At 51.6% G+C, this 280,086-nt stretch overlaps 4 protein-coding genes across 10 annotated transcripts; 3 read left to right on the forward strand and 1 right to left on the reverse strand.

Annotated features, from left to right (window-relative positions):
* Positions 1–26,668: 26,668 nt before the first annotated feature.
* AGRN (agrin) lies at positions 26,669–155,822 on the forward strand. 4 transcript variants are annotated; one of them, XM_076355860.1, is made up of 38 exons: positions 26,669–26,875; positions 35,316–35,577; positions 76,515–76,535; positions 90,290–90,337; positions 109,733–109,948; positions 111,098–111,322; positions 113,492–113,716; positions 113,865–114,071; positions 120,156–120,377; positions 122,164–122,358; positions 123,594–123,794; positions 125,404–125,549; positions 125,723–125,828; positions 126,174–126,287; positions 128,010–128,174; positions 128,794–128,937; positions 129,316–129,440; positions 129,827–129,932; positions 130,166–130,549; positions 130,704–130,838; positions 132,319–132,446; positions 134,773–134,887; positions 135,238–135,357; positions 136,085–136,441; positions 137,951–138,143; positions 138,796–139,011; positions 139,283–139,512; positions 140,001–140,135; positions 140,301–140,397; positions 140,823–140,987; positions 141,405–141,516; positions 142,647–142,658; positions 144,051–144,167; positions 144,502–144,691; positions 145,430–145,517; positions 150,169–150,393; positions 151,079–151,182; positions 152,828–155,822. In XM_076355860.1, the coding sequence occupies exons 1-38, from the start codon at positions 26,684–26,686 to the stop codon at positions 152,983–152,985; spliced, it is 6,201 nt and encodes a 2,066-aa protein (XP_076211975.1). In that variant the 5' UTR covers positions 26,669–26,683; the 3' UTR covers positions 152,986–155,822. The 4 variants fall into 4 exon arrangements, with proteins under 4 accessions (XP_076211975.1, XP_076211976.1, XP_076211978.1 ...); XM_076355861.1 differs by lacking the exon at positions 142,647–142,658 and having other exon boundaries at positions 26,684–26,875; XM_076355863.1 differs by lacking the exons at positions 76,515–76,535; positions 142,647–142,658 and having other exon boundaries at positions 26,684–26,875.
* Positions 155,823–161,082: 5,260 nt separating this feature from the next.
* On the forward strand, positions 161,083–219,899 carry LOC143168988 (tyrosine-protein phosphatase non-receptor type 11-like). The gene is made up of 16 exons (XM_076356056.1): positions 161,083–161,146; positions 196,410–196,532; positions 206,535–206,729; positions 209,543–209,735; positions 209,844–209,963; positions 210,273–210,386; positions 210,815–210,911; positions 211,506–211,585; positions 212,299–212,454; positions 213,838–213,969; positions 214,196–214,350; positions 214,745–214,812; positions 215,707–215,858; positions 216,077–216,177; positions 217,882–218,001; positions 218,443–219,899. The coding sequence occupies exons 1-15, from the start codon at positions 161,133–161,135 to the stop codon at positions 217,964–217,966; spliced, it is 1,785 nt and encodes a 594-aa protein (XP_076212171.1). The 5' UTR covers positions 161,083–161,132; the 3' UTR covers positions 217,967–218,001; positions 218,443–219,899.
* Positions 219,900–221,737: 1,838 nt separating this feature from the next.
* Positions 221,738–226,078, reverse strand: RNF223 (ring finger protein 223). 3 transcript variants are annotated; one of them, XM_076356003.1, is made up of 2 exons: positions 225,894–226,078; positions 221,738–223,007 (listed from the first exon to the last, which is right to left on the reverse strand). In XM_076356003.1, exon 2 carries the CDS (start codon positions 222,967–222,969, stop codon positions 222,160–222,162), a length of 810 nt encoding a protein of 269 aa, XP_076212118.1. In that variant the 5' UTR covers positions 222,970–223,007; positions 225,894–226,078; the 3' UTR covers positions 221,738–222,159. The 3 variants fall into 3 exon arrangements, with proteins under 3 accessions (XP_076212118.1, XP_076212119.1, XP_076212117.1); XM_076356004.1 differs by lacking the exon at positions 225,894–226,078 and adding an exon at positions 223,350–223,460 and having other exon boundaries at positions 221,738–222,851; XM_076356002.1 differs by lacking the exon at positions 225,894–226,078 and adding an exon at positions 223,350–223,460.
* A 21,879-nt stretch (positions 226,079–247,957) lies between these two features.
* On the forward strand, positions 247,958–266,928 carry C19H1orf159 (chromosome 19 C1orf159 homolog). Of its 2 annotated transcripts, XM_076356266.1 has the most exons (11): positions 247,958–248,008; positions 249,275–249,391; positions 253,847–253,937; positions 255,472–255,547; positions 257,513–257,617; positions 258,519–258,584; positions 259,834–259,968; positions 262,044–262,069; positions 262,391–262,421; positions 264,175–264,257; positions 264,534–266,928. In XM_076356266.1, exons 3-11 carry the CDS (start codon positions 253,866–253,868, stop codon positions 264,771–264,773), a joined length of 834 nt encoding a protein of 277 aa, XP_076212381.1. In that variant the 5' UTR covers positions 247,958–248,008; positions 249,275–249,391; positions 253,847–253,865; the 3' UTR covers positions 264,774–266,928. The 2 variants fall into 2 exon arrangements, with proteins under 2 accessions (XP_076212381.1, XP_076212382.1); XM_076356267.1 differs by having other exon boundaries at positions 264,175–264,581.
* The last annotated feature ends 13,158 nt before the right edge of the window (positions 266,929–280,086 follow it).

Raw genomic sequence — 280,086 nt, forward strand, 5'->3', positions numbered from 1 at the left:
TTACTTTCCCTCCTCCATCCTCTCTTGTTCCTTTTTTTTTTAGTATTTATATATCCTGTTTTTCTCTCTTGTACTCTTCATATCCCTCTATTTCCCCTGCACCTTTTTCCTCTGGTGACCTTCCGTTGTCTCCCTCCACCCTGTTCTCCTTCCAGTGAGCCCTTTGGTGGCCGTCTTCAGTCGGCTTTTGGCTCGCCCAGACCTCTCATCCCAGGCCCCTCTGCATCGCCGGGAGCTTGCAGAGAATGCGTGACCTGCTTCCAGGGGAGCTGAAATTGAGGTAATTGCGGGGCAAGCAGCCCCTGCATCTGCCCGCTCTGACACTCCTCGTGCTTTTCTACCCCAGCGTCCGTGTGTTTGGAGCAAGCGGCCGGAGAAGCGCATGCTTCTGCGTATACACCTGACCTCACCCAGCAAACTGGACCAAACCGAGGCCTGCCCTCTCGTGGGGTCTGATGGGCTTGGCCAAGCCCAGGCTTAGGGCTCCCCCCAGTTTAAAATCCAGGAGCTCTGCTTAAGCACCTGGGCAGGTCTGCTCAGGTCTGGGCAGGCTTGCCCACCTGCTCGGTACCCGGGCAGGCACCGATTCACAGCGGCTGGGGCATTATGCTCCCTCTCCCACATAGGCTAGCCAGGAGGGGGAATCCTTCACTTCCAGTAGCTGGGAGGGCTGGGGGCTTTCCCTTGTGCTGGCAGCAGAAGAGAAGTTCAACACTGGATTAACAGGGGAAGAGACTGATGAGTGACTTGCTGTGTCCATCAGTGTTAATAGTCAAGAGGGTGTCCTAACCACTCTCTGCCACTGGTGACTGCTGGGGAGGTGGGTTAAGGGGCCTGAACTTGTATTTCAGAGACATGGCCCAAGACCTCCTGGGCCAAAAGAGGGCTTCGATCGCATGTGTCGATAAGCAAAAATGGCTGGAGACACTGCTCTTACCCCGGACACCCCCGGACACGCAGCTGCCAGTGGAGGAGGAGGGGTCATTTAGAGGCTCCTCTCATGGCTGGAGGACCATCTTGGCGCTTGGTGCTGGGGACATCTTGGAGCACTTCTTGAGCTCCGTGCACGGGGAGGTGCCCTGGCCGGGGAGTCCCTTCACGGGTTCTTGGACTGCACTTGGCGCTTGGCCGACTGACAGCTCCTGCCCTTACTCCTCGCTGCCGACCCCCAGGCCAGACTCCCCCTCGGGTTATGCGTGCTGAGCTGTAAGACAAAAGCCGGTGGGAGGCACCGGGCGTATGTCAACCTGCTTAACGCAGACGGGTCACCTCCATATTAACTTGCATAAATCCTGATTTCATTAAAGCTGCAATCCCCTTTTGTGCAGAGAGCTCTGGCAAGGGGAGATGGGGTGAATGTATGCTAGTCAGGCCGTCCATCTGACCCCGGGGTAGCTCTGCCTCATGTCGGTCCCAAGGCAGCGAGGACAAGATAAATCTTCTTCACTGGAGTGTCCTCAAAGAAAGAATGAAGTTAACATCTGCCTGGGAGCTGTGGAAAAGGTGTTTTGAGGGAAAAGTAAGAAAGCAGAGCAATACAAAAGCTGGACAGAGCTGCTCAGTGGATGCTGGGGTTGCTAAATGACGGGTCCTCTTTGCAACGTCACAGCTGGAAGCAAGGGGAGCTCTCGGGGTCCGTGTGTGAACTCTGCCTGTCTGTGGACGTAGGGGACTGAGGCCTCATTTATCACTTGGTCACCGGAATATGTTTCTGCCATCCCACCCACAAAGGAGGAAGAAAAGTGAAATATGGAGAAAGCTGGCATGGTTTTTAGCTTGTTTTGGGAAGACCTCTGCCCTTCTTAATTAAACTTTGCCCAGGAGTTGGGTTTTTGAGTAGGTCTCCTCCGCCATCTCTCTCTCTCTGCATCTCCCCCAGCATCTCCCCGCACCTCTTTGCATGTCTCCTCCCGAGTTTCCTCCCATCATGGCTCTCACTCCTCAATCTGTCTGTGCTCTGTTGGGCTGATGTTTCTGCACGTGATGGGGCATTACATTTCTGTCAGAGCTGACTGGAAGCAACTGTGATGGCAACGTGCAGTTCGTGCCTTCCTCCCACACGTCACCTCCCAGCTGCTGAAACCTGCCCTGTGTCCCCAACACAATGCTCATGCATGAGTTAATCACGCGCTCGGGTGTGCGCTAATGGAGCACTCATGCATGAATAATTGGTCGCTTACGCAGGTAGTAATCAGGCGCTCATGCAAGAACTGATTGGGCACTCATGCATGATGTAATTGGGCACCCAGGCATGATGCTACTGGGCGCTCATGCGTGAATTAATTGGGTGCCCAGGTGTGATGCAAATGTGCACTCATACGTGTTCTAATTGGGAGCTCAGGCATGAGCGAACAGCTCATATGTGAACTTATTGGGTGCTCATGTGTGACGTAATTGAGCAATCAAACATAAATTAATTGGGTGTTCTTGCATGAAACTAATCAGGTGCTGTGTGTGTACTAATTGGGCCCTCATGCATAAATTAGCTGGGCGGTCATGCATGAACATGTTGGGCTCTCATGCATGAACAAAATGGGTGCTCATGCATGAACTGATTGGGTGCTCATGTGTAAATGAATTGGTCTGGGAGGCCATCTGGGCGTGCTGTGCTCGTGTTGGGCATGCTGGGACTTGTGGTTCTTTCCCATGGCAGCTGGAGCAAAGGTGCCCAGGGGTGGATGGAGTGGGTGGGGGCCTCCTGGGATCCCCCTACAGATGCTCGCCCCCCCCCCATGGGTGCCCCCATGCTCTGCAAGGCGGGGAGGGTGCATGGCATGCAGGAGATTTCAGCCCTCAAAGCAGCAGCTGGTCAAGCTTCAGGCAACAATTCCCAAGTGGGGCTTGAGCCATGCTCCGGACTGCCCTTCTCCATGGCGCGCTCCTGAGCCTGTGCACGTGACGGAGAAGTCAGATCTCACCTGTAAGTTTGGGTATCGCTTCTTCATTAATAGGTACATAAACAAACTCATGTGTATGCAAGATACATCAGTAACCTCTAACGACTTTGCTGTATTCTGGCGTCTGTTATTAAAAATGTTCTCTACAGAAACACACAAGTATGGATGAGGGATAAATCAGGCATGTCTCTACTGCTCTGTTCTAATGTATATAATCTTACCTCTGTGCATGCACATACCAATAAATTTGAAACCACTGTGGCCACAGCCATACCAAGACGTCCTGCTATTGTTCTATGAACATGATCTGCACTAAAGCTACGCCCAGCTCTCGGTGTGGGCTGCTGTATGGTGATACACCGCACAGGCAGTTCAAACCAATGCGCTGGCACTTGGGGAGATGCAGAGAAAAAACCAGTAAATTACATTTAATTAATGTATAATTAATGCACTTTCTGGCTTTCTGTGTTTCCTTGCAGGGCCCTGGATTTGTCTGCACGACAGGCACTTGGTTGCTGCTGCCGTTACTCAAGCTAATTAATTCAGAACTCGGGTAGGGCTGCACAGGAGGTCTGCAATCTCTGTCCATTTGTGAACCTTTCAATACTTTCCAGAGTAGAGGGATGCCCTTTTACATCTTTCACATATGACGTGACCTACTCCTAGTCCTTGGGCTCCTGGAAGCCTGACCTGTCTTTTCCTGTACATCCAGAGACCTGAAAAGACTCACTTTGCATAGGTGTAGTGAGGCCATGAAAGGTAAGAGAGCTTGCAGGAGTCCCGACTCACGCTCTCGGGGCACTGGGCTGCTCTCGCGGTCAGGGCGCCTGAATCTTTCACTCCCGCTGCCGGCTGCAACACATTTGCGAGAGGAGCTCTGGCTCGTCGGCAGTGGCTGCATGCTGCCCGTTGGCTAGTCTTCCCAAAAGAAGCACAGATCATAGCACATGATCTGGTCTACGGCCATTTTAATGACTTCCCATCACAGTCATATCACCCAGCACTGGAAATACTACAGGACTTCTCTGCACCACTTAAAGAAAAAAGCAAGAGCCTAGTTTATCTGTATGTAATGCTGTCAGTGCGTGTCAGTCCCTCCTGGCTCCTTATAGGCATGAACTCGACCTCCCTTTCCTTCCCCCTCCAAACAGGTCATATGTACCGGGGGTCTCTTTTCTCTTCCATCTGGTGTCAAGCCCACCTTGGGCCAGAGACCCTGGGAGAGCGCCTGGCAGACAGCTGGGAACAGAGGGAAAACAGCAGCCGCCGCTACTGTAACTTGCAAAGGGCCGCAGCAGGATGGGAGAGGGATGCAGCGCCAGGAGCTGTCTCCCTGGAAACCGCAGCGTAGGAGACATAATGAGGAGTGTCCCTCCCCTCCAACCGCTCTTTAATTCCTTCTTCATCTTTCTTTACAGCCGGAGGAGTGAAGAGCAGAGCGGCGGGGCAGGGTGTCCCCCCTCAGCCCAGCCTATTGTGAGTTTATGACACCTAGCCTTAGAAAAGCACGTTTTTAACCCAGCTGCCGCTATAACTTATCGCAATGTCTTGTTATAGCTTGGGAGCTGAGGGGGAGGGACAAGAAAGGAGGTCACGCAAAGGGTGCTGTGTGTCCCAGAAGGGACCCTCAAAAAAAGTCAGAGGGGGAAAAAGACACAGGCTCCCATCTCTTTCTCATTTGGCTCTTCCCACAAGCATGGTATCTAAACGATGCATTGAAGACTGGGGCATCCGAAGGCACTCCGGGGACAGAGCAATGCGATAGACGTATTCATTCGTGCTGCCTAAAAGCTTGTATGTTCTTACACTCCGAAAGCAGATTCAAATGCAGGTGACTAATGGGGAGGAGGGATAACAGCCCCACGGAGTCAAGGTCCCCATGTCATCGCTGCTGCTGTTGCCTGGGACCTAGGTGAGACCCTGGAGGGTGAGCTCACTGCCCGGTGCAGTGCTCCAAAGGCACTAACCCTCACAGCCTGCAGCTGCACCCTGGGGTGCCCACCTCGTGCGCAGAAGCAGGTAGGCACCCTGCCCCAGTGCAAGAACAGCTGAGGAAAGCAAGCTCCATCCCAGGCGGGAGGAGGGTCATTGGGTGCATTTTCCCCAGGCTCTTGGTGCTCATGCCCGGAGCGGATCCTTAGTGGCTGTGAAGTAAAGCGCTGGTGGGGTGTGGGCCCCCTTCCCAGATGTCCTGACCCCAGGGCTGCACAGCTGAACTCCCTCCTTGCCCTGACACGCCGTTCTGCACCGCAGGTTCTTGCAGCAGGTAGGGTGGAGGAAGCCACCTTTTAAATCCTGCTCCAAAGCTCTTAGACATTGAAGCAAAGGCTCCTGCTGCCTCCTCGTGTGCATCAAAGCTTTAACCTCCTGCCCCTCGGAGGCAGCGTGCCCAGGCAGACAGATTGGCTGGCTGTACAGGCAGGCTGATGGTGCCCTCGTGTCCCTTTGCTTGGGGGAGAGATGCCTGTCCTGCCCTTTGGCTGTCGCTTTGGTTCCTCCCAGATGCTGCACCATACTGCAAAGGAGGGAACCGGCCGCTGCCTCTCGCAGCAATACCCCCACGCCTCCTGCAAGACCTCCCACTCCCCAAAAACGGAGAGGGAAGACTGAAGCGAAGCAAAACACTCCTGCCAGATGAGTGTCCCTCTGCAGCCCTCCGGCCGGGGGCACCCACCTCCGCTGGGGATGGGGCACAAAGGGAGAGCAACTGCATCGCTGTGCGGCGGTGGCTGGCCCTCCCTTGTGCGGGGCCAGGGCTGGATGCTCTGCCTTGCAACAGACTCCCGGGCTGCTGGTGCTCAAAGGAGAAAGCGAGGGAGCTGCCGCGACAGCGGGGTTGGGGCTGCCACTGTTGTGGCCCCAATAAAAGGCTAGGCAGAGGCTTGGGTCCCTGAGTGATTGGGACCTTTTCTCCCTCCCCTTCCCCTACGCCCCCTCTGTCCGACTGCACAGGACAAATGTCAGCGCTGACCTCCGAGGCTGGAGAACGACCTCCCTTAAGCCCAGACACGCTCCTCTCCTTTGTGGCCCCAGGCAGATGAACCTCGGAGGCGCCCAGGCGCTGGACCGGGCGGGCGCCGGCAGAGAGCAGCCAGCCCCTCCGAGCAGGGAGAGGGATTGCTCCCCAGGGAAGGGCATCCGGGGGCGTTGGGCCTTTTTCCTGGCAATGGAGCCACCCCTGCAGGGCAGCGCTCCCCTGCCCAGCCCCATCCCTTGCCACCTCCCTTTTTTGTCGTTCCTCCCTTTTTGTTATTTGAGAAATGAATTTTAAAAAATAGAATCAGTTTTCCTTTTGGGGGGATTAGAGCCCTCAGCATTCAAGCTCCCAGCGCAGGAAACAGTGGCTTTTCTTCTGGTGCAACTTGGAAAGACATGGCTCTCTGTTCTCCCTGAAAGCCCCTCACACTGAATGACCCACAGGCCCTGAATGAAGTGCCTCTCAATTAAAAGTTTCCCATTGATGCCGGCTGAATGAGACCTTGCTGCGGAATTCACCCTGGCTGAATGGCCCAGGCCTTCATCAAATATTAAGGGGCCAATAGATTTCCCACAATATTTGTACACCTTCCTTTGTGGGGATTTTTCCCTCCATTGAACCAGAAACCGTTAACACATCCGCTCCCGACGTGCCCCCTTCTGCTGCTCATTAGGGGCCGTGGCAGGGACGGTCGCTGCTGCGTGCCACCCTCGGGACGGGCCCGGGGAGGGCCAGCCGGCGGGGCGCAGGAGCAGCCACCTGCTTGTATTCATCCTCTGGCGAGGCCAAGCCGAGCTTGAAATCCCATGGAGAAACGCAGGGCGGAGAGAGACGGGAGCGGGCAGCGCTCCTAACCAGCCCTCGCCTGCGCCTGTCCGGAGCCCTGGGCAAAATCCCCCCAGCCGGGGGTCACCTGGCCGGAGAGGGGGCTTTGGTGGCACCAGCCCTCGCTCTCTCCTGGTGGTCCCAGGGACCTCCCCTCCCGCTCCCCCTTCCCAGCACAAAGGGAAAGCGGTCTTAATTCCGGGGCTCCCTTCTGCCCGGGGACAAAAGCTCTGGGACACTATAACAGCACCGAGGGCCTCGCTGACAGCTCTGATTGTTAAAGCACTGTGGCGGTAAGGCTGCCCCCACCCCTATTAATGATGCTAATTAGAAACCATGCAGGGCAGCCTCGTGGGGGTGGGGGTGAGGAGAGAGGGGTGGGCTCTGCATAATTTATTCTCACTTAATCTCATTAAGAAGGAAAAGAGAGAGAGAGAAATGAGTGTGGGAATGCAGTATGTTGGAGGAGAATTACTGCTCAGTCCTTTTACAGCACCTCTTTCTGCTACAGGACTCAACAGGGCTAAGTATCGTCGCCCCTGCTTTCCAGGTGGGAAAAAGAGGCATGGAGGAGGGTAGCCAAGGTCACGCAGCAGGTCTGAGAGAGCTGGGAACTGAACCCAGGGTGTCCACATCTCCTTGCACCTTCTCCTACTGCCATTTTCTCTTTCCATGTTGCTCTGGAGAGTGGGATTGCCGGAGGGCTGGAGAGGTAAAGGCGTCATAGCTGCATCAGGCAGGGCAGAGACAGGCCATGACCTTGCAGCAGCAGCAGCAGCAGCGCTGTATAAGCTCAGTTACTTCAGAAAGCGCTTGAAGAAACCATTGCTGCGCTGTTATCGGCAGGTTATACGAGACAGAAGTTGGGAAGTGTCTGTCCTTGCAGTCCCCCTGGGACCCTGCCCACGTGCAGGCAGACCCTGCAGAGAGGCTCCACGTGCTTGTCTCGGTGCCAGAAGAAGGCTGCCCTTGCCCTGCCTTTGTGCAGGGTCTTGCAGCCTCAGACTGATAGGGTTGGGAATAACCCCTTGATTTTCCCCCTCCCCTGGGCTAAGCACTGTATGAGCCCCACCGTGCCTGCGGGCTGAGCAAGGGGCGCAAAGCATGCGGCCGCACACTATACTTGAAGCGAATATGGGGAAAGGACTTGTGGTGCATGGGGTCACCTGTCAGCACCCTCAAACTGGACCAGCTCTCATTAGCTCTCCTCTCAGCCTCACTGTTTTATCGCTGCTGCTGAGGAGTATTACAAAGCTGTTTCACAGCCAACAGGATAATAACATTCATGCGTGGCTGCCCAGAGGGACAGGACCCTCATGAATCCCAGCAAATGCAGACATTCTGGCATAAGTCAGGGTAAGAGTAAAGCAAAATGAGGAAAGGGAGTAATGTTTATTTTTGTCTTCGTTTTTCACCTTCTCTAAGAAAATTCCTTCTGCTCCTCAGCCCTGCCTGCCCAGAAGAGCTCCTTCCAAAGAAGAAACCAGAAGGAGGGATATATAATGACCAGGCTCAGCGCTGGCCTCGCTGCTGCTTGCCAGCTCAAGCATGAAGGGCCTGTGGAAATGAAACAGCTTTTTACAAGGGCTCTGTGGGGACGTGAGCTGAAGAAATCCGTGACTGCTGTAAGCAGAAGGACAGGGGATGTGGGCTGTGTCCTGGCAAGCTCCAGCGCAAGCAGGTACGTGTCAGAGGGGTGGCCGCAGCCACAGTGGGTGGCTCCATGGGAACGATGCTAACGCCAGCCGGTGTCTGGATACCACTAAGGTGTCAGCCCCATGAGGTCTCTGGGAGGAAGGGGCGGTGGATTTTGGGCGGATGGAGTGTTCAGGGGTGTCTCTTTGCACTGCCCCCACCTTTCATCTGCCCTGCTCTAGACAGCAGGGGCGGCTGGTGTGTGAGCAGTGTGGGGCCTTTCTCACCCTGGGACCAGTGTGCAGGGCTTGTGCTCACGCTCGGGGACGTGGAAGGGTCTGGCCCTCCTGGGGGTGAGGGTGAAGGAAGGCAAGGATAACATCACTGTTCCTTGAATCTGCCTTCTGGGCTGTGGTGGGGGCTGTGAAAACCATATCCTGTTATCCTCTGGAGCAGAAAAAATTGCCATTCCTTCCCTCCACTGACCTGGAAATTGTTAACATGTTCCTGTGGCCCGTGGGTCAGCAGCAGCATTGCCTGGGTCGCCACGCTGCATTGTGCGGGGGGGAATTAGCCACCTGTTCCCCAGCCCTAATCCTGTGCGCAGGGCAAGGGCGGCTCCGCTTCGCTGGCCTCTCGCACCGTCTGCTCCGCAGGAACAAAAAGGCCAGTTAACCTGCGAACCGCCTTCTTCGAAGATCAAGGGGAAGGGGGCTGCCTTTGGGAGGGGGTTCTGTGCTGCGGGAAGGGCACGGGAGAGGGTGAGAGGCGAGCATTGCCTCAGGCAGGAGAGTCAGACTCAGTCACCCAGGACTCACAAGCCCTTTGGCCGCACACATCCCTGCTGTGGCTGGGTAGACGCAGTGCTGGGTGCTAGAGCCTGCTCCTCAGCTTGCTTTACACCCACCTTTTACACTGCTCAGGGCTGCAGAGGAGCTTCGCTTGTACCTACCAGCACAGACTAAGCACCACCTGAAGCCAGCCTCTTCCAGGTGTGGTTTGTCAGCAGGCACCGCTCAGTACCAGGCAGTCTGCGTAACAGGACCAGGGCGAGACTTCTCCATCAGCGCTGCTTGCGGCACAGGGGCAGCTGTCCTTGAGTTCTATTCTTCCAGAGCAAATGGCTGGAGGAAAGAGAGAAAGAGCAAAACAGTAACTTGGAGATGGAACCAGACTGCGAGCCCAGGCTGCGTGCGTCCCTCACCATCAGCTTTGCAGCCCTGCACTTGGGGAGACAGCCTGTCCCTAATGAACAAGCAGAGGGGTGGGCTTCCTCAGGGCTGCCCTCAGAAGCCCTCAAACCTTCAGCAGGACTCTGGGGGCCCTTTTCCTGGGACGCTCCTGACACGAGATATGGCCAAGGAACAACTGGATGCAGGAGGACTGTCTCCTGAGTTCAGAGCTTTGGACCCAGCATTTCAGTTTGGCTTTAGGCAGAAAGAAGAGACAACTTCACACACAGATTTCAGCGGAGGTGGATGGTGAGATCCCTTCAGTGGGGCCAAATCTTTTGTCTATAACAAAGGGGATGCTTGCACGCTGGCTACAGGTTCCACTGAGGACATCTCTTACTTATCTGAGCTGCCTGCCTTCTGCCTGCTGCACGAGCTTCCCTTCTCTGCAGGTTGGCAGCCAGCTTGCCCACATGGCCACGGGGAAGGAGGCTTTAAGCATCTTCTGAACCAGAGTCTTGGCAGCCTAAAGGACAAAGTGCAAAGGAAGGCGGGTGGCTGAGTGGAAAACAGGCAGCTCCTTTGTGTGATAAAATGGGTTGTGAATTCCCCACAGCTTCTGATGCTGAGCACAGAGATGTGGAGAGCAAGTGGCCGTAGCCCTGCTCAGTAAGTCAAACAGTAGCACTGGCAGCGTTCTCTGACTGTTTCGGGAGTGCCGTCTGCTCCCTGGGGAGCTCTGGAGCCATCCATGTGGGGAGCACGTGCAATTACCCATGCAATGTGCTCTGCATATGTCTCAAGCACATGGAGGGAATGGTTCCAAAAGCCAAGGGACGGGGGGGAGCGGGGGGAAGGAAAAAATGAATGCTTTTGTTGAAAAAGCTTTAATCAGACCTCATACTTCCACACTTTGATATGTTACTCAGCCTAACCTTGGGCTATTTGATGCAGTTGGGAGCTTTGAGGGATCAGACTTAACAGTTTCTCAGAAGGGCCCAAGGCTTTATCTAATGGATATCCAGACTCCCACTGCGGGTGGAAGTTGTGAAGGAGGATGTCAGAGATGTTTCCGTATCCCCATCCCAGTGCTCTGTGGCACCCTCAGCTGGAGATCCGTAGGTGAGACAGACTGGCCGTGAGCTGTTGTGAGAAGTCACTGCGTTTTGGAGGCTTTTAGAAGCACCTGCTCGTTCCTTCCTGTGCTACCGCACAGGCCAGCGAGAACAGGCGCAGGCTAGCGAGAACGGCCACCAGGATACACGGACAGCCAAGATAAGAGAATACACGGCAACATCTGTGTGCGAGGGGCTGCCACAGCTGCCGCAGTGCCCGTGAAAGCGCCCCGCGGCTCCATCTGGTTTGGGGACAATCCCAGTTCTTATGGAAACACATGGCTGACATCTGGGGGAACAGGAAACGGCGGCAAGTGTTGCCCCAGCAACGGCGTGTCCCTCCGTCTGGTCCCCCACTGGGAGAGCCATGGGATCGGCAGCTCGCCGCTCGGGGAATTCAAAGTACGAGACCAAGGCGACTGATTGATGGGTCAGGTTCAATGGGGAGGGATATGATTAATAAGTGTTATGGCCCCATTGTTCCTGCTGTGCGGCTGTCAGTGCCGGTTAGCGCTGATGGACGCTTTGATGACTCTATGCCCGTGAGTGAGCCACCGACTTGATGAATCTCAGCCAGCAGAATAATATTTGCTATGAACCCCTTCTGCCTCCCTTGGACAATAGCGGGGCCGGCCTGCATTGTGCGGGGTGTGGGATCCAGGTTGGGTACTGAGGCCTGATTTTTCTCCGCAGTTCGGCAGCGCCCGCCTCTTTCCATCACATCGCACCCCCCCTTACGGGATCAGGGTCCCTCATCCTAGTTGGCAGCTGGCTGTGCCAGGGAAGGAGAGAAGGATAAGAAATTGTGGTGCCGCCTTAGAAATGCAAACACATGGGCTTTCAGGCTGGAATGTCACCATGGTCTGGAACCGACAGCAAAATACTTCTTTGTGCCAAACATTTGTGTTTTGCAACCCAATGTGTTTTCTTTAGGCACTGTGTACCCCGGCAAGGGGCGGGCACATGCTATGACAACGTCTCGTGAGCTGTGCTTTAATGAGCTCTGCTGTTGGTTCACTTTGGATCTGCAGAAGAGTCATGTACCTGCCCTGTGCCTTGACCACCCTCTAGCACTCGAGCTGCTCAGAGGTACCGGGCACTCTTTGGGACAGGAGAATGCCGAGGCGTATCAGGTCTTCCCACTGACGGCTGCCGCAACCTGAATCATCCTTGCCAAAGACGCCCTGTGACAAGCGGTAACCGCATCAGCAGGAACCTTCTTCCCAGAGCGCTGTCCTGCTGTTCAGGACAAAACGATTTCTGAATGCAGAGCTCAGCCACATTCTCCTTCTGCTCGGACCTGGACAAAGGAAGCCCCCTCCCTCCACAAAGCAGCAAGCGGGTCTGGGAGTGCAGAGGGAGGGGATGCTCAGCCAGAGCTGCCCCAACACGCTCTGTCCAGTACGGCTCATTGACTCCACCGGTTTGTCTCCTGCTGGTTGTCTGTCCTCTCTGATGTTTTAATAAGGCTGCTGCCGCAGAGGGTGAGCTAACGCTGGAGCTTCACGTACGCAAAAAGGCGACAAAGTTTGTTTTAGAACTGCTTTTGTTCAGGTTGAGGGAAGAAGTATAAATCCCAGCTGTGCACGGTGGGCATACCCCCAAGGTGTTCCTAATGGTTTATACCAAGTCCGGCAAAGAGCAGCCCTAGCCCCAGCCCGGGCTGTAGCATAGATCAATCCCGCTGCGGCCGGGCTGCGGGCTGGACCCACCACCCGGGAGCGGTGCCCTGGGACGGTGACTCCTGCGGCAGGACGGGCCCCTGCGAGCTCCTGCGGGTCCGCTCCATCCCGCCGGGAAGGGGGACGGCACCCAGGAGCGGAGAGACGCGGCACGGCGAGGCTGGGCGCCGCCTCCCCGCCCCACCGCCCCCGGCTCCGGGCTGCCGCTGCCCGCCCCGAGCGGCCCCGGCCGCCCGCCCCGCCCCGCCCCGGCCCCGGCCGCTGCCCGCCGGCACCGCGGGCCGCTCGTGCCCCCTGCCGGCCCCTTCCCGGTCCTGGCGGCGGGCAGGCAGGCAGGCAGCGCCCGGCCCGGCCCGGCCCGGCCCTCCGGCGAGGGGGCTGTCCCGGCGGCCCCCGCCTGCACCGGGCCCCCTCCGCCCCCGGCCCTGCGGAGGGGGATCCGGGGATGCGGCTCCGCGGAGCTCGGGGCGATCGCCCTGCGTTTATTTGTAGCATCCTGGCTTATTAAAAACACGTGCTTGGCTTAGCCCCGACCGTGCTCTGGTATCCGGGGTGCTCTCGCAGGAGCCCCCAGAAAGAGCAGGCAAGCATCAGAGGAGGCGATGGTAAAGAGCGGTGTCTCTGCCGGGAGAGCGGGAGCAGCTTCGCACCCATCTCCCGCCGCGGGAAAGCCTTATCTGCCTGAGCGGGGCTGCCCGAGACTGTCCTTCCCCAGATCTGCTCCTGCGGCTTCCCCTCTTGCCGGGCAGCCAGCCTGGGCGATGCGCAGCTTGGGCCGGGCGCCATAGCGTGCCCGGGTTTCCCTGCTCACGTCCCGCCTGGGGCCCCGATGGCAGGACGTCTGTCCCATCCCTTCGCGCCGGGGCAAGGTGTCAGCCCAGGGGCCTCCGGGCGCTGCTGCACCAACCCCTGCTCCTGCGGGATGCAAAGGTGTGGGCTGCGCTCTGTGCAGCGCTGCTGGCCCGCGGTGCATCACAGCTTTCATCCACGAGAGGCCACTTTCCTCTAGCGTTTGCTGCTCCAGCAAAAAGCCTTCCCCAGCCAGGGAAACGCTGGGAAGAAGGACATGCGCTCACTTGGGCAAATGAGCAGAGGACAGCCCGTCCCAGGCTTGGGGTTGGATGTTTCTTCCAGTATGTGTCTGGCCGTGCTTTTCTGCCTAAGCCCAGCTCCTTCCCAGCTCTTCTCCACTGCTTTATGCAAGAGAGCAATCGGTAAGAAACTGCACAGGCATTTTTGTTGGGACTGTAGCTACTGCCTGGCTTGCTTAGGTAACACCTTAGGCCTGCCTTGCAGGGCGCCTGAGAGAGCCAGGTAGGACCAGAGAAGCAGCACCACAGACCAGTCTCGAGGTTCCATCCCACCTCTGATGTTGGCGATGCCTCTACTCCTGCCTGTACCGCCCAGGCAGCAGCAAGTCACGCTTCCCACCGTGCCCTGCAGGGATAAACCCACAGGAGGGCAACTTGGTCATCTCACCACTTCAAGCCCATAAACAATGTGGCTTTGTGCTTAGGGGGTGCCAAAGGGCAAAGAAGGGCTTTCAGCAGAAGACCAGAAGTTTTGAGTGGGAACACTTCAAAGCCTCGGGGCCACCCATGGCCATCGACTGCCTGACAGGCTGCAGGGTCAGCTCTTGGCAAGGAGGCAGGCTGGTTAATTGGAAAGGCAAATGGCCCAGGGCCCTGTGAGCTTCAGCTCACTCACAAAGGGATACTCTGCACTGTCTCTCTCTTCCAGCCATGCAGCTGGATGGCAGCCCAGAAAGGCTCACCCTAGCACAGGGCACTAGAGCTGGAAAAGCCACCTCCTGTCTGCGGGAAGGGAGCAGGACTGGGTGCTACGTGAGGGGCTGTGCCCTTCTCTCCTGGCAGCCAGAGCCAGAGGAACAAGGCAGTGCAACACCAGCGTTACTCTAATGTCTGGGTCTCGTCAGCCCAAAGCAAGACCAGGACAAAGATCGCTAAGCCGCCTCTGGGCACCAGGTCTCGCCTGTCCCTAAGAACCCGTGCCTACAGTGCTGGAGAAAGATCTGAGCCATTCGTGCTTGCCATGGACTTTGCTCTCAGGGAACAGGCTGAGACCCTCTTAGATGCCTTTTGCCGTTGCGTGCTGCTCTGTGGTGACCCGTGGGGGGGTTTGTCTATTTGGGAAATCCTGCTCGGGAGCAGAAGGAGGTTGGGCTGGTGCTCACGCTGTGGTAGAGAGCAACACTCCTGTCCGCCTGCCTCCTCCCTTCTCCTCTCCTGAGTTTCTCCCTGTGCCGGCATGTTAATTACTTAGGAACTGATTTCCTCATTTCTGTCACTGAGGCTGCATTGCAATAGCCAGTCAGTAACTCAATCAGTGTGACTAATATCTAAGTACTGCATCTTGGCGCTGTTATTGTTCCCCACTTGGTAAAGGTTTATGGCATTTCATTTCATAGAAGCTTTCCTGCTGCCAAAGCCTCAAGCCAGCCTTTTACTTTAGCTGTATTAATTCTCCTGGGTCAGCCCTACTTATATTGTGTTTTTAATTGAACATTCTTTTCCTGTCTCACTTTTGCAAGTTCAGCCTTGATTTTCTTCCAGTTTTGCAAAGAAGGCAAAGAATGAATATGGCAGTGGCTGACCCAGGGATAGCACTTGTGAGAGGGACCCACCTTCGGCAGAACCAGCTCCCTGGCCAGGAGAGGAATGAAGCGGAAGGTCCTGATGAAAACAAGTGGGAGAGAAGTGAGGGGGACTTCGCTTGGGGAGAGCTTTGTCTCCTCTGGTACAGACAGAGGCAGACTCGTGCCAAGGCCTCTGCCCTCAGATCCCAGGATGCTGGAGTTCCGTCTGCTTTTTGTTACAGCAACCTGTCCTGCCTGGCCACAGCAGGCAAGCAACGCGTGTTCCTTCTGATTCCCAGTCCAGGACCAGCACTGGGATTGGTTTCATTTTTGAAGCATCTCCCTTGGCTTTGGCAGCGTTTGTCCCCACACTGGTGAGAGGTGAGGGGAGAGAGATGTTGCTTTCCAGACCCCCCAGCTCTTCTTATTCTTTCCTGCCAGCGCGACTGGAGTGGCTGACATCGCCCAGACCGCCCGAGCTTGGAGAAAAACACAGCTCAGGAGGAAAGATCGGCTTGACTTCAAACTAGTTCTGACTGGAGTGGTGCTCTGGCTTGAGGTGAAGCAGGTCTTGTAATAGCAGGACATCAGAGTGATGCGAGAGGATTTCTAAGGCTTGAGACTTGTGAGCCTGTTTCTGTACAGGGGCTAGCACCAGCAAGCCTGATTTGGCCATGCTTGCTATAATAAGTGTAAGTACAATTAATAATAGTGCCTTGCCAGGGCGAAGTGGATGGGTTATGCCAGCCTTTCTCTGACTGAGGTCAGCCCTGCTCTTGCTTCTGTTGTAGGTATCAGCATCCATGAGGGAGACATCTCCTGCTTGCTGTAGAGATATCCAGGACACTAATGGTTTCCAAAAGTGGATTTGACCGACTGAATTATAAAGCCAAAACAGAGTAAGTTGCTTGCAACAAATCCTGCTTGACTAGACTATAAGCAAGCCCTGGGCAAATCTCTGGTCCCAGGCCTGAACTTTGATTTGAACTACTAAACCAAGAGCAACAAGACCGATTAGCTTCCTTTACTTCGCCCCCACCGAAGCTTCTGGACTTAAAACTTCTGGCTCTGGTCCATATCTGCACTATTTTGGCACATTTTGCTTTAGTTTTATCTTATTGACCACCCAGTAAGTAAGACGAGGTCAACCCCAGTTCTGACAGCTCTGCAACACATCATCTTATTCCAAATGCTCTTTAGGGCTCTGGAAGGGGGCGAGAAGAGGCGGGAGCCCTTCTTTTAGTGGGGACAGAACTCCAGTGGCTGCAATCAGCTCGCCCAGCCCCAGACACAGAACGGGTCTGTTTACCAGGGCCTCCTTCCTGCCCAAATCTCCACCCTTGCCATCTCCCAGCAGGGCCCAACCGTCCCTGGCAGAGGCTGCTGGCTTCCCCGCGGTGCTGGTGCCGGGTCAGGAGTGCCCCCGACACCCAGCTGCTGCCAGGGACCTAACCACCGCCTGGCCGCCCGGGGTGTGAATGCACACACTGTCCGGACTGCCTCCAGTTTGGCAGCCGATAGCATGGGCGCATTGATACAGCCAGGACATGAGGAGCTGCTCAGTTTTAAGATCCTAGCACAGAGCTGTTCACCCTTGTAAATGGCCTGGCTCCTCAGCCAGGCTTATATGTCTGAACAAGCCCTCCGCTCGGGAGCAGCTGTTTTCCAGCTATTGCCTAACAAAGAAAACTTTTATGACTACAGGAAAAGAACAGGACTTGGTTTTTCTGTACCAGCCATCTGATTTGAGAGCAGCGTGGCTTAGGAACGACGCCTCCTGAGCCCACCGAGGGGCTGAGTAGTTCCTCATGTGTGTGGTCACTCGCACCCTGTCGCAAGCGTCGACCAGGACCTGCCCAGCACCCCACGCACCCCACACCGGAGGAGCTGATAGCGCCCACAGAGGGGGAACCCACACACGTGAACACGCGATGCCTTCTGCTCTGGCATCATGTGCATTTGTCTCCCTGCCTGTCTTACCTGACTGAAAACATTGCCAGGTTTTCCCACTGACTTGAACATTGCACCGGTCTGCCACGAGCTGCCTCTGCTGCTAAAGAGCTAAAAGCACAGCCTAACCTGGGGCTGCAAGGTTTGGTTTGTCATGGTGGGGTCATTTCTTTCCCCTTGCACAGACTTCATCCTTTCCCCTTCCTTTCTGCGTTCTTAAAGAAACCAATTTCCCAAATGAAGTGCAACGGGGAGCAGACAGTCTGCAAGTGCCTGAGTCAGATGAGCCTAATGGATGAGGCGGCAATTCACTGAAGCACTTTGTTTAATTGAAAGGCTCTGCCTATTGCTGCCAAGAGGAGTCAGAATGTGGTTCCCCTGACAGGCCCTAAGTAGATGACACAATATATGGAGGCTCAGTCCCCAGTCCTGCTGTGTTCGGCTCCTTGGCTGGCCTCCTGCTCCCTGCAGCAAGCTCAGTCGCCTTGGCAGGAAGGCGATACCTTGCTTGGAGTCTTTTACCGCAGCCGCCCCACGGCCATGCATCCACTAGACAGGCTCTTGCCCTGCCAGCGGGAGGGAGCTGACTGCTCCCCCCTCCCAGGTGCAGCAGCTTATGCGGTGTGAAGAGGACTGCACCGAGACCGCTCTCCCTGCTGTGCTCCAGGACACCGGCCGTGCTCTCCTCACCTCCGACTGGAATAGCGAAGGAGGTTGGAGGGCAATGCATCTTTCTGGTTGATGCTGTGCCTCAGACTTCCTTTATCATTTTGGGCCGGTCGCTTAGTGTTCCTAGGCCGATCAGAGCGCATACGACTGTGCAGAAGCTGCTTCACGGAGCAGTTGTGAAGAGAAAGGTGTTAAAGGGAGTTCAGCTCTCAAATACTGCAGTGTTGCGGGAGCAGCAATTGCTTTGGTCAGGCTGGAATGCAGGGCTCTGCCAAAGCCCAGCCAGCAAGGTGTGCTGGGCGGCCAGTCGCTACCGGGCTGGGGAGAGGCAGGATCTCTGCTGGGAGTGCTGTGTCTGTCTGTCACTCCTGCTCCGACCTGGTACATCGCATGATGCTGACTCTCCCCTTTTGCTCGGGTGCGTGCGGCTAATTTTTCTCTCCCTCTGTTGTCACTCTTCGATGACACCAGGCCTTTTATTTGGATTCAGCTCTTTGCAGTGCATCCAGCAGACAGATTCAGGGAAAGGAGAATTCTGTTGAGTCCATTAGGTGCCAGCTGGGCAGGGGCACTTGGAGGGCAGGCTGCCTTCCTCCATCCTCTTTGACCACGTTGCTGGGTCCAGCAGGACCCTCGGCTGGCAGTTGCTCTGGCAAAGCTGGGCTTTGCCTGAGGACTCAAAGCCTGGGCTGCTACGTTACTGGGGAGGGATTTCTACCAACAGCCCGCTCATCCCCTGGCCGGAGGCAGGCAGCAGCAGCAGCTCCTGGGTCTCCTGCCCCCTCTCCCTGCATGACCTGAATTAAGTCAGGAGGTGTTTAAGCTGGGCATGGGTTCCCACGGCACAGGGCCTGCCCCAGCACGCTCAGCCCGTGACCTGCAGACACAAATAAATATTTGATGGAGAAGGATGTCAAGGGACGTTCGGGATCTTGCTTGATTTGAAAGTCAAGTGCAATGTGGACTGAAGCAGGACACCCCTGCTGCCGATCGCCTGCAGCGATGCGAGGGGCTGCTTGGCAGCTCTGCCTTCGGTGCCTCCCTGCCCTGCCCTGCCCACACCAGCCTGATGGACCATCACGACTCACACAAAGCTGAGGCCTCTCCTTCACTCTTGCTGGGCCAGGGTCCTCGATGATGTTATCTCCAATTTACACCCGGGAAAGGTAAGACAAAGAAGGGCAGTGACTTGTCCAATGCCCAGGGGGCCCTGCTTTGTCTCAGCAGCGTCCCTTCACTTTGCCATGGAATAGCAGGCAGCAAGAGGTTAACTCAGCCTGAGTCTCTGCTCCGCGTGTGTGCGCGGAATAATGAATGCAGGGGAGAGCATTTGGGAGATTCAATGAGAGGCAGCATCGCCCTAGTGCTGGCTTCTTTCAGCTTGGCACTGAGAGGATGAAATATTTCCTGGTCATTTTATGTGTGTGCACTAAGAAATTGATTTTCAGATAGAAAAAGAAATCTTTTAAGAGCTGATAGTTTCAATGTCTTTTTTTCTCTTTTTTTTCCCCTCTTTTTTTTTTTTTGCCCACGCTAATGGCAACAGCAGCAGCTGCATTAACTGTTTTGGATAAAATTCAACACAAAAGCCTCTATCGCCCTGAGAGTCTGGTCCAATAAATCCTGCCTTTAACTGTGAAATGGGTTAAGGGGAGTGTGAAACCACAAGCTGGGAGGGCTCGGTCCCTCCCTGCTGGCCCGTGGACAGGCCATTCCAGCCCGGCAGCCTCGCTGGGCACCACGCAGACCTTTTGTCAGAGGAGCCCAGCGGAGAGGAGCCGGGCAGCAGCTCTGGCCCGCCAGCAGCTTTGCAGGGGTTGCCAAGAGCCCTCTAACCAAGTGCTAAAACCTTGGCTCCTTGCTCCTCGAAAAAGGGGGAGAAAGGAAAAAGCCCAATCCCTGCATGCCCTGAATCTTAATCTCTTCTCTTTCAGCTCGAGTCCTGCTTCCCAGCACCCTCAATGCTTTCCATTAAAGGAGGGCTCCCGAAAGCTGGGTGTCTTTGTGGTGTCTGCCAGCTCTGCTGCCAGCGCCGGGGATGCTGGCTCAAGCCTGCAGCAGGGCACACGCGGGACGTCTGATGCTGCCACCCCACCTCTCCTGCAGCCCTCGGCACCCAGGGTTTGCAGCTGGGCCCCGCTGGCACGCCAAGGGCAGCGTGTTACATGGGCCGGGGGATAAGATCGGTAGAAACGGGGACTGCCCTGGCTGCGAGAGCTCCCGGAATCTTGTTAAGTTAAAGAGCTTGTTGCAGACGGAAAATGGGATATTTCTCTCAGGCAAGATTTTGTGAAAGAACGGGGCTGGGTTATTAGCATTGTGCATCACGTGTGTTTCTTGCAATAAGGTTGGGCCAAATTTGACAGGGAGAGAGGTCTGATCTCAAAGACGTTAACGACCTTCAAGTCGCCTTGACATAGGGTGGTCATCTGGGGGAAACCAGGCCTTACTAGCTCGGAGATCTAAACCAAAACAGCTGCCCCGGCTCCCGAGGACACACTGGGACAACCCAGGGAGCCCCGTGGTGGGAAGTGGGCAAGATGAGATCAGCGACTGGGTACGTCCAGTTTCAGCTGGGCAAAACCCCCAGCCTCCCTTACCTAAGAACACGTGTCTCTGGTGTCAAAAACGACTTGGTCTTTACTCTTTGTGTTTCACTCGGAATATTCTTCAGCCCCCCCATCGCTGTATCCCTGACCCCCCTGCCCCATAGCTCCTGCCAACGCTGCCCCAGGCACCGTGCTGGTGCTGTGGGACCGCCAGTGTCCACGAGCCCGTCACAGGGGTGGGCACTGTCTCCGCGTTGTCACCTGAGCGCTGGAGAGCTGAAATTTTTGCTTTATGGTAATGAAAAAAATGCTTTGGTTGCACTTTCTCTCCAGCTAATCCAATTTGTCTCCTTACTGCTTTCAAACGCCTTTTAAAGATTTCTAGCGATGTATTATAGAAATCCATTTGCTGAGGTGCAGCGAAGAGGGGCATTTTTATTTTACAGTTATTAGCAAGTGACAAGGTAAGTAACTCGGAGAAGATTGATCACCCAACTAAGCATTTTTACTTTCTCAATTAATCCTGGCATGATTGTAATAAATCCAGGAGTGGGAGTAATTAGATGTGAACGGATCTCACTTCCTTTTGCTGCTGCGTGTCAGGGGTAATGGATAGAGACATCTTTCTCTTGGAAGTGGCCTAGGGAGACGTCCAGTTAGATGGGATTTCTGGAAAGAAAGATAGATGTCAGGGGCCAGTGTTCACTTTTTCCTCAATGGAGAACAGATTTATGCTATCAATCCACATTAAGAAGACTTCATGGCTACATAGAAATCCAGCAAGAGTAATTCAATTAGCCCCATGCACTTTTTAAGATGGGATTTGATAATGGAGGGTCATTTGCCCTGAAGTTCATGCTGAATTTTCTTTCTGCTTCTTGCTTTTTGCTTTTTTCTTTTTTTTTTTTTTAATTAAAAGAGTCATTGTGGTTCACTGGATGCTTTTGCCTCCCAAACTGAGAGGTTGCTAGGTTAAGTCCTAAACCATGCTGGAGGTTCATGGCCACTGAAAACACAGCGAGATGACACCTGTGTGCGTGCGTGCTCTGTGCTGATACCCTGTCCCTCTCGCAATGCTAAACCGAGCCCATCTTTGCGAGCTTGAAGCCTGCCCCTTGTACCGAGCGCGGGCACGGGCTCGCTGATGACTCAGAGGGAAAAGTACCCGTCTGCGTGAGACGCAGGGCTGGTGCCAGCACGAGGGAAGAGCGCAGCCAGTGCCATGGCCAGCACACCTCCTCCCCAGCCCTGCGCGCAGATGCAGCATGTGCCGCTGAGCACGCCCCGGGCTGCGGGCTGTGCCGGCCGCTGCGTGCTGGGGTCTGACTTGTGGAGGCTCCCGGCCCCCAATTCTGCCTTCACCAGAGTCCCTCGGGTCTGGGGGCCCTGGAGACCGACTGCTGCTCTGATTTTCTGTACGTGGGCACGAAATGATTGCCTCCCTGTGCCACTGCAGCCCTTCATCTCGTTGCCATCGTAAACCAGGTTGTGGGCGTTGGATGTGTCCAGGTTGAATTCCTCGTAACCTGTTACTATACCACAGTGCTTATAATACTCAGTGGTTTGGGTTTTTATACTCTGTCTCCTGGAGTCGTGTGAATATGTGCAAATCTCGTCATACTTTCCTGTTTTAAAGTTGAAGGTTTAGGATCATGCTGTTGAGAAAAGCTTGGATCCCAGTAGCTCCTAAACCTTGGGGCAAAACTGACAAACCCCGAAGACTAGCTCTGAATTTTTAACTCGGTGCTAAGGCTGCCATCCCGATGTGGGGAGGAAGAGCCTGACTTCTTGAATTCATCTCTTGAATCTTAGCTAGAGCATGTGACAGATCCCAGTTTGTTCCTTGCTTTCCCCCGTAACTAAGGGGAAAGGGCTGTGCAGGTCGCTCCCACGCACCTATGCTGCAGCCAGTGCCGGCCGCTGAGCCGGGTGGCTGGTGTCCCCCCACTACTGCACAGGGACAGCACGTCCCTGTGACTCCCCTTGCGATGCTGCAGTGCCCACCGCGGCCAAAGCGAACCTGCCAGGGGCTGCTGAGGCACCAAGTCCCTCTTGTGCGGTTCCTCTGACAGGGAGCTGCTCCCCGGCCCTCAGCCCCGCTCCCACCGAGATCTCATTAATAGATTTACTTATTTGAAAATCATTATACAGGCAGACAGCCTCATAGATGTAGGATCCCAGGGGCAACTTGTTAGCAGCTGCTCTGTAGCTACATCAAGAGATTTTCTGACAGTACACAAAAGCCATTTGACAATGTCAGAAACCACCGAGAGGGATTAACTTAAAAGAGAAAAGGGGGAAAAAAACACATTAAAACATGTCTTGGAGCTTATCAGAGATGGAGAGCCTCAGAGCAGAAAAACCAGCCGGTGGGGCGTAGAGGCAACCAGTGAAGAAATCAGGGGCCAGCCCAAGCAGGAATGGGGACACTTTCTTACCCCTGGGGAAGTATTTCCCATTAATGTCGGGGCTCTGTTTTGCTTTGCCGGGGTATTCGCACAGGCCTTTTATTTGCTTTGAAGGCTTGGACTGAAATCTTGCGAGTTTCCTGCTGTGACATGCGTGCCGTACCAGCGTGAATGAAGAGCTCTGCTCTCTGTCCCTCGCTGTACTAAGAGGTGAGCAGACGGAGGTATTTACGCTGTGGTTACTGATAACTGTGGCTGCTGCGACTTTCGGATACCGAACCCGATACACCTGAAGGGATCTGCTCTCAGCAAGCACCGAGCACCTGCCCACAGCCACCAGGGCCCCACCAAGGGAAGCAGCCAGAGAATGAAGGTATGACACTTGTGATAGCCTCGGCTGAGAGCTGTGATAACAAATATCTTGAAAGGGAAGTGCTTCAGGGTCAAACGGCAGAAAGATGCTGGCAGGAAACTGCTGAGTGCAGCAGGAGTGTCTGTACAGTCATTTTGAGGAGGCAATAACTCGCAATAGATGAGAGACCTTTACAGAGTTACTCAGCCCAACCTAAAAGAAGCTCATTTCCCTGTGCCATGAGTTGTTAAAATTGGAAAAATCTTCAAAGGACATGAAAAAAATTAGAGTCCTGTTGAAAATGTGACAGCTGCTACTGCTGGAGGGAAAAGCCCTGATCAGGCAAAGCCTTACCCAGGCACTTAACTTCAGACGTGTAAGAAATGCCGCGGACATCGCCGAAGCTTGCTGAGGGCTGGGTGTTAAACAGGTGTCTGGAGGTCAGCGTTGCTCAGCCGTCCAGCACTAGCAACGGTCTCACAACACCAGAGGGTTTTATGAAACCGCTGATTGCTGTAACCACCTGATTGGAAGTATCACAGCCCTCTCCTCTCTCCTCTCCTCTCCTCTCCTCTCCTCTCCTCTCCTCTCCTCTCCTCTCCTCTCCTCTCCTCTCCTCTCCTCTCCTCTCCTCTCCTCTCCTCTCCTCTCCTCTCCTCTCCTCTCCTCTCCTCTCCTCTCCTCTCCTCTCATTTTAGGCCCCTCCTGCAAGCAAAATCCTTCTCAGTTTTCCAAGACGTCTTGATTTTTCAGGGGCTGACTACTTCATGAAGCTACTTCATCTGGAAGCTTAGCTCATGGAAGTTTCTGCGAGCCCCAGGTTTACGATAGCTGTCTTGTAAAGAGCCTGGACAAACCCCAGTGATTTATGTATTTTTGTCAGTTACATAGATTATTCATTTTGGGCACCGATTTGCCAAATAGATTGTTTCAGTTTTCCCACAGTACGATCGGTTTCTTGGCCGTTTTCTCCCCTTGTCAGCGTGAGGCTTCAGCACGGCGGTGGCGGAGCAGAGCAATACCGTGCAGGAACGCGCGGCTCCGTGCCGGTTCCCAGCGCGCGTTGTCCCTAGGAAGGGTGCCCGGAGTGACTGCGCTCCTTCGCTTGTGTTTTGGTGCTGTTCTTTGAAAAAGCCAACTGCCTTCTCACGAACTTTATTAAACCTGCACGTGGAAAGGGGAGCCGAGATCCTGGGGGCTTCTGTGGCATCTCCACCAGAAAGCCTACAAGGCTGAGTAAATCCACTCAAAGAACTGACCATATAGGGGTAAATACATCAGAAAAGCTTGTGAAATCCATTTTTCTCTTCACAGCTTTGAAAGCAGATGGTGGGGTGGGGCTAGAAGGAGAGAACTAACAAACAGAAAACGGTACAAACACGGCATAAATAATTCTTCCCCTCTCCTCTTTGCAAAGTGTGGGAGCAGAATATTATAGTTGGCTTCTTCCACCTTGAACTGAGGTTGTTTCTGTGATTTACAGTTGAGCAGCGCTCGAGGAATACAATAAAAATTAATAATTAAAATAGCAAAAATAATCTGCCAGGCACTGAAATATTTTTAGCTGATTGCTTGAGTTTATAATAGCAGCAATGTAATAATGGACTCCTTTGTGCTAAACCTCCGCTGTGTAACAGTGACGACTGCGGAGCCTGGACTCCGCATTGCTCTTGGCTTACGATGGAGTCTTCCCCCCGCAGCTGAACGCTGCTCCCTTGCCCCTCATCCAGAAACCACACATTTCGGTGAAGTTTTTCGGTTGGCACAGGCAGAAAACCTGACATTGCGTATCCTGCTTTGGGTCCCTTTGCCCTGCGGCACCTTCTCCTCGGCAGGGGAGAGCACAGGGACCCGTTCCTCCCTGGGGTTTCTACAGGAGTGGCAGAGAAGACAGGCAGGTTTAGAAGAGTTAAGCCCTGCCAGGTGGAGCCAGGTTTCCTGCAGACCTAAGTACGTTGTGGGCCACTTTCTTCTGAAAATCATCTCTCCGAAGTCCTCGCTGAGGCGATTAAATACCGCATGCTTTTGAACAGGCGGCCTTCCTTCGGTGTTGAACTGGGAACTCAGTTTTACGGGACAGAAATTGAAGCTTTGAGGAGAAGGGGACCTGGGAGAGGGTGCGGGGTTTACAAGAACAGCCCCAGTGTTGAGACCAAAGTCACAGTGGAAGTGCCAAGTGCACGGTTTAAGGCAGAATATGTACAGTATGCCTTCCCTGTAAAACCCACAGCAGTTGTGGTATCTCCAGACAGATTTACGCCATCTCTGGTATTTCATCCTCTTCAGGGTAGAAGGTAGGCTTGGACAGCATTTTGAACACTCAGTAAGATTCATTTATTCTTGTCCTGTAGTTAATTTCTGTTTCTGTTCCAGGGGAGAGAAAAAAGGATTGGCACATACACGATGGCAGGGGCAAACAGCGCAAATAGCACAAACAGCACTGCTCAAAACTTAGAGGACAAACAGGATGGATGGTCATCTGCAGAGCCTTACAGTGCAGGATGCTGCTGTGTATTGAAACATGCACATCAGGGAATGACACGGGGCACGTCATGTCCTCTACTGGCACGGTGGCGTTGGCATGATTAAACTTCACCCTGCGCTCGGTAATTCACCCGCTTGGCCCTGGGTCACAAACATGACTTGTTTAGGGCCATCAAGTAAAACAGCCTTGTAAAATGCCTCCGGGGGATGGCTAATTTATAGAGGGGAGAAACAATATCCCTCCCCTGGTGCCACTTAACTTTTCATTTTATATTTGCAGTAATTGCACGTGACATCTGGAAAAACTGCCCTCCAGTCCCTGGAGAAAGCCAGGGCAGGAGGTCACGGTGCTCCAGGGGCAGACACAGGCTATTCCACGGGAGGGTGGCTTTGCCGTGCATGGGGCGAGGTGCGGGAAGCCCTGAGCGCCACCTCCCCCTGGTAACTGAGCAGATGGTGATGGAGCAGGCGGGGGTGACTCGGTTTGTCTCGGGACGGAGCACTCGTGGGAACCCCGCAGAGCAGGGCCAGCCTGGCCGCCTGGGCCTCAGTTTCCCCGTAGGGAAAACGGGAGCAGCTCCCCCGGCGATGCCAGGGGTGAGCTGGGGGCGACAGGGAGGTAAGCGGGGCCCGACCCCCTCCTGCAGCTGCACCGCGCCCCGCGGGTGCGGGGTCCAGGCTGGGGGACCCCGGGACAGGGCCGGGGAAGGGGGGGGGGGGCAGACCGCCAGCTGCCGCGCAGGGGCGGGGGGGGGACACACACGGGTGGCGGAGCCGGCTGCCGCTCGGCAGCGGTCCCTACACCTTTAAAAGTCTCCTCACGTTGGCGCGCTGATTATCCATTAACCTGATGCGAGCTCCCTTTCCTGGGGGTGGCGTCCTCGGCAGCGCTGCAATAAGAGCCGGCGGCAGGGCTGGCTGCCTCCCTCCTTCCCTCCCTCCTCTCTCCCCTACCCCCGCTCCCTCCCTCCCTCCTCTCTCCCCTACCCCCTCTCCCTCCTTATCAGCAATTCAGATTGCATGCAAATCTGCGGGCTTTCTTACAGGGGCAAGGCAGAGGACCGAGCGCTTCTCCCCGGCCGCGGCTTCGGGGGAGAGATATCTCCTCCTCCTCCTCCTCCTCCTCCTCCTCCTCTTGGGATTTTCTTCCCTCTCCCCTCCCCTGCTCTCCCCTCCCCTCCCTCCCTCCCTCCCTCTCTCTCTCTCTTTCTTTCCTCCTTTTCACCTCCTCGAACAAAAGTAGCCCTTCTCTCTCTGCGCCAGCCCTGCCTGCGAGCGGGGTCGCTTTGTCTGCCCGCGCCGTCGGGGTGCCCGGGGCCGGGAGCGGGCCGGACCGGGCCGAGCCGAGCCCAGCCGCCGGGGCCGGCGGGCCATGGGGGGACGAGCGGCGGGCGCCCGGGCGCTGCTGGCGCTGCTGGGGCTGGCGCTGGCGCTGGGCGGCGGCGGGGCGACGTGCCCCGAGCGGGAGCTGGAGCGGCGGGAGGAGGAGGCCAACGTGGTGCTCACGGGCACGGTGGAGGAGATCATGAACGTGGACCCCGTGCACCACACCTACTCCTGCAAGGTAAGGGGGGGGGGGGGGGGCCGCGGGGAAACTTTCGGCCCCGAACAGGCGCCTTCTCAGGCGGGCGCATGTGGTTTTTATTGTATGCGCTGGAGCTTTGGTGTGTAATTATGTATTTTTAGACTGCGGAGTCTCTCCCCGCTAGAGCTCCCACAGCTGTGTCGAGGGGAATCTCTCAAGGTTGCTTTTTATGGGCATTTCCCTCCTTTCCGTGATGCAGAGCTGACTCCCAACTTTATGCTCTGGCAGGGTTTAGGCTGCCGGGGAAGGTGTTCGGAGCCGCTTGCTGGCTCTAAGCGTAGCTCCTTGTTTACTTTAGCAGCATCTTGAGTTCCTCTAGCTCAAGCTATTGTTTAACTGCGAATCTGGCCTCTGGCTATGTTTTTTTTTCCTTGTGTTTTTTTTTTTTCCTCCCCCCCCCCCAAGCTGGGAGACGGTAAAGTACTGAGCAACCTGAAATACCATCCGCCTGGTTGTCAGAAAACGTGCTGTATGGCTTAACCCTTCCCGGGGCAGGAATCTCACTTGCGGGGACATGGTGCTACGTTGCCTTTTCCTCTTCTCCCCGTCCCCTCTTCTGCCCATCCTTAAAAAGTACTGCGGTTCCTGCCTGCGGTTAGTGCTAAGCAGGGCCTGGGGTGATGTGCAGCAGTGCGTTGGTGGGAGAGGTCTGCCGGTGCCGAGGAAGGTTAACTTTATACCATTGGCGTTGCCCTGTTCTGGAGCATCTCTCAGCCCAGTAAACTAGTTGAACAGCTTCCGTCTGTCCAGCTGGTGCCCGCTGCTTCACGCTTGCTCCCACTGCTCTGCCCCTTGCGATACTGCGTGGTACAATCTGTACCCTGCTCTTGTAAATTAGATCACGGACCCTCCAGGCTAGTGCAGAGACCGTATGTTTGCAAAGTGTCTGGCACATCCTGGGTGTTACGTAGAAAACTAATAAGCTGCTGCGAGCAGCCGGTGTCCTGCGGCAGCTTGGGGCACATATGGCTGAATGGATGTGGACCACCTGATGCTGGGGCGAGGGTTGCCATGCAAGTAGGCAGGAGGTGGTCCAGTGAGGCTAGTGACGAGGCAGAAACACTCATCTAAGAAAACAGATCTCTTTCCTCCCACCGTGGACACGCAGCAAGGTGTCTGGCTAGCGTAAAATCCAAGCTTCATCTTGCTGCATCAGAGCGAGACTCTGGGCCAGGAAAACCGTTTTGCCTGTGCTCCTGTGATGGCAAACCTGCCTGCTCAGCAGCTCTGCCTTCGACAGGGTGCAATCAAGTCCACGTAAGAGCAGCTAGGGAGCAATGTGTGGGGAGGAACCTGGTCTGCAGGTGGTAGCTTTATTTGAAACACAGTTTGCATTGCTCTGCTTGGGAAGAGAGTCTCTCGCCCACCTTTCCCTGAGCTATCCCAAGCAACACTGTGGAGAAGGCTTGTGCTACTTACTCTGGAGTTAACTGTGGGATTTTGCTTCTGCCGATTACTAGTGTCGTAACAGCGCCAGAACCTGCCCCCAAGATACCTTTCCAGTCCTAGAGTCCTGTAAAAGAAAGTGAAAGGAGAAAAACCTTCTCTCCTACCCTGGATGGAAGTGCCCATCCCATCTCACCGTGGCAGTGCTGCTGTGACATTTAGTAATTTTCTCAGAACAGTGGTTCTTCAGTCCCTTTACCTACACATCAGTCTTTTCTGTGTAATTTTTAATGGTATGTTCATAGTGTGTTTGCAGGAAAAAAGCTTTGAAATGGGACTTGGGGTGTCTTAAGGACCTGAAAGCAGATAAATCTCTCTTAACTGTGACTTAGCAGGGCGTAATGCTCATGACTTGTAAGTGCATAGCTTTGCAGCAGCTGTTGGCCTCTTCCTCTCTAAGATCTCTCAAAGTATTGAAGTTGCTGTGGATTCTGCTGATGCTGGGTTGCAGGGTTAGACGTACTTGTGGTTTGGTTTGTTTTTTTACCCAGCACCTAGATTCCAAAAGGGCAATTTGGACATTAAACCCGACCGCTGGCTCCTGCTGCCCTCGCACCGATCCTGGTGCCCCATGGAGCCGGAGCGAGCCAAGGTGCAGAAGGGATCTTGCTGGTTAGCTGGTGAGAAAACACGTCTGCTTCCTCACTGTCATACTCCAGTAACTGTTCCTTAGGCCCTGGGGTTACCTCCAAATACCACAGTTATCTCTTGTCAGGTTCTTCTTTATCTGAAGAGGAAAGGCGAGGGCCAAGTGTGTGGTAGGAGTTCCCTAGAGCCCACACCCAAAGTAGAGGGTGTTATTGGTGCTGGGTGGTCCGCGAGGGAGCGGGCATGTGAATATCTGTGAGTGCTGCATTCGTGTATTGTTCTTCCTAGTTAAACTCTAAACCCTCCCAGCTGAAGCCTTTGATAGATGAAGATAAGCACATTACAACTCAGAAGAAATGTGAAGTTAATGTTAGATAAACACCCTTAAATAGCTACCAGCCGTTCATTTGCTACCAGAGGAGACGAATAATAAGGAAGAACAGGCTGACAGAACTCCCCAAATTGACTCTGAAACTGGCTGACGTGCCGCTTTACCGAGGGATTTGACACAGGAACCGGGGCGCTGTGCTTGCTCCTGACCGCAGCCCCGGGCTTGCTCTTCCCAAGCTTGCAGTGCTGCTGTTCATCCTATTTACAGCCTGTGTGTTGGCATTGTCCCTTCCTGCTTTTGAGTCCTCTGATGTACGTTATTCTGGTCTGACCTGAGATTTCTGAAGGGACCTCCTATTTGTAGGACAAATACAGGTTCTATACGTGCTATAGGAAGTGTTGAAAAGGATGTGGATCCTGTTCCAAACAATAGAGCCCGTATTTTGGGGGGTAACGGTGGCTGTTCTCCAGCCAGGGTTGGATGTTGGAAGTTGCGGGGGGAGGTGGGTTCGGTGCTCTGCTAGCTCCTAGGGAAAGGGCAGCTGGCTTCTGCCAGGGAAAGGCACAGAGAGTGACGAGCCAGGGGAGAGGGACGACGTGCGGTCAGGAGGGAAGGATTTGGCAGAGCTGCGTGTGAAGCTGCAAGCAGAGCTGATGCTAGCCAGTACCTTTCATCTTTAAGAACTGCCGAAATCTAGCGGTGACCCTCTTTACTTCTGTCCAGAGTGACAGCTCTCTTCCTGAGGACGCTATGCTCTAACTTCTCATCTTTCTTTACAAAACCAAGGCTGGCATTTCTCAAAGCTTCTTCCTGGCAGGGATTCGTGAGCACTGCATGTGCCTGTACGGGTGGTCCCATTCCCTTCTGTGGGATGGACCCCCATGGCATATTGGAAAATCCTTTTACCTTCTGGTTTTGTACTGCACTTAAAATATACCCTTGCAAGGATCTGCTTAAATAAAGTCTTCGCTGTTCTTACTCTGCCTCCCTGTAGCTGCCGGGAGTCTTGTAAAACAGTCTTAATCCAGTGTTTTATGTGCTCGCTGGCAAAAGAGTGAGTGAGTCTGCTATAGGGAAGGGACCTCTTGAAACTAGGTTCCAGCCTAATTTTTTCGCTCTCTTCTTTTCTTCCCCGATCCTTGATGTAGCTGGTGAGTCACCAGTGACAAAGTCTTAATTGTGTGTGATGATGGATGGGATGCCCTACAGGTAATTGCTTGGTCTTTGGTGCCTTCACATCCATTCATTATAGAAGATAAGGGTGGGGAGAAAGCTGGTGGACTCTGACGTTGCTTGTGAATGCTGTGGCTTGGCTCTGAGGTGTATGACTAGAACAGCCATGCTAATTAACTCAAATTACCATCAGCTTCAGAAGAGGGGGTAGGCTTTAGCCTTTCTTCCCCCTTAGACCTAGCTGTGAAAATGCCCGACTGCTACCTTTCAGCACAAGCCTCAGGCTGTGCTCTCTGCCTGCCTCGCGTATTTTTTTTTTTTTTTTTTCCTTTTGTCTCCTTTGTGTTCCTGGGTTTTTGCCCTGGTTGCTTGTGCACCTCACCTCCTTGCAGCGAGCGCCTGCCCTGCGGGCTGCAGGCTGCTGCCGAAGGAAGGGGAGGTGGGGCTGGTGGGGCTGCAGGAAGGTGTCTTAACTTGACTGTGGGGAGAAGCGCAACCACAGGGAGTTGCGCTGCTGCGAAATGCTGGAGAAACAGCTGGTCCTGGGTGAGGAAGCAGGAGGCTTGTGTTAGTGCAAGCCTGCACTAAAGCTGTGCAAGCTGCGCTCCTTAGCACCCTGCCTCCTCGGCTCACCCGAGGTGCCATGTTTGCAGGTGGCCCCAGACTGGCTCTTTGAAGGGGGCTGCCTCGTGTGGCACCACCTGCATGTGGTGGAGCAGATGTCTCTGTGTCAATACCGGGATTCCTGCAAGATCAGAGAGGAGGAAAGCTGCCTGTCACAGCTACCCTTCCTTGCCATCTGAAGCTCCCTCTGTTTGCTGGTTGACTGCCATCTCTCTCAAGAAAAGAGCTCATGCTGATAAGGGCTGTGTACGACCGAGCAGTCAGCTTTTCAAGCAGGCTTCTTCTCGGGCTGAAATAGGCTGTGCAAATAGCTTTGAAGGCATTGCTTTCTCAGCCCCTCTTCTTACCCCTGCCCAGCAGCTTGGACTTGGACTCTGTGGGGAGGGATGGTAGCCTGCGTATAAGTTATTGCTTGTCCTTCGGTTGCTGTGGCATTGCTTAGCACTGGCCCAAGGGGAGCTGAGTCCCCTCTTCATGCTGGAAGACAAATGAGTGTGAGAGCACGTAGGTACAATGTCTCTAGCCTCTCTTAACTGTGACTCTTAACTGTGACTTAACTGAACTCTCTTAACCTCTCCACGTCTGGGGGCAGCTAAGGCATGTGCAGCTTCCAAAGAGGAGCTGTCACTGTGGTGTTTATACCTGGGATGGTTTTTGATCTCAGGTATGCAGGAGAACAAGGCTTGCGTCAGTGATATACAGTGGCTGCTGTTTGGATCACAGGACCTGCTGGGCTGGGTGGGAGCTGAGACCCATCAAGTCAAGTCCTTCTCCAAGGTGGGCAAATATTACATCTTCAGGAGAAGGTGTGAGAAGTAGGAGGATCTGAGAATAAAATACACTCCTAAACTTTGTTCTTAACCTTCGGTTGCACCTGTAGAGTGCAGCAACACTAAATTCATTCCCTTTTTCTGCTGTCAGGTGAATTTTGTGCTGAGCAGGAGGGACTCACCCCAGCCTGCTTGCTCCTGTGGTGGTGGGAATGGCCCTGTTCCCTTGCCCCAGCACCTGTAGCTGCCTACTCCTAGTTGTGGCAGGGACAGTGAGTGGGAGTTCAGCTCAAGATCACTGTGGACCTTGAAGCCTCTTGATCAGGACTGAGGTAGTGCTGAGCTCACACCCCTGAAATTTTGGAGTTAGGGCTTCAAAAAATTACAAGATTGGTTAAAGGTCATGAGACTTGCATTCCCCCTACCCCCCAACATGTTTTTACCCTCTTATTTGAACTTTGCAGTGTCAGATCTTTGTGTGTGTCTTTTGTAGTCGCTGAGTAATGGGGTGGAGGTATTTGGCAAAGAGTAAGACTCTCTCTGTCTGGATGGTCTCAAAGAAGCCCATAGGGGAACGCAATGTACTTGAAGGGCCGTGCAGGGCAGAGGCCAGTGAGCTGCAGTTGCAGATAACTATAAAAATGGTTCATTCTAGAATGGGATAACGTCTGCTCTGTGCTTTCCTCCTCAGCTGTAACAAGTCCCCCCGCTGCAACCCCTGTGTCAAGCATAGAAGCTGTAGCGTGCACAACTGTCTGCCTCCCTGCCATCCCCGGTGTCCCCCAAGGTCGGGGGAGACCTGTCTGCCCACATGCGTGTGAGCATCCTTTCTCTGCCCCTTACGTTCCCTTCAGAATTGCACTCTTAAAGTTACGTACGTGCATGCCTGTTTCAGAGAGGGAATCAAGAGCCCCCTTATCTCTGAGCCGCCACCTCCCTGACTGCTTTGGTGCTTGGCACAGTGTGCTGAAGTGGTCTTTGCGCGGTGAAGACAGCTGGAGAATGCAGGTGACTGGGCACTCAGGCTGCGATAGGAGGGGAGATGCTGGCAGAGAGCGGGATAAAGCACGCTCTGAGCATGCCAGGCCAGGGATGCCTGCGGTCACACTAATACCCATGCACGACAGCAGCCACCCTTGCTAGCGAGCCGCCTTTGCTCCAAGCTGAAACCTCAGGCAGCTCTCTGAGCTGTTCCTATTGCATGCAACTCGCCGACTCGGCTCTGTGTCATGTTTCCCCTGCAATAGGATTGCAGCAGCAGCAGGAGGTTTTCTAAGCTATCGGGAGTGGATGGGGACATGTCTCTGGTGTCCCATGTGCACGAAAGATTAATTTTAGGGCTGCTGCTTCCCTCCTGTGCGGGTGTTTCTTTTGGGCAGTTTGCTGCGGAGAGCGTGGCACTGGAGGGAGGTTGGCTTGCAGTTGTGTGCAGATCTCGAGATCTCGCCTTTTTTGGGCAGGGGATGAGCCAGCAGTGAGGTCCACGGAGACTGCTCTAGAACCGCTGGCAGCGGAACGGGGGGAGAGCGGGACTAACTCTTGTGGCCAGGACTTATTTTTCTTCCTGAAGTTTGGATGAGTAAAGGGAAATGGGCTCCTACTGCCAAATCCTCCATGTATTTTAGCAAATCCAGTCTGCTAACACAAAGGTTTTCTTCAGTCGTTTATAGGAACGTAAGTTGCCTTTGACATTTCTACATGGAGCGTTATCTGCTCTGCCCTTCATCTTCCCAAGGCACCAGTGCCTTGTCAGAGCTGGAAGATTCCCTTCTTTCATTCACCCAACCCACCTGCCTCCTCCTGCCCCTGTTTTAAGGCTCCTGTGCCACTGTTCAGAGCCTCCCCCGTGGATGGACGGTGCTCTCTTTAGCTGTGCAGTCCCCGGTTGGGGCCTTCCAGCCTTTTAATGTTCCCTTCAAAGCTTTTTTTTTTTTTATTCAGAAGTGTTTTCTCCCTTGATATATTTCACTACTGAGATTCTGTTGCGAGTCAGGATATCTCGGAGAACTATACCAGCTGGAGTCTGTCCCTTGAATGATGCTGGCTGGGAGTAAGAGGGGGGTTCCTCTGGCAAGGCTAAGGCTTGCATGCTGCCCTTGGTAGGGCTTGAATCATGTCCCTGACTCTGTGACCTGTGTCTGCAGAGGTCAGACTTCCAGCTCATGGATGTGGAAAGGGTCAGTGGCAGGTGGGGTGGATCTCACCTCTCTCCAAGCATCCAGTCCAGGAGTGGATCTCCTGCTGTGAATTTGAATTCTTTATTATGGGTAGGACCAGGTCAGTTCTGATTTTTTTTTTTTTTTTTTAATACATTATTTTCGTGGTTGAGGTTCTGCCAGCTTCCCATGGCTAAGAGCGGTGTTCCTTGCCGTAGCCAGTCATGTGGCAACTGAAATGGCTGTTGTGGGCATAAAAGGTTAGAACAATATCAGAGGGGAAAAAGTTGATTAGCTCATCCTCTGTCTTACTGGTTGTGTACAGCAGAGGCAAAACAGCAGCAGAAGCTTCTCCTTCTGCCAGGGAAGCTCTTGAGCAGCCTTCCTGGTCTGAATTGAGCTGTGCTGCAGAGGCTGCCGGGGTCTGCGCACCCCTTCTCCCACTCCACCTCTGCCTGGCTGCTTGTGCTCCGCTGTCCCATGGAAGTCCCCACGTTGCCGGCCCTGCTAGACTCTCCTGCGCCATGGGGGAGGCTGGTCTGTGGATAGCAGCGGTGCCTGCTGGTGGCCCTCAAGGGTTTGAGAAGCAGCAGCTTATTTGGAACCATTGTTCTTGCCCAAAGAACAAAGGAAAGGGATATTGCTACCCCCTGTCAGCCCTGGGATCCTTTGTGCCAGGGGCTTGCTGGGTGTTTGCGCTCGGGGTGGGGAAGGCAAGCCCTCCCCGGGGTTGGTGATGAAAGGAAGGAGAGGGACGTTTCAGGTTCGTGTGCCCCCGCGGGCAGAGAGGGCCTCCGGGGAGGTGAGGCAAGGCGGCTCAAGGTAGGGTTTGGTGCGGGGCAGCTCTTCATCAGGCTGTTTTGAGCCTCTAACAGCGACTGGGCTGGCAGCGCACTTGGTAGCAGGCTCCTGGCCCAGCCGAAGGCAAATCCTGGGTCTTGGCGCCAAGGGCAGCGTGTCCCAGTGCAAAGGGGAGAGATGTGCGCTGGGGGACAAGGGGTCTCTGTCCCTCGCTGGAGAACCTGCGTGGCCGGGGGCCCCTTGCAACACGAGGCTGTGTGGGGAAGGGGCCAGGAGTGCCAAGTGCCTAGGCTGGAGAGTTGGGTGCAGCTTTGGCAGAAAGAGTAGTATGTGCTTTAGTCTTCGTTGCCTACGCATTTTTGTGCTTTTAGAGGGATGGCTAATGAAATTAGCTCTGCTGGAAGACTGTGCCAGCCTGAACCACTCCTGTGCATCTTGTGACAACATGATAAAAATTAACTGGGCCAGAAGGTGCCAATTGTTTGTGGCTGTGAAATGTTCTCACGTGCTCTTTCTCCCTCTCGTTCAAGGTGAGAGTCTGGCGTTATCTGAAAGGCAAAGACATCGTCACTCACGAGATCCTCCTGGATGGTGGGAACAAGGTGGTTATCGGTGGCTTTGGGGACCCATTAATCTGCGACAACCAAGTCTCGACTGGGGACACACGGATTTTCTTCGTCAACCCAGCCCCACAGTACATGTGGCCGGCACACCGCAATGAGCTGATGCTGAACTCCAGCCTCATGCGGATAACGCTGCGCAACCTGGAGGAGGTGGAGCACTGTGTGGAAGGTGAGGCTGGAGCATGGGTGCCTGGCTTTCCCTGGGGTGCTCTGAGCACACAGACGCAGCAGCAGCGGCCAAGCCCTGGCTCTGTTGGCCACCTTGTGCTCTTAGCTTGTAAATGATTGATTGGCAAATGATCCCGCTGGTGATGAGGCGGATCAGTCCTGCTGTTCTACATGTGTCTGGGGTAGAGTCATACTGCTCTGTGGACTCACTTGTCGCCGGGACAGTGCCTGGCATTGCCCTTGGTTGCAACCACTGCCTTTGACAACAAGGTACAGCCAAGCAAAGTGATTTTATGTTATTTTTGCTCCAGATTTGATGCAGGTTCTCAGTCCCCTCTGTAATGAGTCTGATGTGGTTGGGAGCATCCCCACTGCAAGTCCTGCCCTGACTCAAGTGTGTGGCAGGCACTTACCAGGGAATTTAGACTCCCCACACCTGAGTTAGATTTTTCCTGTAGGTTTAGAGCTAATAAGTTAATGGGTTAATCCTGTGGTGAAGGCCTGTCCTTCATGATAGCCACCCCTAGCTTCCTCTGTCTCCGAGCTTCCTTTCTTGCTAAGTCAGCCTTGTGGACTCCTGTGGGGATCCAAGAAGCCAGATGAGTTCTGCTGGGGGGTGAAGCTTCCTTCTCCAAGGTATAACTAAGTCAGAACCAAGCCGAGCAGCTAAGTGATTTTGGGGAGTATGAGTTGTGCTTCTGTATTGTGGCGGTGAAGCCCTGTATCCCCTTGCACATTAATTTCTCCGGAGCCTTTGTGTCTGCTCTCAAAAGAGCTCAGATGAGGAGGGTTGTAATGTTGTGCTGTGCTCATGGAGTACACGTGCACCGCACTGACGCTCAGCACAGGGACCGTGGGCTGACTTGTAGCTGTCCATGGGACAACGTGAGGAGTGCTGACATGCCCATGCCAAAGAGGGTGGCTGAGTTACTAGTGCTGCTGTGGGTGTAACAACATAGCTGTTGGGAAGAGCTGAGGGCGACGCAGCCCGTGTGTGCCCTTTAATAGGGTCTTAGACCTCCAGATGTGGAGACGTGCCTCTATGCAGAGCAGATCTGGAGAGAATTGATCTTTCTTCTACGTGTTGCCCAACCACCTTGAAAACATACTTCTGTAATAACCCCTTCGCTGGCTTCCCTCTTCTCCCTTTATGCTTGTCCTGTGTTCCAGCAAGAGCTCCGGGCTCATGGGGCAATGTGGTGCCCCAAAAGCCCTTTGATGGGGTCTGAGTATGTCCTGAGAGCAGATGAGTAAACAAGGGAAGGAATGCAGGAATTCTGCACAGACAACAAATAAACATGCAGATTGGCTCCCTCCTCCCTCTTGGACATGCAGAGGAGAGGCCATAACCCCTTTTTCCAGCTGTGAATGCTGACAGAGGTAAATGACCGAACTGTTGGTCTGGGAGGCTGGGAGAGAGCTAGTTCAGCAAAGTGGCTTACAAGAGGCACCCGTCTTGAGTGGTTTTTGTAAGAGGGGAGGGATGCTGGAGATACCTTTCAAGTGCAAGATGAAATACATATATGTATCAGTCTTGCTCCTTCCTTGCACCTAGTGGAGAGGGAGGGAAGAGAAAGAAGAGTGTGTGTGTGGTTTTTGTTAAACCTGAGCAAACATTTTGGAAGAATTCTGTCTTCACCTAGTTTGCTGTGTTCTTTGGCATGCTCATTTTGCACATGCTGGATGCGAGCTGGGGTGGCTGAGCTGGGTGGTTCCCGTTTGTGGTGAAGGATGTTGTCCCTTAAGGCCCCTGGGAGATGATGAGAGACCTAGTTTTCCTCCTAATACTACAGATTCAATGTGGAATTTGTCACTGGGGACCCGTTCCCGCTTTTGCCTTTAGTGGGGGAAGATTCAAAACTGTGTGGCATTGGTGTAATGCTCGTTACAGCCCCTGGTGTCTTGGGGCTGGCTGCGTTCGGTGAGCTGAGCTGGGCTGGGACCTGCTGTAGTCGGGGACACATCCTAGCCATGGGCAGCTCTTCTTGCGGAGGGCCGGGGTGGTGATGGGACTGCCGTTCCCAGTGTGCTATACCTTGCAGCTGTACCGGTGTCCTGGTCCCAGGAGGGGAGAGGTGTGAAGTGCTGCGTGCACCAGGCTGTAAGTGGATGTGTTTGTCTATAAGCATGCCCTCTGATGCAGTACCGTAGGAAAGATTTGCTTGATGTTGCTCCCGTGCTGTTGTGCAAGGGAGTTGAAGGTGCCAAAGCTGGGCATGTCTAAACTCTCTTTACCGTGTGCTTAAATTGCAGGTCCATACAGTTACAGGTGGGTTTATCTTTCCTCCCTGCTATGTTAACCTTTCCTGCTGCCAGGCAGCAGATGATTCTTTCTGGGACTCCACTCTTCTCTGACGATCACTTGCTGAGTAGCTTGCTTCCTTTAACTTATTAGGCCCCTCTCCCTGACGGCTCACCAGGGATGCTGTTGGCACGCAGATAGGGTCAGCCTGCCCAGCTGGTGACTCAGGGCCAGCAGGCTGGTGTGGGGAGAGTGGGGATGGGAGCGGGCTGGAAAACAGCCTGCAGACAACTCGCCATGTGTGGTGGACCTGATTTCTCCAAACTGGTGGAGACCTGTCCAGACTGTGTTGCTGAGAAATGACAAAAACAAGGCAACCTTGAGTTACTAATATCTCAGGTAGGTCAGAAAATGTTGCTCAGGGGAGATGCAGCAATTCTTATTTTGGCATCTGGCTGACTTGGCAGCTGTTTCACTTGCCTTGATAAACCCACCTTTCTTGTCATGTCCAGTGAACTTGCTTTTCTTCTTCCCACATCTTGGAAGCCTGGTCGTTGCGTGAGTATCCTATATGCTGAGTGCTAGCAGGTTTGCTGGAGAGAGCATGGAACAAACTGACCCTGAAAACTTGAGTTTCCTTTGAGCCCTACCCAAAGCTCAGGCCTCTCCTGAGGTCTGTGAAAGTCCCTTTCGGCTTGCCCAGTGCAGCTGCCTTGCTGGCTTCTGGGAGGGCATGCAAAACCAGCCATGAGAACCTGCTCCTGCCACCCTGAAGAACCATTTCTGAGCTCTGAGTCTGAGAATTTAGCTCCAGGACTTGTTTCCTATCAGCTCCCCACAGGAAGATTCAAAGCAAAGCTGCCCAGAATGCTGCTCTTCGCTGCACTGCGAGTTTAAAAACAAACTTTTGAGTGCTTTTGCAGAAAGAATTGGAGGAATGGTGGCAGCTGAGTGGAAAAACATGAATGTTTTGAGTATCTTCATCTCCTGTCGCTCCGGCTTGGAAAAATCCTAAACATCAAAATCTTTCCTGTCTAAGAGGGGAGTTCAAACCAGGGCATCTCTGTGAAACAGCTCAGGTTAGAGCAAAAACGGTGTGTTTTGATTGCACTTAATTTGGTAAAAATGCTTTGGCCAGCTGTAGTCAAAATGCAAGACTTCAGCTAGGCTCTGCAAACTGGCTTCAGCCCTGAGGGTGCCTGGAGGGAAGTTTTTTGGTGCTGAACGGCAGAGGAGCAGCTCTGGGGCTTGTGCAGGAGGCTGGGACACAGGCTTGGACACCTACCTCCTTGGGTGAAGGAGGGTGTTTGCTCTGGTGCCTCTGTGGGGGAATGCATGGAGAGGGAGCCGGCCCCGAGCAGCACGCGGTGCTGTGTAGCACCGGGAGTGGATTTCCTCTTGTTCTTCAAGACATCTGGATGAGGCTTCCCAGGGAAAGAATTAGCCTGATAAGCCACAGCCTCACTGTATTTGTGCCTTGAATGCTGGTACTGCACGAAGAGGGCTGGAGTCACTGCGCAGGTGTTAGAGCTTCCCAAGGCACACCACCAGCAGGCTCTGTGCTAGGTGCAGTGCTTTCCTCTCCTTGCTCTCCCCTGACAATGCCATCAAGCACGCTCTTCTGGAGTTCAACAGCTGACTAATCCCCGAGAGATCTTTCCCCTGTGTGTGTGTCTCATATTTCACTTTGATCGCAACTGCACTTGAAGAAAATCAAGATTTTTGTGTATGGTGTGGGAGGGGCAGCATGTTGACTCCATACTGAGCTGTCTGGGTGGAAGGAAGTTCAGATTAAACCTTTGTTAGGGCTTTGGTTAATGAGAACCCAGAGCTCCTCTTAAATAGTGCCTTGCTTGTGGCATGATTTGCATTAATGCTGGTGCAATTGCCCCAGCCGAGACTGCTTTGCTAGCTTTGGAGATGTGTGTGGACTTTGAACCTCCTGGGAAAAGCCACGTACGTTGGCTTTACGAGTACAGTGCATAGTGAAACCTGGTAGTGTGGGTGCAGTAAGCGCACGCCGTTGTAACAGAAGGTCCTGCTGATGGTTTGAGACCCTCGTCCCAGAGCAGCATGTCCACCATATCTTCAAGAAACCCTTGCTCTGTGCTTTGACTAGTGCGGTGTCACCTCAGCTTCTCAGGTGGCATGGAAAATAGGGCCCATGAACCAAGTAGGGGGGTTGTTAAGCCTTTTGGTAAGGATGGATCTGCCTGTCTTGAGGGCAGGGCGATACTCTGCCTCCCCGATGGGAATGATTCCAGCAGTGAGAGCAAGGCTGAGGACAGACCCTCTATGTGCGCATGTAGCAGCCATCCCACACCCTTTCTGGACTACCCGGTAGCTTCCCAGGCTGCTGAGAGTGGTTGTGGCCACTGCTGCGCTTGCGCTTCCACCGTGCTCGGTAGCTTCTCCGCTGCCTCCTCCAGCCCTGGTGCGGCTGTGTGTGCCTGGGGCTGCCCCCTCCGGGTAGGCAGCGAGGCGGATGCGTGTTGTGCTGGGACGGTCACCTTTGGGTGCTGTGTGTCACCCAGCGTAGGAACTGGAGGGGACTAATGTGGTGTCTCAGGGTGCTGCTGAGTCTAGCATGCAGGCCTTTGAAACTCTTTTCCATATAGATGCCCATAATAAAGCTAGCTGCTCTGGCATGTGTTCAACATGCAGTGTGCTGCAGATGCTCCATATGTTTAAAAATGTCACTTAGCTCTTATTGAAATTCTGATTCTAGCCAGTCCAGAACTCTCCTCTGACTTTTCATCTCTGTGGCAACCCTATTAATTACTCCTGTGGAAGAATTGCATCCAGTCCTGCAGCCTCAGTTCTCCCATGTTTTCTTGGGAGCGGGACTGCTTTGAAAGCATCTCCCTTTAAGTTACACTGTCCATTCTGTTTTGTCTTCTGCCTGTTCACTTTTATTCTGTCCTCTCTTTCTTTCTTAGGTCTCTGCCTCCATAGAATCGAGACATTTTGTTCTTGTAAACCAGCCCATGCAAAATTTTCTTTTCAGGCTCCTTACACAGATTGTAAGGCATGCACAGTAGGCTCCTCTCAGCAAGGAAATTGCTGGCATGGGTTTGCATTAGGTGATTTGGGCTGTGGTCACTTCCCATGCTCTGGTCTCTCTGCAGCCCTTCTCCACCCCTGCAACTATTCCTGTTTAATCCATCTCTGGCATTTCATTGTGCTTCGGAACAGGCAAGGGAGGGGGCTGGAAGAGGGTTAGTGTGTGGGTTTCTTCTTAAAGAAGTTTTGTTTTGTTTTTTCCTTCCCTCTTCTTGGCTCTGTTTTGAATTGAAGATAATGAGAACAGCATCAACACCTTCGTCTCGGGAGGGTGAGAGAGTTAACCAGCAGCTGTAAAATGTAGTAAACTGAGAGGAGAGAATCCACCACCAAACACTCCTGGGGGCCCCTTCCTGCCTCCCCGTCCGCGGGCCAGAGCAGCACAGGCGCAGCAGGCAGCTCAGCTGGCTGCTGGTGCTGGAGCAGATTTTCTCTCAGGGCTGTCATGTCGGAGACTGGCACGGGGGAGAGCAGGGAGTTACTTGTGGGTGAGTTGCTGGCGCTTCAGGGGCGGATGGAGCCAGGTACGATGGCTGATGCTGCAGAAGCCAGCCTGGCCCTGCTGCGCTGGCTGGACCGGTGTTTGCAGGAGGTGCTCTCGCTGCTAGCGTGGGGGGCCCTGTGCGTGGGCCAAGCGTAAGGGTCTGTTTCCTCCCTCCCTTGCGTGGTAGTAATGCAAAACATCCCATGGGTTTATGGCAGTAGCTAAGAGAGTCGATTTGTTTAGCAAATTCCTATGGAATTTTAATCTGGTGTGGGAGGCTACTGGTCTGGGAAGGCTCCTTTGGCCCCACTTCCCGCTCTGGCACATCCTGCTGCATTTCTCTGCGGGATCGGCTAGGGCTTCTTGGTCAGCAGCACAGACGGCGTATCTCTTGGCAGTGCCGGCTGTGCCGTTATGACAAGTGCTGGGCCCTGGCCATGTGCTCTTGGTTCTGTTTTTCCTTTGTTTGCTCCTCTAATAACTTGGAGGGGGGGGCTGTGGCTTGCTGTCTGCTGTGCTACAGAGGGGAGCTGCTGCTGCGGGCTCTGTGCCTCCTTCTGCAGTGTGTTTTCCCGTTGAACTGCTGGGTACTGATCGGTGCTGGTCCGGGGCTAGTACATCACCTCCTGGCTGGTGGGGATACACAGGGAAGCGGTATTCTCCCTGTTTCATCCTTTTTGTACAGGTGTGGGGTAGAAGAGAAGGGTGGAGAAGGGAAGGGACGTGGGAGTGGGAAAGGTATTGTGAGTTCCCATAGGGGACCAGTCTGAAACATTTCCATGTCCCGCTGTCAGTCCCTGCAGCCTCCTCTCGGTGCTTCCCGCTGCAGGATGCTTGCACAGCATCAGCCTTGCTCTGGGGACTTGGCAAGAGCTGTGTGGCAGTGCTCCCAGGCAGGGGGTTGCCGCAGGGAGCTCCTCCACGGGCATGTGAAGGCTTTGGTGGTGGTGCTGGGGGCTGCCTGCACGAGAGGAAATCCCCCTGCGGGGGCTGCGGGAGCAGCCGCTCTCCCAGGGCGGCAGGGAGCGGGTGCAAGTGGAGTGACACTTCCTACTGGCAGGCGTCACTGTTCCCTGTTGACAAGGCTGGCTCTGAATCTCTCCCTCTGAGCATCTCCTAAACTGAATGCCTGCAGATTTGGGACTCTGGCATCTCCCTCATCCTCTTTGCATCCCCTGGCTTTGCAGAACTGTTTTCGGACTCCTTGATAAGCTGTTGCGAGGCAGGACTCCGGGTGCGGCTTTTCTGTCTGGCTGCCTCTCCCTGACACCCCCTGTCCCCATCCTGCAGCCAGCATGTAAAATGGGGAGCTGTGTGTGTCCTTCCCTGCTCCAGCTGGATGAGAGGTTGGGAGCCTGTACTACACCTGGGTCCATGCTGCTTTAGCTCAGGCTTTGCAGACAGCCTGTGCCGCCTGAGCCTTTATGCACTGACTGTTGCTTTTGGTCACAGTGTCACCAGGCCACAGATTTGTAACTTTAACAAAAGGTGTTGCTGTGCTGTAACTGCTTCTGTCCAAACCTTCCCTGTCACTTGTTTCCTTGTCTGCTCTGTATCTCTTTGCGCAGCATCAAACATGGGAGGGAGCAGTCAGCCCTGTCACGCTGTATGTGCTGGAAGTGTAAATTAAATGTACAGGCATGGCAGCTTGCAGAATGCAACCAGTCACATGTATCAATCTAGATTGTTTTAATGCTGTAATCAATTTGCAGCCATCTAGGACTGAGCGGCTCTGCCTCTCTGGCAGGGGCAGAACTCAACTCTGTTTCTCTCTGCAATTTGCTAGCTCCTGCTGCTCGAGGCAGACGATGTTCTCTCTTCGCCCAAGGCTCATGCTGCTTGTCTCGGACTCTCGCTGAGATCTGTGGCATACGGGCACACAGGTCAGCCCGGGTATCCACAGAAGCTGTCCCAGCAGAAGGGATGTGAGGGAAATGCTTCAGTACTCATCTGGTTTCCAAACGAAGCCCGGGAGCTGGGCTCTGCTGGCAGGGAGGACAGAGCTGACCTGCCCCAGCCTTCGGGCTGTCCGGAGCCGCGGCGGGGCGATGGGCAGCACCAGGCTGGCCAGCCTTTGCCCGTGAACCCCACGGGGCTCTGCCTGTCAGAGCTGCCAGGCGCCTGCCGGAACTGCAGGCACCCGCCCGGGCTTGCTCGGTGCTAATCCTTACCCGGAGTGGGACTTCGATCTGTTTACCTTATTAAACACTCTGCAAAGATTCTGCATTCCTTTAGGATGACTTCCAGGAGCAGGAGAGCTCTTTGATGTGCTGCATGGCCGGGGTGGGGACAGAGCGGGCCCCGTGCCCCAGGACTGAATGGATAGCCTCCTCTCCCTGCTGGGCTGTGGGTAGCTAAGCAGGGAGAAGGGATTGGAGGAGGTGAATGGTGCTCTGCAAGCTGCTCCCTCCTTACGGAAGCTATTCTAGCAGTGCCTTTTTCTTTTTTCCTTGAAAAACTGCTTCTCTTCCTGCATTTTCAGCTCCCTGGAATAATTTTCTTTGATTAGCAAAGGAAATGGGACTCTAGTGCTTTCAATAATTCATACCCAATTTGGCTAATTTCAGTCTGGCTGCAGCACAGACTATAAAGTGAGTAAGAACTTGTGAGGTTTCAAACCGCTCCTTCATATTCGCTTCTAATTTTTACTCCCCTGGCTCTTGCTGTGTCCGGCAGCCACGTCAGTCTCTGTTAATCTTACTAAGCCGTGGCAAGCTGAACAGCGTGGCCGGGTGCGCGCAGCGGCACAGGCTGGGCTCTGTCCCCAGTCCTGCCTCAAGCCCGCGTGAATTGCTGGTCTTCCTAAGCTTGCACTCTCTCACCCAGTGTTTCGCCCACTTTCTCTCGTTGCTCGGCTGCTTTACGAATGACCTCAGTCAGCATTGCAGCTGAGGCCTTGAGCTGACCAATACCTCTGTGTGAGCTCTTGTGCCTTGGCCAGATCCCAGCCCTGTTAATTCCCTTTGCCTCCTTAGGTCCGTATTGCAGCTTCACCTGAAAGCTGCTTTCTCTGGTCGGTAAATGTGCTGCCTGTTTGCGTTGCCTTGCACTGTCGCACAACTGCTTTGTCCCGTCCCAGAGGTAGTGCCAGGCAGCAGAGATCTTGTGGATCATGCAGAAGCCTGCTGGTAAAAGGTCTTTTGCAACGCAAACTGCTGTAACGGTGTCTGTTACCTTTGTCTTTAAGTAGCTGGCGGAGTAGGAGCTGTGGCTGCTGTTTGCCTGGCATGCTGCAGCGGGGAGTCTGCGTGTGTCGTTCTTAGGTAACTAGGCAGTGGTTTTTCTCCTCAAGCTGAGGCCACGTGGATTTAGCTGGATTTCTTGGATTTAGTGGATTTCTGCCTTGAAAGAGGATCGGCACTGCTACTCACTGTTTAGAGACCAGTGGTGCTCTTTCACAGCTGGGCTTTGCTTGTAGTCCCGCTCTGTAGCTTGCTTATTCCAATATCTCATCTTGGGCTGCCGTTTCAGGAGAAGGAAAGCAGGTTAAAATGGCTCTGCTGCCCCTCTCCAGATTCAGGAGACAAACTGTAACATCTTCCATGACTGACTGCCTCTTCTTTATCCCATTTTTTTCCCCCTGCCTAGTAGTGGATGTTGGAAGAGAACTGCACATTCCCAGAGGATGTTGTGTCATCTTGATGGGCTGTAAGTGCATCTTCTGTCTAATATTAGACCACTGTGCGCTCTCTGTCTTGCAGGGATGCTAATTAGCTTAAGTGAACTGGAGGACTGGCTGTGCCTCAGCATCTTTGATTTGTGGGTGATACTCAATTAAAACAAGGGGAGCGGAAGAAGGCTGAGGGAGCTTTTGCTGATCTCTGCACTTCTAAGTGCATTGCCTCTCTTTGGGTATTTAGTCCTCAGTTCTGTGTTTCAGGTGAGCAGGGTCAGACCGGCACCGAGCCCAGCTCGCAACTCTCTTCAGACACGCAGGAGTGCTTTGGGTTGGAATTGGTCTCATCCAAACTGCTCCTCCTGGGGAAAGAGGGAAGTGCAGAGGCTCATAATTTGTTGGAGAACAGAGTGAAGCGGTTATCTTTCCTTTAAGGGCTTTAAAGCAATCTGCCCATGTTAACAAGCCATTTAACTCCCCTTGGTGCTGTCTGCATTTTGGCAGACTGAGACAGGTAGGGTAAATAAGCAGCAATATGGTCCCAGTTCGCAGAGCAAGTCTGTGACCAAGCAAGGAATGGGACCCAGGAGTTCCAACTTGGTGGGCTGCTCATGGCTGCCAGCAGTAGAAGGGGTAAAGCTCAGGGTAACTGTGATGACCCACCTGCATCTTGACTCTGAATGGATGGGGCAGACACTTGGCGCTGCAGCCGGAATACCAGAGCTTTACATATAAATAGCCAGCCTGTTGGCACCTAAAATGGTAGGGCAGCTTATGGCAGGGGAGATTTTCCCTTGAGGGGCTGTTCAGGATCCTCACTGCCATAGCACTGGGTCGCTGTGGACTCTTTTCTGTTGTTTGTGGATTCCCTGGGACTCTCCCTGCTGTGGCACTCCCCTGGATGCACTGGCAACGTAGATGTGCTCCGAGTTTCCTCCTGCTGGCTTTTCCTTCAGCCTTCTGGGCTGCCCGCGATGCCTTATCAGCCTGTTCCTGACTCCGTCTACAGCAACAGGAGCACAGGGCTGCTGTGAGCGCCGTATGCTGATCATGCATGCGTAGTGCCGAGGTGGTCTGCCAAACATGCTCTTGGGCATCATACCTTGGCTTGTTCTGTTCTCTGCCTGTGTAAAAATCCTAGCATCCCTGCTTGTCTGGAGGAGTAAGCAAATAGAAGAGGCATTGAAATTGGACTTCCTCAGCTCTTTAGCTAAAGAGAAGCATGGTTAGAGCTTAGTTCCTGTCTTCCTTCTAGCATAAATGCCACCGATGCAATTTATCCATTCCTCTGAAATATAGCTGCAGACTGGAAGGACAGCTCATGCTGCAGAACCCAAAGGCCAGGAGGGGTGCTCAAGAGTTTATTTGTAGCCACTTGCCAGTCTTGTGTGCGTGCTTTGTGGTGTTGAACTAAAGCCCCCATCTGAGGCTAAATTCACGTTCTGAAGACTAGACTTTAAACTTCTTCCCAGCCTCTTGTGCTGTGGCAATGTTTGTTGCAGGTGGAGGATTGTAGCCAAAGCCTTGAGCCTGGCTGGGTGCATGTTAACTCGTACTGGCACAGAAACTGCCAGGTACTCAGCTTTGGTAACCGAAGGGTTGAGTAGGTTGGGGACTTTGAGCACTTGCAGTACTTCTGAACCCCCAAACTGCAGAAGAGAAGTCACTGGAGGGCAGGGGGAAGAAAAATCAATCAGTATATTGCTTGCCAGCTCTAAGTCAGCTGCCAAATTGTGATTGTCTTGGCTCTGAAGCTGTTCTCCTTGGCCAAGAAGCACTTTATCTTGCTCTGTTTCTGGGGAAAAAAAACCAATGCTCTGGGGCCTTAGGGTCAGTTCAGGCCTTCAAGTACTTCTGTAAAATCAAGGAATAACTGCATTACAAAGGAAGCATCAGCCCCAAAGAGGTGGTGGTGAGGGTGTAAAAGTGATCTGAATGAATCCTCTGACTGCGTAAGGCAAGCTGGATCCTGGCTTTCCACCTCGGGCAGGACAACCCCAGACAAACTTTCCTGATTTGCGTGGCTCGGGAAGCAGCTGGCAGTGATGGGTATGGACACAGAAAATCCAGTTGGCCAGTTGGAGCTGTAAGGTGTGTTTCCAGCTCTGTGTTCTCTGTTAATGTGGTGAGACTCCTGGTTCCTGTGGAAGGCAAAAATCATCTGAGCTTGGGAAGAAAGGAGAGGAGCAAAAAAAAGAGGTCAGAGCATATTCTGGGGGCTGTGCCTCGGTACCGGGGGCTCCCTTTATCAGTGCCATGGGCTGGCTCCTCTGTTGCCTTTTCCACGGTGCTGAGACCCCCGCTCCCAGTGCCTGCAGTGGTACCTGCAAGGCTCTGCCCTGGGGTCTGTAACTGCCCCCTGAGGGTCAGGGCAGGCGGGAGCTCGCCCTGGCCTCATCCCTTGGGCAGTGTTTCCCATGGGTACCAGCGGAGGCTGAGCGAGAAACCTCCGGGGAGGCAGCGAAGCGCCTGTGTGAAGTGTGTGTCTCGCACCCCTGAGAGCAGAGGCAGATGGTGGGCAGGGGTGGTTTTGGACCCCTTCGTAGGGTTTCTCTCTCTGGAGACTGTTTCCCTGTCCCTCTGTGCAGCCAGCCCGGGAGAGAGGTGCTTGACTGGGCACCGCATGCCGGCAGTACCGGCCCTCCCCCTTGCACCTTCCTGCCGATAAACCTTAATCTGCTCTTGCGTTAACGGGCAGCGGCCGGGCAGGCAGCCAGGGGCGGCATTCCAGTCATAGCTCAGCCAGGTAGGCTGGCAGGAGAAGCCCTGCTGGATGGGATCTGCGGAGCGAGGTGTAGGAGGAGCAGCCTGCCCGCAGGAAAGGGGCGGCGTAGGGAGCAAGGCGTTCCTAGCAGTGCTGGGGCGATGGCCCAGCAGCAGTGGTGGCACTGACTGCCCAGGGGTGCAGGCAGGGGTGGCATCCTTCCCCAGCGTGGGTGGGGTGGTCTCTTGTTGCTGGTCCTGTCCTCTCTAGGTCCCTGCTCCTACAAAGCTAAGCAGTGCCGCCTTCTTTCTCTTGGTGGCTGTCGTGGTTGAAGAAGACATACGCTGATTTTTCAGATGCTAGTACAGCGATTGCTGGGGGAAAACCCAGTGCCTGGCATTATGCAGCAGACCAGAAAGGTCCTTGCTTTGAATTGGGACCGATCCTGTAACTCCTGGATGGCTGCATTTGGAATGAACGCCCAGCAGGAGAGGAGCTGGAGAGGGCTGGCTGTGCGCCCCTGCCTGTGCTGCGGGATGCTGCAGTCTGGTTACAGACCGGGGCAAGTGTCTGGGGAGTCCGCTCTTCCCTCTGTGCCTTCCCAGAGGGAATGGCTCCTTCACTGTCATGTTTTATATAATTGGGATCCTCTTCAGTGTTTTCAGTGGCATTTTTATCATGGTGGCCAAGGAGCATTTTCCTCTACAGGGGGTGCAGGATTGTCTTGTGGCTCCATCTCTTCCGCAGTGATGTTTTGCCAGGGGATTCGTTTGGGCTGAATCCTTTTTCTGCCACTTACTTCTCATTCTGTTGGTACCTGAAAACTTTACTAATGAACAAATCTATCAAGGCTATGGGGTCAGAATTGAGTTCTCTTCCTCAGTTAATTACCCAAGCAAATCCTTTTGGCTGGGCTGTGGGAGCCATTCGTGTGGTTTGGGATTGGTGAGAGCTTGGCCTGGGGTAGGCTGTAGCTTCATTTGGGACAGTTGTGCTCTTGGGGAGTCGGCCTTTGAGAAAACAGGTTCTTTGTCTGTTTTATTTGTCCATCTCCTGCTTACAGCCCGTTTCTCAGCGTTCCTTGTTACACTGGGCTGACTGTTTATGTAGTGATAAAATCCCTGAGCAAATTGTTTTAACTGATGCTGTTTATCTAAGAGATAAACTAGGATCAGTGGAAGCTCCTGGCAGTTGCATGGGGAAACTCTGTCATGAGGAGCCATTTGAGCTCAGTCTAGGTGAGCACTTCTGCTTCTTTCAGCGTGGTTGCTTTCCTAACGAACTTGTCCCAGACTAAGCACAAAGATTTGCAGAAATCCCCTATTCCTTGCTGCCTTTGCCTTGCGGTTGGAATACCAGTGCAGTGGAGAGGCACGCTGATGGGTGCAGGGCCTCGGGAGAGAGGTGTTTGTCTGTGCTGGGGTGGACTCTGCCTGGGCTGGTGCCTGGGGGGTGCAGTGACCACGGGCTGTCCATCTCAAGTGGCCTGCAGCCCCATACCCACCCCACAGCCTGCTGCTCCTTCTCCCTTACCCCATCCCTGCTTCTCTGAAGGGGAACAACCTGTTTCTCAGTACGAGTTTTAATGTGTGATGAAAGCCTGGGGGCTGCCTTCATCAGTAGTGCCAAGTAAGCCATAAAACAAAGCTCAGATAGTTCTTACAGGGCATCTCTGAAGCAAGCAGAGCATCAGCTTAGTATTTGAAAGTCTCGGAGGATGGATAACTAAGTGGATTGGATGAAAGGTGGATTTAGGTGTGAGGAAGCTTCAGGCGCAGGATGTGTGCAGATACGGCTCCCGCATCTGTGCGTGCTTTGTGTGACCTGGTGCTCTGATCACGGGGTCCTGAGCCAGACCTGGAGCTGGGCGCTGGAGCCGCTGTTGTCTAGCAGCCCTCCACTCCAGGGGCGGCTGGCGTTTCCTCGGATAAGTAGCCAGGTCGCTTGTGGCTTTGTTTAATAGATGAGCTGAGGAGTGAACTCTTCTGTGCAGGAAGCATTTCCCACCCTTGGCCGGTCTCCCTGCCCCCACGGGCCGCTGCATTCCTGGGCAGTGAGGTTGCCTGCAAACAATGGCACCAAGATGCGTGTCCCTATACTGTGACGGGTGACGTAACCCTGGCGAGGGAGAGACCCCCTTCTCCGTAGGTTGCCCTTTATCAGCTCTCTGGGGCGTGTTTCCCTCACCTTTGGTTAAGTCTCCATCTCGGGTGCCAAATTTCTGGATCCCCACAAGCTTGGGAAGGGCAGGGGGGAATCTCTGGTCACTCAGTATGGCTTCTTGTCACTGTGCCTGGGGACACCAAGTGCACAGTCCCTTGTGCCTGCTGCTATGGGCCAGGGGAGGAGGGAGCCACGGGGCTGGAGTTGGGCCACCGGCTCTGCTGTGTCACTGGCGGGTCCCAGGTCTGGTGGCTCTGGGTACAAGGGTGCGTGGCAGGGAGAAGAAAGATCCTGACAGAGGTTGCCCACTGCGGGGGGGGGGGGGCTTCCAGCCTTGCCTTCGAAGAGTAATGTCCCTGTCTCCTAAACACCACGCATCTCCCCGGCCTCTGTGCACCGCTGTCGGCGCGTCTCGGCAGGACCAGGCAGCCCACAGCTCTGCCCGTGCAGGCGCTGGGGCCTCTTGGCTTGGGGCAGGCTTTCACTTTGAAAGAAAGGTCGGTGTAAAGGGGCGTGAGCATACACCTCCAGTGTACAGGAGGTGAATTTTCTCCTGTTAAAGACTGGAGGGGTGGAGGAACTACGCAGCAGGCTCAAAGGGAGGCCACTCTTGCACAGAGGCAAGTTAAACTAGGGAATTTCTTGCCAATGGTGTAAGAGCCAGAAATATTAGGGGGCTGAAAAAGGATTAGGCAAAATCATGATGGGTGGGTCTGTCAGTTATTTGGCAACTGTGTAAGTTAAGCCAGTTCTGGCTGAGGAAGTCCCTGAAGAGCTAATTTCCAGATCATGGGACGGTATAGGGTATAGGCAAGCTTGCTCAGCCCTTGCTTGGCTCTGGCACTCTTCTGTTCATCTGCTACCAGCAGCCATCGGCAGGATACGAACCAGAGGGATTGTTGGTCCTGCCATAGTGGCCTCTCTCGTTCTGGTCTCTCCTCCAGCATTGTCAGTAAGGCTTGGAAAAAGGTGACCTGCAGTGTGGGAGCAGTGGCTGTCACACACTGCCTGCTTGCTGTTCCCAGGCACAGGGAGGGGAAAGCAAAGCCAGGCTCTCATACGGGAGCTGCCAAGGCTTTAGTCCCCGCAGTGCTGTAACCCCAGTCCCCCCAGTGCTCCCTCCTGCAGTGGCCTGGTGTGCCCCAGCCTGTGAGGAGCGGGGAGGCTGCATGCCTGCCTGTGTGTGCACGCTTGGGCGCTCTCTGTTTGCAGGGTGGGCGCGTGGCTTCCTCAGAGCAAGGCTGGGCAGGTCCTTGTGTTGCAAAAACTTGCCTAAGAAGCTGCCTCTCTTTCTCCAGTCCCCTCCTGGCCTGCTTTCCCTTCAGCTATGCCTGTCCTCCCCTGTGTTGCCAGCTCAGCAGGCCGCAGGTTTTGTGGGGAGTGATCGCTTGGCCATGTGGGCCACGGGTGGTGCTCCATCCGCAGCGTACCTCTCCCTGCGCTGCTCCATGCTGCAGGTCAGGAGGAAGGAAGGGGGATGCAGCAGCATCCCAGTGAGTCCCGTTTGAGCATGTGTCCCGGCTTGTGGTTGCAGTGCCCAGACAAGGGTGGCAATGCTGGCAGAACAGCCCCGCTCCATTCCTGCCTCTGGGGGAACGGGGGCAAGATGAGGAGATGGAGTTGAATCTCTTCTTTCTCCCTCTGCAGTGCGCAGGAAGGATGTATTTCTGTCATACTGACTTGCTGGTGGTGAGCTGGAAGGGTCAGAGTGCTCTGCACCCTAGCTGGAAGGATTTGGCTTGAGGACCCTTAAATGCATACCAAGATACAGCTCCTTCTCCAGCCTTTTTTACCCCCTTTCCTTGTCCAAGACTGCTCTCCCTCACGGCATGCGTGTGCTCTGTTTTTTGTAACCTGTTCTGGCATGTGCCCTGGTCAGGTGGATTACGTGGGGCAGAGCTTTGCCAGCCTGGAACGCCAGCTATGCATCCCCTGAGCGCCCCTGGATGCAGAGGCAGATACCGGCTTGTAACATGCCAGTAGCTTTCTTGCAGCACTGATGCCTCTCAGAGAATTTGGGCAATGCCAGAGCTTGTCAAAAGATGTGAGAGGGGAAGGCTTGGGAGGCAGCACCTCTGCCGGGCTGGGGAAGGCGCCCAGCTGAAGAGCAGTGCTGGTACAAAGCTGGGTCTGGTGGTTAGGGTGTGAGGCTGCTGGAAAGCAGCTGGCATCCCTGCCTTGCTGGGGGCTTCTTGTGTGAACTTGCTCAGGTGCTACGAGGCTGGGAGCTATTCCTCTCCCTCCACGAGAGGCGTGGGAGGCTGTGGGGTGGGGAGCCGCAGCAGAGCTGGAGTTGCAGAGTGCCTGTGGAGCTCCAGCAAGGAAAGGCAGCGCTGCCCTGGAGTGGCTGGGGAAACTTGGGACAGTCCCTGCTGGGGAAGAGTTGGGCTCTGCCTTCCCGCGGTGGCTGCTGCTGGCTTAGCAGCTCATGCCTGAAGAGTAGAAGCGTGATGTCCTGTGTGCACGTGCTTCCTGCAGAGTTCCCCTTCCCTCCCTCATCGGTTTTTGTTCATGTAAAAAGGTTTTAATCTCTTTAGGGAGAGAACTGCTGGTTATTTTCCACTGACACCCAGGCAGGACTGCGCCAGGCACAGCGCTGCACTGTTCTCTGCAGGAAGCTGAGGGTGAAACTTCTAATCCCATAGGAAAAAGCAATTTTCCATTTGAGGCAATGCTGAACTAGTCTGCAAATCCATGTTCTTTCAGTGCCTGCCCCAGAGCAGCAGGTTCCTGGCTCCTGCGTGGTACCAGGGATGTTGTGGGCAGGAGGGAGCTAATTCCTGTGATGTTCTCATAGGCAGTGCAGTTATTCTTAGAGGGCTGGGCAAATCCTACAATATTATCAGGGTTCCTGCAGTCCTGTTGCCAGGGTTTGTCAGTAACTGCTAGGGACCGAGGCGTATATTTAGCTCTTGGAACGAGCCCTGTTTTGCTTGGTGGAATAGTGTGGCTGGAGATAATTTCCTTGGAGGATGCCGAAGGAGTACCCCGTGCCCCTAGAGGTACTTCTCATGAAAAGCAGAATTCTGCTGTACTTGGCCAGGTCGCCCGCTCGTTGGCTGGGGCTGTGCTCCATGGCTTGGACCAAATCGTTCGGGTTAGGTGGTTCAAGTGCTCACCCTTGCCTCTGGACTGTGCTGTCACTCAGAGCAGAAGAACTGCAAGGTCCGAATCAGCTAGCTATCTTAAGCTGAACTCAGGTGGTCACTTGTTCCCAGACTTGCCCCTCTTGGCGCACACAAAAGCTGAACTTAGGAGGTTATTCATAGGCGCTCAGCGTGGCATGTGAGTGGAGAGCTGGGATGAGAGGGGTGCCAATGGTAGAGGTCCTGCTGCTTCTGGTAGTGGAGGCTTCTGTGTCTTCGTAACACTAGTGAGAACTGTTGCCTTAACACTGAAGAGGCGCTGCAAGGCTGAGCCCCTTGGTATGTCTTGCGTGACCAGACACAATACCAGGGGACGCAGCGCTCCCTGGAGCGGTACTGCGTAACACTGGTGTCTAGGCTGTGTGCAGCCTTCTCTTGACAGGTGAACTAGAGCGGTGAATAGCAGCCACGTGGGGCGGAGGGATCTGCGTGCTTCCTGGGCAAGCCCCGAAGTTCACAGTGATGTGCTGTGCCAGCTGGTCCCTCTCTTGTGCCTCAGTTGAACAGAGCCCTGGGCTCACCACGGCAGAGCTGGCAGTGGTTTGCACAAAGCTCCTGCGTCGAGCCTTGCCACGTGACAGCCCTTCTTTTAGCTTTGTAAAAACTTCCTTTTCTGCCAGTTTCATGTGTTTTAATTATTGCATAGATGTGGTGGCAGAGGGCTCTCTGGTTGCAGCTTAGATAGTAGAGGTGGCACTGCCAGACTGCAAATGAGGCTTGTCACTCATTATTCCTTTCTTCCCTCCCTGCTGCCTTAGGCTGGGCTTTGCAGCAGCAAAGCCCCATGTGCTGGGCTCATCTGTGTCCCTATTGAGCTCTGGGGCTCTTTTCAAGGGGAAGAGGATGGTGAGAGGAAGTGGGGAGGGGGCGGCCGTGGGCCTGCTGGGGCTGGGAAGAAAAGCAGCTTTGTGAGGCTGCCCCGTCAACCCAGAAAATGCCTGGCTGGAGCGTGGTGTTGAGGCAGGCACCTTCTTCTCTTCGCTGTGCTGCCTGGGAGAGTGTCGTGGTCTGGGCTGCTGGAAGATGGAGCCAAACTTAATCTTCTCAACGCTCTGGCTACAAAGATCGTTAAAGGTGGGGAAATGGCTACAGAAACCCGATGGAAACTTGCTTTCTGGGGTGGCCCGTCTGAATCAACGGTAGCAACTTGCACAGAGCGTCTTACCTGTCCACCCTGATACAGAGAACAACCTACTCCCTTTTCTGCTTAGAAACTGGTTATGTGCTCGAAAGCAGTTGATCGCCTCTCCCCTCCGATGCCATTCCTCTAGATTGAGCAGCCATGGCTCTTCTGGTCTGTGCTAGTCTGGCGTTGCTTCTGGTTTCTAGGACCGAAATCTACGTTAGCAATGGATTGCTACTGTTTTTCAGACTGCATTTTTTCAACCTGCTTACTTGTGTCTGATGCCTGTTGCGCTGACCATGTGAATGATGAGCTGGATAAGGTCCAGCTGCAGGTACCTGGGAAAGGCTGGGAAAGCCTGCTCTCTGGGCAGGCTGAGATAAGGCTGTGGGGAAGCTGCCTTGCCCAGAACCGCTACCCGCTGAGCATGCGTGCAGGGAGCAGCTTTGTCAGGATGGCTATTCGTGGAGCCCTAACGCAGGTTTTGGGCAGCCTGTACCACCCAATCTGTGCTCTCCTGGTGTGATGTCTGTAAAAGGCAGTGTGTGCTGGGAGCGGAAAACAGCTGCCATTTGGTTATTCCATGGACCACATGCAGTCTGCTTTCCATGGAAATGAAATTCTTTCCTACTTTATCTACCGGATATATCCTGTTGTGAAGTTTGTTTGGTGTTTTTATCTTCTGTAGTCCATCTTTGTTTTGGAGCCGCTCAGTGGAACATCAAAGGCTGGATTTTCCCACCCACTTATTCGGGGAAGTATGCAGCTGGCTGAGCCTAGGGGCAGTGCTGCTTTATGGTAGAGCAAGAGCCTCCATCGGAGCAAGTGCCCGCTTCACTTCTACGTGTGCTGAGGGATCTTGAGCAATAACCCAGCCAGCCTTAAAGGTACTGACAGAGAGTCCTGGGCAGGCCTTCAAACCTGGGAATGTGAGAGAAGCTTCTGCCTCCAGAAGTGGCTCTACTAATAGAAAAAAGAATGTCTGAGTTTAGACCCCATATCAAAGGGATCTGATGCTTTCACTGGCTTGTGAAAGCTGAGCCCTTGGACTCCCCTGAGAAACTCCTGGCCTCCTGATAAAATCACACGTCCTGATGTCAGACTGCACAAGGAGCCCGGTGGGGCGGAGGGGTGAGAGCTGCAGGTGCCTGGGCACCCCTCAAGATTTGAGGCCACTTTTACCTGCCTGCCTGGGGAACGATTGGAGCAGGTTACTCGGGCCCGGGGCCACAGGGGCTGGCACTGCCGAGCCTGGCAAGGGCCACTCGCCAGCACGGGGAGAAGCTGGAGCTGGCCCCAGCAGTTGTGCAGCCCTGGGCTGGAGAGCCTGCATGTTGCAGAATCCCGCTTCTCATGGCTTCTGAGGTGCCGCCTGGATTACGAGGGATGGATGGCAAGACCTGAGAGAGTCTTACAGTCCCAGGTTGGTCTGTCAGCTGGCCTCACCCCAGCTGTAGGCAGCAGCTTTCCCATCGCTGGAGAGAAGACAGGGCTCTGTTTAGACTGAGCTGCTTGGAGCCAGGAGGCTCCAGGGGCGGTGAATTGCAGCTGGCAGTGCAGACGGGCTGATGGGCTTGGATCCCTGCCTCTCCCCACCTCACCTGCGGGGAGGCATTCTTCTTGCATCTGCTCATCAAGCCCTGCGCTGGCTAAGGTTCACCTGCCACCTTCTTGGTCTTTTTCCCGGGCAGAGATGAGATGTGTTCCCTGTGGCAGCCCAGGCTCAGGCTATGCAGCTGCACTCGTGGTGTCCTCCCTCAGTTTGCTTCCCTGCTGCAAGCTGGCTGCCCATGCCAGGCTGCTGCTGCAGGCAGGGATCGGCTGGGCTGCGCCCCGTTTCCAGGGGCTGTTAGCTGCAGTCCTCTGTCTGAGCTGGGGAGCGAACCACAAGGCTTTCCAGCTAGCTGATGCTGATACTGCTATTGCTATAAGCCTGCGATTCTAGTTAAAAACCAGACACCCTGCTGCTAATGGCTTCCTCGCAGAAGCCTAGAAGGGCACTCTGTAGGAGTTGGCTGTCTGATGTGGCACAGGGTAAACGTACTTCCCAATCTCACACCGTGTGTTTTCTCTTTTCAGATGAACTTGATTTTTCTCTCTCCAAGTACGCTGAATTCTCATCCCCTGGGAGAGGAGCCGGCTTGCTTCCTCATCCTTCCCTGCAGGGTCCTGCCACAAGTTCTGATCTTGCTGGGGCTTTGACAGCTCCCTGGTTTGCAGGGCATTTCTCTCCTTGGCAGGGCAGCTCCCAGGCCAGCTCACGTTCCAGGCTCTATTTGCTAACAAACTGCGGGAGGGATTTCTGAGCTGCCTCGGTGGGATGAAGGGTATAGGCATACATCTTGAGCTAGCCTGTAACTCTAAAGCTGCCATTCCTTTTGCTAGTCTCATCGCAAAGGGAGTCTGCCCTGGGTGCGCTTGAAGAGGCGGTGTGCTGCAGACAGGCCCAGGTACCTGCTCTGCCTTCTCCAGGGTAACACCACCTTGTTTGCTCAGCAAAGGGGAGAGAAACAGCAGCTTTCTTGATGCTTGGTTGTGCTGCGGCACTCACTGCTTTGCTTGCTGTAGAGGGCTGCATCGGAATGGCAAATATGCAGATCTCAGTGATCTTTGGGGTCTGTTTTCAACGGGGTTTCATAGCAGCATGGGCAAATTGGTTTGGGCAGAACATGACCCTTCCATTTGTGAGTGATAGCAAAGCTGATGGTAGATAGAAATAGCTCAGAGATTTGTTAGCGGATGAAACTTTGGTTGCCTGGGAGCATCTTTGCTTTGGATTCAAGCTAGGGGGACATATCTGCCGAATTCCTCCTAAGCTGTGCCTTCGTCCCAAGCTTCCTACTGACACCAGCTGATCTACTTCATGCTCTTCTGGCTCATGAGAACCCTTGCCTGCTGAGCTCAGAGCTGCTGGCTGGGACCCAGTTCCCAGGCACTGAAGCAGGAGGGAATCTAAAGAAATCCAGGCTGGAATTGTTTTTCTAGACTGATAATTTCTCCCAGACAGCTCTCAGTTAGACTCCTAGCCAGCTGGACTTGCACTTTCTTTGCCCAAGGGAGTTTCTTCTAGGCTCTGCAAAGGCCTTGTGGAAGTGCAGCCTGTCTCCCTTAAGGCTGCGAGTGATACTTTCAGCAACGTCCCGTTGCGTAGCTCTGCTTGTGGCATCTGGATTTAGATGCCATGGAGGCAGAAAGGAGTCGGGCAGGACTGGTGGGAGAAGCTGGCTGTGACTCGAGGGTGCGTGGAGGGTGCGTGGATGGTGATGTACAGCCTTACAAAATCAGGAAGCATCCTCTGCTCAGGGGTACAGTTCTGGGAGCAGCCTTGCCAGTGGGAGTATAGGGTGTGCAGTGTTGCCTTCTGCATTAAGTGTAGCTGCTCTGAACTCATCTTAACTTGACATCATGCCCACCCACGTGCTACTGTTGTGCAGAGTCTAGTGCAGGAACCGCAGGTCCATCTGAACATGAGCCGGCAGTGTGCCCAGGTGGCCAAGAAGGTCAATGGCATCCTGGCCTGTATCAGAAATAGTGTGGCCAGCAGGAGTAGGGAAGTGATCGTGCCCCTGTACTCGGCCCTGGTGAGGCCGCACCTCAAATACTGTGTTCAGTTTTGGGCCCCTCACTACAAGAAGGACGTCGAGGTGCTGGAGCGTGTCCAGAGAAGGGCAACGAGGCTGGTGAGGGGTCTGGAGAACAAGTCTGATGAGGAGCGGCTGAGGGAACTGGGGTGGTTTAGCCTGGAGAAAAGGAGGCTCAGGGGAGACCTCATCGCTCTCTACAACTCCCTGAAAGGAGGTTGTAGCGAGGTGGGGGTCGGTCTCTTCTCCCAAGTAACAAGCGATAGGACGAGAGGAAACGGCCTCAAGTTGCGGCAGGGGAGGTTTAGATTGGACATGAGGAAAAATTTCTTTACTGAAAGAGTGGTGAAACATTGGGACAGGCTGCCCAGGGAAGTGGTGGAGTCCCCATCCCTGGAGGTATTTAAAAGACGTGTAGATGAGGCGCTTAGGGACATGGTGTAGTGGGCATGGTGGTGTTGGGTTGACGGTTGGACTCGATCTTAGAGGTCTTTTCCAACCTTAATGATTCTATGATTCAGCCCATCTTCCCCAGGTGCTCGTTTTCTGTGGAGCACTGCCTTTGTGCTTCAGGCTGGGCTTTTACAGCCCCGCCTACAGGAGAGTGACCAGAAGAGTGGAGGAAACAAAAGGAAAGAGATGCTTTAAGATGGCAGCTGGGCCACTCCTGCTGATGCAGGCCTGTGGGCGAGCTGCCTCTGAAAGCAGGAGGCTGTGTTTTATGCCTCCCTCCTGCTTTGCCGTTTACGGCTGTGCTGCCTGCCCTCCCACCCAGCGGGGCAGTGGCTGTGCCCAAGTTGGCGGGTGTCACCTTGGCGAGCGTGCCGGCGTTCTCGCGCTCCCGCAGAGCCCGGCCCTGCTCTCCGGGAGCATCACGCTTGGCGGGGGTGGCTGGTGGCAGCACTGGGAGCGCTGGGCTCTCGTGCGCCCAAAGGGAGCTGCCCGCTCCCTGTCTGCCAGCGGCTGTGCGGACTGTGTTACGCCGCCTCTGTAGAAAGAGGAGCGTGTGATAAGTGCTTGCTTCTTCCCCAAAGCGAGGATGTTGGACATCCCACCCCCTCTGCCCAGCCGAAGCGTGGGAACCCTTTGGTGAAGCGCTGCCCCCGGAAATCGGTCCCCGGAGTGGGTTGGTGTCTTTCTGCCGGAGGATGAAGGGAAGCAGCAGTGTGGGTTGGAGCCCCTGCCCTGTGAACCCGGCCAGTGAGCCTCCAGCCCCTAGGGACCCTCTGGCCATTGCATCTGTCACAATAAGAGAAAATACTGCTCCGGGGCTTCTGTTTCCCTAGCAGTCTGGTGGCTGGCTGGCTCCTTCACACGTTCTGTGCCTTTTGCTCCGCTTTCCAGCGGGGGCCTTTCCTCCCCCACCGCAGAGGTCTGCACTCTGACCCTGCATGTGCAGATTTGCAAGGACTCGGCTGCGGAGGATGGGCGCTTCCCGCACCGCTGTGGGTTAGTCTGTCTGCGCAGAGCAGCGCCTCTTGCTGCAGGGGGCTCCTGGGGGCGTGGGTCCGGCCACCTCTGGCCTGGCGAGGCGATGGCTCCTGTTGCAGGGAAGGAGGGGGATGGCGCTGAGGGGTTAGGCTACTGGGGCTTTGATGCAGGAGACCCCACTTTGCCTCTTGCAGCTCCAGGTGCAGGAAAGGGGGGTTTGGGAGCTCCCCGCTGGGAGTGTGCACTGGGGGAGGAGGAGGAAGGATGCCACAGCAGCTGTGGAAGGGCACTGGGGATGTGCACAGCGTTAGTGGGACTTGCACCGTGTCTGCCTGAACAGAGGGGTGCATGGCTTGCCCTTGCTGCAGGAGGGCACCCTGCAGAGGGGCCTCAGGCACAGCCTGGCACGGTTGGAGCTTTGCGTAGGGAATGCCAACTTGTCAGAGGGAGTTTCTCTTCCTCCTGCCAGCCCTCTGGTTTCTGCACCCCATTATGTGGGGCGTAATGGGACTTACATGAGGTGGGACTCTGGGGCTCTGCTCCCTGCTGTGCCAGACAGAATCATAGAATCATAGAATAGTTTGGGTTGGAAGGGACCTCTGAAGGTCATCTAGTCCAACCCCCCTGCTATGGGCAGGGACATCTTCAACTAGATCAGGTTGCTCAGAGCCCCATCCAACCTGACCTGGAATGTTTCCAGGGATGGGGCATCCACCACCTCTCTGGGCAACCTGGGCCAGTGCTTCACCACCCTCAGCGTAAAAAAATTTCTTTCTTATATCTGTCCTGACAGACAGGCTGGTCTCTGTGTGGCACATCGCTCACAGAGCAGTCATGGTTCACACAAATGTGTGGCCTAGAGTCCTTGGCAAAAGTGGCTTCACTGCACCTGGCCTGCGTGCAGCTCGCGATGGCGCATGCCTGCCTCTCCATGCGTCATGGTGCCTGTGGCATGGGATGTGAGATAGTGTTACATCTGAGCGTATATCCATGTACCCTTCCGACTGCAGCCTGTGTGATCAGCAGCCCCACAGCAGTTGGTGGGGCTGGGAATCTGCACTGCCGTGTCTTGTAAGCAGTACCCTCACTGCCGTGCTCCTCCTGAGCGACAGCCGGTCCTCTAGCAGTGCGTATGAGGATAGAGTTGAAAGGAGCTGGCGCTTGCTTGAAGCCTGCCTCAGATTAAAGGCTTTCCCGTCACAGTAAATCTTGCGTGTCTTACAACTTAACGTGTTGCATTCTTTGCCCCGGAGCAGAGCTGGAAACCGGCCACTGTAACGCTGACCTGTTACAGGAATCACGCCTGTGTACGGCGTGGGAGATCTGGGTGTCATGCTGGATGCTGCTCCCAAGTGGGGTGGGAACCAACTGGCTTTGCTGCGTGGGAGTCTTGGTCAACGGGACGGGCAAAGTCACAGCTCAGGCTGTGGAAGCCGCGTGGTGAGGCTGTGGGGTCTGCGTGGCACTTAATGGCCATAGGGGACAGATAATTGGCTCTGCCAGTTCATTTCAGCCGCATCTTAACTTGTATGTGCGTTTCGGGGGTTTGCTGGTTGTTTCAAACTAATCCTAGCCCTAGCTCTGCATCTGCAGCTAATGGCAGTTTAACACCAGTTAACAGCCTCGCAGTTCAGACAGATGGTCTGACTACGCTATGGGGGTGTCAAAATACAGGAATAATTGTTTACAGGCAGAAAACTGCCTACGTGGGAATCAACACCCAAAATTCGTTGGAATTTGTTCAGAAGGAGCCCGTGGCCTCAATCCATAAAGGATGTGTGCAGCGGGTTCCCTCCCCCAGAGAAGGGGCTGTCAGAGCAGCTTAAAGACGGGAGAGTCGTGGAGCTGGAGAGGGGAGAGCCGTCACCTGGTGTCATGAGGCAAGCAGTGGGACCCGGCCGGGCTGGTGGGCACTGTCCTCCGGCTCCCAAGCACCAAACCCCTGGGAAGCAAGTGCTTAGAGGGCAAGATGCTTTATGGTCACAGCTTGCTCCTTCTGGCCTGCTGTGGCTCACTGCCTAAAGGCATGATGGAGCGTGGACCCCCGCTTCTGTGTACTGTGGGGATGGTCCCAGGCTAGGCGGCAGGTGAAGAGCAGAGAGGTGGCTGCGGGAGCACGGTCTCTCCTGCCCTGCCTTGGCAGAGAGGAGCAGGGCACATTCCTCTGCCCTGACTTCAAAGGTTGTTGCTGCATATACAGAGCCCAGCAGCCTTGGCAACCCTCACTGGCTGGAGCGTTGGCAGCAGCTGTTTGCTGCTGTTCCCTGGCTCTGCTGGGTTCTCGCTGCCCTTTTGGCCTTACCGCTTTGGGAGAGATGCCCGCTCCCTCACTGTGGGAGCCAGGGTATGTGCTATGGGTATGTGACTCCGCTTTCCCCTGGTCTGCTGCTCCCAAACCCCTTCCAGGCGGTTTACATCGGTGTCGTTTCTACCTGCTCTCTCTGAGTCTGTACTGTCCACCATGCTGATCTTAAGGGAATTTTGGAGCGCCTCTGACCTGCATTTCAGTCTCGGCACCCTCTTGGAGGGGTATCTCCTCGTTCGCCGAGGAGGGAAGCTGCAAGAATGACACCCTCAGCTTAGGACCTTACGTTAAAATGGAGTGAGACTGACCCAGTCCCAAGGGCATGTCCACCAGTAGGATGGGACATGGCTCCTGACCTAGAGCATCTTTATGCTGCACCATAGCCCGGAGGGATCGACTGGGTGAGTGGGTGGGCTGGTCCCTGGGACAGGGCACTGTCCTGCAGCTGGGACACAGCACCAGCCAGCTCCCTGCTGCAGCATGGCGTTTCCAGGCTCCACGCCTGGCCAGTCAGAGCTGTAAGGAGAGATCAGCCGGGCCACCCTGTGGCTTGGCCCCTCAGTTAAACACAGGGGAGCGTCTACTGGTGTCTTGCTTCCTGGGCCGTTCGGGATCCCAGGTCTTGCCTTTCTCCAGAGGACAGTTAATCTGGGTCTGTCCTCCTTCTGCGGGGAGGGCGAGCTGCCTGTCTGCAGGCATCTTCTCAGCCAAGCAAATTAGGGACACGCGGCATCTTTATGGGAGGAGCGGACAAATAAGTGGTCACCTGAAAGAGATAGCAAGGGACTTATCAGGGTTTGTAACTACTTTATCAGGGCTGGGGCAGGATCAGCAAGTGCAGGCCCAAGTTCTCCTCCATTGTCACTTCTCTGCGCGGCTAACACAAGAACTGTATTTGTTGCTGTTGCTTTATATGCCAGTACTGGGTGGGGAGGGGGTATTGCGTATCTACAGCAAGCTGCTCTCTTCAATTGGGAGCACACCTTTCTCGTGCCTACCGTTTTACATCCTTAGGTCGCCTCAGGTGAGACCCTGTTGACCCACGGTTTCTCCCCTGATTTAGGCAGAGCAATATCCCTCTGTCTCCAGGGGAGGGTGAGTGAGAGGGCTGGGTTGTCCTGAGTGCTGGTGGAGGTGTTGGGGCTTTTCCAGCCTTGGCTCCTTGCCCAGCTTTTTCTGAGCCATCCGGGTGCCTTCAGCTGCGTAACCCTTTCCCTGTGTCTGGGAGCATTGCTGCAGTCCAATTAGGAGATTAAAAGCTGCTATTGGGAAATGAGACTGATGCAGCGTGGGCCAGCAGTAGCTTCTTGCTTTCAGCTCCTCCAGCTGATTGTGGTTCGTTGGCTCCCTCAAATCTCCTGAGCTTTGCCCACCTGATCCCAGCCCTTGGAGGGGACTGCAGAATAAGACTCTTGTAATAGTTGTGCGTTCCCCCCATGGAGCGTTTCAGGTATATCCCTTGTGGCAGAGGAGAAAAGGGGTCTGACTGTGTTGTATGGAACAGACATTGTGGGGAGGTTGTAGAGGAAGAGGTGATAATGGAATTGCCAGCAACAGCCTTTGGAGGTCCTGCTAGCCTCTGCCCTATGAGCTAGGTGTCTGGTGCACGTGGTGACGTGAGACATGGACCTGGGAATGCCGGGGCAAGGAGAGTCTGCTCACTTGCTCCTTTGTGTCTCCTTCCTCTCCGCCAAGATCCCGTGTAATACCCTGGCTGCTACACTGCAGAGCGCATGCCTTCGGCGCAGAGAGGTCTGAGGCTTTGTGGAAATTTTGCGTGAGGGGAGCTGCCAAAGAGAAATAAACTTGGTTGCTGCTTTCTTCCTCCCCATCCTCACTGTGTGTGCATCCTTGGACTACTCTGTGTCCTGGGCTGTACCCTTGGCAATACCCCCTCCAACCTGGCAGGGCTCCTGATAAGATGCCACTTGGATGTTTCTTTAGGAGATGGATCTTTTTCCCTTGAGGCGTGTGACCCGTTTCACACTGCACTAACTGATGTCACCCAGCTGTGCTCCACACCACCGTGCCTCTTCCCTGCCACCAGATACGTTCTTTGCGTGGGTTTTAGTGGGCACCTCCTTCCTTGTCTGGTTGGCTCAAGTACTGCTCAGGCATCTCCCTTTCCTGGGGAGAGGCAAGTGCCTCAAACTCTTCCGCCCCTTTGTCTGCGTTCTCCCTTACTGGGTCAACTTTTGTTGCAGCACACAGAAAAGGAGGTGCGGCTAGGCTGCTGTCGGGGTGCTGCGCAGCCTCGTTCTGCGGGGGGTCAGGCCTGCTCCCTGAGCCGCTTGTCAGCAGCGTGGCAGGAACCAGGGACTCCGCTGTCCTCTGTGCCACTGATAATGCTTATCTGCCTTCTGCTGGAGTCCCTGCAGATCTGCAGGGGTCAGGGTTTCTTCCTTCCTTTTATCCAGGCTGTTCTTCACGGGGCTTTGATCCGCACTGTTTCTCCGGCTTGGAGTCAGGGTGGGTGAGGGATGATGCTTTGCAGGTCCGCTGAGCAGTTGGCTGCTCTTGGGGGGGGGGGGGGCTGCAGGCATCTGGGGGTGAGCGAGAGCAGGGTGGGGAACCTCTCATGCAGGGGGTGAGGAGTCAGACCCGGGGGCTGGCTGAGCACGGTGATCCCTCCCTCACCCCGACTCCGGCAAGCTTTTCTCCGTGGCCAGTGGAACCAGCCTGTGCTGCCCAGGGAGGAGTGGGGCAGAGCGGCTCTGCTTGGCAAGTCTGTGGGCAGAGTTTACTCTGGTCTGACCAACTGTTTTTGCTCTGTTTTTTTGCATGTGCTGTCCTCTCCCACGTGGATTCTGGATTATTCATTACTAGGTAAGAACAGCATTTATCTCCTTTCTTGGACTGAAAGTGGGGCAGGGGAGGCTGGGACGCATTTGGTCTTGACACACAAAGGCGACTTGTGTGATGGGAACTTACGGCTTCAAGGGAGCGGAGTACATGTGCGTGGGAGGCTGATTACTTGGATCAGCCTGTTCCTGGGCAGTAGCTCGCCCAGCCAGCAGTGAGCATTTGTGGGTGCCTGTAGGGCTTCTCAGCGTGGAGGGAGCTCTCCTGTGCAGGCGGCAGCGGGGAGCAGAGCACATGGGGACAGGGGGTAGAAAGAGCTTGTCCCATTTGCCCACTGCTGCAAAAGAAACCGCCTCTGCCCCTTTCTCCTTGTTGTCAGAGGAGTGTGAATAAAACTTCTGTTTTGCAGAAGTGGGATGGGCTGCGTCTGAGTATCAACTGGTTGACGAGGCATCAGTGGCTGGGGAGGGATCATGAGGATGGATATAAGGATACCTGGAACGCTTTAAAGTGGGGGCTGTCTTTCTCCTGCATCTCTGCACCAGCACCCAGAGTTGGTAGTGATGCTTTCCATCCTAGGAAAGGTGACAGGGCTGGCTTCTCTTGATGCTCCCACATTCCCACTGTGTGACTGGGACCCACACCAGACATCCTTTGTGGATGGATTAAACCTTTCTTCTCTGTTCAGTTTTAAATCTTCTACTAAAAAAAAAAAAAAATCTTGGCCTTCTCAGCTTTCTGCTAGGATCACTAATGCTCCGGGATCCCAGAAGAGACCCCAGCTTGTCTTCCTGGCCCTCCTGCAGGCAGAAATGATGCAGAGCCTTTTGAGTTCTGCAGAAAAGCGTGTTAGGGGCAGGCAAGAGGAAATGCTGAGAGTTGTGGGACTCTGAAGCAGAAGGGAGCTAGTGCCGTCGGATACTGTCAGGCTTTTGCTTTGTACCACCGGCAGCATGGTGGCTTAGAGAAGTAGGGGGGAGGCAGTTCTTAATGAGGTTTATTTTGTTTTTTCCTTGTTTTACCCCTAAGGCTCTGGAGTGGGCAGCTACAAGTCCTTCACTGAACCTCACTGCCAGCTTTGCAGGCCTCTGTTGCTGGCCCAAAACTTGTTTGCTTGGAGTGACTGGCTGCTGCCTCTCTAATCCTGCTTTACCTGGCTGTGGGCTTTTGTACCACGCTGTTTCCTTTTGTGCTAATGATCCCTTATAATAGCCCTGTTTGCTCACAGCATTTTACAGCTAGAGACTGTTCTGCGTCCTGGCATCTGTCTCTTGGATTTTGCTGCACCCTGAAATACCTCATGTACCTGATGGAAAGGACTATAAATCTCTCATAGTTTGCCGCTTCTGGTCCAGAATATCTCGTGGTAGTGGGAGATGTCCTGCTTGGGTGCTCTCCTCCCAGTTGCTTGTGTGCTAGACTTGCCCTGTCCCGGTGGATCAGGGAGGAAACGCCTTGGGGAGTGCTGCGTCCTTGCCTTGTGTTCTGTCTTTTGCCTGATCTCCTGAGCCTGGACTCATGCCATAGTCCTCGGCCTTGGCACTGGCCGCTGGGCACGACGGCTGTAGTTTGGTCCTTGTTACGTCCTCTTGGAAGAGGGAATGTACTAGCCCTGCTGCGAGAAGGGAGCCCCGAGAGCGAAGGCAGCCTCTGCCCTGGCTCTCCTTGCACCTGGAGGGGCAGTGGTTGTCCCCGTCAGGGTTACACAAGAATGAGCATGGGGAGAAGTGAACACTCAGTGCTAGCATCGCTGCTGGGAGCTTTTTGGAGCATACGTCTGTTTTGAAGTGCCAGCTTGGTCCTTTACCAAGAGGAGAAAAGGGTCAGCTTATGCTTAAAAGGAAAGTGTGAGGTTAATGGTCAGTGCAAGTACAACATTCTTGCTCCCTGATAACTTCCCTTTTGGAAACAAAACCCACATGGGTTTGACTTTGGTAAAGATCAATAGGATTTATATGTTCAAAATCTTCAGGGTCAGTTGGTCAAGTGGGGTAAATTGGGAGAGCTTTGCCAGAGGTTATAACACTTAATTGGTAACAGTGCCCCCAGTCCGGTGCTGTGATTTAATAGGAAACCTGACCCTTTCTGCGCAGCCTCTGGAGCCCAGCTGTGCTGGGAGAGCAGTGGCCTGGGAGCAGCCGGCAGCTAGCCGAGGGTGCTGCTGCTAAACAGCTCTCACAGAAAAGCCCAATAGGATTTGATAGTCTCAGCATCATTTTAAGAGCACTAACACCAGCTCTAGCCTCTAATTTTTTTCTGGTCTCTGCTGTTTCCCTTGTGTGCGTTAGTTTATCTGATGGCCTAACCAAGGGCCACCCCTCCTGCATTGCAGATGCTCCGGGGAAGCACATTTTGGCCTTTTAAAGGCAACCTGGAATCTTGCAATTTAAAAATACATATTTCTAAAAACATTGCCGTTTGTCTTAGGTTTCCTGGGCTAGGGTCGCTCTCTTCATGAGAAACTTAGTTGGATGTGGCCGTTCGCTGTTAGGAAGGAGGTGGGCAGCTGCCTGCTAAGGCTAGCAGCAGGAGCGGGCCAAGCCCCTCACTGCCGCTCCGGGAACGGAGTGCTTGCCGGGTGGAGGACCCCCTTTGTAGTGCTCCCCGAATCCCCCGCTCCCCTGCCTGCTGCTCCGGGGGCCGGCTTTGCTCGGGTGCTCCCACAGTGCTGCAGTCGTGTCCTCCCGCCAGAGGCACGGCTTCCCGGAGCGTAGCATGCTGAGAAGGACCATGGCCACCAGCATCTGGCATCCTGGAAGGGACCGTGGTAGTAGTGCTGCCCTTGAGGCACGTGGCTGCCTACTGCCCTCTGCTAGAGGCAGGCTAGAGGCTGGCTTACGCTGGAGGGTTTATTTGGATCCCTCCTGCTGGGAGAAGCAAGACCTCATTCATCTACGAAGTGCCATGCCCACCAGTGAATACACGATGCGAAGCAGAAATAGCCGGGGAGGGAGGACACCACCGAACTAGTGTGAGGAAGGGGTCCAGGGGGCTGCCTTGCTGGCTCGGTGCAGGAGCCCGTTATCGTGCTGTGCTCCTGCTGTGGGCTGCTGGGGCAGGAGGAGCGGTAGGGAAATGGGGGAGCTTAAACGGGTTGAAGGGAAGTAAGGTAAATGCAGGATTTGTGCTGGAATCGGGTGGGAGTGGGATTAGTAGGCTGCTGACGGGGAGCACTGAAGGATGTTATTTCAGGGTCTCCATTAAACAATTAAGAGGGAATTTTCTTTAGCCAGAGAGAATGGAGTTAAATGCTGTGAACGGAGGCAGCTGCTTGTGCTGTCTGCCCTACATGGGACTCTGGCAATGACAGTTCTCCAAAGGGAAAGAGAATGAATTTTAATGAAATCTTGAAAGACTTTAAATTTTCATGTTAACTTCAATTATTCAGGACAGTCGAAAAGCAACAGTAAAGCTTCGTAAAAAGAAAGGGAAAGAAGAGGCCAGTTTGATTTTTTCTTTTTTTTTTTATTCATTGATTTGCATTTTGTTCCACTGCAGTGAAACATGGACATTTTAAAGACACTGGTGTTGGTTATTGCATCTGACAGCAGCGCTGAGGAGGAAGGATATCAGGAAATGACTTACGTACTGCCTGGGGCATGGCAGAGGTACCAAAAGAGCCCAATGTGTAAAAAGGCTGCGTTGTCAAGGACATGGCGGCAGTACGCATACTGGGCAGCTAACGGGGTTGCAGGCTGACTGCTGCACTTGCTGCTCAACCCAGAAAATTGCCTGCGTGGGAAGGCCCCGTGTGCTTTTTAGCCTCACCGGTTCCGTGCGATGCCTCTGTTAGCAGCAGGCGGGACGGCTGGTCTCAGAGCGCTGGACTGCGTGTCCCTGGCTGCTGGCTGGAGGCAGGGGACGCAGGCCTGGCCTGAGAAATGCATTCCCACTTTCTGACCTAGGAAGGGCAGGTATGAGCCAAGCCACGGCTTGTACTGAGCGTGATGCCTGCCCGTGGCTCTGTCCCTGCTGACCCTGGGCCTTTCCACAAAGGGCAGCAGCCAGGTGGGGGGGGGTGCCTCTGTTATGGTGGGCTTTCCACCCTGCTGCGCTCCCAGCAGCTGAGGCTGAGCCTGTGGAAGTGGCTGTGATGGTGAAGAGGACAAGTGTGTGGTTTCATCGCCTCCCAGCCAGCTATGCATTGGGTGTGAAAGCATCGGAGCCGTGTTTGGGCTCTCGGGTGGGTCTGGTCTGCTGCCACCAGGGCTTGGGTACCACTAGGACATCCACGGGCCCTGCAGGGTGGGACCCTCTGCTGCTCCAGGGACTTCTAGAGGGAGCAAAGGGCACCTCTTGTTATCCAGCCTGCGGTACAGGCGTTCAGAGTGCCACGCTGCAGAGAAGGAGATCCCCTGGGACTGCGCGCTCAGGCTTGGCAGCAGCGAGCATGAAGAAATGACTGGCAAAACACAGGGCTGCCTGCCTGCCTGCCTCCTGAGCCCGCTCCCCGCTGTGCGGTGGAGGGAGCTCCACTGCAGCAGAGATCCCTGTTGTTCATGCTCAGACGGGCCGTGCTGACGTGCAGCTTGCTCTTGGTGGGGACTGTGCCCGTGCTCTGCCGTGACCCTGCCTCCTGCTTCGAGTGGCCCCGGTGTTCAGAGCATCCTCAGTTCCCGCCGATTTTCAGCAGCCTGATGCGCCGCAGCCTTGGCTCTCTCAGCTCTTGGAGGGGGGATGCTGTGCATCTGCCTGTGCCCAAGGGCCTTGCTTGCTGCTGGTTGCACAGCTCGCTTCCTTGAACAAGGCGCTTGCTTCTATCTTGGTCCTGTGGTCTTTCTTACTCTCCTCTCACTAAACCCAGGGCATCTGTCTGCATTTCTGTTTCGGATCCCCGGCAGGCTGATGCCTTGCCTCCCTTTGAGGGTGCCCCACTGGTGCAGAGGGGCTCCGTAGCACAAACACGTCTTTTATTCCCTGCTGCTGAGAGCTGCCAGGCCTGGCTCTCTTCCCAGAAAGCAGCGCTAGTTTAGAACATAAGCAGCTATTGTCTTAGCCCTGGAGACTGCGATCTGAGCTCTGCTGGTGTTGCGGGGGGGAGAGGGGATACAGCATGCTAAAGGGACTTGAGAAAGGAGCCCAAGGAATACGGGAGATTTGCAGGCTCTCAATTGTGCTCGTCTCACCAAAAATAATGCGGGTGCCTACTCCTCCTTTGATATTCGAATTGCTCTTCCACCCTGTCCCTGGGGGCGGCTGTTACAGTTAGTTTTAGGTCTAGCAAAGACTGGGTCCTTTGTCTTGCACCGGCTGGAGAAGGAAATGGGGGGGAAGAGTGGTCCCTACAGTAAGGGTCTTCTCCTGGGAGTATACCCCAGCTGGATCTGGGGTCCCTCACGCTACCCCAGTTGTAGGGACTGGTACTTGGGACAGGGAAATTGCTTACAGGATGGAGTCGCCCATCTCTCTAGCGAGGTGACAAAGCCGCTGGTGAACATCGCGTTGTGGGTGGCAGGTAACAGCCTCTCCCGTTCAGCTTTGTATCCTCATAGCTGGTTCCCCTCGCTGAGGGATGCATCGGAGCGATTCTGGTACGGGCTTAGAGCACGAGGTGCTGCTTCCCAGGGTTTTCTGCCTTGGGATAATAAACCACGGGTCCCTGCAGCAGGGTCTGCGGGCCAGCTCAGCCCCCCCGTAGGGGATGAGACCAGCTGTGGAGGACGGCAGTATGGCCCAGCCGGGTGTGCTGGCTGCTTAACCACTGGTCCACTTCCCTCTGCGGTGTGATCAAAGCTGTGTGGGGTGCAGGAAGGCAGAATTATGAAGATAGTCTGCTACAAATCAGAGATTCTGCCTGCGCTTTTATTTGAAGAACTTGAAATTCAGCACAAGAACAAAGGGATGATTTAGTAAAATGAATAGGTGGTAAGTTGTCACCTGATGGGGGAAACTTGTGCAGCACAGAGAAAATAATGGCTCTTGATACCACAGGGACTCAGAGGGGCCAAGGACTGAGCAGAGGGGGTCTCATCCAGTCCCTGAGGTGGCTCGTGGCAGGACCCCTTGTTTTGGGTCTCCCTATTCCAGGGAACAGAAACAGCCCTGCAGTTCAGTGCAAGGACCTGATTGACCTGTTCTTATTTGTGTCTTTGGCTTTGATTTGTTCTGGGTTCAGCCCTGTAATCCAAGGAAAATCACTCCGTAGGTAAAATTACAAGTGGGGATTGTTGGGTAAGGGAAGCCTAGAGTCCCTGCCAGACCCTCTAATCAGCCTTGAGTTGTGGGGAAGGAGACGAGTTCCTGGAGTGTCTCCTGCCTGTTTTCCCCTTTATGAAAGAAGGGAGGGTGCAAGGGAGCTAATCATGAGGCTATTTCACGAATCATTTGGCCGTGATGAGCCGCAGTCAAGAAAGAGGGTTTGAGATGCTGAGTTTTTTCAGCTTAATCTGCTGGAGTGGTGGTGATCCTCTGCCACTCGGCAGGCTGATGCCTGCAGCCAGCTCCGTCTGAGTAAACTTTCCCTGGCTTCAATAATAAATGTTAGTGTAGGAGAGACTCTGCCCTGTGGGTTTTTTCCTCCCCCCCCCCCCCCCCCCCGTGCGTCCCAGTACCCAACCCACGGCAGCTTCTGAAAAGTGTGTTTGGTGGTGGCACAGAGGGGAAACCTCAAATCCTCGCAAAGCAATTACTGCTAATGAGACACTTCCTACACATCTGGTTTCAATTCTGGCTGTATTTTGGGGACTGTTCTTCAGAGCCTGGGAGTGAAGGAAGGTGGGGAAAATCCCTGCCGCCTCTTCTCCCTTCAGCAGCACCCTCCTCCTCCCAAGGTGGCAGTTGGGCTGCTCGTTAGCTCCCATCTTGCTTGCCAAACCTAAACAATTAACACAGAAAATTGCACCTCTCCAGGGAGGTCGAATTTCAGCAGCAGCAATTATTGGATGCTGATCGCATGCCAATTGATTGATATGTTTTTGAGAGCGAGTGTAATGTGTTTAATTAGTGTGTAATTTACAAGAGCAGGGACGGCTGGATGCCCCAGACTTAAGAAAATTTCTGCATTAAGTGCCAACTGCAAAGAAAATGGAGAAATTTTCTTTTTTAGTGTGCGATTTGCTTGGGTTTCATTTCTTTGTGCAGGGATTTAATGTTAAATTGATGGAAGCTGTCTCTGGCTATTCTGGCTTTCTCCAGCCCCTCGTCTCAGTGACTGGACGTGGAAGGTGCAGCAGAACTGCCCGTTCCTGCGGGGCTGAGCTGTCAGCCTGCCTGACTGCTGGCTCCTGGCACTGCCTGCCCACTGCGGCTGGGAGGCGGGTGACTGCGTGCCCCTGGCTTTCAGTGGGACCTTGGTTCCCAGTCTCCGAGCTCTTCCAGAGATCCCACGCTGGCCTTACGTGGATGAAGTAAGCCCGAGCTACAGGGCTTCGGCTCTAGTTTCTGACCATTCAGATCAGGTCTTTGTCTGAGTGCAGATTTGTGGGGATCCTGGGCCCTTCTGGCTGCTGGTTTTGGCAGCCGAGTGCCTTGTTATCTCAGTACAGAGTGTGGCCTTGGAGCAGGATGCAGAGAAACAGTAGGGAGGGTCACAGAGAGAGGGATTTCAGGAAGTCTGTGTTGCTTTTGTGCACTGAGCAGCGGGAAGGTGGCGTGGGAACCCTTGGCTTGTTTCCTTGGGAATGAGACAGTCGAACCTGGATCTCACTGGCAGGCTTATCGGGGATGTTAGTGTGAGGGCAAAGAAAACACCGTGCTGTTGGGTTCCTGGAATCCATCAGAGATCCCTCCTGGCCCCTCGAGCCCAGCTCTTCTGGTTCTGCAGGCGGTCTGGCTTACCTCCCTTGGGTGCACTGTCATCTGACTGAGAGGGGTGAGGTGCAGGTGGACAATATCCACCCCCTGTGCCTTTCATTGGCACGCAGCAGGTTCCCGCTTCGAAGGAAGACTTGCAGATGAAACCCCCTGCCCTGCGTAGTGCCCCGGGGTTGAGCCCTTGTTTCGTTAGCGGTTGTCTTTCTGCAAGGCCAACTTACAGGGCCTCCTCTTCAGGTTGGGATCTCCAAGCAGGGTTTTCCCAGAGGACAGCTTGCCTTGGAGAGTCCTTCTGACCCGAGCGGCAGGGAAATGGTCTGGGATATGCATTGGTCGAGTGTCTTGGGAGCTGAGCTGTTAGGCAGGAGATAGTTCTGGCCTTGCAAGAGCTGTGTTGGGTGACTTGTCCAAGTCGCATGTGATTTCTCAGAACTACCACTTTTCATGACGTAGTGGGTCAGCCCCTGGCAGGAGTAAGTTAAAAAGCATGTACTGGGTGCTTGGAGAGGTAGGTCTGCTTTGTTCCAGCCGTGGCTGCACGCCTGGCCTGCACTCCCTAGGCATGGAATGGCACGGCACGAGCACCAGCTTTCTGCTCTGCGTTGCTTCTCTGCAAAGCTTGGGTGTATTCCCCAGCTCCGGGTGTGTTTCTGTCCAGGAAAACTTCCTGCAGTCAAGTGCCTGACCTTGGAATAGAGCCTCCCGCTCTCCTTTCTTTTTTGTTTTATTTAATATATAGTAAAATAAACTTATTTTCCCGTTCTTGATGTTAACAGCTGCTTCACTGAGCCACAGCACGATGAAGGAAAAATCAAAGCACAGTGACATTTGCTGGAGTTGAAAGGCAGGTCAGGCTCTAGGGCTACTCATCTCAATTGCACTTTTATTCTAAAAATGAGAGGGAGAATGTGTGCACTCTGCCGGACTGGTGTGATCTCCCGAGCCTTAGGAAGAAGGAGCGGGAGCTGCGGGGTGGAAGCTCTGCAGATCAGAATGTGTGGGAAGGTGCTGGGCTGTCCAGGGCTCCATCCGGTGGCGTTGGCGCTGGAGCAGCGCTGCGTGGGTGGGTGGCTGTTGCTGAGCAGAAGAGCGGTCCGGGCTGCCTTCGGCTTGGAGACCTCCATGAGTCACAGGCGACTTCTAGCTCCCCGGGGTCAAGTGTTCAGTCTTGCTGTGGCAACGCCAGCCCGAGTGGGTGCGTCTCAAGTCCCTTAACCCTTCTGGGATTCCGTTCCCCACCCATAAACTAGAGCTAGCAGCACTCACAGGGGACGCTGACCCTTTTCTCCACCCAGCCCTTCTCCCACGTGCTCCTCCCCGTTGTTTTGCAGCCCAGGCAACCAGGTGGGATTTGGGCCTGGAGCAGCACTCATGTCTCTTGTCCTGGTGCTACAAAGCTGCAGTTCCCATTTCTTGAGGGCTGCAGCACTGAAGCTGGCAGCTCTGCAGGGGTCTTGGCCAGGCAACTTCATCTTCTCTTTGTCACGGTCTTGCTCCTTCTGCTTTTCCCCTGACTCTGAAAAGCAGCTGCTGTTACTGTCCCAGTGAACATCAGGTTTTGGTATCTGCATATGAAAGCTTCAGTTGCTATCGAGCGGGCAGGCAGTGACGCTTCACTACCCAGCACAAAGCCCCAGCTGGACCTGAGGGTCTCCACACCCCGGTTGTACCTACCTGCAGGGGCCGCAGGGGTACCTTAAAGGAAAGGTGCTGCTTTGGGAATGCCATGCTTGCACGCGGGAAACGAGGTCTTCTGTTTCCAGCTTGACCTCTGTTCTGTGTGTGTGCTATATACCTCTGTCACAGTTTCTCACTCAGTGGCCTCGGACATGTCACTTGTCCTGTGTGTGTTAGGTGGTGTGGTCTGGACCGCCTCGCAGGGGCATGGCGGAGTGACACGGTGCCCTGCCGAGCTCCCTGGGGTGCCAGGGCTGTGCCGCTTGTGCCAGCGGCTGAGGGACCCGCCTGCTGCGAAGCAGTGGGGTGAGAAGCGCTGTCTGCGTGGTAAATGATGTGTGAGCGAGTGTTGTGCGGTGGCTGCTGCCAGGCAGCTGCTGGCTCTCTGCCACCGGTGTCCGAGGTGACTAGGCTGAGCTGGGTGAGCTGCCTTACACCCACACGGCAAAGGCGGGGGACCTGAGACTTCCCCTGCTCAGCGGGAACGTCCCCCAAAATATGCAACACCTAATCACTGCCCACGCTCTGTTCCCTGCAGTGACTGCTTCTCTCCCACACTGGCATTCACGTCCTTTCCCGTGGCAAGGAGTAGCGATCGAGTCGAATCCCCTGAAACGTGGTGGGCAGACAGCTTTGTAGAAACCCCAACCAAGCATGCCTTGTCTCCAGGGCTTCTGTATCTAAAAGCCCCTGACCCCTCCCTGCACACTGGCAAAATCAAGTCTGTTCTGCTGTCCCAAGTGTGCTGCTGCTGCTCTTGCGCCTGCCTTTTGCCTTGACAACAGGGCTCTTCGGAGGTGCTGCCTTGGCAAGAAGGGGCTCTCCTGCTGCTCCCCGGGAGTAGAGTAAGAGGAGATGGGCCCCGTTCCCTCTGGCAATCCCAGACCATGCTGTCCAGGGGCCCAGAACAGCTCGCTCTTCTGCCAGGTGACAAAAAGATGTGATGGAGATAGCGCAATCCACATAATTTTAATTTGGAGGCATCAGAGCGAAGGAAGGGAGGGAGTGCTGCAGTCCTGCAAGCCAGACACTAATATTTCATCTGCACCAGAGCTGGCCATGGGGTCTTGGCTTTCATTGCTGTTTTTCTTCCTCTTTTTATAAATTAAAATCCCAAAATAACTGTGCTGCTCTGGGATATTTTTAAGCTGTTTTTCCCTTCTTCCTTTCTTCCCTGCATCTCCCAACAGCTTATAGCTGAGAGGGCTCCCGGTTGCCAATGGAGAAGGCTGCACGTCACTTCCTTGACATGGGGCCGTCTCCAGCCCTCAATGCTTACTTTGTTTTTCCCCTAATAGTCTCAGTGAGCTGTCAGGACTCTTCACAGTGTCACGTTACCCGTGTTCCACAGCCCGTTGTGGGAGCTGCTGCTAACGTGGCATGCAGAGCACAGGGGAGGCCTCAACGCCCCTCAGCCCGGGTACCGGGGCAGCGGGTGAGGATCTCTGTTCCAGCTGCATCCTTGCCTTCCTCCTCCTCCATTTCCTCTGCTATGTGGCCCAGCACGCTCCCTTTCCCTGGGAAGTCGCCCACCTCCATCCCCCGCATCCCACCCGTCTGGCCATGCTTCCCCTGGGACTTCGTGTCTGTCCTCTTTCAGGAGCCTTTGAGAGTCCAGCCTGAGAAAAGCACACAAGAAGCACCGTGTACTCCGAACTCCACCCTGCTTTTAACTATCTAGTAGCTAGCGTGTGGTCCTGTGAGGAGGCAAAGCGGTCCGGGTGGAATAGAAAAGAGGAGTTAAGAGTTGCATTTCACACTAGGAGGTACCCATGTCCTGGTGGGACGCAGACCTGGCTGTGAGGACAGCTCCTATTTCCATAGGCATCTAGAATGAATGCTCTAATGGTTACAGGACTTCTATGCTGCCATAGATTACTTGCAGATAAATAAGCTGTGCTCAATAACAACTATTAAAATGCTCAGCTGTTTAACTGTTAACCTTCTCTCTCATCACGTGTGTTGGGAACTTCACTTCATCTTGTGCTCTGGTTTCCTAGACTTCAAAAGTAGTTCCAGCCCAGGTGATGCATTTGGATAGGAGGTATCAAGCTGCAATGGTAAAGGATGTGCCCCTTTGAGTTGAATGGGAAACATCTGATCCTTGGTAGCCTGTATTTGGAAGCTGGCATGGCTGCGGATAGCTCCAGGCTTAGCTCCCGAACATTTCCAAATTGTGAGTTTGGTTTCAGAAAATCATCTATTGACAAGGCAACCCACGAAGTTTAACAGTTAATGCATGTTGGCTTCTGAGTCTTTGGCTGCACTTGTTACATTCTCCAGGACCTCCTTTAGCCATCCTTGTAAGGAAAGAGTGCAGGCTTCTCCGTGGATCAAATCAACTGTGGTATCTAATCCAGCATGCTTGTGTTGTGTGGCTGATAGTCAGCAGTCGGTGCTGAGATGTTCCTAATGGGGGTTTTTGTTGTTGTCGTTTGCACATATTTAGTGTTCTGGTTCTGGGGCTCTCCGTGTCTCCCTTGTTTTGCTGTGCATGAGTTAGGCTGTTGCAGCATGCAATATCATCGGTAACGTCAGGATCCTGCTGTTTTCTAGCTATCTGCAGATTTGGGAGCCCACTGTCTGATGAAAACATGTTTAAATCAATGGGTTTAGAAGGCCAGCAACCCGGCCACGATCTTCTGGGGTGATCTGGGAGCTAGTGCCCGATGCTGCCTGGAAAGGGCTGGAAGAGGTGGATGGAAGCTGCCCCAGGTGGTGTCGATAGTGGAGTATTGGAGGAGGGGGCTTGGGGGAGGGTAGGAAAGCTTTGGGTTAGCTGTCTGTTTTCTTGTTTCTAACTGTTTTGTTCTCTCCTTTTTCTCCTCCCCCTTCCCTGCTTTCTAAAGAACATAGGAAGCTTCTTGCTGGTAAGTGGTGGTGTGTCATGCAAAAAAATACCATTTTTCCATCCGCCATCAGACTCGCTGGCTAGTCCGTGTCATTCTTCCATCAACCCAGAATACGCTGGAGCAATAGAAACCTTCTGGAGGTGGGTACAGGCACACCCATCCCCACAGCCTCTGGGCTGCGGAGCGTGCACTCACCTCAAAGGGAGCTATTGCTTTTAGATCACAGTTTGAAGAACTGCTTTCCCCTCTGCCTCCACGTTGCCCAGCCTGACATTGTTGCCTGGGCTCAATTGGATTGCTACCGTCCTTGCACAAAGCAAGCGACAGCTGCTGTGGCACCAAGCCTCTGGAGTGCTGTGGGCGCGAAACTGGGATCTAAGGACACCTCTCACCTAGCGCTTGTCTCATATCCGACCCCATCCTCAGCCTCTCACCTTCACCTCACCTGGGGAGGGTGGGGAAGAGCACTGTCCCAGCTCATACTGGAGGTAAAATGGACAGGTTTGCCTGTTGACCTGGCCTGGGGGTTTTGTGGCATGTGCTGCACCTGATGCAATTAATGAACAAGGGCAGCGCGTTGCTGCCGGCAGGTCGATGGCAGAGGCTATGTGTGCCCCCCCGTTCTGGCTGAGCTGTGAAGCTCGAGGTGTGGGGCAAACACACCACAGCTAACTCTTCTGGGCATCTTTCTAGCAAAAGCAAGTGAAGTGTGGGCACAGGTCGAAGCCCCTAAGGTGTTCCTGCCCCTGCTCCTCTGGTCACCTCGCCTGCCCTGCACCGTGTCAGCAGTGGCTCATCTCTTCCTCGGCTGTCATCTGCACAGACAGTTGTTTTAAACAGTGAATCGCAGTCATTAAAACAAACCATGTGCGTGCCCTGGCTGATGAGAGCAGCCCTTAGCGGGCGAGGGTGTACATGGCTGCAGGCTGGCTGGGTGCCCACTTCCCTCTGATCCCCGGTGCTGGGAATCCCGGCATCCCGGGAGCCTCGTGGCCAGCTCCTTTGTTTGGTGGCTGTGGATACAGAGCCTATGTAAGGAAGGCGTTTGGCATGTGGTTGGGGCTGGCAGTTCATCTCACGCCCTCCCCCTGCATGCACAAACCTTTGCGCACATCTGCTGGTGGCACGGCTGGCTCGGGCTGGAGGGTAGGGCAAGCGGAATGCCTCCCTGTGCTGCTGCCCCTCTCCAGCACGCCCGGGCAGCCGCCCTGCTGTGGCAAAAGGTCCCAGGTCCGCGTTTGCCATGGACAGGCAGCTGTCCCCTGCTTGTACGGACAGGCCTGGGTGTAGAGGTATCAAAATGGTCCTCTGCACCAGCTTTGACTTTGGGGCTGCTCCTCTGCCCACACCGTGCTCGTCTCGAGACGTTTAGGTTCACTGCTGTCCCACATATGTAGTTGGATAAGCAGCTGGCTGTTTGGTGTGATGTGGGGCGGGACGGAGCTGTGGCAGCTCAGCTAGCCTTGGTCTGGGCATTGCGGCTGGCTGTGTCAAACCCCACTGAACCGAGGAGAAGGGAGTTACACCAGGACTGGACCAGCTGTGGCTGGTGAGCTGTTTAAAGCTATTGCTGCTGGATTTCCTCCCTGTTTTGTGCCCCATATTATGTATAATATATAGACCGTATTGTGCAGACTGGGAGGGGTAGGCTAAGGGTTTGCTTGGAAACGTGCCCTTGCTGCAAAGGCGCTGGAGAGCGAACAGAGGGACACAAAAGTTTTATTGAAAGCCGCCTACTCCTGGCCTGGACCCTGGGCCTCTCTGGGTCCAGGAGGAGCAAGGAGAGATGCTATCTAAGCCGACAGCATCCCCTGCCGGCTAATGCTTTCCGTGCCTCAGCCCTGAGATGCATAAACCGACTTGAGAGCGTTCTGCTCTTCTCCACCGGCTGGATGCTGTTCACTGCTTGCAACACTGGCCCAAACGTTTTACTTTCAGCTGTGTGTGGTTGACAGCACAATAGCTGGATGCCGCCTGCTTTTTGTCTCTCCCAGACAGGAGGGACAGGTCTGGGCGGGAGAAAAAAGGGTCTGGGTTCCTGGGGCTGCCCGCTCCCTCTTGCTGTGTCCCCATCCAATGTGCAAGCCCCTCTGCAGTGCCCGCGAGCGATCTCCGAGCAGGACCGTAGTTGGTCAGAGGAGAGGGTGTCCCTTCTCTTCCTCTCCTTCCCGTAGGCTCTTGTGGCTCTCCCTGCCTTCCCGATCCAACTGGAGCAGCTGCCCTTCTCCCCTGAGGGCATGTGCAAGCACGTGTTTTTTCTGGCTGTGTTTCCTTTCTCCTTTCTAGTGATGTTCTTGAGCTCTTTTCTTTTCACCTTACTGTGTAGCTCCGGGGGGCTTTGCTCTCCCCAAGGAAGTGGCCTGCACTGGGTTTGACAGAGCACCGTCGCCGTGGAGCTGGGCGATGGGCTGCGTGTCCTCCCCTGCTGCGGCGGGAGGGGACGACGCTGCTGCCTCTCGCCCTGCTGGTAAGTCTGTCTCTGTGCGTTCCCAGGAGGCCTGTCTCGCACCGCTCCGCGGCTCTTGTGGTTTGTCTGCTTTATGGGAAGCGGTTAACAAAGCTCTGCTGCACCAGACGGCTTGGACCAGAGCCCGGGGCTGACGCTCCTGCCTGTGGTGGGTGCCGGACACAGCCACGACCGAGCGCCTGTCTCGGAGCCGCTCTGCGGGAGCCCTGCGCCCTGCCTCCGTGGCAGGCGCTGGTGCTGACTGGCACAGAGCTGTATCACTGAGGGCACAGGTGTAATTCCTGGCTGGTGCGGGCTCTCTTGTGGCGGGACTGCTTCTTGGGAGAGGTGCAGTGAGAACGCTTGGCTGGCGTGACTCGGCTCCTGGCCCAGGGTAGGGAGCAGTGCGAGGTGTCCAGCTGAACCAGGGGTAACCCGCTGCTCCCCTGCGGAGCCCTGGCTGGGAGGAGGTGGCAGAGAGCTGCTGGGCTGCCCTGCGGCGTGGCGTTCGGCTTTCGCTCTCTAGAGCGGCTCTGGCTGAAGTCTGGCAGGCCCTTTCCTGAATATTGCTCCCAGCGCTCCCTCTGCCTGCAGCGCTTTGTACAGCTGGCATGGCAAACGGATGCTTCTGCTGTCAGGATGTCTTGCCTTTGCGCAGGGTACGTGCTGGCCATTCCTGCATCACCCCGCTGCCGCTACTCAGCTCCTTGAGGGCTGGGCGGGTAGGAATTGAGGTGTTTTTTTCCTATTTGAACCCCCCCCCCCCCCCGTGTTGTTACACCCTTGAGGAACTCTGCAATACCAGCTGATCCTCACACCCCTTTGCAGATGGACAGGTTTACATCAGCTTGTAAAGCAACTGGTGTATGTTTGGAAGAGGGTTGGCAGAAGTGATGTCTTACAGCTCAGCCAACTCAATCAGCACGTAAAGAGGCTGAAGGCTTGAATGATTCACTCTCAGCTACTCCAGTAGTCATGCAAGGCTCTTCCTCTGGTGGAGGGAGTTGATGCTGTCTCAGGGAAACAGTAGCCACAGGACAGTGTAAGCTTAGGGCAGACTGTAGCCCCTGAGGTGTTTGAAAGGTCTGTTTGTCCCCCAGCAAGGGAGAGGCTTCCCTTCCCCATCACCCTCGCGTTGCTCTAACATCATCCCCTTCGTGCCGCGTCAGTGGAGATGCTGTGGGCTCGCGGCTCAGCTCTCAGCCGGAGTTTCTTGCAGCGCGGGTTGGCGAGAGCGGCAGGTGGCAGTGTGAGCCTGCCGGAGGAGCCGAGGGCTGCAGGCGGGCAGCCTGGGCTGCAGCTCGGGGCGCACCTTCAGTCTGTGCGGCAGCAGGGTTAGGGCTGTAGTGCTGCACACACACTGCCCTGGACACCCTTGGAGTATCGGGAGAATGCGGGGGGAACAGACTTGAGGGGCCTCTGTCCCAGCATCACCCTGGCTCGCCTCTCTCCAACCCGGGTGCTGTTCTCAGTGTCGCTCCTGAATGCAAGTCCTGCGGTGGGCAGCTGTCCTGACAGCGCAGCGAGCCACTGGGCAACGTGGTTCTCCTGGGAACCACAGAGGAGGGAGGCAGTGGCCGCTGAAGGCGTGAAATCCCTAGCACGGTGCCTTGGTCTGGAAAGTCCTCTTGGGCTGCGGGTGCAAGCCCGGCTGCCTCATTTGGAGCCCGCCAGCTGAGCTCGCAGGAATTGAGGAGTCGGGGCCAGGAGCGCAGGTGCCAGCGGGAGCCCAGCGGTTTGTGAGCAGTCACCTGGGGCAGCGGTTTACCCTTGCGAAGGCAGAGGATGACAGGGCTGGGCAAAGAGTGCTTGGGCTCCCCGGCCAGAACAGCGGTGAGCTGTGTGGCTTAGTGCTGAGATGCATCGTCTCCCTCCCCTGGGTTGCTTTTGCTTTGCTGTGTGTCTGCTTTTGGGCAGCAGTCCTGTACTTTTAGATCTAGACACTGAGTTCTGTGTGCAAACCTTGTTTTATTTTTTCTTTTTTAAGGAGGGAGGCAGAGATGACATAAAACCCATTCACCATATGGGTGGCTAGGTGGAAGAGGTGTGGGCAATGCAGCTGTGGCGTGCAGACCACCAGCTCGGAGAAGGGCCTGTGGTCCTGGAAGAGGGTGACCTGTATTCCCCGGGGCGCACGCGTGTGGCCCACTCCAATGCTCCATGCTTGGGCATCCCTAAGCACGTCTGGAAGACAGCTGCGTGGTCCAGTGTCGCATGGTAGGAGGGGGCTGTTTCAGGACAAAGGCATTAAGTGGGGAAACCCCCCTTCTTCAGAGGAGGCAGCCGGGCACCCCTTGTCCAGCACCGCCTGGCACGGCTGTTGATTAGGAATGGTGTGAATTAACACCCCTTTCCACTCCCAGCACACACGCCAACCTAGCCGTGAGGCTGGCCACCCCAGCCCCATCTCCCGCACCCGCTCCCCCGTCTCCCATTGACAGGGTTTAAAAGCTCTTTATTTCCAAGCGCTGCTCAGCAGGAGTCAAGCTGGGTCCTGCCAAGTGTTAAATGAAATAATTAAAATCCCCACTTTCTCCCCCTCCTGCTCCTTTCTCTGTAATGCTGGTAATTAGCCTGTAAAACTGCAGGAGGGGATGGGGAAGGGAGAATGTGCAAACACCTTCTGCAGGCTCCCTCTTCCTCCTCCTCGCCCTCCCCGGAGGAAGCACAAAATGGCTCTCTAGGCATTGGGCGCTGTCAGATAAATCCCAATTAGCTCCCTGCCAAACAGGATTAGCGAGAAGGGAGCCAGGTGGAGAATCAGCCTGGCAACAGCAGGAGCTGGGGGCTTCTGCAAGGTCTCTAGCTTGGTGAGGGTGGAGAGATTGACAGCTGTCAGTCAGATCCCAAAGTAGCACTGATTTTTGGTGTTGCAGGCTGGTATCTGGCATCTGGTAGGCAGAAATGGGAAGGTGAAGGAAATGAAACTGGTGTCTCCTGCTGGCGTTTTCTCTTCCCAAGTAACTGGTGGCCTGAGGGCGCGGGGTCCCACAAGATGCCTGTGAGTCCCCCTGCATCTGAGGTCAGTGCAGAGATGCAGGGCACCGTGCATGGGTCATGCTGCTCCCAGCGCTGATGTGCCGGGGCCTGCCCAGGCCCCAAGATAGCGTACGTGTCTCCTGCCAGCTCTGTGCTTCAGAAGCAAGAGGGTAAAACTACCGCCCTGCCATGCTGAGCACACCCAGCTGCGCCCAGCCCAGCCCCTTCTGCCTGTCTGCTGCATTTTGGCAGCAGCTGTGACATCCTCACTGTGAAAGCCCAGAAATAAACCCATTAATGGCACCAGGCTTTAAACTGTCTGGTGACCACATGGAAGGCCTTAATGCATTGAACACTTGCATTTAGAAAACTGGGCAGGGGGGAATATGGATGAGCTCAAAGATAATGTTTTCTTGCCTGTAGTAGAGGAATAGCAGCTGTGTCTGAGGGTGTTAAATCGGCCTACTGTCCCCCATCCCTCCCTCTTCTTTCCTGGCAGACGTGGTGACTTTCTGCCTCTTGCACCCTGCTGGGGCTGACCCTCCTCTGAACACCTGCAGCCTAAGCCAGGCTGCTTCCAGTCACGAGGAGGAGGAAAGGGAGAAATGCCGTCGGCGCAGGTGCGTGGTGTTGCTCAGAGAGGGGATGATGAGCAGTGGATGGACTGCTCTGGAGCCTTGGCGTGGCTGAGGGATGAGTCCCTTCTGCCTGGACCTGGCCAGGCTGGGCTGTCCCAGTGCAGACTGAGCCAGATGTAGAGGTACTGGGGGGGGGGGGCGAGCTGTCCCTATGTCTTGGGTGCCTTTGGCTCGTGCGCAGCCACCTCTTTCCACTTCAGGCTGGCCTGGAGCTGGTGGTGTGCATTCGGTGCTGCTGGGCTCGCTGGCCAGCTCTTCCGAGCTGCTCACTTCTGAGCCAAAGGCGGCTTTTATCTGCTCTTTCGCCTCGTCAGGTCTTGCTGTATTTTCGTGCCTGGTCCTTTGTGTGCTGGTGTCAGAAATGTAAAGGGAAGGGCTGGGCGTGCGTGGTGGGCGGCACGGTTGGCAGAGGGAGCAGGTGGGAGACCAGCTGTCCCTGTGTGCTGTAGCTGGCGCAAAAGGTTGCGGGCATTTGTGAAATGCCATAGGTGTACAGAAGTGTCTACATGCAGCCAGCTCTGGGGAGTGAGGGGGGGGATAACAGACAAAAACGACGACCCACGTGGATGGACCAGGCAAGTGTGATGTCTCCCCAGTGCCTGGTTATAAAGTCTCATCTGAAAGACTCGCAAGGGGCAAAGGTGCAAGTGTTTGTCTTTCCCAACAGCGTGATGAGCCGGTCTGCTCATGCTGGAGTTTGAACCTGCCTCCTCCAGGACAGAAAGGCTGTTCAGATCTGAGGCAGTGCTGCCCCTAGAAGCGGCCCCCAAATGGCTGGAGGGGACAGAGTCCTTGCAGACCTGGGAAGAAAGGGAGGACTGTTCGGTGGCTGATTTACATGTGTAAACATGCACACAGGAGGAGGCAGATGTCCTCACTTTGGGGATTTCTTTTCTTTCTTTATTCGAAGCCAAGCCTTTGGCCTTAGCCCACGTGTGCTGGGATTGCCAGGGGAGCATGGCTTTGAAGCCCTACCTGGTGGGTGTGGGGTGTGGAGCAGGCCAGGAGGGGAGAGGGGTGCTGCTGGGCCAGTGTTGGCATGGCAGTGCCCTGGTGAAGGCATCGGGCAGGAGTTTGGCACCTGTGTCTCAGGGCAGGCTGGAAGGATGCAGGACTGGGCAGAGCAGAAGGATGCAGGACCAGGCCAAGCTGGCCACATGGTAACCAAGCGAAGGAGAGGACCAGGGCACTCTGCTCGCTTTTTGGGAAGGTCTTGGCTTGTTGTGTGATGCTCCAGAAATTCTCAGGGGGCTGCGGTAGTTGGGGAGAGTACTGGAAATGGGGCAGCAGTGGCAGGGACTTGAGCTTACCATTTGAGGGAAGAACAGTGGGTGGGTGCTCCGTGTGCGGTGAGGTTAGGGGTCTCCGTCCAGTTGCCAGGGCGCTCCGACTTGCTCAGCCAGTCCTCATGCCTCATCCCTGGTGAAGGGAGGGGTGTTGTGCCATGTCCCAGGAGGCCAGCCCTGTGGCCTCTGGTGCTGGCTGAGGAGCCCTTTTCCATCTGGCTCATCAGCACTCTCCCTGGCAGAAGGCTTTGCTTGTGAGGGGGCTCCTGAGATGTGTTCCTAGCAGGGTCTGCTTGGGAGAGATGGCTTGGCAGAGTGTTTCCCGCTGAGCCCTCCTGGCACTTGGGCTCTCAGGGGCTCTTCGCATCCTCTGCGTGTGTCAGGAGGAGAACGGCTCCCGGCGTGCATGCCGATCTGCCTTACTGCTCAGATGTGAGGCCATCAGGCACGCTGCTCGTGTGGGCTCTCTTCCTGGCAGGGTGGTTAAGATGCAGCCCGTGCCTCGCCGCAAGCTGGGATCATGTTCTGCGAGTCCCCAGGGAGGGGAGGGAGCAATGCAGGTTTAAAGAGGAGCAATGTCTGGGACGTGACTTGGATTTCTTTCCTCCCTTCTCCGTTTTTCTTCTTCCCTGTACTGCTCTTGGCAGGTTGCACCTGTGGTGCTGGGAAGCCCAGGATGCGCCCAGCCCAAATCTCTGGCAGCGAGGAGCAGCATGGCTTTGTGGTGCGGCTGTAGGGAAGCTTGTGCCAATCCTACAAGGAGACCCTGCAACCTCCTGACTCGCGGTGCCTGAGATGCCCTGCTAAAGGACCACCCAGTCTCCTCTGCATCTCCCCGCTGGAGGGGGAGAGTGGGTAGATTCAGCTGTAGTGTTTGTGTCCCTCGGGCTGCAGGTGAATTGCCAAGGTGAGGGAGGGAGGGAGGGGCAGCACGGCAGGAGCGGAGTGGGGCTGGGAGGGGTATGTGCTGCCAGCGAGGGTTATTCTCCCGTCTCAAGTTGTTGTTGCCTTTTGGAGGAGCGGGTGGTGGGAATGCTGCTGTCCAGCCAGCTGGGCACCTCCCCAGGGAGGCTGCTGTGCAGCCCCTGCAGCCGGAGTCGCTGGCAGACGAGCTGTAGCTGCCTTGCGTGGAGCCACGGCACCCGGCCATCCTGGTGAGAGAGGAGAGGAGAGGAAAGCGCTGCCGAGCTGTGGGGCAGTGCCGCAGCCCAGGCCTGCGTGGTGGTTGCCGGCAGTGGCCGGGAGGAAGCTGTGCTTCCCTTCCTGGCTGCGGCAGCTGGCTGGTAGGTGCCGAGCGGGGAGAGACGGGAGGAACTTAAAGCAGCTTCTCTGCAATGAGCTTCCCAGTTTGACCACAGCGGAGTTACCCACTGCCACATCTCCACAGTGCTCATCTTGCCCTATGAGCACGGGGCGGGTGTTTGAGGACTCCTTCCTTGCCTTGCACATGACACAGCAGGGTGTAGACAGCCCCTCCACAGCACCTAGGGGACAGAGGAGGCTGCAAGAGTCCTCCTGTCCCATGGCTTGGACGATAAACCAACTGCAGTTTTGAAACTGCAGGGCTGTGTATAGACTTGTGTTCAGGTGGCTCTGTAACTGGAGGGCCTTCCTCTCACAGGGTTTTGTTCATAGTCTCCAGAGCTGCTTTCTTCTTCCACGGTGAGGAAGAGCTCAGCCTGTTTGCTAAGGACCATGGTGCCTTAGAAATGAGGCGGCAGGTCACGGCGCTCTAGATGCGTGGTACTGTGGGCAGGGAAACAGCTCGCTGGGAGCTGTGTCTTTTGCCAGGGATGCCATCTCACCAGAGACGGGGCTTCAGCCTGGAGGAGGTGCTGTGGAGAGCAAGTACGGAGTGGAGGCCCCGGGATCCTGGGCTTGTCTTGTGGGCAGCAGGTATCACTGCCTTCGGGAGTGCTCGGGCTGAAGCAGGGCTGCCCTGCTGTTTGCTCTTGCCCCATTGCTGGACCTTCACTCAAGAAATCTGGCTCTTGGCCCTGACCTCCCTCTGGCTTTTAGCCCAGCTCTCTTCTTGGCAGCTTTCCTGTCCTTGCTGGCAGCGTCCTGCCCAAGGAAAGCGGTGACCAGAGGCTTCTGGCTTCCCAAGGGCAGGAGTACCCAGGTAGGCAAGGAAGGGAGCAGCACAGCTTGACGGTGCATCTGTGTCCCAGCACCTCTTTTCTCCCCTCTGTGCTCTCCTTGCCCTAGTGCAGCTGGTGCTCTGGCAGTGCCAAGCACGGACCCAGAGCACGTAGCAGGTTCCAGCTCCAGCTGGGTCCCTGTGGCTGCAGCCTGGTCCTGCTCCCTGGACACTTGTGGCAGGGCTGTCCCCGGTCCCTCAGGGCGTGCCGGGGTATGCAGGTGTGCCTCCCTCCATCTAGAATAAATGTCCTAGAAAATAGTAACTAGGGTCCGCTCCTGCTCCTTGCGTGGCTCTGCTGGGCCGTGCCTCAGCCTGACCGCCGCTGTCCCTGGGGGTCTCGGCCCCCTCCGGGAGCCCCGCGCGGGGGCGATGCCGGGGAAGGCGTGAGGAGTTTCTCCGCTTCTCAGCATCTCGAGTGGGCGAATGGGCAGGTGGGGCGGGGAGAGGGGCTTCCCCCACCACCACCCCGGCCTCGCCCGGGCTGGGCGGGAGGGGAGCGGTGTCCGGCGGGGCGGGCGCTGGTGGCTTCGGAGCGCGGTGGGGGCCGGAGCCGCGCCGCGGTCCCGTTCCCTCCCCCCCCCCCCGCCCTTCCTGCGCACCGGTCCCGGCGGAGCCGGGGCAACGCGACCCCGCCGCCTCCCGCTCTTTGTCTGCGCCGCGCCCGCTCCGCCGCCAGACGGCCGCGCCGCCCCGTTCGCTTTCGCCTCCCCTTTGTTGGCCGCCGGAGCGCTCGGGAGGGGCTCCCCCCCCCCCCCCCCCCCCCCCCCTTTGCCGGGGCTCGACCCGCGGCGCCCGGAGCCGAGGGGGCGGGCGTGGAGCCCCGCTGCCGGCGGAGGGAGGGGGACGCCGGCCCCCGCGGGGCAGAGGAGCGGGCGGGGAAACTTCAGGGCGTGGGGCGGGCGCTCACGCGGTTGCTCGGGCTCGGGCTTCTCTCCTCGTTGCTCTGTTGTCTGGTGCCGCGCGAGCCCTTTCGCCGCGGGTGGGGGCGAACCTCGAGCGCCGGAATTAGGTCTCGGAGCTCCCGCCGCACGCCCGCCCGCCCACCCACCCACCCGGGGCGGCCGCCGCTCCCGTCGCTATCGCCCGCGTCTTCGCTGCCTCTCCATGCTGGGCTCCGCGGGGAGCTGGAACCTCTCCGGGAAGGACTGGCATGTCACAGCGGCGTGAGGAGGGGAGCTGGCCTGCCCCGGCCGCCGCCGTGGCGGTGACGGTGCCCGTGCTGGGCAGCGTTGCTCTCCGCTGGCGAGGTCTGCGAAGCTGCAGCCCGCCGAGGGGGAGAAGCCAGGCTGCGGCCCCTTCTTGCTCACCGGAGGGCCGGGAGGGTGCCAGAGAGCTGGCGCCCGGCTCACCTGAGGAAGGGCAGCGGCAGGGGAGCGCTGTGCACCGGCTGCCCTGGAGGAAACCAGAGCCCAGCGGGGATGGATGTGCAGCGGCTGTGAAAGGAGCCTCGGCGTGGAAGGGGGAGCGCCTGCCCTCGCCCGGGGCGTGGGCCAACTGAGCGGCACCCTTGGGCTGGTCCGGGCGCTTGGGTGCGGGGACCTGCCCCAGAGGGTCAGAAGCTGGTGAGTGTGGGAGTGCCTGCCCCGGAGCAGCCGGAGGAGACGCGTGGATAGCTGAGGAAGCTCAGCGTTTCTGGAGCAAGGCTGGTGTGGAGACTGAGCGGAGAGCTGAGAGGCAGCCGCACACCGCCGGGGTGGCGAGACCTCCCCTCCCATCGCCGCCGAGAGGATACGGACGTTCTTGAGGCTGCGAGCCTGAGAGGGGTTCCACGCGGGCACCACTTGCACCGTCTCTGTCCCAGCCCTGCTCTCGGGAGCCGGCGCATGTTGGTGCTGCAGCAGCCACCACCGTTCCCACACCGGTAGCAGCTTGTCCCCGTCCTGGTGGGCTTGGCTGCAGAACTTGACCTTTCAGCACTTTTGCCTGGGGTGGTTTAGCTTGCTTTCTGCGGGCAGGTGTGGGTTGACACCTCCTGGGCTGGAAGAGGGATTGCTGAGCACAGGACTGTGTGCGTCCTTCTGGAGCGGGCTTGGACCTGACCCCTAGGCTGTGCCTCTGAGATGACAGATGTGGGGACAAACTCTTGTTCCTGAAGGTGCCCCCGGCCTGCCCTGCCCTCCTGCGAGCGGAGGATGGGAACCTCTGGGAAAACTTAGGTCTTGTGGCTGCTGAAGACGACCGGGGAGGGGAGAAGAGGGATCCATGTGAGCCTCGTGGCTACTCTGCCTTGGATGGGTCAGCGGCGGGTTGAGCTTTGGCCCGCAGTGTGACAGCTGAGCATGACGGCTTGCCAGTACCCCATGGCACCGGGGGCTTTGGAGCGGGACCGGATGTACCAGCACAAGGTCTCCTTGGTGGTGCGGTATTTCATGATCCCGTGCAACATCTGCCTCATCCTCCTGGCCACCTCGACGCTGGGATTTGCTGTGCTGCTCTTCCTCAACAACTGTAGGTGTCCCCGGGTGCGTGGGAGGAGCAGGGGAGGGAGAGGCCAGGGGTTAGGTCAGCAGCGTGCCGGGACTCCGGCGCCGGGGCAGCTCTCCCAGCGCTGCCAGTCGCTGGCTGGGCTTCGCCCTGTGCCCCGGCGCTCATCGCTCGCCTGCTGCTGTCTGGGGAGAAGCCGGGGAGGTGACGGCCCGTTCCGCAGCTCTGCCACACTTCTCCCTGAGATGATGTTGGCTTAGAACTGCAGAGCGGAGCTGCAAAGGCGGGTGTGTGTGGGCCAGCCCCAGCTCCCCACTGTGCATGGTGTGCTCATGCTCTCAGCTGCACCAGCACCCTCTGTGTTCCGTGTCCCATCTCCCCCGCCCCGAAATACCGTGTCTCCCGACCTGCTGCTTGAGGTCTGAGTGTGGGTGATGCTCCTGGGGGACATGCAGTCGGTCCGTTTGCGAGGTGGGGATCTCAGCAGGGCTGTTTGGGGGGTGAGGGGCAAAAGATGGGCTCCTGTGAGTCCTGCCCTGGCCAGGGACTTCTGTCGCTCCCTTGTTACAAGGAAACTGCTGAACGCTGGGGCCCTGTCACTATATGCGATGCGTGGGAGATGTGTCTCCTAGGCTGCTCCAGGATCCCTGCTTTCTATACATTCTTTTGCTCTGAAGAATCAGCAGAGGGTTGGGGCAAGACGGAGGAGTTTTCCCTGAGGTTAGGCTGTTGATCTGATCCCTGGTGTGGCCGAGTAGGTTGCACACTTGGATGTGGGTACATCCACATACTGCTGGCTGCTCTAGGCACTGTGCTCTGTTGCCTTATTGCACAGGTGCTCACCCTCCCAACACCTGGCTTTCTCTAGGCGCAGCCTGTGGAGGAGGACTCCATCATGCAGTGATGTCTTTGACCTCCTTGATGCTGGAAGGTGCCAAACACCTGCTGTGAGAAAAACCTTTAGAGGGCAGGCAAATCCTTCAGCCTAGCTTTAGGATGCGCTGCTTCCCCTGGTGTGTGCATAGTTAGAAAAAAGCTGTGTAAAAGGGTAAAACACATGAATGCATTTAAAAAGCACTGGCGGGAGCAGGGCCCAGGTGATGGTAGGGAAAGAGCCTGGCCGATAAGGAGTGGTGTGCCCTCTGCCACAGCCTGGCTTTGCTGCCCTGGGCACATCACTTAATAGAGAGCAGAGCCCAGTTTGATACTCGCTTTAGGGTGTTTTCCACTCAGGATGGCAGGGTCTGTGGAACTCTTCCCGCCCCCCAGCTTAATCGGGGGTTACCCAAACGTAGAGGGCTGGCTGGTGGCAGGGCTGTGCCACCTTGCTCTGGAACCTGCAGTCATGTCCACGGGAGCTTTCACCTTCTGCTGCCCCAGGCTACCCCTCTCTCCCACATTTGCCTTCTTTCCCCGGAGGCTGCAGTGTTCCCCGCTGCTGTCCCACTCAACCCAAATGACTTACGAGGCGGTGCCCAGGTGGGTGCATGTGTGAGAGGTGGTACGCAGCGTGATTTGCATCACAGCCCTGGTGAAATGGCACACAACAGGCTGAGGCAAGCCCCAGCTTGCCAGGCAAAGAGGGCTGCCGCCAGATCCCAAGCCAGAGATGCTCCATCGATACCGGTGGGAGAGCTGGGGCTCCTGGCTCCTGTTCCTGCTGCTCCCTCCTTGCCGCAGGACCTCCCGGGTGTTCTCCTGGGAGCCGGTGCCTGCTTGTGCAGGGCATGTGTGCTGAAGGAATGAAACGCTGGCCCAAAAGCTGCTGGGGAGCTGTGGACAGAGGTCTGGGGGGAGGAGGGCAGAGTGTGCAAAAAGGAACTGCTGATAGCCCCGTGTTTTTTGTTTCTTTGCAGACAAGCCCAATAGTTATTTTACTCAGACGCCACCGACACCACGAGATGGTAAGTACACCGTCGCTTGCTGGAGCTCGGTTCCTGTGCTCAGGATGTACTTGAGAGCAAATGGCTTGAGCCTCTCGTGCTTCCCGCAGCTGACGGTGGAGCAGCGCCTCCTGACCCAGTGATCTATTTTGTAGCTGACTGGCTGCTCCCTGTGCCCGGAGCAGTACTGCATCATGCCCGTGCCCTGCCTTCACCCCTGCCCTGGGGATGCAGGAGCATGGCCCTCCGGGGCGAGGAGGGAGGGCAGAGCGACTGTCCCTTGTTGCTCCCTGGGAAGCACAGCAGCCCTTTCTCTGCAGAGGGTTTCCTGGACAGCTGTGGTGGAGGTGGGGAAGGGCTGGAAAGGGAGACGGGATCTTCCGTGTGCTCCAGCAGTTTGCTGAGCTTTACTGGTTCATCTGCTGAGGCCGTGGAAGGGAGGGGACTGGAGAAAGGGACCTTATCCTAAAAGCAGCAGTGTCAAATCCAGTGGCTATTCTGTGTTTGTCCCCTAAGGGTCTTCTGGGATGTTGGCAAAAGGAGGGGGGAAGCAGGAGGAGATGCAGAAAGGCTTGCTGCTCTGCAAGCACAGAGGAGGGAAAAAAAAAAAGCAAATGACATGTGTGCCCATGGTATGTGACAGTCGCAGGTGAGGGAAAGGCCATGAGAAGGTGATGGGCTGTTAGCACGAGGAAATAGCCAGAAATAGTGTTCTACCTCTCTTGGTCCCTCCATTTTTTTGGTGTAGCGTCAGGGGAGGGTGCAACCCAGGGGAGGACAGTGAAGGAGGTGACTAGTTTCAGCTTGTGGGGCCCGGAGCTCGAGGCTCTGCATCTCGCCGTGGCCTGGGCAGCAGACGTCCTCCCTGCCGCCCCACACCCTGCCCTGAGAGCAGGCGTAGGCCAAGCAGAGAGGGATGCCTGTTCGGGGGAGTGATGTGGACGCCGTGTTTCCCTGGGACTCTCTGCTGCCTTAGCAGGTCTTGGTCTTGCTGGGAAAGGACTGGAGGGGCTTGTGCTGGCTCATGGCAGCAGGAGGTTAAATGGGCACAAAGCAGGTAGGAACCTCTTTGGTGCAAGTACGTGGGAGGTGGGCTGAGCAGCTCAGGGAGAGGTGATTTTTGAGGCTAGCAGAGGTTGCTGAGATGCTGTTGGCTGTTCATTAAATTACTGCTTCTGCTGTGCAGCCAAAGTTGAATCATCCCACCCCATCCAGTCTTGGATCAGTCAGCTACTAACACTGTATAAATGCTACCAAAAAATCTGTTGGGCTTGGGCTCCAGCTGGCAAAAGGTTTCAGCTTTATCAGCATTAAGAGCAAAATGGAAGCTGGTGTTCAGCTGGACATCAGGTATCTCCACTGCCCTGGCCAGAAAGGGTGTGGGACTGTAACACAGCCCTCCTTTCTTTCCTGTCCTTGCTTGGGTCCTACAGGTTTCTGCTTCTGGGCTCTCCTAACAATTCCCTCCCCACCTCCAAATTTTCACCTTGCCAGTCCATGACGCAGTGTGGTGCTTTCCTTATTCTCTTCCAGAGTTATTGGTCTTTCCCTGGCAGAGCAGGTGGGACAGCACCTGGGTTTCCTATGGACTTGCGTTTTCCCTGGACCTGTGGCTCTCACCTATGGATTCCCTGATGAGCAGCGTACTTGCCAGCACCTCGCACCTTTTTTCTGGGTTAACTAAAGCCTTCCAGTTTCACAGACCTGTAGGAACTTTGGTTTTTGAGGCCATGCTGTTATCAGTCAATGGCTTTAAAAGCTGTTGGATGTAGGCAGGCGAGCACATGGTCAGATAATGTCATCGTAGGAGCTTTGTTTTCTCAGAAATTAAGGCTTAAAACGCCCTGCTTTCTGCTGGCAGGCTGTTCAGTCACCTTCCCCATCCTCCCTAGCTTCACGTGCACAGATAAGAACCCAGCAGAAAACAGCAGCCAATTAATAACACGTTTGTTTCTTTCTTTCCTTCTCTGATGGGGGTGGGGAAGGAGGCGGGGGAGAAACGGATGCTAGATAAAATGTGATTAATCTATAATTGGACCAGAGAAGACATCTAAAGCAAAAATAAAAACGAACGTAGGTGTAACTCCTAGCTTAGGGCTCCAAAATATTAGCAGCCCAGCCCAGCCAGATGACATACTCCGAAAGATCTCTGGTCCCCACAGGAGATGGAAAACTACCACCCTTGGTGGGTTGCCAAATGAGGCGCCTCCTTTTGCAAGTCTAATACGGTGCAAATGCCTCGCGTGGTCTTCGGGAAGCATTTCTGGGCAGAGGGGAGCACGGGGCATTGGGAAGAGGTACCCCTGGGGTGAAGGGGCTGGTCCCTGCTGCTTCTGCTGCGTTGGAGGGACTGGCAGTGTTCGTCGCCTGGGCTGGCTTGGAGACGTGGCTCTGGTCCTGTGTATAGTCCACTGACTTAGACGGGGCCGTGCTCGTACTTGTAAACCGCTGGGATTTGGCTGAGGTTTGCTGGGCGAGGGCCATGGCTCTCCTGTCCTAGGCTTGCTCTCAGGGTGGCTTTGGTGGGACAGGGTGGTATGCTAGTGAGAGCTGTGCCCGGCTGTCCGACCGACAGGCCTGTTTGGGGAGGGGTGGTTGGGGAGCCCCCGAACCCTTCTCCCTTCCCCTAACCAGCCGCATCTGAGAGGGACAGGCAGGGGAGGGTCTCTGCCTCGCTGCACCATGTTCTTTTCCCCAGGTGGTACCTGGTGGTGTGACATGGGTGGCGGGCGAGAATTCGGTGGGTCTTGGCAGGCAGCGTGCTCTCTGCGTCCCAGCACGAGAGTGTGATAGTGCCAGTGTCGAGCACAGCAGGGCCCCTCGGTTGCTTCTTCTCCAGCTGGGCTCCTTGAAGATTGTCGCCTCTTTATCTTCTGGGCCAGATCCTCATCTTCTACAAGTCTGCACAGCTCTGTAGTGAGCAGTGGGTTGCCACCAGCTGGCAGCCTGCGCCGTGAGCCAACAGATCTCTGCCCACCGGTACCAGCTGAGGATCTGCAACTTGGTATTTCTATCTGGAAACCCTGCTGCTGGCAGGTTTGCTGTGGTCCTTTGCCCTTCCAAACGGTGGTGCAAAGCTAGACAGAAATCGTCGTCTGCCCTGGCAATGTCAGACCTCAGTTTTTGTCTGAAGGAAGTGGCTTCCCTCACCTCAGGCATCTTTTCTGCAAAGACCCTGTCCTGCATACATAAAAGGTGCTGCAGCCACGACTGCTCCCCTGGTGTTCAGCGATGCTGGAGGTGAAAGACTGCGCCAGCCAGCAGGGAGGTGTCTCTAATTAGCACTTGTGTGCTGTTTATCTCTTCCATTTCTTCCAATACCAATTTCTACCCTAGAAAACTCTTCAGCCACACATTGATTTATAGTGGTCTCTTCTTCATTTTGAAACAAAGCCATTAATGCTGTTAACTCACTGCTTTCTCCCAACTCTCCCGCGCTGCTGGCGTTCCCGCAGCTGGGCAGGGGCTTGTTAAGCTCTATAGAGTCTTAAAGCTTGGCTGACTTAAATGCAGTGCTCCGTGAAGGCTGTTGCCTTTTCCCCAGCTGAGGGACTGGCCCGTGGCATCCCAAGCTGGCTAATTCTTCGCCTTTCTCGTCAGCGCTAGGCAGGAGCTGGGGAGTGTCTGCGCGGGGAGCTGGAGAGGGGGTGGATGTTGGCTCAGCTGCGGCCCCCCGGGGCAGGAGTGCTCTGGAGGGGGGGTTGGCAGGCGTGGTGCAGGGGGCAGGCAGCGTGGGCTGTGCCTTCCTGCATCCCCTGGGGTGAAATAAATGGTGGGGGAGGATCTGGAGGGTACCTCCTCCCCTCTCCTTGTTCTTGCAGCATCTGTGATGAGGGGTTTGATTTCTGTTTGTTTGTAGCATCCCTTGGTGGAGTTGCGTGCGGGAGGCAAGATTGGTTTTGTTGTTTGCTCTGCTGAGGGCAGGGAGAACAATAAGTCCTCTAGGAGCTGTGAAGCCAGGCTGGTGAGAGCTGGGCTGGCTGCTCAGGTGGATCAATAGGATGAGGCCCCGGGCTCTTGGGGTCAGCTCCCTGTTGTCCCTCTCCTCCTGCCACCCTCCTCCCCTGGGTGCTCCATAGGGGTGTGGAAAACCCTCTCGGCTGGGGTACTTGTTAGCGAGGTCTGCGTGGAGCGCGATGGCACAGCCAACAGCAGACAGCTCCGGAGCTGAGAGCAGCAAGCGGGACGCAAAGCTGTCCTGCTCACGTGGGAGCCAGGGGAGGAGAGCAGGGCTCTGCCTCACTGGTGGCAGTTTTGGCTCTGACCGTGCCTGCGCACACGCTCTGCTCCCGTTCCTGGTGCAGGCAAGCCTCCTCCCCGTTGCCTGGTGCGAGCAGAGGCGAGGGGCTGAGAGTGGAACAATGCGGGGTAAGCTGCGGCTGGGGCCTCCCTGGCAGGGTCTGGGCAGTGCTCTCCACCCGTGCTGCTCTCCTAGCCCTGCTAGGGAGAAAGAAGCCCTCTTCATGTGGCACAGGCTCGGGCAGCCTGTTTAGCCCCTTTTGCTATCACCAGCCCTTTGGTCTGGCAGGTTTGGGTTTCTTGCTGGCCCCAGCAGCTTTCTGGATCAAGCCTAGGAGCGTGTCCTAATCTCAGAGCTACATCTTGCTTCAGCCTGTCTCAAGCAAGCATCCATCACGGATGTGGAGAGTCATGGTAGCTCTCCAGGGTGGTGGGAGTCAGCCTTTTTGCTTGCATCCATGCACCTTTGCAGATGTGTCAGTGGCACCAACCAGCTGTGGGTCCTGTCTCTGCTGGATTTGGAAACGTCCAAGAAGGCTGAGAGGGCTGGACACCCATTTCCTTTTGGCGAGCATGGATAGAGTGATGCTGGCTCAACCCGTCGCACCAGGCCGAGGGAGCAGCGCTAAACGCTTATTTATGGATGCATAAAAGCAGCAGTGACACAGGAGATGAGGACATCTGAGAAATTAAATATTGGAAAAATGCTTTCTGGTGCCTGGCAGCCCCATAAATACAGGGTTTGCAGAACTGGTCCGGGCATGGGGTTAGGCAGAGAAAATGCTGGTGCAGGTGGCTTTTCAAGTCTGCATAGGAAATCGGTTAGTGGATTAATCCTACAGTGCTCTCAGTTCTGGGCATTGGCTGCTGGATGCCCTCTCTTCAGCACCCTGTTATGGTTTTGCCTCGTCAGGTCCAGCTCCCCTTCCCCTCCAGTGGGGCTCCCTCCCCAGATAGCGTCCCCTCTGCCATGAAGAGAGACAGCCACCTGCAGCGTTGTGACGGCTGGTTCCCCGCGTCCCTGCTGGTGGCTGTCTCTGCCTTCATGGGGTGCGAATGGTGCCGCGTGTTACGGAGCATCTGATCTGTGCCAGGGGGGTGTTAGGAAATACTCCCCACCTGGAGATGACTTGATGAGTTTGGGCAGACCGTAACCTCGGCTGTGCTGCGGCAGCAAGAGAGCCTGGAGGGTGTGGGGGTGTGTGCCTTGCCACCCTGCAAAGAGGACCATTCTGCTAGGGACAGCCAAGTGGTGTGGGGAAGTGGTGTTTCACGACCTCTCTGCTCTCTTCCAGCCCTGTGTCTGCATGTGTTGGCAGCTGAGGAGGGGATGCCCGGGCGTGGGGAGGCAGTGAGCAGGGAGAGGCTTTACCAGGCTGCGCGGGGCTGTGGTGCTCTTCGGCACAGAGCGCTGGCTGTCCTGGTCTTGCTCCTCCCGTTTGATACTTCGTCAGGAAAAGATGCTCCTTCCTTTTTTTTTTTTTTTTTTGATAGTTTTTAATTAACATCCCATAATTCTGATGAACAGCTTCCTCTGGCCAGTTACCTATTGGCACAGATGTAGTGAAGGGGAAATAATTGCCTTGGGCTTAGAAGTCATCTAAGGTGCTTGCCTCCCCTTGCCTGCTCTGCCTAGTTATGCATGCTGCCCACAGCCTACCTGCAGCCCCAAAGTTAAACCTTGCAGTGCGTTGGTGGGGAGAGGGCTGGGGCTGGCCCACGCCTCGGGAGGCGTGTGTGCTGTCCGTACCCTCCTCCCGCTGCCAAATTCACGCTGAGCCCTTCCTTCTCCAGTCCCTGTCGGAGGGAATACTGGGAGGCAGCCTCGGGCTTTTAGTTTCCCAAAGGAGCCAGGTGGCTCTTTGGGCAGCTCTGCGCCTGCTCAGGGAGAAAGGGGAGGGGACGCTTGACAGCCCTGGGAAGAGAGCCATGAAAATATAACTTAAAATAAAACACAAGGTCTTCAATTTTGTTCCCTTTGTGCGTGGCGGTACTGGAACACCCTGCTGGCTTTGGCTGCTAATCCCAGCCTATTTCTCTTTTGACACAAGCCAATATAAGACTTGGATGCTGCAAAATGAATTCATAGCGCAGGCTTTGTGGCGGGGCTGATCTCAGTTAGTGGAATGGGAAGGTGTTGCAGACCTGTCTTTTTTTTTTTTTTTTTTTTTTTTTTTGTCTGCCCACAGATGCATTTTGCAGCCCTTGGTCTTTTCTGACCACCCCACGCTCTCTTCCTTTTGCACCCGTGCTTTTCCCGGCCCCAGCCCGCTCCTGCACGTGCAGTTTGAAATGTCGGGAGCTGACTTGCGGGAGCGGGTAAAGCAATCCGCTCCAGCAGTAATCCATCTTGCTACGGCCTCGGGCCGTGGTGTCCACCTGTGTCGGCTCCCCATCTAGCAAATGCTGATGGACAGCGGGGCTGACGTTAAGCTTTGCTGGTGCTCTTTGCAGGCCCACAGTGGCTGCTGGGCTGCCGTGGCCTCTCCTCTCTGTGTTGAGAAGTGGAACAGATGTGTACGGGGAAGGGGTGCTCCATGGAGGCACGTGTTTGGGGGCACGGGCTGCCCCAGGGCCATGGCGGCTCAGTGGAGATACTCTCCTGCTTGATTGTGCTGTCAGTATTCCCCTCACAAGCTCCATCGTGCTGAGGAACGACTCCTTTGCCGAGGCCACGTGCGGAGAAGCATGGTGGGGAGCAGGGAGAGGTTTGCACCCCCCGCCTGAATGCTTCGCGCCCCGCCGCGTGGCACTGGGGTAGCCTGTCCCAGCCCAGCCGGCCGCTGGCTCCAGCAGCGTGAGCGGTGGCCGTGTTTCTGCACCTCTGGCTGTGTCAGCCGGTGGGCGGCTGGGCCAAGGCTGGCGTTGCTGAGCGAGGAGGGACTGGGAGCATCAGAGCATGGCGGGAAGTCTTGTCACACATCACGGAACAGAAAAAAAATCATTCTCTGCACAAGGTGAAATTTTTGTACCAGGCTTCTCAGCAGCTGCTCCCTTTTAATTACATAGTGCCTACTCCTTCTCTAAGACTTCATTGCAGCATGGACTAAAACGCTGACCTACTGCACTGCCGGTACGGCGCTTGCACCCGCTGCCTCCTCGGGCATGGGGGTGACCTGGGGTGCTCTTCTGTTTGCCCCAGGATCCTGGGCAATTCATGCCTCCAGGGTGAAGCTGGCCATCTCTTAGCTGGCCCAGGGGGTCCTGCACTGCAGTCACCGTGGTTAGGTCTTTGGCTTCCCCTTCCTTTTTTCTTGCTCATATTCGCACCCTATGGCAGTGAGGCAACAGCTCGGGCGCCAGGACTGGGGTCTGCTTATGGAGCTTCGTCCCCATGCGCTTGCCCCGTGGCTCAGCCTGGCTTTCTTGCCTGCTGCCGCAGTGGGAGCGATGGCTTCCCTGCCTGGGGTCCGCATCCTGAGCACCGCAGCAAAGTGTGCTTCAGCCAAACCAGCTCAGACTGCTTCAGGGTTGCTCTGGAGAGAGGAGAGATGCTAAACATAGCTCTTCAACAGCTGAGCGGTAGATAAGGTAGCAGCAGTTATTAGACACTACTTTTGATCTCTTGAGAGCATTTTCTTCTCCATTTACAGTGAGGTTTGAGCTTTCTCTTGGGGATCAATTTATGCATTTTCATGTTACATGGCTTAAGTGTTAGAGGAGGAGTAGATGGGAGAACTGCTAAGGTGTTCCTGTTTTTCCCTGTATCAGGTCCTTGCTAAGGTCGCAGATTGCCAAGCTTGCCTCACTCTTCCCACATCTCTGCCTCACATCTCCCAAGACTATCCTCATGGTGTGACAAAGAAACAGCATTTGTCTTGCTTTGTCTTCTCTTCCCCTTGGCCATGTCATGCTGAAGTTGGTGCATGATACCTTTCAGAGAGAGCTAGTGCATCACTACCAGCTCCTGAGTTAGCCCACTGCAAATACTGCCTGGTGCTGTGCCGTGGCGGAGCCTTTCTTGCCAAGCGAACGTTGTTTTTGTAGGAACGTGCCCCGAGGTCACAGTGACACAAGGAGTCTCGCTGTTGTGTGGTGGGAGGCAGCGTGCAGCCGAGGGGAGGCTGGGCTTAGCGCAGACCCCGTGGCTTAGGGATGCAGTCGCTACGTTTAATACTTTGTATGAAGTGCAGAGGGAGAGCAAAGGGCAGCAGGAGGCACGAAGCTGGCTGAGACCCCCAGGGTAGGAGCAAGCTCCTTGCAGAGAGCGTGAGTAGACCTTGCAGAGTGCCCGGCAGCCTGGGGCCTGGGAAAGGTTGGCAAAGGGCGGTGTGCTGGCTTTGCCGACTGTGCAGCTGAGCGCTGGCTTTGGACCTGCTGCGGCTGGGGAGGAGCCGTCTTTCCCTCCAGGCGTCCAGAGGCTGCTGCAGCCCTCCTTCCCTTGCTGAGCTCTCTAATCTCCCTGATTTGTAAACACTCCGTTTTGCAGAGCGTGGCCTCTGCAGGCAGGTGGGAGCAGGTTAAAACAATCCAAGTATTTTTTTTTTCCTTGCCCTTGCCTCCCTCCCTCGCGTGGGCTATGTACGGGCTGCCATCCCATCTGGGTGCACTCTTTGTGTGGGCTGAGCTTTGGGTGTTTTGCTGCGGCGTGGCTCCTCGGGGCAGATTCCTGCTCTCAGCCGCTTGCTCTGTGGCGAGGCTGGGGGGATCTGTGTGCGCTGGGGTGTGCAGGCAGGGCAGCGGGAGCCTGCTGTTGAGGCTGGCTTCTTGCTCGCATCCCTTGTGGAGCGCGTTTCCAAACTGCTCCTCTCTCTGATGGAGGCTGATGAATTCTTCCAGTGATTAGGAGCCGTGACAGTCTGCTCAGAGCCGCACTCGCAGGGGGCTCGTGACAGATTAATGAGAAAGTCTTTTAAGATGATGTTTGATTTGCAAGAGTGACTTTGATGTTTTAGACCCAAGAACAAGATGCTTTCCACTCCTCCCTGCTCCGCCCTGCCCTGCCCACCCCCGGCACCGCCTTCGCCTTGCTCACTACCATCTCTCTGCCTCCAGCACATGATTTTGCTTTTAAATCTTCTGACTGATCAACTTTTTTCCTTGCTGCCCACCTCTCCTGATCCCCCAATTATAGACTGTGTAGTCAACTCTTCTCCCACTCCTCCTTTGTCTGCCTTGACCCGTGCTGCCCGCATCGCTGGTGTCAGCCCTGCGAGGCGTCGGGCTGCCCTTTCCCGGGTGGGGACGGGCTGCAGTGCTGACTGCTCTGCTGCTGCTGCTCGCAGGTTAGATTTCAGTTGTGGTGGCTTTTAGAAGTGAAGAGTTTTTTCAGGCAGCTGGGCTGTAAAAGGTTGTGGCTGGTGACGACCACGTTTCTGGGCTTCCCCTCGCTGTCTCCCCATGTGACACAGGAGCACAGAGTGTGTTTCGGGGTGCTGAACTACCACACTGTGGTCTCTGGAGGAGATTCCTGGTTTCCCAGAGATCTCTGTCATGTGTAGAGCTGCGCAAGCAAGATCCTCGGAGAGCTGAGAGCGTCACAGAGGCTCCCAAACTGGATGGTGGATGCCTACCATTCTTTCAGCTTCTTAAGGACCTTCCATCCTTAGAACGTGTCGGCTTGAAAACTTTTAAGTAGTTTTGGGGCTTGTTCTGGAGAGGTTCTTGTGGCCTTGGGGATCACAGATTTGCAGCTGCAGCGTAGCTCAGCTCTGTGGCTAAACTGTGGAAATAAAGATGTGCACAAAACTGAGGAGCAAGGAGGGGTGCTGCCTCCCTTTGGTACCTGTAGGGCTGTATGCAAGTGCCTTTAGCCAGCATTTGCCCCTGGCCTGCTGCTGCTCAGCGAGGCTAACTGCAGCTTTCCAGATCCACGTCAGTGGCGTTGCATGAAGTCACTGTCCCATGTCGTAGGCAGGGACTGGGCATGAAGTGGGTGAAGATGGGCAAAACTGGGGCTCGAGGACTCGGGGCTAGCGTGCCCCTAATGCTGCTCTGGCGGTGCCAGGGGTAGGGGCTCTAAGCAAAAGTGCCTGGGTTAAGCAGTGTGGTGACCTCGGCGTGGCCTGGGAGGTGCCGAGCGGCGTTTAGCCAGGGCTGTGGGGTGGACACGGCGGTTCTGCTGCTGGTGCCTGCGTGTGGCTCTCCCAGCCCCGCAGCGGAGGCCTCTGAGCAGGGCAGGCGGCTCCTTCTCCCTCACCGAGCAAGCCCTGGCTGATGCAATTAATATCGATGGCAGGGAGGGTCGGCCCGGGAAGAGGAGTAAACGTGCACAGGCGAGAGTCTCGGCTGGATCGCCAGCCTAACCCGTCTCCACGGCAACGGGCACCTCGCGCTCATGCAGAATTAATGCCGGCCTTCGCTGTCCTGACACACATGCACGGCTCCGTCCCCGGGGCCTTGCGTTTCCCTCTGCCCTTTTGGCACAAGGAAGCCCCAGAAGCAGCTCTGCCCTGCTCTCTGCTTGCTTCCCCCGCCTTTTGCACCAGCGCTGTCCTTACATGGATGGCAGCAGGGCAGGCTTGCTTAGGTTGTCGTGGTGGGGCCTTGCCCCTTCTCCAGAAGGAAAGCTCGACCTCGGCCCGCGGGGTTTATTGTGCACGTACCCTCGCCCTTTGCTATTATTCGTGCCTGCTTGGTACTACCTCGCTTGTGCTCCTTGTCCTCTGGCTGAGGAAGTGTCCATGGCAGGCTCCTCAGCAGGCCCGTTCTCCCCCAGCCCGCTGGGCTCCCAAGGGTGCTGTCCGGTGTTTTTCATGGCCTCTTGCCTCCTCTGTGATGGTGGCTTCTCCTCTCTAACGTAGGTATTGAAGGGTGACTGCTCTGAGGCAGGATTTGGGACAGGGCAAATCACTAGTGTGGCCCACTAGTGACCTCCCCATCCTTGGGGGACCAAGTGGGGAATGGTGGTAGGTGGGACGCAGAGGTGCACGTCAGCTCAGCGCCCGTCAGCGTGCGTTAGGGATTGAAAAGATGTATTTGAGCATCACAGCGTTTTCCCTCTGCTGCCCAGCCTGGCCAGTTCAGGGCTGCTCTCCACTTTGTATGCCCCGGTCCAGTCTGCTTTAAATGGCTTCAGCGGGGGAGCACCCACCGCTTTCTAGAGAGGGAGAGTTTTTAATCCGATAACATTAGACTAAAAGGCAGCCACCTTGCACATTTGGCACAGACACCCTCATTCTTCCATTTCAGGCTCTTCCTATGAACAAGAATACCCAGTGGCAGCGGTTCAGCTACTAGCGGGTCCCCAGAGGTGCAGGTTGCCCTAGCCTTCCTGGGTGTGCTGCGGGGAGGTGTCTTTCTCTCTCGGTCTCCTGCCTGCAGCCCTAGCTGCAGGGATTCGTGGCTGTGTCTGTCCGGAGCATGGCAGTGTGGCTGTTGCACGTTGTTAGCCTTTTCTCTCTCCTACCCCTTTCCCGTCGCTGGAGACACTTTAAGCCACGAAAGCAGGTACATCCCACCCTCTTATCTCCCACTCGCGAGCTGTAATGTTTTTCTCAGCCCGTTCAGAGAAGGGACGGACTCCCCTGGGATCTGGAGCGGGTCTAGGCTGGCAAACGCACGTTCTGCCTTCAGCAGGCAGGCCTGCCTGGGGAGGGGGGAGCTGCCAGGAATCGCCTGCGTGTTTTCCCGGCGTCCCCCTCCTCTGTGGGTGTTCAGGGCCCTCCTCCTCCCTTGGCAAGCATTCCTGTCCAGGAGAAAGCTTCGGTCCTGGGGGGGAGGAACTGTGTGCCCGCCAGAGCCCCTCTCGGGTGCTCCTCTCGGTGGCCCGGCTGCATGGCCGGGCGCTGCCGGGGAACACGGGGCAGGCAGGCAGGCGCTGCAGAGGGCCTGGCAGGGTGCAATAAGCAATCAGCAAGCTGCTCCAGTAGCATTTTTTTCTTTTCTGTACAGTGGAAAAGCAATTTTGACATTACATTTATTATTATTGTTATTAAGCTGGAGAAGCATTTTAATGTGAATTCTTGGGGCTTATTAGCTAGAGCTCTTCACCTCAAGATCTCAAAGCACTTGACAAAGCCAGCTTGTTATTAATCCCTACTACTTACATTGAGCTATTTACCTACTGACATTGGGGGTTTGGTGATTATTATTATCCGCATTTTTTCTAAACGGGAGAGCCAGGGTGCAGAGCTGGATGGGGAGTTGAAGCTGGAAGCTCTGAAGCTGGAAGCTTCTCTCCACCCTCCCTGCCTGCAGCCGGCTGCCGCCTCCCTGCTGCTTGTCCTCACTGCTCCGGTCCAGGAGGCTCGGAAGAAGGCTGGGATGGATTGAGAAGCTCACCCAAGAGCTCTACCTGGAGCACTTGATGCAAACCAGTGTGGCCAGAACTGGCAGCTGGGAGAGAGGTGGAGGTCCAGGCTGGGGAGGGCAGCTCGCAAGTTTTGAAGCCTTGGCTGCTGTGTTTTTTAGGGTGCAGGGGACTGAAAGAGGGCACAGAGCAAGCCTGTGTGTTGGGCAGGGGAGAGAGAGGGTTGCTGAGGCACAGAGCAAGCTCTTTGCATACATGTATTGTCACGGGCTGTCACTTGACAGAATAGTCTTGCCAGCTCCAGCCCGGGAGTGCTCCAGAATGGGCCAGTATATGTGTGTGTGCTGTGCAGCATCTTTGTTTTGCCCAGTCTCTTGGGCCCAGCTCAAGCAGGGCCTTTATTTCAATGGCAGCCTTCTCCCGAGCTGCCTGCAGCCTCACACCGACTCCCGCATCTCTCTGCAGAACGGAGCTGTGTGCGAGGAGCCTCAGCGGCTCCTAGCCATTCTCGTGGTGGCTCTAGCCCTCCCTGTTGGCCACAGTGGAGCCGTCCTATTCTCAGCTGTCCTTCCAGCCGTTTTGGGCATCTGCAGGCACTGTTGGACGCGAGGAGGTGGAGCTGGTGCCATCTGCCCTGGCAGCTACTCATGGAGTACCAGCCACCTGTGCCCGTGCAGCCTGCTCGGGGAAATGCTGAGCTGAACCTTGGCAGGGGCTTCCCTGGTAATGAAGCATCCCGCTCCCTCCCTGGTGCTAATTAGGGGCTGCGTGAGGAAGTGTCACGGATGGAGTGGGAGGCTTGGATCTGAACCGGTGTCATTACACCTGGTGCAGTGGGTAGTCATTCTTCTTTCTGCAGGAGTGGCTCGGTTCTGGTGAATGCCAGCAGCTCTGGGCCCAGAGCACAGTAAGAAGCGCTCTGCAACCCTGACTCACCCTCTTCCCACCCCAGCTTCAGCTGCTAGCGTAGGTAGGCTCCCAGAGGCTCTTCTCAGCTTGGCATCTCTCTCCTTTCCCCTTTTCTTCTCCGTGGTTCACTGATGCAGGCATCCCACCCTGGCCTCCCGTGCGTCGGTCCAGAGGATCCCTGGCAGGCCGGGGAAGGTGTTTCTATAGGTGGCTTCTGTCGCTTGGTTGCTTGTGCCTGGCTGGTGCCCCTGCCCCTCTGCCTTTTGGGAGGAGCCATCCTCTCTCACCCCAGCGTTTTCTGTGAACACCCCACGCTGGGAGCCGCCGGGCCAGGCGAGGTCTGCCCTGCAGGCGGTTGGGCGGTAAACAGACACCATGGAGGTACCCGGGTTCGCTCCCCCATCTGCTTGTCCCTGGGGGGCAGGAGGCGGCCGGCAGGCAGAGGCAGCCACGGCTCCAGCTGTTGCGGGGTGGGAGCTGCCCGGCACGCTCCCCTTGCCTGTTGGAGTGTGCGGCCGCGTGGCCTGTTCTCCAGGCTGCGGCAGTGCCCTGACCTTCCTCTGCTCTGGGCTGTTCGGAGGAGAGGCCAGAGCGCTTTGGTGTGCCCCTCACCTACCCCAATTAACCAGAGGACGGGAAACCCTCGTTGGCGTTCCTTTGTGCTCTTTGCCCTGAACCAGGCGGTCACTGCAGGGCGCAAGATAGAGCCTCAGAGCATAGCGTATCTGAGCTGGAGCAAGGCTCTGAACCCAGTCAGGTCTTTCCCCTAGCCTTGATCTATTCTAAAAGCCTTTCTTGCTTTTGCAGGCTCAGCCTGGGGCTGCTGAGGGAGAGGAGACTGCTCTGTCCGCCCGTGGAGTCATGCTGACTCAGTTGTGGCGGGAAGTACGGTACCATGAATTATTTGTAGCAACACCTTTTGCTTTTCCCTTCCTCTCCAGCAAGTGCACTTTTTTATTATTATTGTTGTTGTTATTTATTATCCTGTTTCTGCTCCGCTGCTGCTAAGAGACATGGAGAGGCTTGGCTGGTATTCAGTGTGGTTACAATAAGCCCAAGCCCTCCCTTTTGTTCTGTACAGCTTGCTCAAGTGTTGTATAGATACCTCACTTTAGCTGTTTCTCTCCCTCATCTTCGGCCACTCAGGAGGTTTGGGAAAGGTCAGCTCTTAGCTGTAGCTTTTTTCTGCTCCAGACAAGTGCTGCTCTCGTTGTTTGCCAAATGCCTTGCTGTGCCTCGTCTCTGCAGCGCTAGGATGATTTAACCAGAGCTGTGCTTCGCTTTAGAACCAGTCTGCTCTCTGATCTTGCTGCACAGCCTTGCCGTGTGCTTTGTAGACACTTCTGAAGCATAGTCTTGAACAAGTGCTGAGAGATCCCACCTCCTCTCTGCGATGGGGGAACAGGCACAATAGGCTGCAGCCTCCAACATCCCAAGCAGGGACTCCATCTGTTGCAAGCTCACGCTGACTCTGTTTCACCACTGCCTTCCAGCGTCCGCCCTGGAGAGGTGTCTATCCTAGCTGGCTCAAAAGCCTCCAGCTGCAGTGTTGCTGTGGATAAGGCAGGCTTTGGTTGAGACCAAGCCCTGCCCTGGCACGTCTGTCGGGTGATGTGGAAGGCACACTGGTAGGAAAATGTATGGCCGCTATCCTGGTGATGTTGTAGAGGTGTCACTAGAGGGGCAGCAGGCAGGCAGAGCCCTGGTCCGTCTGCACGCCCCTGGTCTCCGGTGCTTGTCCCAGTCGGGTGGGCAGGTAGACGATTTCCTTGCCATGCTGGCGAGCAGCATCTCTGCACTCCTGTCTGCCCCGTCTCGTCTCAAGCTCGGGAGCGTGAAGGCAAGGCTGGTCCCTTTGTTGTCTCTTGGCCTGACACCCAGCAGAGCAGGGACCAGCCTTGGGAGCCTGAAAGAGCAGCGGCGCTGGGAATAGAGCGCGGTCTGCAGCCCCTCGCTTGTGGGGCGCTTTTGATAGCGTGGTCTTCACCAGCACTATCAGGAATCCAATTTAAGAGGTCCTTGCACTTCTGTATGCTTTATCTGTTGCCTGGAGTTTATTCGGGCTGTCGTGTACGAGCGTTAGGACAAGAGTGCTTTGTGCCTCGCTTATTGCTGCCTTCTGCCCGCACTCAGCAAAGCGGTTCTGTCTGTAGTGGCTCTGCACAGGGAATGGGATGTGAAGGCTTGGTCAGTGCTGAGTACCCTGGAACTGGGCTGATAGCCTCTTCTTTTTGCTTTTAATTTCCCAACTTTTATTCCTTCCGCGTCGGTGATGGTTATGCTTCTTGCATCCTCCCAGGTAAAATGGGAGAGAGAGAGACGTTGGGGAAGAAGGAAGCTGCCTCTGAATTTCATCCTTTGCAGAGCTTGTTGGGTTGAGTCATCTTAGCAGGCATAATAAACCTGTTTCATCTCCTGGGTCTGGCAGGGGAATTAAGGCATTTTGTTTTATTCTTGTTGGTGTTCTGAGCTTGCATCTGACTGCATCACAGCATTGGATGAGTGAGTTTTCAGAATTGTCTGCTGTGAACAAGTGGGCTTCTTCGCCAGTAGCACCAGTGATGATTAGAAGTGAAAGAAACTTAAACAACCAATTTGCTTGTCACAATTTGTTTCTAGTTTGAAGCATTTTTCTTTCTCATTTTGTCTGCTTCTCGGCCTGATCACTGAAACTCAGTGAAGCTGGGTCCTCGTCCGCAGGAAGGACTGAAGCACGGTGTTTGGGGGTTGCACCCTGCCATACCCTGCCTCTCCATCCTGCCCGGGCGTCCGCGGGGCAGCTGGGCCATCCCCTTGAGTGGGGATGAGCTCCGAGGCACCACGGTGTGCGCAAGCTTCTCTCCCGGGGACGGAGCTTGTTGGCAGGGAGTGGGAAGGTGTCTGTCAAACACCGGTGCTGTAAAAGCTCACTTTTACAACATTCGGTTGATGTGGAACGGGAGGTAAATAAATATCCTTGATACCATCTCTTTTGCTCACATATTGGCCTATTATGTCCCTAATGTGTTTATGAAATACGATTCTGGGGGCGAGGATAGACTGAAACTTCAATTCTGATAAAATACCAGTTTTCCTCATGTGGCTTGACCCAAGTAACCTTATAACACTTTGTGGCCTTTTTGTCATTTACCATTGCTTTTATCACTTCAGATTAAGGGATTCTTAAATATATGTGGGCAAAACAATTACAGGGAGGACCACTTAAAAGGTGACAAGACCCAGTTTGGCTCCCAGATCTGAATGAACAATTTTAAAAGTTTCTTCGAAGAAGAGTCAAAACCATCAGCAACGTTTTAACTTCTTCAGAAGTCCTGTCCCGTGCTGAAAGCTTTTTCCTGCCCGGTTCGCAGGCTGGCTGCTGCGGAGCGCTGTGAGGCCTGGGGGGAGAAATGGACGGCAGGAGACCGAAGGCAAAAGTGCCGTTGGTGCGTGAGCCGTGTGGGAAGGAAACGCACCCAAAAATAGCAACAAGTGTCTTAGGACAAGGTTTTTGAAGTGCTCGGTGCTGCCCTGAATTGGGTCCCACTGAAAACTTCCTCAGTTTGGGTGGGACCAGACCTGGGTCAGCTGTTCACTTTGGAAGCCCTCACCTTGGATGTGTGAGGCTCCTTCCCATACTCTGAGGCAGAAGACAAGAACAGAAGAGCTCAAGAAAGGAGAGCTGTCCCCGACACCTACTTTGAAACTCTGCACACGCTTCCCACCTTGGTTTCCCTATCTGCAAGTGTGCTGCTGAACCTGGGCTGGTGCGTCCTGAAGGCAAGTGCCTTCTGGCAGGCACCTCTCTCCCTCTCACCTTTGAGCAGGCACCTGCTTGAAGTCCGCTCCAAGCCGGCTCTGCATCCTGCATCTGCTGCACACATTAGCTCCCTTCCCCTTCCCCTTCCCCTTCCCCAGGGCTGGTCGCTAAGACAGCTCCATCTCTGCCTCCCCTGCGACTGGCAGCTGATTATGCACTACACAGTTACACTTCTGCTCCACAGACCTGCGCCTCGGGGCAGGGGGACGGGATGAATCCCCACTTGTCCTGCATTTCACATTCCTCACTTGCACACCTCCCCTGCACCCTCTAATCTCAGAGCTCAACAGGCTCATCTGCATTTAAAAAAAAAAAAAAGAGAGAGAGAAAGAGCAGCAATGGAAAGAGCAGGAGAGACTATCCAGAGAGCTTCATAAAAATGATGAATTGCTTTTAGATATTGGGCAGGAGAGAAAGAGCGCTCTTTTTTACTTGATGCTATTAGTCTCTTAGTGGTGCATTGTTGCTGTGCATATGAGCTCAAAATCTCAAGGCAGTCAAAGGCAAATGCCCAGGAATTGAAGTGTAAATGAGCCGCTGTCGAGCATTTTATTTTGCCTTTTATGATTTCTCTTTCTCTCATTATGTAGGTCAGTCTCCATTTCTAAGGTCTGCTGTGTGCATAGGAGAGCGCGGGGCGGGAAGGTGTTCCCGGAGGTGGCAGGAGGTGCCCGCTGCGCGTGGGCGCAGTGGCAGCGCGGCGGGTGCCGGTGCAGGGACTGCGCTTGGCGCAGCGGCTGTGCAGCGCACGCCTGCCTGCGTGCGCGTACGTACCTGCCCAGTGGCGCGTGTTGTGAGTGTAGGGCTGTGCCCGTGGCAGTAACCACTGGGCAGAAAGCTCTGGCATCTCTTGCTCTCACTGTCTCACCTGCAGACAGCTGAGTCTGGAGACACCTGTCCTCTCCCTTCCTCCCTCCAACTGAAGAATTACATTTCCTACCGCATTAGCAATTCAGATGCTGAACTGGTCTGTGCTGGCTGCTCTGATTAGTGGATGTGATAAGGAGATTCATGCATCTCCTTTAGAGAGACACCAGCCATGTGATTTGGCTGCTTAGCATAAACGGCAATGAATAAAGCAGCGTGTGTGCGTGGGACTATCTGTCCTGCACTGGGACAGGTGAGGATGTTTTCTTCTCCATTCCTTGACTTTCCTTTCTCTTGCTGGTTAGCAGAAAACACGTTGTGTTGTGGAGGACTCACAAAGGCTTGAGCAGAGGGGCCCTGGGCAGAGCAAGTGCTTTCTGGAGCCCTGGGGACGCTCCTCCGTGTCTGTAGTGGGGTTGGAGGCACCTCCCTGCTCATGAGCTGGGCCTTGACCTCCCTGCTGTGGTGCAGAGCTGGTGACAGACCTTTCTTTCTCTAATTCATGCTGGCAATAAGCAGAACGGGCAGCCTGGAGTGAGAAGGGGCACAGAGGAGGCAAGAGGGCTGACCATGGGTTTGTTAGCCCCTTTTGGACCATGCTGTACCCTAGCCTCTTCCTTCCCTGTCCTTGCATGGTTTGAAGGTGCCTAGCACATATCCTGCCTTACCTGGCTGCTCTCAAAGGGCAGCAGGGCTCAGTCACTCAGGGGAGACTGCAGTAGAGCCAACGTGGACGGTAGTGCGGTGCCCGAGGGCAAAGGGGGTGCTGCCTTCCAGGACAACCTCCTTCAGAGGAAGCTTTCTCTGGGTCACAGGATTTACCGACCCTGCTGTCCATGCTGCCCTTCCCCGTGGCCTCTGCGCTGTCTGCTCCGCACGGTACCGGTGCGATGGAGCAGGTGCTGAGGTTACCTGTGCCTTTGCTTAATGCCCGTGCTCCAGGCACAGGCAGGAGATGGGGGCTCGGGGTGCAGCAGCCCTGGCCTGGCTGCCTCGTGCTGTTCCCTGGCTGCGCTGGGCAGACCCTTGTTTCAGGCGTGAGGCTTTGGGGTGGGTGGCTCTGGCAAGGTTGGCTCAGCCCCCCTATACCTCAAACGCACCCTAGGCATCCCTGGAGAAGGAGGCAACTTAACCGCCTGGTTCCTGGCAGGCGGTGAGAGGTGGCATGCCGAGATGATGACATCCTCGCCCTAAGCCAGGAAAGGACCTTGCTGTGCCTAGAGCATCCTCCTCTTGCTGGCCCTGCCCTTGCAGTCCTGGTCCCCCGGAGGGCTGCAGCCTCCCCCCGAGCCTGGGTGGTGTGAGCAGCTCTGCCAGGGCAGATAGGAGAGGCACGGGCGTTGGTCTGGATCCCTCCTGTTTGCAGAGGAGCAGCCGCGGCTCACCGGTCTCTCCGTGTCTGTGCCCACAGCATGTCGAGGGATGCTGTGCGGGTTCGGGGCGGTGTGTGAGAAGAGCTCCACCGACCCCTCCCAGGCCTCCTGCGTCTGCAAGAAGACGGCTTGCCCCGTCGTGGTGGCTCCTGTCTGTGGCTCCGATTACTCCACCTACAGCAATGAGTGTGAGCTGGAGAAGGCCCAGTGCAACCAGCAGAGGCGGATCAAAGTCATCAGCAAGGGACCGTGTGGTGAGTGCAAGGGCAGGCTCTCCTGCTTTCGGGAGGTGACTGTGTGAGGCCAGGGAGACTTGGCCTGAGCTCGTGTCGTCACTGCGGTGCTGGTGACGTCCTGGGGGATGGGGACAGGTCTGATGGAGAATCACCAGCTCTGCCTTGGTGATCTGCAGAGTTTAATAAGCAGGGAAATGGATGGCCAAAGGCTGTTCAAGAGGTGCGTGGCAGACAGTGGGGAACAGCTTTCTGTCTCAGGCAGCTCTGCCCGCTGCACCACACTGCCTCCCCAGAGTGGGTCACATCTGCCACGGCTAGAAGTTGGAGTTGGAGCGACCAGGCGCATGCACAGGCTGGGTGGGCTGATGAAAGCCCTTCCCCAGCCTGGCATTCACCAGCTGTGAGCAAGGAGCTGTGTAAATGAGACCCCAGTCTCCTCATCTCAGAGTAAATTAACTTGACCTTTCTCTCATGCAGTGCTCTGGCTTGCAATAAATCTGCACCCAGCACTCCTGCTGGGGCTCTTGTCAGAGGGGAGAGTGCTGAGTGATTGATTTAAAATAACAATCATAAAAAGTAAAAAATAAAGGAGAAAAAAAAGGCAAAAAAAGCTGGCAAATAAATTTTGGCCCTTCCCCATCAGTGAGGAAATTGCTCCTTGAGCTCTTCCTCTAATTATGGTTTGCAGGAGGTGCCTTAAGGACCCTTGTTTTGCTCGTTTGCTGAAGCAAGAGGATCTCAGAGAGCACGTGTAGGGAAGGGAGCTCGCAGCAGTGAGGCTGAGAGGTTTAGAAAGGAGGGGCTCTGCCTCAAGTGCCAGGTGGGGAGCTCCTTTCCTCACGTGCCGTGGGTTTCGGGGCTGATCCTACAGCCTCACGATCCTGCCTGCCTCTGCGGACGTCAGGGTGGATGAGCTTGCTGCTGCGGGACCAGGTACATGGCACTGACTCCAGCGTCCGCTGAAGCCGATGGAAGGACGTCCATTGGCATCATGTACATTTCTGGGCACTCGGAGGGACTGGGGCTGTCTAGGTAGATATCATGGTGTGTTGAGCTTATTTGTCATGTAAAAGGGGGAGACGAGAGAGGAGCAAGCGGGAGAGGGCAGCACGTGAGCACAGGCTGCTGTGCTCATGCCTGTGCCGTGCCCCCTCCTCTCTCCCGCAGGCTCCAAGGACCCCTGCGCAGAGGTGACCTGCAGCTTTGGCAGCACGTGCGTCCGCTCCACTGACGGCCAGTCGGCCAAGTGCGTCTGCCCGTCGTCCTGCAGCGGCATGCCCGAGAGCACGGTGTGCGGCAGCGACGGCAAAGACTACCGCAGCGAGTGCGACCTCAACAAGCACGCCTGCGACAAGCAGGAGAATGTTTTCAAGAAGTTCGATGGCGCCTGTGGTGAGTCGTCCCCCCCCCCCCCCCCCGGGCGTACTGCTTTAAAAACGTTTCCTCTTGCATCAGGAGTATTGGGGGCAGACCAGTGGGAAATGGCAAGGGTTGGGGAGAAAAACCTGCCCGCACGCCTGCTGTCATCAGCTCAAAAACATGGGCTGGGCAGAAAAAGGTCAGTCTGTGGGTGACGGCTTCTGAAACTCAGACCAAGCCAGCGCTTCCCCCACGGCATTTGGCTGCGGGCGTTTCTGCTCGGGACCCACTGACCTAGAGAGCAGTGGCAACATCTGTGCCACCTCCTTTCCCTCCTGCCGTTTTCCCTGGCTGGAGTCCCCCGGCTGCCGCTTTTGGCAAGAAGCCTGCTGCTCGCCGGCGTCCCAGGGCTCGCGGGCAGGCAGCTCCCTCTAATTAAAGAGCCTGACAGGCACAGATCCCAGAGCGCAAACACAGTCCTGCTACTCCGAGGATGGCTTCTTCTTTGGCTAATGGTGGCTGTGGATACTTGTAATTAAAAGCAACTGTATTCATTAGGAAAACCATGAGATCAGCCAGGACACGTGCCAGACCAGTGTTTGTCCCCGGGGGAAGGAGTGTGGGAGTGTGTTTGGGCAGGCTGCAAACCTGGAAGAGCTTTAATTACGCTTTCACTGCTCAGTCCCAAGTAGGGCGAGATGGGTGCAAGTGGGATGTGCGAAAGAGGTGATGTCACGCTGGGTGCTCCTGGTTTCTAGGGCAGAGCGAAGGCTTTGAGCCTCACTGTTCCTTTGAGGTCCTCCTGATTTTAGCTGGGCATCAGCAGAAACTCAGGCGGTCTGGGTTGAGCAGCCGGGCTATAAAACCTGAAAATACTTGAAGGCATTTGGACTCTATTGGGTGTGCTGTAAGGCTTGAGGATGTACTGCAAGGTAGGGGAGAGAGCGGGGAAGAGCAGTGCAGGCAGAGCACATCTCAAATATTTATCCTCATCATGCAGTCCCTGAGATATGTCTGTGCATCTGCCTCATCCCCAGCCCCTCTGATGCGGTCCCCATCTCCTCAACTGCACCGCATCCCTGCCTCACTACGGCAGCCTTATTTACCCACAGCTCCGTGAGTCCACGCAAGATGTTCTTGTGATTTTGTTGGGGTTTGTAGAGGCCTCCAAGGAGGTAACAGATCCCTGGCTGTCTGCTGGTGTGACTGCAGGGCAGCAGCGAGCACGGGCAGCTCTTGCTGGAGGAGGAATGGGAGATGGATTAGGTAGGTCCTGGGGGAGCTCCTTCATCCACTTCATTTCCATGATTACTGCACGTGCTAAAATGGACAAAGCAAAAGACTTGAGCTGTGACCCTGTCCTAGGCCGGCCTTCTCCAAGGGATGTGGGGGTGGCTGAAAGGGAGGTCCCTCGCCTGCTTGCGAGAGGCTGAGGAAACGGGGTACTGTCTTGTTTCCTCCCCTTCTCAGCCTGGGACTGTGGCCAGTGCAGGGATTTCAGACTAGTCGGAATAAAGGGTGGAAGCATTTGCTCGTGTTTCTGCAACTGCAGAAAATGAATCGGCACTCTCCAGGTACCGTGCTTGACAAGGAAGAGAAAAACCCAGGGCTAGAGTAGGGATTAGTGAACAGTTGGCACCTGTTTTGCCCATGTCTTTGGTATGCTGATGTGAGCTCGGCTCATCAGAGAGGGTGATCCGGATGAGCCAAGATTGGAGCAGTGGGGCAAGGCAGCATGTGGCCCTGGCTGCCTTCGGGGCTCTTCCAGCACTTTGGGAAGACAGGGAGGGAGAGTGGGAGGAGCAGGATGGGAGTACCAAGCATCTTGCAATGCCCAGCGAACGCCCCTTGGACTCGGGAGGTTCGCCTGGGTTGGGGGAGAGAGAGCCCTGTCCCCTAGACAGAGGGGAGTTGAAGGCAGCTCAGGATGGGAGAAAAGGCAGAGCTCATCCCATCCAGCGGTCGCTTTGGAAAGGGCGTGTGTCCTCAGTGTGGGCAGCTCAGTAAAAAATGAGTCCTTGTGTGTGCAGAGCCCTACAGACGGCCAGTCCCGAGGAAGAGATGAGCGCACGTTGAGTGCTACTGGGGAAGGTACGGAGGGAGGCTCTTGGGGCCAGCTGGGAGGGAGGAGGGCAGGCCAGGAAGCACCTCTCTGGGCAGGGCGTCAGTGTGCCTGACTATATGCTCTGGCTTTGTGCGCAGACCCTTGTAAAGGCGTCCTCAACGACATGAATCGTGTTTGCCGGGTGAACCCCCGCACCCGAAGGGTGGACCTGCTCTCCCGCCCCGAGAACTGTCCCCCAAAGAGGGAGCTTGTGTGCGGCGATGACGGGGTGACTTATGACAATGAGTGCGTGATGGGGCGCTCGGGGGCCATCCGGGGACTGGAGATCCAGAAGGTGCGTTCAGGGCAGTGCCAGCATCAGGGTAAGTACCTCTCTGCTTCCTGGGGAACAGGAGCATTCGGGTTCCTGACCTTCCCCGCCGCTCCGTGCCGTGCTCTTGGCAATGAGAGTATACCCCCTTCCCCTGTCCCCGGGGTGGGTGCAAGCGGTGCTATCCTCTCTCCTCCCAGACAAATGCAAGGATGAATGCAAGTTCAACGCTGTCTGCCTGAACCGCCGTGGCACCACTCGCTGCTCCTGTGACCGCATCACCTGCGACGGCGCCTACCGGCCTGTCTGTGCCCGGGACAGCCGGACTTACAGCAACGACTGCGAGCGCCAGAAGGCCGAGTGCCACCAGAAGGCTGCCATCCCTGTAAAGCACAGTGGACCCTGTGGTAAGCACTGGTGCCGCCGGGCTGGTCGCCCGCAGGAACGCTGGTACCCCCACACCTCTCACTTCCCAGCCTCAGCAGCCACTTTAAGCCCAGCCTGCGTCAGTCCCTTCCGTGCAGGCAATGGTGCTCGCGTTGATGCTGGAAAGCTGCAGGTAAGTTGTGACTGGGTGCCCGCCGTCTGAGCAAGCCACGGGCTCTCTTCAGTCTTGCGGCCGACAAGCCCTGAATATCCGTTCCTCCCTGTTCTTTTTCCTTCCAGCAGTCAGCAGTCCTTCTGTCTCTGTGTGTGTGTATGTGTTCCTCCTTGGTCTTGTCTTTGTCTGATGTGCTCAGTAACACAGGGAAGAATCATTTGTGTTTAAACAGCACCGAAGTGTCTGTGATGTCCAGCTGGTTTCTCTCATTCACCGCCACAGCCAGGTGCACATTCGCCACCACGCAGTTCCCGTGCAGCCCACGCCATTCATTTCTCCTCCCAGGGTAGTGCCAGTCCCCAAGCTCCTTCCATGCTTCCCCCTCCATGCCTGCCTGCTTCTCTCAGCTCCAGGTACTCTCCGTAAGGAACTCTTCCCAGCGTGCCCGCTCTCTGGAGGTCTCGCCGTGTCTTTGTCTCATCTCCGGGAGAAGCTTTTGACCTTTCCAATGGACGCTTTTTCAGGCGTATGTGATAGGATGGGGCTTTGGGTCCCTAGGATGTTGGGAATGTCCAATTTTAAAATTATTGCACAGAAAATGAAGGAGGTTAAACACAATCACTGGGTTGATTTGTATGAGTTGGAAGGACTGTTTGTTTCAGCTCGAATTGGTTTTTACTAGGTCTAGAACTGTGTCCTGTTATTTTAAGCTGATGTTTTACAAGGTATCAGCTGTATCAAACCTTCTGAAGTACTTGGAATTTAGGCCTTATGTTGTGGATCTGTTTTGTTGGCTTTGTGCTCCTGCAGTAGGTTTTTAATGCCGCCAGGCCCAGCTGCTTGAAAACTGTTTGTCAGGCTCCCAAAAATCACACTCAATGTAATCACAACTGTTATTTTTAATCATCTGTGTCACTGTGTTTTCTGGTGGTTGGCTGATTAGGAGTCAGTTCCCCAGGTTTTCCCTATAGGGAAGGGCGAGAGAGGCACCTTTCAGTCCTCTGTCTCCCCGGGCCACGGGGAGCTGGTGCTGGACGGCAGCCAGCAAGCCTTGCCAGGGAGCCGTGCACGCCGGCAAGTCTGGCGCTCGTTTTCCTGCCCTGCTGTGCTGCTGCGAAGCTTTGCCGGAGGTGTGACCGGCCCCTGGGGCTGGCACGGGAATGCACAGGGCCGCTTCTGGCGAGGCAGGCTGCCTTGACGCGGGGGAGGGTGAGGGCGAAGCGAGGTGCCCGTGGCCGGGCTCCGCTGGGCTCCCAGGGCAGCTCTGGGGCAGTGGGGCCAGGAGGTGGTTGTTTGCAGCTGGGTGGCCGGGCCCTGGTGCCCTGGGCTCTCTACAAACCCTTCCCTGTACCTCCTTTAGAGTCAGGCCCTTGCTAAGGCTTCCTGAGTTTCTAGGGCGAGTGGAGAATTCGTGCTGCTAGTTACCCTGCTGTCAGACGCGCATCATTTCCACCACGTTCAGTGGAGTGAGGCCAGTGGACAGTAGGATATGGTCCCTATGCATCTGCCGTTCCTCTCTCCATCTTACTCTCTTTTATTTTAGCTTTCCCCCAACTTCTCTTCCTGCAGGCGAGGACAGCAGATGCGCACATCTGCTTTCAGGAGCTATATCCTTGTGGGGTAGCATCAAACAAAGCCTGTCATCTGAGGGAAGTAAATCAAAGCTGGGGCTCTGTCTGCCAAAGCCTAGGATTTCAAAGTCCACATGACGGCTCCAGGCTGCCCTGTAGCAAGCCACCATGAGGTGTGGGCAAGCCTTTGGCCTCCCCATCAGCTTAGGAAAGCATCTTCTCTCTGAGCTGAGTGCTGCCCTTTGGGAAGAAAGCATGTCCTCCTCTGTGTCACCAGTTCAGACTCAATGCGAGATGGGAAACTGATTTAGAAATGGGGATGGGTTGGTGATGTTGCTTGCCAGCCTGTGTGTCAAGACAGGTCTTCTCAGCATGAGCACTGCTGGTGGCACTAACGTGTCTCCTGGCTGGCTTCGTGGCCGAGGCTTCCTTGGGATGGAGGGTGCAGTCCACCAGCACAGGCTGGAACAGGACTCGTGGGACACTCGGCAGTGGGCGAGACCGGGGACTGAGGGAGCTACAGGCTCTGTCTGCATCCAGCACCCAGGTTGGGGAGCGTGGCGAGTTCATCCACGCCCCTGTGCTGTGAGGATACAGGAGATGCACCTAGCTGGGGAAGGGGAGGAAAAGAAAGGCCGTTAGTATGGTCGCAGCGTTTTAATCTCTTACACGTACCTGTCTAATGAACTCTAAGCTCTGCTGCTGTCTTTTCTAGCAGCAAGGCAAAGGAGGCAAAGCCAAACAAAACAGTCCAGGCCTTGTTTTTAATCCTTCTCTACTTCTACACCGTGATGGGGCAGTTGAGGAAGAAGGGATGGGATGAGACCGATGTGGACAGGAGGTGGAGGGAAGGTGTCTGTAGTTGCATCTGTCTTTTCCTCCCTGCCTCTCTCTGCTCTCTCGCCCCCTACTCTTTCTCCCTCCGCTCTCTCTCTCTCTTTCCTTTTTCGTCTGTGTCTTGTGTTTTACAGTGTTGCCTGTTTGGAGGAAGGAACTGTGTCCTCGCAGCACCCTTCCGCTCCCTACCCGGACATCTCTGCTAGGAGGTCGGCTTTCTCTCCTTCTCCGTAGCCAGTGACAGTCCTGGCCTCTTCTCACTGCTCCCCTCCTCTCTAGTTTTGCTTGAGAGCCCCTGGGATGGAGAGATTGCCCTGTTGTGCTCCCATCCCTCGCCCCAAACACTTCCTGCTGGAATGGAAATGCCTTGCAGTGCAGTGGGGTCTTGTCCGGTGCTTGCTGTGGCTTGACCCTTCGAGGCAAATGAGAGTAGGAGCAGAGGTGGGTGCTGTGAGCCCCCCAGTCCTTAGCAAGCCCCTCTTCGGCTGATACATCAGTCTGGACTGCCCCTGGTTGATCTTACCTCTCCTTTTGCCCCCAACTAACCCCCCTTTCTTCCCCACCTCCTCTTTCCCAGAGACTTCTGCCTGCCTGGGACTGTGATGCTTGTCCCTTTGCTCACCGTAGTGTGCGTCACGCTTGTTTGTGCAAGTCCAGTGGGTAGGGGCTCTGCAGGGATTGCAGCTCCCCTCCCCGGTGTCCAGCAAAGCACCGTGTGCCTTTTGGAAGAACTGAGGAGCTGTCTGTGCTCAGATACGGTTCTTCTCGAATACTCCCCTGTGGAGCTGGTGCTGGAGCCCGCTGGGTGTCATGGGCACAGATTGATGGGGCGTTATGGGTTACGAACCAGCTTCAGAGCCTCTTCCCCATAGCCGTCCACAGGCAAGGCTTGCAGGAGAGCTCAGCGTTCCCAGGGCTTGGTTAGGTTTCTGCACAGCTTGGCAGCAGGTGAGGGATCATGCCCTTGAATCAGTCAGGGTGCAGAATGAGCATTTTTGTTCTGTGCCTCCGTTTCCCTGCCTACAAGATGGAGAAGGGCCAGGAATCAAAGCAGGTCTTGATTATAGCACAGCCTAAGGTCCTTGCTCAGTAGGTCCTCATTATATCCACCTACATCAAAATTGGTGCCAAAATTCCCATTGACATATGCAGGTGCCCAGGGCTATGTGGGAAATTTCACAGGCTGAGGTTCAGGCTGTGAAGGAACTTCATGTGCTGCACCTCTGCAGGTTTGCTTGCTTAAGAAGGGCGAGAAATGTCAGGGCAGCGTTCTCCATCGGGCCTGGCACCTCCCTGCACTCTCTCTCACTGCTCACTTGCTCCTCAAGATAAGAGTGTGAATTTGGATTTCAAATGAACGAATGTATTTGCTTCATGCCTAGCTCGTTGCATCCTTACTGCCTAATTGTGTCCAGCAGAGGCGCTTTCTCCGTGGAAGCCTGTGTCTCTGCGTTTGGGGGACATGATTGTGGTACAGACGTTGTTTTTAAAAAGTGAAACGCAAGCAGGAGATGTGAGCAGCATCACAGGGCTAAGCAGAGCAGGGAGCGGTTCCTGGTCCTTGGGAACTGCTCATAAACTCTTCGTTGCAGGGAAGTTGGGGACACAGTTGAAAAGGCTGGGTCGAAGTAGTGGCCATTGTGCCTGAACTGTCCCCCTCTTCCCTGTTCCTTTGCAGACTGTTGGCTCTAAGTTTTGACTTGGCAGGTGCTTCCCAAAGAGCCAAATCCAAAATTCAGACTTGCCTGTGCCCAGGCCATTTTCTCACTGGTTGACAGCACGCAGCCAGACTCCTGAGGGCTCAAGCCTTGCTCTTGCTCTGTAGATACGCCACCTTGGTCCTAGCAGGGCAGGAAAACGGATCCGTCCGCTCCTGTTGCCCCTGTCCACTCTCTGTGCCACGCCAGCAGGCTCCAGAGGGCTTTGTCTTTCCCACTGCACTCCGGCTCTGTGCCTGCCTCGCTGTTTGGTGTTGGTGGGGCTGCGCTGTGTCTGCCTGTTGCATCCATCTTGCCTTGGCTGCATTGTCTGTTCCCCACATCCGTTTCGTCATGTGTCCTCGTCAGTGTTCAGTGCGGATTAAATCTGTGTCCTTTCCTTGCCCCAAGTTCTCAGGGCTTTTCTCTCGAGTCACATGAAGGGGTCGTTGGGAAGTGCTGGGTCTCTCCCCAGCAGCACGGCCAGTCCTGCCTTTTAGCTGCCTGTCTTGGCTTCTGGATGGTGGAGGGCATTCCTGGAGGGGCACGCCTGCCTTCAGCAAGCGGGCTGGGAACCGGGTGGAACCGCGGGGCTTTCCCTGCGAGCAGTTGCAGAGCTGTACCAGGGGGTGGGACGCAGCCTTTTCTCTTTGCTGCCACCATCAGGGTTGGCTGCTCACCTCATCACTGCCGGGCATCTTGCAGGGAAGGTGCCACCTGCTCAGCTGACTTTGATTAAGCAGCTCCAGTGAGTGAGCAGAGCGGACTGCTGCCTCTCAGCCTGCAACCCATGCTGCGGGGCGTTACCCGTCCCCAGGGAGCCTCAGGGCTCTGCTCCTAGAGCCAGATGCCTGAGGACTGGGCCGAAGCAAGGACACCAGGTCTCTTCATCCTGCTGCACAGCAGCTCCCTGGCCTTTCCAACACCAGCTTGCAAGAGGAGGGGAAGGGAGCTGAGCTGCTTGGGGAGAGGAGAGAGACAGGCTGTGTGGTGAAGCCAAATGCAGGTGTCCTCTCCAGCCAGATCTTCCCGGGTATGGCACAGCGGGTATTAGGATGAGCTGTTCAGGGGACAGTGTGATTCTGAGGATGTGAGGCCTCAGTGAAGGGAACTATCCCTGTGTGAGCTTTTTGGCTACTGAGGGTTCGGCAGCTGGTGCCAGGTACTACGTGATGATGTAGCGAGTGTCCTGGAGGCACCGAGACCCACACCGAGGAGGGCTTTCTGCTGCCTCCTGCCCTGCCCTCTGCCACAGAGCTGGTCATTCAGATCCGACTTCACAGGCAGGCTTGTGGCACCACTGCTGCCCGGGAAAAGAAGTGCCGGCTCCCCTCCTGGCAACGAGGGGCCTGTCTGTGTTGCCCTCCCTCAGCACATGGCACTCGTTCTTGATGCTGGCTGGGAGCTGCTGGGGAGACCCAGCAATCTGCAATTGCCCCCCAATTCTGCACCAATCAGGGTTTGGTGCAGAAACCCACGGGGCTGATCCCACCTCTGGCCGGCCCCTGAGGGCAGAATGTAGCTGGGATGGGGATGGGACGGAGGAGACGAGGCGGGAGTCCTGTTCATGGCGTGCAGGGAGAAGATCTTGTGCCTGCTTCCCATCCCTAACCTCTGCCAAGCATGGGGACGATGCTGAGCTGGGCATGTCAGGGTGGCATGGAGGGTGCAGGGGGCTGGGCTGGTGCCAAGGCCAGGAGCTCTGTGCATTTGCCACGGCTTGGGGGAGGCAGGCATGGGCGTAAGGCTGGGGATGCTGGCATGCATTGCTGTGCACAGTGCCCCGGGGAAGCTGGGGAAGCAGTGGACTGAGACCAGTGCCTTTCTCTCCTGTCCCCTCTGCAGACCTGGGCACACCCAGCCCGTGCCTGAGCGTGGAGTGTACCTTCGGGGCCACGTGCGTGGTGAAGAACCAGGAGGCCGTGTGCGAGTGCCAGCAGGTGTGCCAGGGCCGCTATGACCCCGTGTGTGGCAGCGACAACCGCACCTATGGCAACCCTTGCGAGCTCGACTCCATGGCCTGTGTCCTCAAGAGGGAGATCAAAGTGAAACACAAAGGGCCCTGCGGTAAGAGCCGATCTCTGGGGGTTCCTCCTCCTCGTGCTGCTGGCCACAGCTGGGTTTGCTTGCTGGGAGCAGGCGGTGTCTTAAGCACGAGCGTGGCCCCAGCCGCAGAGAGATAGGGCTGTTGGGGTGTCTTTGCGCTTTGCTTGCCACCATGTAGCGTATGCAACTCAGACCCATACACAGCAGTTCCATCTGCAAGCTCTCTCTTTGTGCCAGCACAGCTTTGCCACTCAGAAAGTGTTTGCAGACAGGCACAGCCCGAGCTGGCTGGGTTCTCCCGGGACAAAATCTGCTGGGATGGTCAGGTAGGGCTAGGCTCATTGCGATTTTGTCAAAATACGGTCTTTCTGCCCCTGACCTTCATGCTGGGTATCAGGAGCTGGTGCCTGGCTTTCCACCCAGGGCTGGTGTGGCTCGGTACGGCATAGCAGTGCCCCTGTCAAAACTGGGCTTAATCCCTTACGGTCACTTCCCCACTGAGCTGCACTGTGCAGTCCTACTTGGGGAACGTGCTCCTGAGCTGTAAGGGCTTTGAGACAGCAGAGTAAAGGAAGACCCTTCCTCCAGAAAAGGAAGACCCCCTCCAACCTGCGGAGCTCCCCGCTGCAGCATAGCAGAGGGCCCAGTGGGATTCAGGTCAGAAGAAAATGCTGGTACCAACTCCACGCAGTTTCAGGAGAAACAATGAAGGATGCAAATGCTTCAGCTGTTGGGCACACGCACTTGAGTGCCCTGTAGGAAAGAGCTGCCCTTGTCTGCACACAGACTGCCTTGAGCAGCCCCCTCTCCCGACCTGCAGAGCCCAGGCGTGGCTGCAAGCTTTGTGCTGTAGATAGAAACCTCCCGGCCAACAGCCTGCACAAACCAAGCAGGGGGTTGTTGCATCTTCCCTCCCCCATGCAAAGGCAGCAGCTGCTGTGTGAAAGAAAAATAAGAAAAAACATCTTTAAACCAAATTCTTTGTGAATTGAATGGTGGGGAGGGAAGAGGGGTGTCTGAAGGAGAAGATGAAGCCGTGAATCACTAAATACCCCGGAGTCAGGAGAGAGGAGATGTGCTGGCTGGAGTCTGGCCTCTCCTGCAACGAGTGATAGCTCCTTTGCAAGTGAGTTATTACAAAGATAAATGTCTTCTCTGACCCGAGCCTGCGTGCGTGTGCTGTGCGTGTGTTTGAAGCAGGCAGGCTGAGGATCCTGCTGGGGGGAGGTGGCAGGGCGCTCTGAATTGGTGCTATGTTATAAGGGCGTCCGGCACCGCTGGCACCCTGATAAACTAGGGGAAGACAATATCCCCCTTCTCAGGCGGCCACCTCCTCCCGCCCTGCCGACTTGCCATGTGTGAATCCTGCCGCTTCTCTCCCCTGGGAGACTGGCCGCTTGCTGCCTGGGATGCTGCGCTCCTCCTCCCAAGGCTGGGACTGATTTATCACTCCTGGTAATTGCACTCAGCCCCGTGCTCTCTCCCGCCTCCTATTTAGCTATAACGGCATACAGCTCTGGTGACATTTCATCACGGTTAGTCCTGGCCCTGATGGCTTTTACGAGCAGTTACTGCCTTTCTGCCTCCAAGCCTGACTCTCCCTCCTCCTGCAGCCCTCGCCTCGGCTCCTTCCCTTGCACTGCACCTTGGGGCTCCTGCTCCCGACAAGGCTGCCGGCGTCTGCAGGGGCTCGACCTGGGGGAGGAGGTCGCAGTGGGGTTTTATTTCTGCTCTGGCACTTCATTAGACAGCGATGCCTGCCTGAACTGTTGTCTTAACCTACTGGTTTTGTTCTTCGTCTGCGCAGACCGTTGTGGCAAGTGCCAGTTTGGGGCCATCTGCGAGGCGGAGACGGGAAGGTGCGTGTGCCCCACGGAGTGCGTTCCCTCCTCTCAGCCCGTGTGCGGCACAGATGGCAACACGTACGGCAGCGAGTGCGAGCTCCACGTCCGGGCGTGCACGCAGCAGACGAACATTTTGGTGGCTGCCCAAGGAGACTGCAGTGAGTCTGGCAAGGTCCCCTTCTTCCCTCGTCTCACTCCTGCTGGTGGCATTTCAGAGAGCGGATGCTCAGCTCCGCTGGCCGCCCGGGCCCTGCTGAGCTGCCTGGCCATGGCCATCCAAGGCTCACTAGTCATTTGTAGCACTTGCAGCCCATGGGTTTACCAGCCCTGGGAGGCACCTGAGAAACCCCAGGGTCGGGATGTGTGGAGGGTCTCCCTAGCGCTCCTCCTCGTGCCTTTATTGGTTGTTTTCGGGACTCCCTAGGAGGATATCAGCTCCAGAGTAACAGGGCTTGCCCAGGGACACCCAGCAGCCTGGCCCTGGGCTGCGGTTCCTGGCTGGTCACTCGGAGACCCTGCCTGAGGCTTTTCACCTTGTCTGGCATGGTCTTCCCTTTCGGCTTCACAAGAATTGGGCATCTTGAGTCTCTCAAGCAGCTTCCCCTTTTTAGCCCCAGCTATGCATCGTAGGTGGTATCTGCCCTCTCTGTTACTTCTCTGAGCCAAGCAAAGAAATTGGGCTAATGTCCATTGAGCCGAGCAAAGAAATTGGGCTGAAAACGTGTTAATAGCTACCACCAGAACTGAAAGCATGGAGGGTCTATTTGATCATGCAGTTCATCTCAGTAGCTTTCCCTTCCCTCCATCCCCTGGGGTTAATTCCTCTTTGCTCATGTGTTTCCTCCCCACTCCCCAGCACAGGGAACTGTCTGTGCTAATTTCTTAATGAATTAATGAATTAAAAGCCCTGCCTCGGTTCTTCATTAGGACAAATGCTACTACAGTAAAAGCAATGCTTTGAGCCTCATAAAACCTGTCCAGCTGGGTCTGTGTTCCAAGGCTGAACTGTGCATGGAGATCCTCTCTAAATATGGGAGAGAAGAGCGATCGGGTGTGACAGATAACTCTCAGTGCTCTGTGGGCACTGCGAGCAGGAGGAGGCTGAAGTCACCATGAGAGTAAATGGGATTTCTTACTGGTGTCCTAGAAAAAGCTGTTGGACACAACACCTGTGGGTGCTGATGGGAATCAGAAATGCTCAGGACTGTCAACTGTCCACTGCAGAGTCTTTGCACGGTTTAAATAAGCAATAACAAACCACTCTGGGGAAGGAGGACTTCTCTCCTTTCCTCTGAGGGCATGGCATTAGTGGTCCCCAGCTCTGTGACACTGGGCAGTTGGCTACAAAGGTCCCTACGACGTCTCACTGTGGTTCCTCCCTCTCGCCCCACAGAGTCCTGCGGCAGCACGGTGTGCTCCTTTGGCAGCAAGTGCGTGGGTGGGCAGTGCGTGTGCCCGCGCTGCGAGAGGCAGCCCTTCGCTCAGGTGTGTGGGAGCGATGGCCTCACCTACGACAACCAGTGTGAACTGCAGGTGGCCTCCTGCCAGCAGAAGAGGAGCATTGAGGTTGCCAGGATGGGGCCGTGTGAGGACGGTAGGTTGCCGCCGTCCCTCCGGCCGCGCGGGTGCGAAAGGTGGGGGAAAGGGTGAGGAAGGACTGAGGCTGCACACAGCAGGCTCTTCCCCTCGCTGCTCTGCTGTGCCCGGCTGCCACGGGAGCCCCGCTGCGTGGAGCTCGGGCACGGTGCCCTGTGACACCCCCAGCGTCCCCAGCACAGCAGGTCCTGTGCCACCAGCCCTCTCTTTGCCTCCCAGCCGGCCGCTGTCACCCAGTACCCCTGCCGCCTCCCTTTCCCCTTTGTCTCTCTGTATCCAGCAGTAATGAGAGATGATGCCACCTAATCGGCTGGGCAAGGAGTTTATCGCTGCTTTAATTTCGCACTTCAGCGGGCCTTGGCTGGGGGAAACGGAGCGGTGCCTGGGGCAGGGAGCCTGGCTGCCGCTTTGCTTCCCTCTGCCCTGGGGGCTGCTCAGGGGCCTGACTGTTGACTCGGTACTGAGCACCTGGGAAGGCTGCGGGATTGGCTGTACCTTGCTTGGCCAGGCTAAGAACTAAGAACCTGCTGAGTTTTCTCACTGTAGGGGGAAAGCTGTGGGTTAATGCTGGCTGACTCCGAATACAGGAGGTGCGTAAACCTCGCCGTTCTGATGTGCTGACCTGGCGAGCTGAGATTCTCTGGCTCATTGCACATGTAGTCTAGCTGGAAAGGACTTCAGTGCTATGGCAGAGCTTAGGGAGAGGGGAAGACATAACACGGTGTTTGATCACAGCCCTCCTTGGGGAATTTCAGGTTGATGTCCCTCTGGGAAAAGATCTTAAATAATTCTCTGTGTAATGCCAAATCCCAGCCTTTGATCACTCAATAAAAAGGGCCAGGTTTTCCTTCCCCCCGCTCCCCCTTTAAGAAGCCTTTGAAATCAGCAACGTCTCCTTCTTGCAGCTGGAGCTCTGAGCATCTTATGGAGAGGCAGCCAGGCTAGGGTCAGAGTTTATATATTGTTAAGAATATCTGCCTAACTGAACTTCAAACTAAACCCAAACCCCATCCCTTCCTTTGCTCTGGTTTCCATGTTTATATTAGCAGCAGCAATCTCCCTGCTGCACTATGTGTTTGGGAGGGCAGGAGAAGGGGCAGGAGTCGGATCAAAGCGTGGAGTTAAGCTGTCACTAAGTCAAGTGGCAGCCCTTCCTCCTGTGCATGGCTATTAGCTGTCTGATCTCCAGGTAGCCTGCAGGGCGCTGGTAGCTGCAGGATCCTTGCATTTGCTCCTGCGGTGATGCTGTAGAGAGGAAGACCTTAGGCCACCTGCTAAAGCATCCCTGTGCTGTTTTCATTATGTAGGCTTAGCACAGCCTTGTGACAGCGATAGGAGAATCTGCTTTCTTCAAGGGAGAGGGATCTTCTCGGAGGTCCAGGCATAAGGATCCTAATACATGTGGACCCAGGATTCTGGGCTTGCCTGTGCTGAAGAGCTTAAACCTGCTGTGATTTGGATGGGCCCGTGCAGCTGTGGGCTGCTTCCCCTGTCTGGGGCACAGCCTCGTGTCAGGGAGGGGGCTTTGGCCCCATCCCCTCTGCTTTCCCCTAACTCTGCGCTGCTGGGTGTGAGCCCTTTCTCACCACGGTCCTCCTTCACTCCAGAGTGCGGCTCAGGGGGCTCGGGCTCCGGCGACGGTAGTGAGTGTGAACAGGACCGGTGCCGGCAGTACGGGGGCTGGTGGGACGAGGATGCAGAGGATGACCGCTGTGTGTGTGACTTCACCTGCCTGGCAGTGCCACGCAACCCGGTAAGCACGCTGCGCAGCTCTGGGCTGCCTGCTGCAGTCCTCGCTCCCCTCCTCTCTTCTTCCTGGTGGCCTTCCCGCATGCTTCCTGGGCAGGAGAGGGCATCCCATGGATAGGGAACCTGCCTTCCTGTGCCAGGGACTGCCCTGAGCAGCTTCCCTCCCTGTCCTGGCAGGTGTGTGGCTCTGATGGTGTGACCTACACCAACGAGTGTGAGCTGAAGAAGACACGGTGTGAAAAACGCCAGGATCTCTATGTCACTAGCCAAGGAGCCTGCCGCGGTGAGTCCCCCGAAGGCAGCCAGCCCCGCAGGCTGACACAAGCTCTGTGCGCTGGTCTCCAGCCTGGTGCAGTAGCACTTGCCCTTTCTCTGGGGCTAAGCAAGGAAGTGCTCACTAAAGACACAGCAGTGTCTGTGTTGGTTTGCTGATCCCCGCTGCATCATTCCTGTTTCATGCCCTGTGCTTTCCCTGGCCAAGGGTAGGACCTCACCTCATCACCTGTTCCCAGCATCTCTGCAAAGACCATGTGGTTTTGCAGGAATGCTGCTAGTTGCTCGATCCATACATTGGCAATGCTGCCCTGCGTGCCAAAGATAACCTGTACTTCTCTGCCTTCCTCTGCAGCCCTTGCCACAACCCCGCCACCTCTCCTGGTTGTGCACTGCAGCCAGACCATCTATGGATGCTGCCCAGACAACATGACCTTGGCACTCGGAGTGGGTGCAGCTGGATGCCCAAGTGAGTGAATATTGTTCTCCCACCTGGGGGGGCATGAAGGACCTTCAAGGATGGCTGGAAGGCAGGAGAGATCAGATGGAGGGGGGACTTGGGATCCCATCCCAGGGGAAACAAAGGAAGGTGGACCCTCCCCATTCCTTAGCTAACTAGTGACCTCCCAGGCTCAAAAAGCCTCTGTTTATCCTCAGCTCCAGGGTCACAGCATGCACACACGGAGATGTGCATGCATGCTTCGCCTTCTGCATCTACTAGCGATGCTCTCGTCCTTTCAAAAGCCCTGAGTCAACTTCCAGGTCTAAGTCCCTCTGAAATGCAGGAAGGCAGGATGGTGGCTTAGAACTTGTCTGGTGCTGAGTCCGTGCTGGACGCCCCAGAAAGTGCCCCTAGGGCCAGACCGTGCCCTCTGTGCCTTCAACCCATTGCTAGAGGCTTAGGGCACTTCACTGGCCTGAGTGACAAAAATATTGCTTGTGTCCTTGCACTGCAGGCTGAGGTGGAACAGAGCTTTCGGGTTCACCTAGGGACTTTCTGCAGGCCACCCCAGGACCAGTGACTAGTGGGTGACTGCACTGTGCAGGAAGTTGAGCTGGAAGATGTTTCATTAATATTTATTAAATAATTATCGGAGTCAGCACTTTAGCAGAAGGCACATTTCGAAAGGCATTAGCAAACTCTTAACAGCTGAGGCTGTGACCGCCTGTTAGGGAAACACATTACCCTGTGGAGACACGATTCACGCCGTGCCTGGGCCTGGCTAATGCCTGCTTGATGAGGATGTAGTGCTGTTTAATGTGCCGTATGATTTAAAAAGCAGCAGCATTCAGAGAATGTCCAGAGATCTCCTGGCAGGGGGTGCGCAGGGCGAGCTGCAGGCTGAGGTGGGCGCTGGAAGAGCAGACGCGTGGCGGTGTGGTCTGTGCTGGCCAAGAGGGGCCAGCGGAGCAGGGAGGAGCCGGTCAGAGTGACGCTAGGGAGGACACAAGCATTTCGCTTTCAGCACTGCCCTGCCAGTGGTGGTTGGTGGTGATGTTCCTCCGTGTCTCTGATGGAAATCCTGTCCCCTGCCCTCCAATCCATGGACACAGCTTCCCAACTGACTGGGATTCAGTATCCCACCAGTTTCTGTCCCACCTGTGTCCCTGTGTTGGCAGCAAGCATAGATCAGGAGGTAATTACCACTTAACCAGCAGCTTGAAGCCCCTAGGGCAGATTTATCTATTGCTGCCTGTTCTGGACATGCCGTTTCCCTGCCTCTGGCAGTCTGGGGATGTGTGCATGCACCCTACTCGCTGCTCCCGAGGTCTCCCTTTCTCTCCAGCTCTGCCCCATGTCCCCTTTCTACTGCTCCCTGTGGATAAAAGGAGCGTCTCTCTGTCTATCTTTGGATCATTTCCCTCCATCAAGTTCCTAATTAATGAATTAATAATAAACTTCTAATAGCTTCCTCCCCCTTTGATGTTAATGAGAGAGGAGTTCTTGATGACAGCAAAGCAAGCGGGTTAATCCCTGAAGGTTTAGTTCCCCCTTGTAGCTGGGGCAGAGGAGAAGTGTTGAGAGCAGCTGGTGAAACCTCCTCCTGCCCAGCATGAGACCACGTTCCTGCCCTGGCTGAGCAGCTCAGCGGCTCAGCAGTCGGTCCCTCCGCCCTGATGCAGCCCCCAGCATCCCCCTGCCTCCTCGGCCAGGACTCAGCCTCATGCTCTCTCTCTCTCTGGCTCGCAGGCACCTGCCAGTGCAACCCCTACGGCTCCTACGGGGGAGCCTGCGACCCCACAACAGGGCAGTGCTCCTGCAAGCCAGGCGTGGGGGGCCTGAAGTGCGACCGCTGCGAGCCCGGCTTCTGGAACTTCCGCGGCATCGTCACCGACAGCAAGAGCGGCTGCACGCGTGAGTGCGGGCAGGGCTGGGCCAGTGCCCCTCGTCCCGTGCAACTCTCCGCTGGCACGGCTCCATGGCCTGCTCCGCGGGGCTCAAGGCGCGGCAGGGTATCATGCTATTTAAAACAATGAGCCCTAATGTTGGTCCTACTGTAAGTCACCTCCAGCGGCTGTTTTTGCGGAGCTTGATGGCTTGCTCCGTGCAAGAGAGACAGGGTGGCCTGAAGCATTGCACAGGTGCTGTTGCTCCCCCATAGTGCAGCTTGGCTAGGAGATGGTGTCTCCTTCCATGGGCCTGCTCCCTGACCAGATGTTCTGCTGGGCTGCTTGAGCCCAGCGTGAATGAGCCCTGGTGTCCCTGCATGTGCCTGTGGCGGGGGGGGGGGGGGGGCGGGGGGGGCTGGGTATGGGATCACAAGCCATAGGACCGTGGTCAGAGGGTAGCGGGTGGAGGCAGGTTCCTGCAGCTGGTGTGGGGTCAGTAAGTACAAGGTAGCAGTCAGCATTATGGTCCTCCCCTGGACCCTTCTCCTCGCTCTTCTCTTGGATTGCTGGGGGACCTGAATGAGTCTGCTGTTGACTCCACAAATCCACCAGCCAAACAGTGTCTTTTTTCCCTTCTTGCTCAGCCTGTAACTGCGACCCGGTGGGCTCAGTGCGCGATGACTGTGAGCAGATGACTGGACTGTGTTCCTGCAAGACTGGTATCACCGGCATGAAATGCAACCAGTGCCCCAATGGCAGCAAGCTGGGCATGACCGGCTGTGAGAAAGGTGAGGGAGCCACGTACCAGAGGGGTTGTGTGGGGCACCGAGAAATGGATGCCTGGGTACTGCTGTGGGGCAACAGATAAGGCCCGTGAAAGAAATGCATCCCTCCCACCTTGTGTGCTTGTGCTTCGGGGGAAAGGGGCCCTGGCCTCCATTCTTGGCTGGGTTCCTGTTATCTGTGCACTCATGCACAGCACGAGGGACTGTTTCTCTGTTTGGTGATAGTCTGTCTTGTCCACCGATCTGAACTGCTCTGGCGAGTCCCTGAGAGAGCTAAGACCCACTGGGAGGAGAGAGGGATTTTGATTCAGCATAGCCTGTTTCTGTATCATTGGTACGTGCTTTGTTGGTCATCTCTTCCCCCTTCTCTCCCTGCCCCAGACCCGTCAGCCCCAAAATCCTGTGAGGAAATGAGCTGCGAGTTTGGGGCCTCGTGCGTGGAAGTCAACGGCTTTGCCCACTGCGAGTGCCCATCCCCGCTCTGCTCGGAGGCCAACATGACCAAGGTTTGGGGGAGAGGCAGCCGTGGGGGGCTGAGCAGCGTGCGTGGGGACGTGTGGCTAGCTCAGCTGCGTCGGGCTGGTGCAGGCAGCCCACAAGAAGCAGGCGGGCAAGTTCAGTCACTGTCTTCGATGCGTGGGGAAGGGTGATATGCGAGTCGTAGATGTCTCCCAGTGGAGCCGGGTGCTCTGTGCCCCATCTGGCACCTCTCAGCTGCTCTGCTCCTGGGTTTCCGCAGCCTGCCCTCGGGTCCCTTTGTGCAGACCGTTGCCTCTTTGCCTCAGAGGAACCCCTGCAAAGCCTCTGCTCCCAGCATTTAGAGACCGGTTTATTTTGCCCAGGGCTTGGAGGAGGACAGAGGTGCAGCTCACATTTCCCCTCTGCTTCCCAGGTGTGTGGCTCTGATGGTGTCACTTACGGGGACCAGTGCCAGCTGAAGACCATTGCCTGCCGGCAGGGACAGGTCATCACAGTGAAGCATGTGGGGCAGTGCCACGGTGAGTGTCTGCGACTCTCGGTCCTGGGGCAGTGCCAGCTCTCTGGCCTGACGCTGGACCCGGGTCTGGCTGCCTCCCTCTGCGGTTCCTCACTGTGCCGTGACTTTTCATGGCACAGCAGATGCACTGCCCTGGGCAAGTGCCTGGGGGTTTGCAACATGCTTCCCGGTGTCACGGCCAGCCTTTCCCAGACCTGCTCCTCCTTACCTACCCTGTCTTGCTGCTCCTTTCAGAGTCCATCAGTCACACAAGCCACACCTCACCACCCACGCCGCTGCCCATGCTGCCTCTGGACAAGTTAATCCTTCCTCCGCCACTGCGGCTGACCACCCAGGCTCCAGATCCCACCGAGCTGGCTACCAGCTCCCTGCTGTGGGAAGCCAGGCCTACTGAAAGAGGTCACCCTACAACAAGGCGCACCACGACTGCCAGACCAGCCACTACACCGTGGATGACCCACGGGGTGTATAAAACTACCGTCCGCCCTCTCTCCACTGTGCCAGTGGTCCTGGCCACCACCCAGCCTGCCTATGTTGAATCAGGCAGTGCAGAAGGCAGTGGAGACCAAGAGATGGGCATCAGTGGAGACCAGGAATCTAGTGGGGCAGGCTCTGCCGGTGAGTGTGCGCTTCTTAGGCTTGGCAGGTCGGTTGTGGGCTAAACCATACCTTGTCTCTCACGACAAAAAGAAGCTGTGTCTCAGCCTTATTCTCTAACACAGAGGTTAGGTCTTACCTCCTGCTGGTGAATGCTCCTCTTAATGCCCTGCAGGGGAAGAGGAGGTAGAGGAAAGCCAGGTAACTTCCACCCCAGCCATCGAGAGGGCGACGTGTTACAACACCCCACTGGGATGCTGCTCTGATGGCAAGACTGCAGCTGCTGATGCGGAAGGCAGCAACTGTCCGGGTGAGTTTGTCCTCGAGGCTGGGCTCTGGGCTCCCTTTCAGTGGTCAGGAGTCAGACTGAGCTCTTGCAGGGTGCAGGAGAGGGAGAGATACCACTGAGAGCTGCCCGGCGGGGAGAGCAGCATGGTGCTGTGCTTGCCCGGCTGGCAATGAGCACGGTTCCTGTGTCCGGTCTGGGGGCTGGCATGTCCCTTGGGGGGTGTTCATGGGGACGTGCTGAGCCCTGGTAGCTGGCAGATGTTGTGCCCACCTGCCACAGCCCCCAGCAGCCAGCCCTAGTGCTTGGGTGGGTGCTGCTGTTCACGTGGGGAGCCGGGGCACTCTGCAGTTTTCTTCGCTTAGGCGACCACTTTCTTCCTTGACTGCTACAGCCTTAAAACTTTGACCAGTGTTTTGCCCAGGCTTCTGCAGAGCTCACGACTGGCACTAGGGGCGATGAGGGAATTGCTTGGATTCCCGTTTTATCTGTGTCGATGGCTGTAAAGGGAGCTGGGCTGACCAGGACCAATTCTGTGCCAGGGCAGGCGGGGAGAGCGGCTGTAGCCCCAGTCTCCCTGCTGGGCTTCCTGGGGAGTGTGAGCTCTCTTGACACGCTGTGGTTCCCAGGGGTGCGCAACTGCTTTCATGGGGTCTCTCTTGCCTACTTACAGTCCCTTTCACGCCGTCCATGTTGAGGAAACGCAGAGCCGCCTGTGCTCGGTCAGAGTATTGGTTGCCCTATACATACATCCTCGTTGCCCTAAAAATTGCTGCTCTGGGGCCGCCTCCCAGATGTTTCCTCACTGCTCACTGAGGTCCTTCTTGACTGTCCCTGTTCCTTGGGGTTTCCAGCAGGACATCCCCTTTTCCTCTGGACACCGCGTTCCCCTTTTAACCCACGAAAGGACAGCTGCTGGGAACCTCCCGTATGGTTACCCACAGCGGGGATCTTTCTATAGCTGCCTCTGCGCTCCCACAGCTCCCCTGGAAGGGAACCACACCTTGGGTTCCTGTTGCAGTTTCGGTCTGGTTTTGCAAGGCTGGCCACAGCCTGTTAGCTGGCAGGGTGTCTACTTCCCTCTCCCAGCACAGGTCTTCTCCTTGTCCAGGGTCCACATTTCGCCCTCCTCTGCCCCCTGTTTGCATGCACGTGTCTGATCCTGCCGTATTGACTATGTGCTGCTCTGGCTAACGTCTTTCTCTTGTTACTCAGCCGGTGCAGGGGGGCTGCTATCCGGGCCGGAGCTCAGAGGAAACCGTATGGTAAAAGCTGCCATCTCCAGCCTGGTCTTTGCCATCTGCTCCAGCACCCTCTGATACTAATCCTCCATGGCGCTCTCCCAGACCCATCCAGACTAACCCCAACACTGGCACTACCCGCACACTGCCATCACCCTTTCCCCCCAGGGACTTGAACACTCCTTGCGGCTGTCAGCCACACGCCTGTCCCCTGCCCACAAGCCGACTAAAGGCGTTTGTCTTGTTTACCCTCCTTCCCATAGCTACCAAAGTCTTCCAGGGAGTCCTCATCTTGGAGGAGGTGGAAGGCCAGGAGCTGTTCTACACACCTGAGATGGCTGACCCCAAGTCAGAGCTCTTTGGGGAGACGGCCAGGAGCATTGAGAGTGCGGTGAGTCCTTTGCACTTTGTGTAGGGTCTAGGTAGGGCTTTTCTGGCCTCGGCAAAAGAAGACCCTGCCCACTGTGGTGTACAGATGACTAAACCCCAAATGTCCACTTCCAGAAACACAGTCCTCCCCTTCTCAAGCAAGCAGGCGTTCTCCGAGCTGCTGCTAATAAGCAGGCTTGTCCGTTCAAGTGGCTGGGCTCACACGGGGAGCCAGCCTGTGGCACGCTTGCCGGCTTGCGTCCGCTTGGCCTCCGAGCTGCCAGCGCTCTGCAGGAAGGCTGCCTGCCCTGCTGCGCTTCATTCCAGCCACCCCGCTTGAAGCAGGGACCAAGCGCTGCCTGCTTCCTGAGCACTGCTCCCCGGGGTGCGTGTTACGGTACCCTGTGCCAACACCACCCTGTGTTACTGCAGATGCTCTGTTATCCCGACCACGGGAACCGCTGTGGGTTTCCTCCCGCTTTGCCTTCTCATTCGCGATGGCTTCTGGAGAGGCCGTGGCCTATCGTTGCTGTCTGTCAAATGGGAGCACGGAGACCTATCTGCAAAATGTGTTGAGTGCCTTGGAGGAGTGTTGCTCCGTGTTGGTTGGTTGGTTTGGGGTTTTTTTTTGTGATGGGCTTAACCTACAAAAGTTGGGAGTGAACACGGCTCATCGCCAGGGCCAGCGCTTTTATGGGGTGGGCACTTGAGAGTGTAAGGAGATGATGCGCCAGTTCTGTCTAAGAGGTATCCTCTGTGAATTTGTCTGATCTCTTTTTGATCTACGTGTGTTGTTAGCCTCTACCACATGCTGTGTCAGTGGGTTCCATCCTTTGTTATGTGCTGGGTCAAAAATTAGCCTTTTTCAGCTTGATCTTGGTGGTGGGGCTGTTTAGACGGGAGGTTCTGCCTTAACGCCCTGGGTTTCCTAAAGTGTCCTTATCTCCATGAAAAGCCCTTAGACAAAAACGTGTCCAAAACCCCTTTGCCCCTCCAGTTCAGCTACACAACTTGGGAAGCTGCTTGTGTAAATCCAGTCTCCCACCTTTAAGGAGAACCCCCCTGCATTGCCAGCTCTTGGCGTAGGCGGACTTTGCGTGGCAGTGTGTACATATGGGTATGCCAAGGAAGCGCTGGGTGGGGTAGCAACATTATACTGTAGCCTGCAGTGTGGCACAGCAAATACAAAGCATCTTTTCAAGGAGATTAACATATTTCGAGCTGGTTCCAAGCTGCACTTAGAAGTTGGCAAGCCTTCAGTACAGTCATATAAGCAGATGTGTGCCTGGCATATGGACCATATGGTTCATGCAGTTCTGTATCACAATAGCAATATTTCCCAATACAACAGTGGCTTCTATCTGAGGATGCGAACATGCACGCAAAAGCTTCATTCACTGGTTCATCCACTCGCCCCCCCCCCGTGAGAAGGCAAGAGATTTTGCTGATTTCTGTTTTCCCAGGGCTGGGGGAGACGAAGGCATGGCACAGGCCCTCTGTCCCAGAGGCCATCTGTGGCTGGGCCGAGAGTTCCTTGCCATGGCCCTGTGCTGTAGAGACCTATTGTCCCTGTGCAACCTACCTGCCAACACCCATGGATGTGATGTGCTCCTTTACCCCTCTGAGATCACTATGCCCAAATTGATAGGGGGAGGGTATACCATGGGACCATCAGTCAGTTAATTACTTTCTTCTGTCTTTGCCTTGAAGCCGAGGGAAGGAAGCGGTGACCTCTGGCTGTGACGACTGCCAGTCCAACACGAGGCTGGGCAGATAGCTAGCAGGGGTGTTAAAGCCCTGGCTTGCTGCAAGCCTTGGACTGTCACCGTCTCCTTCATGTGACTACAGACAAATCCCGCAATGTCTGAGAGCCAAGTTTTAAAAGGCAGTCAGGTACTTAAAGATGCAGAATGGTGCCTTATGGGATTTTCCAAAGTGCCTAAGCAGGTTTACACAGCTTTAGAAGAGATCAGTGAGACTTAGATGCCACACAATAGAAAATCCCTATATAAACTCCAAGGTGTCTCTGGTCTGGCTCTGTTCCACTCTTCTCCACGGGTACGATGGGGATAGCTGACTTTCCCCACAGTATTTCTGGACCCTGTGCTTACCTTTGACTGCAGGCCATAAAGAATAGGGACCATCTGAAATTATCACCCTACACAAGGGAGCCCTGTTCTCTGCATGTGTCAGTGGGATGTCTTGCAAAGGTTTGGATGCAAACCCCTGTGGGTTGAAACTCAGGAGACTTGCTGAGACTCAAGATCTTTTACTGAAAGGACCTATGCCCTAGGATCTCCCCATTACTCAGTTTGTTTATCTTTCCTCCTTCACCTCCGACCAACTAGCTGGATGAGCTTTTCCGCAATTCTGACGTTAAGAAGGATTTCAAGAGCATCCGTGTCCGAGACCTGGGGCAGAGCAGCGCTGTCCGTGTCATTGTGGAGTCCCACTTTGACCCAGGTAAGAGCCTTCCGGGTGCTGATTCACTGTGGCATCAGCATCTGCCTGAGGAGGGAGCAGGCACTCCCGGTGGGGCTGCCAGCCTGAGAAACACGCGTGCAGCAAGGACCATGAAAGAACCTCATTAAAACTTGCCAGGGCTATGTCTTCTGTTCAGCAAAATCAACAGATGCTGTGAGAAGAGCTAGGAGGAGGTGGACGCTAAGCTGGTGCCTGGAAGGCTGGAAGCATTTTCCTAGGGAAAGGAATGATTCGGATGCATTGCGGGGGGAGGTCATGAGAGGGAAACTGCTAGGTGGGCCTGCATCTTCACTCTTGCCTTTCTCCTTTCTCCTCCTGGCTACGATCAGCCACTTCCTACACGGCAGCTGATGTCCAAGGGGCCCTGCTGAAGCAGATCAAAGCTTCCAAGAAGACGACCATCCTGGTGAAGAAGCCCCAGCAGGAGCATGTCAAATTCATGGACTTTGGTGAGCCCCCTCTCTCTGCGGTCAGTCCCCCTCTCTTGGTTTAGGCTTTCAAACGGGCCGGCTGTTCTGCTCTTGCCAGGGCCTTTCATCTGTAGCAGTAACCTGTCAAATGCTTGTCCAGACAGTGCCCTCCAGAGCCAGGGCTCAGAGGTTAGTCCATGTGCCCGGACTTGTTCTCAACTCAGGAAGGCTATAAGGGGGGTAAAATTGCTCCCCTCTTCCACAGCACGTGGCAAGCAGCAGTGCTGCGCTGTGGCGATGTGACACTGCCCACAGTCCTGGAAAGCGAGCCCTTACTGGTACTGCCGAGGGGGTGGCCAGCCCAGCCCACGCGATCTCATGGTGATAAACCTGAAACACTGATTTTTCCAGGAAAGAAAAGCGCATGGCCACACCTGTACCGGGCACGCAGCCCTACCTGGGAGCGTGTCTACCCCCACGCCAGGGTGGGAGGACAGGCAGCACTGCAGTGCTGCGGAGGAGGGCCCTGTGCAGACATGCACCCTGTGCAGGCAGGTGCTGCCTGACTCGTAAGCCGGGCCATGGAGCGGGAGCCCTGGGGCCCAGAGAGCAGAGAGGAGAGGGCTCTTGGGCGTGTGGTAGCACGGGAGAACCATCCGTCCAAGCCCCTCTGCTGTCATCTCACCCCAAAAGCCCGAGTGGCTTTCCCTGCCCCCAGAGAGGGTTGCAAAGCACCAGCCTCCACCTGCATTTTCCTGTGTTTCAGACTGGATCCCCAGGCTCTTCACCACCACTGTGACCACAACCACGGCCACCACCATGGCACCCGCCACCACCCGGAGGTACACCACGGCCGCTGCTGCTACCACCGGCCACATCCTGCGCCCAGACGCCGCGGGCCGACCCAGCACCAAGACAGCAGGAGCTGTGAGCACCAAGAGACCCACCTCCACCCTCCCTGCCACCACCCGGCGGAAGCCCACGCGCCAGCCCTCCACCACGAAGAAACCCTCGCGGCCCTGCGACTCTAACCCCTGTCTGCACGGTGGCACCTGCGAGGACGATGGGAAGGAGTTCACCTGCAGCTGCCCAGCAGGCAAAGGGGGAGCCGTCTGTGAGAAACGTACGTGTCTCTGACCTGTCGCGGCCGCGACGCTGCTGGGCGCTGGTAGTGGAGCTCACAGCCCTAGGAGAGCGAGGGCCAAAAGCAGGGACAGCACAGTCAGGGGAACCACATCTCTTGGAGCTTTGAGTTCCGCCTAGAGGCTCCAGCCGAGGAAGCTGGGAGGACACAACTGGGAAAGCGTTGCTCTGCAGTTGCCCTTTTTCTTACCTGTTCTCCCTAAGCGTGTGCTGTTAGGCACAACCAGGGCTGAAGGGCTGGGCTTCACGCGGCGTGGCCCTTCCTGTGTCCGTCCATACTCCAGCAGACTGCGTTGACTGCATGGCGATGGAGAGACGTGGGGGCACACGCAAACCCAGCCCCATAGCTTGCGCTGGCACTACACGCGCACGAGGCAGGAGGCACTGCAGGGGCCAATTTAACTGGCTTTCTTAACTCTGCCAAGAACAGGTTGTAGATACACTGTGCATTGTAAGAGGCAAGCACGGCAAGGCTGCAGGGTAAGAAGGTGCCAGGAGCAATTTCTTCCTGGCTCCACTTCTGATATACCAGTGCCCCAAAGCATGGGGATTGTGAGCTTCTGCTTTTTTATCTCAGCTTGTGGCATTGTTGCTCACAGCTCCTGCAGCTAGTGACTGCTAGTTAGTGTAACAGAGAGGTGGGTACTAACTGTCCTCTCAAACACCAGGAGATGTGTGCTGATAATTCAGGCTCTATTCCCCGACGCTCAGAGCTGCTTAGCAAACAGCTGCAGACTGGCAGCGTGCTTAACCAGGGCTGCTGTTATTTACTGTGAGCTCCCAATGGCAATTTGGCATCATGCCGGGGGCTCTGGGTGGTTGTGAGTGCTTATTCCCGAAAAGCTTTGTACCTAAACCTATATGCTGGAGCGCTCAAAGCTGCTACTGGATGTGGGTGTCCAGTCCTGTTAATTTTAATAGGGCTTGGCCTTCCAGATGCCTTGGAAAATCTCAGCTGCGATAAATAAAAGCCTGGGGTGATGAATGTAGATCCGTCACGTGGGATTCTTAGAGGACAGATAAAAATTACCTACGGAGCAGGGAAGCTGAGTTACGAGGAACTGTGTGTGCAGCAGAGCTCAGCTGAGGGCACAGGGGATGTGATAGCTGGGCATGGAAAGGACCGACAGCACTGGTCCTTAACGGGGAGGAGTTGATTGGGACACCACTGAAGCTAAGTACTGGGGGAGCAATACCACAGATCTCTAAAGCTTGGGAGCAATCTTTGGGGGGCATGCCATCACGAGGGGAGTTGGTTGCTACCAGTACAAGTGTCTGGGAGGTGGCGATGGGATAACTGCACAGGAGCATGAGCCCAGAGGAGAGAGTGAGCTTCTTTCTGCCATTTCACAAGAGCCCTCTTTGCTTGTACGGGTAGGAAAGTGTTCACAGGCTCATGTCAGGCCTTTATCTGCTCTCTGTCCTCCTGTTCCCTCCTCTACTTCATCCCCTCTTCCTTTCTCTATTCCCCCCGCCCCGGCTCTTGCAGCTATCAGGTACTTCATCCCCAGCTTTGGTGGCAAGTCCTACCTGGCCTTCAAGATGATGAAGGCATACCACACCGTGCGCATCGCCATGGAGTTCAGGACTGTGGAGCTCAGCGGGCTGCTGCTCTACAACGGGCAGAACCGCGGCAAAGACTTCATTTCCCTGGCGCTGGTTGGCGGCTTCGTGGAGCTCAGGTGGGTGCCCTTCCCCTCAGCCCTGTGCGGTGTGGAGGAAGCGGAGCAGCCGCTCTTGCCGGAATGGTCCTTGCAGGACACCAGGAGGATGCTGGGCTCGAACTTGCAGGCTACGAAACAGCAGCATCAAATGGACAAGAGGAGGAGCTTTTTTTTCCAATGTAATAGGAATACTAAGGCGACTCGTTCCCTGTGGCACTTTTCAACACGGTTAATTCACTTATTGCAGTTTGAATTTTGAAAAGCGAAAAGGTGTGGGAGGTTGACTTGTGGGAGCAAGTGAGAGGTCTTGTTTTTGTACTGGAAAAATAAATGCAGGGGGAAAAAGAAAGGGAGAAAGGCCCCAGAAATCTGAGCTGAAATGATTTTTCCAGTTCCAAAAGCCAAAGGTGCAGATTTGGAATGAGGTAAGGTGGCGGGCAGACCTCCGGAGACTGCAAAGTCCGGACGAGTTCTCAGGCAGTCAGTCCCAGTGCTCAGTGAGGGACGGCTATATGCTCTTGAGTGCAGCCTGGTCCAGAGGTGGGGAGGGAGGGGGGCTCCCAAGTGCTCCCAGCTTCTCCCTGGGATGCAGCAGCCCCTGTGCCACGGTGCAGATGTCACCTTTCTGCAGGGTGGCACAGACAGAGGCCTTCCCCCTCTTCTGCTCCAGGTTTAACACCGGTTCCGGCACGGGCATCATCACCAGCAAGGTCCGCATTGAGCCTGGCAAGTGGCACCAGTTAGTGGTGAACCGCAACCGCCGCAGTGGCATGCTGTCTGTTGACGGGGAGCCCCACGTCAGCGGGGAGAGCCCGACGGGCACCGACGGGCTCAACCTCGACACAGACCTGTTCATCGGGGGAGCGCCTGAGGACCAAATGGCTGTGTGAGTGAGAGCGCTGGACCGCTGCCGTGGGCGTCGCAGCATCTGCTGCTGCCGCGGCCAGAGCATCCATGGTGGCTGCAGCCCTCTGCCTGCTAGCGGGCTCCAGGTGGTGGCTGGGGGAGCGTTGTGGAGCGGAGCTTCTCTGGGCCTGGGGGGGGTGTCTCTTAATGCCCTTGCTGGGGAGCACAGCCTGACCCAGATGCTTGGAGGACCTCTGCATTCTTGTCCTCGGGGACAAAACCCCCGCCCACTTTGTCCTCTGTCCCCTCAGGGTGGCAGATCGTACTGCGGCTACAACCGGCCTGAAGGGCTGCATCCGCCTCCTGGACGTGAACAACCAGATGTATGACCTGCGGGAGAAAGGCAGTGATGTGCTGTATGGCAGCGGGGTGGGCGAGTGCGGCAACGACCCCTGTCACCCCAACCCCTGCCACCATGGTGGCATCTGCCACGTCAAGGAGGCAGAGATGTTCCACTGCGAGTGTCTCTACAACTACACCGGTACGGGGAGGAGGCTGCAGACAGCGCATTGCTGGGGCTCCTGATCCCGCTGGCTGACCCTGAGGGATCCCAGAGCCTCTGGGGCTCACGTTGTGAGCTACGGCGGGGAGGATGTGGTGTGGAGTGTCAGCAGTGGGTTAGAGGGAGAAGTGTAGGATGAAGCCGCATCCAGTGAAGACCATAAATTTAGGATGTAGACGTATTCATATGCACGAGGCAAGGGCTGGGATCTGTCTGTTCTCATGCACAAAAAAAATTTCCCCTTGCATTTTAGGGGCAGCGCAAAGCATAGTCTGGCAAGGGTATCATCTACCATTTGCAGGGTCCACTGCGGGGGGCTTCTTGGGTCGCGGGAACCCAGCCTGAGACAGGAGAAAAAGGCTGGCAGGGCCATCAGGAGACATCAGAGACATTTGTCTCTGGCCAAATCGTGCCTGATGGCTCTTGGTTTGAGATACTGATGTGACAGGCTGCTTTTTCTGCTGCAGGCCCAACGTGTGCCGACGAGAGGAATCCCTGCGACCCTACGCCCTGCCACGTCTCTGCCACCTGCCTGGTGCTGCCAGAGGGAGGTGCCTTGTGCACCTGTCCCATGGGCCGGGAAGGAGTCTTCTGCGAGCTAGGTGGGACGGGAGCTGGCAGAGGAGCGGGTCTGGGGAAGGGGGTGGAACTGAAGGTGCTGATTTCCCCAGCCTGGGTGGCCAGGAGGCCTTGCCTGCTGTGGCTCTGGGGCACTGGCTGAAGCTGCTCTGCCTCCTCTTCCTCACCATTCCCTCGTTTGTGCCCAGTGACAGAGCAGGACCACACCATGCCCTTCCTCCCGGAGTTCAATGGCTTCTCCTACCTGGAGCTGAATGGGCTGCAGACCTTCGTTCCTGACCTGCAGTAAGTGTCAGGGAACAGGAGAGGGGCAAGCGAGCGCATCGCCTGCGTGGCTGATCTGGGGGAGAGAGCTCGCGCTCTGAGCCTCACCTGTCACACGCTGGCTCTCACCCTAGAGGTATTCCCTTTTGACAGGTTTTGAAGGTTTTGTCCAGAGGGACTGGCATCGCCAGAATCCCTGCAGCCAGACTGAGCCAGCACCGCGCCCCGGGTGCTTGGCATTTGCAAATAGGCACCACGGAGCAGCATCCTGAACGTGGCAGATGTATCTCTCACCTGACAAGGGTGCCTTACAGGAGTGGCATCTCTCTGCCGTACCTGTAGTCCCAGGCAGGCAGAGGTCTTCCAAGGGCTCAGCACACGGGGGCAGAGGAAGAGAGCGTGTGGGCAGCTGGATTGGAGGGTATCCATAATCCTTCTCTCCTCAGGGACAAAATGTCCATGGAAGTTGTGTTCCTGGCCAAGAAGCCCAGTGGCATGATCTTCTACAATGGCCAGAAGACAGATGGCAAAGGGGACTTTGTCTCTCTGGCCTTACACGATGGCTACCTGGAGTACAGATACGACCTGGGCAAAGGGGCGGCTGTGCTCAGGTAGGGTGGGCTGCGGGCTGGGGAGCTGCTCGTCAGGGTGGTGGTGATGACAGAGGCATGAGGGACAGCGGTGGCTTTCGGCGTCCAGCACTGGCTTTGAGCTCCCCTCCCCAGAAAACCATAAGGAAGCCGGGGGGGGAGCAGGCTTCATACTGGCCTTGGCTGTTTGGAGTAATGGCTGTTGACAGGCTGTCCCTCTGTGGGACAGGGCAGAGCTGGGCCTGCCCCTGGCTTGTGCCTCTTTCCCAGGCTAATGCTGGGCTGTCTGTGCGGCTGTGAGCTCGGGCAGCCCGAGCTGGTCAAGCTGCGGTGGCCTGGGCAGCCCAAGCTGGTCAGGGGATGTTTACACTGCTGTGTTTGCAGGTAGTGATGGCAGAGCTCTCACCCGTGTGTCTTCTCCTCCCTTCTCACCATCAGGAGCAAAGAGCCAGTTCCCCTAAACACCTGGATAAGTGTCTTGTTGGAGAGGAGTGGGCGCAAAGGGGTAATGAGGATCAACAACGGCGAGAGGGTGATGGGAGAGTCACCGGTAAGTTGATGAGCCAAGGAGAGCTCTCTGGGCTTCCAGCCATGCTCCTCTCATGTGAAATGAGCCGAGTAGTTCCCAGACTCAAGGGCTTTTAAGCCCTGTGGTGCATGGCTTTAAGGGTGGAGGAGGAGTGGGCAAGACCTGGGGAGAAAAGGATGCTGCAGGGCAGAGCTTGCCTGCCTCTCTTAGCTGCTCTGCGGCCTGGCCCTGGTGCTGTAGGACAGCAGCTGCACACCTCTTCCAGCTCTTCCTCCCTCCTTGTCCCCCACCACACACAGAGCTGCAGCGCCTTTGCCAGCGACACGCGTGCCCTGATTCTCAGGGCCTTGGTTTCAGGGATGTGCTCAGTCAACTGAGCCCCCCTCACACACATGCATGCACGCACCCTCCTCCCCCTTTTTTTGCAGGTCCTCGACTGTCCCGGTATTGGGGCAGGTACGCAAGGCACCCCTGCAGCCTGTGCTGCCACGGTGTTGGGCCGGTGTGGGTTTCAGCCTGTGCCCTTGATGCTGGGCTGAAGAGCCCTCCGCAGTGCTGGCTGTGCAGAGAGCTCGGCCGGGAGGAAGTCACGGAGCAGTAAAAGCCCCGTTGCGCTGTTGCTGCTGAATCCATTAGTGCCTTCTCTCCTCTGTTTCCAAGCTGGCAGCTTACCTCTCTGACTTCTCCCTGTGCCCTGTCCCCTCTGCACTTCTGTCTTTGCACAAACAGCGGTTCCCTGGGGTTTCGTGGCAGGGCCACTGGCCTTTCTTTCATCCGCCTTTCCAGCGGGGAAGCTGATAATGCAGGAAAAGCCCCAATTGCTGCTGAACTTATCCTTAAGATCCACCTAGAAGGGCAGCATCAAGCTTACGCAGCATTCCTGCAAAAGAAGGGATTTCTTCCTCCCCTCGCTCTCATCTTTTCAAGCTTCTCTCCAAGCGAAGGTTACCCCTGGTTGGCAGGGTGGCAGCGACCCCTCCTGTTGCCTTCTGCAGCTCCCCTTCCCCGGCTACCCTGGGCACTGGTGGCAGTGGTGGTCTTGCAGCCCTGCATGTTACGATGTTACCCACTGATCTCCCTTTTCTCTCTCTTTCTCTCTCTCCCTTTGATTTTCATTTGTATTTTTCCCTTCCCTGCTGTCTGGATCCCAGAAATCCCGTAAGGTAAAGATAAGTATGACCCACTGCACCTTCATCTCATCTGCCATTGGCACGTTGTTCTTTTTTGTTTTCCATTCAGATCTCAGTGTTTCACCCACTCCCCTTCCCATCTGACCAAGCAGCTTTAGGATCTCTGTAGATTAGAGACACTTGTTTCCTCTTCCGTCATTAATTTCCAGCCAGTTGTTACATTTTGTTTCAGAAGCATTTCAATTAATCCGGTCATGTTTCTCGTGTTAACTCCACAAAGCATTAGCTAGTGATTCATATAACTGCATCTTTGCCTCGCTGCTGTGCCTCTGGGTCCATCCCAGGTGCACAGGAGGGGACATCGCTCCTGTTGTGTGCCCAGTGAACCACGTGGCTGAAGACTCACCTGGGACTTTCCGTGCTGTGCAGTTGGGGCTGCAGGGTGACAGCAAGGAGGGGGTCTTTATCTTCTAAACAGCCATGTGAGATGCCCGAGAACCTCCTCTAGCCATTTGCCCTAGGGGACCTGTAGCAGCTGGATGAACCCGAGCCGAATGCCTCTGGTATGAGTTTGGGTTTAAACGTTAGCCCTGGTGAAACTGAAGCAACGTTTGTTTACTTGGTTTTGGGGGTCACGCAAAGACGGAGGCCTCCACGCCTGAGGGCGTTAGAACAGCATCTCCCCAAAATTAAATTTACAGGAAATCTTTTCTTTGTGTGCCTGCTGGCAGGCAAAACCTTGCAGCTTGGCATGAGGAGGTTTGCTGGAGGCCCCTTTCTCCCAGCGCCCTTTTACACAGCCTGGTTTGGTGCCAGGTACGTGGAGCTCATCCGCTCCCTGTGCTTGGCGGCAGCTGACCCCGGCAGTGCCGTGGCTGGTGGCCGGCTGCAGGTCCCGGCGGGCCGGGCAGGGAGGCAGAGGGCTGCAGGGCATTTGGGGCAGCCGGGCTGGGGCAGGAGCAGCACAGGGAACAGAGGAGAAGGTGGGGACCGGCTCCCAAGTGGGATGCCGAGCCCAGCCCACCTTGCCCTGCCCAGCCCACCTCCTGCCTGCCTGCCCTAGGGCAGGGCTGTCCTGCTCACTCGGCCGCAGCAGAGGCTGTGCCGGGCCCCTGGCATGCTTTCCGAGGGGCTTTTCTGCTCCGCAGAGGTGGCTGGCGGTGCCCCGCACCAACCCTGCCCCAGGACACAGCCCATGCCTTGAGGGAGGAAGGCAGGGAGTGGGGGAGCGTGGGGGACAGGAGGGTGTTTGCTTTCTTTCCCACCAGCCCGGCTTCTGGTTGTGCATGGGTGCCTGGTCTGCCTGCAGTGCTGCCCTGCTCGCAGCCTCCTTCAGTCCCCACGGAGCTGGGCCACGTGCCCAGCTTGCAGCTTAGGGATAGCCTGACATCTTCTCCACCTCACCTTCTCCCCTCTCCTCCCCAGGTGCCTCACACCTTCCTGAACCTGAAGGAGCCGTTTTATGTGGGGGGAGCCCCTGATTTCAGCAAGCTAGCTCGAGCAGCCGCCATCTCCACCAGCTTCAACGGAGCTGTGCAGAGGGTAAGGCCCTACTGGGCAGCCTGGGGCAGGTGTCTGGCTGGGAGACGCGCCATCTGCACTGGCATTGCTGGAGGAGAGCGAGGACGAGCCTGGGAGCGGGCTGCCCCGGCACGTGGGTCCATGTGCACGGGGGGCATACCCAGTTGAAAAGTGGCAGCAGCGGGTGGCAGAAGCGGAGGGTGGGGGTGCATCACAGGAACACGTGGGGCTTGGGGCTGCATTCCTATCTCCCCCTTCCCCCCGAGGCTGTTGGCCTCTGTCTTCCCGCTGGCCCCGCAGAGAGGTGGGGTGGTGAAGGCTGACTCTTGTGCTTCTTCTTGCTTGCATCTGTCAGATCTCCATCAAGGGGGTGCCTGTGCTGAAGGAGCAGAACATTCGCAGCGCCATTGAGATCTCCCCCTTCCGAGGCCACCCCTGTACCCAGAAACCCAATCCCTGCCAGAACGGAGGCACTTGCAGCCCCCGGCTAGAGAGCTACGAGTGTGCCTGCCAGAGGGGCTTCTCCGGGGCTCACTGTGAGAAAGGTGAGACTGCCAGGGTAGGGCTGGATGTGGACCCTCACCCACTAGTCAGGCACGTCAATGAAACCGCTTTGATGATTAGCTGGTAGCAGCAGGACAGTGCACCGCTTAGGCCAAGCCTGAGGTCTTGCCCCTGTTTTGGCAGCTGGGAGGGATCCAGGGGAAACAAGCTGTGGCATTTGCAGGCTGGCACTGTTGTGCAGCTGTGAAGTCGAGGCAATGCCATTTCTCAGAAATGCAGGCATTACACTGCACGTGGAAGGGGAAACGCTGCTGCCCATGGGTAGATCACCCGGCCCTGTCACCTCCTCCTGTCAGTGCACTCTGCCCCTGTCTTGTGTTGCTATGCTCACTTGAAGCAGCCTGGGGCAGGGAAACATGGTTTGGTGCCGTAGCAGATCAGTGTTTCTTTCCTGCTACCTCCCTGAGATTAGCACTTGGGCCATCACCATGTCCAGGTTTCTCCCCAGCTTCAGCGAGGAAGCCAACAAGGCTGCAGGTTTCATGACAGTTGGCCGCAAAACAGGGAGATGGTCCAAACTCAGGGGCTTTAAAGCCACAGTGAAACTTTCCAGGGGCTTGCTTAGAGTGCCACAGTGCTGACATGCCCCAAGGGATAGCAGGTTTGTGCATGCCTTCCTCCTGTTACGAATGCTTAGTGTAAAGGGGGATTTTCCTAGTCTCCAAGGATGGACAGGCCATGCTACGTTGCCTGACAGCTCTTCTTTTTCCCACCTCCAGTGATCATCGAGAAGGCTGCTGGAGATGCAGAGGCCATTGCTTTTGATGGTAGGACATATATGGAGTACCACAATGCCGTGACAAAGAGGTAACTTGGCTGCTGAGCTGAACCAAGATCAAAACAAGGGGTTAGGGCTGTTAGCAGGAGGAAGAGGTAGGGTCGAAGGAGTCCAAGTGCAGTGCTCAAAGAGGGGCAAGCCAAACTGGGGCCGTGAGCACTCGCTTCCAGCCCTTACCTCTAATGCTGCCTTGTTGGCAGAGGGCTTTCCCCATAACAGCAGTGCCTGGCCAACTTCAGGTCTGGATGTTCTCATTCTGCAGCATGTGGGCCACCTTCTGGGTTAGCATAGTCTGGTTTGGGAGTGGGATGAAGCTGGCTGAGTGTGCCTGATGAAGATGGTTATTGTGGCCTGTGCCCTGCTCCTGGTCGGTGCCTTTCTTTGCCCACATGCTCAGGAATGGGTCGTGGGCTGGGTGAGCTGTGCTGAGGGAAGAGGTACCTCTGCCTGTGGTTTAATTCATGCCTGTTTGCCAGCTCCTTTGTCTCCCTGGCTCTTTGTGCAGCAAGGGTCGGTTCTGCCAGCAGGGACGGGCTGTCGCTGCTGTGGGACCTGGCTAGCCTTCTCCAGCGTCTGCTTGACCCTGACCCCATGGGCTAGGAGTACATGTTTGGACCCTGTGGTCTCTGTGGCTGTACTGGTCCCTGGGGCTTCTCTTTCAAGATAAGCAGAGCCCGGTACACAGCTGCTGACTGAGGTCCTCTTCAGCCTCTGGGCTGGATATTTCTCCTACAGGAGACTCTCGGTCCACTGCGGTCTGGCTCAGTACCCTCCCTCCGCACTGTGCTCCTACAGCCCCCGTGGTTTCTACAGCCCCTGTGGTTAATTCCCAGCTCCACGGCACTGGGACAGGGTATTGGATAAGGCTCTGTCCATCTGCCTCTTACACCCTCAGATTCCCTGCTGCCCTAACACCCTGCCTGGGAAGGGTGTCTGCGTTGAGCTGTTGTTTGTCAGTCTCTGTCTGTCCGTCTCTTCTCAATGTCCTTGTTTCTTTGTTTTCAAGCCACCTGACCAATGAGATCCCCGCGTAAGTACAGTCCTCCCTGCTACCCAGCTCCTCCCTGCAGCCATCTGCCCTCCACCACGTCTCCCATTGCCACCCTGACCGCCAGCCCACCTGCAGGGGAGCGCAGGGCAGGTGTGGGAGGAGGAGTACGGGCCCTCTCCCAGGGGTCTGCCATGGGCAGGCGTTCCCATGTCAGGGTGAGGAGGACTCAGGTACTGACCGCAGCTCTGGCGGCGGTACAGGGGCCCGAACATAGCCAAGATGCAGCAGGAGCTACGCTACCTGGCACTGCTGCAGTCAGACGTTGTCCCAGCAGCATGCTGCAACTTAGCCTTAGTTTAAGCGGATGAGCACAGGGGAAAGAAGTTCTTGTGACTTACCTCTTCTGTCGGTAGCAAAGGCATTGGTGATGGAAATAAGGGGTGCTGATCCTGCCCTGATTTTTCCAGCACGAATGTGGCATTGCTGCCGTAGTGAAGAGGCCAGGAGAATGTTCCCCGGTCAGGGGTGCGTGGCCTGGGCAACCCCTCGCAACGTGCAGTGTGACCAGGGGGGCAGAAGGTGGTCCTGGGCAGGCGCGTGGGGAGAAGGGCTTCTTCCCTAGGGTGGGCTTGACAGCTGTTGATTTGCTGTCTGTCTGTCTCGCTGAGCGGCAGGAGTGGAAGAGAAGCACTGGTTCATGCAGCTGTATTCCCCACTGTGTGGTGGAGAGTTTGAGTGATACCTGCCTGTCACATCCCCATTTCACCTCATTTTCTACAAGCTGGGGTCAGACAGAGGCTCGGGAGGCTGAGTTGCGTGCATGCGTGCGTGTCAACACCTGGGGAGCCACAGACCCCATCACCTGCATGTTCACAACGGTTTGGGAGGTGCTCGGGTGTTTTGGAAAGGGCTTTTTAGGAGCCAAGCATCCTCCTAAGCTAGACGGTGCCCTACAGCAACGAGAGGCATGTAGTGGCCTGCACGACAGCTCTGCCACGTGGCAGAGTGCCCAGCTGTCCCTCTGCACAGACATGAGCCACTTCCCTGCAGATGAGCAGAAAGCTGCTACCTTTGTGTCCTGCCTCTCCCAGTGCTCTGCAAAGGGAAGGTCACCGTTCCCAGCCTTCTCCCTGCCTGAGCCAGCCTATTTTGGCTGTGCATGCCCCATCCTGCAAGGGAGCTTAGCACTTCTCCCCAGCTCCCTCTGCTGGGATTTGGCAGCGGCACTCACTAGCCCCGCCAGGGCTGAAGGACCCGTTGGGCTGTCCATAAAAAGTAGTTTCTTCTGCCTCCAGGCAGATACCGGGGTGTGCCTTGGGCAGGACTAACACTCCAATTGCTTCTCTGGGCTCTGCTGGCCATGACATGCCCGTACTTTTTTTTTTTTTGAACGTCCATTTTTATATATACTTCTAGTTAGAGCTGATTGTAATGCCGGGCCTGTAGCCCCTAACGCTTGCAGGCAGTGCCAGCAGGACAGCTGTAGTCCTGGGTTTCCCCCTCTCCATGCACGCCCTGCTGCCCAAGTGCCCCAAGCCTGACTCAGAGGCCTTACGTGACAATTCAGCTATCTGGCTAGATGGGAGCCCATTCCGCGGCATCCCAAAGAACCAGCCTGAGACCTGCCTGCAGGTCTGCCCAGGAAGGGGTCCTCACGCAGGGCCATGGACCAAAAGCTCCTTTCCCCCAGCAGTGCTGCCCTCTGTCCTGTCCTGTCCTGGGATACGCATCCCAGCAGGGCAGCGTGGGTGATTAGCAGGAACACTGATAGTCCTGACGCAGGAGAGCATTGCAGAGGCCCTGCACCGCTGGGACAGGGCTGTATTCGCTCGTCGGCATTATTATGCTCACCCTGGCTAAGCAACAACTTGCCAACTTGTCTCGCTGGCTTGAGGAAACTCAGCCCCAAGGACAGTGGCTGAGGCTTCCCGCTCACGCTGGGTGGTTTTCTCAGCTTGGGCACTGCGTAGGGTGAAGAGCTTTTGCTGTTGAGCAGGGCTGTTCCCCGTCCGTGAGCGGGGTGGGAGGGAAGGGTCTCCTCCGCTGTCCTGCGCTTATCGCATGCTCCCCTTTCTTCCCGCATCTAAGTCCCGAAGCGCTGGACTATCCTGCGGAGCCCAGGTGAGTCTGTGCCAGGCTTTCAACTCTTGTGTCTCGTGCTCTGCTGTTGCTGCCTCAGCATGTCGCTGTCTCTGTGCGTGTTCTGTGTGTCCGTGCCCTTGGCTTTTTATTTATAAGGGATACAGCTCTGCAGATGATGAGAGTAAACACGAAGGAAGCCCTGTCCTTCCAGCATAGGAACAGCAGCTCCTATGCAGCTCCAGCTCTGGCCCTCACTCCTGGGGGACCTAGACAGCAAATAGCCACTGGTTGAGGGGAGAGGCTGAGTTACCTTGACAGTACAGCCCTCATCAAGCCCTTTGGACGCAGTGTCCCTTGGGAATAAAAAGCTGTCTGTGTTGCCCATGTTGTCTGGTCTATGTGTGCACATGTGTCAGCAGTGTGTCTCAGAGCATCCCAGGAGAGTGGATGGCGACTCCATATGGCAATGTCACCTCTTGCCAAGAGCCTTTTGCCTGTTCCAAAAGGGACGGAGCAAAGACGGGGATGCCAATGTGGGGGAAATCCTGTCCTTCCTTCATTCCTCCCTTGGGAAAAGACTCCGCATCTAGGATAAAGAAGGCTTTCTGCCTCTGTGGACGGTCTCCATCCCCTTCAAACTGCAGGGTGCTCATCGCCTCGCAGTCCCCAGCCTCAGGTTCCCACTGAGCTTTGGTCAAGCAGAGGCAGCGGTGTAGAGCAAATGTCTCCAAGGCTGATGGCTGTGTGGTGATGGCACTGGGGAGCGGTGGTCCCCAGGCACCCCGGCTCTGCTTGCACCTTGGACGCCTGCAAGCGTCCTGGTGAAATGGTGTCGACCCCAGCTCAGCTGCTGCCCACAGCTCTCCCGATCTGGCCAACAGAGTCCTCTCTGTTCTGACCTCTCCCAAATCAAAGGCAGCTCTGTGGGGAAAACCCTCCTGCTGGCCGGATCGGGGCCAGCCCGGTACTGTTCACCAGCCCATGTAACAGACCTCTTCCTTCAGCCCCTGCGTGTGGGGAGGCAAAACCAAGACTTTTGTGTCACAGCTTGCAGGGGTTGATGTGTCTGAACTTTGTGTTCCATGGAGGGCAAAAGCAAGGGGCAGTAGCCCCAGGCTGTGTCTTTGGAGGTTCAAGTGGGATGTTGGGGAAAACACTTCATCCCCAGGAGAACTGTGCAGCCCCAGCTCAGGTCAGCAGGAAGATGGAGAAGCTCCATTCTTGTGTCCCCAAGCTCAGCTGGGCAGAGCCAGCTGGCTGTGGTCCTACTCTGAGTGGGAGCTGGCTAAGAGACATTCAGAGAGCCATTTCTTTGATCCTGTGGCCTGGTTCAGAGCTTTCCATCTGCTCCCCCCGCCATGCACCAGGCCTTCTGAGCAGGCCTGGGATATTGCAAAGGCTGCGACCCCTCAAGCGCAACAGGTAGGGACTGAGACCCCATGCACAGCCTGATGCCAAAGGTCGGTTGAAGGTTATCCTCAGCAGGTGAGCTAGTTGGCTGGGAACAGAGAAGGCTGCTCCGAGGAGCTGACTGGCTGCCTGTTGCTTTTGTAGCCGTGTTTTTAACTCTGCTCTGTCTTCTCCCCTGCTCCCATCTCCCCGTGCAGCGAGAAGGCCTTGCAGTCGAACCACTTTGAACTAAGCATCAAAACAGAAGCCACTCAGGGGCTGATCCTGTGGAGTGGGAAAGGGCTGGAGCGATCAGACTACATTGCCCTCGCCATAGTGGATGGCTTCGTACAAATGACCTACGACCTCGGCTCCAAGCCAGTTGTCCTACGATCCACGGTCCCAGTCAACACCAACCAGTGGATTCATATCAAAGCATACAGGTGTGAAGGCTAGGAGGAGGGGAGAGCAGGACCGTGGCAGATTGCTCTGGGATGGGCAAGCTGTGAACTAGGGAGCCTGAGTCATGGCCGTGACTCCATGCCCTGTGATCCCCGAGGGTCACTCCTCTTCTTGGATAATAATAGAGGAGAGGCATGTGGGCAGTGCCGTGTTGGAGGGGTGCGTGTTGTGACACGCCTGGAAATGTCAAAGGGGCAGGCTCAAGGAGGTACGAAAGGTTCGTGCCTTTTATTTTAGCTGGCTGAGGGTTTGACATTCTGTTCGTGTTGAGCCCGAGCCGTCCCTTTTATTTTTATTGGTGGTGTGGGAGTGGTGAGCGGATCATGCGGCTGGCATGCCAGGGATTTCTGCTGATGGGTCTGGAGGGCGCGGGAGGAAGCTGTGGTCGCTGGCAGGGCTGACGGCGGGGCTGCGGGATGCCCAGGGGATGCTGGAGGGGAGCGCTTGCTGCCGGCTGTGTGGCGCTCCCCGGGGAAGGGGTTGCACCGAGGGCTGCTCTGTGCTACGCAGCCTGAGGGAGAGCTCTGCTCCCCACTCCTCTCCAGGTGGAGAAGGGCTGACGGTGCCCAGTGCCTGGATTTAGCGTAAAGCAGAGCGCAGCTGTGGGTTTTTCCTCTTAAGGTTGCTAATCATCTTCTGTTTCTTCTTCTCTCCCTCCGGGAGCAGGGTACAGAGAGAAGGTTCCCTTCAAGTCGGCAACGAAGCCCCCATTGCTGGCTCTTCCCCGCTTGGTGCAACACAGCTAGATACAGATGGGGCCCTGTGGCTGGGTAAGTCGGTGTGGAAAGGGTGAACCTCCCCTGCGCCCCTTGCTGAGGGGCTCGGAGCCGGAGCTGGGACGTTGATGCTCCCTCACTTGTTTCAATGGGACGCCTTTGCCTCCCAAGGGGCTTTGACAAGTTTGACCTAAGAAGTCCCCGGCTTGTTCTCTGCCTACTAGGGCAGGATGCTGGTGACAGCTGAGGGATGAAGGGTTGGCTTTACCAAATGCCAGTCTTTTCCATGTCACCATGTCCCCCGAAGAGAACCGTTAGCTGGCCTGCAGCTCTGGATCCCCTGCTGCCGATGGCATGGAGCACCCTCTCTCTCTTCAAACTGGGAGTGCTCCCACCTGCCAAATTCCCTCACGTGTGGAAGCCTCCGCTAGTTCACGAGCCTCCCAAATGTCACTTGCTTGGGTAACTCTGGTTCCCAAAGGTGAAATGGCTGAATTGAGAGACGGGTACTTCTGTCTGGAAGTATGTAAATACCCAGATTTTAAACGTTGCTTTTATTTGCGTAACAGAATAAGCAGACATGCCAGAATGTGCTCCTGTGTGCAGCAGAGTCAGTTCCATTTGTGTTGACCTAAGTATTTTGATCCTGCAAACAGAGTTTGGCCCATTGCATCTATCTCACACTGCCTGCGGCAGATCTGTCCGCACAGACAGAGGCTGGATGTGTCCTGCAACAGCTCGAATCGGCAAAAAATCCACCCGCAAGTGTAGGATAATTGTGTTTAAATACTAATCTGGGCTAAGAGGATAGTAAAGTCCTTTTTGGAGCCTGAAGGGATGAAAGAAGGATGCCCAGTGATAGGGGATGCTGCAGGTCCTGGGCTTCGTTTGTCTCTTGAGGAACTTGCATGACGTGACTCAGCTCTCCATCTGTAAGTTTAGGACTGGGCTTCTCCTCAGGCAGGTGCTGTAGCAGTCCTAGCGTTCAGGATTGCAGGCAGGCACAAGGGCCACAGAAATCAATGGACAGAAATGTTCATCTGGGGATTTTGATCATCTGTAATGAAGAAACAGTGAATTAGATTCTCTTCACACTTTTTGGAAGCATCTGTTCTTATCTTCCCGGTCTAAGCCTGTAGTTTCAGGTCTAACCTGACTTACAAAGAGTTCATGTTGAAAAGTGTAGCCTTACCTCTGAAAAGACCGTATCCCAGATGCCATTTCTCGTTCTGAAGTCAACCTAGAAGTTATGAGGAAAGCAGAATTTTTCCATGAGAAATTTTTGCTTGGCTTCCCCGCTGGCTCTTCCAAAGGTTTTGTTTGCAATCAAGCCTTTCATAATTTCAGGGCCTGGAATGAGCCGTAGTTGACGTTTCAGTAATTGAAATAAAATTCAGTTTGAATTTGGGACCAAGCTCCAAGGAAATGAAGTATTTTAAGTTGGACTGGTATTTTAGAATGCAAATTACTGTTTTAAGTGGCTTCAGGAAACCTGTATGATTGGTTGGAACTGGCATTTCTCTGATCTAAATGAAAATAAATACCGGCCAGGAAAGAGGTTTTTCCCCACTGTTGAGGAGGGCATTCCCAGCAGCGCCTGCACTGCGTGAGTGCGCGATGCTGCCTGGGGCAGGCTGCTGCCTCGCACAGCAGCGTCTCCTTTGTCTTCCCACCCGACCTTCTGTGCTGTCTCTCGCAGGGGGAATGGAGAAGCTGAGCGTGGCTCACAAGCTGCCCAAGGCCTACAGCACTGGCTTTATTGGCTGCATAAGGGACGTGATTGTCGACCGCCAAGAACTGCATCTGGTGGAGGACGCTTTAAACAACCCCACGATATTACACTGCTCAGCCAAATAGACCCCCAGGGACCCTTCCTTCTCCTTCCCTCCCTCCTGCCTATTGCTGTAATTATTTTCTATTTTTGTAAACTTATTGCTTTTTATATTTTGGGGGGAGGGGGGAATGGGAGGGGAGGAAACACCTTTTCTTTTGGGTTATTTGTTCGGTTGCAGTCTATCCAGGTCAGTCAGACTCTAATCAAACAGCAGCAACAAAGAACAAACCTTGAACCAAGTCTCCAAGAAGTGACAGAAGAACTTCCCCACTGCACCTGCATTGTAAATCTTATTCATACTTGAAGCTTCTTTTTGGGTTCTTTTTCCCCCTCCTTACTTGTGTTCTTGGGTTGTTGTTCATGCCCGCGGGGGAAAGGATGCTGGTGCTGGCGAGACGTGTGGCCTTTGTGGATTCACCGCCTTCCCATCTCAGGCCTGGCCCCAAAGCCCCCTCTGCAGTGCTGGCTGAGCAGGGAAGTGGCCATCAGAGAAGCGGGAATTGACACCCTGCTTTGGGGCCTGGCTCTGCCAAACCTTTTCCCGGCCCTGTGTTCACCCTATCTCCCTCCTCCCCCCCCTTCCTCTCACTATAATTTATGTGTGTAAGAATCTCAAGTGCTTTTCTCCTTTATGCTCTGTTAAAATCAGGGATGCCATGCACTGGAAGAGAGACCAAGGTCTGCTCTGAGCAGGCAGAAAAGCATTGCTCTTTGGTTGTCTTATGACTGTTTGCTGGACTGAGAGGTGCTGTGGGGGAAATGTTGATTTCTCTGTTGGCTCTCCTCCTCCTCCTCTTGGACATGTGCAGAAGCAGCTGTGAAACCTCATTTCCACGCTTTGCGTTTATCCAGACATGTCCTAACCACCTGCTTGCCCTGGCTGCTCTTCCCAAGAGCTTCTGTGTACCAAGCGTTGCCCTCCCGTGCACCGGTGAGAACTTGCAGCACGTCTTCAAGAGCTGGAAGTGCTCTCCCTCTTCCAGCGCTGTCAAACGGGCTGCCAGGGCATGGGGACTGGGTCCCTTTTCACTTTAAAAAAAACCTGTTGGATGTGTCCTTCCATGACCCATGTCTGTTTTCCAGCCTCCGGGCATGACTTGCCCTCCGTCTACCATGAGGATGCTTGCAGCTGGCCAGCACGTGAATCTCTGTAGAGCTGGTATTAGAGCCTCTCCCATGAAGAGTAATTGGAGTTTTACCTTTGACTTCAAGTTTTTGCAGTGCCCAGTGCAATGCAGGGTCTTCCATGCCGTGATCAAAGCTCCTCTGGATACTGCCAGCCCAGCAGCAATAGCTGAAATGGGAGTGGGGCGCGAGTCAGCTGTCGAGGCAGTAGCGTTTGGGAGGAGGTTTTTTTTAAGGATTTTCTTCCTCCATGCAAGTCTTGAAAGCAAATACTGCGGTGCCAGTTACAAAGCCAGTATGTGTGTTTCTGAATGAATGTACGTGTGTTTGCGAGTGTCTGTCAACCAGCGCACATTTGCATGCAAACACTGAATCTCCTGTAAGCAGAAGAACAAACGGATTGCAGCTATGAAAGAAACGACCTACTCCATTCAGGTTCCTTCTCCATGGGAAGAATTTACTGATGCTGTCCAGCATCTATGTCCCTTTCCACCACCGGGGCACAACTGTGTCCCTTTCCCACCCTGAGATGGCAGCTGACGTTGCTCTGTGTAAAACCAGCTTTATGGAGCGTAGAGAATTCATCTGAAGGATCGTGCCAGGTATCAAGTGTTACTTAATATCCAGGGTGCCATCATTTTGCAGTTTTACCATAAATTTCTAGCATACCTTGTCGTGTACCTTTACAACGTAGTGCGCCCTTTAAAAGTGTTGTTTCTTGGCACTGTATTTTGAGCCATGAAAAGTCAAATTACTTTTCTCAGGGTGAGCTCTGAACACAGATGTTACAAAGGGGAAGAACGTAGTGTAAAACCATTTGGGTTTCTTTTTTCTTTCTTTTTTTTTTTTTTAATTAAAAAAAAAAAAATCTATGCCTAATCTATTGACATTCCTCTAAAAATCCAGTGGTTAAATATTCCATGGGGGGCTGCACCCTCTGTGGGATGGAGCCTCTGTGTGTGTGTGTGGCTGTGTGTGTGACAATACCACATTTTAAGTGGCTGCTGTATATAAATTGTGGTTCCTGGTGGGGAGTACTGTGACTGTGTTGTGAAAGGGATGGACTGCTGTATTGTGATCGCAAGGTGTAGATAGACGGGGGCTAACTAGGACTGCAGGATGGGGTGGGATGGGAGGGAGGTGCGAGACCCTCGATCTGTGCTTTGAGACCGTGAGTTCTAGCTGGGCCACGCAACTGTGTTGGCTGGGACTGAGGGCTGGATGTGCCAACTCCAGAGGCAGAGGAGCATGCACAGAGGAAGCTGCTAATTTTCTAGAATGCCACTGAAATGAAGCCAGGGTCACTGCAAAAAAAAAAAAAAACAAACAAACCAACTAAACGAAAACTCTGTCTGCTTTTGCTGGGGCTTGGAAATGCCTTAAAACGGGACCTTGCGTCCTCGTTGTCAAGCATCTTGAACCAAGGTCAGATTCAGCAGTGCTCCCTAGGGGCTGTGCACTTAACTTCGGCTTTATTTTTAATAGCATTTATAACATGTATGTACAAAAAAAAAAAAGACATTGAGGTTTGGTTTTTTTTCCTGGGGTTTTTTTTTTTGCTTTTTTTAAAAAAAAAATGTCCATGTGGCTTCATTTATAGGGTAAATTAATGACCATTGTGAACTGCTGTATGAATTCTGAAGGGCAATGCACAGTAGAGGAGCAGCATGATATAACCATTACTAACTTGTGTCTTTCGTCAATCACCATGAAATAAAGTTTGAAAACTATTAAATATGTTTTTAAGGGGCCTATTGCTTTTTTATTCTCTTTGTACTGTGTGCCTCACGCTTCCTCACTGGTGAATATCTGTCTCCTGGGCAGATACTGTGTGAAGTCAAACCAGTATCTCCCTCTCTGTTTCCCTTAGCTCATGCAGGTACCTGCTGTATCTTCTAAATGCAGCCTCTTTATGAATGCCAACCTCAGTCCTATCCCCCCAGTATTTGCAGGAGGAGGACTCCTGCGTGTCTTTACTTCCCCTCCTCTGTGGCCGTCTGATCGCGCTCTGAATGGTTTCACCTATTCAAGTATCCGCTAGCTTTTCCTTCTTTGCCATGCATGCTTTTATCACCTCTTCCTAGGTAGCATTTTCAAAAGAGGCTTCGTATCCCATTGACATCCCGTCATGTCAACAAGACTGAAGTGATGCTTCTGTGGCCTGCTTCTCACTGATGGCAGCAGTTTCCCCTGGGTTTTACCCTCTGTAAGCTGAGGAGCCATGGAAAGCCAGTCGCAAATATGCAAGGATGTGGTTTGAGCTGTACCAGCATCTGAGTTCCTGCTCTGTAACAGGTCTTCCTAATGGGGCCTTTCCACCTGGCCAGAGCCATAGCTCTCTGATCTCTGCAGCTTCATCTTTCTGCAAGAAAAGAAGGTGGGAGGTGGAGAATTTTGTTCAGTCTAGAGCTCGTGTTCATCCAAGTGATGTGAAGTGAGAAAGGAACGTGGGTTTCCTGCCATTTGGGAGGCAGCTAATTTAGCAAACCGAGTCATTCTGATCTCCAGCAGTGATGCGCGTTTGATTGGTGTCTGCACCAGCTCAGTAGGAACCGGCTTTTCAATGGACAATGAGACGCCGAAGACTCACAATGGGGAACAATGAGGCCAGTGTTTGAACAGCCACAGGGGTTGCACAACTCACAACTGGGGCCATGTTTTGCTCGAGATCAGCCTCCTGGTGCAGCGTCTTCTTGACAACGACCTTATTATGCCACAACAGGCATGGACTTGCAAAGTCAGTACCTCTTTCACAGGCGTTTTGCCAGCTTGCTGCAAAGCAGTAGGAGAAAAAGCTATCGTTGTCTTGGCCAGAATGAAAAGCCGAGCTCTGGCAGCTGGATGGGTTTTTTTTTTTTTACTACAGGCTGGAAAAACCCATTGTGAGGGGAAAGAGGAAGGAAAGGAGGACAGGAGCCACACTGGGGGCACGCTTGGGCAGGCAGCAAGCATGAGTCAGGGGAATGGCCTGGCCACGCTTTCTGGCAGCCCTTGCTCCAAGAGCAGCCTGCTCAGTGCTCTCGGGAACACCGTGTGTGCATCAAGCCTGACTGCCCAGCCTGCTCTCACTGGGAGCAAAGGTGTCTTAAAGGAGAGGGCAGCTGGGGTTGGATGGTCTTACGGCATCCTCAGCTTGTTCTGGCACCCCTAGCCTCTGGGAACAGCTAACCCCGACAGGCAGTTGTGAGCATCTCCCATGCCCAGGAGCTTCAGTCCAGGGCTAAAAGCAGCTTACTCCATTCTTCTTAAGCCACTGAGCTGAGGCTTCAGCAGGATGGTGGGGAAGCCGAGGGGGGGACCCGGGGGATGTGAAGGGCAGTGGGTGTGTTGCTTTGGCGATCGTGTGAATGGTCTCGCAGGGGCTTCCCATGGGATTTTGATCTGGTGTATAGCCTTTTACAGCTGCCTGCTTCCTGAGTGCTTAGCTGGTCAGCGTGAAGTGAGAGACCGACTAGCTTGCTTGTTCCTGAGGTTGCTGCTGCTAGCCAGGCTGGCGGGGGCTAGTCCTTCTGGAATATGACAGACCAGTCCTAAGTCTCTGCTGAGTGTTATTTGTGGCCCACATCCCTTTTCCCTGTAGCCTGGGGTAGTGGCTGTTAATGGATCTGGACTCCTCGGCTCCATGGCTGCTTGGCCTCATTTTGCAGCATGTGTGGTGGGGAGCAGGAGCTGTTGATTTCTTTCCCTGCTCTGCTGCTGATGCAGCCTGGGCCTCGGGCTGGTCGCTTCCACTCCCTGCACTGCGCTCTCCTCACCTGCCAAAGCAGCGTAATGATCCATTACGCTGCTCTGTAATGTACCTCTGTGCCTCTGGCTGGGAAAATGTGATTATTCAAAGAGAAAAGGGGCTGCAATGTTTGTGAGTAGACAACTTGGCCCGTGAACGTGGTCTTTCTGGCTCTTCATCAAAGGAGCCTGTCGCAGGGTCTACAGTTCAGGGCTATGTAGATGCCCTGAATTTAAGGGTTTATGGAGCTCCTGTGGCTGTGGCTGGGAGTGCAAACATCTTCCCAAAGCTCAGCACACGCAGTGGTGCTGGGCTGCCTGAGCTGCCGTCTCTCAGGTGGATGTAACGTGAGGGTCCTGGCCCCATGCGGACCTGAGGGAATGGGACTAGTTTACAGTGTCTGGCCAAAGCGCACCTGGGGGCATTCCCTTCCGTCAGACTGGAATCCCAGTCGCTTCCTCTGCGTTCCCAGCACCAGCTGTTGGAGAGCTGTGTCCTGGTACCTAGCTATGCCTTCCCAACCTGCAAATGGAAATGCAAGCGTGTGAAGCTGTGCTTATATCAATGAACAGCTCAGGAGGAAATTGTAAGTCACTTTGAGTAGCACTGGGTGCTCCTCTGGATGACTGATGCAGCTGAAATGGGATCTTTATAGCTGTCCTCACTGCAAACATTAAAGGCACTTGGGAGCGTTGTTCCCAGAAATTAACATCTTCAGAGACACTCCCTGTGGAGAGTCTGGTGCCCTAACCCAGAGATCAGCCTGGACACAAAGGCTCCTGATGAGCTTTCTCCCGAGTCTCCTGTCCTGTGTGACTGCTTCCCCCCTCTAGCAGTGGCCAACATTTTGGTGGTACGTCAACCCTGTTCTCACTGGGGACCTTCTGCTCTATCCCCTGGGAATTCTCCAGCCCAGGGACATGCTCTGTAATTGCAAGACAAACATTATGCCTCCCCAGGAGTGTTCTCACCTTTCTTTGCTCCTAGACATGCTGCCAGTATTGTCCTGGCTATTAGCACATGGCATTTCCAGCCACTCTCCCACCCTTGTAGATATTCCCAGGAGAACATATAGATTAGAGCTAAAAATATGCTCTCCTCTGCCTGCAGCGGGAAATGCCTCAGGGCTGGGGCAGAAATACCAGATTCCAGAGCTCCTGAATAGCCTGCCGAAACTCACTTTCTCCTGCTCTCTGGGCCAGCTATGCCAGGCACGCAGGAGCCTGGCTGCTCCCCCATTCCGGGGGCACACAGCAGAGCAGGTGCCTCCAGCCACCACCTGGCAGCCTGAAACATCTCTCCTTGCCGGGGGAAGCGTAGCAGGGTAGAGCCCGGCCACCGTTAAAGCCTCTCCCAGCCAGCCACCAGCTGAGACTAAGCAGGTTAGAGAGCAGACGGGGTCACACGGACATCTAGCACGTCTGCTATTGTCACGGTGCGTTTCTATTGCAGCAGGTCCCCTGAGGGACAGGCACCATCCCAACACCGACAAAATGGGATGTTCTGGTTGCAGAGAGCTCCCAGGCCAGAGTCTGGATTTCTCTGCTGGGTATTTCCATGCGATCAAAGCATTCCAATGGACAGGAGACAGGAGGGCTAAGATCTCGCAGGAGGGGACCATTTTCACCAGTTATCTGCGTCCCAGTTGCATAGTCTAGAACCCAGTACCTTACAAGAAGGGGAGAGATCTGTTCCAGGGGTTTCCTTTTGATCTGTTTTTAACCAAGAAGCTGAACAGCAGTCCCTCCCTGACCATCTGCATTGCCCTGAGAAAGGGTCTTGTTCCCCCCCACCGTATGAGACAGGCGCACACAGAAGTCACAGTTTGGTCTCCCACAATGAAGTCTCAGTGCTATGAAAGAAGGTCCCAGTAACTAGGAGCCTCGATGGCAGGGGAAATGAGGAAGGAGAGGACAGGGGTCATTGTTATCAGGGTTGCTATTTGGCCTCTGTGGTCCTTGTTGCCCCATGAGCAATCCAGTGGCACGCAGGAAAGCTATGCAACCCGCCAGTCCTCCTCGCTGAGAAATGAGCTGGCTCCTGCTGCCAGCTCTCTGGGTATTCCCCGAATAGACATGGAATTCGCTGAGTCTTATTATAGTTATAAAACTGCTATTTTTGCCACTACGGGTAGACTGGGGGGGGGGGGGCTCGCTGGCTGTATCCTGGCTTTTTCTCTCTCTTGGACAGCTGGCTTTGTTTTCTCACCCAGCATTCATGAAAGGTGCCAGATTCAGGGCATTTCTTTGGGTTAATTTCTGTCTTTTATGTGAAGCAACATATATTTGACATGAGTTTGTTAAAGGCCTCTGAATTTACACTTCAGATGGCAAAACGTGCTCTACTTGTACAAGGCGTAAAGCATGCCTACAGCACACCTGACCCCAGCTTACCCCAGTGGAAGATTTGGGTGTCACCATCCCTGTCCCACCATAGATGCTGGGATGAGAGCGGGGCACCCACTCCGGGGACATTGTGCCCTCCTGACCCCAAAGCGGCCCCCGAGCTGGGGGTGTTTAGGGATAACAGCAAACGTGGCCGAGCCTTGCCAGCCTCAGATGCCCAGTGTCTGGTGCCTTGCTTCGTTCTCTTGGTAGCGTGACTCTCAAGTCTTTGCGAACTCTACACCAAAATCCAGACCTTTAGTAGTGTTTGGGTACTGAGTGCCATCTGAAATTGCCGCTGGTGTGAAATCTCACATGCTGTCAAGACTCGGGTACTGCGGAGCTGCCCAGCAAGGAGCACGGATGCGCCATGCGACGGAGAGCATGCTTGCCAGCTTGGAGGGTGAAGAGGCGCTGGCACCAGAAGGGGAATGGCTCCGGGGAGGAGGGGAAGAGCGGAGGCTGCGTCTTGCTTGCTCGGGGCCCAGTGCTGTCGCCTGTCAGCGGTGTGCCATGCCTGCGGCCTTTGAACCGGCAGACCAGGGGGTCTCCGCGACCCGCTTGTTGAGAGGAGGCACGCCTTACGCCGCCGTCCCGGCTGGGCGGCTCACCCGGGCGAGAGCGAGCGGCACGCTGGGGCCGCCGGCCTCTCGACCCGGGGGGACAGGGGCGCGGCGCCCCGGGGCCGCAGGCGCTGCCCGGGCGGGCGGGAGCCGGGCCGGAGCCCGGCCGGAGCCGGGCCGAGGGCGGCGGGGCGCTGCCTCCCCGGCACGGCCGCTCGGGCAGCCGGGCGGGGCGGAGGGCGGGGATTCCCCCGCGTCACAGGGAGGGGTTTCCCCGCCGGCCCGTGGCCCAGGCGCCCCGCCGGGGCGCGGCGGTGCGGGCAGTCGGCGCGGGGCCGGGGCCGCTGCGCTGCGCGGAGCTCCGCGGAGCCATGACCTCCCGCAGGTAAGGGCCGAGCCCCGACCCGACCCGACCCGACCCGACCCGACCCGCGGCGTGCGGCTCCCCGCGGCGGCGGCGGCGGCGGCCACCCTCGGAGCACCCGCGGCTACCGGACGCCGCCTCCTCCGGCACCGGCTCCGGCTCCGGCTCGGACCCGGCCCCTTCCCCCGCGGCAGGAGCGGCGGGGCCCGGAGCGGCGGCGCTGGCCCGCCTGTGCCCCTGCGCCCGCCGCGCCGGGCTGGAGGCGCGGGTCGGTGTGCCGCCGGCAGCGCGGCGGGCGGGCGGGCTTCGGGGCGAGGTGCCTGCGCCGAAGTCGCAGCCTGCGCCCCTGCCCAGACACCTGCTGCGAGCCCCGGCCCCGGCCCCCAGGCTGCTGCGGGTCGCCCCCTGCCCCCTTTGCGGGAGAGCGCTCCGCGCCCGCGGGAGAAGCCCGCTACCTTAAAGCATCTTGTCCCGGCAGGCTCTGTAACCTATGCTAGGGATGCTGAAGAGGGGACGCCAAAACGGGACCAAGCTTTAAAACTTGCTTGAGATAATCTCTGTGGGCTGCGAGCTGAAAAAAAGATACTTTGGTGCATCTGGTGTGTTGTTGGTGTTGCCTCCCCCAGCTTCTTCCAAAGAAGCTGTTTCAAAGCTTCAGTCTCTTTTTCTCAGTGGCAGCAGGAGGCTGTGTGCCTTGGGGACATCGTCCCTTCTCGGTTCCTCCTTCTCTGCTATGGCTTCAAAAGGGGTAAATAGCCGTCCACTGGACGGTCTCTTTCCGTGCCTGTTTGGCAGCCAGCTCCGAGCATCGGGTCGCGTGCACAGGTCCCGCATGCTGCAGTGCAGAGGGGTTTCTTAATAGCTGGTTTGGGCGTTCTTCATTCTTGTCTGTCCCTTCACAGAGACAGCCTTAAGGTGACCTGAAAAAGCGTTTGTTGCTATTAGAAGTCAAGTGTGTTTTGAAAAACCCTGAGGAGGGTGGTGGCTGGGGAGCAGCCGTACAGCTGACAGTCACTTCAAGCTGAGAAATGGGATCGGTTACAGGACAGGGAGTGCTTGTTTGGTGTTGGTACAGGACCGAACACGGGCAGGTCCTGAGTGAGGTTTCCGCAACCATCTCTTGAACATGTAATAACTCCAGATTCTCCTCACGCACATTCCTGCAAACGCTAGGATTCAGGTTGGTTTATGGTTTTTTGGGTCTCTCTTTGCCATCCAGCACCAGCTGTCTCTCCTGTACAAGTGCTGAGCTGTGTTTTGTGAGTGTCTGATTCAAAGCGTGCAGAAGAAGTTTAGGAAGAGGCAGTGTTCATCTGGGCGGTGCCACGTTAAGTTACGAAACATGCTTGGTGATGGAGTATAAAGCAGAGGGCTGGGACTTGGGGCCCCTGGATTTCTTTCTCGGCGCTGGTAAGGCTCTCTGTGCCCACAGGCAAGTCAATATTTGTCTACACTGCCTGTTCCTTGCTAGCTCCACCCTGTCGGGCAGTTACCTAGGGCAGCAGACTGCTAGAGACAGCAAAATGGTTGTAATGCTGCTGCCAGCTCAGCCCTTGCAGGAGTCCTGAGAAACCTCGGCAGCTAGTAGTACTGCTGCTGAGAAGGGGTCAGAGCTGTGTGGATTTGCTTTTGTATGGGGGGTTGATTGCCCCCAGCATCTGTTGCCCCCATCCTTTCCACATGTGCATGGGTGTGCTGGATTTGTGGCAAGCAGCAAGACTGGCTTGGCCCCAGCCTTTCTTCTCTTGCCTAGCAACATCTAGGGTGCCTACCAGATTTGTATGGCATCTTTCTCTTCTGCCTGAACCCTGGCTGATGCTGTTCTCCCTCTGGCTTGAAACGTGGCCTGGTTCTGCCCAGGTGGATCTACTGAGATCGTGACCTGTGCTGGTGGAATGCTGAGAGGCTGAAGCAGTGCCTTGGGAGGGATGGTGACTGCAAGGCCCAACTGAAGTACTAAATAGTGGATCCTTTGCATACTGTCAGCATCGTACCTGCATCCTTTCTTGCAGGTCGTTCAGGCTCGCATGGGAACCCTTGGAATTAAGGGCACTTTGGCATTAATAGGCATACGGGCTGACTTACAAAGGCTGGTGGTGTGGAGCTGCTGGAGGCCAGTGTACAGTTGGCCTGTTGTACTGAAAGAGGGTACTGCGAAGCAGGGGGATCTGTGAGGAAGTGATTTCTCAGTAGCTCCATCCCAACCGAGGTGCTGGTTCCTCTCTTCAGGGACCACCTCTGTGGGTGCGTATTCGCGTTGTGTCAGTGGGCTGCAGTGAGGCTGCCACCAGCTGAAAATCCTGGGAGCTGGTGTGGATACAAGTGTGATTGTGGACTGCCACTCAGGTTTGGAGTGTGCGTGACCTGCCGTGACTGTCCCCCTGCCACAGCACTGTCCCATGGCTGGTAGGATTCTCTGGTGGATGCAATCAAGCTGAGGATCTGCCGGGACTGAAGGATGCTGCATTCCTTTCTGCCCTGGCATAGGGGCAAGGTAATACGGATGTCTGAATCAGGGGAATGGCTTCAGGAGCAGGTGTGGTGGGCTACAAGCCTGTAGTGAAAGAGTGGCACATCTAATCACCCAAGGGTTATTTTTTGCCCTCATTCCTTTTCCTGGGCTGCGTGACTCTACCAGTGTGAGAGCTGTTTGGATAAGCACGTGTCTCTTAACAACTGATGCTCTCTAAGAGAGGCTCACGGGAAGCACAGGCTTGTATGGGCGCTGGGACCAGTAACACTGATGCTGAGTGGTGGGCACTGCTTAATGCCTCTCCTGCTCCCTGCATGGGAGTGTATCTGTGGAAGGACTGGGAGGAGATGGGGTGAGTCCCTAGCTGAGAGGAACAGCTTTACCTTAGGACACTTAGGATACTCGTGTGTGCTAATTCTTTTCAAGGAAGGCAATTGGAGGGGAAATAAACCTCTTTCTGGGTGTTTGACTTGTTTGGTAAGCTCTCCTAGTGGCCATGTTGTGTTGTGGGGAGAGGTATCAAGGACTGGTGGATGCCGGTCACCATGCTTATGGCCTTCTGAAAGGCCGTGCCAGTGAACACAGGGGCCCAGCACGGAAAGCAGTGGCCATGTGTCAGTGTCGGGGTGTGTGCACGTGTGTGACATGAGGGAGAATCCCGAAAAGAGCTGCACAGTGTCTGGAGCACTTGGTAGGTGGCAGCTGGCTTGTGCATTGCCCTTGTCTGCAGGGCAGGCTTTTTCTTTGCAGCCAGGTTTCCTGGGATGCTATGGCTGGGAGGAAGGGAAAGTCTGGAGGACATGAGTAAATGCCGGCTTCTGGAGCCTGATTGTCTCCAAAGCAGGGGTTGCCCCAGTACTGCAGGATTCGGTGCTGAGTGGTACTGTCACAGAATTGGTGCCTGCGTGTGATAGATTATGGAGGCCCTTTCCCTCGTCGCTCTCTGTGCTGTGGTTCTGGTGCTTCGAGTATTGCTACCGCTGGTGAAGCCGGTCCCAGTGCGGAGTAGACAGTTACTCTTCCTGCCTGCGCGTGTATGAGAGAAGCCTTCCTTCTTGGCTCCAAGGCCGTGGTAGCGGTGAAACAGTGCTGTCGGCTCCAGGGCCATAACGGCCCCGTGTGGCTTAGCCAGCAGCGGTGATTGTGCAAAACCCCCTTCGGCTGCTGACCTCCCTGCACTCAGAGCGGGCTGGAGAGATGCTGCCTTGCAGCTCCTAGGAGCCCGCCTGGATTGCGCTCCTCCTGTCCTGGGGAGTTAAACATGTAGCGTGGCAGGCAGCGTACAGCACCGTAAGTGTGAAACTGCCCCTGGAAGGGAACACTGAGACTGAAGGGACCAAGTTTCCAGTTTTCGGGGCAGTGAATGGGCAGGTTAATGGTGTTGGGGGGATTGGTACTCTGGTGAAATGCTTCCATTTCTGTAGCAGACTTGACAAAGAGCTGCTGAGCGGTATCCCACATCCAGAGCTGAGTACATTTGTTTGACAACTTTTTCCCTGCATTCAGATGAACCTTTTTAAAATCTAGTTTACTGCTTAGCTGAATTACTTTATCCGCAAGGATTTTATGGCACGTTGTGGGTGGTTCCCTTTGAAGTCTCGGATCGCTTGTAATTACTAGTGTAAGCAGGGCTGCTGCAGCCACCAGGGTGGGAAGCAGTGGCTGCTCCAGCGTGGCTGATAAGTCGGGATTAGCCAAAGTCCTGCAAGTGCTTTCTCCAAGACGGTTTACCATGCTTGTGCAGGCCGTCTTGCTGTGCATCTGAGGCATTAAATGCATCCAGCTGGATCCCGAAACCTTGGTTGCTGTCCAACCTTGAGCATCTGCTGCAGTGACAGGAAATATAATGCCAGTCCCCTGACCAGCTGGTCCCAGCTTTCTCACTCCCTTTACCAGTGAGAAAACACATGCTTCCTGCGCTGAATCCAAATGTAAATATTAACCTTAAGTATTTGCAATAGCTGCTTACTTTGGCAACTTGGGGGGTGGTGGGGATGTGGTAATTTCTGGTCCAGGAAGCAAAACCAGGTCAGTGTTTTGGCATCTTGGATATTCATCAACAACACATCATGGGCAGAGCTTAGGGCAACGGTGGCTGGGACCAGGATGATTGCAGATCTCACTGGTGGGAGCGTGCTCAAGCCCACGGCTGCTGTGTCTCCGAAGTGCAGGCCCCAAGTGGTAAGCTCAGAAACGTCCCCTGGCAATTTTCTGTGACCTGTTCATTTCTGTCTCTTCAGGCAGTACTTCAGCACTTGCCTCTGGAGCTGACTTGTGCTCAACTCCAGCACGAAAAGGGTCAGTCGGCCTGGGCGGCTGGAGACGGGTCACAGCAGCAGCTTGAATTCACACCCTGGCTTCCTTTGCAGTGGCTTGCTCACATAAGCAGGCTTCACAAGACCTTCCCAGCAAGGCAGCTGGTGCCTTTTGCTTCCCTCCTTTGCTGTTGCTGCACCTGAATCTCGGCTCAGATTCCCTGGTTTTCTCTCTCTGGCCAGGCTGTATGAAGATGTCTTTGGACACAGGCTCTGTTAGCAGCAGTATGGGAGAATCGAAGCTCAAAGGCTTTTGTGCAAACTGTGCGCTGAGACTGTCTGTACACACTCTGCCTGGACAGGTGGGGAGGTGAGAGATGGGAAACGCAGTGAAAGGAGCAGATGTGCTTTTTCACCAGGCTTTACTATGGTAAATGAGGACGAGAACATTGGCAGCAACTTAAATTACACTTCAATTCCAAGCCCCCAGCCTACTGTTTATTTCGAGATAGGGCGAGTTCCTTACTGCAGGTCATGAAATGTATAAACACACTGTTCTCTCCCCTTTTCCAGTGAGGGAATAAGAATGGTTACTGGCCTCGCTCAAAGAGAGAAAACTAGCCTTGCCTCGGAAAGGTTTTTGGATCAGGCCCTCGGTGATTTTCCAGTATCCTATGGTTTCCCCAGGGCAGAGCGAGCTGCTCTCGTTATGGTCCCAAGACAAATGAAGCGCTCTTGGCCCTGGAACACATTTCTCAGATGCAGCTGTATCTCTTTTGCGGGCTGCCAAGGAGAATTCCTCGCCGTCTGCAGTGGCAGGGTAAGGCAAAGCGCGCTGAAGAGGAAACCAGTCTTCCAGCTCGTACTGCCAAAGCTATATTGAGGGCGAGTTTCCTTTGTGGCTGGGTGGTACCAGAACTGCTTGCTGCTGCTTCCAGCAGGGTTTAAATTAATTTGGTTTCTAGGAGATGGTTCTTCTCAGGAGCCTCGGAGGCACCTGAATGAATGAATCCGAGCTTTGTGCTCCAGTGAAGCGGTGGAGCTCTGCCAGCGCAGCAGCGGTAGCCAGCTGGACTCTCCCAGATGTCTGGGTGTGGGTCTCGCCCAGCACGGAGCTGTGTGACCACTGCGAGCGAGCCAGCAGGCGTGGGGAAGGCTGCTCCCAGTGCCCCCAGCACCTGAGCTGCCCCCCCAGCGAGAGCCTTCTCCCCAAGGACGGCTCAGCTGGCCAAGGCACGCGGTCGGGGCCCAGCAGAAGCCTGCCTGTGGCTCTGCAGCTGGGGGCTCCTCGGAAAGGGGAATAGAGCTCAGTGCCTCTGGCACTGCCGCAGAAAACCTGGCTCATGTGTCAGCCCCAAAGCCCAGCTGGAGATGCTTCTTGGTGTGCAAAAAGGTGGGCATTGTCCCTTCCCTCTGCTCAGCAAGGCAAACCCAGCTCTCGCGTAGCTTTTCCCAGAGGCTGGCTTTTCATGTTGACCACTACGTGCTGGATCTCTTTCTGACTCCATTTAAGGCAGTTGGAGGGAAAGTTTGTGTTCTGTAATGGGGGCTTTGACATATTCCTCAATTTGAAAAGGACTGGCCTAGCCAGACAGCTCCTTTATCCCTGGTACCAGTCACTCCACGAGCAAACCAGCAGCCTGGTCCCTCTTAAGGAGGGTCCTCTGAGTGGGGAACCTGGAGCTGAGAGCTTTTTCTGTTCCCAGCTGGGTCACTGATTTAGTACCTATCCCCATAGTGTCTTTGTGGTGTAGATACCCTTTGATTCCCAAATTGCTCACTAAAAACTTACTTCCCAAATGCTGACATTTGGGTTTCCATCCCTGCCCTGAGGGACGAACAGAGCTAGTACCTATTTCCAAGCTAAAAACAGGCCCATGCCCTCCGGGGATTGTGGGGGGGGGAGAAGTACTCCTAAGGCTGCAGTTCTTTAAGCATTGATTCATCCTTTTTCTGCAGTAGGAATGGGTTTATTCTGTTGCTTTTTCACTGCCTTGACCAAAAGCAGTGGCTTGGGCAGGGCTGCACTTGCTACCTGAGGAGATGAGTGGTGGGGAGGGATGGAAAGTGGCTCCTGCAGTCCAATTGCATGTTCCAGGAAATGTGCGTAGGATGGGGCCTAATCAGATTACGGGGCTGGTCTGTTTGCAGGCTTCCTGCATGAGTCTGAAGGGAAGAAGGAAATTCTTTGCATTAAACCGAGCTGGAAATCAGGAACTGTGTGCTTCCTGTATATGCATTTTTTTCTGCAAACAGCTCATGCTGCTGCTTGTATCAATGGCGCTCTCCAAAGACCTCTGCCTGCTTGCAGTGGCTGAGGGACGTGCTTGGAAGAGATGTACACTTCAGCATCTCCTCCTGGGCTTTCTGAGCTGCTGCTCTCCTGTAGTAGATGCTGTGGCTGTCCCAGGCAGGTTCCATGTGGAAAGGATGTTGCTGTGATCCAGCTGCAGTAAAAGCATCTGTCAGGTGGTCTGGGAGTGCGCTGGCCATGAGTATCAGGCTTTCTGGCCTCGGGAGGACCGTGGGGCTGTACCTTGCAGCCCCCCTTGGCTCTGTGTTGGAGGAGATTTTCTGCGTCAAGTCCCAGACATTTCCACGTGGATAAGAGAAAGATGAGCCTCATCCTCTGCTGCATCTTCTTTGAAATGCTCTCGTGGTTGTTAAAGATGGGATGGTCTCAGTGTCTCTCTACTGCAGCCCCAGCCCTTCTGCTCTGCTCTGTCTCTCTGGCCCCTGGATCTGTCCTGCAGAACAGGCTGTGGGGCCTCCATGGACCCCTATCTGCGAGACAGATGACCTCTGTTCTGCCCCCATCGACAGGGGCAGTGAGCAGGAGCCCTAATAAGTGCCTCGAGGAGGAGACCACCTGGTCCAGCTGTTGCTAGTGGCACCCATGCCATGGCTACTGGCACCCACGCCGTGGCTGCTGGCAGGAGTGTGCGTGCCGAGGGCGAATCACAGCAGCGTTCCCTGCACCCCCACCTTGCGAGGGCTTAGGGCTGGGGAATGCTCTCACAGCAAGGAGTGATTAAGTTTATCTGGCTTGTTGCAGCTTCTTGGTGTTGAAAGAAGCACTGGGGGAGGAGAGGGTGAGCTGAGTTTTCTAGTTGGACTGGTGTTTGCTGCAGCTGTCCTGATTACGTTATCAGGTGAAGAGCCTGTCTCGTAGCAAGTATCTACTCAAGGCTTTCTGTGCACAAAGCTGGTGGGGGTGGTTCCCAGCCTGTACTTGCTGTGGCTGGTGTCTCTCGATCTTCCCAAGGAAAACACAAGCACAGATGTGGGACTGCTTGCTGACCTGGGAGAAAAGGCACCAACAGCCGGGAAAGGCCCATGCCAAAAGCAAGCAGTCTCAGCGTGCACCTCCACACGGTCCCTCTCCTGCACAGAGATGGGGTTGCTGTGCAGGTTTCCAGCACCTTTGGCAGTACCCTCCGCTGCCATGCTGAGGCAGGCTGAGTTCTCGGTTTCCTCCTACAGTCCAGGCAATCTTCATGCCTTGGCGTCACCTTTTGTATTACCTGGGGGAGAAGATATCTGTGCTGTTGATGCACAAGGGCCTTTCGTGCAACCCCATCCTTTCCTTTTTCCTATCCAGCTGAGCAAGAAACTGCCTGTGACCTTAGGATAATAAGGTCTGGAAATTCCTCCCATTCCCAATGTACCGTCATTAGATTTATGTGGACAGTGCCATGACTCTGTTTAGCTGTCTGCTAATCTCCTATGGGTGCTACAAAAGAGATTTTTTCACTTAAATAAATTTCAGGCTTGCAACAGCCCACACCAGAACGGCTAGATAGGAAGAAGCTTCTCCTTGTGAGCAGCTGTGGTGAGCAGATGCTAAACAAGAAATCTGCCACTCTGTACTGGGGTGGAGGAGAGCTGTGTGCGAGTGGAGAACCAGCTGCCCGGAGTCGGCAGGAGGAGAGAGGCTGTCCTCCATCTGTTGGGGGGAGTCAGCTGCGCCAGAGAGCCCTTCTCTGTACCTGGCCACGCTCCCCCGTCCCACTGGGCTGCAGCTTGCTTCTGCACTGGGCTGCTCCCTAGTTCGGTCCCTGTGGTGTCAAAACTGAGAATAAGGCTGCAAACTGCAGTTCACATCTGCGGTGCCTAAGTGAACGCAGCTTCCCCCTCGCCCCCCTCTCCAAAACGCTATGTTTTGAAAGTTCCCTTTTTGGTCAGACTGAATGTACCAGTTAGCTTTCAAGGGAGCTGTCTCTCGCTGGCCCCAGCTATTTTAACCCAGCCAAGGGAGAGGGGAGCTCATCGAGGGCAGCCTGCGCAGCACCACCAAGGAGACGGTTCCCTTTCCCTCCCATCGCCCCGCACTCCCTCCAGGGTGGCACAGCCGTGCCAGCCAGGGTCTTTGGTCCCCCCTTCCACCCTGCTTTGAAAATCCCATTTCTTCCTCCTCTCCTGCTGGGGTGCAGCTCGCCTCTGTCAGAGCGTGAGCTAATAAAGGCAGCAGGGTTGAGCAGCTTGGGCTCTCTGGCTTGCCACTGAGATGGGTTTGAGGAGATGGGTGCTGTGGGTGCCACGAGGGTGTAAAAAGGCAGTGGTTGGGTTGACAAAACCATGGCAGAAGACCTGCCTTAAAAATACGAATAGGACACAGGCAAAAGATTGGAACATGCAACTTCCCCCCTGCTCCAACGAGCTTTTTCAAGTATTTTTAAAAATGGCGTGATTCCAGTCAGAGAAACTGAGGGGAGGACCCGCTCGCAGTGACGGGAGAGTAAGCAATTAGCAGTATCACCAGCCGTTGTGCTGGGGCTCTCTGCTAGATCCTACCTCCAGGGTAACCGTGAGGTTACTCACAGGCTAGGACTTTGTTAGCTCCTCCAGCCGTGGCTTGCTGCGGCTTGCCATTCCCCTCTGCAGCCCGTCACGCTGGGCACATGTGACAGAGGGAAACGGACAGCCTGAACAGTCTCAGGAGCTGGGGTGGCTATGAATATTTGACAAAGGCAGAGGAGAGTCCATCCCTCGGGACGTGTTGTTCGGCCTTGGGGATTTCAAGAGCGTGGGAAAGTGACAAGGATTTAATTTCAAAACAACAAAAAATCCCCCTTCGCACCCTTGAGCAGCATCCCTATCATGTAAGGTAGTTGCCAGGGCTATATTTGTCCTTGGTTTGTTTTTTGGGGTAGTTTGTTTGTTTGTTTGTTTGTTCCCCCCTTCCTCCCACCCTCTTGAAATATTTCCATCAGTCTCCTCTCTAAGTGTAACAAGCCCTGCCACTGATTAAATTCTAAATATAGCCATGGTATTTTTTTTCTCTCCAATTCTTCATGATGTATCTAGGTAAAAAATAGCCTTGGCGACTCTTCAAAGGGGACATGGGCCTGCTATGGGCTATATTTTTGTCTTGTCACCCTGCCCGGGTCCGAAATAAACCTCCTCATTTTTAATTAGCTCGTCGGGTTATATAATCCTGAAAGCTGAGGATTTCTGGGCTCAGCAAGAACGCACGTGATGCTGTGGGCTCAGGCAGATCGTGGCAGGCAAAGGTGGCGCGTCAGGGTAGGGGCAACACAGCAGGAATCTCCTCTCCTCCTGCTGGCCCCGGTGCCAAGTGGGAGGGAGCCTGGAGAAGCCAAGATGCTGCAGCATAAGGCCACCCGTCTGGTCCCTCTCATCCTAGGCTCTGCTCTTGCCTTTCTTCCTTACTGCCTCATTTATTTATTTATTTCACTGCGGTACTTGGAGAGGAACCTGCTGAATGAGGAAGGGCCTGGTTAACTGTGAAAGCTCCTGGGCTCCTTGGCTGTCCGTGTTGCCTTGGGGGCTGGTTTTGGTTTTCCTCTGCTTCTGGGAGTATGGGTCAGGGTTCTTCTGCCCTCGGCATCATCCTAACAATAAGTCGTTTTACTCCTGAGTGGAGCTGAGTGTGGCTGAGTGGAGCACATTTGCTTTCCCATAGCCCAGGTCCGAATGCTTAGGCATTATCCTACTCCCATCATCCAACATGAAAGGTGGGAACCAAATTATTCCCTCTGTCTGATGCTGTCAGGTGCTGGACTCTGCAGCACCTCTGGCCCTACCGCTGCTGCTTTACTTGCTCTCAAAACATTTCTCTGGAGTGCCTGCCTGAGGACTGCTGCTGTACAAAGTGGCCACCCTTGTGGTTTGCACATGGGAGCCTGACCGACTCTTCAGGTTCTCATACTCACGCCGACCCTGGTCGTGCAATGTGGGGGTGATCCCCTCACGCGAGCGTTCAGCAGCCTTCTGCCCTTTCAAAGTGCTTCCCTGCACTTACCAAAGTGGCTCAGCCCAAGCATCTCTTCAACCTCTCCGGACAGATAGCCCAGAAGATGAGCAGGCCATGCAAGGGAGCAGCGCATGTTTGCTCTACACAGCTTTAAAAACTTTCTAACCACCAGATGGAGCAAAGGAACTTAAAACAACCATGGCTGACGCTTTGGCCAGGGGCTGCCATTGGGCACTGAGGTGTAACCACTGCCCTGTGGGCAGGTGCTGGACCTGTTGCCTTGCCAGGCTTTCCATTGACTTCCTTCTCTCAAGCTTTTCCCTAGAAAGCAGGGCTCAGGGATGTCCTGGGGGCTGTCCTGGCAAGATGGCAGGTAAGTGCAGCTGCACGTGCATTGCAAGCCTGTTCCTTGCCCTTTGGTCGTAACCTGCCGTGCAGATTGCAGTTCCCACTCCCTGGCACGTCTTTAGTCAGGGCTTATTCCAACCTGCGCAAAGGAAGGATGTGCTGCAATAGGAATGTCCGTTTGCTCTCTGAGTTGAACCAACCCACCACCGGCTGTCATCTGTGTCTCAGACCAGAGTTTCAGTCCTGCTCCGGGGAGGGCTGGGGAGCGGGGGTGTCAGTATTTGTTGCTGCTGTAGCTTTAAAGCAGTGGAAACTTTCGGTGTTGTCATCTCGATGGTCAAAGCTAAAAGGAACTGGCGTACTTCGAGAAGTGCAATTTAGTGAGGAAGGCATAGTTTTGAAGTGTTTGACTGGGTTGAAATCGGCAGATTTTGGTGTCCCTCCTGAACTCTGGAAGAAGAGGGATGCAGTGCACCTCTGGGATTTGAACAGGCTTCTCCAAACCTTAAACCTCTAGTTTGGTGTTTAGCAGAGCCGGGCATAAGCCACAGAATTAAGGGTCTTCAGCCTAGTGCAAGCGAAAATGGGCTGGAATTTCCCATGGCTGGTTTTTAGATGAGTGCCTCAAAGCAGCCAGCTGGTGATCTCGGGACAAATAGTAGTGCAGGCTGTTTGCATATGGTCCCTCTTGTGTGATGAGCCACCCTACAAACGATCAGCTCCCGCAGCAGGCGCTGCAGGGAGCCAGGGCAGTCTTCCCACCTCTTGTCGCTCGTACTTCACGCACTGGTGTTTGGGCAATGACTCTGTCTAATGTAAAGGCAGACGGCCACTTCTTCTCTCCTCTTCGGCTTATACAAATATTTATCCCAGAAGAAGGCTCTTGCCTCAGCTGCTGCAGGTTTACTTGGCTCATGGCAGAGGGTTCTGGCAAGCGTGTTGGGGGAGAAGGGAACACTGAACGGGTTTCTGCATGAAGGGATGGCTAAAAAGCAGTGGAAAGCACGATACTGTCAGGTAGTGACTACATGAGAAAGCCGAGATGTAGTCTGAACTCTGTGAAGAACCCTTACTGCAGCAATGAAGCACGTTAATGAAGTGTAGAGGAAAGAGCTTGAGGAAGACAGAGTGGGATCTCATGCAAACAGCTGGCCCTAGCTCTAGCAATCTGGTTTCAAATGATAAATGTCCCGGGGGTCATATTTAAGCACAGCATCTTGAAGGCCCAATTAGAGATTTTTCTCCAGTGCTGAGCAGACAGGAGACTTTTGACATCGGTGAGTCTGGGTGATGCTGAAGAAAGCGGAGGCGTCCCCTTGTTCAGCGTTCTCCTCCCAGCCCTGCAAGCCCTGCGATGGATATCTTGCGTGGTCGCTTCCCATGTGCTTGCGGCAGGTTGGCTCATTCAGCCCAGGAGTGATAGAGTGCAACGTGGAAGCTGCAGGGACCAGGGGCTGCGTAGCAGTTTGCAGCAATAGCTCCCAGTAGGCATGGAAGATGCATGTCTTCAACACATAGGCTTTGCTATCGTGTACACCACTCACTGAGGAAGGGAATAAAAGTCTGGCCTCTGTATACAGGACTGACGCGGTTTGGACATTGCTGAATTTCAGGAGACAAAAGGTTTAGTCCCGTGTTAGTTTGCTTCTAGTGCTGAGCTCCAAGGCCATAATGACAGAAGAGCCCTGTGGGTGGTATATCTAAATACATTAGGACGTACGTATTGTGGAAAGGGAAGACACAGCTCCACAGAGGGCCAGCACAGTGTAACCTACTTTTTTTCCCCTTTTTGCTCTGTCATTGCTTGCTGTTATCTCTGGCATCTCTGATGTCTGACCATTGGCGGGTAGCGCTGTCTGCCTACATGAGCAGAGGAAAAGTATGAGCATGAAGTAGGAAACTGGTGTATATTTCAAAGCACAGGTTTGCACAGAAGTGTTGGCAGTAAACAAAGGAAAGTCCTGCTCTAGTTGTGAAATCACTGATGCCCTTGATTGTTAGATGCCAGTTCAGCTCTTCCTTGGCAGAACGTGGCTTGTTTTTCAGTGTTGCTTTCAGCCTTGGAAAGATGACAGACGGAGAGATAGGACACGTTTTTATTCCTTGGATATTTTGTTGAGTGTCTTCAGAAGAGTTTGCCTGTTGGCTGTTAGGGTATTCTCAGTAGAAAAATCTGTCTTCTGTTTGAATCCTAGGGATAAGAAGAGAGCTCAAGTGCCACTTCCAAGCACTGACCTTCCCAGAGACAGAAAAGAAGTTTTTTGAGGCATCCTTGCTGTGTAGAGTCCTTCTTTTCCTGCTAGCGCAGCACTGGTTTCTATGAGAAGAGACGCAGAAATATCCCTGAAAAAGAGGCCGCTGGGCTCTCCTGGATCTATTAAGTCCTGTGCAGGGTTGGCCATGAGCCACGGTTTAGGATGGCTTTTCCAGGACTTGCTTATTACTAAAAGCAACATTGCTGGGCTTAGGGAATGACCGGGAGAAATGGTGAAAGGATGAAAAAGCAGTGCCAGGAGCTCAGAGCCAGCACAGCCTTGTGCAGAATGGCCACACTAAGCCTCTCTGGTACTTTAAGGCCCTCTAGGGTCCATGAGAGCTTAAAAGCCTTCACTGGCGTATGAACCGAGGGCAGGCAGTTTGCAGGGGAGCAGCTGTTCCCCCGTCTGAGCGCTTGCCACCGGGAGCGGTGATGTGCGATGAGATGGAGTGTGGATTTCAAGAGCAGTCAGCGGTGCACACGGAGTGGCGGCTCTTGCTGTGCAGAGGTCCCTTGTGTGATTCAGCTGATCCTGCTTTGACTAAGCGGAACCACACACGCGCGTGCTCAGTGCAGACTGAGCGTCTGTCCAGGGAAAAGCAAGGAATTGCCCTTCTGCAAAATCAGGCCCGTGGGCTGTCCCTCATGTTGAAAACTGTTTGGGTTTGTGTGCAGGCAAGGGAGAAAGCCGGGAAGTTGTCAGCCTGGCTGCTGCAGGTAGTTCTGCATGTATGCCTCATGGCTGAGTGAGCATCTCCAATGCTCTTCTGTAGCGCTTTCCCTGTGTATCGTAGCACTTTGCAGGCTCCAGCTGGGTAAAGCTGGGATATCGGCATACCCGCTGGAGGTGGCTTTTGATATTTCTTACTCTCCGACATCTCTGCAGTGTGTGCTGCCTGTGTTCGCTCCAAGATGGAGCAAAATTCGGTTGTTTCTGAATGCTGGAGTCTCACCAAACCCACTGAAAACCGTGGCAGGAACATTGCTCATTTGGGGTGCCGTTTGGTGGCTGCTGTACAGGATGGCATGCGTTCGGGACGGTGGCATTGTCGTGGATGCTACAATGCTGGCATGAGAAAGTAAGGATGACAGGTTCTGGCTGAACAGAGGTCTTATGGCAGTTAACCTAGAAAACACTGAAGCTCTGCCACTAGGCTGGACACCTCCATTTTGACCATCAAAACAGGTGCAGCAGGAACAGCGGATTGTGCAGAGGCGGTATTGAACTGCGCTGGGTGAAGGGAAGATGGAGTGCTACTGTTGCCCTGCCACTGACCCCTTGCATATCCTGGGGCAAAACATTTCGTCCTTAGCACCTCGCTGCCCCAACTGCAGCGTTCTGAGGCCCCCGCAGGGAGCGTTATTCTGAGGGCTGTTCCCACCAGCTGCATCAGGCAGCCGGGGAGCAAATGGGGAAGCTTGGCACTACTGGAGGGTTGCCTGGATCTTCTCCGTTAGCGGGAATTACGCCCCTGAGTTGCTCTGATTCTCCCTCTGGGGTTGTCAGCTTTTCCTTCTGACTTGGAAGTGAGCATCCTTCTTGAGCGTAAGAGCTACTCTTCCTCCTTTAGCAGGATGAGAAGCCCAGCTCTTGCTCTGCGAGCCGCTTGGGTGGGGACAAACCCTAAAAGCGGACCAAGCTCTGTGCTGTTCACCTCCCGCTCCTCCTCTTCGGGCCCTGCGGGGTCAGTCCTCAGTCCTGCCCAGCATTTCCGAGCTCACTGCGGCGAGGCAGGGCTTCCAGAGTGCTCGGCTTTGCTCTGCGGTTGAGACTGTTGCTGATCTCTAATCTCCTCTGTGCCTCAGCTGCTCTGTTGGCACATTAAAGGCTAGCCACAAAGCAACCATAATTGTGCTAAGTGTCTGTGGGATAATGGACTAAATACTCAGGATTGCAGAGGCAGCCGCATTCCCAGCTATTTAATACCTTGATTGATGTATATTTAGTTGTTTGCCAGCCCACAGGAGGACAGCCTTCTGAGCTCGTTTCTCCTCCTGTACGAAGCTGGTGACGCAAGGATGTTAAAGAACTAGGCAGGAGTGAGCTATTTGGCCAGTCATGCAGCTGCAGGGCTGTAATGATCCCAAGTTTGCTAGGACTGGGTGTCATGGTCTTCCTCCCTAGCTTGCTGAGCCAAGAGAGGGAGGTCAGTAGCGCTTTTAGGCTCTGTTTGGAAGAGTGGAGTTGCCCTCTGTCGCCACAGCCTTTGGCTTCTTGCAGGAGTGAGGACGCAAGTTCTTTCTGCCCAGGGGTGGCCTGAGGAAAGGTCTGTGTGCCTGAAAGCTTGTCAGCATTTTCCAATTATATCACCTGATCTAATAAAAGATGTTCTCTCTCCCTGTAAACCTTGCTACGTCTCCACGTTAAACCCCGGACCTGGACGTGTTGAGATGCTTGGGCCGTCTGACTTTAGGCACCTGTGTTGAGTGGCTGAGATGAGTGTCCCTGTCTAGTCAGGGGAGAGAATCGGGTTCTGTTCTGCATCACCCTCAGGAAGTGACTATTTCTCTCCATGCCTGAATAAGGGGACTGGGCTCTAACTTGGGTGCCTTACAGCTATGTGGTCTACATGCTCCTGTCAACTGTCCAGAAGAAGCTAGCTCAGGAGGGCTGTGCAGAAACGCTTCTGCCTGAGGTACGGTTGTCTTTGGGGCCCAGCAGTACGTGGTGTTTAGCATGGAGAGGAGGGCAGTACGCTTCCCCAAAGAGCTCACAGGGTGGAGAGAGAAGGTGCACAAGTGAAGGGTTATGAACCCTGCTTTGGAGGGCAGAGGAACTGAGCCAGAGCCAAATGAAGGGACTGCTTTTTAAGCTGAAATTAGGAAACCCAAAAAGCAAGCAGGGGTGCAAAGATGTTTGTGAGTATCTTGAAGGTTCCTCCCGAAGGAGTCCTGCCCCTGACAGGAGCAGAGCCTGGATCCGTGAGCTGGTGCTCTCGCCTCCCAGCCACGCTGAAGGCGACGACTGCCGTTTCAGCAGAGTCGCTCAGCGTGGAAGGCCTGGAGCAGAAACCTCTCATGCTGCTTTGCACGGAGGAAGAAGATTTCATAGGAAGTGCTGTTCAGATACAGCAGCTCCGTGGAACATAACTTTGCCCCTTAGCCATTCTTTTTTCTTTCTCTAGCTTTGGCTGCCCATAAAGTGACAGACAGATGTCGTCACGTACCATGTGCGCGTGGTGGTTACCCTCCCCAGTCCCCTTCTAAACACTCAATTCACAGCTGCCGGCTTTGTACCGATAAGAGAACGAGATGACTTCCTTTTCTTCTCTCCACCCCCACTCCCTTCCAGAATAAGCTGGGCTGTTTTTTGGTAAATAACTAGCTGTCACTTCTTCGCTTGAAACTTTCCAGGCTCCGCCACCTTGGCCAACCCTCCTGAAGGATGCTGGAGGCTGGAACGTTCCTATCGGGCAGCAAACTGCCTTCCGCATCCTAGAGCAAGCTCTCCCCACCTCCCATATCCTACGAATCTCACTGCCTTTTGAGCTGTCCTGTGGTTTCTGTGGACTAACGAATCTCTCTGCATACTCTGCCGGGTCAGGAACCTTGACCAGTTATGGTGAGGTAGGATATCTGTTCTGTGTATGTCTAGCTTCTATTTTTAACAAAGCTGATATTTCTGAGTGGGAACAAAGCAAAGGGGAGAAGGTATGGAGATATCTGTGTAGTTTAGATTGCACAGAAAGGTTCCACTTGCGCTATAGGAGGATGTGAGCTAATAACAGTCGAAGGTGTGGGCGCTGTTAGGGTGGGAATAGTGATTAACAGTGCTTGTTAGCCACAGACTAGCAAATTCTCTGCAGAAGTGCAAGATTCTCCAGTGGAAACTACCCTTCAGATGCCTCTGCAGCACAGGGGTGATGGTAACTTTCTCCTTGTGCCGGCTTCAGCGCTGGGAAACAGTGTGTTAGCAGTTTCGTTTGTATGATTACTATGATTACTGTTAATATGATTACTGAAGAGACTTTTGGTGCTGACTGCAGCCTGGGAGAGTTTATCCCTGCTGTTAGCAGTATGTTATTTTGTGATGTTATTAGATTTTTATCTTGTATTACCTTGTTAGCAATGCTATGTTAATAGTTACTCGCTTATCTCTTCATTTGCCTTGCCGTGTCCCTAGCTGAGCGCACTTTCATGCGCTGATAACTAGCGTGCCCGTGTCGGAGCATTGTATGCTCTAGCTGCATTTTGTAGGTCCTTAAAAACTGCATGAAATGGCAACATTTAGTCAGAAGGGCAGTTTGTAAAGTAGTGAAGGTTACACGGGGCATGAACTATAAAAGCAGCTGTATGAGAAAGGGTCTCCTGGAGTAGGGAAGGGACTGTGAAACGATCCCTTTGCCAGGCCGGGAGGCACAGCAGGCAAGAGCGTGTGTGAAGAAAGCAATCCTGTCTGCTGGAAGCGCGGGGAACAGATCCAGGGCAGGAACTGGGCTGCGTCTCAAGCCGCGTTTGAGGCTGTTAAATGCAATGGGGTCGTTATGCAAGTGGCTATGGCTCTTTGCCATGGAGTGTAATGGGGAGCATGCCTTGGGTTTCCCTTCCTTCCTTCCTTCCTTCCTTCCTTCCTTGGGCGTGCGGAGGGCATGGGCTGGTCTCTGCAGCACTCTGCAGGGATTCAGATGATGAAAGTTGCTACAGCCTGTTGGTAGTTTACATTCCCTTGTATCTCAAGAGCATCCCAAGGCTTTTGCACTACCTCATTTCAATGCTGTTCTCTCACGTGTTGCAGAAGTGACTGGTTTCTCAGTTTCTGGTCTCTTCTTTGGGTGTGTTCTGCTTCATTGGATCATAGCAAAGCAGCTAAACAAATACTTTTCTGCTCCAGGAGGAAGCCTGTCAGTCAGACGACAGCTGGGCTAGTTTCGGTGCTGGCTGGTGATACATATTTTTAATGCCCCAACTGTCTGGCAGGTGGGCCTGCAATTTAATTTTAACTCGCTTTATGAGAACAAAACCATCTGTAATATACAGGCCAGTAAACTTCCATGAATGGAGGGAGTTCAAAAGAGATTTCTCCTACTATTAGACCTTTTGAGACTAGTAGGTAAGGCCTTCTCTGGCTGAGGTTAAAGTGTAGCTCAGTGTTCACGGTGGTCCTAACAGCGGAATACCCTTTGAGTAGAAAAGGCTGATTCAAATACAAGTTCAATTGAGAGAATTAATTCAGAAAATTTGAAAACTGCAGCTGAAAATAATAACCTTGCACACCTTTGGGGCTGATGCATTCAAAACAGCTTGAGGGACTTAGCTGCACCTTTTTTAATTAAGAGAACATGGGTGTAAATCCTCGGGGCAACTTGGAAGAGCCCCAGCCGCCAGTTTCCTGCTGGTGCAGGCGAGTATAGCTGGGTGTTGAAATGCATGTTGGCCTGATACAACTAGGTCTGCCTCTCCCATTCTGTGGAGCCCGAGGACTGTCAGGCAAAACTTGCGTCTTTTTTCCCAGCGGTTTCGGTCTTGTGCTGTGCTTCCTGCCCTCTGCCTCGGCGTGGCACGTGCTAAACCCAGGCACTAAACTAGCAGCCGACTTCTTGCCCGCCACCGTGCTAAGCGAGGTCTCGCCGTGCAGGCTGGAGGGGGGTTCCCAAAGCCCCGGGGGCTGCAGTCCACCCACTGGCCTGCCTGCCCCGGTGACTGCTGCCGGCTGCCTTACAGGCCCACGGGGCAGGGTAAGGACCTAAGGACCGCCGGCGGGGGCGTGCCTGGAAGTGGAGCGCACTGTTGAGGAACCAGCATGCTGAATGTTGATGTTATTTCTGGAGCGAGCAAATATTTGGAATCTGAATGGGGAAATTAACACGGCGCGTATCCTGCAAGGGATTTTTACGCTTGCTTTGAAAACAAACCCAAGCTGCCTCAGCAAGAGCCTCTGCCCTTGGGGGTATTAGGTCCTAAACTCACAGCAAGATCGGTGGGGATTGTACTTGTAGCAGCTGGGTACTGGGCAGGAATAGGTTTTGCTCCTGAAAGCACCCATTGGACTTGCGATTGCTCCTAGATCTCCACAGGCAGCGTGGAGGTTGGGGTAGCTGTGGGTAAATCACTCGGGTAGCGTTACCAAGCCTAACAGTTCCTCTCCTGCTGCACCCTGCTGTCCTCCTGGAGCAGCCTTCTGCTGGCCTTAGTTCCTGGCTGGAAATGTCTGTAAGGGTACCCGGTGTCTGAAGTCCTCTGCTGCCTGTGGGAGTATGCACCGTTGCTGCCCAGGGTAGCAGCTGATGCCTGTTCCGGCCTCTTGGGGTCTTTTCTTCAAGTCCCATGGGTTCTTCTCTGCAGATGACGAGGAGAGGTGCTAATCTGTGGTCTTGCCTCCCCAGCTACCTCACACCTGGATTTTACCAGCTATACATTTTAGTGATAGGCTGAGAGCCAAATCCTTCGCTGGTATGAATGATTCAAAGAGAGAGGTGGCAGGTTTAGGATTTGTCCTTTATCAAAGACCGTCCCCTGAGGAAAGGGGGACAGATGGCTTACCCTGCAGTCTCTGCCCCAAGCCTTTACTACGCTAGTCATGGAATTTGAGTTAAAGTTTACATAACGCCCCTCTGCCCAAATCGTGTGGGTATCCCATAACTGACACGCATTCTTGGCAGTAAAGAGGGGCTGTATTTGTGTGTGTAGTTCATTTCCTGAGCAGTCAAACCGACTTTTGAGGTGGCCCTGTGTTTAAATCAAATGCACAATGAGTAGAAATACTATGTCTAATTTCAGTGCTCGAGAACAGGAAACTTCATTGACAGATTTACACGTAGAGGTAAGTGTTAACATGCCGAGTCTGCTGTATCCCAAGATGCTGAAATACTTTGCTCTAGCTTGGTTATGAATTTTGCATGGCCCTTTTGGGGAAGCACAGGGGATATGGTTTAATGCCATACTGCAACGTCGTGGTAGGGCAGTCCATTCTGACCTAACACCCTGAGGTAGAATAGGGCTTGTTTTCTCCTACTCTCTCTTTGAAGTCAAACCTCAGTGGGATACTCCCCATGCTGCTTTCCGATATCTGGCTTCAGGTGCAACTGGAGAGACTGTGCTACTCGGGCAAAGAGGACAAGTTGACAAGATGCTACGTCCTCTACCTCCAAACACAAACTACTGAGATGCAGAAGTGAGGGCTGAAACCCCACATCTCGGAGAGCACACTCAGACTTCACTTTCTGCAAAAAAAGCTATCTTGCAGTGTTGGTGGCCCATGCTAGGAGGGCTGCGCTATGCCCGGAGAAACTGAGCATAGGGGAAAGCTTTTCACGAGGCGTGCTCGTCTCTTGGCTATTGCCTAGAACTAGCCGAGTCTACAGTAGTATTTTGAGATTTGACAGGAGTTGGTCTGTAAATGGCTCGTTTTCTTCGTCTGTTATGGCTCATACGCCAACGTTTCTACAGCCTTCTTTCTGATGTGACTCTGTCCTCAGAGTGCTCTGACATGGGTCTGTTGATAACACGTGTAACTTGGTGGGGATAGGCCCTTGCGGGATAGGGAACCACGTGATGCTCTAAAGAAGGAACTCTTGCATCCAAGCAAGAGCGTGTAATATCTTATTTTGGAAGTGAAAATATAAGTTTGTACTTGTGGTGGGAGGCCAAGCTCTCTAACAACTCCTCCTTCCTTCCTGCCTTCAGTTCTTAGTTTGAAGCATCTCTTCCTGTGGCTAGAGAGGACCAGCTGGAGCCCGATGTTTGACAGTGTCCTTCCGTGGCTGTAGTTAGGCATGCTGCATATGGTAGCCACAAGGTAATGTGGGCGCGAGAATACCCAAGCATAACGGCAAACAGGCACGCTCTGTTTTGCATTGATCCGCTATCTGTCTCCACAACAGAGTGGAATGATCAGTTAGACTTTTCTCTGATGTGTGGTAAACGTCCCCTGTACCATCGCTGTGTCCTAATGCTCACTCTACGCCCTTTGGATAGACTCTCCTGGCTGCACGAGTTGGCCAAAGAGAAACCCGGAGCTGCTGCTTCTGCAGCCAGCCTGAATGAAAGCGCAGCATGCTGGGTATTAGGATGTTGTTGCAGGAAGTCTTTTTAGCAAGGGGAGAGCTTGAGAAATACACGTGCTCGAGTTTTTGCAAGCTGTGGCTCTAAAGACTAGAGCTGCTAGATCAAGTGTTTGCAAAACGTTGGACCATGAGTGGTGGTAGACCTTCAAAATGACACAGGCATAATCCCTCTCATTCCTTGTACGTGTGCCCAAGGGTGCACAGCCCCCTCGTCTGCTGCAGCCTCCCGGGGGGGGGGGGGGGGTGCTGCAGGAGCTGGCCTCGGTGGGGCTGAAATGACAGCAGCTGCTCACTGACATGAGGTGAGGAGGACACAGCAGGCAGGTGCCAGTCTCTTTCACATCCTTTATGTGCACCCATGCAAGCGCGTAACGCAACTCAGCTTTGCACTGCAATTGAAGGCCAGGTCACACACTCATGCTCCGGTGCCCCACTGTTTGCTCTAGTCCTGCGGAGCACGCTGTCCTTTTTGTCTGCAGATGATGTATTTTTGTGTCCAGGATCTTAATTTTGTCCGTGGCTTCCTTTCCTTGTCACTGCAGGGCCTTTATCTGGGGAGTGCAAGACATGATGGTGAAAGAGGTTTTCTGTATCAGCGGTGTGGGATGGGCTGTGAGGAAGTCCCTACGATAGGCAGAGCCTTCAAACGCTCTGGCTTAACGTGTGTGGAGGCCGGAGGGGGATCAGGCTCTCTGCAGCCACTTCAGCTTGGATATGGCCAAGGCTGCTGGAAGGATCACCGAGACAAATAACTGTGAAATCAGCATCTCCCGTGAGCTGTCCTCCCTTTTAGACCTGCTGATCTTCCTCCACCTTTCCTGAAGCCGGGGTGAGCCGTGTCTCTAAAACTAGAGCTGAAAGATCCAGACAGAAATGCCATCGAAACAGGTGTGTGACTAAATGAGTGCGGAGCACAAAGGTCGCTGCTAGACGCCATTGGCAGTCACCAGGTCAGCCTGCAAGCTCTCGGTCCCTTTCAGGTTCTTTGAACCGTGTATTGTCCTTCCAGGCTGGTCAGCCTTAATGGAAATTAGGCCCAGCTTGGAGGCTGCATTTCATAGGAGTGTGAAGCACCAGTCCTAGTCCTGGCCTCGCTGGGTAAAATTCAACAAGCCACGCTACTTCGGGCGTCTCCCACGCCCTTCTTCCCGGGCTTCACGTTGTGAGATCCTGTTGCGGGGACCACCCCTTGAGAGCTTTCTGCAGTGTCTGTCACGGTGGGGCTTTGCTCCTGATCGTGACTGTGCTATAAAGGGAGTTAAGGTGTAGAAAAGAAGTACCTTAACATGTTTGAATGAAGGGCTTCCGTGCCTGCACTTCCCACTGCAGGCTTTGAACTTGAAGGCGGCTCAGAGGAGGACTTGGCTACGCTTTTATCAGTCCAGACTGTGTCTGGGTACATGGGAGCCGCGTTAGTGAAGGGGAATGTTGTTCTGCCCACAGCTGGAGCAACGCTGTCTTGGATAGTGTAGCTGCTACATCTCCGCGGTTGAGTGGCCGGTCCCTGGCTCCAGAGATGAAGGAGGGCGTGCTGTAGCTGTGTGCTTTGGTTTGTATTAGTGAGATCTGAGAAAGGAGTGGGGTCTGTTTCTGAAGTGGAAAGAGCATCAGTCAAAAATGCTAATTTTAACAGTTTCACATTAAAGCAGAGAAGCAGAATGAACCCTTGCAGACTTTGCGGAGCAGATGCAAAGCGATGCGTAGCCTTAACTGGCTGCTATTTATGTGACAGGAGTTTTTCGTGGTGTTTGTCCTTGGAGTGATTTCTCTCTGTTCTGATGTCAGCCAGATTTAACAAGCTATCTAGTTTCTTAGGCAAAATCATTGCTCTAGACACCTAACCAGCTTGAAACCCTTTGCTAAGAGATTGTGACAGATCGTGAACATGTTGCTGCTTTTAGGAAGTGGGGGAGATGGGGTGGATGGCTCAGAAGGTGAATGAATGGGACAGCGCGTGAAAAGGGGAAGATGTGCCAATGGCAAGCATGGACTAGAATAATTTAGATAAAGGGACTGAATCATAGGGAGTAGATGAGTGCAGAATCTTGCATGTGTCAGGGAGATAGGACAGATGTGAATTTATATTAATTAACAATTAATGCCAGCAGAGGCTCCAGAGCCAGTAAATGGAAACTGTCTGCACCAGCTCCCTGCCAGGAGGGTGTTGCCTGCTCCTATTTTTCAAAGGCCTGCAGGAAAGAGCTCCTGGAGTGCTTTTACTGCTGTCTCTGGGTTTTGTATGTGTACTCTCCTCCTCCTGTTTCAGCAAAAGCCACCCCCTCCCCCCGGATGGCAGCTGTGGGTCTGTCCAGCCACCTTCCTCCAGGTCTCCAGAGGCAGGACTGAAACTGGAATTAAATGACAGAGTCACAAACCTGATCTTACCCATATAGTCAGAGGCCACCGCTAATCCCTAGCTAAAACCAGTTTCTTTGACTGAAACCGCTCTGCCCAGTGCACTGTCTTGCAAGTGACATCTGTGGAAAAACTCTTTTGAAGAGCTGTATATGAAACCATTTTTGACGGTAGTATTTGAGTTTCAAACCAAAACGTGGGTAGTGAATTAAAAACCCTCTTTGAGTGTGACGTAGAGGAGCGTTAGGTACGCTGCCGCTCTGCAGCTCAAAGCAGCTCTGCTTTGCCTTTCATGAAGGTCACCATCTAACGGGCAGAGATGTAGGTTGAGGTTTCCATTACTGCAGCCAAAAGCTGTTTCACACCCACTCTGTGCAAGCATCGGTGGCCCATCCTGCAGAAGGGCAGTGGGCTGGGGATGGTCTCAGGAGGGGCTGGCCTAAAGACTGCTGAATGAAACGGAAAAGTTGCCCTTGCCTGGGTATTGAGCTCTGACATGTCAGCTGGCTTGAAAATCTGCCGGGAAGGTAGCGGGTGCTAGGAGGGGAATGTGGCTTTCCGCAGACATGGAGGGAGGGCTTCCCCTGGGGGTTAGGGCTTGATAACTAAACTGCCAAGGGGGTGTGAGTGGTTCCTGCGGCACAGTTTCGGCAGTGCAGCAAGGCATGAAGACTGAGTAGTGCTGGTCATCCTTCATGGCAGTGTTGGAAACAGCACCAGGGGCTTCACTGGGGCTTGCCGGTGGGCTAGCGGCCTGGGCTCTGGTATGCAGGACCAGGGCTCTGGGTTTTGTCTCTCTGGCTCTGCTGCTGCTTTGCTGGGCCTGGGTGAGACCCTCTCTGACCTGAGCCTGGCAGAAGAGTTCTGCAGGACCCCGCCGTACGTAATGCCGCACAGTTAGGCTAATCGGCACCCCAAAGTTGTCTGTGTCATAGAATCATAGAATCATTGAGGTTGGAAAAGACCTCTAAGGTCATCGAGTCCAACCGTCGACCCAACACCACCATGTCCACTAAACCGTGTCCCTAAGTGCCTCATCTACTCGTCTTTTAAATACCTCCAGGGATGGGGACTCCACCACTTCCCTGGGCAGCCTGTTCCGATGTTTAACCACTCTTTTAGTAAAGAAATTTTTCCTCATGTCCAATCTAAACCTCCCCTGGCGCAACTTGAGGCCGTTTCCTCTCGTCCTATCGCTTGTTACTTGGGAGAAGAGACCGACCCCCACCTCGCTACAACCTCCTTTCAGGTAGTTGTAGAGAGCGATGAGGTCTCCCCCGAGCCTCCTCTTCTCCAGGCTACACAACCCCAGTTCCCTCAGCCGCTCCTCATAAGACTTGTTCTCCAGACCCCTCACCAGCCTCGCAGGTCACCAAGCCTCTGCTGGACTGCTTTGTCTCATCTCTTCTGTCTGACACAGTGCTCTGCCTTGCTCTGGTTGTGTTTTCTCTGGGGAAGTCCCTCTGTGCGCACACATTCACTAACCATATGTCTTGAAATTGAACGGGGGGGAAAAAAACCACTGAGCAAAACCCCGGCTCTTTTTACAGGGTGTCAATGGAAACCTGGCCTTTCTCAAGGAGGTGGGGCTGGTGGTTGGAAATGTGCCTGCATCCTCAGCCTGGGCTGGCCGTTGCACACAAAGGGGGTTGATAGCATCAGCTTTTTTTTGTGGTACCTAAATCCAGTGGGGCACATAAGCTGCTTAAAAGAGACGGCTACAAAACCCTGTGGATAGCTACAGAGTTTGCCTGCAAAAACTACCAATCTTCCCCTCCTGAAATGAGAGCTTGACTTCTGCTTTGCAGCAGAAAAGGGTCTCTGGCCTCTTCCAACCCAGCACACCTTTTCATCCTTGCTGTTTAATATTGTGCTCTTTTCAACCATTCAGCCATTGTCCAGCTATGGGGTAGGAGTGGGGGAAGCTGGTTACTCGTGTCAAAAGCATGTCAGGGTTTTGTCCTACTTACCTGCTCTTGTACGGTTACTCTGAGATCCTGTGTTATTTTTATTGAAGGCTTTGTCAAGAACCAGGGGATCTCAATGATACCACGTGAAGTAGGGGTTGTGCTGCATGACCCTGGCTTCTGTGCCTCTCTGTCCCACATTTATCACTGGAGTCTTTCTTTGGGTGTCAAAACCTGTTGGCAAAGGGGCATGGAGCGGCTTGAAGGCACTCTGCCCTGCCCGCGTGAGTGATCGGGGGGAGGCTGCGGGAAGGCTGGAGGCACCATCCTTCTCTCTGAGACAATTTGAAAAGTGGGTGAAAACTGTGAATCTGCTTATTGGGAGCAAGCCCACCAACCTCCGTTCAGGGTCAGGGCCTCAGCAGCCAGTCCATCTGCTCTTTGCTATTGCTTGTGCCGTTCCTTGTCTTTAAGTGTTGGAGTAAACAGCACTTGTGGAAACAGGCCAGACTTTCTGCATAAACACCTCGTTTGCTTTGAGTTGGCTGTTTGTGCTAGTGGTGAGAACTTGGTTTGTGCAAAAGTTGGACTCTTTAAACGAGCCAAAGGATGTTAGACATCTAGATTCTATTGGAATTTGGTGAAAATAAGGTGAGTACCTTCTCCGAGAAAGTAGTTAACCATTCTCACAGGAGTGTGAGATCCATTAGGAAAATGCTCTGTAAAATATATGGGGAAGGAAGCAAGCAAGCCGGTTTCTATAGAAGTGACTGTTGCACCCCAGAGGATGCAGCGCAGACTTCTGTACCTGCTATGGAAATGGGTATGCTGATTTAGAAATGTAGTAAGAATTTTTGTTTGTTTGTTTTAAAGTTGTTTACAGAAGTCTTGGGGGATATTAGATTATGTGCACTGTCACGGTTAGCTGTCATGATGCTAATTGCTTTAGGAAAAAGAAAATATTTACCTGTATGTAGAATTGAATAGATTTGCAGGGTATATTTATTTAATACACTCCCTTGAGGCTATGCTTGGTATAATGAGTCTTCTGATGGGATTTGAATTGAACCAGACTAGAACCAACAAAGGAGGCTGTTGTGGCTCTGTCAGGTTTGAGAAATGCTTTATATGCAGCCATGCCTGTGTAGAACAGCTTTCAATGAAGATGTGAATGCTAATAATTCAGCATGGAAACATCTTGAAACCAACAGCAGCCTGCTGTATAGTAAATGCACAGTTTGCTAAATTAAGCCTTAATGTCGCAGGACAAGTGTGACCTCTCCTCAACTAACATGGAATTGCTTATTACCATCTTTTTAGGAAAGTCTGCCCTTCCCCCCCCCCCCCAAAGGTCTGGGAAATGCCATGCCATGCTATGCAAGCACCTCGCTGTGGATTTTTGCTGGTGGCCAATGTTTTAGCATCTTGCTTAGTGCCATCCCGCAGGCGGGTCTGTGTCAGTATCGCCGTGTGGTGCGCTGTTGCGGGACCTGCTGCAAAATGGAGCACCCTTCTTGGAGTCTCTACTCCTATCAAGGAAGTATCAGAACATCTGTGTTTTGGGCAGAGGAAACTTTCAGCCCTGGTGGATCCAGAGAAAAGCTTGGACAAGGTGACCCTGAGTGTCTTCGAACGAGGAGAATGCAGCCTTGCTTTTACTGTCGGTTTTATACGTCAACTCCACACTCCAAATCTAACCTCTTTTGTTCAATGCTTGAAGTTAGCACTACTGACGCTCGGGATGCTTTCTGTTTTGCATGAGGTCCTGAGCGGTTTCTAGAAGGTCTGCTCTTCCTTTTGCAGCCTGGGGGGTTTATAAACTGAAGAGCTGCTGGCAGCATGTGGTCCGCTGACGATTTCTCACAGTACAGGCTTCCTTGCTCAGCTCAACCCCAGGTGGTCTGTGAGGAACAGCCTGCTCACACAAGCAAGTTTCTGCTGCTCTTCGGAGAGCTGCAATGCTGTAGCTGCTTCCTACCCTGAACCATATCTGCAAAAAGCCCTAAACATGCAAGTGAGGAATGCCTTTTTCATTCCTCTTGGAAACCAGTGAGTGTGCCAGATATTGGTCTCTTCAGCAGGGAGCATTCCTCTGACAAATGGCTCTAAATATTACTGTTAGCTCTGGGACTCCTACTGTAACCTGGTACCTTGGCCAAGTTGCCAGGCAGCTGAGAGGCCAAAGCGGCCTTGCTGAGTGTGTGGGCATGATATTCCCCAACCACAGGCGAGCTGTAGAGAGCGAACCATGCTGTGTGGAGCCTTGCTGTTCCCAGAGGCAGCAGGGTCTGAGTCCCAGCCTAGGTAAATCTCCCTCAAGAAAAGAGCTGCTTGTCTGTTCTCCAAGCCAGGATCCTGATTCTGTTCCTCCTCCTCCATACCAGAGGTCTCTCGCAGGAACAGGACAGCAGCATTCGCTCAGCCCAGAAGTTTGCACCTACTAGCCCCATTCCAAGGATTAATAACCTTACAGAGAGTGAATTGCTTCTGTGACTGTCCCAGCTTCGCTTCTGCTTCAGCTATGTTGTGAGAGCTCAAGAGGTATGTACCCTTCGCTGTTCAGCACTGAAGGGAGAGTCTCTGTTGTGTGCAAACGCAAACCGATGGGTCTTTGTATTCCCTTTAGATGGATAATAAGTGTCCGGATCCTTTAAGCAGCTCTGAAGATTTCTTCCTATTTGCTGAATAGGAAACTTAGTCTTGCAAAGCACTGCGTTGCCCCAAGTTACGCCTGCTCTCACGAGTCAGCCTCCTCATTCCTCTGCTGGAAGAAGCTTCGGTTGTTTATTTGCTTGGCTGCCTCCAAGGGCAGGGTCTGCATCCTGCCCTTCCTTCGCTGCGGTGGGAGGCGGGGTGTCTCTGGCTGTGGGACCGGGGGGTCCGTCCGCCCTGTACCGACAGCATCTGCTGCGAACACTGACCCTTGCTCCTGGCTAGTGTCGAGAGGCTATAGCATCGCGGAAGGGAAGTCTGGTGGCGGTTGGTCCCCTCCTCCCCCTTTTCCAGTTTCTCGAACGACCTCAGCTTGCTGGGTTGGAGTTTGTGTTGAACCAAACAGGGCTAACCACACACGAAGTGCGTAGGCGTTGTCTCTTGAGCCACATTTGCTTTGATCCTCTCCAAGCCTAACAAAAAGAAGTTTTACCATTACAAATGCTCCAAATTCTCTTGCTGACGTTGGGCTAAATTGGCCTTCAAACCCAGGCACTAGGGGCCTGCAATGGATGTGCACCTGGTGCTGGCTTCTCTGGGGATGCCCCCAAATAAGTGTAGTGAAACCCTGGGCACATGCTGTTCCCAAGCCCCGTGGCAATTGCTTTAAAGTCTTCAGCGATGACTCTGGCTTTCATGTGTGCGGTATTCTGGGGTAGACATCCTGTGTCTGCTCGGAGGGGAGCGGGTCTGTGAGTCTCAGCAGCCAGCGTGTTCGCTTGGCAGCCTTCTCTTCCGTGCAAGACGCACGTTGTACCTTCTTTGGGCTGTGTGAGAGAAGGGAAAAAGAAAAGGTGGTGATCTGGAATAACTTGCTTCCATCTCCTTTGGGACTTCACTTAGGAACTTTATCGTTTACCTATAGGTCAAAGGATCTTGGGCCCCAGCAGCTCTGTAAGTGTTAGCTGGGAGCTGTAATAATCCCAGACAGTCATTTTCAAGAGTTCATCTGCTGGTGGATCGGGATGCTGGCACCCTGCTTCCCCGATGCCACATTCAATGGCCTCTGAATCATTTCAGAATTATCATTTCAGGTATGGTGCTTTTTACCCGTGGGATGTTTGCTGGAGCTGTTTAGAATACCAGGATTCCCAGCTAGGCTTTTAAAAATGCCTTGTTTTATAGATTTCTGAGGGTGTAACGGTGTTGCTCAACTATTTGTTCTGTTTTATCCCAAGACAAGGGCACAAGGATGCATTCCAGCAGAAAAAAGCATTCCTGCTTATGTTAGGGAAGAAATGAGTAACACTGTATGGAAAAGACGACTCTTTAGTAATTAGAGAGAAATTCTTTGATAAGTTTTAACACGGAGAAAGGTTTCCTTTTCCAGAGCTTCTGCTGGAACGTTGCTCCCTCCCAAGGGCCTGTTTTGAAGCCAGAGGTCCTTGTATCTGATTTACCTGGGCCTGGGGAGCTGTGCCACCACCGTTGCTTATTTTGGTGCCCACAAGGTCAGGAAGGGTCTGTAGCCGTTGCATCGGTCAGCTTTTATCGTAGCGCGTGGGTGGGGGACGGCTGGCATCTACCTAAGGTTTGCCCTTTTGTGTAAGCGGGTAAATCCCAGCTGGAGAAACGGATCTGCCTTTGTCTGGCCTGTGCCCAGATTTGCTCGTGCTGGCCACTGAGCGCTCGAATGGGGCCACAAGGCTTTCGTGGCGGGGGGGGGGAGCCGTTCGACAAAGACCAGTTGTAGGGCTGCGAGAGCCGGTGAAGAGCTGATGCAGCGTGAGGAGCTAAGTGCCGGAGCCGGTGTTTTGAGGCACTCCCCGCAAGGAAAGTGGTGTTGAGGGCACGCCACGTCAGTGACTACCACCCCCACGGCGCCCGCAGTCATGCCGGGTTTCTCACAACGGGCTTTCTGGCGTTCTCGTGGCTATCGGACCTTTCTGCTTCTGAACGTGCCTGGTGCACTGCTCAGCCTGGCCTGAACCCTACACAGAGCCCTCTCCCGCCTCGCGGGGTCGGTTCCCGTTCTGAGCGAATCGTACCCCCTTTCCCTCCCGCAGCCCAAGCAATATCTTTCTGTTAGTCTGTGTTGGGGACTGAGCGCTGCGTGCAAGTCTCTCCATTTTCTCTCTGTTTATTTTAATAAATTTCTTCATGTAGCTTTGGTTGTTGCCTTTGGTTCCTGAAAGGCGCTTGCGGGTGGCTTTTTAATTTAAGTTTGATTTTAGATGGGTTGAACGATGGAAGGGAAATGCATTTCTCTGCAGGAAAGCAGTATTGCCTGAAGTAGACAGCGTATATTTACTTGTAGCGGTAGAGATGAGAAGTTAGATCCCCACTCTTATTTAGAGCAATTCTTTAGGGGTGACTCAGTTTTGCAGAAAGTGCTAACAATCGAGCGGTTGCCTGGATGACCAACTGCACAATAATGCTTGTCATTTGCTGACATCAAAACGACGGTGTGATATTAATAATGCTTTTTTTCCCCCCCTATGCTGGGGATCTAGTTTGGATTCTCTTTATTTGTTTCCCTTCTCAGAATATTGCAGATCTTCCTATGAATAATCTGTGAGTCCAAAAGGTCTGACTCGAAGCCCCGGGTTCGCCTGCAAGTGAGTGGTGCTTGCTCCCCCGATGCACGGCTAGAGCTCGCAGTCTGTGGGACTGTCTAAGGCTGTTTGCAGGTTTTAGTATTGCCATTTAGTGAGAGATGTGTGGGTTGGTGCTTTCTTCTCATCTGCTCTGTTGTGGGTTGGTTTTGCTTACCAACAAATGTACTCCAGTAAAAACCATAATGAAAAACAGCTCTAAAGATGCTTTCTGCAAGTACAGCTTACTCCAGGTCAGGAGAAAAACAGGCTGTATTGATAAAAGCACCTCAGGCTACGTAGTGGCCTTGGCGGTTGTGCCTTCACCCGCAGGATGAAGCGGCAGAGAGCTTCAGAGCGGGCAGGCTCTTGGTGTACACTGTGTAGGATGGGGCGACCTTCACGAGCCAAAGAGCCTTAAGTTCAGTTTTGGCTGGTTTTGCTGTTGTTTTTTATTCCGCTGTTTACAGGAACAGGGAGCGAGCTGGGACCTGGAAATAGGCGTGCCAGAATATCCCGTGAGTGGGAGAGGTGGGTTTTGAGTCATTTGTAGCTCTCTGAGCTGCATGAGGGATTGAGGATGTGCGCTGCAACAAACCTCATTTTTGCAAATTCCCACGTCGTCCAGGCAGTAAATCCTGAGGGGAGCAAGCGCTCAATTTCAGGACCGGAATTCCTAAATGGAGATGACCTTGAATTTGAAAATACCCCTTTCATGCTACAGGCCTGTAGTGTCTTCCCTGGCTCAAGAAGGCGGCCTGTGTGAGTCAGTGCCAAGCAATACGTTCCCGTCCATACGCAGCCCTCCGAAGACGAGCTGTGCAAGGAGGTTTTCTTTGTTCCAGAAATCCACGGGAGAGGTGCCTATGCTTGCAGAGGGCTTTTTCCCCTTTTTTTTTTTTCTTTCTTCTTTTTTTTGCTGCTGAATTTGGAAATTTCCTTTGTCCCTCTTCTGTCTGTGAGGGCTGCAAAGGTTTTCTCCTCAGCTCATTGTTTATGCTTCTTGCAAGCTAAATAACAAGCGGTCTGTGTATGCGTGTATGAATTGATTCCTGTCCAAGCAGTGGGAGTCATCAAGGGAAAGGGTGTTTAGCATTTAGGTTTCTGTTTAGTGACACAAAGACAACATCAAAGTTGATAGAGCCCCAAATTTGCCCCCAATATACTCCTTCCCCGTCTCTTTTTATACAGTGCTGTCCCCCTCTTGAGTGTTTGCAGAGAGTTTGTAAGTGGCCCCTGCTATTCCCTCTCAGTATTTCACTAGGAAAAAGATGCTGAAAAGGGACTGACGCGAATCGATTTTGTAGCTGTGGTCAACAGCTGGGGGGGTGGAAAAAGAAAATGGTTATGGTCCTCCCTTCCCAAGCACCCATCCGTCCACTTGGAGGGGATGTTGGACATAAGGTCCTTTTGTTTCTGTTGCCTTCCTCCTCGTGGGAGCCCAGTGCCACGGATGCCGGAGGATTTACAGCCCCAGCACCTCCGCCCTCTTCCTGACACTGGCAAGCTACGCAAAGTTGTCCGTCCTCAGCATCACGCAGGTCTGACTCCGGCTGAGGTACTGCATCCCAGGACAAGTATTTACATGGGAGCCTTGAGTGACAGGGGGACAAGGGGATGCGCGGGGGTGTGTGATTCCTGTTCTCGTGGCAGCCTTGTGAAGACACTGCTGTCACACTGACTGGGATGTTCTCAGAACCGGTGTGTGCTCGCGGCTATGGGTACGTGCCTTCGAGAGCTCTCATCCCACTGTTTTACCAGAGATGTTTCCTTAGGTTTTTCCTACTGCGTTCTGGCTAGCAATATTGTGCTGGTTTTGTTGCCATTAGGCATTCAGTAGAAACGTTCTGTGTGGCCTTTGGCAGCTTTGCGTTGTCCCTGAGCTCCATTAAGCTCCGTTAGAGGCGTTCATTCCTATGCCAGTAGCAGTTTTGCGGCACAGTTAAGTGCTGGCCCTGCAGATGGTGGATTTATGAAAGGGTGTCACTCCTGTGATGTCAGGAATAGAAGGCTTGGAAATGGCTGGGATTCCTGTTTACCATCTGTTTCCATGGCCCTTCCCTAATAGACCTCTCCTCCTCCAGAATTCAAGGATCTTTAATCAAAACTGTTTGGCTTGTGGTGGGAGGGAGGAAATCCCAAATTGTGGAGGAGATGGTGACATTTCTTGACCTTTTCTATGTGTATCTCGGAGACAAACACACTCTGATGAGCGTGCGTGTGCTTATGTTTGTAGGTTTAGTCTTTGGGTGTATTTCCTAACACAGGCACTCAGCGAGATGCTAGGTTATGCATTTCTCTGCAACAATCGAGACGAGATAAACTTGCAAACCCTTTGGGGGGACATTGTGTTAGCTAGTCTGATCCACAGACAGCTGTATACAAGAAACTAGCTTACTAAATGTTTCCAGATATGCTCCTCCTGAGAACCCGCATTTCACTTTGCTTGGAAAACTAAGTGTTGCAGTTTTGAGTCGTTTGGTTCAGAGCGGTGCCACAGACCTGTCCGCCGATGCAGGAGCTCTTACAGCATCGTCCTTTACTCTGAAGGGAGTTTTGAGCGTGCAGCCTGTTCTCTTGCAGTTGGTGCTGCTCAGAAACACTCAACAAGCTAGCTTTGTTATCATACGGTGTTAGCTGTGGCTCATCTTCTCCTCTTTGCTCATGAAAAATGTTACAGCAGTCCCATGCAGAAATGTCTGCTGGAGCATGGTCTAAAACTGAGCAATACTTTCAGAATTGAGTGACTCGCAGATTGGGGTGCTCTTTGTGTGACTTGTGAGATTACTCAAAAGAGCCTGGCATTTAGGAAGTGGATTTTCAGTGGTTTCTGAAAAATCGAGCCATAAAACTGGTGCCACGTGGGAAATCATTGGTCTAGTATGCACATTTAGTACACATTAAAGCCTGGGGAAACACCAGTTCTTGCGATTCCATCAAGGAAACTTGATCAAGAATGATAGCATCAGAAATGAGGTCAGTAGATGGTTTGATGACACTTAAAATACAAAGATTACGTTAAAGTAGCACACAATATGATGAAACATTTTTTCCCCTTAGGGTGAGCTGTCTCTCTTTTCCTTTTCTAGTATGTCCTGTTGGGTATGTACACCAACTGCGCTGTTGCTTTCCAGCAGCGTGCAAAGCGGCGTTCCCTTTGCTGCTGCTTCCCTGGCTTGTGCGCTGGTCCTGCGTGGAGAACTTTGCTTTTGACACAGCAGTTGTGCGGTTTGGGTCCTTCTCCTCTGTGCTCTCGGGAAAGGCGGCTGCGGCACCACAGCTTGAGCTGTGACTAATGAGACTTAAAATTAGCTGCTTCACCTTAAGTTGAAGAGTCAAAGCTGTCTTAACAAGTCTGCTCCAGCCGCCCTAGCTGTTTTCTGGGGACTGGGCAAAGAGGGAGATCCTGGAAGCTGCACTTGCCGTTGTGTTTGCACCGACACTTAAGCCCTTAGGCTACGAGAGGATTTCTTATTGCTGCCGCAGTGTACTGCAGATAAGAGCGTGCCTTTCCTTCCCAGACAGAGTCTCAAAGGAAAGTCTTTCGTCTCTCCAGCTCTGAGCATCCCCTCTTTGTAACAGACTTTAAATGGGAGAGACGAAGGCCTGAGGCTTGTGTTCTTGCTGGGGAGAACAAGAGGTTTAGTGCTCTTGATATTGGAGCTTTTTCTGTTTTTCTGTTGTGAAGCATGCCGGGAAGCCCTTAAAGAAATGCCTTAAGTGCCCTCGGGGATGCAGGTCTTTTCTTGGGCCCAGTTCATTTGCCAGCAACATGACAGCTCAGAGGGTATGAGCTTGGTAAGTGCTGGGTGGGAAGCAGCCGGCCAGGATCAGACCTGGAGCCAGAAAAGTCAAAACTATTTTCGCAGCCGGTGGTTTCCTCCAGAGGGGGAATCTCCTGTCCGTGCCGCAGAAAGGGCGCAGGGCTCTTGCTTTTGCCTGAGCTGAGGGAGAGGAGGACCAAGTCCTTTGGGAAAGAGACCTCTCTTGTTGGATGTCTGAGAAGACTTTCTCCGTGGTAACATCTGAATGGAGGGCTTTTCTGAGTGAAAGCTGTTACTGCAACGTGGTGGGGTGGAAGGCGGGTGTGCTGCTAGATAGGATTGTGGCTCTGTGCCTGCCTCGCAGGTAGGAAGACAGTGTCTGCCCTTGGGCAGCAGAGAAGGCAGTCAGGGCAGGCTCAGGCTAATTACCGTTTCACATGTCACGTTTGCATTTTGCAGGTGGTTTCATCCCAACATCAGCGGAATTGAGGCAGAGAAGCTGCTCCTGACCAGGGGTGTCCATGGCAGCTTTCTGGCTCGACCCAGTAAGAGCAACCCAGGAGATTTCACTCTCTCTGTCAGGTAAGCAGACAGCAGCAGAGGAGGACTGGAGGAAAGGGGCTGCCTCGAACTCTCCAGCACACCCTGCTCTGATTAACGTATGTGCAAGGGGAGAGGCGCTGCACAGAGATGACCTCCCTGTGGTACCGCTTGAAGTTAAAGGGTCGCTGAACTCCCCCCGTTGCTGCAGAGGCCGTGCTAAAAGCCACGCACTACTTTCCCCCGGTTTGTTCATCCCTGTGGGTTGCACGTGCCCCTGTCCTGCCGGGGTTGGCTCTGTGCTTGTGGCGTGTGTTTCTGGAGCAATTGTTGCCAGAGGAGGGAAGATAACGAGCCCATTTACGTTTCTGCGGAGAGCATGTTCAATCCCAGCAGGGATGAATCATCTCACTCCAATTTCAAAGGAACTTAACGTAGCTGCCTTTGGGAGAGACTTGTTTTCTGTGTCTGTGAGGGATCCCAGGAGCACCTCTGTAAGAGAGTGAGCTTGCTGACCAGCCTCACAGTGGCTGTGTTCCCAGGCAGTATCATGTGCACCACCTTTAACGTGCTCTTGTGTTCTTTGGGACCAAGGGAATTGCAGCGAGGAAAGCTGCACTTTTGCCGATGGACTTTGTGAATGTAGCCCCTTATGACGCGGTGGAGCAGATGCACTGGGTGGAACGCTCTGAAGGTGAACTAAAGGGAAGAGGCAAAGGGTACCATTGACCCAGTCGGTCCCTGAGATGAAAGGAGCAGGTTGTGGGTTCAAGGCATGATGAACCTTCCATGAGCGCCATCCAGCTGGTGCCTTGCAGGGGAAATAGCTCAGCAAAGGTTTCCCCAGGCACTTGTAACACAGACCTCTCTTTTTGTGGTGGCTTCTGTTTAATTTAAACAGCCCTCATTTTGTTTAGGAAACGCCAGTGAGTTTATAAATCCTTTGACCAACACTGTGTTTAGAGAACCTTTGTGCAAACGACGGCATGGACAGAGCGTTTCCACCTGGCAGGGCACTGCCATCGAGCAGTGGTTTGAGCACCGCCGGCGTGGTTTGAGCCTCGGTCCCTCCCCACGCACCTCTCCCTCCACAGCCGGGTGCTGCCGGAGCTGCTGGCCGGTCAGAGCAGCGTGGCAATGCCGACTGGCTCCGGCGAGACTTCACCCTCTCCCTGTTGCCTTAACCGCTCAGACGAAACCCTTCTTAGCCTTATTTTTCCCCCCCTTGCAGTTGTCACTGGACTTGAACCTGCCACTCCTTTCTGCCAAGCGCAGTCATTTCTTAGCTTGGCAAGAGGGAGGGTTTGCAGCTGTCTTATTTTTTTTTAAATGCTTCCTTTTGTGTTGGGGAATACAACCCAGCAGTCCCACCCTTTGCCTCTCGGACGGCTCTGACTGACCACAGCTCCTCACGCTATGGAGCAACACAGCGGAAGGGAAAAAGTCCAGCTTCTTCTGCGCATTGGCTGGGTGGGGAGTGTTTGGATCTGACTTCACTAGCTCCCCAGTAATCTTGCAATCAGAAGTGGCTGTGAGTTAATGAGAGAGGCAGGAAGTGCTTCTAATTAGAGTGGAAAATAAACTCAGTCACAGAGAGCTGCCTTGAGCAAGCTATGGCAGCAAGGGAATACGTGTAAAATGGGGGGTTATCTTCATGTGAGCTTAGTGTCTCTTTTCATGTAATTTTGTGAGTCGGGGTGTTGTCTGATCGTAAAGTGAAGTACTGACAGCACCTGCTTAGCCAGGCGGTGTGCAAGCAGATGCAGGTTATGGCTGTGCAACAGTGTCCTGATGTGGAAAGATACCCAGCTAGCAGCATAATTACCCTGAAATAGCAGGGTAAATTGCTTTGTCGGGAGAGCCAGTTCCCACACCTGCATTACTGCACTTGTGCCTTGTGCTGTGGAGTCAGTCCACAAGTTTGCAGAGTTTTCTTCCCTTAGCTCTGTCCCTGTGCCTCAGCCAAAGGCCACGTGTGTTTCTGCCATTGCGGTTTGGTGCCTTCCACCTGTGCTGGTCCACTGCCTCCCCTCTTCCAGCTGTGGCACGTGTTGAGACTGAGTGGATAAAAGCTTGGCCTCCCGTGGAACAGCTACGGCTGGCTATGGAGTCCCAGAGCAGTTTTATTATTGCTATTATTTCTTTACTCCTTTCTGCTTTCTCTATGGCAGAAAGCAGAGAGGGGGGAGGAAGAGTGTCAGATTATCGGAGGGGGTTTGGACCACCTCCTACTGCAGAGAGACCTTTACACTGCAGTAAATGTTTAATAACAGTATTGTTTTGGCCAGAAGATCGAGCCAATTAACACCCTTAATGCATGAACGGTGTCCTGCAGTAATGAGATGCAAGTTAAGAGCGGAGCAATACAGCATTGCCTTAATATCATAGTATTGAACAATACCACCACAGCCCACTGACAGATTGTAACTCAGTGGAAAGTCTGACCAACTCTCACAGTTCTGAGTAAACCAAAGCTGTGACACATACCATGTTTCCAGGAAAGCACATTAAACATGACACACAAGCTTAGAGGCAATGTGTTGGGCTTTGAGGCATCGCGAATTGAAGACAAGGAAAGAAAGAATTCTTCCATTGACTACTTTTACCTGTAAGTCCTTGCTCCTTCCTGGCTCATCCCATCTCTATTCCATGACTTGAGGCGAGGGTTGTCCTATAGTCTCGGGTATGGAAAATTTGCTTGGACGTGGTCACTGGTTAGGTAGACCAGTTTTGTTTATCCTTCAGCTGAATGATATGCTCTTTTCCCACTGATGATGGCCCCAAAACATGTGCATAAATGTTCTTGGGAATTAGAGCTGCAACACCAAATAGAGTATGGAATGAGTAGCTTTATGTGCTGTGAAAGCTGAAAACTTGGGCGGCTGTCTTCCCGCTCTGTTTTTCCCCTTTCCCTGTTACATTACACACACACGCAGCTGGAACAATGAGTTATTATTCTCACCTAGAATTGAATCCTGACAGAGCTTTTTTTTTTTTTTTTAAACCTCTGAACTGGACAGGTCTATATATTTTTTTCCTTTCTGAGAAATAAAAGCTTTTCAAAGGAAACAATACAGATATCTTTGAAAAAGTACCTAAAATGGAGGTGTCAGTGCGAGAAAGTACCTTTAGAAAAACAATCAAAACCTCTTCCTCCTTCTTTCAACCCCCCTTCAGCTTCATCAAGGGTTTTTGAAAGCCAGCGAGGGGAAAGGCAGCTCCTTTTAATTACAGAGAGGCTGAAAAGAAAGCAGGCAATGGAGTTTTGGCTGACCAGACCACACACCAAGTGGCCGTGTGCTGGTGTGTATCCAGATATGTGTCCCTGAAGAGAGGCTAGGAAATAATATTGCAGAAGTTACGAGAGGGTTTCCATGAAACTCTGTGGCTGCTTTCCCTTTCTTTCTTTACCTCTGTGCACTCTTTCAGCCTTTACCATTACAGCAACAAGTCTTCACAGGGCTTTGTTTTTTCAGCTCTTAAGAGAAAGAGGCAAGCCACGTGGAGAGGACGTGATACGGTTAATGAATGGATGATGTTTGTCCTGGTCTTAAAATAATAGAAAAAACTCTTCAAAAAATCCTCAGCTCGGAGTCCAAACCGCTGGCAGCTTGTAATTGGCCAAACCTGGCTCCTCTCATCAGCCCTTCCTCTTCTGAAACATACTCCTTCTTGGGACGTCTCTGCAGATAAGTTCAAGAGCTTGTTCGACCCAGAGGACCAGGCACACTTGCCGTAGTCCAGTGCCAAGAGGGCTGTGTTTCTGAGAAGTCTTTGTTTGGTGTGCTGGTGGTACATCAGTACTGGATATTGAATTTGGATTTCATAGAATCATTAAGGTTGGAAAAGACCTCTAAGATCGAGTCCAACCGTCGACCCAACACCACCATGCCCACTAAACCATGTCCCTAAGTGCCGCATCTACACGTCTTTTAAATACTTCCAGGGATTCCAGGGATTTATTGGCTTATCTTATTCTTTGGGCACTTCAGCAAATACATGGAGCGCATCAACGGGAGGAAAGTGGTCTGGCAAATTCAGCTGAAGTATAATGAAGATGGAGAGTCATTCTGAGTAAGGCTGTAGTAATATCCAGTGCATCTATATGTGAGCTGTCGTGTTCCATGCAGTTGCTGCAGCGCTGCTCTCTGCAGGTTATTTCAGTGTTGCCTCAACCCAGGCAATACGACAGCTCTGCATCAGCGGGTCACTTAATGTGGGTGATATTCCTCACTGCAGGGAGTGGCTCCTGCAGGTTATGAGCGCTAGTGTTTGCCAAAGGTAATGACAGCACTCCAACACTTCATGCTTTCTTCAGAGTGGCTCACAAAACCTGCACTGAAGGGGGCTGTTTGGAGGAATGCCTCAGCTTCTGAGCCTGGAAGGGGCTGTAAACTGGAGCTGGGCTTGCAGGAGAGCTGTGGAAGCTGTTCTGGATGGTGGGAGCAGAGCCTGCTAGTTAGGGGATTTTTGGAGGATGCGAGTAGAGTTGATTTGCCTGTTGCAGTTCTGATGAGTGGCTGTTACAAAGGCTTCCTTGCCTTTCTTGTATGCTATGTCACATCTCGTTTCCTAGAAGGACCTGGTACCGGGTTTGCTTTTGATATTGAGTCTTCCAAATTTTAACCGTGATTCTTAAGAAAATAGACCTCCTTTTGAAAGTGAGGGCTGTTGGGAGAGAAATATGGGAGGCCATGCAGGAAATGCCCCACGTTTCCAGCTTTCAGTGCGTGCCGGGATCTGCCAGAGCATGTTTTCAGAAGACCGAGTATTTAGAATCACTTCTGAAGAAAGTGAACAGCTTCTTACAGATTTGGCCAGGTCTGGGTAAATAGCTTGAACAAAAGGAAAAGGCATGTTGAAAGTTTGCCTAAGTGGTGCTTGGCCTGTGGCCACGACAGTAATGCAAATGCCAAGACAGTTAAGAACCATACGTTGGAGACCCTGTTAACTTGGTAACTGCGTCACATTTTATGGGAACGGATCTTATCCTCGTTCATGGGACACAGTACAAAGTGCTTCTGGGTAACAAAATCTTGTTAGAGCTACAGTCTCCCAGAGTGGTTTCCCTATTAACACTTCCACTGAGCATTCCTATATTTAACTGGACTTTTTTTTTTCCCCAGAAGGCGTGTACAAATACACTCTGGGTACAGGTTAAGACATGGAATCAAGAAGGAAGATTTTATGTCCCGTAGAATACGTACTCTGTGAAAAGGAGTATATCAATACTACAGGTGTGTTACATTGGTTGAGTTGCTGCCTGCAGACAATACAGATGCAGCACAGGAAGAAAATTGGGTCTGGAGAAGAATGGATGGAGGCTTGAAAGAGGCTCTTTTCTAAAACAGTTGTCCTTGTGTCTCATCATAATAGCACCTACCTGTTAAGGCCCTGTAATCCAGGCCTACACAAATATTCGGTGAGAGGTATGCCTGATTCTGCTTCTTCCAAGGTAGTCCAGCCAACTAAGGGAGGCACTGTCTTCATGTTACAACAAGGAAACAAATGATGGGCCCAGAGTCATCTTGAGAGCCTCTGAGAAGGTGCTGAACATCAGATCATCAAATCTTGGCTAAGTGCTTTTATCACAAGACCCTTCTTCCCTTAAGAAAGCACGTTCTCCTCTGACAACAATGTCTTACTTTTGTCCTGGGGGGGCTTGAATTTATTTGGAAGCACATCGTTCAGTTAGAGATGTAATACTAACAGACGGATACCCTTGGCTTACTTGCGCTCATGTTTGCTGCTATTTACAAGTTTGGCAAGGCAGAGGAGTGTGTTGAAAGCCTCCTTTTGACGGCAGCCGGTTGGCAAATGGTCTGTGCTTCACATCCCTTCCCAGGGCAAAAGGCTGGGTCTCTTTGGAGCAGGAAGCACCTTCAGGAATGCAAAAAGCATCGATGCCCTATAGGGAAACAGTGCCAATGTGTGAGTTCACTGAGTACTTGGATGTCCTCGGTCTCCTGTAAGCACCTTCTGGAGCTCCTAACACCTTAAGTGAGCAGCAGGGCTCAGGCAAGACAGCTGAACTGCTTCTTCCTAGGAATCGGGTATGAGAATTTGAAACCCATACCTAATGTCTAGAATTCACTTGGTTGTATGTTTGAAATTGCATGCAAATGTCAGTTGGTTCTGTTGTGTTGTATTAGTGGATAGTGAGTTTTCTCTGAGAGCCCAAACTATCACTTAATTGAAAGCAAACATTCAGCGAAGGTTCTAAACCCTGTGGGAGATTCTTCTTGGTTTTCCATAGGGAGACTACGGGGGGTTTTGGGTTACTTTTTGCAGCTTGTCAGAGGGGTCATATGTACATGCTGTGAAGTTCTAGGCTTTCTCTGTCTGACACAGGCAGGAAAAGCACATGACCATAAAAGACTTCTGGGGATGCAACAGGTGAATGTATTTCTGACATTTAAAGTGGCTCTTCTGCCTTCAGTGGCAAAAAAGGGTCTGTTTGGGTTTTTTGCGAGTCCTCTTCTTATTGACTGTGCTCTATTGCGAAGAAGAGCAGACTGCATCTACACTGGTGGCCACTGCAGCATGGACACAGATTCACAAGTTGGAATACTTTGGATCAATAAACCCTCCTGGATATCTAGCTAAGGAGTTGTGCTGATAGTGTAAAGAAGCTTAGCTTGGAATGGAGGCAACTCTCATTTGTCTGATTACTGACTCTGAAGCTGCCAAAAAAGTTGGCATCTGCTATTAAACAGTGCTGCAACCCTGTATAAGAGCTGTGTGTCTGTTAGGCAGAAGTAGCCGTGCCCTCCGGCACAGGGCAGCTGAGTACTTTGGGCATCTCCTTTGTGCTTTATTTCACCAGCCAACATGTCGAGGGCACGGTTTAATGGATGCTGCTACTGTGCAGTCCAATTCTGCTGCCCAGTTTGGAGCTGCAGAGGTGACGCAAGCTTTAAGAGAAGAAAATGGGAAGGAAATAGGGATCGATCAATGCCCTTTGTGTTTAGCATGACCTTGAGGGCTCATGGGATAAAGGACCCTGATTATCTCTCTGCTTTTCACCCCTGAAGTGCTCAAAGACCTTGGGGGTGGGGGGGATCTTCTGAACTGAGCCTTTGTAGGTCTGTAGCGGGGTTGGGATGTGGGGAGAGACAGCTGTGGAAAGAAGGGAGCTTTTGAGCCTCAGGCCAAGTGGCAAAAACACAGTTTGGTCTGCTGCCTTCTGTGCTGCACAAAGGCTCTTCGTGTCCAGCTGCTGGCATGAATGGTCGAAGCACTTCATGTGCCAGCCCCTCTCGGAGAAGAGGCATTGTCATGGGAGCGCTGGCCGGGATCTGAATTTCACAGCCAGTTTTCATTTCCATCTAGTGAGTTCTGCTCATATCCTAGACTGCCAGACTTTGAAGTCTCTGCCCGTAGGACAGCTGGAGTTGGTGTGGCAGGCCAGGTCAGAGCTATACTTACCAGATGTACCAGGAAGAGTTAGCTAGCTGTGTCTCTCTAAACTCCCGGGGTGCCACGCAGCGGTTTCCTGTGTTACAGGCGGTTGGCTTCAGCCTCCAAGACCTTGTTGTCCGGGTGTGGTGTGACTGTTCAGGATCCAGATGCAGATTTTCGCACCTCAGGCCTGTTTGCCAGTCTTTTGCTGGTTTTGTTCTGCTATTAATGTGGGATGGTGGTAACACTGGGGGGTGCTGTCTCTGTCTGTTCAGACTCAGTTGTTGCCACTGAATTGGCACTAACTGGAAATCACCTCGATGCCAGACAAAGCATCCAAGAAGGGCTGTGTGAGCACAAACTGGAATTGCTGATTCTACATTGACAAAGTCCTCTTTAGCAACTGGGATGGAATAAATGTGAATACAGCCATCTGTCAGGGCAGTGTTTTAGGGAGAACCGCGTGACACGTGGTGACTGTGGCTTGAATGTGGCTAAGAGCATTGCCACCTAATCGTAAGTCATGCCTCTAATAAAGGCAGGTCTGGAGGAGGAGGAGCACACAGTGGCTGTGCTAGCACACTGCTGTTGATGTTTCTGTGGGCTCTTCAAGGCTTGGCACACAGAGATCTCATTGCCAAGTTCCAGCTTGGCCTCGTCTTGTTGCCGAGCTGATGCCGCTGTGTACTCTAGCACAGCTCATTGGATGGTCGGCATTTAATCTGCTTGTGCACACGACCAGCCCCTCACGTGCCAGAAGTCGTGGCTGTTAAAATCCCTGAGAGATGTGGAAATAGCAAAATCCATGGCAGTAGTTACATACATGGGCAACATGAGTGCATCCCAGGGATGGCGGTGACCATCCCGTCACTGTGAGAGGCTGCTGTACTCCTCACAGTGCTCTGTGTGCCCTTCACCAGCCATCCCACAGTCCTGCAGATTGAAGCCCCGGGCTCACAGAATTTGATGTCCTCTGCTGTCAGGCCTTTTGGGAGAGTGCGTTACTGCAAAGTCAGCAGAGTCCTCCAAGGTGGACTTTCATTAGACCTTGCAGTGCGTAGTTCAATGTAGTATTCAAGGGGAGGTACCAGGGAGGAGGTCGTTTCTCACCTTACCTGAGGAGCCAGGTGTCCATCTTGCGTGTGCGAGGCAGGATGGAAGAGCAGCCGGATCCCCTCTGCCAGAGGAGAACTCGGCCACCTTGGTGCTGCTCCAAGCGCTTGTCTAGACTAGAGGAATTTGCACAAAAGTATCCAAATAAAATGACACCGCTGTAAACCCTGTGCAGACTTAGCATGATACCGGGAACCTTAGCGAGTGACAAGTGCAGTGAAATGAGGCCAGCACACACCCTGGTGTGCACATCCAGCTGACACAGCCTGGCTGTGTTCCTGCAGCTGCGCCAGAATCCCCTAAGGCAGACAGAGCCTTTTGCCACCGCTTGCATTTGAGGGCCAGATCTTAACCTCTCTCTGAAATCAAGAGGTAGGATCCAGACTCTGAGGTAGACAGTACCTACAGCCCAAGAAAACTAAACAGGAGATGATTTTGTGGAGCTGGGGCTAGATATCCAATACCATCCAGATATCTGGTCTTTCACTGCATTGCTAACGGGGGCTGTACCCGGCTGCAGAAAGATAGGAGAAATGGGGGCAGAACCACTACTGAGAGCCCCAGAGCCCCTGCCATGGATCCAGCTCTTCCTTCCATTTAACCTTGTGCACAGACCACTGCAGCTTTTCTAATTCCCCACTGCATGAAATGGGTTTTCTGTCTGACCTGGTAGGCTGCTTATACCACCTTGAGTCTCCTGCATCTCACTGTCATGGTTGCTTTGGCAACAAATTGAGAGAGGCTGGGAGCAGCTCAGCACGGTAAAGAACAAGAAATTTGCCCAGATTTACGAATCTCTCCCTGACCTAGCTCGTCCATCAAGCAATGGGCTTCCAGCTATGTCTCCCCGGCTCAGGGGGGCTGCTGCTAGGTGCATTTAAAATACAATTAACCTGCCTCTCAGAGGTTAGTGTGGCCTTCTGAGGAAGGAGGCTGGGCTTTGCCGGGGTGAGGGGGCTCTTGGAACAGACTGATAAAGGCACCCAGCCGTATTCCTTTGAGCCTGGAGGGCACCCCTGGAGAGGTGAAAGCATTAACCCTTTCGGTACAGTTTATAGGATTTGTGAATACCAGGCAATATATTATTGGTTTGGGTGATTTTTTTCCTTTTTTTTTTTTTTAAACTAAGTAGATGATAGCGAGTACCCCTGTGCATAGAAAACCATTCACTGTAAACCAGAGTTGAGGTCAGAGCCTCATCCAGCTGAGAGGGTAAGTAGTGTAGGAAGTGGAAGGGCTGGCAGAGGAGGAATTATTCACCTCCTTTGTGTGAGGTTGTCTGGGAAGCAGAGCGGGCTGGGAGCTTGTGAGGTACAGAGTCAGTTCTTGGCTGAGTAACCTTGGCCAAGGAGCATCCACCCCTTGCCCTACTGTAGAAGTGTGGCCAGCATGAGCGGCATCTGAGTGAACGGAGAGTGCATGGTGCAGCGTAAAGAGGTAGGTGGTGGTCAGGAGGCATCTGGACTCTGAAGGCCAGTGCTGGGTTTCCATTCTCTCATGCTTACAGTCTTGTTTGCCTTCCTTCCTCAGAAGAAACGATGAGGTGACACACATTAAGATCCAGAACACAGGGGATTACTACGACCTCTACGGAGGTGAGAAGTTTGCCACCCTTGCAGAGCTGGTGCAGTACTACACTGAGCAGCAGGGGCTGCTGCGGGAGAAGAACAGCAATGTCATCGAGCTCAAGTACCCTCTCAACTGCCAGGACCCCACCTCGGAGAGGTAAGCCACGCTCTCTAACAGCCTCTCCCGGTGGTGGTGACGCTGTCTTCCCTACTGGCTCAGACCCTACAGCTGCACCCGGCCTGAGTTTGGAAAGGAGCCCGAAACAGAGTGTGTTTGGGTGTGATGTAGCTTTCGTGACCCAAAAGCTGCACATCTCTGGGATGTGGTTCCCTAGCTGCTCTGCGTGCAGAAGCTGGCTAGATAACATTAGCAAGGCCCAGAAGCTGATACTTGCTCAGTGTCAGCGTGTGCTGATAAGCTTTCTCTAGCTTTTGGGCAACAGGGAACATGAGCAGTGTGAGTCCACCTGCAAAGGGTCCTGCAGGTGTATCCTAGGAGGCACGCAGCTTTGGTTTTAAAAGAAACAAAACACATGCAAGTGACTTGCGTCTGCCTGCAGAACGCTGGGTAGAAATGCCCTGAAAAAAGTCTTGCCCCATCCCATCTCAGTCTGCAACTGCTGTTCATCCCAGTAGCAACACACTGTTGTCTTGCAGGGATGGGGATGGCTGACTCGCTGTGAGAAGCGGCTTGCCTCAGGCTACTTCAGGATGTTTCCACTAGCTGATTAGTGACCTTCGTTCCTCCTCTTCGTCTGTGACACTCCAGTGACCCCGTTTTTCCTTTTCCTCCCCCTCAGTTTCCCCGGCGTCACATGCAGCAGCTGACATGGTGGGTTGGAAAGGGGAAAGCCTAGTCAGGCGGCTGGCGATGCCAAAGCAGTCCCCTAATCACTCTAACTTTAGCAGCCGGGGTAAGGCGAAGCTGTGACTAGTCTCGGTTCCTGAAACGGAGCAGAGGCGCTCCCCTCGACACTGTCATGTGAGCCGGCTGGGCCGAGGCGCTGGGAAGTCCCTCCAGCTCACGTGCTCCCCTGTTGCCAGGGAGGTTTCTTTTGCTCCTTCCAGATCGCAGTGTGAAAAGCGGCCAGGCAGCCGCTCACATTAGCAGAAGCTCTGGAAAAGTGGAAACCCCCTTCAGCTGGGTTTCCCCCTCTTCTCCCGCCAAGGAAAGTCTGGCTTGGCAAGGAAGCTCCACAAAGATTTCTGCTCCAGACCACACATCTGGTGGCATCAGGGAGAAGAGAGGGGAAGAGGGTCCAAGTCCTCTAAATATACGAAATGACGGCGGTGTCAGAATAGAGCGGAACGCGTCAGGGTAGCAGTGTTTCCAAGACCTGGGCCTGAATAGCAGCAGTGCTGTAAGCAGGCGCTGAGGCACTTCGCCAGAGGTGGGCCGTTCTGCCCTCTGCAGCAGTGCGACTCGTGCAGCCCCGTGATCCTAATGCCTTCTCAAGCCTGCAGGAAGGAGTCTTGCTCTTCACACGTCTTCCCAGTCAGGCTTGAAATGGCTGCCTTTGCACCATGCTGAGTCGGGACTCAGAAGGCCCAGCGTCACTGACTGCTGTTCTATAAACTTTGTCAGCTGGGACAAAGTTGCTGAGATGTGACGTGATGCCATTGCATCGCCCCTGGAAGGTTATTTTGAGCCAGCTTGGCTGGCCAGCCAGGAGCCAGCGTCTTCAAACTGGGACCTGTGGCGTCTGCCCAGAGCCATGGCTGAGTGTTGATGGAGTGTGGGGATCGAAGGCTCCGAGACAAAAAGAAACTCGTCTTCACTCCAAACTGTTATTTGTATCTACGGAAGGCTGTGGCAGAACGCTAGCCCATGAAGCGTGCCTGCCCCAGATAGCTGCTGTGCGGGTAGGTGAGACATGCTGCCTTGCTGAGCTGCTGTGCAGCAAAGGCCAGGTGAGCTGCCTAGCCGGAGCCCCGAGCTAGCACAATAGTGCTGCGGTTTGAGCTGCAGAGGGCATGTCCAGGAACGGGCAGATTATTCTGTGCTTAACCCCAAGGCATTGTGGCGAGGCTGTTACAGGCTTCTGACCGAGCCGGTTAAAGGATAGCCTGCATTTCACTGGGGCTGCAGTGTAAGTATGTCAGCAGACCAAGAGAAAGGATTATGAGAGATTAGATGGAGAAACAGGGGCACGTGCATGCAAGATGTACACAGACGGAGAGGTGGAGCAACTCATGCCTGCGCAGTGAGGCTTGGGAAGAGCTGAGCACAAACCTCTGCATGTTGTAATCGCCACTGGCCGGAGACGCGGCTGCGGGCAGGGTTGGAGGGGGAGAAGCCTCCTGGGCACAGTGGGGAACCCGGTTTTGCCACTCCGGGCGAGCGTGCAGGGCGCTTCTGTTCTCCCTCAGCTGGACCTGAGCTGAGGTTAGTGACCTGGGAGGGGAGCAGCAGTAACTACAGCTAGGAGGACCCTTCTGAAAATCCTTCCCAAACTGCATCAAAGCATCTTGTTCCTGGTCAGTGTTGCCCATGCTCTGTGCCTGATACTGTGTGACTGCAGCCTGCTGACTCCAAGTGTTCTGCTTTTTCTCCTGTATTAAAAAAATAAAGGAAAACGTAGCCACCTTCAAGTAAGAACTGCCAGAATCATGTTTCTCATAGCTTCGTTGGAAGCTATCCCTCGATGACAGTGCTTGTCATACATCACGTGGCAGTTTAATATACTGATGCCATTTCACATTTGGCTGGAGGATTGAGCAAAGTCCCGACACTTCCAGCCTCAGGCTAAGGTACCGATGTGACATTGCAAAGTGTTGGAGGAAAGTCACTGGAGACTGTTTCTGAAATAACTCAAGACGGTGTCATGCCAGCGGGGAGAGCAGTCAGATTGGGAGCCTAGAAATGGGTTTCCCGTGAACGCCATCCCCAGCAGTGAGTGTAGCTCTTGTCTAAAGGCAATGCTCTGTGTGTTTCTGAGCTGACCTTGCTCTCCATTGCTGCTCCCCAAGGTGGTACCATGGGCACCTCACTGGCAAGGAGGCGGAGAAGCTTCTGACAGAGAAGGGAAAACCAGGTAGCTTTCTGGTGCGGGAGAGCCAGAGCAAACCAGGAGACTTTGTATTGTCGGTGCTGACAAATGAGGATAAGATGGAGACTGGAGATCGGAAACCACACGTGACCCACGTGATGATCCATTACCAGGTGGGAAATGTGCTGTCCCTGCGCACCCTGCGATAGGCGCTGGGTGGGTGACCCAGCTGGGAGCTGTGCATTTGAGTCTCATGGTGGTTTCGTCGTTCTCTCCTGCAGCTAGATGGGAAGTATGACGTGGGGGGAGGAGAGAGGTTTGACACGCTCACAGACCTGGTAGAGCACTATAAGAAAAACCCCATGGTGGAGAAATCTGGAGCTGTGGTTCATCTGAAGCAGGTAATAGTTGCTCTAGCACATATTTGTTGGTCCTGGGCTTGCCCAAACTCCTGGGGGAGTGCACAGATCTGCTCCTGCTCTTTGGAAACGCCCTGTCCCCAGAATATCCTGCTGGCTACTTGTCATGCTTGTCCAGGCTCACACTTGCCAGAGAGGTCCCTGGCCCCGCACTCAAGGTCTCAGGAATGGACCCAACTCCTGCCAATACCCCCAGGGATCAGGGATTTGGGAACTGTTTTTTCCAGTGGAAAGTTCTCTGTCTTTCTGTTATTGAAAGTGATTTCTGTTATGTCTTCATCTGTCTTTCAGCCATTCAATGCCACGCGCATCAATGCAGCTAATATTGAAAACAGAGTGAAGGAGCTGAACAAAATGGCAGATCACAGTGAGAAGGCCAAGCAAGGGTTCTGGGAAGAGTTTGAGGTACAGGATGCTCCTGTGCTGTGTCCCACTTGTGCCTGTGGGTGAAGAATATCACATTTGCATGGGAGTGTCGTGGCTTTCCAGCACTGAGGACCTCTTCTCAACACTGTTGCTCCTTTCCCTGTTTTCTGTGTGCAACTGAGTTACTTCCTGGTCCTTTTTTTCATTGCTTTTTCTCATGTCTGAGGCAGTTTCTCCTTCCTCATCCTAGAACTGCGTACCTTTTGTTCCCTGCAGGGATTTGTGCCTTCTCCCCCCATTAACTCCCTCATCAAGCTGCTTCTTGGCTCCCTTTCCCTTCCTGCCGGCACTCCCTCTGCTCTTCTCAGCATTAGGAAGCCAAGCAGCTTGTCAAAAGAGCCCTTCCTTTGCCTCTGACTCTCCTTATCTGCCCAGAACAGTTTGTTCTTGTGTACTCTGCTCCACAGATGCTGCAGCAGCAAGAGTGCAAGCTCCTCTACCCCAGGAAGGAGGGACAGCGACCAGAGAATAAGGCTAAGAATCGCTACAAGAACATCCTTCCCTGTAAGGAGACACTGAATACTGATTTGTTCTTTTTCACCACAATTTCTGCAGCCTTCTCTGGGGCTAGCTAACGCTGCAGAGCTTTCTGATCATAGCTGAGTTGGAAAGAGGTGTGCACTGTCCTAGTGGAGCGGTCCAGTTAGTTTATGGCCTTCTCCATCTGCTTTCTAACCTGGTCCTTCCCTTTTGCGTGGGAAACAACCGGTAAATTGCTCTCCTCTCTTTGTGCTGTGTGTCCAAATATGCTTCAGATCTCAAGTGTAGTTCAGAAGTCATATGGAGCCAGAGCTAGAGCCTCCAGAGGAAATACTGGAAAACTTGAGTTCAGGCCAGCCTGCAACGCTCCGTATCACTAATATCCATCCAAGTTACTAGACTGGCAGCATAGCTGTGGGACAGGTAGTGTGGACTACTGCTGTCATTAGGAGAGCATTTTATACCCTCTTTTGCAGTAGTTACCCATGTGACTTCATAGCAAGAGCCTTGTGGGAGCCCTTGCTGGGAGCCACTGTGACTGCCCTGCAGCAAAGCCCATCCATGCTCCTACGTGTGTGACTCACTCCTGTGTTCGTTCTGGACTCTCTTCTCCTTCAGTTGATACCACACGGGTGGCACTCCAAGACGTAGATGAGAGCGTGCCTGGGTCAGACTACATCAATGCCAACTATATCAAGGTACTTGGGAAAGGGAAGACACCATGTGGGGGCTGTCTTCAGCCCAGTGCTATGTTTCTGGTGGGTAAGTGCAGTAATGGTGTGAGTCTTGGGGGAATGGCCCGTCAGGACCGATATCTTTCACTGGCTCCAGGCCAAACGCTGGATTTTTTTACTGTAACCCAAGGGATCTCATCATTCTACCGTGTTCTGTTTGCCCCTATCTAAGACTTTATCTCAATCCCCTCCTTTCCTTACCTGTTCAGGAGGTCCTAGGGGACTGACTCAGACTCTCTATCATTGACCATTATCTCTGAGGTCAAATTATAATTGTCGTCTGTAAGCTAAGAGCTGCTTGAAGCTGTATTTCCAGCAATGCTGCTCTGGCACTTAAGCACCAGCCTTTGAGAAACCTTCAAGGTGGCTTCACTCCAGCCATGTCCACCTGCAATTTCTGCAGCGGCCTGCTGGCAAGAGTCTGTTGCGCAGTAATGTGCGTTACAGCAGTATAAAGGTCCCTGGAGGCAGGCAGACCATTTTGCTGGCGACTTTGTTGAAGCTCGTGATGAGAGCGGTTCGTGTCCACAGGTCTGATGAATAGAGGAAAATCAGCTAGCTCAGAAATCCTGCATGGCACGGTGCGCTGACTTTGCTGCTAAAGGTGCACTAAAGCAATTCTCAGTTCCTCACTCCAGCGTCGTTGGCTTTTTTTCCCCCTCTCCTTTGCTCCTTAGAGCATCCCTGAAGATGGAAGGAACTCAGAGCACTGCAAGATCTATATAGCCACCCAGGGCTGCCTGCAGACAACAGTGAATGACTTCTGGGCCATGGTGTATCAAGAGAACAGTCACGTCATTGTCATGACAACCAAGGAGGTGGAGCGGGGCAGGGTGAGCACTTCCAGGGCGCTGTCCCCAAGCCTGAATGTTACCTGCTTCTTGTGCCAGCCTCTTTGGTTGGATACAAGAACTAGTTCTAAAGCCAGGCCTTCAAAACTGAGAGGTTGATGCAGCAACTGCTATGTGCACCAAGCTGGGTAGTTATTAGGGGCTTGTATTAAAATGTGCAGCAGAATCAGTAATGAATTAATCCTGCGCAGTCGACCTACCTATATTATCTTGCCTGGACAATTGCAGGTCTTTATCCATAATGACAGGGATCCAAGTGACAAACTCTCATTTCAGAATGGACTCCATTGCAAATCTGTGTTGTTTTCCACACAGGAGTGGCTTGGACAGGACTGGGATGCTTGAGAGATTTTCCATAGATTCAGAGAGCCTGACTTTGCTCTGGCCGTGACAAAGCATAACCCCTAGGAAGCTGCTTGTCCTAATAGTCTTTAGTTAAGTTGTCTCTGGCCAGCTTTCATTTAATTTCTCCTCTGTCTTGTGATGTTGCTTTAGCTCTTCTTCATGAAAGAAACATACTGCTTTGCTCTGCACAGCCAGTCTCCCCAGCCCCATAAATATTAATGGGGTGTCCCTCATATGACTTGCTTCAAGGCTCTGGGGAATTGCAGGTGGCAGAGAGAGAGAGAGAAAGCGTCGTGCTTGTTACAGCCAAGCTGGAAAGCGGGGCGGGGGGGCGCATTGCAAGCTGGCTGTGTGAGGGACAAAAGTAATTACACAACCTATCTGTGTACCACCTATATGTATTTCACTAAGAGTGGGTTGGTAGGAGCCAAGGAACGCAGTGAAATACCATGCAGAGCCATTTACTGGAACAGCCTTCCTTAGTAAAGAGAGGAGCTAATTATGATTGGCACTAGCAGTTTTGCCTAGGGATGAGGGGGAGGCTGTGCTTGCAGCAGACTAGTGCAGAGATGAGATAAAGATAGCTCCACTCGCAAGCCTTCTTTTGTATTGGCAAAGTCACTATAGCAAAGAGGGGATGGGCTGGAGGACAGGAGGGGTATAGGCAGACTACGTAGCCCCTTGGGATGGAGATTTGACTCAGGGGTTAGGCAATGACCAGATCAACAGCTCAGGTGCTGTGTGTCAAGACTATGCCCTTGGCAAAGCAATGCCTACCTGGGGCTGGGGCTAGCTGAGGAGGGAGATTCCCCTAGGGATCGCATCCTTCATAAAGGAATGGCCCTTTCTGGTACATCCCCAGTTCAAAGTAAATGCCCTGTGCGTATGGCTCTCCTTTAAAGCTCTACGCCGGGGCTGCACACCCTTTGAATGCAGCAGCATCCCTGAGCAACGTGTTCAGGGGTTGATCCTCCAGCTCCCCAGTCTCGACTAATGAGCAGCTATCTGATGTTGCTGCAGAACAAATGCTTCCGTTACTGGCCAGACAAGAGTTGCACCAAGGAATACGGGTGCATCTGTGTGCGAAACGTGAGCGAGCGTGAGGCCCAGGGCTACTACCTTCGGGAGCTGGAGATCTTGCGGACTGACAGGGTGAGTCCTCTGCTGCTGTCTGCCCACTGTGCTGGGAAAGGGCTGGTGTTGGAACCCCCGGGGAGGGAGCTGTGGCTTCTCTGTTTGTTTGGTTTTTTTTTTACTTAATGGTCCCACTGCTTAAGTTCTGGGCCATTTTGCCCCAGCTTTGGTAAAAAGAAAGGAAGGCGAAGCCTCCTAGTAGATGGGGTTTTCTGACTAGGTGGTGGGTCTCTGCTCCCTGCAGGATGAGCGCCCAAGACTGGTGAAGCACTATCAGTATTTTAGCTGGCCAGATCACGGGGTGCCCAATGAACCAGGAGGGGTTCTGAGCTTTCTGGACCAAGTGAATCGGGCACAGCGAAGCATTCCAGACACAGGGCCGATCATAGTGCACTGCAGGTAGGAACCAGTGGGCTGTCAGCGGGGCACTGCAGTAGGGATGGGTAGTAAAAATGTGTGTCTCTTCTTTTTCGTTGCACCTGCAGCTGGGTCATCATGCGAGCTGATGGTGGGCAACTGGGATATAAGTATACGCATGGGAAAATACAGCCCTCCCCCAGAGCCTCACTGGTGATAGCACAGGGAAGAGCAGGCGTGATCTGGAGCTGGTAGCTCTGATGCAGCCTGCTAGGCTCTGATCTCCTAAGGGTCAGCATTTGGCTGGGCTTGTCTTATAGCAGCCGTTCCAAATCTGCCCAGGATGGGACCAGGCATGCAGATGAGTGTTGGAGCTGAGCTGACTAACTCGGGGGAATGTTTCCTCCAGCAATGATGTTTTCTTTTCTCTTTCCAGTGCTGGAATAGGACGCACAGGCACCATCATAGTGATAGATATTCTGGTGGATATTATTCACAGGCAAGGTATGTCTCCCTGTCTGTCTCATGGCTTTCACCGTTTGCCTTGCTCTGACCAGGGATAACCCTGCTCTTGTGCAAGCAGCGGGTACATGATCTCCAAGCAGTGGGATTTGACTTGTCCGGGAAACAGTTGGCACAGGCTTAACCTGAATGCAGGGTGAGAAGGGCTCGTGTACTGTGCCCCGTTCCCCATTTCTCTGTGGGCCAAGAAACGGAGCTCTATCGTAATGAAACGTGAACCCTCTCCAAGAGGGTGTGCACATGGACAGCCCTCTAGTAAGGGAGATGCTGTCAGCGACACAGCACAGGAGAGTCTTCTTGTTGGCATCAGTTGGGCCAGGATTTCAAGGTCTCCTGGAAAACCCTCTTTTATTGAGGGTGGGGTGGGGGGAAACAGGTTCAGTAAGGGTGTAACTCCAGTAGCCCTTTTAGAAATAAGTCCCCCAAACTCTTCTGTGTAGGAGGGCTGTCACCCTTACCTGAAATTCTAGAGCTGTTACGGAACTCTCCGCGGTACCTCTGGGTCTGGTCTGGGAGCCTCGAGGCAGGTGGACCCTCTTCAGCAATGGTTGTATCTATTTCATAAACCATGCACGGGTGGTAAGTCTGGATCTGTAGGAAGTTGCCGCAGAACAGACCTAATTCACCCTCCCCTTGGTCCAAGCAAGTCAGCCCTGCCTCAGCCATTCTCAGTCCAAGATGCTCTGGCAAGGAGAAAAAAGAAATTAAAAAAATCTCCTGGGCACAGAGATGCATCAAATCCTTTCACAGTATTCCATGGCTTTGCTGACACTGTGTTCAGCGAGATACTGAAAGCTTTCAAAGTTGTCCTAAGAAAATAATAATTTTTCAACCTAATTCCCGCTCCCTAAACCTCACCTTCTCGCTCTCGATCAGGTTTGGACTGCGATATTGACATCCCCAAAACTATCCAGATGGTACGCAGGCAGCGTTCGGGCATGGTGCAGACAGAGGCACAGTACAAGTTTGTTTACATGGCTGTTCAGCAGTACATTGAGGCTGAGCAGAAGAGGTTGGAAGAAGAACAGGTGAGTTCTGTTCGGCTTGGTTGGAAAAGCAGGGGCAGAACTTGGCCCACGCCAAACACCGCTTCCACTCCCACCTTCCCCCTGGAGCTCAAATGCTGCCCTGAACACATGGAAATAAATCCACACCCACTGCTCCCCTGCTGGCATATGGGATCTTGTAAGGCTTTCTTCTGTATCTGCTTTGAGTGGGGTCTTACTGTCTTTGCTTTCTCTTTCAGAGGAATAAAAGGAAAGAGCGAGACTACTTGAATATCGGCTACTCTCCTATGGAAAAAGGCAGAGCCAAAGGGCAGCCCCCTTCACCGCGGGCCCAGTCTGTGTAAGCTGAATGTCTCTCTGCCAGGGCTAAGAACTTCCGCAGCAGTCGAGAGAACAGCTTGAGCAAAGACCCCAAGTATTTATCCTTTGCCAGCCTGCCTCTCCCATACCTGAAACCCGGCCGGTTGCTGGCTATCGTATGGGAATGGCTAAAAATAAACAGGTGATCCCACCCCACTGTCAGCAGTGGTGGCAGCAGCCCACCTTGCTTATGGGCTACACTTTTGCAGCTGCTTTGGAAAGGAGAGGAGAAAATAGATCCTGGCCTTTAGTGACTACTGCCCCATATCCTTAGCTCTGGAGAATGTCTCTGGAGCATCTGCTAGAGAGTGAAACTGTGCTACTGCCACTGAGGGAGTTTTACAGCAAAATCTGAAGGAAGATGAGAAGAGAGCAGAGGGAGGTGGATTCGCACCCATGTGGAGAGGGAGCATGTGCTAAGTGACATGAATTTCTTACATAAGCAGAGATAAAATACCCCAAATTATGTTTTTCCCTCTTGCCCCAAGTAATGGGATACCAGTGAATGATGGAGAGGGGGTTATAAGTTGAAGGTGAGTGGGTAGGGACATCTGTCAGTTATACAATATCAGAGCTTTTGGGCACCTTGAATTGCAGGATCGGTTTTGAAAGAAGAGACGGCTAGGGAGGAGCAGAGGAGTGGGTGTTAAAGTGGAGGCAGAAATGCTGTTGCTGGGCTCACGCGGAACAAAAAAAAATCCAACCGAAGAGAAGAGGGCAAAAGGAGATGTCACACGTTCTTCTCTGGGCGTTTGGCAGCCGCCGGAGTGCTGGTGGCTCCTGCCCGCTGTGCCCGGCAGCGCACCGTGCCCAGAGCTGCCTCTGTAGGAAGAGCCAGAGCCCGGCCCGGCAGCCGGGGCGCTCCGGGCCAGGGCTCGGGCAGCTGCCGCCCTGGGAGCCAGGAGAGGGCAGGGGGAGGCAGGGAAGGGCGCTGCTTGGCTCCTGTGGCACCCCACAGGCAGGTGCAGGCAGAGCCGCTCCGGTCCTGCGGCGCATTAGTAAGTGCGAAGACCTTGCTTTCATGCAGCACTAAAGGGAAATCTGGATCCATCGCTGGCGTTACGAACCTGCCAACTCCTACTGGATCCGGCCAGCTGGGATCTTCCCCGCTGGACTCTAGAAACATCCGCGTCCTGTTTAAAATGCCCGACTTTGAAACTGCATCTCTGAATAAATGAGGGCGGGGAGGACTGTGTGGGACTGAGCCGAACAAGGTGAGCTCTACGGGGCTGGTATTGTCGGCTCCAGAGAGCTCCCGTGAGTTCAGCTTCGGGTGTCAAACCCGCTTTAGAGGTACTTGGATCTGGCCCTTGGAGCAGCTCTCTCCTTCCATTAGATTTTGGACAATCCAGAGAAATTGGGTATGTAAAGTAAGAGTAGGAGATACAAGGAACTGTATCCGCTGATCCTGCAGAAACTTTGCATCCGTGAAAGGCTGACATGTGGAGGAAGGTTCAAGGCTCCATCCCCAAGCTGTATTTGAACCTAGGAGGGGCGGCCCAGCCAGAGGGAGAGAAAACAGGGATTGAGAACAGCGGGTAACCCAATGTCGTCCTATCTACAAGGCTGGGGAGGGAAAAAGGGAGCTTGGCTGGGCCATTACCTGCTTCCCACTGGCCACCTGCCTCTGGGAAAAGATCCGGAGCAGTGAGGCTGTTAATAACAAGGCTTTGTTTCTTCACAGGGTTGATGATGAGTCAGCTTCCGTCTACGAGAACCTTAACATCAAAAGCCCAAAGGTTTCAGGGATGAGTAATACAGGGCGATAAAGGAGCCGGAGGTGAGCTGTATGGAGGCTGTACAGGTAGGAATGCTTCCCTTGATTAACTGAGAGTGTCACCACAGTCTGTTTATGTTGCATTTGACCCAGCTCCTCTTCAGCTCAGCTTATGCAGATCTCTGTGGCCCTGCCTGCATCAGGGAAGGCAGCTATGCTTTGATGAAATTTGACGGAGCCTAAAGATGCGGCTGTGGCCAGCTGCTGATGGGGAAGAGGGGGAAATGGGGTAATGAGATCTCAACAGGGAAACACATTTACAACGTTACCAGTGGGGGGGGGAAATCTGCTTTTTGGACTGTTATGTCAGGAAGCTGTCAGACTCAGAGAACAAGACTGTGCTGTGTATGCAGACAAGTAGGAGAGACTTCACACGCTGGGAGAGTCTCAGCTCTGTAACCTTATCAATGCACTTTTCTCCCAGTTATAAACCATGCCACCCTTCTTCCTTCTTGTTTTGAAACGCAGGTTTTACAGTGTTTACGTCCACCCTTCCCAAGTTCTGCAATTGCGGACAATTTGTTTTTGCCCGTCTTGCCTTCCCCAAGCACCTTGGATTCAGCGAGGAAGTAAGAAGCTGACTGTAAGAAGCAAGCAGAGTCTGTGCCGAAGAACATGCCTTGACCTAACTTATTCATGAGAAGGATCTTCTCCCATTCTCCCCTGTATCAGTAGGTTGATATTTATGTGGAAGTGCCTCTGGACATTCATTAGGGCATCAAGGCTCAGTTTTAATTTTTTTTTTTTTTAATTTAAGATTCTTATTTTTTACACACAAATTGTTAAAAGGAACAGAAATGACTATTTGTTTAGGAGCTTTCCCAGGGTTGCCCACTTAGGGCGTTAGTAAAATGTTAGTACACTTCAATGTTTTCATTAGGTCAGTCATTTCTAAGCTAGAAGTGTTTTTAGACTAAATCCTGGAGTAACTTTGCTGCCTGTGAGGGTGAGAAATAGAGAGCACTGCCTGGACCTGGGTATTTGCACCTCTGTTGATTCTTCTTCTCACACTTCCTTTTGGCTGTACCAGTTCTAGATTTCTATGCAACCCTGCCAAAGCACACCGAGCAATCCCTGCTGCTGTAGTACAGCAGATGCGTGTGTGTGTGTGTGTGCCTGAGAGTCTGCTAGCTGCTCTGCACGTGGGTTTCATAGCAGAATTGAGAGACAGGGGTGAGCATCTCCATCTTTGACTGTGTGGGTCTGAATGTTGAGCTAAGTGAAATCCCACCTAGCTGATGGGTGCTGAAGAGTAGGAAAGCAGCTTTGGCTGTGCGCTGTGCTTTTAGCCACCCCTAGCGAGTAACAGCCTAGGATACTAATCTGAGCTGAACTTTTTGAGCTGGGCCCCTCTAAGCTTGATGCAGCTCTGCCATTACCTTGCTGCATGACCTCTTTTTTTTCCCCCTGCAACTATATGACAAGGCAAGTGTTGTGTCTGCTGAATAGGGGTGTTGTAGGAGTGTTTGTGACTTGACCAGTGCCATGAAGATGAGTGTGTCACCGAGTGGAGTGTTCCAGCTCTGTTGATAGGTCTTGACTTGTGACCGCCAGTGCTTCCTGCTGTTCCAGCCCTAAGGCCTGCAAATAGTCCTGCCGAAGAACCCTGTCCTGTGGGATTCATCAGTGTCTGAAAGTGCGCTCTGTGGGGAGCCTTGGGTCTGAGGGCCAGTGCCTGAACCTCCAGAGCATGCATGGGGCTGTTGAAGTCCTCCTAGGTCTCCGGAACTGGATGGACTTGCTGCACGGTTGGGGTATTAGCGCCTGGAGCGTCGGCTCCAAGTGTTGAGCGGAAGGGGTTGAACAAAAGCACAATGACATATCTTGGCTGTATTTCCTGGCTGGTCTTTCTGGTCCCTTGTCACAGGGACAGGAGAACTGTTTATTTTTATTGCACTTTTAATAAATGTTGAATATTCTCAAGGCTTTTTTTTTTTTCTCCTTTCTTTTTAAGTCGTTTGCTTTTTGGGAAAGTGACTGACAGTTGGTGTGGACAATGGGGCATCCTGAATGTCTCCCATCACCAGATGCGACTGTTCGGGGCCCTGTTTTCACTTGCTTTGAATCTTCCTTTTGACTATGCGTGAGTGAGAGGTTCAGCTGCGTGTTGGCTAAACCTTCAACCTTTGTTTCCAAGTACATGGTGAGAAGGGGGGGTGCAAAGGGACAGCCCCCACAAGGATGCTGTGGCAGACTACTAGGAGCATTTGGAACTGCGAGAACTTCTCTGCGGCCCATTTGCCACGGTAACAATAGATTTTATGAGGCTGAAGGTGTTATTTCCTTCTCCCCTGCCCTTAGGTCTCATCAGGTGGGAGTTGAATGGTAACAAATATGTAATGACAAAGCACTTCATCTCTACTAGTGTCTGTTTGCTGGGCTTAGTCCCAAATGCACGTTGGGTAAAATGGAAGTGCCTTCTCTGCCTTAAGTCTTGGCGAGTCACTTTTTCTAAGAACACACTTAAATCGGTGCTGTGAAGATATCCTTTCAGTGGCAAGCACGTGGGAACGGACAGGATGATACAAGCGAGAATCCCTGTCAAGCCCAGTGGCTTTGGCAGAAGTTGTTACAGTGCCTGGAGTAGTTTCTGCAGACATGTGGCTGGCACAGATAATACCAGCCTGCAGCTGCACAACAAAGGTGTTGCAGATCCAGCACACGCAGCAGCTTTCCACGGAATTTTTGCGTAGCAACAGACTTGAGTTACTTCTGCTGTTGCTTCAGCCGTTTCTATTTCAGATTAGATTTTCTGCGAAGGGAGACTGGAAGCATCTTTCATCCAGCTGGGAAGAAGCAAAAGAGGAACAGTCTTTGCAGCTTCTCGGTTTTTAGGTCAAATCAGGTAAACACAGAGGGAAGTCGCACCTGGGACAACACTACCTAGATGGTAGTAAGAATGAATTTACAGGATAAAGCTGTCCACGTGTGCAGGATTGTACAACACTGGGACAGCTGGTGCACGGGCCAGAGCACAGACGTGCCACCGGCTGTGTAGCCACCATGATCTGGGAATGCAGCTGGACTCAGGGCTGCGAAGTGAACACCTCCAACTGCAAGTAAGAAGGGAAATGTGGAGTAATTGCCACAAATTGACACCTTGCATTGTATAAAACATAATTTAATACATACACATATGGTACTTGCATACAATACTGTGTTACATCCATGTGTTTGAATAGAAAACATTTAATTGTAAGCCGCCTTCATCATGAAGGCTTTTGTTAATCACTGTCAGAAGATCACTGCGTTAAATAAAAAGATAGTGTAAGCAACTGGCCTGTGTCTTAATACTGACACATTTTAAGATTAGGAGAGTAAAGCTGACAAAAGATGGAACTTCTATCGTTTTGGCAGCAGTTTGCCTGTGAGAAGTATGAATGAAGTTCGCTGATGACGTAACTTGAGGGGCAGGCTTATACTGCTGTGTCAGTGTGCCTAACAGAACTCACCCCCTGCGTTCAAAATCGCTTTCCAGGTAGGGATGAGTGATTTTTAAGCATCTTCTTGGGAAAAACAAGTAGAATGGCTACTCTGTTCTGTTCAAAAGCTCATCAGGATGGTAACACAACTCAGAAGGTGAGTAGCAGTGATAGATCCATATTTTGTCAGCAGGAGGCAGCATTTACACCTCCAACATTGAATAACGCAACGGAACTGTTTCAAGCGTGTGGAATAAGGATAATTTTCATCTGCTTATACGACTTTGACATCTCTTTACCCTCCCAATCCCAGCTCCTCTGAGGAATAATCATGTAGATCCTTCAGTTTGCAAAAATAGCCCTTTATTCCCTAAGGGAGTTAGAGGAACTGCACCCACTGTCATCTGGTATCCAGCCAAGACAGCACACGGCCGTGTGCCACTCGAGGCAAACAGTCCTAGAAACCTGTCTGTTGCTTTCAGAGCTCTGGTTTCCATGGAGAGTTTGGCAGCAGGATGCTGAGGCAGCTCCTTGGAGCATTCCTGGGCCGGAGACGGCTTGGCAGGCAAGTATTTCAGCAGAGCTCCTGGAGATGGATGCATGTGTTCAAGTGCAGGCACAGGAGCGTGGGGAGCGGGCCACGGGGTCTGCCAGCAAACCAAGGAATGCTGTCGGGGCAGTAGGCCCTGTTCCTGCCTCCCCGACACGCCGTGGGGAGGGAGCCGACAGCCTCGCTAGGCGGGAGCGAGGGGCTGCCTTGCTGCTACTGGAAAGGGAGTTGTGTCACAGGTGTTGCCGCTGTGGTGTGTTTAGGGGGAAGATACTCTGGCCTGCTCATCGCAACAGTCCTTGTGAAGCAGCGGAGGTTCCCCGTCTTCAGGGCACACTGGACTGGCCACAGGATGATGCAGAACAGGATGATGATCAAGGCAGAGAGGAGGACTATGCGTTTCCAGTCATCGCACATGTCGCAGCGGGACAGCCTCCCAGCTAACCCCGCCGGGGGGGCCTCCGGACTTTCTGGCTTGCTCATGGCGACATCAATGGAGATACACGAATCCGGATTCTCAGGGTCATCAGATGACTGACGGCAGCAGAGCTTGGTCCCTTCCATCCAGAGCACCTTCTCCTGCTGGAGTTCAGGAGGCAGTGTGGCAAGGAGCTCCTTGCTGGTCTCGAGTGCTGGGGCACCTTCCAGAGGGATGCTGGTCAGCTGCCTGCAGAAGGGGCAGGGGAGCTGGTCCTCTGGTTGGTTTGGGGGCAGCCCTGTGCTCAGGCGGGCCACACACTCCAGGCAGAAAACATGGGAGCACTGGAGCAGCTTGGGCGTCTTGAAGGTGTTGTCATAGGTGTTGAAGCAAATGGAACACTCAACAGGGGAGGTTGGCTTCGGAGACGTTGGGTTCGGAGAGCCTGGCTTGTCGGTTGGGGACCTCGCCTTCCTCTTGCTGTCTCCTGGGGAGGTGACAACAATGGGGCTGATGGGGATGGGGATTTCACTTGGAGATGCAGGGACTGGGCTGGTGGGAGAGTCTGGCGTGTTGGAGTGCCACAGCTGCGTGAAGCACGACATGACGGAGCTCGGGGAGATAAATAGAGCCCTGGGAGACTCTAGAAGAGAAGAAAACCACAGCCTTCATTTTAAACAATGTGAAGACACCCATCACCAGACCTATGTTTAACCCCTTAAAAGGAACAAAGAGCAAGTTCATGACTTCCACTGCATCCTGAGCCTGGAATAGATCCCTGCTAGAGGTGAGAATGACACAGGTAGCCTGTTGGAAGCTGCGTACCAAAGGTGAAGTTAAACATCCTGCAAAGAAGCAAGAAACCAGCAGAGATCCACCATCCAGCCAAAGCCTTTTCACCAGAACCACCATGGCATTATAGACGGGTGCAGTCTTTTCCCATACATGCCTCCCTCTGGGCAGAAAAAACACAACAAAAACCTACCCCAGCTGGTGCTCCCCGACACCTGAGCAGGGAGGAGAGCAGAAGACTCCATGAGGTCAAGTAGGGACCTCGCTATGGCAGTCTATTAGTCTGGGAGGCACTCAGATATTATGGTGGCAGCATGAGCAAAGCCTAAGAGACAGATAACACTATTCAGTTGTGGAGGTAGCAGGGGGGTGAATCTCTCCTCTTCGGTGTGCTCGGGCAGAGCTTTGTGCCTTGAATCATGGTTCTGCATGCTGCCTAGCAGGCAAGCGAGGCACCACCCAACGATGCTGCCTGGTTTTGTCTATCCACGGTGGGATTTGATCTCCCTCGTGTCACAGGGGAACCCAAGGGAGGTGAGGAAACCCTGTTACCTTGCAAAGTTTGTTCCATCCTTGGCCCCAAACAGCACAAGAAGCATCTCTGTCTTGTCACCATGACACAGCAAGAAAAGCAATGTTGGAGGAAATGGCCTTGGTGCCAGAGCAAGGGGAATTCTCCACTGTTTCCTTGTTGTTCCCTGTCCTCAGCCCTGGAGGAGTGCCAGCACGGCCCGAGCCTCGCTGTGTGCTGCCATGCGCTCTCTGCTTTGTTGTGGTGCGCAAGCAGGAGCCTGGAGTTGAATGGCTGATACGCCGGTTCTAGCAAATCGGTTTGCAACTTACTCCAGCCTTTTCAGCAGCCTTAAGTTATCCTAGGCTGGACATGCAGTTTCGCGTACATTCTGATATTCAGATGTATGACTTTTCAGCTATTGAGCACTTTTACCTGCAAGCAAGCGTTTAGCTGGAGGAAATTCCCAGCGATGGCCCTGATGCTGTATGCCTGGGGAACATTTTTTTAGGATGTGTCACTGAACTAGCTAGGCTTGATTCTTTGTGTTGGGAGATTTACCGATGACAAGCCAGAAACGTTCAGATTGCTGCTGTAATTATAGGTCTCCAGTCAATCCAGCAATGGCTCACCAGCATGGGCTAGAGACTCCGTGTCTCAGCACGAAAGGCTAATTTAAGGTATCAGAAAGACCGCGTATTCCTCACATTGCACAAAAAGAGTCTCCATTATTTAAGAATGAAGTATTCTCCCCTCTCCCATCACAGCTAGCGTTGCCAGAGCTGAAACCAACTTTAAGAACCTTCCTTCTTTTTCTTATTCTAAATGAAGACATTTTTGTGAAGACTCTCTTCAAGTTAAATTTTCAGTCACAGACTATCTGCACTTTTCAGCAAGTTGTAATGTTTTTTTTTAATGTATTTTTTTTCTGGCTACGGATAACCATGCATGTTTTAGCACAATCTGGCAGATGCTGATGAACTACAAATCCAAGCCCACGTTGGCACAGAGATGAGGGAAACCCCTGGGGTTTTGGTTTTTTTTTTTTTTTGCTAAATAGTCTGTTTTGCAGAACTCCATCCCCTACGCCCAGTTCTTTGCAGTCCCTCAGCTTGGAGTGTTTGTCAGAAATTATGAGCCGCAAAACCGGTGGCAGAAGGTAACCTCAGAAAGAGAGAGCCTTTGCTTACGCAAACTGTAGTTTCATAACCTATGTGAAAAAGCTGTTCTGTTGGGGTTTTTACTAGTTTGAAATCTGACAGCTATAGCAACAGCAGTATCTTGATAGAAACTTGAGGATGTTTACTCACAACAGTTGCTTTTAAATGAAGATACAAGCTTTTGCCCACATTTTCCTTTTGCTAAAGATGATCGTGACACCATCGGTGCTCGTTAGTTTTAATAATCTTAGAGTCTACTTATTTTTATCAACATCTTGGTGTTATGTGGCACCTTGATCAGACATGACGCAGGTAGTTGACTTAATCTGGGAAGATATGAAGAGTAGGGCACAGAGCCGAAGCACGGGAAAGACGGTTTTAATTCATACTCTGCCACACGGGACAGGCCAGCCTCTGCCTGCTTCTTGCGTCTTTTGGCGTGTTGCCATAGTGCCGATTTTCAGAAAGTTAAATCGGGTTTGGGCGGCAGCTAACGCAGGGACCAAGATTTCTCCCGGGCACTACTGCTGTACTACTAAATGAGAGCCAGTCACTGAAGCTGGAGAGTCCCAGTGAAGACATGCAGTGTGGAATCTCACTAGAATGAGTTAAGGTTTGGGGGGTTTGTTTGTTTTTCTGTTGGTTTGGGGTTTTTTTGCACTACACAATCACATGATTTATTTTTTTTTAATACAAGACAATATCTTCAATTGTTCAGACCTCCATAGTCACACTGCATTTCCTCAGACCCTGCAGCTATTTTACCTCGCTTTCCCAGCTATTTACCTGGGCTTTCCAGAAACTTTGGGAACATCAGTAAATAACGAAACCATTCAGGAGAGACACATAAACTCAGATTTAAAACTAAGTAGTTAAGTACTTTTTACTTTCCAACAAGTTCTAGAAAACTTCTTTCCACACCATAAAACCAGACAAAAGAGAACACGCAGTTAAGATAGTGGCCAGCGCTGTTCTGCAATATGGTTCCCTAATGGTATCTTTAACTCAGAGCAACCGAATACACAGCAAGTTAAGAGGTGTACAGCAGATTAAAGTCTATAAATACCTGTTCAGAGTGCTGTTTAGAAGGAGAAAAGCATGTTCTGGGCTCTTGATTTCTACCCCTGAAGAGTCTTCTCTCCAGAGGACGGTCTTAGGCTCAGGGTCTTTTGTTTTTATAAGCCGCCTTCTGGTATTCGAGCTCCCCGGTAGCTTCCCGAGTTGCTTCCAAGCCCGGTAGGTCTGGCAAGACAAGTAACCTCTAACAGCTCCCTGTGTACAAGTGGCCCTGCAGCTGTAATTCAAGTATCTTTTATACCTTCCTGTTTAGAGGTGACTTACCTGCTCCACCTGCCTTTCCCATCACCACTGAATCACTCCATTGGCTGCGAGCGCGCTCCCGCTCCGGCCGGTTTCTGTGACAAACAGGGCAGGCTGGAATGCTCCTGATAAGGGGCAGCGCTGCCGAGGACACCCGCCTGTGTCTGCCCTAGGGAAGCCATGTGAGAAATGTTTATCTCTTCATCTCCTCTGGACTGGGGAAGGCCTTCTGCTTTCTGGTAAATTCTCGCAGTTCTTCGACTAGCTTTGAGGTTTTTTAATCACTCTTCATAATCTGGTCCAGTTTGCGCAGACGTACTGGCCACATTTTCACAGGGCAGCAAATCTTCTGAACGAAAATTTCAGGACACCTAAAAATGGCAGTTATTGTTCTCTTGTTTCTTCGTGAAGGACAAATAATTTGGAAGGGCCTTAGATTAACAGCAGAAACAAGATCCTGACAGTCAAATTTCTTGTGATTGGTTGAGAAAAAAATTGTTGCAATAGAAAAATCCAGTATAACTTTGAAAGCCTGACAGCTGTTTATAAATTAATTGAACCACTCTATACAATCGTATGTCTGCTTCAAGCTCCTATACAATTGTTCAAAATAATGCTGTATGAATTGTCACAGAGAAGGAACTTCATTCTTTGCAGCTTTTGGTAGTAATTAACATAGAGAAATATTATTCGACCTGCAAACCTTTTGTGGGTCAAAGGACATCAGTCCATGATCCAGAAAAAAGAACCAACAAATTTACACTCCTGTGCAGACAAGGAAACAAGTGGGAGGAAGTAACATTCAAAATTTAGTCTAGCTGCAAAGACTACTTTTCTTTGTTCAGTTTCTCAAAAAAACAACACAAGATGGTCTGTGGATTTTTTCAGGATGGTATCAGGAAGTCCCTTCTCAAAAAATGGTTAAGAAACTTCACTCTAAGAATGTATGGAACCGCATTCGTCTCTCGGGACAGAGAAGTGTCTAAATCCCATAGACTTCACTGGCAGTCAGATACAACTTGTTTTGGCTTCCACATTCCTCTACGTCAGGTCACACTGCTCAGTTCTAGTGAGCTGAAATCCAAAAGAAGGCTTTTAAGAATAAGAGAAGCATGTTGAAATTACCAAAGTTTTAAATCAGTCTTAGGATTAAAACTCAGGTTACCTGATCCTTCCGCAGCCAGAAGGATCTGGTCTAGAGCATTGTTCCTCCAGTGGATTCACGATGAGCTCCATGGGTGACTCTAGAAGACAAACACCTCAATAGAGAATGCAGGTTAAGACTAAACTTTCCCAGATCTGCATCTCAGCATCTCAATGGTATTGAGATGTATGTCACAGCTCCCTCAGTGGAGTGCGCACATACCATAGGAATAACAGTCCATACACTAGACTGAGCACGCAGTACCAGCACGGTGTACTCCCCCATCTATTTACGTTGCTGTTCAGGGATGAGCGAGGCTGGGAGCAAACACTGTCTACGGCTGACAAAGCAGGATGTTTGATGAATGGACGTAAATCAGTTTTTTAAAAGCTTTGCTCACTTAGTCACTTGCATAAGGGCTTTGGTAAACTGGGCTCAAAATTAACAACGTTTCAGTAACGTACTGGGGTACGTTACATTCGGTTACACACTGAGGAACGAAAGTCCTTGTTTTGGGTCTAGCTGAGACCCTCTGCCCGGGTAGTCAGTGGAGCAACACCGATTCACTTTTTGATCATGCTCTAAAGAAAGACACAGGCACATTTTAAGCCCTTTATCCACTGACAAGACCAGGATTGCCAAACTGCAGTGTGAGCGGACTACTGCCGTTTAAGAGTTTCAGTGTTTCTGAGGCTGGTTTCCCATCAGCTTCAACATGACTGCTGCGTGGAACGGGTTGAGTCCAACCCAGGAGCGGAAAGCCTGGGGCCAAGTGGGCCGCCCCACACATGCCCGCACACTCCACCCTCTGCAAGGATACACTGGATATGCAAGGTACTGAGCGTGCCGAGACCTAGCACCATACTGGGATGACGATCAGGGCCTGGCTTCCAAAACTGAGTGGGAGGCTTGCTGTTATTTTTGTCTTCTGCATGGAGGAGTAGACTGAGCTTGTCAGGAGCTGCAGCTGGTCTTGGGTGGATCCCAGAGGATTGGGAGCAATCAGTCGTGGGAGCACATACTTTCATGTTTGCAATTAAAGGAACAGTGGTACTAAGTAGGAACAGTTACTTTATTAATACTGTTATTTTCTCGAACTTGCATTACATATGCACACCTCAGGTGCTTCTCAAAGGTATTCTCTGTGTAGAGGTGTAGGGGTATGCAAACAGCAGTCTGAAAACACTTGTTCTAAATTGATTTTTGCAAAGCCACGCAGGAATGAAGATGATGCGACGGGAACACTGGGATGAGATGTAGGAGATACATATCGCTGGTATAAGCACTGTGACCCTGAGCAAAACATTTAATTTCCATGGACTTCTGTGGCTCATTTCCTAAATAAATAAATAATTAGATAAATGAAATAAAATTAAGAAAAGGAATTATAAGCCTTCCTTTTTGGTCATAGTCTTTGTCCAGATTGCGTATTTAGATGGGAACCTGGGAGGGAGGGGTGGTGCTTAGCACATAGGGCTGGTCACAGTGGCTCCAGCAGAGACCTAATGTAGGATCCCACCTGCAGCGAATAACTGTGATTGAAACATTGAAGCTTTCAATTGCCGGACCCTTCCCACCATCACCTCTCCTTATTTGACCAGCATCGGTAACCATTGCCATCTCATCCAGGACTGTGGGTGAAGCGATGAGATCTTCTAAAGGGTATGTATTCTTTTTCAGGGGGATTTAGGAAGGTTTGTAATGAAAAAGATTATTTCTAACAGCAACTACCAACTGGTTGAGGACACGACCGTTTAAAAACTCACAAGCCAGGCTCCTTACTGTGAAGAGAAGCAAAGTATACTGCAGAGTAATAAAGACAGCCTGCTGATTATAGCTTTAGGCTGTTTCCTTGGCTTGTCTTTACCTCCACCACTGCCCAAGTGTATATATCTCTCTTCGTTCTCTGTGTAGTTCATCTCAGTAGATAAACTAAAACCACCAAATAAAGATGGGTGGGGAAAAAAAAAATCAAAAACCACCAAGCAATGAGCAACAAGCTTCCTCTGATGGCACTCTCCCTTCATCCAAGACTAGCTCATTCTCATTATGTATCGCTTAGCACATCTGGGGGTGCTGACTTTTTGTTCATGTTTTGGGTATTGTTTACAGCTCTGATTTGTTGGGCTACATCCTAAGGCCACGTATAAAAGGGCTTTGGAAGGCCTTTTGCGCTGGGAGAAACTCAAGGGAGCAGTTGCTACAGAAGCACAAAAGTGTCAAAGGCCAAACTGCTTTGGACTCAGCCTTTGCAGGACAAAACTCCAACATACGTAGTGTTATTCCTGCCTACGAAAGACCTGTCTGCTAGGTTCATGGAGCTGCGCCTTACTTTCAAGGGGAAAAAAATAAGGGTATGGCTTAGGACAGATGTGCTGGTTTTAACCGGGTGAGCACAAGCCTGTCTAAATCAAACACCCTCGTGCAACATGGAATAGAGGTCTCTGCAGGGTTAAACGCTTACAGCAGGAGGATACTACTGAGACCATGTTTTCTATTAGCTCATACATTCACGTGCCTGCTCCCAAGCTACTGAAAACCAGTGAAAATATACACACACCCACCAGCTTCTGTGACTTTTGGCACAGGTCCAGCTCAGTAGCTGAGCTCTCCACCTTATGCTGTTATCATCTGTTAATCAGATGCAGAAGAAGTGGTGAGACCCAGTACTGCCCGAGTTTTCCTGGCAAACAATTCTCTGGCCTTGAGCTAGCATCGCTTTTTGATCCTACAGTGTTCCTCAGAGTCAGAAGGCCTGATGCTTTATGCAATTAATGCTCCAGGGTGGTAAACAGCACCATTAAGTGATGTTTCCCATGCTAACTCATGGAGCTCTTCTATTTGTCTGGCTTCACGTGCAGCTAGCTGCCTAACCAGGTGTTCGCTGTGAAGTCTTATTATTGTTGCAGTAGTTTGCACCTACGGCTAGACTGGGCTATTTAAATTCCAAAGTATGTATTATGTACTGTCAGGCAAGAACCTTGGTGAGTCATCAGATAAGCTAGATGGGAACTCACTGTGGGATACTTTTAATATAATTATATTTTATCCTTCTCTAACTGTTTCTATCAGACAATCTCAAGACATGTCACAGGCATAGTGAACTGAGCCTTCCAATAACTATGTTCATCAAGGACCTTATCTCGTGTTACAGCTGGGGAAGTTTTGTGGTGCATGGGAAGCCCAGACAACATTGAGAAATGCTGCTGTGACCTCTGTGCAAGCAGCAATGCCTGGACAAGTTGTGCCCCTCAACACGGCAGTGACTTGCCAGAGCAGAGGGATAAGACTTTAAACAGGCAGTGGAGTGGGAAACACCATCAGAGTTGTGCATTATCGATAGAAGTCCACCAAGGTAGCTTGATACACATTTAGAGAAAAACTGCTTCTGTTAGATAGAGCCACAGATTGTGCCCCGCAGGTGATTCCTGTCCTCTACATGATGCTCACCTTTACTGACTAGGCCAAGCCCAAGTTCTGGAACCATGTGCCTCTGTAGTTTAATCTCATTCAAACACTGGATCCACCTGGCACCTAACTTGGCACTGTTCTTCATTTCCTGTAGTCACCAGGAAAGCACCATGATTAGATAATCATTACAAGGCACAGATGTAACATAGCAATTTTCCTGATACTCTATAACTCATGTGACTATTATTCTTCAGCGGCTTGAGGCTGTATGATTCAGCCACTCACGGCTAGATTCTCAAATAGCAAGAATAGCATCCATTCCCTGGACATAAGGTCAGGTCTTTTTTTCTAGCCCATTATTTCTGAAGGAGTAAGTGACTTGGACCAATGGCTAAATGCTTAGGAGACTGTTGGCTTTCCAAATGTCTACGCTGCTTCTATAGTGGCTTGCAAGGAAAGTTTGATATCAACAGTCATAAACGGTGGCTCAACGGAAGAGTAAATCACACCAGAATTAAGGTCCTTGGAAGTATTCAGTGAGTGTGGCAGTTCTTTCAGTTAAGCTGATACCCACGATGCGGCCCGTAAAAGGAGCGGGCCTAGCTGAAGGGCTGTTAGATGTTCCCAAGAACTGCAGCGCCAGCTCCTTTTGATGCTGTAAGTGGCTCAAGTGCAGCTGGAGCTGAGATGTAGTGCATGCAAAGCGCATGGGAACCAAGGTAATTACCCTCCTGAAACACAAACGGGATGCTCTTCCCATGGACCGGTAAGGTAGCTGTTGTTGTTGCCAGCCCTAGAATAAGTTATCCAGAGGCAGCTGCAGCCATAGCAGGACTCCTGCTAGTCCCTCAGCAGGACTAGAGGAGATGGCAACAGAAGCAAGCTGAAGGGCAATCTCAGCAAGCTCTCACCAACACATTGTTAATTGCTCTCATGATTGTCCCACAGAGGTCATGTTCCGGCAGCGTTACTCACTTCCCGGCCCGGTGTGGTGACATGATGAACTTGGGAAATGGCCTGTGATGTCAGAGCTGAGGAGTGAATGTTTGCAGCGACATCTTGCTTCTCCTCTCCGATGACTTTTCCTTGTGTAACAAGCCACCTGCCCTCTGCTGGCTAATTCTCCCCTTCCACGCGTGAACTCTGCTCAGCTCGACTGGCATCTATACAGTGGAATAGACGCCTCGCCCCACAGTGAGGGTTGTTTGCACTCATCAGAGCACATCCAGCCAGGAAGGGGGTGTTGGGATGCTAACGCATCTGGCCAGGGACATTTTCTGGTACACCAGACCTGAATTCCAGCGTGTGGCTCCCCATCAGATCACTACAAAAAGGATCTGATGGTGGTGGTGGTGATGAGGGACAGGCTTCTCTGTGGTGTCTGTGGTAAGCGCTCACACCCTGAGAGCTCTCTACTAATACTGATCTTTTCAGGTTACAAATAGCACATTCTGAGTTGTTCCCTTTTGCTTTCTTCACTCTGCAGGAATCCACCAACTTGAGAAGGATCAGATGATTGACACACCTTCTCAGCAATCTCCAAGGACAAGCGTGACCCTAAGCTCTCTATTTCTGTGTCATGTTCCCCCCCCCCCACCAAGGATGAACCAGCAGTCTTCCTTCTCTTATCCCCATGGATGTAATCCCACAGTCCCTCTGTGTGACCTGAGAAATCAATAGAGACGCTTTTCCATAAAGCTCAGCAAAGCAAGCCCCCGTAACTTCCCGCTGCGGGCAGGACACCTTCACACCTTGGTCTCAGTGGCACTGTATTTCTCCTGCACTGAGCAAGCACAGGACTCCACCTACTGTCTCCTTCCCTTTCCCATCCTGGAAGTTAATTATCCCTGAGCCATATCATAGTCCTAAAACTTTGCAGTAGGGAAGTGCTTCTTATCCTTTTCTTTTTCTTTTTTTTTCTTTCCCTAAAGACCCAGAGAGAAATTGTTCCTTCTTTGCCCTCCACCCACCCAAAATAGAAATGGTGGATGTGATGAATAAACTTAGGACATGCCATCGTAGCTGTCCTTTTTAAACTCTGATCATTTTATATCCCTATTTTATAGACGGTGTCTATATTTGCTTTGCATTCCTTGAGTTTCTGAAGTATTGATAGAGTTGATCCTCTCCAGACAGTGGTTGAATGCTTTTTCAAGTGTGACACTTTGGTTATGGATGATGCATAATAGGTTTAGTTCTTGTAATTGTATCTGCAGTTGGGTATTCATTTATGTTACTAATGTATACAGTTAATTGTTCAACTGCTTAAGGGAGTACAGGATAATATCCCAGATGTGAGACTGGCTAGAAGTACAGTAAGAAAAATATCTTAGTGAGTTGTCCATGCTGAAGAGAGCAATTTATACTTCAACCCTAAAGAATGTGGTGGGACAAGAATGCAAAACATATCCTCGTATGAATTTGTAAATACATTAGTAGATGCAGAGGTGTAAGCTGAGTTCCAGTAAGATAAGGCAAAGTGAAAAGCAGTCAGTGTTGGCACGAGGGTAAAACGGCTTTCTGGCGCATCAGATAATTTATCACCGTTACCCTTATATGGAGATATAAAAAGAACATAAGGATGTTCTTTGTGCCTTCATAAAAGTTGGATTTATAACTTCATCCCTGGGTCTGGTTCTGTCCCCAAACACTTTCTGACATATGGATCTGAGGTGGAGAGACACCGTCACGCTCGGCGTTCCAGCAAGAGACATCATTTCAGTTAATGATTCAAAGGGAAAGAGCAATCATGAGTGATGTCCTTTTAATATATTCCTGCTATTTTCTATATACATATTTATTATGCTATTTTAGAAAGGTAGAACACTAGAGCCCTTTGCAGCTCTCGCCTCAGGCTCCACGTCACTTGGTGCTCACTCTAGGGGCTCGTAGAGTCACAAAAGCTGGTGTTTCGTAACACCAGCTCTCTCCTAGAGAGAGCAAAACTAGGGGATAACTCACCGCAGCGGATACAAGTGGGTTTTACACTGGGCCGCTCTGGAGTTCCCCAGTGTGCTCACCATCACTGAGGATCCAGAGCTCGGAGGAATAAGCAGACTGGCACTTGCGCAGCCTTGGTGTCTCCTGGGGCTCTCGCCTTCAGCGCGCGTACACAGGCATGCATACAGTTACACAGATAAATGCTGCTCTCATTCTGGTTATAATCATCCTGCCACAGTCTTTGTAGACCGCGTGCTCTAAATTATATGCCCTGTATCATTTGCTCAGCACTTCGCACGGAGCACTGGTGCCTTTCAGTGCTAGCGTAACACCAATATTCCAGTGTAATTTCTGGACAGAAACTGTCCAGACACGGGCTGGCTGTCCCAGCGTAGCAGAAGTAGGAACTCGGAAGAGCGTTGTGGGATTTGGCCCTCTACAAATAACGGACAGGCGGAATCCCTTATGCATGTGATAAAACACAGAGGAACATTACAGTATTTGTATTCACAGTGCGAGCTATTTTGCATCTGGTAATACAGATACTAACTCAAGTTTACATATAAAATGCAAATGTTTGTGGGGTTTTTTTACACTCACTTCCTTCAAGCCTAATCCTATGTTAAACAACAACTACTTACAGTGAGTTCAGGGGAAAATGAGGATGCTCAGCAACCTTCGGGAACAGAACTTTAGCTCTCACAAATTCAGCATCGTGCCCTGCCACTCATTCTGAGTAAAAAAACTACACTCCAACAGAAGAATGAAATCTTTTGAAGTTGAACTATAATTTCTCCATATTCTCCATAGAAATCCTCCACCCAGTTAGCAGGATGAAAGATTAAGTTCTAGATCGTGAACCTGCGGTAGCAACCCCTCCGAGACCTGATTCTGAATTCAGTTGTCAAGGATGTCACATGGATGTACATGCCTCAAGACACTACATGAACTGCATGCCTTAGAGATTCCTCCTACCGCTACTCCACTTCTGTGAAATACATCAGTGAAGGTATTTAAGCTCTCTTGCTTAGCTGTGGAACTTTTTGTGAAAGGGAAATATCAGAACAGATATGCCGATTGAACTTATGGCAGGGAAGGACTGGCCTCCTGCCTTCCCACAATTAGTTTGCGTTGCAGGCTTCCCATCCCCTTGTCTGGACCTTCTCCCAGGTATAGAATTACCCAGGCAACATCCCCCTGGAAGGTCAACACCTGGATTTAGTTACTCCTCAAGTAAATAGTTCTCACTGATCAGAACATGAAGTGAGAGAAGAGCTCCTCTGCAGGGACTTTGATGTATTTTTAATGTACCTAATGCAGACAGGGAGTGTTTTAGCAATGGTTATGATATTAACAGCTAAACTAATTGTGTACCAATTTGCTTTTCCTAAATGCAATATTAAATGTTTGTACAGTCAACATGGAATAAATAATTAAGTTTCTCTAATCCTTCTTGCCATTCTTGCTAATGATCAATATTTATAATATAAAACGATTTTTTTTGAAGAGCATCAAGCTTCCCTGGGTCTCCTGAGTGCCTTTCTTTTCCACATCTTGTGCTTCCTGACCTGTGAACAGCCGAAGTTGGGCTTAACACAGTGTCCACTAGGGAAATAAATATTGGCTATGATGCAGGTGTCAGGAGGGGACAGGTCTCTGTTACAAAAGGGCCTTTGATCAAAACTGACATCAGGGACACAGAGATGAGGAAAAAACTAGGAAGGTCTCAGTGAACTGTGACAATGGAGGCAAAAAATGGAGAGGAAAACAAATAAAGCGTATGTCTACTGCTTTGCAGATTTGTGAGATGCACTACAAATTCATCGGTTCTGTATTTCTTCAGATCTGTGGCATAAGAAGTGTGTCTCTGTCCTCCATGCCATGTCTAAAACAGTCCTTGGAAGTGTGGCTCCAGTGCTAAAGGGGTTGTTGGTTCACGGGCTCAGTACTGGTCCAGTGCTGGACATACTGGCCAGGGCAACTGACTGCTTTATCAGCCCTGTTCAGTCCCTCGTGTACCTCTTCACATAGATAAGGAGACACAAAAATTTGAAAAGCTCTAGAACCAGTTGCTGTTCTTTTTCTTCCGTGCCCTGAAAATGATTGGGATAATATTCAATGGCAACTTTTTGAGTTGCAATTTAGGTTAAACTTAATCTTTCAAATTAATACCCAAATGCAAACTGATACATCAACGACTATTCCTATTAACTTCATGGCACTCTCTTTACAGAAGGAAAGTTAAATACTGACAGGTCTGGCATCTCTGAAGGCAGGTGGGAATCTTGGGGCTTCAGTTTCTCAAACATAAGGAAGATTTGTCTTTCCATTTCTTGCTTTTTGCTGTTTTCTATAATCGAGAATTCTACAACAAAATATATTGTAACAATTTTTTGCTATATGCTTTTTATTTTGTGCATCATTCGTATTTATTTTAAATGCCCTTGAGATAGTTCAAATGACATACAGCTGCCTTCCTCACCCAACAATACCTACTCCTTTCATGTTTCAAATGTAGTGCAATCACAATGCTGAGTTGATGGGAGAACTGTAATCCTGGAAACAGACTGCAATGTCATAAAAATAAGATCTTGTTGCCTGATCAGTGGGATAGATGGTACTGCACCACTTAGAAACTGAGTCACTTTTTAAAAGATAGATGAAGCATTTACAGAAGAGACAGGTCATCTCCATGGTTTTTCTCTAAACTATGGAACATCCTACTTAGTCTTATTATTAGTAACAGAGAGAGAGTGCAGTAGTCTTTATTTTTATAATGGCGGTGCTCACAGGTGGTGAGCTGTAAGACCCACAGAAAGCCTTGGCTTGTCCCTGCAGTATTTACAGTGAAGGAGAAAGGAAAAGAGACGCTGTTCAATGCATAAGCTGGGAGCTCAAACAGGACAGGCTCCAAGCATCTTTTGTTTAGGAAATTCCTCTTTGCGTGGAGCACTTCAATTCAGAGATTTTGATCCCACGCTCACCTCCCCAAAGCACCCACCCCTAGGAAACAAAAACACAACTCGCTTCATTCTGCTTTTTGTTTATAACAAGATGTGGCCAGTTGTAAGAGAGCTCTTTAAACCTACACTGTCAACTGTGTGCTGAGGCAGTTTAAACGACTACTGCCCTAAAGATGTCATTCAGAGCACGGTAGCCTCCAGCAAGAAGGAGATTACAAGTGCCACATTCTAGGATTGTACAGCACGGATTTTACAGCCATGAGTGGGTGTCTTGAAAATTGCTGGTTCCTCTGCTCACTTCCCGTGTCTGCAAGGATGCACATTACGTGCTGGCTTTCCAGCCCTGGATAAACATGCACTGCCTCATCTCTCCCGTGCCCCCAGGTGATGGGGAAGTAATACCATGGTAGGGAACGAGGAGCAGACTGGTTTGGGGATCTGGGTTCCCAGCGCTCGTGACGGCTTTATTGGCCCACCCTGGAGGATGGGAACAAGCAGCTGGCAGAAACCTCACAAGGTGCCAGTGCCCGCCAGAGCCCCGTGGAGCCCCTGCGGAGCCATGGCCTTGGGCACAGAAGAGCTTGTCAGAGCCATGATTAGAACATACCTTCCCCATCACTCATCCCACCCTCAGTTCTTGAGACAAAATGCTAAAAATGACACTATGGTGAGCATTCGGTTTCCTTCTCTGAAGGGTTAAACACATGTTTTCATAAACTGGCAGATGAATTCCTTAACTTTTTTATTGTGTTATACTGATTTGCCATATTCTTGCTTACGCTTTTGCCTGGGCCTAGTTATTTACTTTTCCTTGTAGAATCTTTATCAACATTCAGATACTCATAGAACATCTTTTTTGTTTATTTTACTTATTTATTTGTATTCACTGTGAACAAAGTAGCATTTAAATACTGCTGCATGTGGAGATGACATATTGCTTCTGGACCCAGAAAACTGGAGGTATGGAATGAGAGATTTAATAGCTGTTAAATAAAAGAGAAGGGGGAAAAAAGAGAGAAATCATCGTATGTTTTGCTTAATATAAAGCAAGCATAGGGTTAGAAACATTCCAGATCAGACATCTGATTAGCAAACTCCTGCAGGCATGCCCATAGAGTAGGTGTTAATTTGGGAGGACTGCAGTATAAATAGGAAAGCCCAATGCTAGGAAGAGTTTTTTCTTCTTTCTCTTGTGTCTTTTTCTTTTGTGAACTGAAGACAGGATAGTGCTAATCAAGTGCTGGAAGATTAACTTGAAGAAAGTGAGTTGTAATTATAGTTTTGATGTCCATTAATGTCTTACTTGACGGGCTGTGAACTGCAGGATGGAAGCTGGTGGTGAATGGTGAATTCTATTTTATGGAAGCTATGTCACTCAGCAAAGTCTCATGGAATGAGATGTTGTCTGACTGACTCTTCAAAGAGAATTTCCTTTTAGTATGTGCATTGGGTAGCTAAACCTAGTGAACAGGTTATTTTCTATAAGCTTTTCTTGGCATAAGCTGAACCTCTTTAAATCAAAATACAGGTTTTAAAGCTAGCAATGGATTTCTCCTGTTATTCAAGACAACAGCTTAAAGCTGAATTTGTGGCAGAGTCTGGGAACACAAAAGTGAGGTTTTGTAGGAAGAGGTAATAGCTTTTCCTAGACAAATTCAGTTAAGCTTTCAGCTGTGAGAACAGCTAAAAGAAAAATGCCCTGAGCTTTAATGGAGAGATCCAGAGATATGGATCTGAGGCTGGGTGTCATGTGCTGCTGTTCTCAAAAACTATGGGAATTACTTACTTTAATAAAAGCAATAAAAAAAGGTGCTAGACTCCTTCCTCTTTCTGCAGCTACATGCATGCCTTTTGAAGTATGTTGTGAATTTCCTGGATATGAGAAAGATATTTACAAAGCATCAACTGCTTGCTCAGGGACGGAAAACGTAAGCCCCCAGGGACAGCTTAATAAATGGCAGAAACCTCACACTCCATACTCCTGTAAGTAGGAGAGCCATCAAATCACCCGGTTTCAGTGGCTGTGACAGAAGCCTCCTGGCAGGAAATCCTGTTGCGCAAATCTGTTTCCTTGTTACTTCCCCTGCTGTAAATTTTTTCAGAAACAATCCATCTCTTGAATGCTGTGAAGGACTGAGGGAACTGAGTTTTTGCTGTGTCTTGATTTATTCTTTGCTTGACTTTTCTCTTAGGTCCTTTTGTGAAACCCTAAAGCCAAGCTTTTTCTCTCCAAGACGCTCTAGTGCTCTTTCTGCTCGCTCCGGAAAATTTGTAAGTATTGAATTGGAGATGATTTTTCTGTGACTCAGCAATTGAGTCTTCTGTGAACAGAGCACAGATGTGAAAGAGGTGCTGATAAAGGAGGAATGCACTGAATTGTGACAATGCAAAAGGCAGTGAGAAAATGCAGGAGTTCGCATCAGTCCAGATAAAGAAGTTCTTCAGGGGAGTAGAGCAGATTTCCCTCACCGCTTTTGAAGTTGTGCTGCTCTGATAACGGCTCAGATGTGCCTGGGATGCCTGAGACTCCTTTCTTTGGTGCAGAAAGGAAGATGACTTGCTTCTGTATATGTGACCATATACTTCACATATTTAAAGGACTGTGATCTTTTCTGTTTTTACATATACACACACATACACACACATACGTAAAGCTATATATATAAAGCAATATATATGTATATTTTATACGTATAAAAAATAAGTTGCTATCTACTGAGTCATTGCTCTAAGCAACTGCTGGGGAGATAAAAATATGCATGTGGCAGATGTATGTCCACCTTCTTTAATAGTTGTATTCTCCAATAGCACAAATGGCCTCATAGCCTGAACTCCCTGAAGAGCAGTGACTGCGGTGGTACACTGTGTGCACTGGCCATATCTAACAGTACTCCTGGATGCTTCAGATTCAAATGCAAGTGTTGCCGTGTTGTGAATGCACTGTAGAATGTCATGGAGCTACAGAGTTTGTAAAATAAAAGCAGATGCCCAGTTTATCCTGTTACATGGAGAGTGGAAGATGGCTGGACCACATGGAGAGAAAGAGAAATAAATGCAGCGTTCCTCTAATGGACTCAAACTAGTGAAAAAAGAGACCCTTAGAGCTGCAGAGCTACTTTTCTTGTGGAAACTTTCTTGCATGTCTAGGCTTCTAAATCCAGTTAGGCCTTTAGGAACGACCGTGAAACAAGAGTAATCTCCCTAGCTTTCTACAGCCTCTGCTCCAAAGGCTCATCCGTAATCTTGCATTGATAATGGCTAGTGAAATTGTAAACGCAAGTCTTCCATCTTAAGACCACAGTTTATCTTTTAAAAAAGTACTACTCCATAAAGCAGTAAATTTTCTCCAGCAAATTAATCAGTCACCAAGAAAAAAAACCAAACCCAAACAAAAACCCAACAAACCCAAGAAACTCTAGGGGCTGCAGAAATTACGACGCTATATTTTTAAAATGCAGTAGCAATTCTTCTGATTGCTCAAGAATATTATGCTCTTGCTCCTGCCCTCAACTTAGTAAGACCACTGCTGTTCGTCTCGCCCAGATACTGCTCATTCATTCACAAACACATTCTAGTTAATTTTACAGCACGTGGTGCATGCCAGCACGTATTACATTCTGGGGCACCTATGCAATACACTGATCTCTTCAGACGGCTAAGAAGTACTTTCACTGCCATCGATTTTTGTGCTTATCAAGCCAAATGAAAAATCCTACCAAAGCAGAATGCAATTTACTTTTTAATAAAACTTAAATGGAAGTCAATATATCACTGAAAATCTCTTTTCAATGTGATAGTAATTAAAGCTATGTATTACTGGAAGCATTAAAACTTTAATACACTTTCACCTATATTTATATAGCTTATATTTAATCTTTGTAGTCGCAGCAAGAGCCTCAAGCGTGATTCCGCACCCCCCCTTTTCTCCCTCCCTCCCCTTCTCCCTGTGTGAAATGTATAGATAATGTTTGCAAAGCCATGTAAATTGAACAAGATTTAAACCTTATTAGCTGTAATTCATATAATCATCATATTTGATAAATCTACCTTCAACTAAACATGAAGAAATAAATGTTTCATTAAGAATGATGAATATTTATGTTTTTCCACCTGCTACCTTTGCATGCTTTACAAATATTTGCATATGAAGACACTATTTTGTTTTATAACAAAGAACAAACACCTAAGGAGAGAAAAAAACCAAATCTGTAATATCACTTGTACAATTTGCAGAGTACAACTTCTAGTACTAGAAAAGTTTAGCTAACAGACATCATAAATCACCACGAATCTCTTCCCTGTCCAGATAGAAATAGTTTAAGTGGAAAGCTAGATTCCCCTCATGTTACAAATTAGCAGATAGTTGGGGGGAAAAAAATACAGTGGAATTACAGAATTTTCAATCAGTATTACATTCATCTACACAAATTGCTTAGTTCTATAGACTATTTCTGTACCTGAATAATCCTTTTCAATACTTTTTTTCCAGGCAAACATTATCTTTAATATTTAGGATGAGACAAGCTGCTTTGGAGGTTATAGTCCTTTGGTTACACATAGGTGTTTAGACTGATTAAACTACATAATATTTACGGTCTTAGATTTCTAAACTGAAATTATAGTTCCTTACCAAAGAAAATACAGAAGTGCTTACCTGTCACGTATGGACCTTCAACTATTAGGTTTTTTTACAAACTGCATTTGACAGTTGTCACTTATACAGCGTCAGAATTTCCAAATTGTATATCAGCATTTATCTGGTCAAACCGCACATAGGATCATTGTATCGCAGTATGGGAGAAAGCTTTTTATAAAATTACTAGAAAGATAGGCTGACATCTAAGGTTCTATCATAAATCTAGACAAAGCTAACAAATAACATTTTGTTTCAGGAACGAATGGTCCAAGTCATGATGTAATGACATTCAGGTTCCTCCCAGCCTGGTTCTTGTTGCCGCGGTCATACGCTGGGCAGTACTCCACAGCACGATGGCTGTGCTCAGAATGGGGGACAAAGTATGGAACAGCAGTCACAAATGCATCTGGGTGAGACAGCAGCTCTTGGGTCTTTACTAGCATGCTGCAGGTAGGGCAAAGGCAAGATAAAGGTGATGAGCAAGTCCCAGCATGTCTACGACGAAGCCTAAAATGTTTTTAATTTGCATGCCACAGCTCTGTTGTCAACCTGCAACTGTTGCCTAATGGCAAAACATCTGATGCAAATGAGTAGTTGACTTAGAAATACCAAATTTAAATGTATATGTGATAGGATAGCTTTAGAATTCGGGAGGTTGCTAGTCCTCATATACATGTAAAATAGCAACAGATTAAAGGGGGAAAAACAAACCACACAAAAAAGCAAGCTGTAATACTGACAGCCCCTTGCAGAATAAACTTGCTGTGCCTATGGTACCTAATCTGTGGATTGCAGATATCTGAGAATGTGTAGATTACTTCTAAGGGATTTAGATATCAGAATTTAGCTAAGAAAAAGAAAGGTATTTTCTCTTGTGCAGGAATTCTTCATAAAGGACTCTACACCTCCATTAGAGAAAAAAATAGAAAATCAGAAACGGTTGAAAAGCACTGTACAAAACAGAAGTTTTCAAGCTTCTACTCTTTACTTGGGTATTACAATAAGAGTAGGGTAATCACATAGACAAAGCCATTTAGCTATCTGATAAGCGGTACGCTTACAATAACTCGTAGCTTTCCTCTGGTGTCAATAAAACCACAAGCACAGCAGTAGATTGCCAGTGAGAGTGTGGCAATACTTTTTACAGTAAACATAGTTATAAAGCATTGGTTTCCATATTTTGAACAGAAAGGTGGTTTACGATCAACAAGGACAATATTGTATGCTTCTGACCTTACTGTTTTGGGTTTTTTGTTTGTTTGTTTGTTTGTTTTTAAAATGGGAACAATTTCAGTTTCGATGCAATATTCTTATTAACACTTGATCAAATTTTCTTGAACTGCTTTTTGTTCCCATGTGTTTTTATCTTCAGTTCTTTCTAGCTGTATTTCTCAGGATAAAACTTGAATTTCAGCAGGTATATCTTAAACAAAGACTCAGAATATTTTAAATGGAAAGGTACTTCTAAGTTTGCACTGTGAAATTAACAGGCAGGAAGGTAATAGAGGGTGGTTCTAGCTTGGGGAGAAAAAGGACTTGGAAGTCTGTCACAAATTATAGCAACCTTGGACATAAGAATAATGTCTTGTTGTTTTTGAATGCCTTTTGTTCATTATCAGACTACATGTAGCCTGTGAATTGTTTACCTCATACCCTACTGTAACCCAGACAGCTATTATGCCCATCTGTTGTTTTCTTTTGAACTCTAGAAACATCTCCTGTATGCATCAAGTCTGTGGCTGCTTTTCATTCATCTTCTACTTTTAAACTTTCAGGATCTACCATAAAAAGCAGTTGTGATTTCATTTTCCTTTCTAGAGCACTGCCTTAAGGGAAAAAATGTTTAAAGGAAACTTGTAGATAAAATATAGCTGGTAAGTCAAGTGATGGACATGTCCATCCTGGTAGTATTAAAAATCCCAGCTTAACAATAATAGTAGAGCAAGTTACTTTGATGGTACTGTATTAGTTTCAAACTGTCCAGGAAAAGTGGTCTGGAATTGCCCCCTCCCTGCCTTTCCCTCCCCCCCAAAAGTTAGCAAGTGAAAGAAGTAAAGGGTGTATTGGGAGCAGAAAATCTTAAGCAAAGGGCTTCTGCTGAGTAGGAGCGTCATACATGGCAGTAGCTAGAGCCATATGTTTTAGTTCAAATGGCTAACATTTGAAACATCCTTTGGCGTGACCGAAAGGTGTTTCTCAAGGAGGTCTTTAATTCCCATAATCATACAATGAGAAGTCAGGGAATCCTCTTCATATTTCTCAATTAACAGTTAAGTAATCTCAGAATGACAACTGTTAAACTGCCTCAATCTGTCCAATTACACTGGTAATATAGTTCTGAAGGGTTGCTGTATGTGTCAGGAATATATAAAGATGTTTCCCCAGTTAACGGAAATATTGCCAGTGCATTAGCACACCATAAAATTATGTCAGTCCTAGCAGTGATTCTCTTGACAAGGCAACTAATGTTTTTGCTTCTGTTATGTAGGTCATATCTGCTCAAGAGCAATAACTTTCTGCTTGACTGCCTAGCTGTGTGCCACCCAGGTAATCTTCCAGGAAAAGTACAGGATGAGCAAATGTGCTTGTGAAAGGGAGCATCATTTACCATCTGGTACGCATTGTCTGAGTCCTATTACAAATTTTACAAATAACTTGTATATTCGTCTCAAAAACAGAAAGCTCTTGAGCTTTTCCTTAATATTAATGCAAATCTACCCGCAGATTTTTATCATTTAAAGCTGATTTGAAAGACAAAAGGCTTAAGCCTTCCTATTCCTGCTTTGATCAAAAGCAGACCTTTGAAACTGTCAATATGAAATCAGCAGTGCTTGCCTAGTGAAGAGAAACCCTGGATATTTGAGATGATGTTATTTAGAGGCACTGTCAGGGCAAACAGCCTAATAGATAAAATCCAGAGTAGAAGATTAAAGATCATGACTCATTTGGGGCAGTTTGAATAGGAGCGAGTACATATAAGAACCGATGCTTTAATTTACTGGAAGTGTAGTAGGTCAGATCTGGGAAAACTTGTCAGCATTGGTACAGGTGGTGTTATGCTCCACATGAGTCAACATCCCAAGCTTTTTCCTTAAGGATATGCTATTCACTGAAAAATGCCATTGGTCAAAGAAATAGGGAATAGAGTGTGCTCAGAGGCATCCAGCTTCCTACAATAACCTGTAGCCTCATCCCCATTCCCCAAATCTACCAAAGCCTCCTTTCAGACAGCAATCAGAAAGCAGTTGGTCATCGTCTCTGCCGTGGATGAAAGGACTCAGGTTACCTGCTAGTGTGCCTTCAGCAACTTTACAGGACATCTTTCTGTAGCAGCAGCTGTTGCATAGAACAGAAATCTCTCTGAAGAAGATCATTGCCTGAAGAACTGTGCACTGTATGTTGTGCTTTGTTTCAGAGCTGCTATGTAACGTGCGAAGTGAGAGTGTTTTCGCTTTGTCTCTTAGGGGAAATCTTGATATCTGCCTCAACCAATTGTTGTTAAAAGCCACAGATCAGGAAGTCTAAATGGCAGAACACTTCAGTGGCAGTTGTGCAGAAAGAGACAAGTCAGGAAGCTGAGTACAGAAATCTAATTAATACAGCCACTGCAAAAGCAAGGCTAGACTTAAACTTGCAGGATGCTGAAGTACCTCCTAAACATAGCAAAAACAGTGCGGTTTCCTCGCAGCTATACAAACTTCTGGAGATGCCTACATATTACACAGATATACTGGAAATACCCTACAGAGAAAATGGATAATATGATCTAAGAGAATATTTTGTTTTCCTTTGTCACAGCCTGACAATAGGGTTGATAGATTAGATCTTTCCATTAAGTAACATGCAATAATAGTTGTTTTGTTTATTTTGAAGCAATTTGTAATTCTCTGTCTACTTAAGGAATGTTAATTTCGACACTTTTTCTGCCAAGCACTCAAAACAGTATGTAACAGTTAAAACCACCGCAAAGTTATGTCTGCCAACATCACTTTGAAGAGATGCCTGGACATGTTGTGTGAGAAAAACTTAATAAAGAGCTGAATGGAATAATTCAGTACAGTAAGAATTATTTTAAAAGCACTATTGAGGTATAGTAGACACATTTGGAAAAGATTTTATTAATCATGTATCTGGTTGTAGTTAATTGTCATAGTAGCTTGCACTTTCACACAATGACACTTTCCATTATCTCCCACTTTTCCCACCACCCTCGGATTGGAAAGGTCACTGCAAAAAGCTGTTTGGACTGTATGTCCCGTTCATTTACTCACTCTTTTGTTCTGGTAAAATATGTGCTCATGAGCAGCAACCTAGTTTTGAAGGTCTGCACTTCAGTTTTAGCGCTGCAGTGGCAATAACTATGGGACCAGTCAGAAAGACAGATATTTAGTGTATTCATTTCTTTTGCCAGCATCTGCAATTCTTTTCCAGCAATTTTATTTCACAGCAGTGCTGCCCTCTGAATTATGAAAAAACAAGCAAACAAAAAAAACCCACCAAAAAACGTAGCTATGCCTGTCCATGTGCAGAACTTTTTTCTGCCTCGTAAATGAAGTTGTTTGTTGACCCTAAATTCAAAACTCACAATTTCTAGCTTTCCTTCTTCCATCTATAAACTTGAAAGTGGCATATCTTGTCCTGCACAGGCATGCTGTAGAGAAAGATACTGAGTTTTATAGCATACCTGGTTATGGAGAAATGGAGTAAGTTCAGGTGTCAACTACTAAACTATTCATAGGATTTAAATCACATGCATTGAATCTGTTGGACAAGAAAAATTCCAATCACACTGTCACGCTACGTATTCAGCCAAGTGTCCTGTTTTGTGAAATACCAATAGAAGGCTGGGGTGGGAAGGGATCACAAAAAGCTTACGAAGCCGCAGAACAAATTTCAAGTGACACACTTACGAAGTAATGCAAACCACAATACACAGCTAAGAAAAGAAGGCAAGAAATGTTTTTTCCTGGCTATGAAGTCGTCGTAAGTTTTATAGCTAGTGAACAGAATAAAAGGCAGAAGGCTTAATCTTTGAAGAGATAAGGATGAATTTGATATTGAGATGAAGTAGTGCTTTTAAGTCAAAATACTTTGTCACAGTATAATTTTATGTGTGTTTTTGCATCCAGTAATTCACCAAAGGTATTTGAAAATCATTTTAACTGTTCTGCTAATGTGCGAATTATGCATCTCTCAAAGTTCTGTGTAACCACAAATGAAACCAACGATAACAATTCGCTTGCAGTTTCAGCACTTTGGCTACCTGTGTATTTATCAGAAGCTGCATTCTGTGTATCATTGGGTGCTACACACAAAGAGCAGAAAGCAAACAAGTCTGTCCACCCACGTTCCCCATTTTCATCTCTCTTTAGCAAAGTGTACTGAATTATACCATATATCCACGCTTTGTGGGAGACACTCTAGGACTGGTGTATCAAAAGTTCAGTGAAAGCTTCTTCCTGCTGACTTCTTCAGTCTTGAGGATAAGTAGTGCACTTAAGTCTTTCTCTGAGATTCTAGGTTCTGCTCTGAAACATTGCACCTATTTTGGGAAAAAAAAAAAAATCACAGTAAATTGCAGTTCTTCTGAGGTATCCAGATTAGGAAATTTGTGAAGAGCTGCATTTAGTTTTCATCTGCACGGTTATACAAATATTCAGTAAAACTGAACATGAATTTTCTCGGTAAATATTTTTATTCTTTATTACACTCAACTAGGTGGTTTCTTCCTTACTGGAAAAAATATGCCAAATGACATTTGGCATTGTCTATAATCTTTGTATTTTAAACTTGTTACAAAATGTACTGCCATCTCAAACTTGGAACAAATTTTAATTCTCCTCTTCAAGAGCTAAGTAACTTCTGTTGCACGAAGGCGTAGGTTTCAGATCAGAAGTGCAGCTTTTATCTTGCCTCCCGTTTCAAGTCTTAGTTTTGCCAAGAGATCCTGCCCTTTCTGCCATGTTTCAGCAGTAGTTGTTAATTGGGCCGAGACGTGATGGTATCGGAGTATGCTTAGGTGAGCAGCTCTGCGGTGGGTGTCATCCTGTTGGGCCCGCGCGTTGCCCTGCGTTTCTCAAGGCTTCCTTTCTTTCTCTGAAACCCCAGTGCTTGTCAGGAGGCCGCTGTCAGGATGGCGCAAGCAGGCGGTATCAAAGGACTTGGGTGACGTGTGAAGGCTTGGGAAGAGTTCAGACGTGCCGTAGCCTCTGCCCCCTATCCTGACAGGCCTTTAATGAAATATTTAATCCTTTCATCGTGATATCCCCCGCCTGGCAGAAGACTCGAGGGACTGGTGAATAGGCCTCCGCCTCCCGCCCGCCTACCTGCGGCTTCCCTCTCCCACCCGTCCTCCCTCCCGGGGCGTCTGCGTCGCCAAGCAACGCCTAAAATGGCCGCGCCCGCGCGAGGCACACCGGGAGTTGCAGTGCCGGGGCCCGCCCGGTCCTCGGGCTGTCTCCAGACGCGGGACTCCCTTCCCAGGAGGCACCGCGCGCAGGAGAGCGGCGCTGGCGAAGACGCTCCGGGAAAGGGCTGAGGGAGGGGATTTACCTGCGGGGAGGAGGGCACAGGTAGGGCGCGGCGCGGAGGCTGCTGGGACTTGTAGTTCCGAGCGAAGGACCCGTTCGGGGAACCTGCGTGTCGGCCGGCAGAGGGAGAACTACAACTCCCAGGGCGCCGTGGGAAGGAGCGGGCAGGGCGCCGCCTGAGGGCGGGGGGTACGAAAGGGAACCTGCCGCCGGTGCCGCCGGAGGTTGCTTCCTCAGGTAAGGAGACAGCGGGGGAGGGCGGTCAGTCCCCTCAGGCGGCGGAGGGGCGCGGGGCGGCGGGAGGGAAGGAGGGCGGCGAGCTCCCCGGGCGGGCGGCGAGCCCCCGGGCGTTGCCCCATTGTTCGGGGCGTGGGAGGCGCCGCCGGGCAGGTGAGGCGAGGCGGTGAAGGCGGCGCCGGAGCCTTCGGCGCGGCCGCAGGCGGCAGCGGGCCCTGCCAGCGCCGCCGGGCGGGGAGCGGTCTGCCAGCCGCGGCCCAGCTCCCCTCCCACCCCCGCCCGGTGTCCCGCCGCCGGTGAAGGGGAGGGGTGTTGGGGCCGGCCGGTGGCAGAAACGTATTTACCGAGCGGTGCAGCCGGCGGGAGCACAGAGCGGGCGGGGAGGGCGCGTTCCCGCGGGAAAAAGCCCCCGACCCTCTCGCCGGGCCCGGGGAGGGGGGTGTGAGGGAGCAGCCGCGATGGTTTGCCATGTAGGGCAAAGCTGGGGAAGAGTCGCCGCTCGTTCCTCCTTCTCGCCCAGCTTTTTCAGGGCTACTTGCTTCCTGATAGACTTCGCGTGGAAGCGCGGTATTCTCGAGGCGCGTTTGGAAACGAATCATCTCTTTCTCATGGTCCAATAAAACTTTGGATACTTTTTTCCTAATAAACTAACTCAGTTCACTACAGTTCTTGGCAATCTGAGACTTTTTAGGGTTGTGGGTGTTTGGTGTGGTTTTGGTTTTGTGGTTTTTTTTTTTTCTGGATATACTTCAAGCAAATGTGTACCCCTATAACACAGACTTTTCTTGCACTGTTTGGGGGGGGGAACCTAAACGGGCCATGCATATGTTCAGTTTCCAAAGCATCTTTCCCTGTAGTGTATAGCTGTATTATTGGCAACCAGATTGTACCAGTGTTCATTTCTGCTCTCAGTTTTTAAGGCTGCAACGACTGTTGTAACAGCAGAATGTGTTACTGCCAAATTTTTATTGACTGAACCACAGTAAATGTTGGTGTTAACTAGTGTTTGCTCTAGGCACGTTCCAGGCATGTAACTACTTTTGAAGCAAAGCCTAGCTTAAAGTTGAGATCTTCATTGTCTTGAGCGGAAGGTGTGTATTTTTAATTGTTGGCTGCTGGCCTATTACATAATCATTTTGATGTAAGGGTAGGGATAGTAGTTCTTTTCATGGGTGCGTATTAAGCAAGCTGGAAAAACAAGTCCTCCTTCAGCTTTAATTTATAAAAAATGTTCTAAGCGCAAGCCATGTCTGTTCTACCCTGCAGGTTTACTGTGAAACAGTTGCAGCATCAATGAGAAATTAGCAGTAAACGACATACCACCAGCGTTCAGTGTTACCTAAGGAAGATGCAGTGTTCTAGCGCATACCTCTGAAGGAGCTGGTAAGTGAGCGTTTAGGCCTTTACAAGTCTGTTATTTGCGAGACTGCATTTTGACTTTTCTGTTTTATCATGACTAATTCAAGGTCACATCAGAATTAAGAAGCCTTTGGCAGCGGAATGAGTATGATATAGTTTCAAACTCTGATCTGCTGAATGAATTATAAAACCACCTGAAATTCAGGCAATGTTTTTTTTTTTTCTACTGCCATCTTTTTCCATGTACCTGAAAAAATTACCTTGCTCAAACAATGCTCCAGCAAGAAAGACACTGATAATACAACAGAAATAATAGATACACAGCTATATGTATGGAAAATGTAGACATAAAGATGAATTAAAGAGCACTTGCTTCCGGGAGTGGGAGGAAAAAGTCTTCTAGTGCTTAGTGTCCATGAATTATTTGCGTTCTTTTTTAAAAGCAACAAGAGGAAGAATTCACTTAGTGAATCTTGATGTGTTTGGCTTATGGGTATTGTGGCACTTGAGATCCAAGTTGACAGTGATTTGAGATTTGTTTCAAATGTGGAACTCTAGTGTGACATACTTGTTTTAATTAAAATGTCTGTGTTCTCAAAACTGTGTTGCCATGTCAAGCATAAATACTTTCTAATTTGGGCTCCAGTTTGTGCATGACATTATCTTTTTTTCCATAATCCAAAGAGAAAACTCTGCCAAACATGAAACGTACTCCATGGCCTTGTAAATTGTTTTGCTGTGGGTATCTGATCCTGGTCAAATTCATGTACTTAATTTAAAAACTAAAACTTCAGCTACCTTATTCAGAGGCATGGTTAGTATTCATGTATACTGAATGTCTTGGATGCTCTAGGGCTTTTTCATTTCTAAAATTAAAATTATGGTGTAAAATACTGTTCGGGTTGGCAATAGAATGGTTATGATTGACTTATGGCTGGAAAACAGTAAAATGAATTGTTACTTCCGTGGTTTTGTACAGGGAGACCAATTAACAGTACAAATCCCTACTTGAAGTTGCTGTCTTGTTTGGAAGTTCTGCACTTGATTTATTCTTTGACTTACAAGTCACAAGCTCTTTCCAACCTTGCTGAGGTGTGGCACAGCCAGACTTTAGGAATGCTAATATGCTTTTCGTATTATTGCATAGAAAGAATATGGATGCTTAAGTCTGTGTGATATCTTTCATGGGCATTACGCTAAAAAAAAAGTAGGTATCTAGTGTTACTTTCATGGCTTGAATTTCTGCCTCGTTCAGACAGATGTTATTTATATATTATATTAATAGACTTCTAATTTTTACTGGCCAATAGAGAATCCAGCAGGATGTGAGGAAGTAGTTCTGGGACCTGGAGTAAAATGTACATTGAGTAAATATAACATACATGTAATATGTTTGGAAGCTTTAAAGCAGCTTGTTCATCTCTGCTTTCCTTTTCCTGCAGTTAAAACTAGTTCAAACAAAAAACAACCAAACAACAAATAATTATATATAAAGCTTAGATATTGTCTCTCTCTCACAGAAATAAAAAAATACTGGCTGATGATTTGAGGGCAAATAGATCTTGTGTCCTATTTCTACTGGAACAGCTGCAGGGCAGATGTTCTAGTTTGTTAGAATCACTAGTGGCTGTAAACAAATATCTGCCCATAAATGCAACAGTATAGTTGATTAGTATCTTCATTTATTTCAGGAATAGAAATACAACCAATACTGAGCTTATGCTGTATAGCTATTTGCATTCACAAAGAGGAGGATTGGGCACTTAGAAGTGGCCAGTTTCACAAATGTTTTCTTGTTTAGTATGACTTGTTCCTGAACGTAAGTATTTTTTCTAGATAACAAGAATATACTTGTTTAAACAAATGCCTCTTTCATCTGCCTTTTCTTAGTATTTACAGATATTATAATATTTGGGTATTGACAAAAATCTGTGCATAGCATCCAAAATTATGAAGACTTTATCAGCAAATATCTTTACCAACTCTAACTATTTTCCCCAGAGGAAGTCTTTCTCAGCCAAGAAGCAAGATCTCACTTCTGAAGATAGATTGTAGAAAACTGATAAGGCAGTTTATCAGTTTTTATATATCTATATATATCTATATATATATCAGATATCATAAAAATATCATATTTTTATGCCTTAAATAAGGCAAACTCTCTGTATAGATTTGTTTAAAATACACCCATCCCTATGTACATCCTGAGGATAGTTTAAACATTAGACTCTGCTGGACTGCCTTGAAAAACCCTAAGGTTGTGTTACTCAACTTTTACTGCAATAGAAAGGCATAAAAAGAAAAAAACTCTGTTTTTAAAAGGTTAAATGTGCAAATTAAAGTTACACCCAATGTGATCTAAAACAGAATTATTCATAGCATTTGTATGAGTACTCTTACACTGTCACACACAGGTGGAAAGCTCTCTTGTCAAACTAGATCAAGTGCAATGCCTACATCAGCAATCATTTACTGAGTTGCAAGTAGCTTCTGTTCTGCTCAAATGTGCTCAAGAAGAAACTGTTACCATCAAAGCTGTAAGTTAGGCATTCTTGGCTTTTGGGGGTATGTACTGCACTCTAGAAAGGTTGTCTCCTTTTATCTTCTGAGATGACTTCACCTTTTTGTTAAAACAGGTGTTTGCATTTGAGGTATCTTCTCACCTCGGGTATTGTTGAAGAATAACATTAAATCTTTAGTCAGCAATTTATGAGCTTAGCTGTAGAAATGTATCTTTCCATCCTTGTGTAAAATTCCTGAAGCTAAATTTTCCCTGCTGTTTTTAGCAGTGCCATCACTTTCCAGCAGTTCTGTAAACTGCCATTTTAATTTTCACTCCAGGATGTGGTGGTGGTACCATTCCCGAAGCTAACTAGCTCTTAATATCTTATTCTGGAGAACCTCTGTATGTACAAAGGCTCCTTGCTGCTTACGTTCTTTGGTTCCTATAATCTACGTTGCCAACAGCAAGGCTAATCGGGCACTGTCTCGGCCTTTGGAGGCTAGCCTCGCATGCATAGTGCACTTACATTGACTGTCTGCTTTTCATTTTAGTACAGGTGTCACTTTATTGACAAGTATGTAAATGTGAACTGATGAAATCATGGATGCTGCACCTCGACACTGACAGACTTGACGTCCATTGTTATGCTTAAATTGGAAGGTATCATGACAGTGCAAGCTTTTCCTGCTCTGCCCCAATCCTCGCTAACTGTAGAAATTAGTTGTAGCAGTAAGACTGGAGTTTGGTTTTCAGGATTTTCAGTCCTTGATCTTGGAACTTTCAGCTGATAGCAGGGGATTATAATAAATTTTCCCACTAAGCTGAACTAATCTTTTTTTGAAGTTGAGGCAACAGGCTATGTGTAAGTGATTTAAAAAACTGAACAGAAATTAATCATAGGAACTGCTCAATGATTTTGTTCTTCAGAAAAACAACTTGCAAAGGATCATGATACATATTTTACAGTAATTTAAAACTCATCCACTGGATTTTTGTTTAACAAAAATAGTAACAAATTTCAGTTTGTGAAATGAGTCACTAAAGGAGTTTTCCCCTACAGTTGAAAGCTTTCTTTCCTCTTATTAAGCTCTGGTTAGAGGGCCTTGTCTGTCCCTGTGTTTTATTTATAATATGAAAGACTATGTTTTCCTAAAGCTACCAGGCTGCAGGTACAGTAGTTCTTAGAACTGGATGTGGCTTCCAACATTAAATTGACTAGAGAATAGGCAGATATTATAATATTGACAAAGGGAGTGTCTGAACAATGCAGATCAAGCATGATGTAGTGCCTTTTAGTTTATCCAAACAATTTAATGTAAGAAATGTGGACTTTCTTTAGGTTATGTGTGGAGTTATATGACAAAAGTGGAGGGGGAAAAAAGCAAGGCTTGTAGCAGACTGTCCACAATATTTTGTTCCACATTGAGAAGGTCTGTTCTCAGGCAATTGAGAAACACTACTTATTAACAGACAGACTTCATTAATGCTTCATGGCTGTGCTGTCGTGGGAGAAATTAATTGCAGTATTGCCTTTTCAAAGTGGCGCGTGCTCTCTGTCCTGATACAAATCCATCACAGCTCAGTGCTGCAGCCAGAGGAGCCTGTAACTGGGGAGGCTTATCAGTGGTGGTGCCAGGCAGTAACTGTTCTATTGCAATCACATTGATTTTTAGATCCTGGGTGTGGAATAGTCTCTGCGTGGCCCAGTTTGGAGCAGACTGATAAGGCTCCTTGTTTCTTAGCAACCACAGTCTGCCATAGCCAGAAACCTGCCCCTCTGCAGCTGGAGGGAAAATTCTGAATGTCTCAAATTTGTATCTTGCACCAAGGTAAGTCATTCCCCCTGGCATATTTAATTTAAAGGCCTTTGCATTCAAATAAAAGGAATGTGTTGGCAGAAGTTCTTTAACAAAGGGAAAGCATAACTTCTCTGTCATTAATAAGACATTCTAATTTCTTTCCCTGTTCTTATTTAGACCTGTGTCTTTCCTGGGCATGGAGGTGCCATATGTCCTTCTCTTAACTAGACTCATAGCAGAAGTTGCCAGTAAATCTACTGAAAGTTCGGTAGGTACTTCATGTTTTTTGATATGCTAGACGCTATAAAAACCAAAGGATCAGATTATTTTCCTCTCACTTTGCAGTTTATAGAAGGCTTTCTAATTCAACAGAAATGAGCTATACTGCTAGCAGTCATTAACTGAAACTTTTACAGTGGGTCAATTTGCTATGATGGCTGATTGCCTATTAAAGCATTGAATTCTTCCTAGTCATGTGCTTGTAGGCTAGCAGGGATGCAACTGATAATGCCTCACACCATGTGGAAAAAGCACCCTGATGATCAAAAAACCACTTTTCAAGCTGCTTGGCAGTTTAACTACAAACAATCCAAAACATGGATACCCAAAAGTTAACTTTTCAAATGACTGAGAAGCTCTAAAGCAAACGCTGCTTCAAGTCCCAGAAAAAGGTCAGAGTATAAAATTCTGCTTGCAGGAGAGTTTGACCAACAAAACTTTTTAAGAAACTGGTCTTAAGCATGTTACCTAGAGATCATCTGGTTCTTTATTGTAGCCTACCTCCCCACGATGCACTAACAGTGTGAAGTCAGCCTACTAATTTCAGTTTTGACAGTCCCAACCATTTCTCCTGATAGCTTTGATCTTCGTCACCCCTGGATTTGATGGGTTTTGCTGATAAGCAGAATAATACTGGCTGTTACATGTTAGGTATATTTAAGTTACTTCTGTGGCTGAATATGGATCAGGTGTTGTTACTTTTGACCAAGAATACTTCATCCCTTTTTAAGACTGATTTGACTTGCTGTATTCTTTAGGGGAATGTACCTGCAAAACTTTAAAAGGCATGGGAGTTCTGTGGCTTATTTTTCTTGTACAGATTCAGAGAGTGGATATGCCCAAGTCTATATGGGATGTTACTATTATCTATCAAAAGAACCACAGTGTGTCTAACAACCATTTATCTCTAAGCTTATGTCACAGCTTATTGTAATTCATAAATAATTTTGAAACTGGCTTTTATATAACAAACAAAAATAAAAATAAACTATGTGCCTTCAGGATATGTGAAGTTATTCTTATATATTAAAAGAAGAAGGAAGAAGCTTTTGTAGTTCTGCTGGATTGCTCCGCTGAATGTAGATGTTATCATCACTTGCAGTATGGGCATTCAGTGAAAACTGGGGTTTGCCAGTCATTTTGCCAATAGTATTTCTGAGCAAATCTCTTAGGGCATTTGTGTGGTGCGGTGGGAAGGGTAACTCCCCCTCTGAACTGTGCTTCACTGAAGAATTTAGCAAGTATATTTCTAAAGCAGTTTTTTGAGGCTTTGTCCAATGTCAGCAGTAGAGCGTGCATTTCATTCTCAAAGTGTTAGTTTGGGTGGCAGCTGTGAGGTCAGAATCAGCTTGATGGCGCATCTAACTTGTTCTCTCCTTGTGAGGTTGCTTAATGCAAAAAGAAAAAGTTACAGCAAGTTTTAACTGCAGTTACTACTGTGTTCTCTGTAGATTTTTTTTTTAATTGAAGCATTTTAGTAAACTTAAGAACTGTGTGAAATGTAATGTAATTTCTTTTCTTAGGTTTCAGAAACAGAATGCTGTGTGGATATGTTGGATTCAAACAGCTCCTGTCCAGTAACCAACCAGTGCAGTCCAGGTATAGTGTGTCATTGTTTAATAAAATTCCAGATTGTTTTTGACAGTTAACACCAATATACAGTGTCTGATTAATCGGGGAGTGAAAACAAAATAATTAGTGCATGTACATATTGAAGTCTTTCTTCCTCTATATACACAAGGTATGCTTCCTGTGACTGACAGATGTTGTTCTTGCATGGTAAGGAGAATAGACAACTATTAATAAGGTTATTCTTTATCTTTTTTTAGTGTGAAGTTGGATTATGTAAGAGCTATTGTAAATGCTTAAAAGCCCGTATAATGAGCATAAAAAGCAAAAATGCTGTAATGTGTATCTAAGGGAGCATTAAGAATAATTTCAGTATTGTCTTGTTAGCACAGAATGCCTCATTCTTCCTTGTGCCATATATGTAGAGTTGTTTTCTTTTAAATGGAGTTGTTAACTTCTTTTGTCACTCTCCAGCAGTAGCAAAAGGGTGTTTTTTTAAATGCCACTTTATTTAAAATCAGAGAGTAAAAGCAGGAAAATGGCTTCAGAGCCCACAGTAACAGGAAAATTAGTGCCTTAAATTGGGGTCCACTTCTGGGTTCAGTCATTTCCTTGTGATGGTTGTTAAAGCATTTTAAGCCTGCTTATTTTCACTGCTTCGTTAGCTTCCCTAACTGTTGCTTCATTTAATGCATTCATTTCTGCTTCTAAATGATCTTAGATATGGTATAAACAATTGTCTCCAAGTTACGGGATTGTGTTCTCTTAAATCTTATTGTAAACTGATAATCTACCAATATCTTTGGTGTCAGATAAGTGCTTTGATGCTTTCTTCCTATTACTGTAGAAAGTCTTTGCCCTTACTTTGGGTCTGTTTGTGTTTAGATTAAATGTCAGATGTAATTTATTACTGTGGGCATCAAATGTGCTGCTTCTCTCCAAGGAAAATGTAGCAGCAGAGCTGTTTTCAAATCAGCACCTTACTAATGGTTTGCTTTATGGGATAATTGATACCAGTTTAGCTCAAGGCTCTATAGAACTGGATTTTAGCCAGCACAGTAAGCTTTTTTTCCTTTAAATGAAGACTGTAATATGATGTAGTAGGAATACCCTTCTAATCTTCATGTCTCAAGTCTAAGCTTCAAGTGAAACCACCACAGCTTTATTGTATTAAATGAAGTCGTTACTGAAGGTGTGCCCTAATTTTTTTCTTCACAAAGATATAGCAGTGTGTGCATTTAAACATAAATTGAGAGATTTGAACATCGAAGACATAGGCCAAGATGAAAGTTTAATCATTTTCCAGCCTGCATGGTAGGGTGACTGATACAAAACACTCGCCATCTGTCACAGAATAGTTTAAACAGGCTTGGGTTGTTCTTAAAGTGAAACAAATAGTACAATACTGGAGAGGACTGAGGCATGGGAGAAAGACTGTATTATGGCAGTATTCGTATTTTTAGCTTGCTGTGCTTCAAGTGATTGACGATGGGGACGCCAGCATCTTTTTTCATCTAAGTACACTCTTTCTGGTTCTAAGCATCTTTGTCCCTGCCTGCTTCTATTTTCAATACTATATATTAAAATGGCATTAAATTTTGTTTCGACAGTGTATGACCCCTGAAAATAAACAGTAAAATTCTGCTTCTTCCTTAGTGGTGTTGAGGGTAGTTACAGGTTGTTAGACACTTCCTATTTTTCTCAAAACTAAAACATGTGAAGCAATGAATGGAGCTATGTTGAAATTGCCTTCTGGGAGTTGTTTGCTTGTAACTCTTTCTCCTTTTTGGGCCTTGAAAGGTTATATATTTTCTGGAATAAACACTTTTAAATGAAACCTCTTAACTTGTGTAATGTAATAGGAAGCAGGAGATGTTTGTAACCATAGACCAAACGGAGGGAATTTCTGTTGCCTTTACCTCTTTCTGAAGACTAGAAATATCTCCAGTGTCGCTTTTGTTGCTTTCAAACCTCTTACATCTTATTCTTATGCAGGTTGTTACAGACGATGGAATGAGGATGGTAGTAGCAGCTGCATTAAATGCAAAAATGAAACCCTTTCTGTTTCATCTGTTTACAATCTGACTGAATGCAGAAATAGTGAGTCATTTACCATCCCTTTATTTTGATGGGTATTTTTTGGTGCTGAGATCTCTTCTTGCAGGTGTGGTCCAGCAAAGACTGTTCAAGAAGGCATCAAATGTTGCAGATATTTTTCCCCTCCCTTGTACAACTTCAACCTTTTCCAAAGTCCTAATATAACTTTGAGCTTTTGAACATGCAACAAAACCTACGGAAACTTTGAAATTTAGTTTGCAGAAACTGTGCAGAGTGCCGTGGAACCATTCCAGAGTCTAGGGTGTGTGTGTGGGGGGAAATCAAAATATTGTTGTGTATTGGAGTACCTAATCTGCGAAGCCAAATGCAACATTTAAAAAAAAAATCATTCTGCCCAATGTAAGTTCTTAAAATAAAATAAAGTCCTAAACATCAAAATGATTACACTTACATCAATCAAACATACAGTGAATACTAAATTTTGTGGCTGCTTTAATCTCTGCTGTAAGAAAAATGGCATTTGCTGTGGGTGTTTGCTAGGGACTTCTCCAGAGCACAAAATAGCTCAGACTGTACTTGAGTTCTCTGGAAAATCTGTATTAAGAAGGCTATTTTCATTTTGTATGTGTGCTATTTTTGAGAGGTGAGAACCATTCAATTCCTTGTAAATATTTTTAATGAAAGAGATAAGAAACTTGATCTCAGTTTCTGGGAAATGCTCTAGTGAATTATTTTCTTTTTGGACAAATTATGATGATGCTTGTTTGCTTCCTTTTTTGAAATTCTCAAAAGTGATATAAAGAACGAATTTTTCATGGGATAAATCAGGGTTCTTATACAATTTCAAATAATTACTGAGAAGTATAATAGCCTTTTACTAAGATTTTCAACAAATCTGTAGTTTTTGTCAGATTTTACTTTAAAAAGTTATTTTTGATTACAGCTGGTATCAGAGGAATGAATTTCCAAATGAATATAAGCACCGTAACTCCTTTCGTACAGAACATAGGTGAGTAAACGGAAATAGCTATTGAGTGCAGGCTTTGTGATTATTCACTGCGTACCAGCCCCTTCATGACATGGCACTTGAAACAAGTTGTAAAATATGTTTTTCTGTAGCATAGGTTTTATTCTAAATGTAGTAGCCACTTTTACTTTTTCTGGCTTGTTCTCAACAAGAATCTTTTATAAGTCTTAGAGTTGAATTTTGAGGTAACTGTATTTTACTGAATGGTTCTTCCATCTTGTCCTAGTGATCTTGAAGTGATTTTCTGGTGCAGGTTGAGCTGGTTATTTATGGAACACCATAACTTGAGTTTTGAACCTTATGCTGCAAGAGTTTTGGTTTTTAGGGCTTGAGGCAACATGTTACACATCTGTTATGTCTTGGTTAGCCTTTCTGTAGGTTGTTTTTTATCACTGTTGACCAGTCATTTCTGTTTCATCTCCTAAAAATACTTATTTGGCACTGGTAAGAATAATACAAACTGAGAATATTTAGATAGCAGCATTGGGTGCTGCTGATCCCTTTCTAACATTTGTCTTGTCATGTGTGTATATTTGACTCGAAGTATCTAGTGCTCTTTAGAATGTGGACTTCTCAAGCAGAGCTTGTCTGATAGATCTGTTGTCCTAGTTCGTCTGCAACAAGATCAAAACTAACTTTTGTTTCTTAAAATACTTGTTCTTTGACATCATAATCTTAAATAAATAAAACAGCAGAATAAATATGCAGGGCATTTTTTGAGGCAGGGAAAGCAGAATAGACATGAGGGAGGGGACCTTTTGCTAATGTCTGCCTGCTTGGGATGGTTTCTGTATCAGTCACTTGTGGAAAACATAATACTGGGTGTACTGTACCAGTGGTATATTATCTGTTGACAAGTTTTGTCTTTAGGAGACTTCGTTTAAGGAATAAAAGAACAATATTAATGTTGAGTGCCTCCCAGCACTGGTTTTGAAAGTTACAGAAAAGAAACAGAACAATGGATTAAAAATTTGTGGCTATCTTCAGGAAGGTAGAGACTAAGGCTTTCCTGGCATTTGGAGGTGGGGTTGGGAAAGTTGTCCATGTAATGAAATGAGTATCGAAAGATCTTTGCAAATGTTTCAGTGAGATCTGTCTGTATATTAAAAAAAAAAAACCCACAGGTTTTTTCCTCCTATGACTATCAGGAAGTTGGTCTTATCTTTTGTTTAACCCTTCTATTAGAAGAGATTTCTAGTGAATAATATTTTCTCTTTATATTTTTTTACAGGGGGCCCAGAAGTGGCAGCTTCTCTCATCTTAGGGACATTTTTCATCAGTTTATTCCTGATTCTGTCTGTTGCTTCTTTCTTCTACCTCAAACGTGCCAATAAACTTCCTAATGTTTTCTACAGAAGAAACAAAGGTAAAATACCTCTAATTGTCTATTTAATCTTTAAAGTTTTGGCCTTTGCTCAGTTTCTCAATTTAAAATCTTTTAAATTTCTTTGTGTCAGTGTTCTAACTTAATGTAGCTACTGCTATCTCTTTTGATCATCCAAAGCAATGCAAACTAATGAAAAACTTTCTCCTGCTATGTGTTTACGATATTGTGTTTTCATGGCAGTGCAGAGGATGTCTGTTCTGAGTCTGTGTGCTTAGGTGCATATTACACAGCATCTCTCACTAACCCAGTTATTGGGTTTTTTGTAGCTTTCAAAGATTTGCCAGAGTACAATACTTGACGTTAGTTGTCACTGAATATTAGATATTTGATTTCAAAAAGGAAAAAAAAGGAAAAGAAATCAGTTAGTGCTTTTTGCACAGGGGGCATTTTTATGGAACTTAGTAATGCTTGTTTATTTCAGTACACAAAATGCCAGACATCTATAAAGCCTTACAAAAAGCAGTTATTTATTCTTGCTTTAGAGAGAAGGGAACTGTAATACTAAAGGGCAGTGTACTTACAATGGGTGTGTCAGCAGCAGGAGAAAGGGAATGGAATTTGAGGTTCCTCATTGTTGCACTACTTATTCAACTGTGTTTGCCCTCTAAATGCAGGATTTACTGGGGCTTGGAAGAGCTAACTGCCCGACTTTTTTTTTTTTTTAAAGCAAACATCCCTTAGCTTTTCTTTTGATAATTAAATTTATTCTTTGTTTCTGCCATTCCTGTTACTGAGAAATGAAGCCGTGTAACTAAAATGCAGTGACCTGACTTCATGCCAAATTGATTCCAGAAAAGCTAGGGAAAGAACATCTGGGATGTGCTTTGCCATAGGGCACCAAGACTTGATGTAGACATCTGGCTCTTTCAGATGCTTCAGTTTCTGTGAAGTTGTTCTGTGTCCACATTTTACTGGTCTTCAGTTTCTGCAAGGTGGTGAGCAAAATATGTGGAAGGTGATGTCTCCATATTGCCCAGTGTTTTGCATGAAACTGAGGCTGATCTATGACTCCGTCTTGCCCCTTCTATGCAGCCACTTTGATTCCCATCACAACCTCTAGCACAACATTTGCTGTGTTAGAGCTCCTTCTGTTGAAAGCTGTTTACTGGTTAGGGCTGCTACACAAATAGACCTCCTGTTATTTTCATTCATATCTTACAGGACCAAGCTCAAGCTAGACTGTCACAATAGAAATAAGCTTAGAAAGATAAAAAGAAGGGGGTGGGTGGAGCAATACAATTCCATTGTTTTGCTAAGAATGCTGTATCTAGGCATAGTAACTTCATGGAACATCACAATTCCAGTCTCTGTGGTATCATTTCATGTGAAAGTATACAACAGTAGCTACCTAAGGTCTAAATTGATCAGTGCCACAGGAACTGCTAGTATCCTAATTACAACTGCCATATTGATAGATTCTCCTTCAGTTTTTAAGTGGATCAAGAGCTGTTGTGCTATGACATTTCTAAGCTGGCAGGACACCAGACCTCTGAGGCTTCAGTGATACTGGTCTGACTTCCACATTTTGCGCTGATAGTTCACTCTGGTCCAGCAGGCTAAAGCATTGATGTCCTCCTTTAAAGGAGAAGCATTAGAAACATTTCTCTGGCTTATTATCATGTTAGCTTTCGTTCTGTCTGGATGATGATTATCATGTGGCCAATAAAGGCAGCAACCTCTTGTGTAAAAGGGTTGCATCTTTCACTGTTCAATTGTTTTCTATTTGTACTGCTTTTTCTGGTAGTTGGCTCAAAGTGCCATTTTTCCTATTGAAGCCTCTTCATATTAAAGAGATACTGCTGTGGCTACCTTCTTTGAAAGCAAAATAAGTCATTCTTGGAGACCTTTGCAACCCTCTAATCTTGAAAAGAGTCCTACAGACAATGTACCCTACTAATGGGATTTCTGAATGTTCTATCTGATTTGGTAGTCTTTGTGACAAAACTATTTTTTTAACAATAGAACTATTCTGTTGCACGCATGTATTTGTAGAAAACTAGCAGTTCTAGCCTTCTAGATTAATGATGGTTAGTCTCTCTCTTTCTCTCTTTTAGCATCTGTTCTCCAGCCTAGTGAAACAGTAAGTAAATTCTGTCCTTCCAATAGGAACAAACAAGCATAAAACATCAAGTAAACAATAACTTAGTTTTAACAGTTCGTTAGGGAGCTAATCTGGTGTATGAGAGAGAAATAAAAATAAAAGATGTTTTGGGGTTCTTTGTCCAAACTGGGAAGAAAGGTGAATACTGACCGTATGGATTCTATTGAGCTACTTTCTCCAAGAAAGACTATGTACACAGTAAATGTTATTGGAACCCTAAAATGTTCCTGTATTTTTTTAATGAAAGACTGTGAAGACAAAAGGTGCTTTGTTTCACATGATCATTCTTCTGTTATGCAGGCATCCATGATACCTCCCCCAGCTTCTTCAGGTGAGGAACTGTTCTCCGGGGCATGCTGCTACAAACATTTTACCTGCTGGCTTCCCTTTTATGCATCTTGTTATTGAAAAGCAGGCAAACTATGTCAAAGTGGATATGCTAAGAACACACAGCAAGTCAAAACAGTTACCTGTAAAGCCTGGTATAGAACTGTGGAATCTGTTGAGGGGACAGAAATCCAATGGAATCTGTCTAGTAAACCTTTTTGATAGGATTTATTGCTTTAATTAATGTAGGCATACAGTATTAATGGAGTACTTTATGTTAAAATAGATCTTTGACAGCTCCTAAAATAGATCTTTGACTTCTCTATCCTAATAGAGAAGTCTTACAAGTAGATGCAATATTTTTTCATAAGTGCTTAAAAATAAATTATTTAGTCTGGGACCTATTTTCAGGCTTGGAATCTTCTTGACAATGCCAGGTTGGCTCATTTTCAGGCTTGCTGATTTGAAGCTTATCAGCTTCTTGAAACAAATAACACAGACTGTTTGGAATATACCATTTTGTGTGTATGTGGTGTGTGGGGTGTTTGTAGGTTGGCTCTTTTTGGCAAGGTGGGTTTTTAATATGTGTGAAACTCAGGCAGAAACTTATTTCTTGGGCAAGCTTTCATCTAATCAGCTTGTTTCAATCTTAATTAACCTCCCTAATTTTTCATAATTTCAGCCTATAAATATTACTGAGAAGTCCATGCTCTAATCTGCTGTTTTAGACCAGATCTGGGTAATCCAAGAGCAAAAACTTGCTTTTTGGTGGGCCTCTAAATTTGTGCTGCTTCTAGGAAATAGTACATGCTGTTTTTACATTATTAATGAGCCAGTGAGAGCCTAATAAAGCATGAAATATCTAAATATGACTCTCCCAAAATATGTATTTAAAAGGGCAATGGATTACACCTAATCAAATCAAGGCATTCTTTTAAGTGTCTCTGACCACGTAACAAGGTTCAAAAAAAAGTAGGTAGTAAAGGATATATTTTGCAAATGATAGAAAATTTTATATCTATACATGAAATTAATTTAGAGTGGCTAGGCAACTGTATTTATTTGGCCAGGGTAATACAGTAAAATATCTTTGTCTCTATGCTTGATCCATATACTTTCAAGACAATGACAGAACTTGTGGTGACTTAAAAGTGAGACAGACCAAATCTGCTAAAAACTTAAGAAATAATGGCCTTCCAAGCTCAGCAAAATTTCTGGTCTCGCTTCTCATGTATGCGTAGGCCTTTTTAATCAAGATGGTATAATTAAAATTAAATTTTAATTAATGCAGTCTTTAACTTTTAAACATTTTTTAGATGTGTTCCAGACTTGATCTGGGTCTGGCTGTTAAACTGACAGCCAGTGCTGCTTGTGAAAAGTCTTAGTTTCCTTACCTTAACTTATACATCTGTTTAAAAAGAAAGTACAGTTGTGAGGGTTTTTGTTAGGGCTGAAAATGGAAAGCTTCATGTCTTGTAAACACTTACAAATAATGGAAATGCCAGTTTGTAATGAGCACCTTGTTTAAGCAAGCTTCTAATGGCCTACTAAATAAGTTCATTTGTGGACTTTTGCTGTGTCAGCTCTATGTAGGGGTTTTTGTGTTCTGGTGTTTTTGGTTTTTGTTTCTTTTTTTTAAGGTCCAGAATGACTTTGGTCACTCAGGAATTGTTGGATGGCATGTGGTGTTATGAATTAATGATAAAGGCATGCTTATACAGCAGGTGCTAATGATGTTTCTGTGCCCATCATTTCAGTTCGGAAGCCACGATATGTCAGACGAGAACGGTCACTAGTGACGTCGGCATCTGCTGCTATGATCTCTTCTTCCGAAACCAGGGTCAGCAATGTTTAACCTTCCTTCTTGACTGAGAACTTTATAAGTGTACACAGTGTCGAAGAAACTTTTTCTGAATCCACTGAAGTGCCAGGAAAACATCGCGAGCAGCTGACCTAAATGGAAGCCAAATTACTGTGTCAAAGGGTTTGTGCCAAATGTTGACAGAGAAATGAACTAACAAAGATACTGATGGCAGGCTACATCCAGTTCGGTGAGCTGCTTTGGTGATCTTGAAATGCACTGTTGCAGCTCTGTGGTTTCATTTGTCTCCTACAGATGCTGCGTTTGAAATCTTTAAAGACTCTGCCTTTCTTTGGTATGCTTTCAGTTTTGGCAAGTTCTTCTTCCTGTGTTGTGATGTATTCTGTGTCCCCAGAGCTGAATGTCTCAGTGCTGCAGGCCAACATGAAATACTGGGATTACTCAAGGATGTGGACTTGTTTGAAGGACCCACTTGTAAATGCTAACACTAAGTGCCACTGCTTTAATGTTGTAGGACAATATAACAATACTTAACATGCAGTATCCTTTTGAAGCAAAAAATGATGCCTCCTGGAGCATCCTCTTCAGCCTATGACATAGCTGACCCTGGTTTTTAACTGTGAATATAGACCCACTATCCAGATACTGTTGTTCTTGGTGCTTTTGAAGGCTGTGGTCAGTATGGGTCCAATCCCAAGTGTGGGAATTTGTTGGGAAGCTTTTCCAATTGGCTTCAGCTCAGCCCTTGGATAAAGAGCCATTTGCTATGGCTTTGTAACTGATAGGCTGCTATGTCTGTCCTGCAAAGATTGTCTCCGCTAGCTTCCTTCCCTTAACACAGCAGTTGAAGGGAAAGCAAAATTCCTGCAGGGTAGCTGTGTGTCTGTTAAACATGTCAGTGAGTATTGAGGTGAACTGGAGAGGTCAGGTGAGTTTCTGCCAATGCAATAAGGGGTTTCTTTGGTCAAGCCCTTCATTAACATGCCTGACATCTGCAGGCCAGCACCTTATGACAGAGCTCAACAAGTATTTCCTTGGTGAAGGTGCCGGGCCAAATAGCCCCCACTCTCAGATGCTTGTTCTTGCCCATCTTATGCTAGCTGTGTGGCTGAGTAGTCACTCGATCAGGAACTTAAAGTAGCTGTAAACTAGGGGGTTTTTTTGGCTAGGTTATCCTTCACCAATTTTTTTTCCTGGCACGGTTGACTGTTGCTATGTGAACACATGTATCAGCATAATGGGCACAGTGGTATGGGCATAAGAGTGGGTGACTGGGAAATAAGTGAAAAACCTGAGGTTGCTATATTGGTTGAAGTGTCACTGTCACCGTATGTGAAATTATAACTATGCAGCTTGTGCATTCCCACCTACCTGTGTTGCTATTGCCTGTTTTGGTTTAGCTGGCACTCCATTATGTGTCTATGCTCCTAAAATAAATTACTTGGAAGCTCTTCATCAGCATCCACTGGCATGAACATAAACTGGAACAGTCGGTTCTCTTTTTCAGGAAAATGTGAACATACTGTCTTGAGCTGACATGACACCCTTATGGAGAGTCCAAACCTTGTGATCCAGATTCCCTTTTCTCTGTGGTTAAAAGCTTATTCAAAGCTAAAAGATGAGAACTGGGATGGGAGGAGATATATTTATCTTATTGAATAGACCTGGTTTTATGTAAGTTTTGGTGCAGTTGTATTTACTTTATCTCTCTCCTTACAAGGTAATGGGATCTCTTGTAGCGTCCAAACAAGCTAGGGCAAAGATTGGGGATAAAGAACAAACCATGAAGAGGCCCCCATGCCAAAAAGAAGCCTGAATTGCTGTATGGAGAAACTTAAGACTGTCTTTCTATCACAATGATAAATAAAATTTCTGTTCTACTGCACAAAACTAAAGACACAGTGCCACTTTGAGACCATGCAGCTTTCAGTAGGAAATGTGCTTTATAGTTCGTATGTTCCAAGTTCAGGAGGTGGCAGTTTTGTTTCTGTCACTTTGATGTCTTTTTATCTTTGTGCTGTTGCGACTTTCCACAGGTAGAAATTATGTCTGGAGGTCATAGGTTTTTCCTGAACTTAGTTGCTGAATATTTTCCTAACCGCTAAGGAAAAGGAGTAACTATGCAAATAATGCCAAGAAACTGCACCTTTGAAAGCAGGGAGTTTCTGCTTGTGAATCTGTCAATGATAGTGCATTCTTGTATTGTTTAGTTGCTAATATATTCTTTCTGCACATAAATTATCAAAGGATCATTCATGTCACCGTGCTGTCTGAACCCTATGTTATCCTCAAGTGCATATTGTAACTTAGAGCATTAGACACTTGACATTAAACTAACTTCTGTGCAGTCAAGTTTTCTCAATGATAACATCTCTCTTCCCCTTCCCATACTCTTCCCCTCCCAGCAAACTCTTTGAAATGCAGCAGGTATTTTTACTATTTTTGTGTTTCAGGAACTGTTCAGCTTTTGTTATTGCTGTCTGACACAGTGGACTCCTGGTCTAAACAGTTTCTCATTCGTTTGCACTGTCAAATTAAATATATAATGTGGTGTTTTGGTTTCCATCTCCCTCCAAAATAATAATACATATGTATATCTATTTTAAAAAATTGGCTTTAATGAACCCTGATATTGAATGTATTTGTATATTTTTAAATTGTGCCAAAATAAACATATTTGAGCTTTTTTTAATGACTGTGGAGGTCATTCATGTGTTTCCTTTTCAAGCACAGAATGAAGGGAGCAAAATTAGCACCCGAAGTAGATCATTGTTTCAGCTCATATGGCATGTTACCTCCACCAGAACTGAAGTTTTAAAAAAAAAAAAAAAGTCTGCTGAATGATCCTGCCCAGTTCTACAGTAGGATAGCCAGGCTGCTCTTCTGCAGACTACATCTTCACACCTTATAACCATATGGCAAAAGCCACCCGTAATGGCCCTACCTGTAGTGGCACAAAAGTAACTCTTTAGCAGAGAATGTAGCTTTAGTAAATGACGGAGTTTTTACATTCGTGTATGTTTACTTAAATCTTCTTCAAAGAAGATAGCAGGAGTAGCAAGAAAACTCTAAAAGAGGAGGCTGCTAAACAGTGCCAAATGTACCAGAAGTTGAGATAATCGGGATAACTTCTTATCGATTGAAGGGAAGATTATGGTCTTGGGTTTGGGGGTTTGGATATCTTCCCCTAGCTGATCTCTGATTAATTTTAAAAAGTGTCGTCTTCTTCCTTTCCCTTTGCTCCCTGGGCATTGGGTACTCTTGTTGGATTTCTTTCTTACAAATGTTATCTTGTGTTCTTAACTCCATAACAATGAGAACTGAGCCAAAGGAAACTGGGATGCTGAGCCATATGCTCTGAAATACTAGTAATTAAATTCAGCAATACTCTTTTCCCTCACAAAACTAGCTGAAGTAGCCTGACGTATGAGAAAGATGCTGCTTTTAGTGAAGTATGCTGATGAGGAAGGATAAGCCAAATGCTCCAATGCCTACTGTGCATGCACTGTGGAAAGTCTAATGAACTTTGTTGTCAAAGCCAAGGTGACAGTGTCGCATGCAAAGAGAAATTGACCTGGAAAATTATCCCACTGGGAGAGGAAGACTTAAAGTGGATTTGTCAGTTAAATGGACTCTGACCACCACGCGCACCAACAGGTAACAGCCTTTGGGAAGAGGAAGTACTGAGTGTCCTTGCCGTTAGCCACCCGGCTGAATTCTGTAGGTGAAATTGGCAGTAAGTGAACTGGGGAGAGCAGTAAGTGGATGTACAACAACAGGGAACAATTTGAGGCTGTATTTTGCACACCTGAGAGGAGCTGTCTCTCTTACCCGTATGACACCATCTGAAGGTGAATGCATTGTAAGTGGAAGACTGTGGCAATCATTTCTTACAATTGTAAGTCTAAACCCTTGTGTTTCACTAAAATCTGTTATGCAGTTATAGGCTCTCCAGAACGCTGGTGTCATACGCATAAAGAATGAAACAGGAATGATACTGCATACAGACACTCTAAAGTATTTTGCTGTATGAAACTGCATGAAGTTTGCTAGATTAAGCAATAAGGCTTTATGCAAACATAATGACTTGGGTTCAACCTACCTTCCCCTAGGTATTAATCAAAGTTCACAGAAACTGTGTCCTGAGGTTGTCTCTTGTGTCTTTCTCTGCGGGTTTTTTTTTTTCCTTCTCTCTCCCACCTCCATCAAAAGCTTCTTGGGAACATTGCTTGGAAATACACCTGGAATTACAGGCGCAAGCCTGTAACTTCCTGACAGTAAGATCTGAAGGCTGAAAGCTGTTAAACTATAGAAGAAATTGAAGGCAAGTGGAAAAAGAAGCCGGGGGAACAACTTAGGTGCTAACTGGGGGAAAAAGAAACAATAAGGTTTTTGCTCTTGTTCCTCTACAGTTACACAGGTTGCGATCTAAGTTGCATTGGCAAAGAGAATGGAAGAGTAGGAAAGAATACCTAAGTTGATCCAAAAGCTTGAGGCTCTCTCAGCTACTTGAGATATGTAGGTAACTGGGTGGAGAGATTCAGCTGCGTGTGACTGCACGGAAATGCTGTCTGCTACAAATGGCTGAGCATAGCAGGAAAGCGTAGCTGTGCTGTGCCAGGCTAGTGCCTACAATGGTGTGATAGTAACTGACTTAAAAAAACCAAACAGACAAAAGTTGTACCTGCTTGCACTCAGAATTAATTTGGTTGTCATTTTAAGTTGTTTGAAAGAATGCACTTAAGTTATAGTCATTATCTGAAGTGTGCTTGCGTTGCTCTTGCTGCCCGCGCTATGAGGTTTGTTGAAATGGCTAAAGGCTGCTTTGCATTTTTGTCATGTATTTTTAATGCTCCCTGGTGAGGAAAAAAAAACGAAATTATATAGTGTTTATCATTTTAATAGCCTTGCCATATTTTTGTTAGCTGATTGGAAACAACAGTGTTCAGATAATTGCACTTCTTGTTTCAGAGCCTGGTGATTTATGTCCCTTAGTAAAGTGTTAAAAGTGTTTTAAAATGATAGTTTCAATAAGATGTGATGCAGCTTTGAGGTATTTGCTCCAAATGATTAGGTCTTTACCATTAAGGTTGCTGTATTCTGTAACAGGACTAATATAGAAGGGGTTTGGTTTTAGACATGTCATACTGATTTTGTAATGAGTGTTATTTATAAATAAGTCATCTGTGTTTTTGCAGTTTTACATCCATCAAACTGTAATGTTCTCTTCTGCTTCACAATCCCAGTCCCCACAGGAATGCAGTCGCTTGGAGTGGAGTGCTCAGCTTCCTAAAACGCTCAGGCTGTTCCACAATGCTGTAGTATAGTCCATCAGCTCATCAAATTATTATAACTCGATGTCAGTGCCTGTAAAACTCCAGTGATTTTCTGATGGCAATTACTCCCCTTTAATACCAATATGTAACTGTTCTTTCCTAGAGCATGAGCTTTTCTTACGAACTTAAACCTCGTTCTGCTTTCTCTGTTATCTCCATTGTGTTCACACTGCAGGCCCCCAGGATACAACCTACAAAGGACAGGAGGTGGCACCAACATTTATACGTGCTCCCTATGATACGAAGAATTCCTAGACTTACTTATGAAATCTGAAACTTTCAGTGGGGGTAAGGAAAAGGGAGACCTGCAAAAAGAGTTCATTTTAAATATATACATATATATACACACACACACATAATGCTGCTCAAACTATTTTTGGCAGAGCTTAAAACGGCTACAGAAATGTTTTTAGCAGTAATTGTGCCGAAGGTAACGATTTAGGAATAAGTTAACTATGGGAAGGCATCTTGTTTGCATGCAACTTACATATTACATAATGAACTGCTAGTTTATAATGTATTGAGAAATGAGATGTAAGTAGTAAGGGTCAGGACCTTACTTGGCTGAGGGCACTCACAATTAGATATGTTACAATGAGCATCAGCATCTGCTGTCAATTCACATCAAGCCCAAATCATTACAGACTGCAAGCTTCTGCAGTCTGACTGCTGTGAAATGAGTTTGGCAGTCCACTTCCCAGCACATAACTGACCGTGTCCCAGGCCTCCAGAACCGGGGCATTTGGTAATTTGGTTGATATTGCTGCTGCCCTCCCAGCAGAATTGCGTCATGTCTACTGCATTCAAGAATAAGGGTGGGATTTGCTTTCCCCATCACCACCACCCCTTTCTGTGTGAAAACTGAGCATACATCATAGCTGGCAAAAAAGAAAGAAAAAAATTCTAGAAAAGACAAAAATGGCAGTCAGTTATATTTCAATGACATTTGGCTGGACCATGACCTTTAAAATTAGAAGCAAACCACAAATCAGTCTTGGCAGTGCAGAAATTATGGATGAGACAGAAGATTCTTCAGGTCTTGGGACCCCTATCACCACAGAATTATTTTTAGCACGACCTTCTCTGATAAGGGCAAGTTTACATAGTTAGGTGCAAACAGTCCTTCAGTAGCTTTGCTGCTGTTAGCAAGATTTGAACAACTCCTCCTCCGAAACCCCTGCGGCCTTGATAGTGTGGAAGTGTGCCCATGCTAACACATCCATCCGAGAGGCATGGGTTCTTAGTAGCTCTGTGGGTAAACAATTCCTGAATCAGTGTTGGCTTCTGCCCTGCTGGCTCAGAGAGCTGGTGGGAGCAAATACACGGTTTTACATACCTGTCTAACGAGAGCTACATGTGTACAGTCCTGAGTCTCCGCATCATAATGCTTCACATACCTATGAAATTAAACTTACAAAATTAAACCATTGGGAACCTTCTCAACATTCAGTAGAAGTCAAAAAGGCACTAGGTATGATTAATGTTGTGCTTTGAATCCAAGCAGCTGAGAAAAAGCATGCTCTACAGCTGCTCTCTCACTAAGCCTTTAGCATCCACACCGACTTAGCTTTCTCTATTGCTTGTGCTGACAAACTAAATAGACAAAAGCTCAATAGCAGCTTTCAGTTATGGAACGGTTGATACAAATTGTGATAATCAATTTGTGTATATGTGCCATCAACTGGATGAAGTAAAATATATCTTCATTCTCAACGGAATAGGTTGAACCTGCAATTCTAGTGGTCAAATACCTGACAAAATGCAAAGAGCACCTGTGAAGGTTAAGTATTACTTGAACTGGATGCTCATTTGATGAGAGTTTATGGTCTGTATCTTAAGAGCCAGTTAAAGCAGGGGAGGATGAGATTTTACTCAGGCCAGATAGTTACATTTCTATTGCTGGAGTGATAAAGACAATTATCTAGATGGAATATGGTGTTACACACTGCAATTCGGTATGAGATTAAACCTCATATCTTGACTTTGATCATGCCCTGATTTCTTGGTATGGTTTGTGTTCCTTAAGCTCAGTGGCTGGTGTCACAAGCCAAGTACTGATCTTCCTGTAGGTGTGTTTAAGTATTATTTGCATGATGCTAACTTTATCAGACTCTTCTGAATTTTGTAGTTGAGGGGTTTTTTGGGAGGGCGGTGGGGTGGCGCGGGGCATGGTGTTTTGTGTTTTGGTTTTTTTGGTTTTGGGGTTTGGGTTTTTTTAATATATTCTGGATCATCATCTTTTAGATCCCCAGGCAAGATGATCCAGAAAAATAGCTCTGGCTTTTCTATTGAGTTTGCACAGACTAATCTGAGTCTTGAAGAGTCTGGAGTGTCCACTTGTGCAGATTTCCACAACGTGGGTACAGAAGTAGAGCTTCCCAAACTGTGGGACAACCCCTCCTACCAGTAGAAGGCCAAGCAGAGGAGGATCTGGGGTGCTGAACATCCCATACTTGCCTAAGCGCAGGCAGTCTGCGCGCTCCACATTGCGTTGCCTGTTTGACGTGTATGGCTTTTTCAGGCAGCACAGTGGAGCTTTAGCAGGCTCCAGGTGCCGTTCGGTGCTGTATGTGAAGGCTTCTCCTTGTCTCTGAGGCAGTAAAGAGTGCCTGAGGCAGTAAAGAGTGCCTGACTGCAAGCCCTGCGCTGCTCACCCAGCTCTGTGCCTGCTCTGCAACCTGTCACTGAGCAAAGCAGGCCTGGAGAATTACTGGAATCGGGGTTCTGGAACCGGTCTTCCAAAAACCGCACAAATGCCGCAGTCCTGAGAACGTGAGGGGCTCGGTCTGAAGGGGCTTGCCGGTCACTTTGGTGTCTGCAGCCCGATTTCTTGAGTGTGGTGCGCGGAGGGAAGCTGGAGGCTTGGTGCTGTGGAGGCTGCAGGTGTGACCCCAGCTGGGCCCGTTAGTGGCTTTTGGTGGGGGCAGGTCCCTCAGGTGCAGCCGGTCACTGTGAGGGCTCCAGGCACCCAGGGCTCCTCGGGCAGCCCAGGCCAGTCTTGCGGAGCGTGGAGTGGGTCAGGTAGGGCTGCTCGGGGTACTCGGCTTGTGCCTTTGTGTTGTTCTCGGTGCTGGGGTGGGTTGTGGGTCTGAGGGTGGTGCTGGGCTGTTCTTCGGCCTGGCCTCATCCCTGCCGAGGGTGGCTGAGGCACCTGCGAGGCTGGGGAGTGGTGGGAGATATCTTGGGAGGCCACAAAGAACACGAGCAGAGATTGTGGTGACTTGCCAGGGGCTGTGAAAGCACCTTTGTGCCCGTCCCTTTATCTGTGAGCTTGGTTTAGCCATGTGGATCCAGCCTGCCTGCGTTCCCTTGGCCCGAGCTTGCCTGGAGCCTTCCCTTGGCTCTTCTGTGAACTGCAAGCAGCTCCAGAGCATGGTTGTGGGGTGGCTGTGAAGCCTAGACAGCCCTAGGTGTGGGAGGCAGCTCTGGTTTATGGCATGCTTTAGTTTCTCTGTAGGTTTGCTCTGTGTCTGTCTGGGTGTTTTTAATGGCTTGTCCCACTGAAGTAAAGCAAGGCTGCCTGCTGGTTTCAGTGAGCTGTAAAGCAGGTCCTAAATCTATTCAGACAAAAATGGTTTTGGGTTGGAGTACTTGCACTATCCTTCCCTCCCCCCCAACTAAAAGAAAGAGTAACAGAATTTAAACCCGTTTTTCTTGCATTTAGCTGTGCTTTCCATACAATCTCTTGAGTCTGCATTTGTGTTTTGAAGGGTGAGGGAGTGTGGAGAGCGAGCAGGGAAAACATAATTGGTGAATACTCTTCTCTAACATGTTACTGATGGGTGGCATCAAGAAAATTACTGCTGGGTGATGTCACCCTTCTTCCAAATGCACTGCTTCCTTTGGACTTTCCTTTGGTTTTGAATCTGTCTCCAGCTGGGTGGTGTCTTTGTGTGGGCCTGGCTTTATAAAGCACAGTTACTCCTAGGCAAAACGGCTCGGGGCTTTTTTCCAATCCCACGAAAGCAGGTCTTGCTGACTGTAAACCCTTTTCAAATTTATTTGCTTTGGCAATCCTGAATCTGAAAGGGTTGCTATTTTGCAGTTAGACTTCCTTTATGTTTTACATAATTAGGAGGACAAGTTTTATCAAAATAAAATAGGGTGGTGTTTTCTTAAGAAACTCCCTGGGAAGTTCAGCCAGCCCAATGCCGATGATGGTTTTATGTTCATGGTAGGAATCTAAGCCTGACTCACAGAAAGTAACGGTGTAATTCTTTGTCTAGGTTTAACATTCTCAGTCTTGAAGACAGGAAGTGAAAAAGTGGTGAAAAAAGAATAAGACTTAATGGAGAAGTACATCATGTTGCAAATATACAACTGCAGGAGAGCTTACTTTTCATTTTCACTGCCTAATCTCATTTTGGTAAGGCAGAAAATAGCTGAACTCCCTAGCGCCAGGAGTCGTATCAGTCAATCCTTTAGATACCAATATTCTAGCTCTTCAAATAAGGTGGAGGGGAGGTGGTTAGCTAAAGGTAGTTAATTTAATGGTAATTACAAAAGAAGGGGGGAAAAAAACCCCTCCCTGACACCTGATTTGGGTGTCCTGGATTTAGCCTGTAGTCAAGCAGTGCTGTCCTAATGTAGCTGGAAGGCTCTGTTGTATGCTCTTTTGACTTGGGCACTGAGCTGACAGTGTTGAAATCTTTACCTTGCCTTTCTCCTTCTCTGGAGTTTGTGATGAAGGTGCTGTTAGTGGTTCTGCCTGCCCTGCAGCAAGTTGTGAATATGGCATAGAAAGGAGCAGTGAGTGTCTCTTCGTTCCTGCAAATCACTGACGGTGCTGGATGGCTTGGATTACCAGCCCAAACCTCGTCTGGGCCAGTGCAGCATTAACGTTTGATATCTCTGCAGGTATCGAGTCTGAGGATCTCAGCCAGGGTCCCGATTCATGCGCTGTGAAAATGAGAACTATGAATAACTTGCTGGCTCCTGTCTTAGTGGTCTCAGCCATGGGCAAAGACCAGGTAGGCTACTACGTGGGATGGATTTTATTGCCTGCAAGGCACGAATTTTTGGGCTAGCAAAGCAGTGGGTTCTGTTCATACTGTTGCTGCTCTGTACACAGAAGCACTTCCATTCTTTAGAGGCTGTCAATCATTCTGGCAGCTTTTAGCAGCTGTAAGTGAGCATCCATTGTTAATTACTTTTTCATCAGTTTCCAGGGAGGATGGCAAAGATCCTAACTAAGTTAATTGCATGGTAGATTAGGGTGCGGTCTGAACCACACAGAGTATTTCACTGCTGAAAACCTTTGGAGCATTAGCTTTTTTCCTCCTTTTTTTTAAAAAATAATTAATAAGAAATGAATTCAACTTCAATACAATCTAAAAGAAGCACTGTTTAAAAAAAAACAAACAACAACAAACTACCCAGAGAAACCAAGAAATTCCAAATGGAAGTTGATGTTCCAGTCTACTAAGTGTGCTATTGTAGTTCTGCTTTCATAATGTGGGAGACATTTTAATTGTTATCTCTTGAGAGACATCAACTTAAATCTGCTCACACAATACTTTTTTTCTGCGTGTATCAGTGAAGTTTTATCGTTTTAACAGACCATTGGAGCATGGGGCAAGGGTTTAAGCTGGGCAAGAAACATGGAAATGGAGAACTACATCAGGCTTTCTGTACTCATAACAGATAGCATTGATGCAACTTTGCAGCAGCTTTTGTGAGCTGATGAATTTAAAGAGTGTTTACATGCCTGTTGATATGAATATTGTCTTGAAACTATTGTTTGTGTTGCAATTTGTGCCTTCAGGTCAGGGTGTGAAATGTAGCCTACAAGCTTCACCCCCTTTCTCTCTTATCCCTTCCATTGTGCTTCAGTGTTAGAGTTACTGTGTTACGTGCAGAACAATATCCAGAATGAATGAGAGCATATTGCTTTTCTGTGCAGATTTAAGGTGAGCAGAGGGATAGTACTGTGACTGCAGTGCAAGAGTCTTTTCTTTAGGCTTTCCTCATTGACCTTGAACAAGTTACTTGAGAACAAAAAGGCAGCATTATTTTCCGACTTACTGGAGAGCACATTGAGGGCTGAGAAGTGCTCAGGCTCTACATAAGCGTGTGACGTGGTATCTAGACTTTCTAGCTATATGGTGTCAGAAACTGCAATGCAAATACGGAATTTAAGCACCACTTGAAAACTCAGGGAGTGAGGAGTAAATGGGAACAGCTTCAGACATATATGCCTAAGAGTGTCATCTTGCAACAGCTCTGTCTGTGAGCCCATGTTCCCCTCCTTGACATATCTGAGTCCTGTTTTAACTGCAAAGGAATGCTGAAGTACTGGTGAAGAAAGAGTGTGAACAGGAAGATCTGTTAAGAAGAGCAACTTATCCTGAAGCTTGCTAAATCCAGTGCCAGGCCAACAATAGAAGTCAGGGGAGTGGGAGAAAAAAAAAATAGTTAAAATATTGCTCCACGGGGAGCCAGGTCACAAAGCAAACACTTGAGGGAGGTGGCTTTCTCTTGGGCAGTTGTAGTTGCTTATTACTCTATGGAGGACTGCTGTACTCTGTGAGAGAGATTCCTGTTGGGAGAATGGACTCTGGTGCTGACCTGAAAAATGGGTGGGAGATCTGGAGAATGATAGGTAACATGCATATCATACATCAGACTCCTGAGACCCATGGGTTGCAGGTTTAAACCAGGACTTAACATGTAACTATTTTGAGATACAAAGCAGATTTTTACTCTCCCATATACTCAGTGTGATTGCTTTGACTTTGTCTAAGTGCAAAAAGCCATACCCCTCCCTTAAGAGATGCTCCAGCCCAAATTCTCAGTAGTTCTCACATGAGTACATCTATGATGAGGGGACAGGGTGACTTAGCAGAAGGGATTTGACGTGCTAGTTTTATAACTGTACGCATTCAACTCTCTGTGGGCCTCCAAAATGAGAAGGGTTGTTGAAGCTTCTTTATAATATTGCTCTTTGTAGATTACTTTCTTTGTTGCATTTGAAGCATTGCCTGCATTCCCCTGGCTGCTTGTTCAAAGTTAGAACAAAGCTGTTTTGTTGCTCTTGGTGTTTAAAACGTCCATCACTATAAATTAAGTACAACTATATCAGCAACACTTAGAATCTTCTCTCTTATATCACAGCAAACAAGTGCTAATTAGTTTTTAATGCTTACTATAACGTAGCCAGGCTGCTAAACAGTATCTCCAGATTCATCAGATGGGACCCAATTTCAGACACAAGGGTAGAGGATTAGGCGCAGGCTCAGCCTTAGGAAAGGTGTGGTTTGGTATATCTAAAATACAGCGTGTATAGAGAGGATTTCTCTAGCTGTCCATTGGATTTACATAACTGAACTAAGATTTGTCCTTTAACAGCAGAAATGCCCTTGTGAGTGTATTGATTTTACTGAGGCCAGACAAGCTCAAGGAGAGAACAGGACTTGTCCTTTATATCTGTCTTTCTGGGCAAAGATTCTAGCTATTGGTATCTGGTTGATAACCCGGTACCTCTGCTAATCTTCCAAGTATTTGGCAAGGAAAATTGAAGAGTCTGAGAAGCTCTGTGAGACTGGTACCATATGTGCATATAATGAATCTGGAATACCCAATCTCACCACGGGAAACGATGAAATTGGACTGTGTTTATTGTCCAGCTACAACCTGGGAGCCTTGCATGCATCTTCCTGAAATAAATGCGTGTGAGGAAAGATCATTTCAGTGATGAATCTGTGGCCTTGCAGCCCTAATAATACTGATAGAGGGATCTTTCTGAAAATGTGTAATCTTAGGTGGACTTTTTATGTGGGAGTCTTTAGTCCTGTTCTTCTACACCAGAACCCTGTCAGTTGTCTTTGGCTTACCGAATTGCAGGTGGGCAAATTGTGCTGCTTACCAGCTTTCTGTATTCCGCAGAACCTCTAGTCTGTCACTGCGTACTAGGTTTCTGACCAGCTGGTGCGTGCGCACCGCAAAGGCCAGGTGTACTGGGACTGATGCTGGCTTTTCAGCTTTGCTACTAACAAGGAACTCTTTAATCTGCTGTGCATTGCCACCCTACCCCTTTCTTGTACAAGGCGGTTCCTGCTGCCTCAGGCACTATCTGTGAGGCTGTCTGATTATTCTTGCTTTTACCAGTATCCCAGTAAATATTGTTTGAAGACAAAGTATATATTACTGATGTGCCATTTTACAGCACACCACACAGCTCTTTATTGCTGGGTGACACGAAGTCCAGGACCATGACCTTTGGAAAGCTCTCACTCTCCCCTAAGGAATTTCACGAGTAAATCACTGACTTTTCTTGCTGATTATTGCAGTTAAGCAGTAGGGAACAAGTCCCCTGCCTAATTTTTTTTTTTATAGCATTCTATCCAGTGAAGTATCAGGTATCTGGTGGTGGCTGTCACTTGATCTGTGTGTCTCAAAAGTTAGATTTTATTTCAAATCTTGATACTGGAGGCTTCCATTTCCTTCAAAACTGACTTGGAGCAATTGTCAAACTGTTATAAGTTTGATTTATGAAAATCGTTTTTCGTGCCAGTTACAAGATCCCCTTTATGCCTTACATACTTTCCATGTGGTATGTATGCTTTGCTAAAAATGCACCTTCTAAAGACAAGGAGGTGAATGAGAATTTTGCCTCTCCGAAACAAAACTTAGCTTCAAGAGTCCTCATGCAGGAGCGAATTGAAAAAACTTAACTGAATGCTTGCTGGAAGGGCAGTTTCTGCCCCTTCTGAAGGTAAGACTCTTCTGTCTGCTGTCGTAATATCTAACTAGACATAGCTCAAAGCAAATGCTAGCCCTGCTCACAAGTGCTCTCACTCATGACTTGTTTCTAAGAATGCTCCTCTTGTTAAAAGATCTAAATCAGTCTGAAAACAAGTTTTACAGCTAAATCCCAGGGAAGAGATGGCTGGAGATACTTGTTCTTGTTTACATTTTAAACACTTTGTAACTGCATCAGTTCTTGAATGAATTTTCTTTAACAATGATGACTTGAAGAGATAAAGTGCTTTCTTTACAACCCCTGACTTATACAAGTAAACAAAAAGCTGGTTATGACCAGTGTGAAAACAGGACCTGTCCTGTTGCAGCAAAATCACGTTCCAGCCAGATCTGTAGCTCCTGGGCTCTAAGAACAATTTGCCTAAAAGGGTGGGTGGGTAGACACAGGGAGTATGTGTGTTCGTTTGTTCATGCCCATCTAAGGAGCAAGGGTTCTGATAAGCAGAATTCTAGTGCTAGCCGTGTTTACTGTAACTGAAAGGAAAGGATCTTCCATTACGTTCACGTTACATGAAAACTATAGGAGGGCTGTGATGCTGAGTGCGTAAAAGCTGTGATGTGTGCAAAAACCGATTCTAGTGATTGTAGTTTGCACCACTTAGTATTTTTATTTGCGTATAGATCTTTGGTGTCTCTTTCTTCTAAAGTAGAAGCTGTAGGCTGATACCGATAGCCAATTCTGTCTCTAATATGTATTGTAATATGAACCTGCATTACTGTGGAAGGCAGGTGATGGCCCCTGTAAGTAGGGAGTCAGGTATCGAGGACTTCGTGCAGCATGTTTTTTCCATAGGTTCCTGGTGCCCTTCATCAGGCCGTGGAAGAGAGCTAGTTCCCATTTTTACAGAGCAGGAGACTTTTTGTCCATGCAAGCCCTCTGGCTTAGACCCCAGCCAGTTTGATTTCCAGTGTCTGTTCAGCAGAAGATGGATTATGCGCTAAAGCACTCTGCTGAGCACTCAGACCTCGGGGCTCAGTCCTGCTCTCCTTTAGAGTTCAGTGGGAGTTAGGAGGGCTCAAGAGTGTTACTTCTACTAGCTAGGCAGAGTTTCTTCCCAGAGCTCGTGCATCTTGCATCTGTGCAGCAGGAGGTGGGGCGTATTACAGAGGAGAGGTTGCTCTTGATTTGATGTTCACATGGCTGCTGTTCCACCCCTTCCCCATTGTTCCACCAGCACATATCGGGGCTTCTTTCTGGTTCTCCGCTCAAGCCCTGTGTTCGAGGCCCCTGCTTTTCCTGGGAGGCGCGGAGTCCTGCGGTCATATTTATATGCAGGAAGAAAGGCAAGCCTGTTCAGTGGGACAAAGCTGGCATTGTGCTACATGCTCAAATAGAGGCTTGTCAAAGGCTTCATGCTCTAAACATCCCCTGGGCAGTGCTTGCTCTGAACAGACTGAGTCCCACTTACGTGAGGATTCTTTGTCTCCAGGGGAAGGAGAAGGCAGTCCCTAATCAGAGTTTAATGCACTGCACTACCTGACGGAGTTGGTGTCTAGTGTTTCTAAAGAGTGCTGTAAGAGCACTAAGGCAGAGAGGAGGATGTGATAGGAAGCAATTGTACAGAAGCAACGAAGGCAGTAAAGGAATGCTGCCCCTGCTCCCAGCTGAGAGGGGCTCTGGATAAAAACAGGCAGGGGGCCTTAAGGTCTGTTCATGCTGAAGTTGTAAGAGATTTTCTTCATTTCCCTGAGCTTCCTGCCTGTGTGATTGCCCAAACTATCTTGGATTTAAAATATCTGCTTGGTAAACT

The sequence above is a fragment of the Aptenodytes patagonicus genome, chromosome 19 (assembly GCF_965638725.1).
Source record: "Aptenodytes patagonicus chromosome 19, bAptPat1.pri.cur, whole genome shotgun sequence".
NCBI lineage: Eukaryota > Metazoa > Chordata > Aves > Sphenisciformes > Spheniscidae > Aptenodytes > Aptenodytes patagonicus.

Coding starts and splice junctions, on each gene's coding strand:
- AGRN (XM_076355860.1), top strand. CDS start 26,684: ATGGGGGGACGAGCGGCGGGCGCCCGGGCGCTGCTGGCGCTGCTGGGG. Junction 125,829..126,173: donor TAGCCAAGGAGCCTGCCGCG/GTGAGTCCCCCG, acceptor CTTCCTCTGCAG/CCCTTGCCACAACCCCGCCA. Junction 144,168..144,501: donor TCAACGGAGCTGTGCAGAGG/GTAAGGCCCTAC, acceptor TGCATCTGTCAG/ATCTCCATCAAGGGGGTGCC.
- LOC143168988 (XM_076356056.1), top strand. Junction 213,970..214,195: donor AGATCTTGCGGACTGACAGG/GTGAGTCCTCTG, acceptor TGCTCCCTGCAG/GATGAGCGCCCAAGACTGGT. Junction 214,813..215,706: donor GGATATTATTCACAGGCAAG/GTATGTCTCCCT, acceptor GCTCTCGATCAG/GTTTGGACTGCGATATTGAC.
- RNF223 (XM_076356002.1), bottom strand. CDS start 223,401: ATGGAGTCTTCTGCTCTCCTCCCTGCTCAGGTGTCGGGGAGCACCAGC. Junction 223,008..223,349: donor GTCGGGGAGCACCAGCTGGG/GTAGGTTTTTGT, acceptor CTTCTCTTCTAG/AGTCTCCCAGGGCTCTATTT.
- C19H1orf159 (XM_076356266.1), top strand. CDS start 253,866: ATGGAGGTGCCATATGTCCTTCTCTTAACTAGACTCATAGCAGAAGTT. Junction 253,938..255,471: donor GTAAATCTACTGAAAGTTCG/GTAGGTACTTCA, acceptor TTCTTTTCTTAG/GTTTCAGAAACAGAATGCTG. Junction 262,070..262,390: donor TTCTCCAGCCTAGTGAAACA/GTAAGTAAATTC, acceptor TCTGTTATGCAG/GCATCCATGATACCTCCCCC.